At 40.2% G+C, this 288,358-nt stretch overlaps 7 protein-coding genes across 17 annotated transcripts in view; 3 read left to right on the plus strand and 4 right to left on the minus strand.

Annotated features, from left to right (window-relative positions):
- The first annotated feature begins 706 nt into the window (after positions 1 to 706).
- phka1a (phosphorylase kinase, alpha 1a (muscle)) lies at positions 707 to 34,798 on the plus strand. Of its 6 annotated transcripts, none has more exons than XM_038731840.1 (34): positions 707 to 992; positions 4,338 to 4,496; positions 4,719 to 4,766; positions 5,933 to 6,101; positions 6,566 to 6,648; positions 6,742 to 6,822; positions 9,441 to 9,539; positions 9,673 to 9,819; positions 10,267 to 10,320; positions 12,074 to 12,196; positions 12,325 to 12,420; positions 13,145 to 13,252; positions 13,649 to 13,727; positions 13,906 to 14,040; positions 15,663 to 15,772; positions 16,020 to 16,164; positions 16,369 to 16,447; positions 17,103 to 17,266; positions 19,196 to 19,357; positions 20,345 to 20,439; positions 20,562 to 20,707; positions 21,090 to 21,243; positions 22,206 to 22,364; positions 22,448 to 22,577; positions 23,892 to 23,993; positions 25,432 to 25,547; positions 25,914 to 25,949; positions 26,236 to 26,271; positions 27,490 to 27,519; positions 28,294 to 28,338; positions 28,498 to 28,659; positions 31,556 to 31,609; positions 32,429 to 32,629; positions 32,719 to 34,798. In XM_038731840.1, exons 1-34 carry the CDS (start codon positions 915 to 917, stop codon positions 32,890 to 32,892), a joined length of 3,759 nt encoding a protein of 1,252 aa, XP_038587768.1. In that variant the 5' UTR covers positions 707 to 914; the 3' UTR covers positions 32,893 to 34,798. The 6 variants fall into 6 exon arrangements, with proteins under 6 accessions (XP_038587768.1, XP_038587771.1, XP_038587769.1 ...); XM_038731843.1 differs by having other exon boundaries at positions 17,103 to 17,170; XM_038731841.1 differs by lacking the exon at positions 27,490 to 27,519.
- A 9,726-nt stretch (positions 34,799 to 44,524) lies between these two features.
- On the minus strand, positions 44,525 to 49,151 carry leap2 (liver-expressed antimicrobial peptide 2). Its single transcript, XM_038731861.1, has 3 exons — positions 48,808 to 49,151; positions 47,434 to 47,612; positions 44,525 to 46,760 (listed from the first exon to the last, which is right to left on the minus strand). The coding sequence occupies exons 1-3, from the start codon at positions 48,907 to 48,909 to the stop codon at positions 46,706 to 46,708; spliced, it is 336 nt and encodes a 111-aa protein (XP_038587789.1). The 5' UTR covers positions 48,910 to 49,151; the 3' UTR covers positions 44,525 to 46,705.
- A 12,631-nt stretch (positions 49,152 to 61,782) lies between these two features.
- Positions 61,783 to 65,213, minus strand: bmp15 (bone morphogenetic protein 15). The gene is given in 3 exon segments (XM_038731850.1): positions 61,783 to 62,856; positions 62,859 to 63,794; positions 64,734 to 65,213. Coding segments are annotated over 3 exon segments (1,383 nt in total). The 5' UTR covers positions 65,128 to 65,213; the 3' UTR covers positions 61,783 to 62,803.
- Positions 65,214 to 73,405: 8,192 nt separating this feature from the next.
- Positions 73,406 to 156,334, plus strand: shroom4 (shroom family member 4). Of its 4 annotated transcripts, XM_038731836.1 has the most exons (12): positions 73,406 to 73,649; positions 103,643 to 103,794; positions 130,093 to 130,308; positions 137,847 to 140,817; positions 144,656 to 144,717; positions 146,050 to 146,925; positions 147,441 to 148,115; positions 150,113 to 150,242; positions 150,430 to 150,531; positions 151,691 to 151,861; positions 152,320 to 152,462; positions 153,070 to 156,334. In XM_038731836.1, the coding sequence occupies exons 1-12, from the start codon at positions 73,527 to 73,529 to the stop codon at positions 153,224 to 153,226; spliced, it is 5,778 nt and encodes a 1,925-aa protein (XP_038587764.1). In that variant the 5' UTR covers positions 73,406 to 73,526; the 3' UTR covers positions 153,227 to 156,334. The 4 variants fall into 4 exon arrangements, with proteins under 4 accessions (XP_038587764.1, XP_038587765.1, XP_038587766.1 ...); XM_038731837.1 differs by lacking the exon at positions 130,093 to 130,308; XM_038731838.1 differs by lacking the exons at positions 73,406 to 73,649; positions 103,643 to 103,794 and adding an exon at positions 124,212 to 124,665.
- Positions 156,335 to 160,920: 4,586 nt separating this feature from the next.
- On the plus strand, positions 160,921 to 198,342 carry LOC119912586 (H(+)/Cl(-) exchange transporter 5-like). 3 transcript variants are annotated; one of them, XM_038731847.1, is made up of 17 exons: positions 160,921 to 161,227; positions 161,864 to 162,013; positions 175,866 to 176,038; positions 176,563 to 176,662; positions 177,357 to 177,544; positions 178,388 to 178,510; positions 180,427 to 180,633; positions 181,423 to 181,503; positions 183,929 to 184,163; positions 184,264 to 184,439; positions 184,689 to 184,829; positions 186,749 to 186,935; positions 189,343 to 189,485; positions 189,639 to 189,788; positions 190,136 to 190,241; positions 191,303 to 191,519; positions 197,210 to 198,342. In XM_038731847.1, exons 2-17 carry the CDS (start codon positions 161,875 to 161,877, stop codon positions 197,298 to 197,300), a joined length of 2,457 nt encoding a protein of 818 aa, XP_038587775.1. In that variant the 5' UTR covers positions 160,921 to 161,227; positions 161,864 to 161,874; the 3' UTR covers positions 197,301 to 198,342. The 3 variants fall into 3 exon arrangements, with proteins under 3 accessions (XP_038587775.1, XP_038587774.1, XP_038587776.1); XM_038731846.1 differs by lacking the exon at positions 160,921 to 161,227 and adding an exon at positions 161,599 to 161,745; XM_038731848.1 differs by lacking the exons at positions 160,921 to 161,227; positions 161,864 to 162,013 and adding an exon at positions 170,564 to 170,973.
- Positions 198,343 to 220,308: 21,966 nt separating this feature from the next.
- Positions 220,309 to 278,365, minus strand: LOC119912591 (tumor necrosis factor ligand superfamily member 10-like). Its single transcript, XM_038731859.1, has 7 exons — positions 278,144 to 278,365; positions 251,352 to 251,501; positions 227,972 to 228,008; positions 227,710 to 227,817; positions 224,322 to 224,485; positions 223,836 to 223,946; positions 220,309 to 223,738 (listed from the first exon to the last, which is right to left on the minus strand). The coding sequence occupies exons 1-7, from the start codon at positions 278,363 to 278,365 to the stop codon at positions 223,553 to 223,555; spliced, it is 978 nt and encodes a 325-aa protein (XP_038587787.1). The 3' UTR covers positions 220,309 to 223,552.
- Positions 278,366 to 288,319: 9,954 nt separating this feature from the next.
- Positions 288,320 to 288,358, minus strand: part of si:dkey-171c9.3 — a 4,141-nt gene continuing 4,102 nt past the window's right edge. Inside the window, exon 2 of the mRNA XM_038731860.1 lies at positions 288,320 to 288,358. This exon is cut by the window's right edge and continues 1,508 nt beyond it. The gene's annotated coding sequence lies outside the window, so the exon portion shown is untranslated.

The following is a 288,358-nucleotide window of genomic DNA, read 5'->3' on the forward strand; positions in this document are numbered from 1 at the left end:
CCGTGACAGCGGATAATGCACTAAAATAAAACTGGGGTGGGTTCAGTGTTGTTGTGTGGGTGTTTACGGGGTTTTGCCTCAGTTTGCTTCCTGGTTGAATTTCACAGCATCTGCCACAGAAGCTGTTCAAGTATTTCTACAAAGAAGTTTTATGTACTTTTTCTGTTAACTGTTAACAATGTGGGCTACATGGTAGGTTTATTACGTTTATACAACTAGTAAACGCTGCCATGGCTCTACCATTTAAGTGCAAACCACTCCACACAGTGGGGTACACTGCTGTAAATTTTTTTACAACAAAGAAAAGCCATTCCGGTTAAAACTTTCAAATTAAAATACGTATTAACGGTTAATACCACGTACAGTGAATACAGTGAAAGTATAGTAAATGATATAGTGCATATTTATCAACTGTTGTCATTCTTCTAAAGTATTATTCTAAATGTTTACAGTCCTGTAACACATTTGTATTCCATGTTTCTGATTTCAGAACTCAAAATGACAAAATTTTTTAGGAGACTGCATGTTTAAAAAATCACACAATGTGTAACTTAAAATTACAAATTTAAACTGCACTTTAGGCCTCCATAATCCCAGACAAATAAAAACAAAGAGTACAACAGTGTAGAACTCGGTCTGTTCGGACACGCTTTTACTTTGAAGGCAACATCTCCCCACTTCCGGTATCGTTCCTCACGGCAGCTTCAGGTTACAGTCGCTCGCTCTTCTTGAGCTGTGTTTAAGACAGCCAGGCAGCTGCTTTTCTGGTCGCCTTGAACGCTGTCCTCCTTTTCGGCTTTTTGTACTTTTTGTACTAGAAGCGCCGAAGAAATGACTTTCCTGTCGATGATTTAGCGAGTTTGTGTCCTTAAAAGTGCTTGAAGTCACCTGAGCTGAGCCGCTGACTTGCCACCATGAGAAGCAGGAGCAACTCGGGCGTTAAACTTGACAACTATGCCCGGATGGTGCACCAAACTATCCTGAGGCACCAAGTAAGTGTGTTAAATTGTGTTTGTCACGCCTAAGTAGTAAACGGTTAAATAAATTAAACAGTTGCAGCTTCACACCTGCAGGCAGGTCATTGTCAGCGTGTCCATACTTCACCTGCTGCATGTTTGTTTTCATGCAAGTATTTTATATTGCGCAAGGCAGTGTGTGTGTGTGTGTCTCCATTGAATGTAGCTTGCAGACTTCTGACAACCCTTATGAACTTACATCATATGGGCAAACGTATACTGACACCTGATTATTATTACACTGCTATGTGATTGTTGGACATCAATCTACAGCTATAACAGCCTTCACTCTTCTGGGAAGTCTCACCACAACAAGAGCATCAGTGAGGTCCAACACTGATGCTGGGTGATAAGGCCTGGCTCACAGTCCATCCCACAGGTGTTGGACTGGGTAGAGGAGCTCCAAACTAGGAAAAACTAACTTTCTTTATGGAGCTGGCTTTGTCATGTGGAAACAAGAAAGGCACAAACAAACTTGGAAGTGCACAAAGTTGGAAGTACACCGTTGTCCAAAATATAACTGGATACTGTTAGCATTAACATTTCCCTTCATCTGAACTAAGGGGCCTAAACCATGACAAACTCCCACAGACAGTCCAACTAAAATACAAATACTTAATACCATAATGCCCTCTTTAGCCCGTAAAACTGACAGGACATTAACTAAATGCCTTATCACACAAATCACAATTCTTTTCCTTGATTTATTGATCAGTTATTTGGTCCATAAAATGTCAGAAAATTGTGAAATATGTCGATCAGTGTTTCCCAAAGCCCAAGATGACGTTGTCAAATGTCTTGTTTTGTCCACAACCCAAAGAGATCCACTTTACTGTCATAGAGGACTAAAGAAACCAGAAAATATTCACATTTAAGAAGCTGGAATCAGAGAATTTCTCTAAAAAAATGACTCAAACCAATTAATCGTTGACAACTTATCGATGATTCGATTAATCGTTGCAGCGCTACATGCCTACACTTAATCTAAACACAACTCTAGTCTTGACCTTAAAATCAAGTCTAAACCCTCAGATAACCCACTGAGGAAGTGAGGACTGGGCAAAAGGACAAGAAGACTCACACCTCACATATCTTCTGTTTTCCTCTGCTCATTGCTCCCTCAAAACACCAAAGGATAGGATTTGGATGAATCTTTCCACCGCACGTTGCAAAAACTGAAGACACAAACCCGATGAATTAGTTAGATGCCTGTGGTAAGAAAGAACTTAGAACAGAAATCAAACCCTTTTGCGTCTTTTATTGGTTCTTTTGGGGGATTTTTAATTGTTGTAGAGCTGATGAAGACACGAAGGAGGAGAAGGAGAGGACACAAACACACTGGTCCAGAGGTCTGGGATCTCACCTCTGAGTTATCCGGCCTCTACATTTTGTAGTGGGCAGAACTCGTGTGAAGTCACCTTTGAATCTCTCCCAAATGGCCACCAGCCAGCCTGCAGTTGTATACAGCTCACTGCTCAGATGGATCACTGCACTAATGGCTGTGACAGCGAGAGCAGAGGCTTGCTGCAGCTGCAAGCACAGAGTCGAGGATAATGCAGTTGAAGAATGATAAATGTATTGACAGTAAATCTGTTCTTGGTGGTTTTGGCACGTGGGGGGTTGATACGCGTCTTATCCGGGCATCTGCGTTGTGTAGCCCTTCAAGAGTCTATTTCCTTAGAAAAGTAACCCAACACATGCTACTCTAGCAGAGACAGCAGAGACGAACCGAAAAACGGCGTAATGATTAGTGAAGTGTCCGTCCCAAATGAGTGGGCTCTATGAGCTGCCCCATCCAAGTGAATGATGGAGACCCAATTTCACCCTGGCGGAAAGCATGACATGAGCAAATTACACTTAAACTAATTACTCATACTAATTTAAATATACAGTATGTTTCTGTATAGAGTTTTTAAATTATTTATTAACCATTGTTTCTGTTACAAACAACTAAGATAGTTATTCTTGACATATCACACTTGTTAACCATCAATATGATAATATTTTAATGCTTTGCAGATGAAGAATCTTAGCTATTTATTTTGTGCAATTATAACCCAAAGAGCCGTCTCTCTAAGTTCCTGCTCCCTTCTAAGAGCCATAATTCCCATCACCAGAGCCGATATTTTATGAGCTACCAGCAGATAAAAACGTATCGGTGTTTATAACAGCCGATAAATGACAATTAAAAAAGAAACGGAGAGACGATCAAGACGACAATCATGTTATGAGTGATGTCGCTGAATAATTTGTCCACCAGCACTCTGCAACTCCCCTGTTGGCAACACACAGGTTTTTTATATACAGTCTATGGTTTAATGCCACAAAACTACAGCGATCAGCAGTGCTATTTATAACAATATAGTAAGGTGCATTTTTAAACTGCATTATGTATGTTATCTTGGTGAGGTCTCATAACTACATTATCTTTATTTAGTTGTATGTTTCTGAAAAAAGAAAAAAAAGCATATCAGACGAGATCAGAATATCAGATTATAAAAATATAAAGATCAGAATCTGTCTTTTAAATCCCAGACGTCGACTTTCTCGCTGGTGTTTTTGTGTTACTTACCCAGAGGAGACATTTCTCTTTGTTAGTGATGAAACCTAACTTGATGTTGAAAGAGCTGGCTGTCATAATGTCTCAGTGAGCTGTAGTAAAACTAAAATTTATAATTAAAACATAAATGATTAGTTAGTGGCTCACTAAGCCCAACAGCAGTTGCAGCGAGGAAGAGGCTGTATTTAAATGTTATGCAAAGATAACATTGTTTTCCAGTTCCTCAGCTAAGTGCATGGTTTCAACTTGCACATTGCCTCATCTGCAGAGGTATTTTGCTGTTATCAAGGGTTGTTCAGACAAGTAACAACATCCTCTTCACAACAGGAAGCAATGGGGTTTTTGGGAAATGCAGTTTAGTGATATGTTGCACTTTTTAACGCCCTGTTCCTTTCTACCAGCTCATGTGAAAGGGCAGAGTTGGTCTAAACTTAAAGCTAATCATTTTCATTTTTAGCAATTTTTACAGGAAAAGAATCAATTATCTTTAGTTTTGAAAGGAGCAGACGGCTCTGAATAGATTACTTTTAAGTATGCTATGTCCCCACTCAACCAAAAGTTGTGTTTTTTGCTACAAGAAGACAAAGTTTATCATAGTTTGTAGTAAGTGAAGTTGTGTGGGCAGATTAGGATTCATGTAAGAAGTCAAATGATTAGTCGATGTGCAGAAATTCAGTCAGCAACAATTTTCACTGTTTTGAAGAAAATTTTATTGACATAGCAGAATCACAAATTTGCCACTTTCGCTATGTGTCTGACAGGATCCAGTAACGGGTCTTCTGCCAGGCAGCACGGATCAGCAGCACTCCTGGGTCAGAGACAACGTCTACAGCGTCCTGTCTGTGTGGGCCCTCAGTCTGGCCTACAGGAAGAACGCTGACAGGGATGAAGACAAGGCCAAGGCCTACGAGCTGGAGCAGGTGCACGTGTGTCTGAGTTTGGGTTATGAAAGGAACATCGTGGGATTAAGGCTGAGAGTGTGTTTTTACCCCCTTCAGTGTGCAGCTCCTCCCTCTCTGCTGATGAAGGGCACCGTTTGGGGCTCACGTTTCTCTGCCTGGACACGAGGAGCCATGTGTTGAAGATGTTGACATTTAACCATCCCCGTCTCTCTCTCTCTCTCTCTCTCTCTCTGTCCTCAGAGTGTGGTGAAGTTAATGAGAGGGATCCTCCAGTGCATAATGAGGCAGGTATGTTGTGTCAAAGTATTTTTGTGACCTCCCACAGACTTACACCCTATCTTTTTTTGCTGTACCCATGTCTGAGAGGCTAAAACTTTAAGAAGAAGGTTTTAGGCCTGTGCAGAACTGTATTAGAAAGTGCTCCAGATAAATATCTTTAAGTGTCTTACCTTTTCTTAAAACTGCATTACTCCAGACACGCTCTGAAATCTACAGCATAACTATGTACGTTTCTATATCTTCGATTAATGACAGAGACGTTTTAAAGAGGAGACAGGCCAATCAAATCCTCAGTACAACTCTATGGGGAAAGCCCGTAACGGCCAAGATGGCTGCTATCCCGCTCCTCCCACTAGAAAACCAGTCGTTTGCTTTTTTAAAGCCAAAGTGCCAAAACATATTTCAGCCAATCGTGTGGTTCCGCTGACGTAAGGGTCTGTTTTACTTTGACTGCACATGCGTGGTAGTAGTGACGCATGCGTAGTAGAAGTGTAACCGGTCAGAAAAAAACGCTTTGTAAACCTTATTTTGGGGCAAAGTCTTTAAAACTTTTTTGACGATTTTTATTAGATTTTACTGCTGATTCTATTCATGTAGTTTTTATGTCCCGGTGACCCGTAAAAGTGCAGTTCTGGCTCTCCCCATTCATTCAGATAAGAGCCTGGTCTTGTTAGTCCTAAATAGCTGGCTCGAGGTGTTTCCAAGATGGCAGCCAAGTGGCATGACTTGCCTATAAGGACTTTGTTAATAAATATTCCATCTAAAACAACACTTTACTGGCTAAGATTACATGTATATTAGATTATACTCCACATACATTATACATGACTTTTCTGTGTTTTGACATCAGCATTATATATCGGCTCCTAAATACTAAATACCCATATCAGCCGACCACTACTTCATCACATTACATGATGCAATTAAAATCAGTATTGCCATAATGTAGTCCTGGTCATTGATGTGCAACTTTGCCTTCAGGGCTTAACACAGTCTGAGATATTTACAGGATGTATGACAAATGTCTTTCATCTCACGGTTGCTATATTTGCCTACTTGTGATTTATTTTGTTGGATACTTTATTATTTTGTGTCGTTTTGTGATTGATTGATTAGATCATATGCATATTTTGACAAGTCTGTCCTTCTTGACACCCTCCCTCCCCACTTCACAGCTGGATAAGGTGGAGAAGTTTAAATACAGCAGAAGTACCTCAGACTCGCTCCATGCCAAGTACAACACCAGGACCTGTGCTCCTGTTGTTGGAGACGACCAGTGGGGTCACCTGCAGGTCGACGCCACCTCACTCTTCCTGTTCTTCCTTGCTCAGATGACTGCATCTGGTAAATACAAAATCACCACCAAACTTAAGCAAACTACTTAAAGGTCAGAATCCACTTCAATCCAGTCTACTGAAAACATACCACAACTTTAGGTTGTATGATCAAGAATGCTTCATAACTCAAGAAGAAACATGTTCTCTTTATTTGTAAACAAATAAACCAACAAATACTAACAGGTAAATTCAAAAAGTGTTATTTAACAGGAAATCAGTCAACAAGAAAAATGGAATAATATATAATTAATTTAAAACGGTAGTTTGAGACACTGTTTTTTTTTTTTTAGACATTTTACCGACCTGTTTGGAGGAAAAACATGAAACTTTTTTTTACGATAGGAAGCAGAGAACAAGAAGTGTACTAGTGTGTTATCGCAATCTTGTATGCCTGCATTCACTATTTCTGTCTATGTTAAATACCTTAATAAATTGTCTGTTCGTGCGTGCGTGCGTGTGTGTGCGCACCAGGTCTCCATATCGTCTACACCCAAGATGAAGTGGACGTCGTTCAGAATCTCATGTTCTACATTGAGGCGGCTTACAAAGTGGCTGTAAGTGTTCATTTGTCATTGTTAATTCCTGGAGCCTTTTTTTTCATTTTCTGGAGCCATTAATCTCACTTCTTCCTTTCTGGTTCCTCACAGGATTATGGGATGTGGGAAAGAGGAGACAAAACCAACCAGGGCATCACTGAGATCAACGCCAGCTCTATAGGCATGGCCAAGGTGAATACGCACACACAGAGAAACACAGATGCAAATATAAGGTATTAACAGCCTCGCTTGTGTTTTCTTTTTCCTGAGTGTGATATAGGAAGCAGGTAGACGGAGGGGAAATCAGCCCGTGTGCTGAGTGAGAGCTTCCCACCACAGGGGCAGAACAGGTGCTCCAGTAAAAGTCTCTGGCTCAGTGGAAGGTGTCTAGTCACTGCAATGGCCTTTACACTGACCTTTAGACAACCCAGACTCTCCAAACTAGCTCGGGATCAGATAGACAGACTTTGTTTCGGTGCTGAAAGGGTACCCAGCAGCACCGGTACTTCCTGATGACAGTATAGATACATACAGTGCTGCTTCCAGATGAAATCTCTTTCAAAGAACTAAGGTTGACGGCATCAAATCGGAGCAAGTTTGTCATGCCGGTGAACATTTAAAAGAGTTTTATTACACAAAAAGTTCTCATCTGAATCTATATAATGCTACAATTGAAGGAAAACATCAAACGTTGTTGTTATGAAGTTTTCACATACCGGCCTGACCCAGGGCTGTCCTTGGCCGGCGGGGTTCAGGAGGTATCAGGTTCTCTGTGGTTTCCGGGAATGGCTTCTCACTCAGAAATAACACAGTACTCGCAGTACCCACTGCACACACGCGCGCGCGCACACACACACACACGCACGCATGCACATTTTAATGTAACACTTTGGAAATGGACACCACTGCAGGACGTTCCCTCCTCCATTAATTACATGTTTTTATCAGTCAGTATTTATAAAAAGCAAAATAGTATGAAATGATTGTAATATGTACCATGTGTACTATGATGTACTACTACTGTTTAAATACATAATACTGCTATAGATATATAAATATACAATGCACATAATACTGTGTATATACGCACTGCAGATAATATTGTGTATTATATGCATGGTACTATCATAACACACTTTTGTTTTTTTTTTAAATACCTTAATGTACAATATTAGATCAGACTTTTTACTATTTTTATATTTACAAAAAGGGACAAGTACACAAACACTATATTGTAAGTTTTTTTTACACTTGACACTAGAGCCAGACAAGTATATAAGCACATCTTTTTAATATTATTGTACAGTATTGGTGTATCACATATATCTTCATGATGGCATATATGCTGGCAGATAGCATGCATATAAACTGCAGTAAATAGGTGTTTTACAGGGTCAAGTATTATGGATATTTGACAGTTTGATATATTTTTATTGGATTTTTGTATTTACTTACTGTTGTTATTTTGTATTGCTGTTATCTTTTACTGTTACTGTCATCTGAGGTAGTGAAATAATATTAGGTATTGCTTATGCCGCGTTCGAGACCAGTCGGAACTGGGATTTTTCCCAGTTGAAACTTCTGACTTCCGACCTGGTGCATGGTGGTGCATGACGCCGAAAGTGAACGAAAACCATGGCTGACCGTGACAAAGTGTACACACAGTTGCACCCTCAGCAGTGTTTTAAGTGTTACTTCAAAGGATGGCAGTTTAACTGCAACAACTGACATCAATACGTTACTAGTTAACTGTGTACCCGTCTAGCTACGTCAGTTGGTAACCCTCAAGTCAGTCAATGTTGTAGATTACACTTCCTAATTTTTTGGCATTTTTAACAATAATTTAAGCAGAGAAGATGACTTTATGAGAGTCTTTACTGTAGCCAGCTACCTAATAGGCCTAACATATTTCTACATCAATGTACATGCAGAACAGCTTTTACTGTATGATCGTATATGTATTATTTTAATTTAAATATTAAGTATCTTTTACTACTGATTCCCGCCTAAGCTGATTCCAACTTAAGGGGTGTTCCCTTTGAAATTTTGACCTTTGAACTTGGAAATTACAACTTCCCATGTCAACTGGAACGCACCATGAGGTCCAACACTTTCATGGATGTGCTCCATTGACTCTAATGTAAAAAGAGTCCTTTTTTTTGGCAGTATTTTTTTATTAAAGATATAGTCAAACACTGCTGTTCCTGGGGCACTTAATAGTTACAGTCGTTACCCAGAGACGCAAGTACAATGTATTCTCTTTCCAAAACCTAAAATAAATCCATAAAAATGTTGGCTGTTCCTAATGTAATGTTAGTTAGCTAACGCTAGCTAACTTCCTACTCAATGTAACGTTATAAAGCTTCTATCTTTCATTATTTTCACGTCCGTTTGGATCAGTCTAACAGCCTGAACACAACCTTCAAATGTATCATGCAACTGCAAAACTGTCTGCTTCTTTCTGAGATCGCTTTTTCCAACAAATGTGCAAATATTTCTCCAGGGAGTAACAGACAGTGGCAACGCCAACAGTTTGTCGGACTTAGCAACAGTAACTAAGGGGGGCGGGGCTTAACAAAGGGTCAATTGCAGATTGATGGACGCACAAGTATAATTCCTGGCTACGGCGTAGCTACGCACGTAGACCCTACGCAGGAGTATAGGAATCATCTTCTATGTACTACAGTACTCGCCAATATGCTACACTGTGTTGTAATGCATGTGTACTGTATGTAAAGTACTGTATACTACACCATACTATACTGTTGTTGTGTTCGTAACGAGGGTCACATGATTACTGTGTCCTCCAGGCAGCTCTGGAGGCTTTGGATGACCTCAACCTGTTTGGGGCAAAAGGAGGACCTGGATCTGTGGTCCACGCCTTGGCCGATGACATACAGCACTGCCAGGTACACACACAAATACACTTTTTGAGATCATTTTATATAATATTAACTTTGATTTTAATGTTGAACAGCAGTGTCAGCATCCCGTTCTAATCCATCCTCCACTTTCTCGCTTTTCGTCTCTCTCCCTCATCAGTCCATCCTGACGTCGATGTTACCCAGTGCGTCCGTCTCTAAAGAGGTGGATGCCGGAGTCCTGGCTATCATCTCGTACCCTGCCTTCGCTGTGGAGGACATGAGCATAGTCAACATGACCAAGGAGGAGATCATCTCCAAACTGCAGGTGCTGAGAAGTCCGGTGAAAACACTAAAACTATGTACTTTACTTTAAAGAGATCAGCCTTACATATGAAAAAAAGGTACCAGTGACCAAAGATGGGCGTGTAGGGCTGCTAATTAATGACTAATCTCTTGATAGATTTTTCTAAGTAGTTATTTATCGGTTAGTCTATAAATTATCAGAAAATGTTACATTCTTGAAAATGTCACATATATATGGCTTAATACTGTCTTTAAAACAGCTAGAGAGAGGGGGTTAATATGAAGGAGGTGATGTCTAATTACAGGCTAGATGAGCAAAATGTCACTTGTCCTACAGAATAAAGTACATTTTGACTGCCGTACTTCACACTACATACATTATTATTATTTATTACTTATTTAAGCAGCCGCGCTGTTGAATGATTAAGACGAATTTGTCGCTGCTGACTTCCTCTCTGTGTCCGCTCAGGGTCGATACGGCTGCTGCAGGTTTCTCAGAGATGGACACAAAACGCCCAAAGAGGTAAATGTGAGGGAAATTTCTTTAGTGGCCTTAAGTAAGGCGGGTCACCCTCTGGGTCATTAGCAGACCCTTCAAAGTGTATGTTCACTGACCTCCCAGCTCCAGTTCTTTGCCTCTGTCTCTCTGCTTGTCAGGGTGACGACAGCTGGACTGAAAATGGACAGACGGTAGTTCAGGCCTCAGGCTACCAGCTGTCGGTGATCTCTGGGAATCCTATATGTTGAGTGCAAAGCAGTGATACCATTAGATTTCAACGTGATGTAGGTAATGAATTAGAGCATCAGGCAGATCGACTGCTCTGGTAGGAAACACCTAAAGACACAAGGGGGACCAAAGTTGACTTTAAAAGTCGGCACGTCGCTCTGCCTTGTTTTTGTCATCAAAAGCAGAGGATGCTGAGGAGACTGTAAGCTGAGGAGATGCATAGTGTTTAGGTGTAAAGCCACAGTGTTACGTCTTTACCATGTGGTGTGTGTCTGTGTGTGTGTGTGTATGTATATATATATATATATATATATATATATATATATATATATATATATATATATATATATATATATATATATATATATATATATATATATAGAATTTTCTACCTCAGATTTGTGAAGTGATACACCATAAAGAAAAGTTTAAAACCACAATTAACCACATTGTCTTGAAACTTGAAAGAAATGATGATTTGACAGTTATTGTGCTAATTATCGATATCGAATGGTATGAAATGTTTTTATCGTAATATAAAGTATTATAAGAAAATAGAACACATGTATTAACTCCGGCCAAAAGAAATCATACAAGATGCAAAAACTGATTTTGAAAGGTTGTTGTTGTTATTGTAGAAGTATTGTGTCACGGGGATATACTGGGAAGCTTCCAGTTATCGGTGTGTGAAGTTTTGAGGGTTACAGAAATGCAGAACATGGATTTCTGGCACAACCTCGCTGTGGCATGACGAAGGCAAATAGTGTTAAAGGATCAAAACTCCAGCAACACTTGTAGTAGAGCCCAAGGATAAAATCAGCATGCTGATATTATTGGCCCATATGAGCTCATTGCAGATATATCGGTATTTATCGGTATATATCGGCGTTTAAAACAGTCGATAAATGACAATTACAAAAGAAACGGAGCAATGTGTTGAGTGTTGTCGTTGCATAGTTTGTCTGACAGAGGGCAGTCTGCAACGCCACAATTAGCAACCCACTGTTTGGAAAGCCACAAATCAAAACAGCAATAAGAGCTTTTGTTCAGAGTGCTATTTATAACAAACAAAGAAATGTTTTAACTGCATTTTGTTATCTTGGTGATGTCTCATAACTATACGTAACAAATGTCAGGGTTAATCTTTGTTTATGTTATGTGTTTCTGAAAAGATGGGGGGCCGAAATATCAAATTTTAAAATCGGTATCAAAATCGGTATTGGTCTTAAAAATCCTGTATCGACCGGGCTCTAACTTGTAGTATAAAGAAAACTTCAAATGAAGGATACGCCTACGAACCCCTGTGTCAGCAAGAATCTAAACCCATGGCAATGAATCCCTATCCGTTTTCAGATATGTAGACGTGTAGCTACAGTAACATCTGACCTTCTCGTTGAGAGGACAAGAAGAACTGCAGGGATCAGTAGATTCATATAAATATATTCTGCCCTCACATGTTTATGTAATTTGAGAAAAGTGATCACTCAGCTGCAAAGAGTTCTTCTTCTCTCATAATTCTGCCTCTGTCTCCTGTTCTTCGTTATTCCAGGATCCAAACCGTCTCTATTATGAGTCTGCAGAACTGAAACTCTTTGAAAACATAGAGTGTGAGTGGCCGCTGTTCTGGACCTACCTCATACTGGATGGCATTTTTATCAACAGCCCCGAACAGGTAATTTACCTCCGAATGTGTGTGTGCGTTTCTGAGCCTTATTCTTTGACAGTATGTATACACGCCTCGTGTCCCTTGTGAATATTAACGAGGCAAATGTTGGATACAATCTCTGTAAATTCATGCAGGTGCAAGAATACCAGGAGGCTCTGGAGGGGATCCTGATCAAACAGAAAGACGGGATACGGCTGGTGCCAGAGCTCTACAGTGTCCCCCCAGATAAGGTAATGCCATAGAGGCAAGGTGTGGGAATTCTTTATAACACTTAGGGCTGCAGCTAACGATGATTTTAGTACTCGAAGCATCTACAGATTATTTCATCGATGCATCGTTTAAGAAGTTCTTTTGCTTGGTGGTGCGCCCCCCAGGGACCTGTCTCTGCATTAGGCGACATAAGTTTTGTTTTGTGGTGGACGGACGGTAACATTACAGAGTTGTTGTTTCCTTTAGCTTAAAATAATCCCATGCTTTGGACACTTTCTTCTTCGTCCCTCCCTTTTTTCTCTCTCTTCCTCCTCTTTGCAAACAGCGGCATCATAATCACATCGTGTTCACAGCGTAAGCGCGACGTGCGACTGTAATAAATGTCTGTGTGAAACAGTATGCTATATAGTTATATGGATTAAACGAAGCATCGATGCAAGGAATTTGTGTCGATCCTTTTTAGTAATCGATTTAATCGATGAATCATTTCAGCACTAATAACACTGTGATTCTTTAATAAGGTGTAGAGTTTTTTATTGTCAATAAAAAGGCAGCAACCCTCACTGAGATCCTCATCTTTTAAATGTGTTATTGTTCCTATCTGGTGTATTTGAAGGAAAGGTATCAGTTCTGTTTGGATGTGTTTCAAAGGGTTTTTATTGTATCTGATTTATGAAACTTTTTTCCACTTTAACATTGTTTAAAACTGTTTTTTAAACTATTTTTATGTAAAACAACACACAGGTGGAGGAGGAGTACATGAACCCTCACTCTGTGGAGAGGATCCCTATGGGTAAATTACCTCTGACATGGGGACAGTCTCTGTACATCCTGGGAAACCTTTTGAATGAGGTGAGCTGTCATTTCATTTGCTAACACAACAACATGTAAGATTATAATCCAATTTGTGAGCACTGTAACCAGAAATTTCATTTTGGGGAAAACACTTACCAGCTTTCTGGCAGAGTTAGATGAGAATAATGACGCTTATAGATTTTTGTATGTAGCTAAAGCCATCAGTCAGTTAGCTTAGCTTAGCATAAAAAAACTAAATCTGCCTACTAGCACCTCTAAAACCCACTAATTAACAGGTTAAATCTCATTTGTTTAATCTGTCCAAGCAGAGGCTCCAGGATGTTGGTGGTCCTGGTTAATCTGTCGGATCAGTCGAGATGGCAGATTTCACTTTTCACATCCAGCAAACAGATTTTGTGGCTCTGACTTTTTAAGCTTTGTCTCATTTTTAAGGGATTCCTCGCTCCCGGAGAGATCGACCCTCTTAACCGACGATTCGCCACCATCCCCAAGCCCGATGTGGTCGTACAAGGTGAGTTCACAGCACACTGGATGAGGCATCAGCCTGTAGTTTCAGTCACAGATCAGTGTTGGAAGATCCGGATAAACTCCTTACATTTACATTTATTCCTTGTGAAATGTGTGTTTTGGCCAGTGTACACAGCGGCAGTAGTACATGTTTATTAAGCGTGTTCTCTTTCCTGTTGTAGTGTCAATTCTGGCAGAGACTAAGGAGATTAAAGAGTTGCTGTGCAAGAACGGTATAGATGTGGAGACCATTGCTGACATCCATCCCATCCACGTGCAGCCGTCCAGTGTCCTCAGTCACATCTACGCCAGACTTGGTACAACCCCAGAGGACATTTTCTTGACACGTTTGAAATGTGCTGTTTTTTTAAAAATGAAAAAATGTCGTCGGTAATCCAGAGAAGGGCGTGACATGTATTTAGTAGATTTAACAGCTTCGTGCAGTTCATAACTAGATAATCATTTGAATCATCAGTGTGGGAGCAGGGAGAGATCTAAAACATGCAGGACTAGTCTGCCTCTAGGAGAGGGTTGGGAAACACTGTATTAGATCATGGGATGACAGTTATTGATCATGGACATTATACACTTTTTAAACATTGATCTATCTGTTAAAGAAATGGTGTATTATAATTCAGACGTAGATATTTATCAAAGCTTTATTCAGACATAGATATGACCGTTACGGAAAACAGCCACAATGCTTTGTGTGCCAATAAGCGTTCAGTCAGTGGCAGTTCAGTCTCAAAGAAAGCAAATGATATTAATGGATTTAAAAACAGATTTTGATGCTGAAGCCCAGTTTATGACTATCACAAGCTCGCTTCATCAGTTTCATCTGACTTCTTTATTAAGTCCAACATTAACATTTAATTCCTCTTTGCTCACATGATTTATGTAGGTTTTTGCTGGGTATTCATAATGTCACCCATGCAGTAAGTTGTAATAAAGTGGTGGTCTCATTATAAATGTGATTGTAGAAGGGTTTTCACACTTTGTGCGTACGAGATGATAATTAAGTGATACATCTCTTATAGTGAGATAGAGGAGAAGGCAAAACAACACACAAATTTAATCTCTGTCTGTTTCATTGGTGCTGCAGCCTTTATGCGAACCTGATGGCATTAAATTCAGACTTTGGCTGTGTTGGGAGTGTTATTAGGTCTGACATGATGAAATTGCCATTAGAAGACATTCAGACAAGTGACTGATAATGTTACTACAGCTGTCCCTGTTAAATGAGGTGAGATTTGCTTATTTAATGCAATGAAATGGCTTTTTCCTCTCATATGTAGATGGTGCAGATCTTGTGTTGCAGCTCACATCATTCAAAAAAATCAGATCTGAGTCCCATGAATGGGCAAAAAGTCTAATTTAGAGACTTGAAACTGAGACTTTCTGAGGTTAAATCTTTAAAGTGCCCATGAAATAAAGCATTTTTATATATATGTCTTGTGCTATACGTGACCTACACGCCAGTATCTGGCCCAACAATGACAAAAAAAGTTATTTTGTTGGTAGTCTTAATGTTATTTTAGAGTTTGTCATTTCCTAGAAATTATTTAAAATGTTGATGACTCATCCTGCACTGGGGTACTGTATGAATTTAGCGTCCAATGAAAAGCCTTATCAATTTATATGATGCCACCGGAGCATATAAACGTTATATATTGATTTTGGTGGAACTGGATCACATTTTATGGAGAAAACATTTTCTGGTTTTCCCTCTGATGTCCCCCGGCTGCTCTGTCTCAATTCTCTGATTTACAGAGTTTCTTGATGGACAGATAGCTTTACTTGCTACCGTTATCGTGTTGGCTCAGTTAGCCGTTCAGCTAGTGGTCATATCAGCTGACTCTGGGAGCCCGGAGAATCTACACAAATGCATAATTCTCCAGGCCTTTAATCACCCTTTTTCCCTTTTCCTGCTCCCCTGCAGGTCGTAACCCGAGGCTGGGTCTAACGGGGCGGCCCTACAGGAGAATAGGAGTGCTGGGAACCTCCAAATTCTACATCATCAGGAACACCATGTTCACATTCACACCTCAGGTGCCAACGCTTACATCAAAATGTTATAAAACGTGTTTTTTCATTTCCAAACCAGACAAGTGTTTTGGGATAAGTTAGTCACAGCTTGAAGAACGTGAAACAGACCAAATACTCCCATAAAATTTATATGTTTTTCACACTCCCTGAACCTGAAGCTTTGAATTCACTAGTCACAAAACTTTTGACGTCATCCTGGTGAAGAAGAGTTAAATCCCTCTAATTCATCATCCTCATTTAACCCCTCCAGTTCATCGACCACCAGCAGTTCTACTTGGCGTTGGACAACAAAATGATCGTGGAGATGTTGAGGACAGAAATCGCCTACCTCTCATCCAGGTGGAGGATGACCGGACGCCCCACGGTCACTTTTCCCATTTCACAGACTATGTTGAGTAAGTACACGCGCACGCTCGCACGCGCGCACACACACACACACACACACACACGCACACACACACACACACACACACACAACATGTATCTGAAATTGTCCCACTTAAAAAGTGCTGAAAAATGTCTTGAATTCAGCCGTTGAGGATGTCAAACCTGCAGATGTTTGTTTTTAGCAAGTATTCCTCATTTTGTGTGTGTTTCAGCTGAAGACCACAAAGACCTGGACCCTGCCGTCTTGGCTACACTGAAGAAGCTACAGGATGGATATTACGGAGGAGCAAGGTGAATTTTACTGACGGCACAGAGGCCATGTCTCGTGTGTTGCTTCTGGGAATTTGTGGTTTTAAACAGACAGGAAGAGGAGTTTACAATATATACATAGTACATGGTTAATTTTGAGGGCTTGTTTTGTTTTGTTTTCTAGATAAAACATTTTTAAATTTGAGTCATTTAAGGGTAAAAATCATAACTTTCAGGAACTATAGTAATTATGGTAGGAGATACTGAATCCCTTTATTTTATTTAGATTTAATTTCATAATTGTGGTGGTTACTCAAAAATATCTATAGTGGGTGGCTGAGTATTAATAGTATTAAATTAGCTGTTTAGCTAAATCTCTGTGTAATGCATCAGATTTCAAGCTTAAAGTCAATGTTTTATTATGCATTGTCCCTGTTAAATAAACTAATAATAATTTTATTTTTCTCACTGTGCAAATAAACAACTAAACTGATCTCGGATTCATTTTAACAACCCTTAGCTCTCAGATAACCACTTTGAACTTGCAACCAGCATCTTTGTTGTCACGAATTTGGTCTTCAATCTAAGGTTTTGTTGTCATGCTAAACTAGGCGTAACAAAAAAAAACCTCCTCAGAAAGCGTGAGGCACTAAACTGATAAACACTGGTTGACAGTTACCTCCTTCCTCCTCTCCAGGACCCAGACGGGGAAGCTGTCGGAGTTCTTGACCACTTCCTGTTTCGCTCACCTGAGCTTCCTGGACGGTAAGGGTTCTGGCAGCATGAGCCGCCACGACGAAGCATATGATGATGATTCGGGTGACAGCGATGGATACATGCATGAGTTGCATTATGATGATGGTAAGAAAAATACCAATTAGGGTCATAGGCTGTAGAGGTACATACAGGCAAAGTGGGCTGTGCTTTGCCTGTTTGTACTGGTAATAACATGATTAACCTACTAAGACACTCAAAAATACACAATAAATGTGTTACATGTATGTCTACTTATATTTCTCATTGAGCCTGATCTCATTCAGCTGATCCAATTTTGAATTCCAAAAGATGAATACACGTTTTAATATTTATTACCTGTGAATGACCTCATTAGAAAACAAAAGCCAAACGAAGTAACCTGTCGCAGATCCTCATTAATCACCACACCGCTTTATCCTGCTGTTACATCATCACTGATCTTTCCCCCGTCTCCATCATCTCTGTACTGTCCTGTAAGTCTGTTGCTTGTTGAGTGTTCAAAGCTTTTGCTCAGGGTTTCTCATCCTTGAGCTTTGGGGACCTCACGTGGGGCCACTTGGAATGCATTCAAATTTAAAATAAAATACGATAAGTCCGTTGGAGCTCCCTAATGGCTGTTAAAAACAAAACAAAACAACTCAAATTTACATAATGGCACTAATTTGCGTGTTGAGAAACCCTGCTTTGCTTGTGTTGCATTTAAAAACATTGCACCTCTGGCATAATGTTATATACATGCATGTTTTAAATGTCTTGTCTCACAGCCTGACTGTCTACACGTGATACTCGTGTACACTTTGCAAGCGTTTTGATTGTGAATGATAATTGCATCGTTGTCATCTTCACATTTTAGGTCCCATCCACACGATGCGTTTTAAAACGTAGACCTCCCGTCTAGACTAAAACGGCAAAAACAACGACCTAAAACGGAGAAGTTTTAAAAATGCTGCCGACCTCGTTTTTCATTTTAAAACTCCAGAGAGCGTTTTAGTGCGGACAGGCAAAAACGATGACCCAGACGCCCACGTTTGGCTCTCTGATTAGGTCTTCTGAGTCATGCAAAGTAGAAACACGATGCTACTGACAGAGCTCTTGACTTGTTAACTTCATTAAAATATTTTGTACAAGTACAACACTTATAGCCTACAATTGTACCGTATACGTCGCCGTATTTCCTTTGTGACGACTCACAGCCTGTTGTCGTTATTGGTCTTTGCAAATAAAATCTGATGTGGTTCTTCATCTAGTAGTGCTCTATTCTCTCGCCAAATCTTCTGTTACACGGAATAGACCATGTGCTTCATGTTTACACCGGCACGTGCATGCCCAGTGTACATGAACGGCCACTAGATGTGCGTTTTTAGTCGTTTTAATATAGATTGAGATCAACTCTGGTACGCTGATAAAACGCTGGTGTGGACGGAGATCAAATTAGTTTTAAAACTTCGTATTTTAAACAGAAACAGAGTAGTGTGGATGGGGCCTTAGGTTCACCTAAAGTCTCTGGGTGCATCTAGCCTGGTTTGTTAAATATCCGCTGCTGCTGCCGCCCTGAAACAGGAGTTTGTCTAGATTTTAAAATAATTTAATCGCTGCATGTCTTCACAATAGCTTTAACGCTTTTTTAACTTCTGTAGAATAAAGCTCCGATTGAAAACTAGACGAGTTCTGTTGACAGGAATCAGTCTCTCAGACGACAAGTGTCACTGCGTTTGAGATAGAAATTAACTAAATGAAACCAAAACTGTATGCATGGCTAGATTTCACCAAGTGCGCATGGAAAAATGGAAACGATATGATTTCTGGGAGATTTGGGAGAACAAACCATGCATGTTATGTATTAGATGGTTTAGGTTTTAAGGACCTGTGTGTACGCATAACTAAGGTGAGTTGAATCTATTGGCATTTTGAACTTGATCAACCTTTTTCTCTTCTGCTTTCCGTAACTCTCATCGTTTCGCTTTTTAACCCCATCCCCCACGCTTAATTTCTTTTATTTGGTCTCTGCCTCTGTCCTTTTGTCCTCCCCTCCAGAGGCCGATGACCTTGCCCAGTACCTGGACCACCTGCTGGCTCACGCTACCCCCAAGAAGCCTAAACAGCAGGTCGGAGGTTTGGGGAGGTTCAAGGCCGTGGCCACCAAAACCAAGCAGATGGTGTCTCTGATGAACAAGGCTCAAGACCTCGACATACACAGTGAGTGGATCCATATTCTGGCACAAATAAGACATCCCAAACTAAAAAACTAAAAGTAACTTCTAAAGATGTTAGGGCTGCAGTGCATGTCTTTTATTTTTCTCTTGAGGTTTTCAAAAGAAGCTTCGAATGTCTGTCGTCCTATTTTATGATTTCATTAACCCCAAAAATGTTTATCCTTGAATAAAATCCTTCGCTTTAATAAAGTGAATCTTCTTTTTTTTTTTTTTTTTTTTACTAAAGCGACTTTCTTTAATGAATATTAATCATCAACATATATACACGTAGGCAGCAGGTTAATCCTAAAATCGTAAAAAAGTTCGGTGTGATTGACACTCGCTCATTATGCAAAGGACGCGAGCTGTAGCCTAGGTAACAATGTCACAGCCTACCAGAGTTGAAATAGACTTTCTGTTGTTGTGGTTATTTAAATGTAAATTCAGGTTATGTTAGATTGCTGCTAGACCGGCCAATTTGTACGGTGCCTCCATTTTTGAACGGGAGAGCAAAGAGTTTGAAAAAAAAAGAATTTTAAAGGCTAAACGCCAACAAATATGGGTTACAGCAGAATACTTTGTTAGATAAAAACCCATTGTGAATTTTGGAAAGAATTACATCTTGTTTTCATTACAATTCAACTTTTGGACTTTACAACGCTCTGGAGTTTTTGGAAATGTTTGGTTCACACAAGTTGGAAACAATCATACGCAGCCACGACTGGAATCTAGTTGTACAAATATTATTAGTATTATAATATTTGTACAACTAATTCAGTCGGGCAGGCTAATATGTATCCGCCGCTGTGCAAAAAATCTGGCTTTAAACACAATGAATACACGTGCAAAAAAACAAGCTGCAAAAAAGAGAGAGCTGATCTAGATATCTAAAGTTGACGTATTGGATCAAGCTTCATATGTTCGAAATATTCAGTACAGTCCTGGGAGATATTAACTGACACTGGATTACTTTTTGTTTTGTTTTGTCCAGATGTCAACATGTACCTGCCGAACAAGCTCTTCCGCTCTCCTCAGCCTTCGCTCAACCTGAACCTCCCAGAAGCCTCTCCACCTCAAGAAACTCAGGTTTGTCCTTTTAATAACGTTAGTTCATTCATCTACAGTCTTTACACCAGCCAATTTTCCCTTCAGTCATTCACTACTGTGATCATCAGCTTCGCCTTTAACTTTCCACCTCTGTCCGCCAGCGCCCAGAGGTGTCGGTCACAACAGAGAGCGTTATCCCACGAGATGCCAGCGGAGCCATCGACTACAACGCTTTAGCAGGGCTGCTAAAAGACACACAAAGTCTCCAGGACCAGGCTGACATACTCTACATCCTCTTCAAAGACAAGTGAGATACACAGTTTTATCCTGCTCAGCATCAAGTTCAGACTGGTTTCAACCTGGCTGCTCACTTCAGACTGGCTCAGGAACCATTATTTTTGTATTTAAGTTATTTTTACCTTAAAATTTTACCCACTTACTTTACATTTTGTCAGAGTGGGGCAAACTTATTATTAGTATAGTTAGGTTTTAGTAGAGATGTTAGCAGAGCTGGAAGTGTGTTTTTAAGATGGTAGCTATAGGAGAAGAGAAAGACAAAAGGCTCTGTAAAGAATCCAAAATTCACACAAAGTTGAAAAGCGAATTTTTTCCACTTTACCCTGCTGCCCTCAATTACAGTGTGTGTGTGTGTGTGTGTGTGTGTGTGTGTGTGTGTGTTTTCATTGCAGGGGTATGGACTGGGACACCAACCTGCACGGTAAAGGCTCCACGGTGAGATCTCTGCTGAGTGACCTTTATGAGAAGGCAGGTGAACTCAAAAGCTGGAGTCTCATCAGGATGATCTCTGGCATGCTGAGGAAGAAGGTGGAGGAGCTCGATGCGGTACGACACACACACGTGAACAAAGACACAGTTATAAATAAAACAGGGTGACATTCACTCAACAGTTTTTGTCTCTGCTAAGGAGGTTTTTTTCTCAATGTGATGTTAGACCTATGAATGTTTTGTTGTTAAATATGGTGAGAAATGTGGTCATGAACAGCTGATAACTTATCAGTGATCTGTTCCTATAATTGAGATCTTAATTAAGCGGTATTGCCAAAACCTTATGGGCTTAAATTAAAAAAAGATGGCATCAGATTTACAAGTGTGAGGCTTTCCCCTCCTCTCTTTGATGTCTGCCTGCGAGTGAGAGCCTCTCCTGAATAGGTGAATCTTTTCCTTGAGTCCTTCTGTGTTTGTTCCACAGCAATAACTATTAAAAAAAAATAACAAAAGCCCGTAAGATGAGTTTGCAGGCTAATCACTTCAACATACGTGAAATAAATGTTATTTTTGGTGTACAGTCAGTGAAGGAGTTCTTCACATGCTCTCTAGTTTAAATCTAAAATGACACACAAAAACCATCTGTACTCTCATTCGTTATTTAAGTGTTTGGGCAGCATTGTTTTTAGCTTTTTCTGCACATACTTTAAATTTGTAAACGGGCCTGCATATTGTTTTGTCATTGGTTATTGGTCTATCTCAGTATTCTTATAAATATTATTAGTTTACACTTGACTCGTATGTTGTTGTTCAATTTTACTCTTTATGATTACACCTATTTTATCACCTACTTATACATAATAGTTTTATGTTTGTGTTTACTTATCATTGTTTTTAGCTGCATGTGTATTTCTGTCTTCCTGTAAAATTGTGTTGAATATTGAAAGCAGCTTAAAACCGGAGTCGAATTGTTGTGTTCATGTGTCCTTGTATTTGCACACTTGGCCAATAAAGCTGATTGTGATTCTGACCTTACCACACGTTTATCTGTTCTCTGATTGGTTGTGATGTGTTCGTAGGCCTGCACTGATTTGCTGGCGCATCAGAAGCACCTGACGGTGGGTCTGCCTCCTGAGCCGAGAGAGAAAACCATCACTGCTCCCATACCCCCAGACCAGCTGGCTGCCCTCATCGACGAGGCCAGCGACAACAACATCAGCGTGGCCATACTCACTCAGGTGAGTCACGTCCTCCGCCGTCGCCTGTCCTCCTGTCTCCCTCTTTAATCTCTCTGCCTCCCGTCTTCTCCTCCCTCCTTCAGGAGATCATGGTGTACCTGGCTATGAGCATCAGGACTCAGCCCAGCCTGTTCAGTGAGATGTTCAGGCTCCGTATTGGTCTCATCATCCAGGTCATGGCCACCGAACTGGCCCAATCACTCAACTGCTCAGGTAAGGTGAGACAGGGAGGTGTGCTTTATTTTCTCAAGTTAGCGAACGGTCTTGTCACGAATTTCTTTAGTCTGACCAACAGTCCAAGACCCAAACCTACTCAGTTTACTGTCACAGCAGCAAAGTATGACACCAGAAAATATTCACGGTTGAGGAGCTGCAGTCAGTGAATTGTTGCTAATTTAAAAAAGAATAAAAAAAAACCTTAAAAAAAAAAATCCATTTACAAAATTGTTGCCGATTCATTTCCCGTCAATCGACTAATTGAACAACTGACTAAAATGCAGTTAGAGGCATGTAAATTGTGCTTTTGTTGTTCAATTCAAGACAGGCTGAATGTGTGAAAACATGTGAACCGCTTTATATGTAGGCTGTAACAAGTATTTTATTTCCAGAACCAGGGTCAATATCCAGAACTGGGAATGTTAAAAGGATAGTTCATCCTACAACTGAACTTAGAAAAAAAACAAACCTATTATTAAAAAATAAAACCTCCCCTCGGTCTGGGCAATATGGCCAAAAATGTTACCACGATATTAAATATTAATATCATTCTGTATCGGTAATAATTGCAATGAATGTCAAATCAGTATTTCTTTCTTTAGATTTTTGCTCCTGAGTGAAAGTTGGAGGTTTCTGATGGTTAATTGTGGTTTTAAACTTTTCTTTATGGTCAGAACAAATACTAGATGCCAAACAGTGGATCACTTCACAAATCTGAGGTAGAACTTTCAAAACAATTATGATAAAATCTATTTTCAACAAATATGCTATGAGTAAAATCTTTTTTCAGTCCCTTTTTCTCAGCAAAAAAAAGTTAATTATGAAAGACAGGAAAATTGGAGTTCACATACATTATTTCCACATCAAAATTTAAGGAAGAAGTGGTTTAAAATAACCCTGCCTTACTTCATCATCTTTTTTACTTTTTTCTTTTATTTGGACCCTCCATACAAAAAAAATGTCCTCCTGCTCTCTATTAACAGTTTCACTCTCCTACACCATGTTTTCTTGTCATTCTCTTCTCTTGTGGTTGTTGTCAAATCAGGTTAGCTGTGCATTACCACCCCAAGAGTCCTGCTATCCAAATCATGTTAACCTTGCAAGGCAGCTGGTATAACATGAAAATCCAGCCCCGATTTGCTCAAAATCAAAAGTTTTTACTCACTTTACAACGTTTCTGTCTCCAGACCTATTTCACACTGGAATTTTACCTGTTATTTTTATTATATTTTCTCACTGGTAAACTTATTTTACTGGCTTTTGAATAATGTGTGTGTGTGTGTGTGTGTGTGTGTGTGTGTGTGTGTGTAGGAGAGGAGGCTACAGAGAGTCTGATGAGTCTCAGCCCATCAGAACTGAAGAATCTCCTCCACCACATCCTCAGTGGGAAAGAGTTTGGGGTGCAGCGCAGCGGTCAGTCCACAGTCCTCTATCACACAGAGTCAGACCAGAGTCCAGTGTTTCCCCTATATACTTTCAACAGCGGTGCACCGCCGCTGCTGAATCATGACCGCCACTACTAAAATTTCCCACGATCATTAAACTATGCGCTACAAATGTTTTCACTCGCACACTGTGCAAGCTCGGGCAACACTCAATGCTTGGCTCGCTTCTTGTCCTCGTTCTATGCCGAACATCTACATGACAGATGGTGTTATAAGAGCAGCGTAACTCCTGCGTAGCGAGTGTTTGATTGTCCGAGCGGCAGAAAGTGACGGTGGAAAATATTCTGGCAGTAAATGTACGGTGTCGGTTACGGTGTGTCTGCCTCTTAAGACCAAGAAAAGTCTGTCTGTTGTTTTCCCACCTGCTGGAAAAGTAAAGCCTGTTAGCGCTAGCAAACACCACCCCTCCCCTTCAGACTGCGCAGCTGAGCAGGGAAGCTTATACAGTGTCCTAGGCTGCGTCTTCTGGCTGCTGTGTAACTGAACATTAGCTCCATTTATAGAAAGTAACTGGTAGCTGTATTTTATTACTGCCTACTAGTCCAATGTTGAGAACATCAGTTACAAACAGACTAAACTGGCGTAGCCTGCAGCTCTGCCCTGTACAGACTGATTCAATTATATGAGTGTGAGAAAGTGGTTGTTAGGAAAAGAAAGGACGGAGGTGACTGTGGAGGAGCTGAGGTTAGTAAAGCTAATTAGTGATGCAAACTAGTCCTTCTAAGCTAATGAGGAGACGTTTCTTTTTGGATTTTAATGTGCAAAGTTTCTCATGAGGTTTCTCATGTTGCCCATTTTTTATATTAACGTCTACAGATAAATGTCAAAGGCTGTAAAATTAAGACACAAAAGGCAAACATGAACAGTCGTATCTATAATGATTGTGAGATCATATTAACAGGGTTTTCCTGCCGTTAAGGTTTACGGGTGCCGTAAATGTAAAATCACTGTGGAGCATCAAAACCAACAAAATTACTTTCCACAAATCTAAAGGTTGCAGTTCCTCCAGTAGACTGATCTTTGGGTGTTGATTATTTATTATCTGCTCTAGCTTTTCCAACTATTTGTTCAGAGATATGGTGAAAATAATGGCCCAATATGATGTGAATTACATATTTTTCATTGGAAACGTAAAATTTTCTTGGGGGAGCACCCCCTAACCCCCCAACCAACACCAAAACATTAATCTAAAGCTCACATTAAACGGGGAAAACACTGCAGTTTTAAGCTATTCTAAGGTGCATCACATGCTCATGGACACAAGAGCAATGTTGCTGAGACATGTTGTGTTAAACAAATATTTTGCTTCGCCTCCCTCGCCTAGTGGAAACACTGGAGTCTGTCACTCACGTTTCTTACGTTGCTGTGAGGTTCTCATCGAGTGGGTTTTTTGTCCTCCTCCACAGTTAGAGAGATGGATGCCGGCGTCAGTCCTGCCATCTCCATCCATCACCTGGGCAATGTGGGCGCCACCAAGAGCGAACGGGCCGGCATCAGCAAACTGAAGAGCGACATGAAGATGGTAGGACCCAAGCACACTGGAATAAAGAGTGTAGTAGCTGATAAATATTTACAGGAGAGCTCTAGTTATAATACACATTTTCCACATTCTTATCGCTATATTACATCAAATATCTTTCTAGCACTGTTTAAAAAAACGAATAAAACTCTCTCTTTAAAAGAGGACTGAAGAAGAAAACAAACCGTTTATCACCCCACAGACCAACTGTCAGCGGACTGGTACTAATTCATTCTCCAGTGTGTCCTTCAGAGTGCTGTTGAGACAAAGTACAATAATGACGATGTGGGCGAAAGAGATTTATAGAGGAGAGGATCTTATTTTGAAAATATTTTGCTCTTTGGCAAACTGACTTTTGTCTCATTGCAGCTGGAACACAGGTTGTCTTTGACGGATCCGAGCAAGGTGATGATGATGATGATGAGGATGATGTTAGACGCAGATGTTGAGTTAAATCAGGTGGTGATTCACCCGGCTAATTGTGCAGAAGTGAAAGGGCGAGGAGATCTGTGGAAATCATTTTAAAGAACGATGAAGCTGATTGTTGGTAATTGAGAAAATTGAGATTTGTGCTCCTGATAAAATGATCAATAGAGGGAAATTAATTAATAGTTGATCTTCAGCTTTAAAATAAATTACTATAGCAGCTTGTCGACTGTGATTTATTAATGACGTGGTTTCTGTGTTGCAGGCAGAGCACAGGTTGTCCTTAACGGATCCATTTAAGGTGATGATCACATGAAGGATTATGAACTAACTTCTTAATTTCTCTTTCATTCTGCAAAGACATCAGTTATTAATCAATTTAGTTAAGTAATGAAGCTGAAATCCAAAATATTCTGTTAATTCACCTTCCATGTAAACATCACCAATCAGATTGATCAGAATATCGAAGCCGTCCTAATTTCTGCCAGTTACGACTGAAATGTGTTCCAGAGCTTCCTACTGCATCTCACTGTCTTCATCAGCTGATGGAGGACGCTCCGTTATAGATGTTCAAACCCGGTGTTGGGCTGTAGTCAACAAAACAATTGCATGTTCAAGGTTTACTCGCTCGTATTTTCCTGAGCTTTCAACTTTAGTTGAGCTTACTTTGTCAGCTACTGTTTCCAAGGGTCAGAGGAGGAACTGTGAAGCTCAACTTTGAAGCCGACGTGGATGAGAAGCCCCAAGAATAATGGGAAGTTTGAACAGTTCCTCGATAAATGAGCACGCTCCATCTGCTGATTAAGCAAGTGGACCCTTGAGTCGAGATTGTTTTAACGGTGTAACCCAGGTTGTCTTTGACAGATCCACTAGCAGAGGTGATGATGATGATGATGACACGCCTGGCTCTGGAGTTGAAAATGAGTTTCAGCTATGATGAGATGGATCTTATTAATGTGTCATTGGCTTTGCTGTGGAAAAAGCAATATGAACTTGCACCTGGTTGTCAACGAGTAGTGCAATTTAGCGTTTGAACAGCGTTTCCTGTGTTGCAGATGGACCGCAGGTTGTCTTTGAGTGACTCAGTTAAGGTGATAGTGATAAAATAAATGAGAATCTTTATGAAGTGAGGGAGAGTTAGACGCTGAGATTTGACTGCGGCTGGCTTCATCAAACAGAGTAATGGTTAGGTTGTAACTGTATTCTAATGCCGATTCAGAGGCTTTACAGGTTGTCTTTGACAGAGCCGGTCAGAGTGATAAGGTGAAAAGGTTTTGACCTGTTGACTTTGATATTATCCCTGAATTAACTGATCCATATCTGTTTCATACGCAGAGACAGCTTAAAAAGCTTGTAGGCCTAGGAAATCTGTGATTTTTGCCATTTCAGTGGTGTTAAATCACCTATTCAGCGCTCACTCATGATGAGAAACGGAGGTACTGGACTCGGATTTGGGTGTAAACTGGTTTGAAGGAAGTTAAAGTCCTTAATCAGGGTGGATTTTTTTTTTCCATTTCAGCTCGACCAGTCACTGACGTCCTTTCACAAGGTGACAATAATAACAACACTTACACTTGGTTTTCCGGGTGTTGATTCATCTGAAGAAATTAACATTAACTAAAAGTTATGGAGCAGCTCATAAGAGCCATTAACACTCTGCTACCTTGTGGCTGCTTATTTTCAGTCTAGCAGGGACGCAACTTTAATATCTGTAATATCTGTGTTGATAATTAGTTTTTCAGAGTAGAGCTGCAACTAATGATTGCCTTTATTATCAGTCTAGTCACTCATTCTATTATATGTATTATTAGTTCAGTGGAAAAAGAAGAGCAGCATATATTTACAGTTACAGAAAGTTTTACATTAATTAACTGTCAATTGATTAATTGTTAAATCGGCTCATTGTTTCAGCTGCTATTTTTACGGGGCATTAAAGTATACTTAAAATAAAATAGACGCAGGCCAGTTAAGTTGCTATTACAAAGTTTGGTGTAAGTTTGGTCTGTGTGTGCTGAGTTTGGAGCCACCCGGGCTTTGAATTAATGTACAGTGAACTAATCAGTTGTTTTCTGTCGTGAAAATTATATTCCTGTTGAGGACACAATTTTGAATTTCTACAATTTCTAACCTTTTTCTTGTTTCCTGTCCTGATTTTGATTCATGCACGGTCAGAATCCACTGGCTTTGCGGTTGTTTGTAATCATTGTTTAGATCTGTCACACTTATTTCTATTACCTATTGCACGGTTTTGTGGTTTTCATTTTGTGCATCTTCTTTTGTTTGTTTTCTCTCCCCTCCTCTCTGCTCTTTTTCTGCCTCTCAGGGCATGCGATCTCAGTCCATGGACGTAGAAAACTTTGAATCTGGGGTAAAGATTTGTCTATTAGCCAGATATTTCTGACTTTTTTTTTGTAGTTGCCAGGTTTATACGCTTCATTTGCTTTGCGCCTGAGCTCATAGGAAGAGGGCGCTGTTTCACCAGAACAAACGCAGCTTTAAATCATCGTGTCTCGTTCTGACCGTTCAGAAATACCGGCTGCAGTCCATGGAATCTCTGGACATTCCGGAGTGCATTCCGGTTGCCAAAGATACCAGACATGGCCAATGGCTGCGCAGGAGGCGTCTGGACGGGGCGCTGAACCGAGTCCCGGTCGGTTTCTACCAGAAAGTCTGGAAGATCCTGCAGAAGGTCAGTCTTCACACAGACTCTGAACTCTGAACTAAGTTATTAAAGGTTCAGTGTGTAAGTTTTAGTGGTATCTGGTGGCGAGGGTTGCGAATTGCAACAATTGCAACCAACTGCTCAAGTCACGACTCACCTCCCACTTTCCAAGCGTGGAGGAGAAGCTGTTGTGCTCTATTTGTCCAAATTTCATTTCTCTTCTTACTTCTAGCAAACCAGACAAGTACCACTACGTCTTCTTATTTGTACATATTCAATGTAGTAACGAAACGCGTACTGTAGAAACATGGCGGCGCAACATTTAGATAGAAGTGGCTCATTCTAATGTAATAAAAACATAATGGTTTGTTATGTAAGGTCTTTAACTAACTTAGTTGTGTATAATATCTTGCATGTCTTTCAATAGATCCTCATAAATATTACACACTGAACCTTTAATTAAAATACGTGGTTAATTGTACATCTGATGCCATCCCAGCGGTGCTGGGAAAATCGACCGGCACACCGTCAATCTAGGGATACGTTGGATCCTCCAAACTGAGGATAGAAAGGCTGCCTTTGAAGGAGCCTTCAAAATGGGACAGCCCATTCAAAGGATGCTGCCTCTGAATTGAGACACAGCCAGTGTATGTGCACTAATGTCCTAGTTTGAGTCTTATCCTGTTTTTGATCATAGTCAGGATATGGCGTTTAGGAAAACCTGGTCATTCATATCCTCGAATATGTAATCATAACAGTATCCACTTTTCTGATCATGTACCTGCAGTTGGATCTTGATTTCTCACCATCTCAGCCATTATATTCTCTACGTACAGAGAATGAAACCTGGATAAGGTGTTTACATGCCACAGTATCCCGGTTCGAGTGTACTCCAGGTAGCGTATCCAGGTCAGAGGTGGAAAGTAACAACTTACAATTACTATTAGGCCAAGCTCCCCTGTAGTTTGCACCCTGCTTGTAACATGAGTTGGTAAAGAAGTACTAGTACTACCATACTATGAAAAAGAAGTTTTCATAGTATGGTAAGAGGCTTTGCTCAAATTAGCCAAAAAGACATCGGTGCGTGGCAGTGCTAATGTTGGTTGGCACTAGCAACCTGCTGGTAACTAGTTAATTAAAATGGTTAGACCTATTTTAATTTTAAAAAATGAATTATGCTAACGCTTATGAAGTCACATTAAAATTACCACCTGTGAGAATGTAGCCTAAATAGGGATATGACTTCATATACAGTCCAGTGTTTCCCATTTTCCCAGCCCAGTGCCACCGTCAGAATCTGTTCCGCCACCGTTACATAATGAAGCAGAAATATTCTCAAAACTTCTCATAATAACATAAAAGGTCTCTAACATTGCCCCATTGCTTTGGCAAAGTATCAGTCAAATGAACTAAAATCTGGCTTTGTTCCCTTATCAAATCCCAAAAGACTGCGATTTAACTAAATGTGTGTGCACACTGAAAGCAAATCCAGCGTTTTGGGCGGCTTGATTTTTACAAAGCCAATGCAAAGGCGTGAATTCCTGTCAATTCACTGTGGGCGTTGCAAAAGAGGTGTTTGTCGCGACATTCGCTGGTTCGCACCAGTTAAAATTTTTCAACTTGGGCGAGAAATTCGCTTGACACGATGTTGCGAAAGCCTATCAGCGGTGAGATTGTCCAAACATCACCGGCGGCTTCGGAGAACTGTTTGGAGAGGACCAGGCGAGCGGTGTAATGACAGTCCACAGGCCGACGGAGAGCTGCTAAAGAACGGGGAAGTGGACGGGGAGCATCGCTGCAGCTTTCGGACAAATAAACACCCGTAGTAGTCTGGATTCTGCTCTGACAACTACGCCGTTTACCCGTGGGAGGAGCTCAGAGTTAACTGTTTTTATTAAATTAGCTTTTTACTTTAGTTTTTGGGATTACAACTTCATTTATCTTCACTCGCGCTTCTCAGCAGCTAACGTCCGCGTCCGGTTATATATATATATATATATATATATATATATATATAACCGGACAAAGCTGGACATTACTTGAAGAAAAGAAAGCGAGGTAGTTCAACTACCTGGTGAGTTCAGAAAATGTGTGTCTGTAACTTTATTCCAGTTATCGTTGTACTTTACTGTGAACAGGTTAGCATAGCATAGCCCTGATCAATCGAACTCCATTCAGAAAACAAACATTTTGACAAGTTGTTGTCCTGCTGACTTGCTGACAGATCTGACAAAGCATGAATTCATATGTCTAACAATTCGGCATCACATTGTAGTTATTTCGGCATCAGTTTTATCCGTTTATTGCAATTAAATCACAGCCAAGGGTTTACTTTGTGTTCATAAAGCTGTAGTATTTGCGGGTTGTGTTTATTCGCTTATCATGTTGTGTCAAAATTCACAACCTGGGTTTTCCATATGGCCATCTAATCATCCCCCAGCGTAACTGGCTCTATATTTTCCTCTTCATCTGTACCTCAAGCCGATGTGTGGTGAGCGTTTTTGTGCAAATGGCTTCTGTGCATCACCCAGGTGGGGGCTACACATTGGTAGTGGTTGAGCCCCCCCACTCTAGAGCGCTTTGAGTATCTAAGATAACATGACAATCCATTATCATTATTATTATAATGAAACAGAACCAGGATACTAGTGTGCATGTAAACACCCTCACAGCCTGATGGAGGAGACCTTTGGAGAGCGTTTTTTAGTTCATCAGTTCAGATAATCTGCTTTTTCACATTTGTTTTTGCAATTTTTAATTGTTTCTTATTTTATATAGCATGTACAAAGGTCTGGAATAAAAGTCATAAAAGAAATGGGCACAAATTAAGATTTTAGAATTTCTAAAAAAACAAAATAAATTTACGCTAAATTATTTCTAGAGCTTTAAAATTATACACATTTTGTTATACATTGTCTTCTAGTGCCATGGTTTGTCCATAGATGGATTTGTCCTTCCTTCTTCAACCACCAGAGAGGTAAGACATCCACTTGATTATTGTCCACAAAAAAAAAATTGACTTAATTCTTATGTTAGTGTCTTAAATTTTTGCTGATTTGTTGTTGTATCCTTTCCCACTTTTATTCACTTTTTTTTATGTCACCATACATGAGGTTTGGGGTTAGATAGCATTTTATGAAATCTAAATCCGTTTAGCCTTCAACTTTTTTTTTAGTAATAAAAGTTATTATTTTGAAACCTCGAGTATGTCATGTTGGCCATCGCCATCTTGGTTTTTTTGGAACTACACTTGACCATATTTGGACTTACCGGAAAAATGAACAGCTGACTCCTAATAAGATTTTTCATGGCACTGATCAAATGTACACAGTGCAGTGGATATGAGTTGCCTTTATTTAACAGCTCTAGCCTGATTGACAGGTCGCCATGATAACGACTTGTCAATCACAAGATAGCCACGCCCTAAAGCACGTGCTGCTTTATCGTTTAGTTTCCTCTAAATAGGATGATAATTTACCAAATGAGCATCATGCTGCGTTGAAGAAGAGTTGAAACTAGCGACTGAGACCATAAACTGATTAGGAAAGTGTTTACTGAGGTAATGAATCAAGTGAGAATTAGAGTCACTTCTTTTTGCAACCAGTGGAGTCGCCCCCTGCTGGCCATTAGAAAGAATGCAGGTGGAAGACACTTCTTCTTGGGCTTCACTTTTCAGACCAGGAAGTTCCCACTTGAACGAAAGATGTCCCACATTATATTTTAGACAAATCCATAGTCCTCCTATTCCATCTTTTCTCCCGCTTCCTTCTCTTTATCCTATGCATTCCCTCTCCAGATGACACCGGGAGAGATTAAATTCTCCCTCCACGTGGAGACTGTTTTGAACCGCATCCCTCAGCCTGAGTACCGACAGCTGCTGGTGGAGGCCATCCTGGTGCTCACTATGCTCGCGGACGTGGAGATCCCGAGCATCGGCTCAATCATCCACGTGGAGAAAATCGTCCACGTTGCCAACGACATGTTCTACAAGGATCAGGTGAGCAGGACATCAAAAGACACTAAAATCCAGTGTGAAAATCTTTGTGGTCAATTGATGCAGGATTTACTTCTTTCCTTCTCCTCCAGAGGGACCTGGGAGCAGAGGAGCACATCCTGGAGAGAGACCCGTCCACCGGAGTGTGCCGGCTGCTGTACGACAGCGCCCCCAGTGGCCGCTTCGGGAGCATGACCTACCTCACCAAGGCAGTGGCGGTGTACGTGCAGGACTTCCTGCCCAGTGGGGCCTGTGCGGTGCAGTGAGAGGACGCCCCAAGAAACCAGAGCAGGGGTGAATCCACTCAGATGATGAATATGAATATGAAAAGAAGTTAAAGCTAAAGTTTGCAACATTTTTTACATAAAAATTACAATAAATTAACAGCACATGAATATGAGTTGTTGTATGTTGTCACTGTGTGTGTTAGTGCAGAGTTTAACAGGATCAGAAACGTGTATTTATGGGGCATCAACACAAAGTCCTCAGTGTTTCGGTGACCCAGTCTTCATGGCAACCTCTTCTTCACCTGTTCTTCCACTGTACTGTACTGCCAGATAGTCCGACAACACTCAAAACTGTTGCAGCAGCTCTTGTGCCTCCACATCAACTTGTCTTTGTGCGGCTAAACGGAAACAAATCTGGCTGTATTTTTCATGAAAAGACCAAAAACCAAAGTTTCTCAATATTGTCTGACTTCTATTCCCTCTCTATTTGCCTGTTTGTGCCTAGTAAAGACGTACATACATATACTTTAATTTTTTAAGAAAACACTCTAAACTGCTCTAAAACTCTGTAGTTTTCAACACTTACTTAAACAGGAGTAAAAAGCATATTTGTGGGGGACATTTGGTGGATTTACTGCAGCAGGACAGTGACTCAAAATAAACTACAGTGTCCAGGCTTTAAATGGTTTTTGAATAACAGTGCACACACAGGTATAAGACATCAGGCTTTGGATACAAGACTTTGTTTTTGGTCTTTTTACATGGTTTGTTGACGATAAGAAAAATATAGAAAAATCACCAGACTTGCATAAAGTGACAAGGATTAATTTTCGATCCTCTGCTCATGCAGGTCTAATGTAAGAACTAAGAGTTGATTTTGATCAATGGAAATGAACGTGATTTGACCCTCATAAAGCATTTCAGTTTCTTCACAGCTAAGTAAACATGAACTTTCAGCCAGAATACACAGTTTAAATACAAATCTTATCATTCTGTGTTCATCTAGAACTCCAGAGACTCTGTTGACTTTGCAGCTTTAACATAAAGTTTTACAAAATCTAAACTAAATAATTCTTCTAACTGGTACTAATTTATTACGACACATATGTTTTGCATTGCAGCTCGCCTGCTAAAACTCATGCTGTATGATGTTTAAACAATGACAAACATTAGATAATCTATAACCTATTTATTTTATTGCTCTTAAATGATAATTTAAAGGAAGCTTCAACAGATATCAGATGTGTCTGAAAGAGGACACGGGGCTGTTCTTGGAGATTTCTTCAATGCCTTAACAGCTGTTCTTTTATTTAACTATGCAAAAACAGAAGATTGTGTCATAATTAAAACCGTTTTGTTCATTTTTTAACACGTGAAGAACTGTTATTGTGATGATTTGTTGAAATAAAAGCTTTTTCTGCATGCACTTGTTTTGAATGCAGTGCTTTCTAAGTCAGCTTGATCCGTGAAATTCAGATTTCTGTCCTCTTAAAAAGGGAAATGCCTTAATTTAATGAACTAAACTGTCATTTTGTTTTGAGTTCTTTTGGTGTAATTGCAGTAAAACTTTCGACCGTTTACTCAAATCTGTTATTTTACATTTGTATGTACACATTTAACTGTTTTAAGGATTCAGTGTCTAGCACATAGAAGATGTTACAGAGAATAAATTGAATGTAATACAATAATGTTTATGTTTTAACTTTTGCTATTGGTGTGAAACGTGTGATGCCTCTTGGTTAATTGTACAATAACCGACTGATACTTGAGTTTATTTTGTGATATTAGAAGATGTGTGAGCGGCACACTCTGTGTGAACTCCAAAATAACATGGCAGAATGGGAGTGAGTCACTTCTCCGCATAATACCGTCCGCTGAACAGCTAGTGGATGTTTTTCTCGCTTGTGAAACTAATTCTGTAATAAAACTGAGATGAAATACGTTATTTCTGAGAATTTTTTTGCTTTAAGGTTGCTTTACATCTGCTGGGGATAATGTGTCCTAATCTGGGTCTCTTCAGTAGTTGCTTGACAAAACTCCCAATTTAAGGCCCACTATATATTTGCTCAATTTTCCACAATTTCCATGAAAATGGATCTGTTGACATGCAAGCTGAGTAGCTGTTATGATCTCTGCCCTTTCAGGACTTCTCCACCTTGCTGGCTTAAAGACGATGTTTGAAAGCTACCAGACATAGCTGATAAGTGGACCTTGAGTTGTCAAACTTGTTTCCAAGGTCTCCAATAATTTATATATATATATAATATGATTTATTATTTGACGTTTGTTGGATGAGTAGGCAACTTTGCTCATTTGACTTCAAAATAAATTTAAGAAGTCCTGTCTTTATTTGTACATCAAAACTTTGACACTACTTGTTCTTAGAACCTTTTAAAATTAGTTGTTTGTTTTTGTTTGCAGATAAATAATGTAGGTAAATACATCCAGCAGGTGGCACAACAAACTCATTACAAAAGGTGCGTTCGAGATGACGGCGCCTGACTTTCGCCGACTTGATGGTCTAACGTGAGCTGCAGGTGACTGCACGCTTGTGTGTGAAGCCATAGCAGCCCTCAACAAGGTGTCTTGATGAGGACATCAGGAGCCTTGCTCTCACCTCTCCTATCTGTTGTTGTTTACATTTACATTTTTTCATTTAGTTGAGGCTTTTATCCAAAGCGACATACAATTGCTATATATGTCAGAGGTCGCACGCCTCTGGAGCATCAAGGGGTGAAGTGTCTTGCTCAGGGACACATTGGTGTCCCACAGTGGATTCAAACCCGGGTCTCTCACACCAAAGACATGTGTCTTATCCACTGCACTGTTGTTGTATGTTGTTTACAGTGTACATTTGCTGGGAAATGATAGGTGAGGAGGGAAATGTTGTTTGTTAATTGGTGGTGTACAGTGCTGTGGAAAAGAATCCCCCCCACCCCCACAAGTCTAACATCTTGGATCAGGAGAAGTCTGTGGCTGAAACTCCTCTTATTTATTGTCTGGACATAAGTGTCAAGTTGAAACATAGTTTCTCTGGAATTGACTCTGGAGTTCATGTCCTTTTCAACTCGAATCTCCAAAACAAAGTTGAAAACAGAGGGGGAATGTTACTCAAGGCCTGGAACGGCTAAAACTGAATATTAACAGGGTCTATAGTTGCCTTTTTACACATTGTCTTGTCAACTTGATCGGTTTCCTGTCTGACTCTGACTTACATGTTTGAATGGAGTAGAGTGGCTTGATGGGTGAGTCTCAGGTTCTGCATGCTAACCTTTGTTAACTAGCACTTACCTGAAAGTACAGCTGAAGTCAATGGGAAGGTAATTAGTTTTGCAAGTATTCGGTGATAGACCAAACAAATGATGATGGTGCTAGTGGAAAAGTCTGGGGATACACGAAAGTTATTATAATTTATTCCAGTATTGGATTGATTGTTCAATAGTTGTCAAGAGCTAGCATGGCTAAAAATTAAGAAATTATGAAGTAGGATGTAAAATCAGTATCAAAGGAAAAAAATGAAGTCAGAAAAAGGGAATATACTGTATCATGTTAAACTATGAAAAGTTAAACACAGACAAAAATACATGACCTGGGTTATAGACATCTGAAAAAGTAAACAGACAGGAATAAACACAGACTGTGTGCAGGCCTGAAAATATTGATTTCTGACGTTGAGCATATACTGTATATACAAACTTGTCACCATCAAATTCTCCTGCTGTATTAAAATAATAGTCCTGATCAGTGTTTCGTCTGCCTAATCAAACAAAGTTAAACTAAAGCAAATAGTCTTTAGTTGTTGGAGCAAAAAAATGTTTAAATGTAAAACATATGACCCAGTTTGCAGCAGTCAGCAGTTCATAAATCTTCCAATGCCCGTTCAAAAGATTTCTCAAGATGCATGTGATGCATTGGCCTTGTGGTGAACAGCTTTTATGTAGCCTACACATCTTTTTTATTTTGTCTTATTTCATTTATTCGCTCAGTTTCAGGCAGCTTGCACAATAAAATATGTGATCAATAAGTGAAACCAAATGTGTTCGAAGGGGGTCATTCCTGTGTTCTGCAGATTTATATGGCACATAATGGGAACATGTTAAAGGGGCCTCTGGTACTAAAACACTTGATGCTTGATTATAACTGGATTACACCAATCATTTATATTTTTTGTTAGCCGTGCTAGCGCTTTAGCTTTAGCCATTTTCCAGACTAGATATTGCAACAAAAATTTCCATTAAGTTTACAGAAACATTTAGAGGTTTGACCTGAAATGGAGACAGCAGATTTTGACCTTTTGCAGTTTTTGACTTGCCTCGGTTTACTCTGCGCCAAGAATAAGCTAGCTTGTTCTTAAACGATTAAAGACAATATGTATGTGATAGTACTAGTTAAAATACTCACATTTCATAGTTACTTTCAGTGTGTAAGTTTCCACTGTAGCTTGTGGTAAACAAACTTTATGTGAATAGGCCTACTAATTGCTCACCGCTAACAGATGCAGAAGCTAATGCTGAGCACTTGTTAACAATAAGCCCTTTTCATACATGGAGTTCATAACATCGGCAGGCTTTAATCTCTTTATGTGATTTCTTGATTTCTGTCTGGACACTTAAAACATACTTCCACACAACAGTCACTGCAGGAAAAGTGGGATTGTTGGGAGTTAATGGCACTTTAAATTCCTCTGGAAGTTCAGGTTAATGGCTGCTCATAGGAATTTTTGGCATATGCCGAAAACGGTCAGGAACTGACATGAGCTTTGTTTGTCCCCATGACCCCCTATCTCCTAGGCTTTCACATGCCAATGATAATGCTGTGAGCGGCTGTGGCTCAGGAGGTAGAGCAGTTTGGCCCTTAATCGGAAGGTCGGTGGTTCAGGCTGTATGTCGAGGTGTCCTTTGGCAAGATACTGAACTCCAGTGTGTGAATGTTAGTTTCTGTTTGAGCACTTAGGCTCAGTCAATGAATGTGTGTGAATGGTGAATGCAGATGTAGTGTAAAAGTGCTTTGAGTGGTCGAAAAGACTAGAAAGGCGCTATACAAATATAAAAAAAAAAATTTAAAGGCTACAAATGCAGGTAAGACACCACTGGTCCAGAGTTGACATCAGGCAAAACAGGGCTATATACACTTTAGCCTACTAACATAGGCCTATACTAATGGCCATACATACTACTGGCCGTATACTAAACCCATTTACGTGGCCATACATTCCTGTCATCGGACTTACGCTTCTCTGTAAAACATCACCAGGAGCCTGACCTTCAGTGTTGGTTCGTTGATCGTTTAATAGAAGCTTTGTGCTTAAAGTAATCCCTATGTGTAATCCCTGTTTTTACAAAATGTACCTGAAGTCTGATTACGTCTTTATTTTCTGAACTGTAACGGAATACAGTTACTTTATTTTTGTATCCTGATTATGTAACGCCGTTACATGTAATCCGTTACTCCCCAACTGTGTTTGTCGATGCAAGTGACGACGAAATTTAAAGTAACCGTTATTTCTATTGTCCTCTTTTTTGTAATCTTTCAAGCTTTTTTTTTTTTTACTTCAAAACATGTGACTACAAATGAAAAATAATGCAGAGGAAACACTTAACCAAGATTAAGCACATTTACTTACTCTATACCGCTAGAAGATTTGCAAATCTTAACAAGACAGAACCACATTTCTTCCTTTGTGCAGACATTGTTTTTTTGTAGAATGGGATGTAATCACGGGTCCTCCTGTACAATCGTGTCTGAGCGCCTATGTTTCAGTAACCATACTGTCATACACAAACCACATACTGTGAGAAATTGTCGCCTAGGATACCTGTCCATTTCCTCAAGGATAATAAAGTCTTTGCTTGTGAAGGCGGAGAGGGAACAAGCAAAGAGAACATTTCCATTTATCCACATGAAGTGTTTGATGCACAGAAGTGCTGTGTTTCATCAGTAAGTCTTCTGTTTATCCAAAAACTGATTACTTCCATGTTCCTCTCCATCTTGCATGTTAGCATAGGTTTCACTCTGCTCCTCTGCAAAGCTTCCCGCCTCTTCAGTTACATACTACATCCTATGCAAATGTGAAGCACGCATTTAATACACATCCTGGAACAACTGTACTCAGCACATGAATACGTCCATTGAGAATGAAAAGACCATCATATATGCAGTTTCACACTGTTTCAGTTTGTGGAACGAATGTGGTCATTTAATCACTAATTTGACCTTTATATAAGTATTCTGTAGGAACTCCACTCAGGGGTTTTTGAAACTGTTTAGGGGAGAGCGAGGGGGTTTAAGACAGTTTTTACTTGAGGCGTCTTTAAAGTGACAGTAATTCCTCCAACTAAAACATGCACATATATGTCAGTATGTGGTGCATCCCTGTGAATTATCACTTTGGATCTAATATAAACTATTTTTAAAACATGGCTTTCCAAAGAAATGTGGTCTTCTTTCCCCATATGAACCCCTGAATAATGCACATGTATATATCTGCAACGTTGTTCTTTATTTATTTTATTTTATGTCAACTGTATGTTTGTCTGCGTGTAGCACCTTATCACCACAGCAAATTCCTTGCATGTGTAATACACTACTTGGCAATAAGGCTCCTTCTAATTCTGCTGAAGAACACTGTGTGCAAGGCAAGAGTGCCAGATGACTCCTGCCCTGACAACGTTTGATGGATAGTGACGTTGAGAAAGTAGCCAAGTTTGACATCAGGCCACTGGAGTGTAAACTTTTCATAATATGATGTGAAAGAACAGTAAACACATTTTTAAAACAGCACTGATACGACACCAGTTGATGTGTTATCCGGTCTAATTAAAGGCTTAACTTACTCAAAGTTACCGCAGCGCACATGCCTGGGTGGTTTATGCCTCATACTGTACACTGCAGGGCCATAAGTATGTGGACAGCCCAAAGTTTTACCCCTTAACAGCCTCGACTATTCTGGTTTCAGCTTTCAGATTTAGGAACCATGATGTCAGGATTTGCTCTCATTCAGCCACAAGAGCATAAGTGAGGTTGGCTACTCATGTTGGGCGACAAGGCCGGGCTTCTGATTTGTCCCAAAAGTGTTGGATGGGATTGAGGTCAGGGCTCTGTGAAGGTCAGTCAAGTTATTAACCATATTGCCAGACAAGAAAGACAAAAAAACAGAACACATTCAATGAAACCCTTTTTATTGTTTTATTTTCTGTTATAAAATCTAATGCAGACCTTTTTTTTTAATTGCCTCTTTCTGGGCATGGCAGCTATGGTATGGTTAAGTTAGTAAAGGATTCATTATCCTTCATTATCCCTTTTATTTTATTGTATTTTACTAATTTTATGTTTATCTTAAACGTGTATTTTAGTCTTTTCAATGTTTTCATGCTTTTATCTTGTATTGTTTTTGTAATATTGTCTCTTGGGTATTATTGTCTTTACACTTGTTAAAGCACTTTGTAACTTGTTTTTGAAAAGTGCTCTACAAATAAAGATTATTATTATTATTATTATTATTATTATTAATATTATTAGGTAACTAAAGCCCATAAGGAAAGGTTAGGGAAAGATAATGGTTATTGTTAAAGGATAATTTCGGTATTTTTAAACCTGGACCCCAAAAGTTATAAAATCCGTGCAGTTGATGGCTTTAACTGGCAGCTGCGCAACGTATTCCTTCGGGATAATTGGGCCTGTCCACAAAAAGTGCTTCTTTTTGACACCAACAGGCTCTGACTGTTAATATGAGGTGTCTGACAAACTGATGGAAAGGATCCCTACAAGTGTCTCCGGGTGACACCGTTTGTTTTTAACAGGAAACTGAAGTCTCGCTCACGGACAATTCTCATTAAATCTCATGAGAGGCAAGATGTTGCAGGAAATGCCGGTGGTGTGTTTGTGGACTTATTTTGATGGACACAATTGCCCCGCAGGAATACGTTACAGCCACGGCAGCCAGTTTGCGACTGCCAGCTGAAGCCATCTACTGGATGGATTACAAAACCTTTTGTACCTACTAGTCATTTCGACACCAAACATGTTTAAATAGGGCCAAGGTTTAAAATGAACTCCACTGAAAGTCCAACTCAAATTTCTGCTAGCTTTGGGCACAGGGTTATAGCCCCAAATGGTTGCCACAAAGTTGGAAGCACACTGCAATTCTGCAGTATGAAGATTTGGCCTCATTGAAAAAAAGTGGATCTAAGCACGAAAAAATAGACCAAAAGTACCTTTGGCCATATAGCTAAGTGATCATTTATATCAAAAATCCTTCAGGACACATTTTTTCTTCTTGTGGATTACATGATTTCCAGCCCTCTCTCAATCTCTTATGCATGCACACTTGGCTCACCTCCTGTCATTGTGAAAGACCGACCATCTGAACGCCAACAGCTGTTTGACTTTTGGACAGTGACAGCGCATAAAAAAAATGCAAAACTCGGGAGTGTTAAAGCGGATGAGTCAGAGGGCAGGATTCTGCAGTGTAAGCGCTACAGATGTATTAAATGAGTTGCAGGAGTTTACGATTAGTGCTGGTGTTTGCTGCAGCCAAAGCGAGACTACGTGTGAACATCTAGGAGAGATCTGCTGAGCATGTTTATACAAGTCTTGTTTCCAGGCAGCTTTTGTGCTAAAGTTCCCAACTCTTGCTTTTTCCAGAAAACAGTGCAGAGACAGTTCATGTGCTCTGAAGGGGAAAAACATGACCAACAGACCAACATTACAAGTTCAATTTCAAAAACAGCATTATTCTTTGAAATGGTTTAGTCATTTCTAAGATCACTTGCTCAAAATCCTTAGTCTATCGCTCAAAAGCAAATCTTTATGGCACTGAACATGTCATTTCCATCAGAATGACAAATCCTTGTGTCATTGTTTACGAACAAGATAGTCAAAATTTTAAGTCATGTTATCAATATAACAGTATACTCTGACGTAAACTATGGCTAAGGTTTTGATGACAATGATTGAAAATGCACAAGGCTGCACTTTTTCAATATGGCATATCAGTTTCAACAGTATAAAGTTATATATATCACAAGAGATTGGACAGGATTCGCAGTTAACGTTTTTACTGTTGGTACTACAATTTGTTGACACACCATGTCATTGTGATGCAGAAAAGACAAAGAAAAGACTGTTTTACAGCACTGCATAGCACAACTGAAGAAATGATAAAATTATAAATGTAAGCATGTGAAACACTCTTTAGGCTGATGTTCCTGTCTTTCAGGTCAGAGATTGTCATCCACAGCACAACGGATACCTTCATCAATTACCGTAAGAATTTTGGTTGTGTTTGGAAAAGGAAAGCAAGTCACTTCCTGTTAGATTTTTGTGTCTTAGGTAGAGAATTGTGTCTAGTGTTTTGAAAAAAGTGCACTGAAAACTGAGTGAAAGGCTGAGAAATAGCTTATGGTTTTGGAGATTTGAGATGAGGTTTTGTCTTTGAGTGAGAGGTTTCAAAAATCGTGTGACATGTAAAGATTTTGTGTGTGAGCAGTTGTGAAAAACTGTATATAGATATTGCACTATTCAATGCTCACTGTGTATGGTATTGTGAGTATCGGGTAAATGGTCTGAGGGCTGTGTTACTGCTGTAGTATGCTGTGATTTGTTGTTGTCTATTCTTATTTTGTTTATGCACCATTGGTCTGTACGAAACAACATTTCGTTCAGCTGCATACTTGAATGTGAAGAATGACTTTGATTTTGACATGTTCCGCCATTTTGCATGTAATGACTTACGCAATGAACTTATGCCTAGATGTTTTGGGGGGTAAGACTATTCAACAGAGACTGGTATAATACATTGTGTCCAGCATGACATAACCAATTGATAATGTAGGAAAAAGCAGACAATTGTATAATCATTTGCATCAATGTGTCAAACCATTTGCTATTTGTTCAAAACAATGAGAAATTGCTTTTATGATGTGCACAAGTGACGTGAAGTTGAACAAGTAGTTTTGAGAATTTCAATGTACTAAAGCGAGTGAGAAAAACTACTTTCGTCCCTCATCCAAAGGACTTCTTCGGTTCTGACTGACTGGCTGGGAAACTCAGCTATTTAACCTCAGTGGGGTCGTTTGCCAGGGTCATCGATACCGCTGGTTCGTTAGTGTTCCTGGTTGTTGGACAGTCGTTACAGTCGTTGAGACTACCCTTGGCCAAGACTGAACGACCATCGTTGGTATCTTCACCTGAGGCCAATAGGTTACGTTTGTTGAGTTTCCTGGGAAGTGATGAAAGGACAGCATTGTTAGTGGGGGATAAGTGGTGGCGTAGACCCCCTCCCCTGTTCAATGACGGCTTCTCAACCCTGGTGTAGATGGCTTCCTTGACACCTCTTTCAAACCATCCATCTTCTCTGTCTAAAATGTGCACCTGGTGGTCCTCAAACGAGTGTCCTCTGTCCTTCAGATGTAAGTAGACTGCAGAGTCTTGACCTGAGGAGTTGGCCCTTCTGTGTTGAGCCATGCGTTTGTGTAGTGGTTGTTTAGTCTCCCCAATATCCAGGTCTGTGCATTCCTCACTGCATTGGACCACATACACTAGATTGCTTTTCTTGTGTTTGGGTGTGCGGTCTTTGGGGTGTACCAGCATCTGTCTTAGTGTGTTCTTGGGTTTAAAAAACACAGGGATGTTATGTTTGTTGAAAATCCTCCTGAGTGTCTCTGATACTCCAGACTCGTATGGAATCACAATGTTGTTGCGTTTGACCTTCTTCTTTTCCTCCCCTGTAGTTTTGTTCTTCTTGGATCTTGTGGCTGTTTTCACAAAGGTCCATTTAGGGTATCCACAGGCTGTAAGTGCCCCCTTCAGGTGGTTCTGTTCCTTCTCTCTGGCTTGGGCGCTTGTTGGTATGTTTTCCGCTCTGTGGTGCAGTGTTCTCATGACCCCTAGCTTGTGCTCCAGTGGGTGGTGGGAATCGAAGAGTAGGTATTGGTCTGTGTGTGTGGGTTTTCTGTAAACACCAATTTGCAGGATCCTGTCAACTTCAATGTGTACAGCGCAGTCCAGGAAGGCCAAACTTTTGCTGTGGACATCTTCTCATGTGAACTTGATGTTGCTGTCCAGAGTTGTAGAGCCCTACACCTGCAAAGCTATGCTAAAGGGGTACCCAGGGTGTAAAAAGCAATGCCTAGGGGCCTTGACCAAGCATCCAAATGTGACGCCCTGGGATGAGAACAGGTTGCTCACTGGAGCAACAAATGTGTATGAATCTACAGCTGAAAATAGTCCCCAATAAATGCTCCCTGCTGCTTTAGGAGATAAAAAAATTATACATTTGTGACCTGTTCAAAGATTTACATACTGAGTAGAAACCAATGGTTCTATAGACGGGGTAGGGAAGTCAGAACGTATTGAGAGATTAACACACAGATTTTTTTAGAGCTGTTGTCAATAAGAAAAATATAGAAGAACGCCAGCCTTATCCAACATTGGCTATATCTTCTGCTGCCACACACACGGTTTTTCTTTCACATGATTTTTTTACTTTCGACTCTCACGGCAATAATTCTCCAATCTTTGCTCTCAGGTGGGAAGTAATTTGAACATTCATGCGGCAAGGATGAAGTAAAATGTAGGGCTCTTGCAGTGCTGATACTTACTAAACCAGATACTGTATGTGCTTTAACATAAATTATTCTACGTCACAATTTCAAAATTAGTCACAGATGCATTCAATCTTTATTTAAATGCTTTTATTCCACTTTTTCTCCAGCCTTCTACATGTAAGTAATACAGCAGACAATACACAGTACAAAGATCATTTGAGTTTAAAAGTGCAATCCTAAACATTTTTCCAACATGCTGAGTGGACAAAACATCAGCAACCACCTGCTCTGTGCATGACGTAAACTATGCAGGCGAGTCAATCAATTTTAGGAGACGGATGTGCAAAAAAGACTGTGCAGCTTGTAATTAAGACTCTGTTGCCAACATTTGTACACTTAGCCAAGACATTTGTTAAATTTGTTAGTGGTTACAAATTTAAGATGCAAGTAGATATCTGAAAGTTCCCACTGGATAATCAAAAAGATATATATATATGAACTAAATAAAATGATGAGTACATTTTTGACATTGATAAAAAATAAATAAAGTACCAAAGAATCACTGCATTACACCAAATCAACATGCATGCATTACATACATTGTGAATAATGTTGAGTGTATTCAGAAGTATTAGTTTGTGGTTGAGTAATTCTGAACTCGGCAGACGTGCTTGGAAATGTTGACGGGACGCTCTGCCTACTTCAAATATAACCTTCAAAATAATAAAACTCAAATAAAAAACACGAAGATGTTGAAATGTTGAGGGCGCTCGAGCATTGCATCGATATTTTGTAACCTCTGCTCCTTCTGTTTGCTTCGTCTTATCTTTTCTCCTTCCTTTTTGCACCACAGGACATTTTCTTTTACACCCTTTTCCCTACTTTTCTCCTTCTAGCTCTTTAACACTTTTTGCCTCCGACAGTTGGCTGTGATCCCCTAATTTTACAGTTGTTTGGGTGCTTTAATTAAGTGAAAACAGGTAAATTTTTTCGTTTTTGGCCAAAGGACATGTCTATTGGGTGTTGGGTTGGATTGATACGGGTGACCTAACAATTCCTGAAACTTCTGGAAGTCAAACACACTATAAGTGGCATTCAAAAATTAAAAGTCAGCTACAATGTCATTTACTTTTTACTATTGGTCGGTTGTGAAAATGTTTCTAGTACTGTTGATATTCCTGCTGGTTACTAGCAGATGTAGGTGTAACTCATTATTTAAATAATTAACTGTTAAAAGATGCTGTGTCGGCAGCAAACTAAACCAAATGATTCCTCTTGGGGAAAAAGAGGAACCATGTGTGTTTACACAGTAGTAGTGGAATGATTAGACTTTCTAAGGACACATTCAAGTGATAGCTTATCAAATACAACACAACACGACGCAGTGGTGACAAAATCTAGAAATATGTAGAGGTCAGGAGCGTATGAAAGGCTCACAGCCTCCCTTGCAGTTTACACAGCTCCCTGCTCCACCCACCGTTATTTGTTACAAAAAGAAAAACAACAGATAAAGAGCCTCATTGCTAAAATTAAATATTTGTCAGACCTTCATGAAGTAACCAGTTCGGTCATGAGGATGTAAAACAAATATCGTCTATGTCTGAAGACAGCTGTCTATAGCGCACAGCTATATTTTAAAAAAGTGTTAATAATAGTTTATTAAAAACATTATGTCAATGTCAGACGTCATGAGATCAGTTACACGATGTTCTGTTGCCAATGCAACCTTGTTGTCAAGACACGCAGAAATCAGACTAAATCATCATTTGTGGAGACAAGGCCACGGTAACTGACAGTACAGAGCCTCTAAGATTAAAAATGTTTTCTTTTGTTGTCATTGTGTCTCAGCTTTGAGATCAGGGCTGAAAGATTTTGGTCCGTAGCAGTAAGGAACAAGTCTATTTAGTTCTTCTTCACCCTCGTTCAAAACCAGGAAATGGTTTTGGGTGATCACATCACATCCTATCATGTAATAAAAGGCTAAATGACTCCCCGCTTACATTATTTCACTTTACACCACTGGCTCACCCATCTCCTGCTATCTTAATTTAAATGATAACTCTCATGTTACTATTTGAAATACATCAATATCCCCCCCCGATATGCCTTTTGTTGGCTAACTACCTGCTGAGTACATTCATATAAACATTTAGATATCATCAGAAACGTATTGGTGCGTATAAATACAAAACTGTTTTTAAAATAAAAAAAAGACCTGGATAAGTGCATATCCCCAGTTAAGAGAACCCCTCATAAAGATTATGGCTGTAGACTCATGTAAACACGCTGGTTGTGTCCTGGGACGTCTAGTAGTTCACAGTCTCTGAGGGGGCACGGTGGCTGGTGGAGCAGTGTCCCGCCCTAAAGAGATGACAACAAAAGAAGAAATCTTAGTGAGTTCATAATCTCATTAAGTTCATTACTGAAGCTGATCTCTAAGGTTAAAGAGTAGTTCGCATTAGGTTATTGTAATGGGTCTGTAATTTCATAACAATTTATATTTTTCTGCAGGCAATTTTTCTGGAAACGAACCAATGCGATAAACTCAACACAACTGACTCTGATTGACGCATACTCTCTGAACTATATTCCCCATAATTACTGCCAATTTACCCCTTTTTTTTATCCATTTGTCTAAGAAATTATTCTATAGTTATGTGGAAATTAGGGACCCAAAAATTGATTACATAATAGGTTAGCATAGCACAACATAGATCGTTTTTGATTAATTTGTTTACAGAAAATGAAAGAAACCCAAAGTTTCATGTGCATTGTTGAAGTCCCTGAAACCTTCTACCCTGAGTTAAAAGCATACGGTTAGCTTCTTTACAGAAACAATTTTTTCCTCAATGTGACATCTGACTTGCCTTTGAATTGCAATGATTACCTGTGATGCAGCTTTGATTTAGAAATAGCCGACCTCCAGATGCTATCTCTGGCCAATCAGAATTTATTAAAACATTACTTTAGCTTCTTGCACCAGTAATTTTATCCACACTTGAGTGCAAGTCCCCTGCAACAACTTTTAAGTTACCTGCAGAGTCCTGTGGAGCATTCATAGTTGTTCTGGCAGTAAGCTCCAAATGGTTTACTGTTCATGATCCTCCACAGCGGGGTCATCCGAGCTATCCTCTTCAGTGTGTGGACCCGGCTTGAATCTGCCTTCTGGTCAGAGTTGGACTGGAGCTGTTGGACCAACGGGCCTGCACACACCTAGGGGGGTACAGAAACGTTCATTAGAAAAGAACTAAGATAGAAAATCAGGCCTTTATTGGCAATGATCTTTTTAAGAAACTGCATTTGTTGTCTTTCTGTACAAATAAACTAATATCGTACAGTACATACAAACCTCATACATATATACACACATGTATGTGCAAACAAAGTAAACAATAATAACGTAAAGCAGCATAAAATAAAATAAGAAATGTTTAAAAATAAATTAGTCATAGCATGTTTATCTACATTTAGCTGACGCTTTTATCCAAAATGACTTATAATTGCTATATATGTCAGAGGTCGCACACCTCTGGAGCATCAAGGGGTGAAGTGTCTTGCTCAGGGACACATTGGTGGATTCAAACCCGGGTCTCTCACACCAAACGCATGTTTCTTATCCACTGCTCTAACTCCCCCCGTCACACCCTATCTGTAGCGTAAACTGGATCCAAATAAAATGTAACATAATAATCAATTTCCAGTGTCCCTTTTTGACCTCTATTATGTTGTTTGTAGTTGTCTGTTATTTATATGCCATATATTCAGTCAAGAGCGTATTCAATATAGATTTAACAAATGGGAAATGTGAATTCCAAAATCGATCAAGCATTGATTCGCTACAATAATTCTCATTTTATCAAGTCAAGTAGACCCTGTGTGCTGAATCAAAGTGGTGGGATAATACATTAGTGACAGATCATTTCCAGGCATATTAGTTTGTTTAATTTATAATTATTGTATACTGACTACATTCAGATGCACAAAAAGTAAGTAAACAATCCCACAAGTCAATATCAAAAGCTTTTTCCAGAACTTTTGTCAGAAAACTGTAAATGTGCTGTAATAGAACATGTAAATCTTTATATTTGTACACTGCAATCATTCATTTGTAGTACTAGTACTTAAATATTTTCTTTCCTACTTACTCTATTTATTTTTTTTGCACATTTCTGAAAACATGATCAAACTACTTTCTTTTTGTTGCATTTTCTCAGCTATGTCTTCGCTTTAAAACACAGTTTCAGCTCTGTTGTCTTCTTATACTTTCATCTGGATTAATCTGACTAATGTTTCTAATAATCCAAACACTCAATGGAGAAGAAGATAAATGCACCCTTTGACATAACACCAGACACATTTATCCAAATTTCATGAACACAACTACTTCAAGTCAGGTCAGTCCACTCACCTGCTGAGCCAGCACTAGCAGCACAATGCACAGCGCTACTGCTGCTTTCCTTTGGATGAAGAAGCCTTTCTCCTGCATCTTTACGCTCTGTGCCACAGACATACAGTTGTTTCTTAGTGACCTGTGGCTCTTCAGTCTTGAGTATGTCTGATCTTGATCAGCAAGGTTGCCTGATCTCCAATACTTTCTGGAGAACTTAACCAGCTCAGTCTACTTTTCTGGACAACTATCAGTGTAAGTAGTGAGTGAGGAGTCAGGTTCAGTCAGGTTTTGATTAGTCGCAGGGTTGCTGGAAGTCTCTTCAAGTCAGTCTGACTCAGCGAAGCTGTGGCACCGGCTCTCCTTTATATAGACAGGCCATGATCCCAGGAGAGAGAAAGCAAGAAGGAGGGAGAGAGAGTCATAGTCCATGCTGTGTCGTCCACCTCTTTCTTTATCTCTCTTTTCTGACCCAAATGTTTTTTTCCTTTTTTTCTTTTCCTAGTTTTTTTTTATTTTATTTTTTACAGAAAATCAGTAATTTCCCTAAATGAGGCCATCCAACTTCCTCAATCTGACTCTTTTTTGGGGGGGGTCATTCTCTCACACACTACTCTCTCTCTCTCTTCTTTTTTTACATGTATACATAGGCCTACTGATAACGTGAGCACAGGTGACCGTAACATAAAGGAAAGTCAACAGAGACACAGCTGAGAGGCAAAGACCTTATTGGAGACGTGTGTGTCTGTGTGTGTGTGTTTCATGTTTTTATATCCCGGTGGCGGCTTTAACCTTGATGCACACTAACCTATGGGGACCCGTGTCACCGTGGGGACAAAGGTTGAGGTCCCTATTTGTAGAGACTGTTTGAGGGTTAAGACTTGGTTTTAAGGTTCAGGGTACAATTAGGATAAAGTTAGGGTTAGGCATGTAGTTGTGATGGTTAAGGCTAGGGTACAGGGACAGGGGGATGTATTATGTCAATGAGATGTCCCCACAGGGATAGAGGAACAAACATGTGTGCATGTGAATGAACCTGCAGTAAGATAAGGCTTTTATAAATGTGCAGTGTCAGTGTGTTGCACTGTATCTTTGACGACTGATGTCCCTGACCCAGCGCAATCTTACTGTTGTCACTTATACAACATAGACGGACTGTTTTAACGCAGCAGGTGTGGTTTACATAAGCATGTACACAGTTCACATGACCCCGGCACGTGACTTATATGTGTGCTCCATATATTTGAATGTCAGGCTGTAGTTATTCCACATTTGCCTTGCTACAGAAGATGAGGGTAAAGGTCATGAACTGGCCAAGCATGCCTCCAGACCTAAACCTTATTGAGCATCTGTGGGGCATCCTCAAACGGAAGGTGGAGGAGCGCAAGGTCTTTAACATCCACCAGTGCCGTGATGTCGTCATAGAGGAGTGGAAGAGGACTCCAGTGGCAACCTGTGAAGCTCTGGTGAACTCCATGACCAAGAGGGTTATAAGGCAGTGCTGGAAAATAATGGTGGCCACACAAAATAGTGACACTTTGTGCCCAATCTGGACATTTTCACTTAGGGCTGTTCTCACTTTTGGTGCCGGCGGTTTAGACATTAATGGCTGTGTGATGTGTTATTTTGAGGGGACAGCAAATTTACACTGTTATACAAGCTGTACACTCACTACTTTACATTGGAGCAAAGTGTCATTTCTTCAGTGTTGTCACATGAAAAGATATAATCAAATATTTACAAAAATGTGAGGGGTGCACTCACTTTTGTGAGATACTGTATAACTGATTTCTGTGTAAGTGTTGATTTCAGAGTTGGTTTTGGCCCAGGCAAACATTTTATCATTCTGGGCAGAGTAGACATCTGTGGGATCAAAACACCACTGAAGATGCCAGGAGCTGTTTAGATTTTTTTATACGACTGAATCCTGGAGTAATTACTGGGGTCACAAATGATGCTACTTTCTTTAAATCGCACACTCAGAGTTGCAGTAAGATAAATGTATGTAACTCCTCTACACCAGTTCATTCTGGTCCTTTCAGAGCGGTGGACAGGCACAGGGCAGCGCCTGGGGACCAAGTCCAGTCCTAAAGCCAGACATTAGTTAAGGTCAATGGAAAGTTTTCCTTATCTTAACTCTGCAAAGAGTCAATAGGTTATGGCTTTTCCTAAATATACATGAGATCTGCCAAGTTGCACGTGTCTGGAGATTTTCAACTTTCACAACGGGCTAAGTTATTCAAAAACCATCCATTGCATGTTTTTTTTTTTACATTTTACGTAAAAGTGCTGTTTCATGGATTATCTGCATGATGAACTTCCCAGTTGAGGCCAGCTGTTCAAGACGGTTTTATAATGTTTATAAATATTTTTGCCACAAAGCAAAGTAATTGTTTTCTGTGTTTTCCACTTTCTACATGCAGCACAGGGCCCAGGCTGGATTCAAACCCAGGCCGCTGCATTAAAGACTCAGCCTTTACACATGCCACTTGCTCCACCAAGTGAGCTACCAGCATCAGATCCCTGCATTTGAGTTTGATGTGAAGTTGTGTCTTGCAAATATATAGAATAGCATCTACTTTTTCAGGCTTATTGTGTTGAGTGAACCTGGAGTTTATAATAAAAACAGGAGCCCGTATGCACATGACTGGATCCCGTCAACTGGGTTAGTAAGACAAAGGTGAGAGTGCCAACATTTTTACATGACATTCAAAAGTAGAACTTCTATTCCAGTAATGTAGTTTTGAAAGGCTTTCCGCTTCATGTGTCAAAAGGTCATAAAAATCTGCCTTTCTATAAAACATAAATTAAGAGATTTTCAATTTCCATAGCTAGAAGCTATGGTTATACCACAGCAACGTTAATTTTCCCATAGCCAGTTTTCATCCAGATTAATGCATTTAGGTATTTGAAGGCAAATCAGGTCAGCCTGGAAGAGACAAGGATGTTATCATCCAAAGAGAGTCCCGGCCAAGACAGAGAAGCTGGATGTTAAAAACAGGCTTATGACAAAAGTATGTTTATACACTTGCTGAAATGTAAGAACAAGTGAAAAGGATTAGAGGAAAAGTGCAGTTGATTTAATCAAGGACCACAGAGGATCACAGATGGATGTAATGGAAAATTCCTGTTCTGATTCCTGTAATGTTGTTCATCACAGACGTACTCCAGAGGAGCATGAGACTGACAGGAACCCTGCATTACATAAAGTCAGAACAGCTGCATGATATATTATAACCAAGCATGACTCATCAGAGTGAAACTGCAGGGATGTAGAGAACTCGTGAAGAAGAAGACGACGAGCTAAGACAAGATATTAAATGTGTATAGCTGGAGGGACAAATGTGAAAACAAGATATAGTGGCACATCTGTAACACCTAAGCACTAAAAGTGCAAAAGTGACATTTTAAAGAGCATTTACCTCATTAGTTACAGAGCATAATTTTTTAGACAATTTTGACTAATGCTGGGTTCAGACAACAGAATGTGAGACTACAGAAGTCTGACACAACACACGCAGAGAACAAAAATGGGCAGCGGGCACGAATATTGATTGTTTTATCTTGTGTAATGGTATCATAATGGCCCGCAACCGATGCCACAACTGGGACGTCTCACTACATCCAAAAAGACAGAAAAAAAAGACGAGCATGTCAGACTTTTTTGGCCTCATGTTCTGTGATGCTGACCATAGATCTTTCATACACAACTGTGAACGTGGTGAAGCAAAGAAGGAATGATTTTGTTGCTGGTGCTGCCAGGTGGGCCGGTAAAACAGAGGGAAGGTCTCACTTGGTTTTATGTTCTCTGTTTGGGCTTCTGCTAACACAAGACAAGCCAGTATCGTACACAGCGTTTGGAGGCCGTTGATTGTTTACATTGTTGTTCCTTGAAGTCGGCCCCTGGCACCTCATTCCCAATGACATCACACAGGTCAAAGATGGTAATCTTTGATTGGTAGGGGACCGACGTGTGGTCTGTCATGTTGTTTTCATCTCTAAAAATATCTAAATAATTTAATTTTGTACAATTTAGATGCATGAAAATATAATATTTAAAATAGTAACTTGACTACTTTTTATCAGCCACTTTAAAGTTCCTAAAATATATAAATACAATTTCTTCTCTGACAGCATACTGAATCTTGGAGCACAGTGTCAGCTAAATGTTTAACCTTGATTGCCTTTAATCATAACTGTGGAACAGTGGACTTTTACCATTGCTGCTATTGAACTCTATTTTCCAGCTCAGCCACAGGCTTCCTCTTGACTCTTTATACTTGGCATGATGCATGAGGACAAATCCAACTTAAGGTCAAATATTTAGATTTGCTGTATTTTTAAATGCGATACACAATGTTTTTATTTCCAATTGCTATTTTGTGATATGTGTTTTAACTGAAATGTTTACTCGTTGTCTTTTCAGAACAGTGTCCACTTTTACAGTATCCATCTGTGTGGTGAGGAATCATAAAGCACACAGACAAGAGAGAAATGTTGACTGGCTTTTATAGTGGCAATCAATTGTAGTTGATTACTTTCACACCAAGTTCGTCTTGTTCTTAGGCAGCTATGTCATTTAATCTTTGAATTGCTCTTTGCTACCTGGCACATTTTCTAAGGAATCCAAGGAAGGTTAAAATCAAGGGCAACTGGACTTGGTTGAAGATCCTCGAAGACGTTTCACCTCTCATCTAAGAGACTTCTTCAGTTCTGTCTGACTGGCGGGGAATCCCAGCTATTTAACCTCTGTGGGGTCTGTCAACACATTCTCATCTCAATGCGTCATAACTGACGCTTTCAGACAGCGTGACAAAGCGTAAGGATTTATTTCTTCACTGTTCTTCATGATCTAAAAGGAACATAATTTAGATATGAAAAACTAGCTCTAGTAGCTAGCTACCTAGCTAGGGTTAGTGTTAGTAGCTAAGTACCTAGCTAGCTACTAGCGCTTCCGGTTATTCAGATGCACCTGAAGGTGTCTCATGACACGTAAGGGTACCGTTTGCATCAAATAACGCTTTGTCAGTTTTTCTGAAATCGTCAGTATTTGACGCCCTGAGATGAGAACAGGCAACAACACATGAATAATTATGAACAGGCACAGTTGTGGTAACCTTTTTTGGCAGACAGGACCATTTTTGCGCATGTGCAGACCGGATCTTGCTGGTGGTATGGATTTGGCACTGACAGGGTCATTATTAAGATTATTGATACTGTTGGTTCGTTAGTGCTCCAGGATTTTCTCCGCAGTTCAAAGAGCAAAAGAAAGAAAAAAGATGGACATTTCAAATGCCATTTTGAATGGTAGAAATCTGTTAAGCTATTGTGGAGATATCAATGTCTAAAGTGAAGTAAATGTCTTGCCCACATATTTCAGGTATTCAAGGAGTTTTAGTTGGGTGTTTTCAAACCAAGAAACTTTGCTGAGAACACTTTGAAAGGTCTTTAATTAAGCTTGAGAACACAGGATCCTGTGTTTGTACTGAATAAACTGTTTATTTGATACACATAATACATCCTGTAAACTGCTTTTGTGAATTTTATTTTTTTTTTTTTTTACAAATGAGCATATCATCTACAAAGCAGTTAGTAACATGTTTGATACATGCACTTAGACAAAGGTCTCCATTATAATGTATGTTTTATTGTTTCCTGTGGGGGAGTTTATAATTGTTGGAACAGTCAGTTGGAGAGAGCAGGAATTCAGTAAGTTGCCAAAGGTCTCTTCAGCAGGATTGAGGCTAAAGGTTCAGCCTTTATGGACGGACAGTGCCAGTTTCATTTCTAGCACAGTCAGTCCACAGCCCTCTGGTCAGGAAAAAAAGCCATGTGACCACTGATTGTACTGAAGTAAGAGGGCATGATTCCCTTGGACAAATGAATCGAAGGATGCAGACATGACCTCATCCTCTATCTCGTTCTTACATTTCATTCCACTTGTGGACTGTGCAGAGTGATGTTCACAGAAATGGGTTAACCAGAAAGTCCTATAAATGGAGACAGACGTTGACTCAAAGCCAATATTTCGCTGATAGTGGATGTGGAGACAGTTCACCTCTGGCAGCGCTTATCTCTTATCTCTCTTAAAAAAGCAATCTGACGTACTATAGATTGTAACTGAAATATATAGTTTTACAATAATTTTTACCTGGAAACAATGGTTATTTGTAAAGGCTATGATTACAATATACTTATGAATGTAAGTTTTAAAGGTCCAGTGCGTTGTGGTGGCAGCCCGGCTGACGGTGAGTGTCCACCTCCTCTGCCTGCCAAACCTGCCAGTATTTCAACCCCGGTTCTCCACACAATTTCTGCTTGATCGTCGTTGCTCCTGACCTGGTACCATTGCTTGCCTCAAGCCTTTTGCTCTTGCCACATCTCTGTTCCCTGTTACTAACCCTGTCTGTCTGTCTGCCTTTCCCCAGGTCCAATCACCTCCGTTGAGTCAGCTGGGCTTGCCTGCATGCCCTCTCCTCTCAGGCATCTTCCTCCGCGCCCTCTTGGTTCTCCCTCGTGACTCCCAGTTAGCCTGCCAATACACTCCACCCGTGCCTCCTCTCTTCCTCGGCCCAGCCTCCTCGGTCCCACTTTCTCATCGGCCCCCGGTGCTCCTCGGCTCCCTTGCCTCAGCCCCCTCTGCCCTACTTGCTCCTCAGTCCAACGTACCCGTGTTCCACCGACATCCACCTCTCCCTCACCCCCACTTCCTCAACCACCTTTTCCCTCAATAAATCCTCTTTCACCTGAGCGCTGCTTTTGGGTCCTCTCTGTCCAACACACACAACATGTGTAATATTTAAGAGGATCTAATGCAATATAACATCCATAACTATGTTTTCAGTGGTGTATAAAGACCTTAGTACCTTAGAATGAGACATTTCTATCTACATGCACCGCCGGTCCTCTTACTCGGAAGTCGCCATGTAAAAGAGGACCATAGTTGAAAGTTTTCACAGCCTTTTTGTTGTATTTAGAAATTAAACTACTGTAATATACAACCTCATGAGGAAAAAGTACACAGTTTGGGTTTTTACTGCTGGATTTACAATTGCCATTAGAATTAATACATTTACTATAAAGCACTTCTTTTGTCTGAGGAGCAAGTGAATGCACAGTGAGCTTTTGGTTGCAATTTGCAACCCTCACCACTAGATGCCACTAAAACTTATACACTGGACCTTTTAGAGGGGACATGTGGAGTTGTCTTGTAAACAAACAAAAGTTTTGTTTGTATTTAGTGTTACTCACCAAGACGGATTTTGCTCCCTTTAGGTCTAACAAACAAGTTGAGTACATTCCCTTCCTCATAAAATATTTGCAACGACACACATTGTTTACATCCATGCATACTAGCTTGCAGTCTTCTTTCCTGCCTTTGCTGGCACATTGCAGCAGATCTTGGTGTGTTTGATCAGTGGAAAATTATGAAATGTCTGCTGCCTAGCTGGTGATCTAATGTAGCTGGCGGGTTAACCACCTAAGCTACAAACATGCTAGAGCTAGTCAGTCTCATATCAGTTAACAAACTAGCTAGCCTGGTTGCTAAGAGGTATTTGGTTTTTCTCTGGCTATGCCCAGTAATGGTTTATTCCAGCCAATGAGGTGTCTGCCACCCAAGCAGCTGTCTTTTTAAAGAACTCAGTTTTTGGTTTCTTTTCCTCTGCTTTATAGCTGTTTGTGTGCTGCTTCAACTTTGTTGACTCTGAAGGTCTGTTGACTGTTCTTTGTTTGTGTGATCTGGCAAATTGTCAGCTGTCGCTTAGATGATCAGAAATGAGGTTCATTGGTAATTGATGTAAACAGGCAGCTCCTTTCTCACAGTGGGACAATATTTGACTGTCATTTATTCGAATATTGAAGTGTATAAGGTTTTTTTGGCCTTCTGATTCAATCGAGAAGACAAAGGTCATATTGATTGTCAAGGGTGAAAACTGGGCTAACCACCTTGCATTTCTGCCTGTAACGTCTTTTAAAATGAGGTTTAGCTGAAGTGTTTACTATAATCTCTGCATTCTAAATGTCACATGCTGGATGTTTTAAGTACGTTAGCATCCAAAAAACAGGTAGGCTATGTAGCGCTGAAATGAGTAGCTGATTAGCTCAAAATTTATCAACAGTTTTAAGATATAATACAGAAATTCAGACAAACATTCACAGGTTCCAGCTTATCAAATGAGAGGATTCGCTGCTTTTCTGCTTATATGATTTTTTAATAAACTGCTAGAGGCTGCATGTTTCTCAACATAGTATAGTGCACAGTTTATAAACACGGACACACAATAAAAGGCAAACATTTGTGTCCGTGTGACTGTCTGACTGACTCATTTCTCACACACACACACACACACACACACACACACACACACACACACACACGGACACCTTATCCACACAAGGTCCAGTAATTTTTCTGTAATGATTGAACTTTATGGCTCTCTGTCAAGTGGGATTTGTAACAGGTCACTTCTTCCCTGTGTGACACATCCCTGTGTGACGTTTATGGGAATCAGTCGTGCTAAAATGTGCTTCTGTGTGTGTGTGATTTCAGAAATTTACAACATCTGTCAGAGGACATTAGGATGAGAAGGACAAAACACTCACACATGCACAGACACGAAAATCCCTTGAGGAAATAGACTGGGAGGTTGTGTAAAACTGACGATTTCCAGTCACTCTATAAACAAAAGTTACGGTAACAGATCAGTACAGAAGCTCCTCGGGCAAAATTAGAATAATATACATGACTGTGCCTGAATTAAACATTTATTTCTTACAAATCTCCCCATAAAACAAACTTTTACTGCTATGCCAGTGAGGTTTTATGTGACCAGATGTTAACCCACATGTACCATGTTTTCATTTGATTATTTTAAAGCTCTTAAACAAGTTGCAATTTAAATTTTTTTTTTTAAGAAAACATCATTTCATCTCTGTACATTCTGGTAGAAAATAGGGAGTGGACTGCCCGTACTTTCTGTGCTATCAGACAGATTCCCAAAATTAGGCATCTGCAGTTATCAGAACCATATTAATGCCCAAAATCACAACAATGAATACTTCAGTGATAACACAGTTTTACATAAATTTACATTAAGTGATCTATCTCAGGTGTGTTGACTTTCTTAAAGGGAGTTTTCAAAGCCAAAAATGTGCTCACATGAGTCACAGGGGCATTTATCAACAAACTTATGAAGATATAACCAAGGTCATTGTGTCTCAGGGAAGCAAAAATCTCAGTTGCTTCCTGTTGAATTATTGTTGTTCTACTACTTTGTGGTGCAACATATACAGGTGCTGGTCATATATATATATATATCATCGAAAAGTTGATTTATCTCAGTAATTCCATTCAAACAGTGAAACTTGGATATTATATTCATTCATTACACACAGACTGATATATTTCAAATGTTTATTTCATTTAATTGTGATGATTAAAACTGACATCTAATGGAAATCCCAAATTCAGTATCTCAGAAAATTTGAATATTACTTAAGACCAATACAAAGAAAGTGTTGGCCAAAAGTATGAACATGAAAAGTATGAGCATGTACAGCACTCAATACTTAGTTGGGGCTCCTTTTGCCTGAATTACTGCAGTAATGCGGCGTGGCATGGAGTCAATCAGTCTGTGACACTGCTCAGGTGTTATGAGAGCCCAGGTTGCTCTGATAGTGGCCTTCAGCTCTTCCGCATTGTTGGGTCTGGCGTATCGCATCTTCCTCCTCACAATACCCCATAGATTTTCTATAGGGTTAAGGTCAGGCGAGTTTGCTGGCCAATTAGAACAGGGATACCATGTTTTTTTGTTTCACAATCCTCTCCAGGGTTATTCCTATTGCTTGTACACTTTTTTCTACCACATCTTTTCCTTCCCGTCGCCTCTCTATCAATGTGCTTGGACACAGAGCTCTGTGAACAGCCAGCCTCTTTAGCAATGACCTTTTGTGTCTTGCCCTCCTTGTGCAAGGTGCCAATGGTCGTCTTTTAGACAGCTGTCAAGTCAGCAGTCTTCCCATTGATTGTGTAGCCTACAGAACTAGACTGAGAGACCATTTAAAGGCCTTTGCAGGTGTTTTGAGTTAATCAGCTGATTAGAGTGTGGCACCAGGTGTCTTCAATATTGAACCTTTTCAGAATGTTCAAATTTTCTGAGATACTGATTTTGGTGTTTCATTAGATGGCAGTAATAATCATCAAAATTAACACTTGAAATATATCAGTCTGTGTGGAAAGAATGTATACATTATACAAGTTTCACTTTTTGAATGGAATTACTGAAATAAATCAACTTTTTGTTCTAATTATATGACCAGCACTTGTAGGTGGTTTCTGATGTACAGTTATTAGGATGTGCTCTTTCCTGAAATCTGGTCAGAAAGCAACATCATAGTTCACTGCAGTTTGTACCGGAGAATGAACCAGGCAAAAAGTAAAGCACAGTAGAGAAAGAAACACTTCACATCAGCATCAGCTGCCAAAATTAAAAACTTCACCTTAAGTGGCCAAATATAGGATAAAGAATGCTGTTAATAGATCATATTTCAAATAACAAAATACAAAGTGAGTGCACAGAAGAAAAATCTAAATCAAATCTGTGTTTGGCACAACCACCCTTTGCCTTAAAAACAGCATCAACTCTTCTAGGTACATTTGCGCAGACACTCAGTCTTGCATCTTTCTCCAGCCCTTCGGCAAACAATCTGCCTTCTGCTGCAGCCAAATATTTAATATTTTGACTCATCAGTCCAGAGCACCAGCTGCCATTTTTCTGCACCCCAATTCCTGTTTCCATGCATAGTTGAGTCGTGTGGCCTTTTTTACATGTCGGAGGTATGGCTTTTAGCCGCAAATCTCCCATGACGGCCACTTCTGACAAGACTTCTCCGGACAGTAGAGGGGAGTACCACTGTTTTCTGCAGCTCTGTGCTAATGACACTGCTGGAAGGGAAGTAAGCATGATGTGTCTCTCATCTGCTGCAGTAAGTTTCTTTGGTCGACTACTGCGCATATATTGCCTGTTTCTTTGTGCTTTATGTTAACAGCATTCTTAATTTTACAGCATTTCTTCCACACCTGCTCAAAACCTTTGCACAGTAATGTATGTGCATTTATGTGTCAGAGCCAAATAGGCCACAGGTTATCATGACTCATGACTGCCTGTTTGTGTGTCTATCGGCATGACTGTGTGTTTATGCACATCCATGTTGAGGTGTGTATGTATCTCTGTCGGCAAACTGTAAAACCATCTCTTCCACTCTGTGTCCCACTTACAGTGCCCGTCTGATATAGAGCAAAGTGCATTTTATTACACAATGACACTAAAGCTGCTGAATGACAATTCACAATTTACATATACTAAGTGACCACAAACATTTGTGGGAATCATTTGTAGTTTTAGGGCACACATGAAGTACATGGAATAATTTATTCAAATTGATACTCATATGAACTCTTGGGTGACAGGTGTGCTATAAATTTCTGAGCAACCATATCAGCCAGTCCAGCAGAGTCAGGCAGCAGGTGAAGTGTTGGTCTGATGTGGTATTATGGATTGATTAATCTTAAAGTAAAATAATTGCTTTTTTTTTTTTTTACTTGTATGAAAACAATAAAACAAATGTGAAAACAAACCAGGTTCCTCAGCTGGATTTAGGGTTGGTGTCTGCTTGTGAAAACATTATGAGACAAGACAAGAGCGCCATCTGTTGGATTCAATGCAAAATGCACTTTCCTGAACATTTCTGTACAAATTCACTCCAAAATGAAAGCTGCTATTTTACAATTTGTGCAGGAATCTCTTACAAAATGGCTGATTCCATAACAGAAACAGTGTTAATAATTCAGTTATTTTAGATTATTCTTAATAAGTTATATTTATAGTTACATGAACAATCTCGTCCTGACAAACATTTAATTCAGCTTATTTGATGAGCTAAACTAATTGTGTATTTTGTAGCCTTCTTTCTCCTTGTGTTTTATCTGTTAGTAGCAACTGACATGTGCATTAAGTTTTTTTTGTATTTGTTTTGTTCTGTGCAAATAAACTATATTCTTCATTATAGCACTATATAATGCTTGCATTTACATTCATAAAGCACTGCACAGATGTTTTTCCATTTCCTCTCTACCTTGTATATACATATATTCCCAACTGCACTTCCTGTATCGACAATACAATAGGGCCACTGCAATTCAGCAAAGCTGCAATATCTCGGCTGCTAATAATAAGTTTGTTTTTTTTAACAGATTATAGTAATATACAAACTAATTTATTTGTATATTCAGAACCTTAGTAAAGTTTAGTTCAAACTCTTATAGTTTTCTTATTTGTTTGCTTTGTTATTTGGGAATGCGCCGTAAGAAAGGCACTCACTTTCATTGTACAATGACAAAGGAAACTGAATCAGAACAGTATAGTAGCAGTAAAATCACAGGATTGTTTCCTGGTGGCATTCAAACAGAGATACTGGCATCTTTGCAGGAACTGACATGTTGGTATAATTGCGAAGAATGTATGTACCATGACAGTGTTTTCCTGGTGCTGGTGAAATGATGTAAATAGAAATTAATCTGAGCAGATTTAAGGTAGCCTGCTTCTCTTTTTTTAAAGATTGCAGACATTATGGTCAGGATTTTGTCAACGAGATGGAAGAGAAGAGCAAAACCACTTTTATGTGTTTACACCAAGATTAAGCCAGCAGCTGCCCAGCGGTTAGTCCAGCACGACTCCCAATCAAACAACAAATCATCGAACTACATCGAAAGTAAATTTCCAAAAATGTCTACCATTACTTTAAATATTTCTACTGACAATAACAAAAAAAAACCACCACAAGGTCCACTCATTAAGCTTTCTGGAGCTCATTATCATACCACATGATCTTCTTGGGTCCACGTTTGCTTAAATCTTGAGATTTAAAGTCCAATCTTGAGCTCAGAAACGACAAATAACTCAACAGAATACATTTTTTAACAACACTGACAATAAATTTTGTTTTTAGAAAACATGCATTTTATTTTATTATTCATTTTCACTGGTAATAAAAATTGCATTACTCCCACAACTACAACTCCTCCATTTGATTTCATTAACAATCAACAATGTTAACATTTCTTAATACCTTTTTCTTCATTTTGTTTCATTCAAAAGGCCCTTACAGTTACATCCAGCATGGTCAACCCCTCGTTCTTTAAAATAGTTTTTTTTTTTTAGCAGTGTTAATTTCTTACAGAGGAACAGTGCAAACAGATTTTTTTTTTTAACCACAAATACAGGTTTTTTTTGCTGGTTCAGAATTGCAGCACTGATGTGAAACACAGATCAGATTTTTTTTAAAAGTATACAGAAAAACAAAACAAATGAATACACAGACAGACAAGAAAATACTCCGTAGACTGCTGCAGTTTCAGGTTAGATACTAAAGATGGATTCTAAATGTGTTTTTCTTCAATTCGCTCAGATTAATATTACAAAACAAACCAGTGGTTACTCCTGGAGTTGGACCAGTTTTCTTGATGTTCAATCAGTTTTATCAAGTTACTGTAGGAGTTAAATAGATTTTGTAAGTTACCCTGGAAGTTAGGTTCTGCTTTGTAAAATTACCACTTAAAGTTAGTTAGTTGCCCTCAAGTAGCTTAAAATGCTTCCAAATTTACCAGCTCCCTTGGATCTCGGTAGGAAAACTACATTCATGAATATAGCAACCAGCACATTCACCTATCTGCACAGTGCTTTAAACAATTATTCCAAAAACAACCCCAAATAAATCAGTAAATAGACAGCCTCTTGTCTGCACAGCCGTGGTTCTGCACAGGCCAGAGTTGCATTCAGCAGCTGCCTCTTAAAGTGCATTTACAGGGATGGTGAAGATCTGTAACCACAACTTCCTCCTTCCAGTCTCAAGCTCGTTATGGTTAGCCGCCAAGCTGTAGATCAAACAAATGTCCCATCATAGTCTCTTTTCTCAGTGCTCGGCATCTTCAAGTCATTCAAGTCTGCTCCCCGAGGCTTTAGCGGCACGTGCACGACTCGGCCACCATGTCCTCCAGCTCTCTGTACTCCACTTTTTCTTGTGCACTACCAGCACGCTCATGGGCATGTACTTGAAGGGCACGCAGGACGGAAGAGGAACGTCCCCGATGCCCAGGTCGTTGATGACTGTCTGGATGATGGCGTGGTTAGGGGAGTGGTAGCCGTAGTGGAGCACCCTCGGGCAGTTGCCCTGGCAAAAGCGCGGGTTGTACAATGGCGGAGCAATGAAGTAGTGACCCCAGCCCAGCTTTTCGAAGGAGAGGCGAAACGAGTGGAGCTTGCAGCGGTTCTTGGGCATGCTGGTTTTGCGTTTGTAGTTGGGGATATCGGAGATATCGGAGATGATGGAGGCAGACGGGGAGGAGGCAAAAGAGGAAGAGGAAGTTGGCGCGTTTTTTAGAGCATCCAGTGAGAGATCTCTGGCCTCTGAATAAGTGGGGTCTTTGGAGCGCCGGCGCCGGCGAGCTGAAGGATGCCACTGCCCTATTTGCCTCATGAGGTTTTCCCCTTCAGCCCCAAGCAGGTCCCCCATCCAGTCCTTCACTTCCCGTTCCTCCTCCAGGTATAAAAGAAGAGACGGGACTTCGAGATCAGGTTCACCTCTCCATACTTTTCTTCCTTGAAGACGAGTCCACCACCACAAGAGGCTGCTGTCCTCTTCAGCATTGCCCGGCTGTGTGCACCAGTACAGGACAGTGAGGGTCAGGTGGCCCCCCACTCCCTGCTGGACGTGCGCGGTGATGTCCGTCTCTGTCCACCGCTCGTGCGCCTCCATGGTGACGAGACTCTCTGTTCCCAGCGAGGTGATCTGAGCCCTGCAGCGGGGCAGCTCGAGGACCTGGGTGGTGCTCGAGGTTGTGTTGGGGGAAGAAGGGGATGAAGAACGGAGGTGGATGAACGAGGCCCTGATGAGCTGCTCTGAAGGAAGTGTGTCGAGGTTGTACTCTACTGTGAAGCTGCAGTGGTGGTCTGGAGGAGAGACAGAGGCACAGAAGAAGAGAAAGCATTTACCAGGCAGGGAGTGTCTAACAGCAGATGGTAAAAGCAGCCTTAATGTTGCTTCATAAGAATGATCTCCTATTTATTACAAAATAAATAACTTTCATGCCAACGTCAGTGTAGATGAGACTGTGATCTCTCATTTTATGGAACTCTTGACAAAAATATGACGTTTGCATGATGCTGATCTTAGCTTTGGACTCACAGCCTCCGATTCAGTAGTGATGGGGAAAGTTTTAAGGGAAACTCTGGTCCAGATCCAAAAGCACGTTGCTTAGAGCTGTCAGATCTGGACTGGGTTGTCCCAGAGAAGCTGAAGTTTCTTTAAAACATAGTTGCAGATTTGTGAAACCTTTATTGTATTTGTGAAAATTTGTTTTTTTTTTTACACAGGTAGACCACATAAATTGGCCCTTTTCTGATTATCACAAATAGAATAAAAAAGGTCTAATTCACATTTGACGGCTTTATAAGCATAGTGGTTTTCTCATCTGGACATGGTTTAACTTCAGCATTGTAAAATTTGTAAACTCACCTGTGAGGTGAAGGGGAGCCTACTGTGAACGCATTTAAATATTATTTATATTGGAAATCATACGTTCTCATTGCACTTTTCATACAGAGCAGGTATAGATAGTATTTTTTTGAAATAATATTGAAAAAGACAACACTTGGCAACAGAAGCATGGAGAAACTCCTCTAAAGATGCCATTCATGAACTTAAATGTGTATTATATCTTGGGTCATTTTGGACCAGCTTTTTCTCTGGGCTGGCCGAATGGTGCCCAAATAATACGACATCCCAATCTTCACTCATCAAGCTCCTTGTCCCCAGAAATTGTATGAGTAACCTGGTAGGTGCAGATACTTGGAGTTAATTAGCTCCTGTGACAAAAATATACATCTCACCACTTGACGCTGGCAGGTAGCGCACCGAGGACGCCGACGGTCTGAGCAGACGGACCGTGTTGGAGCCGAACTTTCGGTGCTGTTTGGGCCTGCCGTCCGGTTCGGCTGCGCTCTTGTATAAACTCAACATAAACTGCAAGTTCTGGTCCGCTTTCTGCTCGTCCGTCAGCGGCCGGTGGTGCGCCCCTCTGAGCTTTGCGCTCTGATGACTCCGGCGGCTGCGCCTCACCGTGGGCTGATGGGAGGCCATTTTCTCCCCGGCTTTAACTCCGGTGCAGGTTGAACACAACAGGAAGATAAAAGAGGACAGGACGCAGACGTGCAGTAAGCTGTGTTTGGTGTAGGTCGCCCTCATGTTTGTTATAAAACCTCTGGTGCTAGCGAGCTCCACCATCGAGGTTATAGTTGGCAACCATCCTCTGCACGGCCGAGGGCGCGATTTACAGGCTCACCTGAACACTGGCCATTTTAGACTTGACGATCAACTTTTCGAAATTGACGTTGACCCCAATTAACCCCCCGGGTGTGCACGATCTTCCAACAGCAGCGTATACGGAAGCCACGTGATTGGTGCGGTGTGGAACTGACAAAATGGTCCTTTTTGGGATTTCTTTATTGCACAAAATAGTATATGTAAATTTGCTTCATACATATCACTATATTATTTCTCACTGTTAAATAATTTACACGTAGTAATGTTAGTTTTCCCATATTTTGACGGAATCTTTCTCAAGTCTCTACACATTGTGCAACACTGTTCTTGATACATTAGGTCTAAAATGTACATTTATACTCAAAGTTTTCATTATCAATGTATTTTTTATGTAATGTGATGAATATGTATAAAACTTTGCACAATGAATTTATAAATGCCAACCACCAGTGAAAAGGCTTTAAATAAATAACCTACATCTGAATCTAGAGGCAAAATACCTTAATCAAAGTAAGCTCAAGATATAATGTGTACTAAGCAAACCTAATTTATACATGTTGTCACATGAAAACCTTTAAATAACAATTTCTGTGATTATCATGCATCAGCTTGGGTTGACATATTTCCCTCACTTTTGAAATGTCTGCAAATAAAAAGTATTTTGGCCAAAATAAGCAGTAAACCTAATGCTCTTAGTTGCCATCAAAGTTTCAAGGATGCAGTTGACTTAATTACAGTTTTTCCTCAATTGTTTACACACATTTTCTGAAAGCATGCCTTATATTCTCAGAACTCTACACACAAATCAAAACACACACACACGACAAAACCACTCAATTCTCCTGCAAAATGAAACTTTACATTCAAAACAATGTTATTTCTTCTCAAAATGGTATTTTGTTTTCAAATGACACACAAACCATCATATGAATAGACATCTATAGGAACCAGTTTAACACAGTTGATGTTCTCAGTAGAAAACACTCCTTCATTCATCACAATGACTTAGGCCTTTTTTTTGTTCAGTGTTACACTTACTTCAAACAGTACATACATAAAATGGTTCACTGCCCACCCACAACTGATGTTGTCCCAAATGATGGTTGTAAAATATTTGAGAAAATTGTTTTTATACTCAAAACACACAAATACACGGTAACAAATATATTTTATTTTTCCCACAAATACAATGTACACAGTGTACATCCCAAATAACACAAAGTTGCACATACAGTGGTCTACATACAAAACAACAGAAGATTTTACTGTGTATAGTTGCAGTAAAAAAAACACGAAAAACTATGCTGAATCCTCTCTTCTGTTTTGGTCTGGCCGCAGCACCTCATCGACATCACAAGAAATGTTTTCCCTGGCCAAGCAGCGGGGAAAATATCGCCTAGCATGATAAATCCAGCCATGAAAAGCATCAACTGCTGTATCTCCACATGCGTCTTCCATAGCTAGGAGAATGGGTATACGCGTTTGTGGATTTCGGACATACACTTTCCATCTCCAGGCAGAAAAAAATGGAGAATATGGAGGGAGATAAACTAAAAAGCGTGGGTGGGCAGTGAACCAGTTACAAACAGAGCAGCCCGATGGAAACTGACGGAGGCGCTCTGGGTCGTCTATCTGATCTGGTGGAATGAGTGTGTTGTGTAGGGTGTCCAGGAATGTGATCAGATGGGCAGTGTTGTAGGGGCCAAGGGTAGCATGGTGAGGGATAACACCGTGGTGGGTAATCGCTGCACACATTGTAGTGTTCCCTCCACGCTGGCCAGGGACTTCAACAATAGCACGCGGGCTGATGACATTCCTTCCCCTCCTTCGTCTTTGTGAGGTTGAATCAAACCTCATCATGAAGATGAACTGGTGCTCCACTGCAGCCACCTCTAGCTCGAAAACTCTCTGAAACACACATAACAATATCAGAAATAGACATGGAGTGGTCACTATTGTGAAGCACAATCATTATGATTACAATACTGATATATGTATAATTTATACAGTGTTGAGTATGCATCAATTGTGGGATTGTATAGGACTCACTTGCACATAGTTATGGCGCAATTCTTTGACTTTTTCTGAATTGCATTCAAATGGCAACCTGTAGACCTGCTTCAACCTCAGATTTTTTCTGCAAAAGACAGGGTGTTTTAGATAAGCTTACCCTATCCATATTCTGAAATAGCTCATTATTTTCTGTATTTGCAGTAATGTTAAGCCGTTATTTTCTAGGACCATGTTCATGACTGCAGTTTCCTGTTCAGGGTTCAGGAGACTGAAGACTTTTACTCATTGAGTACGGTATTGATATGCAGTACTACACTTTTCTAGTGAGAGTAGATTTCTTACCTATTCTCATTTCGGAAAGTCCGGATGATGGATGCTAGTGTACCTGCTCAAATTTGACTGTACTTTGCCCAGCCTCCCTCATTGTTAGACATGGTCAACCAAGGTGGCTCGGATCTCATCAGAGATGATGGTCCTCATCCTCGTCCACTTCTGGCTCTGCCTCTGTTTCCAATGTTTCCAATGTTTCCAAAACAGAAGGGCTTGCCCCTTTTCTGCTAATGCTCTGATTGCTAATTATAAAACTGTGTGACGGGCGTTTGCCCATGTGATGAGTCGGTGTGCATATTTGAATGGCAGTGTGTTCCTTGTGAGATTTTGTTCATGAAAATTGTGCCAAATGCAGTGAATTGTGTGTAGTGTTTTGAAAAAAGTATGTTTTAGAACTGCAATTTGAGTGTAAAGCAGGAATTGTGATTGTAGTTTAGCAGAATTGGTTCAGGGGGCTGGTGCATGAGTTACATGTTGTGGTCATTGTGCCAGTATTTGTGTGTAAACAATTGAGAAAAACTGTAAACGTTTTCAATTTGATCAAAGATGTGAAAATGCTTCACTTTGGCGCCACCAGGTGGCAGAATCAGGCATCATGCTGCACCTTGTTTCACCATGATTGTTTATTCTTCTACAAACAAAAAAACTTGAAAGATGCTATAGCAACATACATTTTCTACATATAATGACTTTAATAAATGTGCTGACTTCATGAAATACTCCAAAAATGCACCGGTCATTGTATTTGAGGTATTTTCTGCTACTTTCCACTTATACTCCACAATTCAGAGGGTAATATTGTAATTTTTACTCCATTTATTTAATACTCTTAGTTAATAGCTACTTTGCAGATTGAGATTAATAATACAAAATTTAATCAACAAATAAATTAGGATATTCTTATAGATAAAGATAAAACTTTATTGATCCCTTACTGAAATTCACAAGCTTCCTGCAGTATATATAGTCAAAAATAATACGTTCCAGCTTTACCAGCTGCAACATTGAATTAATGTACATATTAATGAATAATTATAATTCTATAATAAACTATACATTATTCTGAAATGGGCCATTATGCATCATGAGTACGTTTACTTTTTGTACTTACTCAAGTTAAACACCGAATGCAGGACTTTTAACTTAGAGTATTTCTAAACTGTGGTATTGTTACTTTTACTTTTAAAGTTAAAGATCCGAGTACTTCTTCCACCATAGAAAAAAAAAGTCCAAGCAGTCAGTAAAGCTTTGACAGTCCCGTTTAAGGGTATTTGTTACTTCCTGTCTTCGTCTTTGGTTTGCACTGTGGTTTAGTTTTTGTATTCAGATTAATCCCAGACTATATTTTCTGACTCTGATTGGAGTTTTTTTTTTTGTTGATATATTGTTTGGTTGTTCTTGTATAATTTGAAGCCTGAGCGCTTTGGGATGACTGGGCTTCTGGTAAATGAATTGTTCTCAGTGGGGAGGAACTGAATGGATGACATGATGTAAAACCTGCTAAAAATTAGAAGAAATGGAAGAAACACATGCTGGAGAAAACACAGTTTTTTTGTCTTTTAAACTTGATCTCACTTGAAAGCAGCACTCACCACCAAACCAAATAATACAGTTCAGAGTTTCTGAGAACAAAAATAGGGTTGAAAAGGATATAAAGATGTTTTCTAATCTGACCAAAACAAACTCCTCGTGGTCTGGAGGAGAACTGAGATGTCTGGGCATGTTCACATCTGTCTCCCTTTCTCTTTGATTCTCTCTATCTTTCCTCCTTCATTTGTTCTTTCTCTTGATACACACAAAGATAGTCACACACACACACACACACACACACACACACACACACACACACACCAGTGTGGTAGAATTCCACAACAGTGATTATCTGCAATCCCAATCGCTTCGTCGTGCAGAAAGAGTGTGGGAAAACTTCAAACTATGGGGGAATTGCCGCAAATGGTCTATAAGGGCTTCTGAGAAACTCATTTAAGAAGATTAATTACACAAAGAAATTTACCAAAAACGGCAGAGGCAACTGTTTCAACTTCAACTACAGAAACTTTACTTGAGATTTTGGCTGAATAAATGCCTCATAACGCAACTGTTTAATGTGTATCTAAAAAGGTTTGATTTAAAAACAGAAACTCTTCTGAAGATTCAACTTGTATCTTTATTAGGAAAAGGAACCCTCAAACAACAACTTTTTTTTTGAGAAATATGCGTATTCATTTTCCCTCAGAGAGGACAGAAGAAATCACGTCTGCATTCATGCGACGTCGGCAGATTGCGAAGAACAGGATTTGGGAGTATTTACACATTATTCCAAGATGGCTAACCTCACTGTAAGCTAAACACATAATTTAAATAGCCTAAATGAGCTACTTTTGAAGTTTTTTACATATTTGAAGTGGTTCATTAACATGTGAAAATAGATCTAAAAAAACTACAGCATCTGGAATTTTATAAAGAGGAACAGTGAGTTGTAACAGGTTAAACACCACATACTAACAGACATTACAGTAAAGTAAAACCCATTACAATTCAGAAAAATAGCCATAAAAATAACTTGCAAACAGATAAATATATAGATGAATACTTTATTAATCCTGGCTGGGACAACATTGTTGATGCCACTCATGTTTTGCAGTGGATATCATTGGGTTTACATAAAACTTACATATGGAGACTCTTCAATAGTATGGAATATCTTTCTTTCATTCCTCGCTCTCTCTTAGCATTAGAAGAGAGACAGCTAAACACGGAACTTAAGTGGTGAGTACGATCTGGATCAAGTAAAGCTTAGATTCACATGAGAGTCACTGGAGCGGAGAATTGACAAAAATGGCAGTAAGTTTGGCTCCTTTTTGAGAGCGTGTATCTGCTTGTTTTAATGTTTCTTATGGTAGATAGACAAGCAGACTGGTACCAGTGGCAAGGTTTCAGAAATGTGTGGGACATGATATCAAATGTTGTTGTTGGCCTGTAGTAGTATGCACTGTATTTGTTCATTCTGAAGGTCTGTAGAACTTGACTGTGGATGGATGAAGGCTTTGACAATATTTGCTTTCATCTAAAGAAGAAAGAATGATTTGAGCAGAGACTATCATGTGCAATACCACATAGTAAAAATATTTATTTTCAGCATAATGTACAGAGTTAAATCAATATATATTGTATTGTTGTATTATTATTGATGTTTTTATGTGTAAGTAGCATTTTGATGTTGTAGCTGGTCAAGTTGGAGTTACTTTTAACTGTTTTATACTTCTGGAAAGTTAAATCTGTAACTTTAATCTGCAAGTAAGTAAAGCATCAAATTAATGTATCAATCATCAGTCAAAATCAGAATACATTATTGATCCCCAAGGGAAATTATTTAGTGGGAGCAACTGCAACAGGCAGCATGCATGTCGTAGCATGTGCACTGGTCACTGGTAGTGGAGTAAAAAGTATATTGTCCTCTGAAATCTATCTCTAATTCGTACTTATGTAGAGTACCTGCAATGGTGGAATGTTACTATATAAATGACTCAAGTACTGTACTAAAGTACAATTTGAGATACTATAGCCTATTTTACTTGAGTATTTCCATTTTCTACAACTTCATACTTACACATTTCATAGGGAAATATTTCTCTACATTTACCTTGACAACTGTAGTGACTAGTTACTTTTCAGGTCAAGATTTTACATGTGAAACATCGGGTTAAAAAATCCATTGTAATATATATATATATATATATATATATATATCTGTACCATGATAACATTAAAATGCTGTTTACATAAATTCATCAATGATAATATTCCAATAGATAAAGGTATACATAACAGTCTGAGTGGGGTCATTTTGCATAAGGAGTACTTGAGCACATTTTGAAGTTTACTAGAGTAAGATTTTCAATGCTGGACTTTTGAAATGGAGTATTTTTACAGTACTATTACTACTTTTACTCGAGTAAAAGATAAGAAAACGTCTTCCACCACTGAGTAGGCTACTTGAGTTACAGTTAACAAAGCTGGTAACCTTGCAGCAGTGTGAATATTTCTGTGATAATGTGGAGTTTTCCTGTTTAACATTATTGTTGGACCACTTCTTTTTGGGGCATTAATTTCGCATGTTGACATCAATAGGTAAAATGAACTGATGATACAGGCAAAGTGGAGGGTTTCATGTTTCAAAGTACAGCCCTGCCACAAACCTAACTTAAAGAGGTGGTATTATGCTCATTTTCAGGTTCAAAATCTTAATTAGGGGTTGTACCAGAACAGGTTTACATGGTTTAATTTAAAAAAACCCCATATTTTCCTCATACTGCACATTGCTGCAGCTCCTCTTTTCACCCTATACGCTCCACTCTTGAGCTACAGAATGATGCATCTTACTTGTAAAAAATCTTTGTTGGGAGTTGCACATGCCAGTTCCCAGGTAAGGACTACTAGCCAATCAGAAGCAGAGAAGGGCGAGTCTAAGAAACAAGGTAGTGTGATCCAAATCAAAGCCTTCAGACTGAGACTGTAACCTAGCAGATGGTATAAGTTGCTCACAAGTCCACAACCACACAACATCATTGTTCCACATCTTACCATAAACCACTACAAAAATCACCATATTTCAACTCAATTTTACAAATTGGCAAAACAATTTGAACGTTTGCTCAGTAGCTTTCAGGTGTAACATGAGCATTATGTTATAACTTTAGCTGTGTTAGCCAGTGTTTACAACTCCGCACTTGAACAGTCTGTGAAGTTACACTGCCGTGTTTATTTTAAATATAATTCACAACGAATAAAGCATACTCACAGGTTGTGATTGTGAATATCAGGCCCAAACAGAGTCGGAGTTGCATCGTCTTTTAGGACTAAACGTTGAACTGTTGACGGTGTTCTGACGATCTAACGTTATGCTGCCTTGCTGAAAAATGCTACCATATCGCAAATCGCTAGCCTCGACTCTACTCGGAGTACCTGTCTGGTGCACGCAATGATGATGTAGTGAATAGTGAATATTCTCTCTGACCAATCAGCAGTCTGATGGAGTTGAGGTGAAAAAGTACCTGGAAGCAGGTACAGGTACAACATTTCTACAATGACAAACCAAACAAAGGCGAGTCGAGCCAAAGGGCCTCCGCTCAGACTAGCTTGGTTTGACGCGTTTTCATTGTGACGTCACAAGTAAAGGAAGTGAAGGGCTGGACTACAAACGAGCTGTTTTCAAGCGGTTCAGAGAAGTGCTTTCTGTGGGAGATGGGAACTCCCTTTGGGCTGGACTTTGGGCTTTTTCACTTTGCAAACCTGTTACATGCACAAAATATATATAACTCAATAAAGGAGAGGGAAAAAGCCAAAAAGCATAATACCACCTCTTTAACTTCTTAAATTTGTCTCATTGTAGTTACCTCCGTGAGCCTGTATGTAGCACCTCCCTCTCTTCGCTTCTCATTGGACACATTCAACCAGAGCCTCTCTGCTATTGGTAGACCTTTCTGTCGATCACATCCCGCCGTTCGAAAAGTGGGAGGGGCCGTCCACCACGATTCCCAAAGTTTTCCCAAAGTTTGCTCGTTGAGTCGAGCTAGCCACAGTACCACCGGAAACACTTGATATACATGTCAAAATAAAGTGTTATACGTGCCCTTTTTTGGGGGAAATAATTGGATCATTAGCTGCAGGGCTGAAACTAAATAGTATGTAAAATCGTGTGACACAGTATCGAGCTACATTACAACTATAAAACAAACTAACGTCTACTTGACGCTGGCATTCAACACCTTGATCGGAAGTTGAAACCGCCATATTGGCTCTAACTTCGACAAGCTTGACACCAACTGAAACTTTCTTCCCTCCCCCCCTCTCTTCCACTCTCTCACTCGCTCGCTCCTCAATCCATCCATACATTCGTTGTTGTTGTTGTTAGAGCCGCGATGGGGACCGCTAGCTAGCAGCGAGCCGAGCCGGGCCAGTAAACCGAGAGAGAGAGAGAGGGAAGAAGAACCGGGTGAACGGACCGGCGGGAGAGAATGGAAACGGTCGAGCAGCTCGTCTCCTTCCACCACATTCAGGTCCAGTTAAGCGGGGGCGCGCCTTGGGGGTTCACGCTGAAGGGAGGGCTGGAGCACGGCGAGCCGCTCATTATCACTAAAGTAAGTCCACCACAACCATTTACTTTAATGACTGTGTGTGGGAAATCTCAGTTACATGGCCCAAAAACTACTTAAAAGTGCTGATAAAGTAGTTGGAGTGAGTTTATACTGCACTATGTTACATATAACATGACATTGGCTTAATATTTCTATATATTATGCTAACATTTCTTTATGTTAATGCTTGTATTTAAATGTGTAAATGGAGTTGCTCCTCTGCCTCTCTGTGATACATGAAGAGACTACAGAGCAGATTCAGATGGCAACTGTAAAGTTTTTATTTTACAAAACTTGCATTTTCTCTTAACACTTGAAATTGCTGCAGACTTCACCACCTTTAAGACAGATGTCAAGTCCTGGTTGGTTCAGCAACAAACTTGTACTCACGTCCAGTCTTCTGTAGTTCCTATTACAAGTCTTTTATTGTGTCTTGATATACTCACTTTACCTCCTCTTATCTTGTGTTGTACTGTAAGTTATTGTTATGTTTTACTTCTTTAAAATCCCTTCTTGGGATGATTGTTGCAAATGCTATAAACACTAGGATACACACATTGGATTGTTGTTTTCAGTTTATCTATCCAAGCTGTATCGGCCCCTACTAAACTAAACCACAAATAAATATATTTACACTTCTAGGTTGATATTTCATAGCATTTCCCTCTGATTGACCATAGGAATTGGATTTTCGTAAGGATGTGGTTCTTGCAACACTCCGCTCCAACAAAAACAGCAATTGTGGTTATAGATTTGCAGGCTTGTGTGACTGTTCTCTCATTCATGTGTGCTTTTCAGTCTGAATGGTCCCTTGCTTGGTTTAAACCTTTCAACTCTTAAAAACTCATGTTTCCTGCATCCTTCTTCTGTATTTTTCTCTTCTGCACAGCTTGATTTAGAATTCCACTCTTCCATCTCTCTCTCTCTTCCTCCTCTTTATGCAGAGAATAAGAAGTTATTGTCCAAAAGCTCAAGCAAATATCCGGGCCAGTTGATGTTTGTCAGCTGTCTCTAGGAATAAAAAAAAAAAAGAGAAATATAATGTAATGCAGCAGTTGAGTTCTCAAACTTGGAAGGTCAAAGGATTCCCCCAGGGGTGCTAAAAGGGGTTCTCATGGGGATCCCTGGTGAAACGAGGCTCTGTTCATCTCTCTGTCACTTTATTCACTAGAAGGTAAAAATGCCCGAGTGCTGACAGACGGCTAAAACCCAGTTCAGACGGCTGAGTTTGGGGCAGACGTGCTCTCCAGTAGGTTGTCTTGTGGGATGTGGGAATGCTTGAAAAGAAAGATGGTGAGTCTGTGATGACAGATTCCTATGCTTATAGGTTATCGACCCCTTTTGCACTAGCTTACACTGACACCAGCATCTTTAAGAATCAGGCTTGTTTAAGGATGGCAGTTGATAGACGTGAAGAATGATTTGTAGTCTGTTGTTGTTTCTGAAGAGCCCTAAGCGGTTTAATTTCAGGTGCGTGTTTTGGTGGAGTTTGAGAGCGTTGTCAGAGATTTGGTGTGTGCTTTTTCAGATTTCAACGTGACCTCGTATTGTGTGATAAAGTCATGGGTGCCAACGTTTCCTCCCGGTCTCTCTTCTCACGGGTTTCACGCTGCGGGCGGTGGTGAGCTCCTGGAAATAAAGAGGGTGTCTTTGAATTACTGCAAGTAATTATTGGTGTGTTCTGCTGGTGTGTGTGTGTGTGTGTGTGTGTGTGTGTGTGTGTGTGTTCAGTCCAGTGCATAAGTAGGCCGACTGACATGCAACCTCTGCTCTCTCTCTCTCTTTCTCAGTCTTTCCTTCTCTGTCTCTCGCCCACTCTGTTGAAAAGTCGCAGCAGCGGTGGTGTAGACTGCCGTGTGTTGGCCAGTGTATACTTCTATATTCACCACAGCACCACAGCAGGGAATGGAAACGCCTGGCTCAGTCATCTGGAAACACACACACACACTAAGTCACACACAGTAACACTGCCCCTGGGAAAATGTGACTGGGACTGCTAAAGGAGATAAAAATCACACTGTGCTCTATGGCTGTTTTGTGTCCAGTGGCTATAGTTAAAACACACACATGCACGCACAATAAAGTAGCCGAGGTGGTGAGTGCTGGACAGGGAACTGTGTTGCAGAAAAGTGTTTAATGATGAAGTGTTACGTCCTTGAAGGAAAGAGGAGAAAGACAGGAACACAAAGAGATGGTAAAGACGAGGTGTGTGTGTGTTTTATATATTTGTGTGTGTGAAAGACATGAGTGTATATTGTGTTTTAGGTTTAGTGAGGGCCAGAGAGAGTTTCCATCAGCCTCCACACGGAGGTTTATGTGTCTGTATGGACCACAGCTGAATACAGCCATAATCCTCTCACTTCCGAGAGAGAGGAACGCACAAATATGCAAGTGTGTGTGTGTGTGCGAGGGGAATCAGTGTGAGAGCTAGAGAGGGGATCAACTACATAAACTATTTAAAAGTTTATGTATAGAGGACCTCAGTATGACTGCCAGAGCATTCCTTATGCCACCTGAAAGCACCTTATCTTCACTAAAAACATACATTTATGCATTTTCTTCACTAAAAAAATACAGAAGTTCAATTAATGTGTTACTTGACAAAATACTCTTGACTCATGGTTCACTTGCTAGCTTTTTCCACATCTCTTGGCCTTCATTCAAGTGAAGTTGGTTAAGTTGCCGTCATGTGACCTATGTATCTTCAGTCAAGGGAAAACAAGAGGGGGTCTTAAACTAAACACTCAAAGTGTGAGTGTCACAGTATCTTTTTTGGAGTTATTGCTGAAACAATTAGCTGGTCAATCCATAAGTCAGTCGACAAAAGCCCCCCCAACAAAACCAAACATCTGCTCCTCTAATATGTGGATTTGCTGCTTTTGACTGTATTGTAATATGCTGTTGGTCAGAGAAAACAAACTATTTGAAGAGCTCTGGGAACTTGTTTTCACAATTTTTAAACACCCTTAATGTATCAATCCATTCATTTTCTGCCACTTATCCAGATCTGGGTCGTACAAAGTAACCCGGACTCCACTCTCCCTATCTTCTCTAGTTCTTCCATTGGATCTATAATCCCTCTGGTGGGTTCTGGTTCTGCTCCTGGGGTCTCCTCCCTGTCAGAAGTGCCTGGAAGTACCTCCATTTTATTAACAATAAATCAAAAAATGTTTATATTTATGTCCAGTTCAGAAATCTGGTGGAATTGTATTTTTGGACGGTTTAGTATTGTTCGTCTCTCAAAAGTATTTCTTGTGCATGTAAGTGCCGGTCAAAGTGTGTCTTTGAAAGAGTGAGTCTGCTGTTTGTTGGGTGCAGTCGTGGACATGCGAGAGCGCATATAAATGTGCCAGTTGCCTTTTCAGGATGTCCATGTTTTGAGGAGTGTGTGTTCGTGGCCCTTTGACACTGCTGGAGGGGGAAGGGTGGCGTCCAGAGTCGGAGACAGCAGAGGGATATAAGCCATTTGGTCAACATTCCTCCAGGAGCATAACAAATTACTACTGTGGCGTGGGGTGTGTGTGTGTGTGTGTGTGTGGGTGTGAGACATTGTTCATGTGTGTTCATACACAAGTGTGCACTGCTCATACACATGATTTTCTGACTTGAATGCTTGATTTCCATGCAGCCAGTAATCAGCTGTGTGATGACACGGCAAGTTTAAGGTTCTGTCTGCCCAACAAAGTTAGCCGGTCAGTCATTAGCCATTTAGTGAGTCAGTCTGTTTGAATTTTAGCGAGTTATTAGCCAGTCACTCAAGGCTTAAACATGCTTTGGTGAAAAGACGTGGTGGCGTGAAAATAAAAGGCCACATCATGGATGTCTGCATATTAAATAAATGGTGATTGGTTGAACTGCAGACGCAAATTCACACTATTGGTTTATTTATTTTCCAGTTTTATTTCAAGTGTTAATTTCTGGAGTTGAAAATAGGTCTTCATTCTTGGCAATCTTCTTTGTTTGTTGCAGAGTCTGGTTAGATAAATGCAACACTGCCCTCTAGTGCACATATAACCCTTTAGCACTGCATGGACGCATTTTATCGATAACTGTGGCAGACTTACTGTTTAAAATTTGCACTCATTTTGGAAATAATGGTTCCTCGATTTTGGGCAGAAAAAAAATGCAAAAATGTTATTTTTTTTGTAAAAAAATCCTTGGAAGATTGTATCTGCTGTAGTTAGCTAGCTAACAGTGAGCTCCATGGGTTGAATAAAAACTCTTTCTCTGGCTGATGACATCTTTTTTTAAAATCAGAATCCTGCAAAAGAGTCCTAAATACACCTTTGATGGCCATGCACATGTTTAATGCTAACACAGCACTATGTAATGATAAAAAACAGACAGAGCCTCAAGCTTATAGGTCCCACCTAAAGGGTCAGCACATGTTGATGATCCATGGGGGAAAAAGGAGCAGCACTATGAACATAGCTGTAGCATTATGGTAGTATTAGAAGACAAATGTGATATCAGTTGTCAGACACCATTCTAGTGTCTGTCTAGTATAAAAATACAAGCAATCCAAAAGGTTAAAAGGATAGAGATAGAGTTACTAACGTTAACCTACACTCACTTATAACCTCTTGTAATGGTCTGCTAACTTGAGGTTACTACTGTTAATAACTGTTAATATGCTGGTTAACCAGGCAAACTGATGATATTAGAGGAGACAAACAGTTTAATCCATTCCTTACATTTCTGCTCTTGTACTGTGGATTTGTATAGGCGATTGAAAAAATGCCACCTACCGTCCAAAGTCTTAAGCGACTGATCATTAGGCAGTCAATTAGCAGAATTGTGACAAATTTTAATTTAATTTAATTAATGTGTCATAGCTGTTTTCCAAACTCTGCCATGTTCAAACCCCACTCTCCCCAACAGACATATACAATTGATTAAATTGAATAAAAATACATAAATACAATAAAACAAAACTTTATCCGCAAGGTTTTTGTGGACATGGCTGGGCTTGACCCTCATGCATGTTTACAGACTAAAATGTCTACAGCCATGTTTCAGGGTAAGTCATTCCCATGTGTTTTGTGATCATGTTTATGTAATTTGTCAAATGTGGCTGTGATGACAAAGTGATGAGTTCCTTACATTGTTGTATTTGACAAAGCAGCTGATGCTGAGCTGTCAACTCACTTCCATATGTGGTTTTGTGATCTACCGTGAGAGCTCTCTGTGGATTTCTGTTGGGGACATGTTTCTGTGAGTTTGTCTCTCCAACAGTTTCTTCTTCAGTTCTCGCTGACTGGCAGGAAATCCCAGCCATTTAAACTCAGTGGGAAACCACTTGGTTCATTAGTGCTCTTGGCTGTTGTGATGACAGTCGTTGTGTTCACTGAAGTCACGTGAGGCCAAGTCTGAACGGCCGTCATTGGCATTCTCACATTAGGCCAAATGTGAGCGTTTGTTCACTCTCCGGGGAACAGATGAAAGGAGAGCATAGAGAGCCTAACTGTGCTTTCAGGCCAAATGCGAAGGCTTTTGCGTGAGTTGAAAATTTCCAACTCGAGCGAATTTTCGTGGGTTCCACTCGCCTTCTTGCGTTGTGTGTGTGTGTGAACACTTGCAGCGAATGTACTCACGCGAGGATTAAATTCGCGTTGGGTCTGAAAGCACAATAAGTCACACGCTTCCGCTTCCGGCCCACGGGACCTTATTTCGGAAAAAATATGTACAGTAGTCAGTGGTGAGAGAGAACTTATCTTTTTATCCCGTTAGAATTGAGCCCTGAATTACACACATGTATATAAAATTTTGCAAGTCAAGAAAGTCGCAGTTTGTCGTAAAACAGTAAAGATACATGTTGATTTGTGTGAAACGCGTTCAATGAACTACATCTGTTATCTCGCACAATATACGTCGGCAACATGTAAGCGCGGTAATGCAAGCTAACGTTCACTGCTTTCTTGCTACTAGCTAGATAACTTAGCTCACAACACATTATAATCTCAATGCGTCATAACTGACGCTTTCAAACAGCTTGAAAAAGCATAAGGATTTTATGCTAAAGGTACCCTTCAGCGTCATATGAAACGCCCCGTTTGCTACGTTGCAGCAACACACGGGAGGCTAACCCTACCTGTTAGCCATGAGGCCGATGTGCGCAGCTGTAGGGTTAGACGGTCGACATGCATAAAGTCAGTGACTTAGGTTTAGGTACTAACATTTCTGATGGTTGTGGTAAGGGTAGGGACTCAGGGGGCTGTCAACACCTTTATCATGAACGTAGCTAGCTAACTAGCCGGTCTGTACGGGACGCCCCAGAGCGTTCAGTAACGTTAGCTTCAGTCATTGAAATAAGGTCCCATGGTGGTCCTTTGGAAGGGGAGGGACTAAAGCTGATGATACACAGGGCAACTTTTTGAGCAATGTTGCTGGGCAATCTTGTCTCTGCTAGGAGTGGCAGTGTTTCCCACAGAATGACAGCGGAACTGTGGCGGGTGAGGTGGCTTTGCAGTCGACTTTAACAGGTGTTATGCCGAATTTTGCATGCCTGCCGAGAATTGCATGCACCTACAAATTCTGCTTTTAAACGCTAGAATATTCTTTGTGGGGTTCATCAATAGTGATAAACGATCAGTATATCTTTTATGAACGTTCAGAATCGTTAATATTTTATTACACTTATAAAAGTACCATTCCCTGAGATTCAGCAAAAACATGCGGTGATTATTGAACAGCAAAGTGTCTGAAAAGGACCCTAAGAGGTGGATGCATAATTCAACAAAGCAGATGATTTGCATCCACCTCTTATCAACTATGACTTTTTAACATTAGACTAGACAAGACTGAGACTCTTGTTATCATCAGATTTTTGTCTGCTGAAAGACTCCTCACCAAATCATTCATCTACTTTGATGGAAACCCAATTGCTAAATATGTGATGCGGAAATATCTTGGTGCGCAAGTTCAGCTCAACTAAACTCAAAGGGACTACATGTGGGCATGAGGGATGTTGGTTTGTTGATTTCTATTGGTGGCTGATGGGGATTTTGCTTCTTCTTCGGAAATTAGCCGTGTGTCTTGTGGGGAGCATTCCTGCAGAGTGTCTCAAAACAGTCTGGAATTTGATTCTCTCACAACAGGCAACAAAAGATGGAGACGATAATCCTCCCCTCTCTCTCTCGTCCTGCTGTTGACAGTAACAGAAATCCAGGGATCTTACAAAGGAATGTTTTGACATGTGGCCGAAGGTACGCAACCACATGTCCTGGGTCGGTAAACAGCCGTGTGTGTGTGTGTGTGTGTACTCCCTACATTCCAGTAAAGGTAGCCTCCAGTAGCAATCTGCTCTGCAGGGGGTAGATGAGGATGCCATCAGATAGAGATGCTATTGTCTCTAGTGTGTGTGTGTGTGTGTGTGTGTGTGTGTGTGTGTGTGTGTGTGTCCATGTCCTCTGCCCTGACTTGATTTGCTAACTGTCCGAACTAATGAAAAACATATGCCGCACAGCAGAATGGTACACAATAGAGCGTTGCATGATTGAGTATTCATGGTTCCAATTTATTACATTGAGTTTTGTGTTAGGACGAGGCTGGAAAAAGAAAACTCTGTGTTGTTTTGATAACCATTTAATCATGTAAAGTCACTTTTGAAGCAAAAAATGCCAGAAATTCACTGTTTCCTGCTTCTCACGTGAAAATTTGCTGTTTTTATTAGTCGTCTGTGAAAAATGAATATTTTGGGGGTTTTGAGTTGTTGTCAGACAAAACAAACTATATACATTATCTATCTACACGCTGTGGGAAACTGGGATTGTTAGTTTTTACTATTTCATAAACAAACAGTTATCATTAATGGCCAAATAATATGCAGATTAGTCAATAATGAAAATCATTTTACTTGCAGATTTATTATTTAAGCACAACTACACTTGCTTGAGAATTTATTTCTGCCATTAAAGAGTTTGTGTGCTGGATGGATGTTGGGAATGTGCTGAATATTTTTATATATAGGGAACCGCCAGCTTACGCAAAAAGCTGTTTCTGTTGTCAGAGTGGATACAATGGCTGCAAACTAAAGATTATTTCTTTTCTTTTTTCAATGAATCGACTGTTTAGTCTATAAAATGTCAAAAAACCCAAACATATTCAGTTTTAAATGATCTAAAGCAGAGAAAAGCAGTAAATCTTCACGCTTGAGAACCTGGAACCAGAGACTTTTAGAGGCATTTTTAATTAATAGCTGACATAAAACAATAAATTTATCATCTATATTGCTTTATTTTCTGTGGATTGAGGAGTTGATAGGGCAACTGTTTATGGTATAATAACCAGATATATTCCAGTATTCCTAATATCAACCCTAAATCTTAAACAGGATTTACATCTATACTGTGCCAGTGTATGCTACCATATCGCCTAACACTTTTTTTCATTATGACGGCAATAAACGGTCTTAAAAAGCAATGACAGTTTGGCCAACTGAGGAAACTCCTGAAGACTAGATTCAGTTTTCAGTCCCTTCAGATGATACTTTTTCATAGACATATATAAAACATGGATGTGGAAGACTGTGAAAATACGTAATTATAAAGACCCCAAACCCAAAAGTCGCGTATGTGAGGTAATTTGTCAATGACTGAAACGAACGTTACTGAATCAAAGAACTTACATGTGTAGATGATGTGATGAAAGGACCGGGAGTCGTTGGAGATTTACCAGGTGCACACCAGGTGAGATATATCTGTGTACGGAACATAGCCAAGTTGCCCAGCTGGTAGCAACCAAGCAATGAACGTGAGTGTAGCATTACAGCGTAAACATGTTGGTGACGTATATTGTGCGAGACGAGAACGGTTTCACACAAATTAAGTGTTATAAATGTTCATGCAATAAGTTGAGTGGGAACGTAGCCACATTTACATTTTATTAAATTCCTTCTAGGCAGGGTTTGTGTGCGTTTGAGATAAAAAAACTAACAAAAAAACTAACAAAATAACCAGGTGCATCAGTTGCAGCACCCATGCAGCTTGTGAATAAGTGAAGTTACAGGCAGGAGTGTGTGTGTGTGTGTGTGTGTGTGTGTGTTCAGGAATGTGTCTATCTATGATCTGTGGAGCCTTTAGCTGTTTCTTCTAGGCTACGTCTGGTGGCTCGCACACACACACAATATTGTTATTATTGCTGTGTGTGTGTGTGTGTGTGTGTGTGTGTGTGTGTGGGGGTGTAGAAGTCCTGACCTGAGGCTGCTGCAGTTGTTATTGTTTTTGTCCGACACTCTGCATTAACCCTCTCACTGGGTGGGGGAGCAACACACACACATCTCAGCCATTTTTTTCTCAGATTACACCAAAATTTGCATCTTGATGTGACGGAGAACATTTTTTTTGTGTTCTGCAGATGTGCAAATTTTGACCCGCCGTTACGGATTTCTCCCCCAAAATGTCTAGGTGGAGGCGGGAAGCCAAGATCTGATCAGACTGAAGATTTTTTTCAAGTCGACAGCAGGACAAATAAAAGAGAGAGCTGGAATTGAAAGTCTGTTTCAGAAGAGCTCTGTTCTGTGAAATAAACATCTTGGAATCTGTCAGGTTACGTGACATTAAATACACCAAACAGTGAATTGAAAATAACTGTCAGATTAACCGACAATAAAAATGATTAGTGGACGAAGCCCTAGTTTGTTTAATTTCACTATTTCTTTTGGCAGATTGTCGTGCTAATCCCAGACTGCAGTAACTCACTTTCAGTCCAGTGCTGGAATAACATCCAACAACTCTCATTTGTCCTGTTCTTTTAATCCCACCTTGTTTATGGTTTTTGGTTCCTCTTCATAACATTTTCCAACAACCTCGCTGCAGCTCAGACATTAGAGCAGTTTCCGAGCTATTATGTCGGATCACTAAGGGCTGTTACAGGCATCATTTGTGTGTTTTCTATGCATCTGTGTTTATATGTTTACTGTTTATTGCAACGTAGCCGTGCCCTGAATCAAAGAATGCAACACACACACACATTCCACCATGCAATGTGGTCCACTCTCGTGGCTACCCTGGCAAGCCGACTCCAGTTTGAGGTCTAAAATGACACAAAACGCTCTTTGTTGACTGGATCTTCCCTCGCCGCCGTCCCTCCTCTCCGTCTGCCCTCGTTGGCGTCTGATGGAAACGTCCTTTCATCCCTTCGCCTTGTCCTCCCCCGTCCTTGTCAGGCGATGCAGGTTACTCGGGGGACGTTAAGTGGGATTTTTTTTGCGAGTCATAACCTCCCTCACATTATCTGCTCATTTAAAGTGGGACGCGTGGAACTTCTGATCGGGGAACCAAAAGTTTGTGGGTGCAGGGAGGAGGGGGACACTGGGTGTGTTGCATTCCTCTTGGTTAGGATTTATGAGGGGTCTGCCCAAATTGTTTATTCATCTCTTTGGTTTGAGTGATTTTGGTTGGATTTAGGTTTCTGAAAGCTGATTAAAGCTGCTGATAATCAATATTCAATGTCTCTCTTTCCATAAATAAGAGGGATTGAGTGTCTTGGCCTGAAATTTTATTCTTTTTATAATGAAAGAAAGCCTCTGAAACAGCATTTTTTTTACCACTGTGGGATATAAAAGTCAAGACTAATTACAGAATTTAACCATGAATACCTCTTAATGACAGGATAGCCAACCCTCGCTGTAGTTGGGAGACTGTGGGTTGCCTTAAAATCATTTTGAAATTAAAGAAACGTGTAGAAATTGTGTAAAAAACATATTTTTTCAAAATAAAGCACACGTGTAAGCTACAGTAAAAAGCACAAGTCCTTGAAGCAACAGGCAAAACAAAGCATTGATCTCCCTGCATTTGATTGATCCACTTTTAACTGAAAAAAGTTCAAACCAACCTGATTGAACAACCAAGTGGGCATCAAAGGGGACAGCTTCTTTCGCAACGGTGTCTTTTCACATGAAAATAAGATGTCCAAAGCGTTCTCTGTAACAGCCAGACTGAGTTTGTGTAAGAATGGGATGGAGATGAATGAGTTGGAGAGATAGTCGGGGTGTGAGGGTGATGGATGGGAGAGGGAAAATGTAGGAAAGATGGATGAACTGGCAGAGGGAACGAAACGTAAGGAAGAGGGAGGAAGATGGTGGATTAAGGAGGATATAAAGGTGAATGAAGAAAAAACACAGAGACAGGAAAATATGGGGAAAAGAAAGTGGCAAGACAGGTTTAAAATAGAAACAGGGAGCGGGGGTTGTCTTTTGCTTCTTGAGTTGTGGGCTGATAGTTAGATAATAGATGGATGCAGAGAGAATAGATCAAAAGATAGAGGAGGTGGGGAGAAAGGCAGCCAGAGAAGAAGAGTAAAAGGTTTCAGATTTCTGGACACAGATGCAAGATTGATGCTCTCCTGCCTTTCTGTCTGCATTTATGAGTCTTTAAACACATCGCTGGCTGCATCCTGACATTTCTTTAAAAGAAATAAGAGCATTTCTCTGTAAACAGAAAATATTCACGATTAAATAAGCAGCAGTCAAAGTTAAAGGTGCCTCATGGAGATCTCTCATAAACAAACTAAAGTAATGTTTCTATTCAGTGTTTCTAACCAAAACACATTATGTGTATTCCTGAGGTCCAACTTACGTGTTGAATGCATTTTCTGCCTCATAAAACATGTACAAAGCCTAATTTTAAAGGAATTTGGAACCCGCATTGTTAACCAGTGGTTTTCTTCTTCCCTGGCTTTTTTTAGCACGTCGCTTTGTTTCTTGGCACATTTCTTCCACTAAGTGGCGTTTCCATCCACCTGTCTGTCTGTATGCACATTTTCCTTTTGCACATAAAAACATCTGAGATATTTCACAACAACAAACAAATGTAAAGAGGCGTATGTGCCATATTTCATCATCACTTTTTTCACCTTGTTTTTTAGGTTTGACTGGCACTCCTTTAACTAGGCCACATAATATCTTCTTCTGCAGTGGTTTAATGGCACCCGACTGGTGAGTTAGCGGCACCAGCTGTTTTTCTCAATGCACCCAACTCCTAATATTCACATAATTGTAGTGGATGGAAATGCACATTAATTTGCGTTTTCTTTTGCCGATCTTCTGGAAATTCCAACACGTCTTCATACCTGAACGACAAAAGAGCCTTATTGTCAATAGTTCCATACATACAAGCTTTGGCAAGTCCCAGTCCAGTGATATGAGCACTGGATCTCAAGTATGTTACATAAGTTATGATACATATGATGTTTTACACATGGTAAATGTTGTGAAATGATCATAGCAAAACTATTTAGGTTAGATTTAGGCAACAAAACTACTTAGTTTTAGGAAAAGGTTGTGGTTTGGGTTACGTGACGAAAGTTATTTAACGCAAAACTTTAAATATGTCAACTTTGACTTTCTTTCACACAGGACTCAAATCTTGGTCTCCTGAGTGAAAGACCTGGCTCATCCATCCATCCCACCACGTCCTTATGCACACTTTGTCGCCCTTTAAGACACCTGCTACTAAAACAAAAATATGGGTCGTAATAAGCTGCTGCATAACCAACCAATATGGCCGTTTTTCTGTTGAGGACGGGCTGGGAATTTAGTTACATTTTGAGCTAAACATTGATGGAAACTTGACTACTGACTGTCCACGAGATTCAAACTAATAGGAGACCTGCTCCACAGCGCGACTTGTGGGCGAAAACTTCACAGGGTACCTTTTTTAAAGTTTGTCAAAAAAGTACTTATAGTTAAGAGCAAACACCTAAACTAGGGCTGGACGATATGGCCAAAAATGTTATCACGATAAAAAGTTTCATATCTTTCGCTAGCTATAATTATCATGGTAAGTATGAAATCATTATTTATTTTGAGTTTTTCAATAATCGGTCTGCCCGATTATCGGCGCCAGTATTCAGCGTTTTTCCAATAATCTGCATCGGTCATTTTAAAAACAGTTTGCCGATATAATTAATTAATAAAAAATGCGCTCCTTGCAGCCGCCTCTCTCTGTCTGTACTCACCACTCTGTGAGCTCGAGTAATGTCCCGCCCACAGAATTAACTGATTGGTTACAAGTCACGAGTAATAGCCTATCAGCACTGAGTATTGTGCGGAAGCAGCCAATAGAACGAGTGAGCCATGCGCTGCAGCCCCTCCCCTCCTCTCGCAGCAGAGCGGAGCATGCTCACGTGGAGCGAAGCGAGCGGAGCAGATCGGTGAATGTTACACCAGTTGACCATAACTACGCTTGTTACTGTAAGTAAGTGCAGCAAAACCAGCAGTACTAGTAAAAGGCTGATACTGCATCAGTACAACAAGCAGGAACGTGCACAGAGTGATTTTTAATCTGCTCTGTCTCATCCACCGCAGCTTTGTTTTGGTTTTACACAAGCACATGTGCTAGCTCGGCTAATAGCTAGTTAGCTAAATCGTAGCCTCTCTGTCTGGAGCCTGTTTAGCAGAGATGACACGTACCTTAAAATTGAGCAACTCCTTGCAAACTCAGCTGCTTGTTGAGAGAAACCAGCTCCTCTCTACCAGCAGCAGCAGAGGGAGGAGCAGGACATGAGGAGGAACGAGTGATGTCTTCTTTCTAAACTTCACTCAGTATTTTGATGTCAGGAATATAGTTTATTTTACATGTTCCATTTGTTTCCAGTGAGATTCAGATTTTTTTGCTGCTCTGCTATTAGTTATAATAAAATATTAAATTTGATTACTATTTATTCTTCTTTTTTTTTTTAATATATTTTTTAAAGGCAATTATTTCATAATGAAAAACCAGTTAGAGTATAGATAATAAATAGTATCAATAAAATCCTAACAATATAAAATAAATACATTATAAATGGCAGCTGGTAAAGAAAGTTTATGATAATTTATCACTCATAGTTATCAAGTCTATCTCTGGGATGGCTCTCTAATTCATTTAATTTACTATTTATAAAGATTAAAGACATTTAACTGTAATCTTGTTATTTTTAACAAAGTTTTGTGTTGGAGTTTGTGTTATTCTAAATTTTGACACCAAGATTAAAAATTTTACAGCAAATGTATATTGGTTCCACATATCGGTCTAGTTAGTTACGAATAATCGGTATCAGAATTGGCAAAAACATATCTGTCGATCCCAAGTTTAAAGGCTGGCTTTTGCTACTGAGTGAAAGTTGAAGAAACCTGAAGTGGATTACTTCACGAATCAGAGGTAGAACATTTAAAAAAATTATGATAAAATCGTTGTCAATAAATATGCGCGAGTAAAACTAAGAAAAAGCTTTAAAAAATAAACATCTTGATAAAAAATATCCTAATTTGTGTATGATTCAAGTGAATTAAATCATTTATTGACTATTTATTGAACATCTGTTATATTGTTATTGAGGAAAAATATATTGCGATTCTTCTGGACTGTGTCAAGGTTTGACCACACTGCACTGACAGTGACCTGGCAGCATGAGCAAACAGCCCCACCAAAAAACCCTATTTGTTGCTTAGTGATAACCAGCTGGACGAGAAAAAACACAACAGCACAGACAGACATCTCTCTTGTGAAATAATGAAAACTATTCATCAGTCATATTAAGAAACTAATTGTCAGGGCGTTTAGAGAAAATAAACAAAGGCCCTGGAATTTCCATCTTTGGTTTCTCGTGGTTTTTCAGTGGCAAGTGTTAACTGGAGATGAACGACGTTTGTACACTCATAAATCTGATATCTCTGTGCTGTGGCTTCTCAAATCTGTCTACAACGGTTAAATGAACTGCTCTTTTTTTGTTCTGAGTCGTTTTGCTCTTGGAGGGTGGTTTTGCTGTACACGCATCATAAAGGTGTTGAGTAAGTTATTGTCAGTTTCATCTAAAACTGAAGACATAGAAAAGCTTTGTTTTCCTTACAGCTGGCAGTATGCGAACGGGACTGACGGCAGATACGGCATTTTTGGTGATGTTGTGGCGAACACATGTAGAATTGTATTGAAAAAAATTCTTTATCTTCAATCAAAATAAGGCCTTTTGTCTCAAGGGACTTAACGTGGTTTTGATCTAATTGTTATCGATCTTTGGCCTCAACTGTTCCAGTGTGATCTGTTATGACTCATAAAAATACTTGAATGGAAGCCCAGATAGAAAAAGAAAAAAATGGCGAGGAAGGAGTTTGAAAGCTGGCCAAGCAGCTTTGATCTGGCAGAAAGTAAAAATACACACAATATACTCTCTCTGTCTCTCTCATAAACACATCCAGGCGTGACAGCAGAGACAGAAGAAGAAGTGGGGGGGGGGGGGCAGTTTTTAGTCGAGACGGCGAGGTCACTTAGTGCACATTAGGAAGTTAATGTTTCACCCTTATTTAAGTGTGTGTGCACTTGTTTGTGTGAGATAAAGGGTGACACACACACATACACACATATGACATTGATGGATCAATCCAGTCCAGCGCTGGTCCCACAAGGCCGCTGACCTATTAACCTTTGCTATTGTCAGCGCTGCTCACCGGATATAATGGCTTCCATACAACACCAGAAACACACGGCGGGGGTTTGTGTGTGTGTGTGTGGTTCAACTGTCACACACCATCCCTGAGAATTAAACAACCGTAAAAGAAGATGCAATTGGGGAAATAAAGGAGTTTGGGGTTGGACTGTACAGCCTAAAATCAGTATCATGATATGTTGTCACATTTACTTTAAAGGAAACCTCCGGTGATTATCAACCTGCCGGGTCTTTTTCTCATAACGTTACGATTGCAAGCCAAATAATCTTGCTGGATTTAGTGTTAGGTAGCAAACATGAGAAGCTTTACTTTAAACTTATTTTATTATCGTTATATTTTATTTCTTGTGTTGGATAACTTCTGATGTGATGATAAAAAGGTGACCATTTATTCACTTAATTGGGATTCAAGTCTTTGGAATTGAATAAATTTAGTTAAGAGATCTATAATGTCACAAATTATGATTAAAATCAATTTGGTCTAGCTCTCAAATGTTCATTTGTATCCGTGTAGCTCCAAAAACTCAAAACACAATCTGTACACTTCTGATCCGATCCAGAAATTGCTTCTGAACTAGTGAAGTATTGATCTGCTAAACACAGAGGAATACATTTAAAGAAACGGTTCTGATACATTTTAGCATCTTTTGTTTTTAGCTTTCAGTTTGTTGTGTGTTTCCTTTTGGTCAGAGGTTTTCAAAGCGCTCCAAACTGTTTCATTGGAGGCTCGGTGAAAAAAATATTACATTTGTTATTACATTAATTATTAGAAGGAGATAGAATAGCTTACATTTGGTTAAAGAGGTCAGAGATACAGCTGTTCTGTGTAATGTTACACTTTTCCCACTGTCCCAGAGACTAATACATGATTTTGGAGTCCTTTTTAAAAAAAAAAAAAAATGTTTTTAGTGTCGTCTGAAGTCAAACCGCAATGTGAGGAACTGTTGAGTATCCATGTGATCATATAATAATAATCAAGATCCCTTAGGCATCCAGGACTTGAGCGAAACTAACCAGCTTTTCCAAGCTTTGTCTGAAGGGAGGCCCACAGTTTCAGACTTTGAAAACCCTCGCTGTAGGTCTTCCATGACAACAGATTGTATAACCCAGCTGTGACAGAAAATACAACAGAATTACTTAACTTTGCTCAGAGGGTGTTTTGGCTGGAGTATCTAGCTGCCGGAGGTTGTTTTGCTTTATTATAAACTTAAACAATACTGCTTCCATGTGACAAACAAGAAGGAAACTGTAGGACGCTTACATAAGGCTAGAGGATTTGACCTAAATTCAAAATCACGATTAATTGAACATTTTACCTCGATTATTAAACGATTATTGAACAATTGTTTTGGATTTTTTGCTGTTTTTTTGACCTCATAGTTCACTGACGAGGTTTGTACTGTAAATATGCTCAACAATCAAAGCTGGGTTTATTTATTTTTTTGATTCATAGATTTCACAAATCCATTATCTAAATGTTAATTAATAAGGTAATGTTGACGTGCTCATCACAGACACATCGCCGCTGCTAATTATGACCGTGCTACTAAGATTTCACTCAATTATTTAATATCAATGCTGAACAAATGATTTTCACCTGCACATTGTGCGAGCACCGTAAGTCAAGCTTCCTCTCCTCTTCCAGCAAAGGACGTTTACGTGTTATAGGAGCAGCCGAGTTAGGTCTTTTAACTGCAGCGCAATGTGTGTTATTATCGTCCAGCCCTACGCTTACAAAGAGAATTTGTGTTATGAGCAAAGCTGCTGTGGAAATGAAGTATTTTGAATGTTGAATCTGTTGTTGGGAATCTGGTATTGAAAGTCAGAAAAATTGCTGAATCTGTTGTTTTTGTATCTAAAATGTACCTTGTTCCTCTATCCTCTAAAGATTGTACTGTTCCTGTAGATGTAATATTTTTCTAGATTAAGTGCTCCAAACTGCATAACAAGACTGTTTGTGTGTGTGTTCTTTCTGTGTTTCTGGTAGCTTGCAGCCTCAACGACGTGTCCTTACAGAACCTCTCAAAGTTGAACTGTTTTCATCTGTGTGTTTGTGACGTCCCCATACCAACCCCAAGAGCGCTAATTCATCTCTTTGGTGTGTACATATACACAAACCCTCCTGTGTGTGTGCGCGGACATGTGATAGCTAGAATATCACACTGCCAGAGAGTCTGTGTTGTTTCTTTTGTGTGTGTGTGTGGCTGTCTTAAGTGCATGAGGAAGGTTAAGTGTCACTGTTTGAGTGTCAGGCTTATGGTGGACTGGAAAGACCCAGTTGTGTGTGGGAGTGGGGGTTGTTGTGGTGGGTTATGGGAGTGTGTGTTTTATGATGCATGGTCCCGGATGACGGCTGAGGGGTTAAGGTTCGACAGGTTGGCGTTTCTTCAGAGTCGGGGGTTTGGTGTGGCGCTGCTGGGCTCCTTTACTAAGGATTCTGGGTAGCGGAGCTTTGATGTGGTTGACAGCTCAGAGTCTGTAGTGAGCGGCTCGTTTTCACAGATTAAGTAAGATTTGAATGGTATTACAGGAGCTTAAGGTGGTAAGAACATATTTGATGTAAAACACTGGATTTCCCCAAAGAAGACCTTTCAATCAAACGTTGTGGGCGGCACAGCGACGTCTATTTTCTTTGAAATTTTCTGGTAATGAAGTTCCTTTTCTTTGTCTTTTTTCATCCTTGGCGGCTAACACTTGTTATGTTTACTACTCAGCTTCTCTTCTCTTGATTCAGTTGCATTTTCTGGCTTTTAACTCCTGCTGCTGCGGACCAAGCAAAATAGCCATTCAAGTCGGCCTCTTAGTGTTGAAAACTGTTTTAATAGGCTCATAAAATGCACGAGCATGCATGTTTGAAAAGCCGACAACATAAAAAAAATTTATATTGAACACTAAATGTTCCTTTCTTCATAGGTTCGTTCTCAATTTACCCTCTTAAAATAGAAATTTAGCATAAAATTACAGTTTTTGAGGGCGTTTATCATGACACTTAGGATAACATATGATGCATTCAACATGTTAGTGTGCCCTCCTGAATGTGTACACGTGTCTGTGTGTGTTCAATGCAAGCAAAAACAAGTATCGCTAAAAAAAAGTATCGCTAGATTTCTTGGCACCTGTTCAAGAAAGAGGAGGGAGACTTTTTAATTTGACTTTAAAATATTTAGTCTCATCCTGGGCTAGCAAAAATATACGAGTGAGCAGACCCACCAGAAAGTGGCCGCAGCACATTTTAAATAATCACTGAAAATATTCTGGATTCAAAACAAACACGAGAAACCGCTGAGTCAGTTGAATGTTTAGATATATAGGTTTGTATATAAGTGGAGGAATGCTTATGAGTGCTTGAATTGTTTTTAATAAACGTCAAGTGGACACAATATGGCAATGCAGAAGGGACAGTGCTGCTTCTTAAATGGGAAAATTTTCTGGTTCCTTTACCCCTCTATGACAGTTAACTGAATATCTTAGGGTTGCTGACAAAATAAGACATTTGAATTATTTTTTAGTAATAAAAATGACTAAAACATACTGGCTATAGTAACATGTATATTAGATTGTACTCTGCATGGAATAATGGAAATATACATGACTTTTGTTTGTTTTGATGTCGGCATCAGACACATTTGCAGACACATCAGGGTCGTAAAAAAGAAAAAGACTGTCCTGAAACACTGATGTCACACATGATGGATGTTGATGAGAAGGAAAACAGAATTGGAGAAATAAAAGGCGAAGATGAAATGTAAAGGATGAAGTTTGTGTGTTTTGAAGATCCCGCGAGAGATCAGCCAGTTGAGCTGCTGTGTGGGGGGCCGCAGGTCCGTCTCGATGAAGAGTGTCTGTCCAAACTCTGTGCAAAAACACGGAGAAGCAGAGAAAGAGAGAGAGAGAGAGAGAGATGACTTATGTTCACAAGCAAGTGAGGGTTTACTCACATGTGGGAGTTTTTCCATGTGACTGCACCACAGGACGTTTTTATGGTTTCATGTTTGAAACTCAGGATGTTACTCGTTAATAGGTGCTTGATTTGTCAGTGTTGGGATTTTAACTGATCAGAAATCTAACATGCAAAGTTGGTGAGACATCATTTATCCACCTCTGTGGTGTTGGTTTTCTTTCTCCTCCCTTTTGGTTTAGTTTTTCCTTTCATTTCTTTACCACTGTCCTCTTCTTCTCCTTCCTTTCCTTTCCTCTAATGTCCTCTTCTAATCTTTCATTTACTTTTCTTTCCTTTTTTCTTGTCTCCTCTCCTTCCTTTTCCATCATTTCCTCCCCTCTTCTTTCAAATCCTTTTCTCAAGTCTTTTTCTTTCCTCTCTTTCCCTTTTTTTCCCCTCTCTTTCGTGTTCTCTCCTCTCCTCCGTTGCCCCTTTTGGGATTGAATTTAATCCAACTGTGCCAGTGACGGGGGGTCTCTCCACTTTTCTAAGGGGGCCTCAAAGCTGCAGCTTCACCCAGAAAGGGCTTCTCTGTCTGGGGCATCATTGTCTTGTTTGCTCCCTTGAATGATCCATGGAAAGGCCGTTTAAGGACAACACAACCTGCTTGCAACATCAGGGAGTAATGGAGCTAGACGCCATTATACATGCAAACACAAGCACACACACACACACAACTAGCTGTTGGTGCTTTTGGTGTGAGCGTGGGAGCTTTTTTCTTTTTCCATCTCTGCCGCTCCCCTCCTCCCGCCCTGATAAAGAAGGCCTTGTGTGAGCGTGTGTGTGAGGAAGGGAAGAGAACCACACATGTCTCAGGCTGGAGGGCAGAGGTTGATGGAGGGTGTGTGTGCTCCTGAGAGCTTATAAGAGAGCTTATTTCTCGTGCATGCATATGTGCATCTCACTGTTCTCCTAAAATGGTGAAAAGCAGCTCTTAGCGTGGAGGTAATTCGGAGGTAAAACGTGCCTTGCTTAACCTGGTGAGCAGTGGTTCTCAAAGTTCTTCTGTCACGCCCCCCTTCAGAAGCCACAAAAGGTTAATACCCAACCCCCTCCCCACAAAAGTGGATTTCATTTGAAATGATAAACAAGATTCAGGTTGCGAAACAGCTAGCATCAGAGCGCTTTTGTTGGTTTATGTCACCACATAGATCCGCTGAACATCCACACCCTCCCTGAAGTGGCCCCCCAATTTGAGAACCGCTGTTGTAGAGTCACACGTAGAATTGAACCACTAAATCTGGTAGTGACAGCTGTTGTTAGTTAGGTAGTTAGTAGGCTTGGACATTCATTCATACCTTCCTGACATTTCACCGGGTTATATATGGTATACAACAGTGTTTGTGTAAAAAAGCAGCGAGCCGGCGGCAGTAGAGAGAGTTGGAAGAGTTTCCTTTTTTCGATGCTCTAAATGGCTCCTTTTCCCTTTTGACAATGTTGTTGAACTCTGCTTATGAACCTACAAAGTACTTGTTAGTGTCTCGGGGGAACAAGATCAGAGAGCCACATCATCATCATGATCATTGTCAGAGGACAATCTAAGCAACACCTCTGTTCTTATATCCTCGATTCTAATAATAAAATGCTACTAAAATGTTCAGTAAATAAAGAATGAGAAACTTCTAGGTGCCTCCAGTACTTTTGGGACCTACGGAGGGAATTGAATGCCATCCCCCTGGAACTGGTGGTGCCTTGTTCTTCCCATGCACAAGTTGAGTTAATGCAGTAATTCTTGCATTCACGGCCCTTGACCTCATTCTGGAGAGTAGGTCAGACACTGAGTGAGTCAGACTTGAGCGTGACTATAAGCAGCTCTCTACCAACGGTGGAAATTAAGGTGAACTCAAACACAATCCAAACAGGAAGTTTGGAAGAAACACGGGCTCTACCTTCAGAGCTGCAAAAAAAGAAATGCAGCTCCTGAGCCATATTTCCATGTTCAAACTGCTGTTTCCGAATTTCATTTGGAAAATCATGTTCTGGAGCTGAACAGTGGCAGTGCAGACAATAACAGGAGCTTCTCCCCCTCCCTCTCCCCGGGGTCTTTGTCCTGGGGGGCCACACGGGGCCGATGGGGGTTCCTGCAGGGTCTCGCAGCATGTGTTGACCTGTCAGGTTGATGGCTCAATTAAGGGCCCGGACACACCAAGCTGACAGTCAGGAGTTGGATGCTGTTGAGCACTTTCAGTGATCTGCTTAATGTTTCTTATCTCTCCTGGAGTCTCCTGGATAATATAACGACCTACAGGTTTACGCTTTGGGTCATGGCTCTAAATACCACAATACCATGAGCCTTAGGCGCTGCTGCTATGGAGGAGAAGCCTCTCAGTGGCATGAATGAAAGCTGTAATTGTCGCACTGATCTGAAATGGACCCAGAGTAGAAACTTTTCAGCACAGACGTTTTGACACGTCACAGCAGATGTAATTAATGAAGTTAATACGTTTTAAGCTTTGTGATGTGCAGTTTCGTGCCCACAGTGCACCTCGGAGCCGTAGTTAATGTCTCACATTGATGTCTTTATGTACAGAGGCTTGTACTTTTAACAAAGATCTATCCATCGATCTATGTATCGATCGCTGCTCTTCATCTTTTGCACTGAAGATTCAACTGGGAGATATTTACATCCATTTAAGTCAGGCTGAAGATGGAAGTATTTCAAATACAAGGATGCTACTTTGTGCAAGGATTATTACATTTCATGATATTTTCTTTCATCCCAACTGGTCATTTTTTCTTTCCGTGTCTGACGCTTTGTAATGCACACACAAAAAAATTTCAGGTTTCTGCACAGAACCAGTTACAACCCAGTTACATAAGTGCATGTAAACACAGTGATTATGGGTCTGCACACGCTTGAGGCGGGTTTGATTGATGTTTTAAAACACCACAAGCGGATAAAATAATAAATCAATCGTGCTGGATTAAGCAATTTGAATTACTCATTTACAGCAAATCTGTCACCTGAACGGAGCCGCTTTGTGTCTTTTACATTTTAAATGTTTATAACCTCTTTAAAAAGTATTCAGTCAGGCCATTTATGAGGCCCAAACAATTTAACTAGCGGGGCAAATATACTGTAGTTTAACCACCTCAGACCAGGCAAGATTTATTGCTTCTTGTTTGTGTCATTTTAATGACTGAAAAATGTTCTTTTAACCGCTGTTGTGAACATAACGGCAAGTTGGCATGGCGTCCCTCTGCATGGGCATCACATGCAGCTGAGTTATGATATTTAAGCTTGTTTCGTTCAAACGTATGACACATTAATTCCGATCTTTGAGTGTAAACACTTTTCCGAGACCTGCATAGATCCTCTTGTTTTCTCTGGATGTCTTCATGTAGACAAATGCGAACCATTTTCCTTCCCTTTATTTCTCGCCAGTGTGTGTGTGTGTGTGTGTGTGTTGTACAAATGTGTACATGTGTGTTAATGCAGATTTAAATTGTTGTATATCTTCACAGGCTCAGGAATGACACAGCTTTTCCCAAACGGTGCTCACTGCCAGCGTTTTTGAACATCTTTTCTTGTGTGTGTGAGTGTGTGTTACTCATGTTGTGGGGACATAAATCTGTTTACATAGTCACACTTTATGGGGACAAAACACACGTCCCCGTAACGTAAATCTTTCAATTGTAGGGTGAAGCCTTGGTTTAAGGTCAGGATTTGGGGCAGGCAAATAGTGGTTATGGTCAGGATTAGGGTAAGTCTTTAGGTAATCAATATAAGTCAATGTAATGTCCTCTGAAGTGATGGAAACAGGACTGTGTGTGTGTGTGTGTCTAACATTGCAAGGCAGTGCCTAAACGTGTGTGTGTGTAAAACCGTGAACAGTGTGTGTATACACGCGCACACACTGATGTGTACTGTATAGAAACTTGGCTGATGCCTGTTGTTTATTGAAGTGCAGATGTTTGCTGTGTTAATCATCTGTGTCAGAACTGCACACACACAGACACACACTCTGCTGCAGGATTGTTTTGTACCCCACTGTTAATGCTCTTCAGGCTGCAGCTGATGGTTTTGACTTTAGATAAAGAGGCCGTTGTTCAATGCAGTTGGTGTGTGTGTGTGTGTGTGTGTGTGTCAGGTGATAGCTTGGTGATGACAACCTGTGACCAGCATGGGGATTCCCCACTATATTTGTTTTCTCCAAAGCACAATGACAGACACCGTGACACACACACACACACACACACACACACACACACACCCCTGAGGCCATGAAATCACCCCTCACATCTAAAAATAAAAGGGTGTGTCTGACCTGTGTGTGTGTGTGTGTGTGTGTGTGTGTGTGTGTGTGTGTACACAGAGGCATCATTCTTCTCCGTCTCCCCAGTGCCTCGGGAGACCTCACCCTGTCTGGACATCCCACAGCAGCATAGGAGCGCACACACACACACACACACCCTGCACAGGCATGTAGGTCAGACAGCAGAGTGAAACTGAACGAAACTGTTTGGAAACTGACACATAAATGTCAGTTTCCAAAAATGAAAGAACCCTGTGGAGACAAATAATCAATCATTATTGATAAACTGGCTTCAGTACAGTTGTTTTCTTCCTCGGCTTCAGAAACTTAATATCTGGAACTGCTCTGTTTTCTGGCAGTTTGAGCTTTTTTATTTATGACTGTTCAGTTTTTGAATGATGGCAAATGTAAAAAGGCTCAGACTCTTTGTTACACAATGGTTTCTTTACCCAATACTAAAAACTGAACCGCATTAATATCTCATTGTTCACCGTTTTTAGCCATTTTAGAGGTGTGTTTTCATGTTTAGTACAACAGGTAAAGTAGCGTGATTAGTTGTCAAATGATACGGGTTTTTCACTGGCCAATGTTGATATAAAATGCGATATCAGAACAGAGACAAGTCGTGTATAATTTATTATTCCTGCAGAGTAAAATCTAATATGTTATCTTAGGTAGTAACGTGTTGTTTTAGAAGGACTTTTTATTAATGAATGAATTGCATGAGGTTCTGCTGTAGATATCAGAACGTGCCTTGTGTTAAGAGAGAGTGAGGTACAGTTTGTCAGAAGTGACGTCATACAATATACAAACAATATACATTGTTACACTGAGTCTACAGTGTAACAATGTATATTTAATGCTGACCGGAATTGGTGTTTGATTAGATCAGCTGTCATTTAGGATGATATATTTGCCTCATGAGTGCTGGTATCAGCCAGTGCTGATTATCTCAAAATGCCAGATATCAACATACTGTGATAGTATCGCATAATGAATTGAATAGTCTATAAATTAATTAGGCGATCATCATAAAATTAATTCACAAGAATTGTCAGTCAGGGGTTTATCAAGCAAAATCCTCAAACACACTCTGGTTCCTGCTTCTCAAATGTCAGTATTTCTTAAATTGATTATGCAAAACAAGACATTTGACCCCCCCCTCTTTTTTTTTAAATGATTCATTGATTAACTGGGGGAAATTGACGGATGAACAGACAATGAAAACAATAGTTGCAGCTCGTATCATGAGGCACGCTGAGTTCTCCAGTCCCATTTACGAAGTACTACCACGACATCTTCGGCTACTCCTAACTCTAATCCTGCTAACATTGATGTCACACTGAGTCGCACCTTGTGGAAACCTCTGTCTTTTGTCTTGTCTCTCCCTGTGCTGTACGTACAGCGAACCAAATAATATTGGTCCTGATGCCTATCTGCCGATGCAGAGTAGCGAACCGATACTAGTGTAAAATTAAAAAGCTGTGTTCCTCACTGTAAAGAAGAGACTGGATGTCATTATTTTATGTGTAAGGCAACATCAGGCTTGATCAACCGTGAAATACTTCCAAACTGCTGATCCCTTGATTTTTGCTCCCTCCATGCTATGTCAGCTCTCCAAGCAAAATGTTCGGGTCTGCCGGCGCACTGCTGTGTCATCACTTAGTAAGTGATTGAATTGATTAAATCGTCCCCAATGATCAGCCTCCTTGTCACCCGATCCAGCTATTAGAGTCAGTATCAGGCTGACATCCGATATCATTGGTCTGATTGGTCCGTCCCTGTCTTAAAATAGTCTTGATGGTGACATTGTTCGGTGTGTAAGCAAGCTGTAAAGGGCTGAAAATGGAAAAGTATGATGTTAACCTGCAGCAACTAACAGCTTCCTGTGGCAAGAAATGAGCTTTGGTTAATGACTTCATCTCCCACACACACACAACTGCTCGCTCTGCCTATAATAAACTCTTATTATATGTATATAAAACCCTCTTGTCCCTTTTCACCTCATCTCCTACCTTTCCTTCCTCCTTTTACTTTTTTGTTCTTCTCTTTCTGGGTCTCTTTTTCTTCCACTCTGCCTTCCCTTTGTGCTCATCATCTTCTACCTCTTTCTCTGTTCGTCCTTTTCTCTCTCTATCCTCATCAGCTTCCCTTACTCCCTTATGTTTTTGTCATTTACTTGTTTCTTTTAGTTTGGCACTTCATCCTTGTTTTCTTTCCCTCAGCCCATTTTCTCTTCATCGTCATCACCCTCCCTTCTTCCTTTTACTCCTTTCCTTTGTTTCCTCCTCCCTTCATTCTCATGTGCCTTTTTTACCCACCCTTCCTCCCTCCTCATACTTTCCATCTGCTTTTCCTCACCTTCCTCCGTCCCCTCCCTTCCTTTTTGTCTCTCTCCCTGCCCTTCCTCACTTCATCCTCCTTTTCCTCTTTAGGCTACTCCCCTCATCTTCATCACCTTCCCCTTCTCCCGTCCTTTTTCCCTTCCTCTTCTCTTCCGTCCCTTCTTCCCTCTGTTAGTCAAGGGAAAATGACGGATTACTTTTTGAGCTTAATGGTACACTGATAGTTTTAGCAGAGCTGAGGTTTTTAACTGTGTGTGTGTGTGTGTTTTAGTTTTCCACTAGCGCTGTTTATTTCATGTGTTACATTTCTGGATAACGAGAGGTCATTTTATCGCTGTGTATTTTAGTTGCTTAACCATCCATATTGTGTGTGGGAACAATTTATGCATGTGTGTGTTTGTGTGAACAGTGATCCTTATTGTAAGCAGTGTTAAACATTTCCCCACTGAAGTCATTTCTGCCTCTAGTTTGTTTTCATAATGAAAATCTCATTAGACACAAATGAACATAAACACTTTGTCAAAAGCATTCAACAATAATGCCAGAGGCTCTTTGTGTGTGTGTGTGTGTGTGTGTGTGTAAAAGCTTAATTTTCACAGGACATAATAATAATATATATAATAATAATCCTTATTTGTAGAGCACTTTTCAAAAACAAGTCACAAAGTGCTTTAACAAGTGTAAAGAATAATACAAAAAAAACAACATGAGCATGAAAAATTAATATAAAATTAGTAAAATACAATAAAATAAAAGGGATAAAATAAAGTCAAATAAGATCGGGAAAAGCTCTCCTATAAAAGTATGTTTTAAGAAGGGACTTAAAAGAGTTCACCGACTCAGCCGACCTGATTTCCTCGGGCAGGCTGTTCCAGAGCCTCGGGGCCCTGACAGCAAACGCTCTGTCCCCTTTAGTTTTCAGTCGAGACTCTGGAACAGACAGCAGACCTCTGCCCGAGGATCTCAAGGTACGTGCTGGTGTGTCAAAGGTCAGAAATATAACAAGGCGAGAGGCCATGAAGAGCTTTAAAAGTGATCAATAGAATTTTAAAGTCAATTCTAAAACATACTGGGAGCCAGTGTAATGAAGCTAAAATAGGAGTAATGTGGTCATATTTCTTTGTTCTGGTTAAAAGCCTGGCAGCTGAGTTCTGGACAGTCTGGAGTCGATCAGTAGATTTTTGGGTTAAACAGGTGAAAAGGCTGTTGCAATAATCCAGGCGTGATGAGATGAAGGCGTGTAAAATGGTCTCGGTGTCCTTAAAATAATACATAGACAAAACAAAGACAAGACATAATCAACAATCCTTTCATAGGTGGAAACACAACAACAAGATATGCCTAAGTCATGGCCGTTGATCATTATACCACTACAGTGATCCAATCAGATCGCCTGATTTGAGCTACACTAACTGTAGCAATAATACTTGTGTTTGTTTCTGCGTTTCCAGATACTAAGTCTCATTTAAACTGACCAGAAAGAAACTGAAAAATGTATTGTATCAGCATGATCCCAGTAGGAGCGTGATATATCATATCTTTATTTAAAATGACTGGAATAAATCTTACTGTGATTTCACAAAATAAAAATAATATCATGATATTTGTGATAATGCAGCAAGTCTACGTGATGACCACTGTATGTACAGCAGCAACGCTAAATGGCTCAAAGCAAAAGTAACATGGCTGCGGACTCCACTGTGGGACTCTCACAGAAAAAGAGACAATAAATCACGTGATCTCCAAGATGAGATGCGTCGTGATCTGTCTAATTCAGCCCAGGATGCAGTTATTGATTGACTGTGAGATAAATAATCAGAGCAGAACGTACTAATCAAGGTAAAATGCTCAATTTTAGCCAGATTTTGGCTAAAACAGTTCATAAAGTTCAATTAAAGTTTTATATTGATCATTTTCAGGTATTTTATTGCCAGCCACTATGTCTTAATTGCATTGCAATTAATATTGGAGTATCTTGGATCTTGTGTGTTCTTTGGTATAACAGGACACAGCATTGTGCATTGTTAACTAAGTTTAGGCTCAAACCCCCTTTTTGTTCCACATCCTGAGCCTGTATGGCTGTATATTAAAGCCAGTTAATATTAGAGAAAAGAACGAAAGAGGAAGGATTAATAGATTAGTCTTAATTTTAACAACAAAGTCAGATATCCAGAAACTCTAGGTTTTGAAGTGGATCCCAGTCTACCTAAACTGGTTTAACAAATGTCAACAGAAGCCACATATGAAACAGTTTGGCTTTCACAAAAACAGACCTGACATCAGACAACATCAAAACCAAACGTTTGGGATAAAGTTGCCCAGTTCAAATGCGGTCGCCTGCTCCGGGGTTTTCCGTGTTTGGAGTGGTATTACAGCAGGATCAAATTTTAAAATATTAACCTTTGAAGCCAGAATTCGTGACAGCATTAGGCCCAAGAGAACATGGCCGAAAGCACAAGTTATTATATAAAAGGTCTCGATTTATGTTTGGGTTGGCACACATGGCAAAGTTCCCTGCTGTGTGTCTGTAAAATCCTAAAACTGTGAAATCAGACCTGTTTCCATGACATGCACTGCTTTGATTTTTACAGCAGCAGAAAGAGAATGAATGAGTGATGGAGAGAGGGACAAGTCTGCTCTTGATTTTCACACTGTGTAATCAGGAATTTGTTCCTTTATATAAGCCCCTGAAGCATCTTTAAACAGCATTTATACTGGGGTTAATGCCATGAATTCACCTGGTTTTGATATCTGAAGGGAAGTGTAATACCACCTAATTCTAACCTGCCCTGTGACTCCTGAAACATCCGGAGAAAAAATAGGACCTGACCTGCTACACTTTCTCTAGAGTGTAAAATGTGGAGTAAAAGTCTGGTAATCACAGTAAACAATCTAGCCTTCTCCTAATGGCAGGGCTCCAGGCTAACTTTTAGCATTGGTTGCACTGGTGTGCCTATATTTTTCATAGCACCTTTAGCTCCATAGCAGTATATCCGCAGCAGTGGAACATAGAAACCCCACCGCCAACTAGCGTTTTGGCGACGTAACCGCAGAACAACACAGACACCAACGTGTGAGGGCACGTGGGTTGCCAACGCCATAGGTATCGGTGTCAAGTCACCGTAGGAGTATAAATCCAGCGCCCCTTCTCTGCTTTTGATTAGCTCTCACCTTTCTTCCAAAATGAAGTTTGGGGAAAACACACACAGAGATGCAACTGACAAAAACTATCCTGCGAAATGTTAGGGGCACTAGTGCGACCAAAAAAATGTTTTTGGTCGCACTGAGCCCTGAATGGGATCAGTCATCCATGAAATAAGCCCTTACAGATACTTCATACTCTCACCAAACCCCGTACCAAAATTACACCGTTTAGTCCACGATAATATAAAGATAAATAAAATGCCTTTGCCACAAAACATGATTTGTTTCATTTGAGGAATTTCCTGTGTTTCTACTCAACTTTTGTTATGTACAAATTGTAAATGTGCAGAAAAACAGGTGGATGGAAGTGCGCCTAACGCCTTTAAATGCACGACATACTTTTGGTTGGGTCAGTAAGTCGGTCAGTTGCCCTCCGGTTCATCTGTGTGGGTTTCCGTTTTCCTTTAATCCTTTCTTCCTTTGTGTTTGATGTTGTGATTTACGGCTGAACCAGAACCTCACAGCACACTGCGCCGCACGCTCATCGATGTTTCACCCCTCTGACGCCTTGAAAAAAAAAAACTGAAACATCCCAGCAATGCATTAACAGCACAGGCTTCACCACTGTGTGACCCACACAGTCAGCACTGTGGCAAACACACACAGAGTCTATTACAGAGGAATGTGATGGGTTTCTGTGGGATGTTTGGTTTGGGCTGTTTTGGAGATGCTCTTTAGGGCGCCATTGCCATGGGGACAGAGACAGTTTGACAAAAATGGCTCCAAAAATGGGTTTTAAAGGAGTCTGCTTGGCAGCGTGGAAGCATCCTTGTTCGCTTTCCAACTTTTTTCTCTTAAATCTCAACTGATTCGTGTCTTTGTCTCCAGATCGAGGACGGAGGGAAGGCCGCCCTGTGCAAGAAGCTGAAAGTTGGCGATGAGCTCATTAACATAAATGGATCCGCCCTCTACGGCAGCAGACAGGAAGCCCTCATCCTCATCAAGGGATCGTACAGGATACTGAAGCTCGCAGTCAGGAGGTAAACACTCGCTTAAACAACAATGTGAAATAGATGCACCAAGGGACATTGTGATCAGTGACACCCACGTTAGATATCTGTACACTCACGGTTTTTTAACTTCACAATAAATATTTCTTCATTTGTCTTCCAAAACCGGATGTGTGTTTGCCGCCTGTTGTTTTGTTCTCCTTCTTCTTGCCGACACATTGTCTCGGCGTTGACTCACTCAAGTGGTGAAGGTGAGAAAGAGGATGAGAAGGAGGTGACCGTGCTTTTCCCGGTCTGTTGGGAATCTTCTCGCCTGACGTGCAAACACACATCAAGGCGGTGTTTTCAACAGGAAGTAACCTTTGACCTTCAGGGTGTCAGAAGGGAAGCTGATAAACTCTGATGATTAGAGAGGAGTGGATGTCTGGGACTGTGTGTGTTTAGTCTCAAAGTAAACAAGTCAACAACATAAATGATCGATTTCAGCGTTCCTGTGCAGAAGTCCTGTGACGGCCATATTCTGTGATTAAAGGAAGATTTTTTTAAAATCTTGGTCTTATTCTCATAATTGTGGCCACAGAAAATCCGATTAAAATGCTGGGTTTGAGTCATGCCTGTTACCCTTTGCTGCATGTCATCCCCTCTCTGTCTCTGTCCCACATTCCTGTCTCTCTTTTTATTAAGTTTAAAATCTGTTGATTTAAAGCTGCATTTACCTTCTTTTTTTTGGGCAACTCTGGTGACATCCCCTTTTAAAGCTTAGAAAATTATAGCTGACTTGTTAACAACAACTTTGCCTGTTTATGCAAACCAGCTGAAAGATGCTGAAAAGCTTTCAGAGTCAGATGACAATTCTTTGTGGATTCATCGCTATTAACAACATATGATCCTTTGTTAATAGGGATGGCATAAAACTGGACCGATTTAAAAAAGTGCGCACCGGTTACAATTTAGGATGAACTCGAGATGCATCAGAATAATCTGACTTATGTATATGCCATTACTAGTAGAGTCTCTATGCATTTTATTATTTAGAAATGTTACCAATCATTTGGTATCAAATTAGTTACATTACATTTCGATTGATTCCTCCAAAAGTGTTTCTCTCCTCTCAACTGCTGCCCAGCAGCCTGTCCTCATCTACAGAGGCTGAGGCGTTTTACATTTGATAAACAGGGAGAAGGAAGAGCTGCTACACGTTCCTCCGAATTCCTACAAATCAAATGTTTGGAGTCATTTCAGAGTTTTCAAGAGATACAAGACGCATGCAATTTGCAAAATAAAAAATATGTCACAGCACGACTAACCTAAAATCTAACTCACCTGAAGCAGTGACGTCTGCCTCCTCCTCCCCCTTGTCGTGGAAAATGTATATTGCTGGTGAGGGATTGAGCAAATAATTATTAATCAAAGAGAATAAACAGAGAAGTCCTAAAACGCATATACAGCTGGTCCAGAGACCTGCTGCCTGGGGCAGCTTCGGGCTCCTGGCCCCGAGCAAAGGGATGCATAATCATTTACACAGTGTAGGTTTCTATGTTTTGGGGAACAGAGATCCTCTCCAGGCCTTGACTGAACATTCAAGGCTGGGAGAGGAACAGCAAGAGAGGGGAAAACCCCAAAACAATCTCACAGCTCTGACCTAAACGTGGACCGACTAACATAAGGAGTATAGAAGAAGCAAAGGTTAAGGATATAAAAACTCAATACAAACATATTTCTAAGACATAACAATAATAGTAAAATTAATAGTAATATTAATAATAGTAATAAATCTAAGAGGACACAATTTTCTGCCATAACACTCCTCGGATTCAGCTAGCCCCAGCGCTACCGCTAGCAGGACTGGCGAGCAAAGTACTTCAACTGTTTCACTGTTAAACGTGTGAGGGGTTATAAAAATGTAACTGTAGACAGAGAGCAGGAAAGAAGGACTGGTTTAAGACGAGGTCCAGTTTTTGTTTTGTTTTTCCTCAGATTTGTTTTTTTATGTATAAATGAAATGTTTACAGAGTGGCAGTACTAGACAAATAAATATGTGAAGTAATTTATGATTTAGTTAATTTATGATAAATTCAATCAAATCAAATAAACCTCTCTTTACCATTTTGAATTGCATAGCTTATGCTTATTCTTTTGCATCATGTTGTATCGCATTGTTTGAATAAAATCTACTGAGATACATTGAGGATAATGGGTAGTTGCTTCATATGTATTTGCACTTTAATGTATCTGATCGTTGGCAATGCAGAGATGCAAAGTGACAGAGATGCACATTAAATTGTTCATTTAAAAATTAATCTGTGCAGCAGTAATGTTTATTTACGACGCCCTGACACTAGCTGGTACAGGAGGAGGACCTGGTACTTGTTTCCCTCCCTGCTCCTCTCGGCCTGGCGTCAGTATTTTGGCTCAGGAACCAGAACTAATGGCAGGAATATTTCCACTCTGTGAACTAAAGTCAAGTTGGCGTGTTAAGAGGGAATTAGAGGGTGTTCAGTAAAACTGCTCTGCAGATCTGAGGTCAGATGTAACAGTGTATCAGCTCAGATTTAAATTAAATGCTGTTCACTAGGAAACATTTTCAGTTTGGCACGTTCTTATCACCCTGATGTGATTTTCATTTCCCCCTCTCTATCTAGAGACCTAAATAAGTACATTTTCTGCTGCTTTTCCTCCCACAACAGTGTATTATATTTATATATATTTGTATGTGTGCATTAGTTTTATTTCCCCCCATCACCTTTATCGTGTTACAGAAAGACTCTTGCTCCCAGCAGTGTACCTGTTACGAAAATGTTTAAAACAATACAAAACAATAAACAAAAACTTTGTAAGGAAGACTTTAGATATTTTTAAATAAATGTTTCTGCACTGTAAGTTGTATTCAAAATGTAATTATATTTTGATGTATATGACTCTTTCACTATCTTAAATTAATTACCTCTAGACCCCTCCTTACCCTGTGTTGTTGCCACTTAGTGGCTGCAGATAGAAATGCAGCACATGTTCAAAATGTTTACAGAACGTTTTAAATAATGTTTTACTTTGCAGAGAAAGAAAAAACCTTCACTTTGTTCCATTTGTTTTGTTATTTCTGACTTTGATACTGTCCTTAATTGTCAACTGGACCGCCTAAAAACCAGAGTGCAAGATTTTACCGGTGTTCAATCTCTCACTTTGTCTTCTCTGACAGCTTCAGACAGCTGTTTGGCAGTGAGGCGCATTGTTCTGGCTTTGAAACCAGGTCAGCTGTCCAGCAGTCACAACGTTGCTGGGTTTTCTGCTCCTGTTTCTGCAGCAGGCAGGCAGATCCCTGTCTAATGCTGTTAGACACACACATACAAGCCAGCATTTACACACACACACACACACACATACACATACAATATGAATGCACATTCATACAGACTCAGGCGAACAAATATACAGATGTGGATGGCTTTAGGAATGCTACCTGTTATGAGCATGCCCAGTTAATCCAGCTTGTGTGTGTGTGTGTGTGTGTCAGTGTCTGGTATATACTGCATGTCTGAGTCTTAGGGGCTTTCCTAATGCTGTGTGTGTGTGTGTGTGTGTGTGTGTGTGGGAGATGACACGTGTGCATCATTGTCCATCCGTGCTCCACATGTAGCAGTCGTTCCTCTCTGGTTATTCATTATTTATGTTGTTTTTCTGAAAACTAGCACATTACAAAGTTTCCTTTCTACACATGAAATTATTATGCAGCCAACTGAATACCACCCCCGCCTCACCCTCCCCTCCCAAGTGTGTAGGAGAGTCTACGGTGGCCCAAAAGGCCCTCTCTAGAGCCAGTGTTCAGTTTGTCAGTTCTGGGCTACTGTGGAAACATGGCGGTGCAATTCCATATATCCCATATTAACCCCTAAATCTTACACACTTTTTAAATTTACAAAAATTTAGAAATGGATTATTTTGTTCAATTAATTGATTTATTGTGTAGTCTGTAAAATGTCAGAAAATAGTGAAATAGTGATTTACAATTTCTCTGAACCCAAGTTGACTGATTGAAAATACTAAAAAAATTTTAAATATTCAATTCACATGATAAAAGGCCAAGTAAGCTAGCAAATATTTACATTACAGAAATATTTACAGCAGCTTTAATTGATGTTTTGGCATTTTTGCTTTTAAAAAAATTTAATCTTGATCTTAATCTATAATTAAAAATTGTTTCCTTATTAATCTATTAAGCTTTTCATCTTTAAAAAAACATTAAACAACAACAAGATTAGCATAAGAGGTTTAAAAGGTTTCCCAGCGTGTGGAGGCGCTCCTGCGACTAAGATGAAAACAGGAAAAACACCAAAATTGGGTTTAAAACACCTGCAAGAATAAGGTCCTGTAAAAATGACATTAAATATCATAATTATTAATAAGTTTGTGTGAATGAATGTGTGTGTTTTTATGTGGTTTGTGCGTATTACACTCTGTTTGGCAGCAGCTCTCTAACCAACCAGCATGCAAATTACACTCACTTTGATTGACAAGTTACCGACACTAATAGCCAATCCTCAGCTTCAGTATTTGGGCGGGACCCTGTTGCACTTTGACCTCGAATGTCTGCCAGTCATGTCAAAGCCTCCGCCAGCTGGGTTTAAGTCATTACTGTAGGAACAAGGAACCCTCTGGAAGGTACTGTAGGAGTCTGCTGCCAGGGATGATGAAACGCTCACATTTGCACACTTGGCTCTTCTTGTATAGTTTTAACAGTGGAAAAGGGCCCTTAGTCAAAAGCCAAAACTCGTTACCACCTCTTTTAATAACACAAGGGGACTGTTGGTACGGAGATGGCATGTGAATGGACGGACGCCTCTGTTTCTCTTTCTGACTCAATAGGTCATCATTATTAGGGATGTAAAATCCTGCTGTGTGTGTGTGTGTGTGATGTAGTTTTAATGGCATTTTTTGAAGCAGAAATAACCTTATGGGCTTAAACCTCAGCATGTGAGAGGCAACATTAACACGACACAAAGTGCCTCTCCTGAGGGGCCAGCAGGCTAAGTTGCAGTTAGTGTCAATTTGTGTCAAACAGCTTGGCTTCAACACATTCAGTGTTGGGCAAGTTACTTCCAAAACATAAGACATTTTAGATTCCTAGTTACTGTCATTTGAGAGTAATTAATTATGCAACAATTTTACTCTCTCTGAATTGTAATGCTTTACACTACTTTTGAGTTACTTTCACTGCTATTTAATGGGCACATTATTCTGATTGCAAGATGTGCTGCATAGGTGGGTTCTGTTGATGTGCAGAGTTATATCCGTGGATCGGGTGGGTCTTTGTCATAAAATTAACCTTCTGATTAATAGCCGGAGGGGGTGGAGGGTGAAATCTGATGAATCCTCTCCCCATTAAGAAAGACACTGTGCACATTTATGCACAAGGTACAGCAGCATAATGTCACTGATTATTTGAATCTCACTCTGACAATATTGGTCAGGCTGAACTGACAACAGCCTCTTCGATCATGAAAGTAATTCGTTAAAGCACAAACACAACACAAAAACCTATAGAAATCTATTTAAGCATGATGCTTCAGGGGAGCTACCGTCTTGTTAAGAGGAGCAAAGCTCCCCCGTAGTTTGCACCCTGCCTACAATCTCCACCATCAGATTCCTGCAACAGGAAATAATGTTACTCTTCAACTCATGGATTTGTTTTTCTGGTGCCGAAATGTTTCTCAGTGTTGGTGAATTATTAAAAAAACAAAACACCGCTTAATTTTGGGTTAAAATGCGTTGTAACGCGCGTTACTGAGATTGTAACTGGTATAATATTACTGATTTTTTTTTTTTTTACAGCAAAAATCAATACATTACTGTAATTGCTTACTGTTACTTTTGTAGCGTGTTACTCCCAACACTGAACACATTACATTGTTGTTGAGTGAATTCATAAGCTGTAGAGGAGTGTGTTACAGTATAAGTCCTACAGTTTTAACACTGTATTTTTTATTTAACTTTGTGGCCACTCGTGTGCAACAGAACAAACTGTAAACACAACAGTGACATACGGTATTATGGCTTTGAAAGTTGGAGATGGAGAAAGGAGTTGCTTATTTGCTCCAACAGAATCAGAGATAAATTAGCATTAATTTGGGTCCTGTTTCCTGATGTATGCAATTAAATGCTTTAGTGGCTAAAGTTGTCTGTTTGTTGTTTAGTGCTGGGCAGGTAGTGTACAGAGGGTTTTTAGAGATTTCTCACTGAAAACAGCTACCTGCTGCTGAGAACAACTACAACGAGAGCACTGAGACTGAACCAAAACAGGCTGTAAAACTAAAACAATTAATTGAACAACGCTAAAAGGCCTCACAGAGCTGAGTAGAACTGCACAGCCAGTTAAACTGCATATTGACTACAACTAAAACTGCTTTTCTTTGGTCCACTCTTTCTTCACCACGACTACCTGGTCTTCCAGCCTGCATGCCAAACAGTTTTTCGACATTTTTGCCAAGATTTAGGGAGTCCACCTGAAATGTTTTTATACGTGCATACACACATGTGTATACATTTACTTCAGTAAGTGTGAGAAATGTGCGTGTGTGCCTTTTCTGTTATTCTAAGCTCAATTAAAACTCACTTAACCTAAACTGAGATGGGGAGTAGGTAAATGGATTTCCTATACTCAATACGCTTGTCTTGAAAACATCAGGAAACTCCTCAGTGGGGTTCCCCTGTACAGTATTTTACTGTCGGAGCATTTGTGAATAAATGGGCTTTTTTACTGAGAGAGCAGGGAAAATGTTCATGTTGGATTTAATTATGTGATGTAGATGCAGAGGAAGGAAGTGTGGAGTCGGAGTGGAGAGGCCATAATTTGTTCAACTTGAGCAAAAGGTTGGAAAATGGTGCTTTTGTGCAAATTTTCAACTAAAGTCGGGTTGGGAAGCTTTGAAGTGGAGGCTTGTATTGGATTTATAAACGGGTGTATTGTATGTGACAGGTTTCCATTACATTAATGAGTTGTGTAACAACGGAAATGAAAAACTTTGATTCTCATGTGTTTTAACTCCTAAACGAGTCACTGGAATACATTTTCTTGTCCAAACACATTGATGCTTTTTTTGTTTTTATTCATCTTAAGTTTGCCAGTAATTGTTTGAGCCTTTCCCTCCATCCTTCGCATCATTGTTCATTCTTTAAATAAAATATATTCAGATCAGACTTCCTGCATTGTCCTGCAGTGCTAAAAGAAGAGTGGGCCTGCAGGCTAAATTTGGCAAACCACAGGAATTCACTGGCCTGCCCAGCAGTTCAGTGCAGGGATAAGACAGCCGTGTCTTTGGGCCCATTTCAGTTTTATTTCAGGAGTGATGCTTTATAGACATTTTAACAAGCCAGCTGATGGTAAAAAGGACCCACACTGCTGTTAACTAGTGTTTTATTTTTCTCCTAATTAAGACATCCACTCTCTCAAAGAATGTAGTTTACTCTAACAGCAAAAAAACATAAACTAAAGATCATTTAAGAAGTATGCTGCTTAACTGGTTTTTGGTTAAAGCTTCACTTGATAAAGCCCAATTTATACTTGCATTTATGCATGCATTTAATCTACATCTAAGCCTACACATAGCCATGTACCCTGTGTGGTAACCTGATGTGCGAAAAATGTAACTTCACATTGCCGCGATCCAGACCCCAAGAACTGTGATTGGTTGGCTTGGTCCCCAGGAAGTGCTCCGTGCTTTGAATCCTAGTTATACTAGTGGCCAAATCAGACATTTTCCCATAGACTTACGTTGTGAAAGAAGAGGTTGTAAATGGTGGATACATTTTTTTGATCGTCACAACCCCCCGCCAACTGTCAGAATTTGAGCCGTTCAGTTCGATAACATTTAGAAAGTCTAGATGAGCTGCACCATTCAAGTTAGCGTAGGGCTAAACTGCCTCGGCAGGCGGAAGTCAACACAGTGGAACGTAGAAACCCCACCGCCATTTAGCATTTTGGTGGTGTAATTGCAGAGCGACGTGGACACCAACGTGTGTACGCCTCAGGCGTGGCGTAGGCCCAACACAGATGTATAAACTGGCCTTAAGTTGGCTGGGAGCAAACAGCTGTGAGAGCTACTACTTTGAATTTGTTTGGCAATTGAAGGACTTCATTACCCAAAAATGCTAAAAATTATATGTAATAAATTGAAAACAATGTATACTGCATGATTACGGTCACTTCAATACAGATTTGATACAACATTATTTACATGAATGATTTAGGGCTGCGACTTCTTAACAAGGTGAAGTCTTAAAAGAACTTGTTTTAAGATAAGTGGACATTGTAGTGAGACTGATTTGTCAAGTTTCCAAGGTAAAGAATGAACCACAAATATGATTTGCACAGTAGGTTAGACAATGAGGCCCTCTGGCACACATTTTTTTTTTTGCTGAAGCCTTAATAAGCAAGTGACTTTTCGTCCCTCGGTTCCATATTTTTGTTGCCGTCGGTTACACAGGAGGAGTATTTTTGTCTCTTTGCATCTCTCTGGGTGTTTTTAAAATGATTTTTCCAATATATTTCTGGAAGGGAAAGAATGTTGAGGATGTTTTGTTAGCTTGACCTGGAAATGTTTCTGCTATAGTACTTCCTGTTTTCACCGACCTTTTGTTAGATCCAACTGTACAGTGTGTGTGTTGTGTGTGTGTGTGTGTGTGTGTGTGTGTGAGTTTCTCTCAGTGGGCAGCCATGGCAGAGGCAAGACGACATTCTTCAACGTTCCCATCATTTCCTGTTCTCTCCACAGTTGTCCCTCCTCTACTTCCTGTCCACCTTGGGCTTAATGTGTTGGTGAAATTTGTGTTTCTGAGAAAAGAAGCAGCTTTAATGGGGAAGTGGACAAAGACCAAACAGTTTTATTTACAGCTGCTGATGGAGTAGGAAACAGCTCTTTATATGCAGGTGTGCATGCAAGTGGTTACGTGCATTTATACTGAGCGTGCCGTTTCTAAATGGTTAATGGTTAATAAACATGGCCTGCTCATGTTTATCGACTTGAGCTTGTCTGTGATACTTAAAAGAGAGATTAAAGAACATTTATTCTGCCAGATTCTGCCAGACATAGCGTTTGCTCACTACTGTTAATTAGACAGTTTGAATTTTAGGAGCATTTTGGGGGGCTATGTAGGGCTGGGCAATAAAACAATAATGATAATTATCGCAATATAATTTTCCTCAATAACAATATAATAAATGTTCAATATATCGTCAATAAATATTTACTTTAGTTCATTTGAATCACAAACAAATGAACACCTAATTTTTCTATTAAAATATTTATTTTGTTGAAAAAAAGAGGCCTGAAAAAAGATGAACTAATCTAATTAATAATTTGTTGAAAAAGATAATAGTTTTAAGTGTTCTAACTCAGATTTGTGAAGTGATCCACTTTTTGGCATCAAGTGTTTGTCGCATTCAAACCATAAAGAAAGTTTAACCCCATAATTAACCATCTGGTTTCTTGAATTTTTACTTGGGAGCAAAAATCCGCCTTAAAACTTGAAAGAAATAATGATTTGAGAGAGATCGTGATAATTATCGACGTCGAATGATATGAAATATTTTTAATGTGATAACATTTTTGGCCATATTGCCCAGCCCTAGGGCTATATGCTAGACTGTTGGCCAGGATCACTTGCCAGGCAAACAGCGGAGACTCCAGGTAGGTACTGGCTAACGAATAGTCTGTCACGCAGCCCCCCCAGAAATGGCGAATTATTGTCTTTACACGTTGTTTTTGTACCGTTGAAGGAACCAAGATATGACGAGTTACTTTGTGAGCTTTAGAGGTAATAGGATTGGCCGATTCAGAGTACCAATCAGTCTAAAATGAATAAGCTGGATTCCTCACTGTGAGGAAGAGACTGGGAATCCTGTTCCCATCAGCCCCCTTGTCACCAGTACTCGATTTAGCTATTTGAGTCAGTATCAGGCCAATATCTGATAACATTATTGGATCGGTTGCGTCTGTAGCTCGTAGGTAGATTTTGTTACCTTTGAACAGGGCGAGGCTAGCTGTTTACCCCTGTTTCCAGTCTTTGCTTGGCTCCATCTACATGTTTACCTTAAAGACTTGAACATGTTATGGATCTTCTCATCTAACTTTCTGCAACAAAGTCAGTAAGTGTGTTTCCCAAAAAATGTTGAAATTTTCCTTCAAGTACTGATGACGGGAGGCTTTAATCTGTTGAAGCCTGACTGTGGGATTCAGGCAGACTGGACAGGAGTGTGTTAAATCTTTATAAAATCTTGTTTTTCATGCTAAAAGAGTCAACAGAAAAGTGCAAAGATGCAATAATCTGTAAAGCATTCAGGCCAACGTGGATAAGCCTGTTTTAAGGTATTTGAAATATCCAACAAAAATATTTCTAGCCGACAGCTGTGGTCACCAAAGCTGGGAAGTGATATCCTTAACATGAGAATGGATTTAGAAAGAAAAGAAACATGGGTTACATGTGGTGTTTTTAGAAATTTCTGAAACATTCATCAAGCTCTGACATATTTGTTTTGCGTCTGGCTTTGGGTTTGGTCATTTTCTAATTTAATTTATCAAGAAATTTCTTTTTTTCCTGGTTGTACCAGTCTTCTGTCTCCGTGTGTGTAACGTATTGCAAGTAGATTTGCAATGCCCAGTGGGAAGAGAAATAATTCAAAATTACAGACTTAGGTTCAGGTCTGAAATGTGCCAACACCACTCATGTTCAGCCAGGTTGTTGCTGATGCTTATACCTTTTTTTTGTTACCAACCAAAACCTTATCTCACCTTCTACCCATTTAAAAAGTGCAGCTGTTTGTTTTATTTTTGTGATATCAGTCTTTTCATGTCACTATATACAAAGCCAATCCAAACAAAAGTTGGAAAAAACCTGTCCGATTACAGGGCAACACCGCAGGACAAATCCCACAGACTCAGGCTGGAGGTACGTGGCAGCACGAAAAAACGCTCCCAGCGGCCGGAGGAGTGAACATAAGGAAATTAAAATGATAATTACAAGAGAGTCTGATATCATGTTTGATATATTTGACAGGCTAAACGGGACTTTATGACAAAACTCTTTCATCTCAGCTCGCTCTTTCATCTCCTCTACACATTAACTAAACATTTATTTTTGCTGAAGGCTGGACGGGGAGGAGGAAGAGGAGATGAAAGAGTGGAAACGAGGAAAAGTGGGTGAAAGAGACAAGAGTTGGGGGAACTTTAGGTCAGATAATAGTCTGACATGTTCCCTGAATTAGACTTTAGTTCCCTGAATTCAGCTTTATGAACTAATAAAACACTGTCCAAACAACATTTACAACACGGAACATCTAAAAAATAAATTAGATGTGACCTACTCCTGATTGGACAAACGGATCTTCCGCTCGGCTGTCACTTGGTCATCGTCGCATCGGGATTTGTTTATGGACAAATTTGAGGCAAGAAGTAAGTCATGCGTTTGTAGAGTGTTTTGTTTTATATCTGCACTGCCTGGTTTAAAAAGTTTCTCCCAGAAATCAGAATTTTGGTCAGATGGTCAATCATGTGATCATCTAAACTCTCCCTGATTGGTTTGTTGCATGTAGGGCTGGATATTAAAACTCGGTGCTGTATTGGTGCTGTATAAAATGTGCCCGTAGTACTGCATGTCAAACTGTCAAGTATTGAAAGCTGGCACTGCATGTCTGGTAAATGTTGTTGTTTTAAATCATAATTTGCTACAGATACTTAAGTAAATAATCAAAGTTCTTCTTTCACCATGACTGTGTTTAGACCAAATTCAGCCTTAGAATTTTGGCTTTATTATTTTACATTTACTCATTTAGCTGACCCTTTTATACAAAGTGACTTACGATTTCTATATATGTTAGAAGTCGCACGCCTCTGGAGCAACTAGGGGTTAAGGGATATCGTATCAGGTTCAAGTATTGAACATGAAACGATGCCAAGTCATCATCCCAGTCATGTCCGGTCAGATAACAGTCATTATCGGATCGGCTCTTTGCCTCCTCTGTAGTCTGTCTCTGTTTCAGTTCTGTGCTGCTTCAGTAGTGCTGCTCAATTTCACAGTTTGTTTAAAACATTTGGTTGCATGCTTTCCTGGAAAAGTTCAGCGCTCCAGACCATCCCTCCCTCTACATGCTGACTCGCTCTATGTTGAGTTTTTGTTGTTGTTTTCCCGGTTATTTGACTCCTGTTTCAGACTATCAGAAAGAGGTCTGTGGGTCCAGACACACACAACACACACACATGCATTGATTGTTTGAAATTTTACCGCAGACAGATTGATGGGCAAAATGTGCACACACACACTCACACACATCCCGTTGTTTAGATTTTTGTACCGCATGGTCCCTGGAGACCGGGGCAAGGCTGAAGTCTGCGGTGCCAAGAACCGTGAAACACAATAGTCTGCCCCCCATCACTCCTTCCCAAACTGAACAATAGACATTCCTGACATTCCTCAAGACCTCTTCCTCGCAGACACACACAGACACACACCGTTCTGGGTCCGATTAGGGGCCAGACTGTAAATGACTTGGGTTGTGACGTTGTTAAGGATGAATAATCGACATTGTGGACAGAAAAGTATGAAAGTACGTGTGTATTTGTGTTCTAGTCTGTGAGTTACTCTAACTTCTAAAACATGTTAAATTGACAGGATGAACAGAAATGTCGGTGGTGGTAGCCTAAGGGATAGAGAAATGACTTTAAGAGGTATGCAGTTCATTCGGGTGGTAAAAACTCTTAATCTCTCATAATTCTGAATCGATTCTTTTAGGTTAATGGTCTCTCCTTGCTCTGTCCATGCTCAGTGTTAACTTACCATGATAGTACAAAGGAGGACAAAAACTAATTTAGCTCTTCAGGGATGACATTCCTGTGGGCGCATTTTCGATTTAATAATCTCCTGGGGAGAAGGAGCTTGACATGACTCCAGCTATATGCAACATAACTGGCAGTTAAGTTGACTGGTTTTACTGTATGACTGAAACACGTACAAAGAGTCAAAGATTACTACGCTGTTGTTGTTGTTAAAGTAGTATTAAATGATTTTTGGCCACCTATTTCCGCATCCTGCAGACAGAGCAAGATTAGCGTTAATCTGGAGTCTTGTTTTTGGCCACCCAGTAAAGTCCAATTGTCATGCTCCATTTAGCTCAGTTTTGGTCTCCACCAACTCCTGAAGGACACATGTGACCCTTTAGCTGCTAAATGCTCCACTATCTTCAACAGAGAGAGTTGGAGCTGAGTAAAAAATGTTTTGTAGTGAAAAAGTAGCTGCTAGCTGTCATTGGCTGGATGTGGATGTCGAGTTGGCTGCACGGCTCCAGATATTTAGCATGTTAGATATCTGTCTGATGTCAGCGAGCCTCTTTGATGCGTCGTTGAGTAGGTCAGACGTAACGATTGGCGAGCGCCGACCAATCGCTGATTTACCGAGAAGGTATTGGATTTTCCCCCGACGGTTGGTGAGCTCTGTGACTTGCAAATTGGGCTTGAAATCGTGTGGTGTGAACTAGGCTTTATTTGTGTTAATCTGCAAAGTTTTCAGCAGATTGAAAACTTTATGAAAAGTTCAATAATGAAAAGTTGCAGCCCTGGTAGAGAGTGTGTGTGTGTGTGTGTGTGTGTGTGTGTGTGTGTGTGTGTGTATGAGCATGAGTATGTGAGTTTGACTGTGCTCTACGCGTGTGGTCTGCTACAGTTTATCTGTCTCCTCTGGCCTGGTTTTTATTAACTGGCCCATTAAACTGCGACTCCATGATACATGACACTGGCCTGACCCCCCCCTACACACATATACACACATACAAAGTGGTCATCTAGATAGATACACACAAATTCCTAGAGGCCAACTTGGAAACACACAGATGTTAAAAAGATGTTTCTGTGTTATGGGAGAGGAACCAGGACATTAAGTGTCATCATACTAAATCACTGGTCGAGAGAGAGAGGATATTTCCTTTAACCCTGTAAACTCACTCGCCCCCTGTGTTGGTATTTAATCAGTTTGCAACCAGCTGAAAACATTTCATTTCTGTAATAAGGCATTTGATGGCATTATTTATTATGAATGTTTTTGGAATTATTGATTATTTAGTCTGTAAAATGTCTAAAAATAATTACAAATTCTCATCACAAGTTACCAGACTAAGTTCAAATATATTCACTTGACGATGATATTATATAATAAGGAAAAGCTGCACATCTTCACCTTTTTTAGAGGCTGGACATGTTAAGTGTTTTTACTTCATATACAGTACAGGCCAAAAGTTTGGACACACCTTCTCATTCAATGCGTTTCCTTTATTTTCATGACTATTTACATTGTAGATTCTCACTGAAGGCATCAAAACTATGAATGAACACATGTGGAATTATGTACTTAACAAAAAAGTGTGAAATAACTAGTTCTAGTTCTTCAAAGTAGCCACCCTTTGCTCTGATTACTGCTTTGCACACTCTTGGCATTCTCTTGATGAGCTTCAAGAGGTAGTCACCTGAAATGGTTTTCCAACAGTCTTGAAGTTCCCAGAGATGCTTAGCACTTGTTGGCCCTTTTGCCTTCACTCTGCGGTCCAGCTCACCCCAAATCAACTCGATTGGTTTGGGGTGAGTTGTTATTATTCCTGGCAATTTTAATATCACTATATTAATAGTGTAATACTGTACTTTTACTGTGTGAGTAGTGTCCTGTTGTTGTATTTAACCTGTGAAGCACCTTTGGTCAACCTTGGTTGTTTTAAGTGTGCTATATAAATAATATTGATATTGATTGATTGGGTTCAGGTCCGGTGACTGTGGAGCCAGGTCATCTGGCGCAGCACTCCATCACTCTCCTTCTTGGTCAAATAGCCCTTACACAGCCTGGAGGTGTGTTTGGGGTCATTGTCCTGTTGAAAAATAAATGATGGTCCAACTAAACGCAAACCGGATTGGATGGCATGTCGCTGCAGGATGCTGTGGTAGCCATGCTGGTTCAGTATGCCTTCAATTTTGAATAAATCCCCAACAGTGTCACCAGCAAAGCACCCCCACACCATCACACCTCCTCCTCCATGCTTCACGGTGGGAACCAGGCATGTAGAATCCATCCGTTCACCTTTTCTGCGTCGCACAAAGACCACGGCGGCTGGAACCAAACATCTCAAATTTGGACTCGTCAGACCAAAGCACAGACTTCCACTGGTCTAATGTCCATTCCTTGTGTTTCTTGGCCCAAACAAATCTCTTCTGCTTGTTGCCTCTCCTTAGCAGTGGTTTCCTAGCAGCTACTTGACCATGAAGGCCTGATTCGCGCAGTCTCCTCTTAACAGTTGTTCTAGAGATGTGTCTGCTGCTAGAACTCTGTGTGGCATTCAGCTGGTCTCTAATCTGAGCTGCTGTTAACCTGCGATTTCTGAGGCTGGTGACTCGGGTGACTCTTGGTCTTCCTTTCCTGGGGCGGTCCTCATGTGAGCCAGTTTCATTGTAGCGCTTGATGGTTTTTGCGACTGCACTTGGGGACACATTCAAAGTTTTTGCAATTTTCCGGACTGACTGACCTTCATTTGTTAAAGTAATGATGGCCACTCGTTTCCCTTTACTTAGCTGGTTCTTGCCATAATATGATTTCTAACAGTTGTCCAATAGGGCTGTCGGCTGTGTATCAACCTGACTTCTGCACAACACAACTGATGGTCCCAACCCCATTAATAAGGGAAAAAATTCCACTAATTAACCCTGACAAGGCACACCTATGAAGTGAAAACCATTTCAGGTGACTACCTCATGAAGCTCACTGAGAGAACACCAGGGCTTTGCAGCGCTATCAAAAAAGCAAAGGGTGGCTAATTTGAGGAATCTAAAATACAAGACATGTTTTCAGTTATTTCACACTTTTTTGTTAAGTACATAATTCCACATGTGTTCATTCATAGTTTTGATGCCTTCAGTGAGAATCTACAATGTAAATAGTCATGAAAATAAAGGAAACGCATTGAATGAGAAGGTGTGTCCTTTTGGCCTGTACTATATAACTTGATTGATTGTGACAAAATGCATGTAACAATATGTGAAATCAACTAAGTAACCGTAGCTTTTCTCTCTGGTCTTAAACATTGCTCTGAAAGGCTCATGTTTAATCCATCAACAACCGGGGAAGCAGTGTTAAAAGATGGAAGGAGACTGAATAAACTGTCAGCCAGGAGGAATTACAGCTGCACAAATGATTAAAAGCAGATTAAAAAAATCCCAACATGAACGACCCTAGGTCTTACTGCAGTGATGTTTACAGAGTGAAAGTGATGTTCTCAGGCTCGGCTCAGTTTCTGGCAGCTGTGCTCAGCTTAGTGGAGTACAGTATGTCAAAATTAATTACTGTTTTGAAACACAGAAAGGCTTTTCGCAAGTTCATTTCCATCCAATTTGTTTTGAAATTGGAAATGCACCCAGACATTGCATTACTTCTATGGTCCATCACATAAGAGCCAACAGAGAGCGGGTTCACTGTATTTACTGAAAATTACCCAGTGTTGCAATAAAAATCCTGCTTATTACCATTTAAACAAATTGTTCCAATGGTGTTATCACGCCTGGCCTGACCTTTATGTAAGCAAATGTTTTTTTTGTCTTCATGTTTTTCCATCATACTTCCAGCCGATTACATTCAGCTGCTCAAAGCTCAAAGTTCAAAATTAATGTGATAAAACACAGAAGTTAAAGGAAGGAGGTGTGAAGAAGTTAATTAATAAAAAATAAGTTGATAGAACAGACTTGAAAAGAGTGGCCCTAGAAGAAACGCACAGATATGAATGTTTTTATGAAAGTTCTGACGTAACAGAGCAGAAAATCTGTCTGAATTGAAACAGGACATTTTAAATAGACATCGTTGTGAGGAAAACAACAGTGATGGAAATGCATTTTTATAAGGGACAGTTCTCTGAACAGCAGTAATGTGTGGTCAGTAGTTTGAGTAACGTGTCACAGCTAATCTTGTTTTTTAAAGTTGCTTTTTTCTAAAATTAATTTCCTTTATTCCAGCCGTTGTTCTTGGCTTGTAACTGATAACGTCAGCTGAAACTGACTTCTTTCATTACATTACACTTCCAACTGCTTTTCTCACATATACCTCAACTTTTTTCTGTGCTTGCACTTTATTACTTTTTTCACTCTCACTGACTCTTCATCACCTTTCAGCACCTTCACTCCTAACTGACACTTAAGCGCTTAAACTTAAGGCCAATTTATACTTCCGCGTCGAGCCACGCCGTCGTTATTGTTGCTAACTAAAATGACGCTAAAGAGGTACCCAGGGCGTCAAAATGCAATGCCAAAGGATCTTGATCAAGCGTCAATATGTGACATGTCGGGCGTGAGCATGTGTTGAGTATTCAGACTGAGGGTGAAAAGAGGTGCTGAACCAATGAACTGTAAAAATAAGGTGTTTTTTTTACATTAAAGCATGTAAACACCTTTAAAAAAACAAATCTCACTTGAAATTTTCTTGATAAAGTAAAAAGCAGTAGATTACTGATTACAGACACACACACAATGTAGGGGATCGAGCAGTAACAAACAGTGCATTGTGCTGCTGATGCTAGAGTGGACTTCACCCTTCCTGCCATCGACCTCTGGTATGAGCCTAGTCTCACTGTACTGATTACCTGGTATGTAAAAACTGTGTGTGTGTGAGAGAGAAAAACTCTACATGTGTGTCTTTAAGAAATCCATAATAAGGGGTGAGGAGGCCCCATAAGGCAAACAGACAGGGTTGAAAGCGAGCGCACACACACACACACACACACACACACATGTTTGTATTTGTCTATACTTGTGATGAGCTTCATTGTCATAATGCATTCCCTGGCCCCTTACCCTAAACTAAACCATCACAATTAAATGCCTAACCTTTACCCAACATCTTTGTAATATATATTTTATAAGGATGTTGTTAAAGGAGTGTTATATTATTTTAACCTTAAAACTAAGTCTGAACCCTCAAACAGCCCTTTGATGATCTGTCTAATAGCTACGACCGGCCAAAATGTCCTCACTTCCCAAAAATGTCCTCACTCCCAAGGTCTAAAACTCAAATCGTTCCTAACAAAGATAGACGTTCAAGCACACACAGGGCAGGACACAGGACCCTAAAGCAAACAAAAAAAGCCTGATTGCAGGCTAACAAGAAGCGAGGAGGTGAGGTTGTTAGGCTATAGCATATTTAACCCTTCACCCTTTTGAAGGGAAGATAGGGAATGTAAGGAATCTGCTCACATGCATATAACACACACACACACACACACACACACACACACACACACACACTGTGGAGTCTGCAGGAGATATAAGTCTCTGGGAAATCCTTTGAAGCCTGCTTGAAGGCTTGATGTTATTAAGTGTCTGCTGTTATGTGGCTGGTTAAACTTCAGCACCATTATTGTTGTGACATTTGCACTTCCTGATGTTTGCTCTACAAGGCTCAAGTCAAAGTAACTCTGAGCTCTTGGATCTTATATTGGGCCTTTTTAAAAAAAAAAATTCTGAAATTTTATAGACTAAATGATTAGTTGATTAATAAAGAAAGTAACAGAGCTTTAGCCCGTCTTATTTTTTCTCCTTTTGTATAGATTTTAAAGTAAAAAACAATACAGTGTTTGTTTAGCTTTTCTTACATGCCTGCTGATGCTAGAATTTAATTAATTTAAAATTCTTAGTTTATGCATTTCTTCTAGCATGTTTGGAGCATTTCTTGGTTTCATTAAGTAGCGTGCAGAAACCTCGCAGGAAATAACAGGAGAGGGAGGATGACATGTAACATGAGGTCATAGGCTGGACACTTGGTGTCTTAAAACCCCAGGGATGCCCGATTTTTATTTTCATTATTTTTTATTAAATGTATTTGTCAGCTTCTGTGTGTTAGGATTTAAATCCTGGGTTATTTAAATAAATTGTAAGGAGGATTATATAGAAGTTGTTAATTTGTTGTTGATCACTTCACTTGAGCTGAGACTCTCAACACTTTGGAGTTGAACTCTGGGTATCCGGGATGCTGGGACCCTGAACTGGGATCAGTTTGACAGTGGATGCTTCAGCCTGCAGAGTCTGGTAGGTTTGAAACTCTCGCATCTTAATCATCTTTGCTGAGTTTCCACTTCAGTTTAGGATTAATAGCTCATCTTTTTTTCTCTCTGATTACTTTGAAGATTCAACTTGTAGAACTTTATTTTCACACATGTGAAGGAAAGTCGAAAGTTTGAATCTTTATCGTCTGGCTCCTCAGAGAGTCAACAGTAGCCATGCTTTTATCTTCCCAGGGAGGGGTTGTTGAGCACATGATTTAAATATTTATTTGTGAGTAACAATGTACAAAAAACAATGATATCAGGAGCTCTGAGGAGACGCATTGTACCACCACTTAAGCCTAGTTCACGCTACACGATTTTTAGCCCTATTCGCCAGTCGGCGAGCTCAGTGGCTGGGTCGGGTGACGCAGCCACTGTCAGCTCGTGTAGTGTGTGACCCCCTGACACCGATCAGTCACGTAGTGTGAACGCCACAACGACTTCAAGACTCCCGTCACAAGACTCAAGTTCTGTAGTGTGAACGGCACGGCCATCAGCCGACACTGAGAGTCGTGTAGTCTGCACGAGGCATTACCAGCTACAGTATTTACATTCACTCTGCAGTCACTGGGCAGGTAGACCCAAACACTACTGATTTTAATCTGCAGTTTATATAATATAGTAAGTACAACAACTGCAACTTCAGGAGCTACAGAGAAAGTTTTTGTTTAGTTACTTCCCTGTGAGTGCGTAACGTTGTAGCTCTGCTTTTTTGTCTGAATTGGGAATAGCAGCTCTGGTTCTCCCACCTCCCGACAGTAACGTTTCTTATCAGCAGTGTGGGGTGTAATGGTTAAACCCTTAGTTCTTCTGATAATGTTCCTGCAGCAGAAGTGCACACTAAAAGAAAGGCATCTCAGCGATGAGGAGAATATTTTCTGCCTCTGACCTCTTTATCCACCAACTCTACTCTCATTGTTTTTATTATTATTCCTGTATTCTCCTCCCATCATCTCTTACATTCCCCTTCTTTCACCACATTTTGTTTTTCTCCTGTCAGACAAAAAAAGCCCTTGTCTGTCCAGCAGTCTCTGCTTTCTTTGCTCTTTCAATCTCTTTTTCATGCTCTGCAAACACATGTGTGCGTTAACACACGCACACGCACACATACACGCACACTCACACTCACACAAGGAGGAAGTACCTCTGCATTTTTCCCCCGTCAAACAATAACAGTGTGGAACTCTGGGTATTATTTTAGCAGCCGTCCACCACTTTATCTGCTCTCCACAATACTTCCTCTCTCATTGACTCACACATCCTGCCTAAGAGGGGGCGAGAGAGGCAGGCAAAGCATGAGGTGGTAAGAGAGAGAGAGAGGGAGAGACAGAGGGAGAGGGGTGGGAGAGAGAGAAATTCAGAGTGCAGGAGGAAGAAATAGCCATGTTTTGTCTTCCAGCTAGAGGAGCGAGGGAGGAGGAAGAGAGGAAAAGGAGGGAGAGGGGATGTGAAGATCGTCGGTTAGTTTTTCCCTCTTGGTCAGAGCAGCTGCTTTACTCCCTCAGATGGACATCAGCTCTTGGACACTTTCTGCCAAGTCTCCAATGTTACGGACACAAACCTGGTTCTCTCAGCAGATCCCAACCTTGAAAGAAATAAGAGTTGTGACATTTTTATGAGGTGGCGGTTCTTCTCTGAAAACTTGTAAGGAGGATTATATAGAAGTTGTTAATTTGTTGTTGATCACTTCACTTGAGCTGAGACTCTCAACACTTTGGAGTTGAACTCTGGGTATCCGGGATGCTGGGACCCTGAACTGGGATCAGTTTGACAGTGGATGCTTCAGCCTGCAGAGTCTGGTAGGTTTGAAACTCTCGCATCTTAATCATCTTTGCTGAGTTTCCACTTCAGTTTAGGATTAATAGCTCATCTTTTTTTTCTCTGATTACTTTGAAGATTCAACTTGTAGAACTTTATTTTCACACATGTGAAGGAAAGTCGAAAGTTTGAATCTTTATCGTCTGGCTCCTCAGAGAGTCAACAGTAGCCATGCTTTTATCTTCCCAGGGAGGGGTTGTTGAGCACATGATGCATGTTTTCACATACACCCTGCTACACAAACATTTTGTCGTCTTCTTCACAATCTTTTAACCGTCCCTGCCATGTCCTCCTTCTCCGGTCTGTATCGCAGAAGTTTCTGTTTTTATCTGTGAGACTCTTTCGAGTCCAAATCTGTTCGTTTGTCTGGCTGCCTGTCTGGCATTCATTCTGTACTGTATTGAGACTGCGTGTGTGACTCAGATTATGCGCGGTGACCTTTGCTATATCAGTCAGCTGTTGAAGTTTCTGACCATTTAAGTGGGACATTCCAGCAGATCCTTTCATAGAGGCTCATTCAGAGCTGCAAGACACAGAATTCATAATTTATCGGCCTTTCACTGCTGTGGCGTCTCACCAGCTCCTCTTCTTCTTTCTTGTTAGTTGTTTCTGGTTTTGTCTCTTCTGTTCTCTTATTTTGACTCCTTTTACATGGCTCGACCACAGTTATTTGGTTGTATTTCCGTTATCAATTTCTCAATTTTAAGATAAACAGAACCCCCCCCCCCCCAGAGAATATATTTATAAATAGAAGCTTTCCGTGTCTTGGATTTCCAGGTTGGTTGCGGTCACAGTAATACCCTAACTGTGGTTGATTTACTCATTATCTTGGTTTCCACATCAAGGACTACCTTTCGTATGCCAGCGAATTCTTAAAAAAAATGTGATTCATGTGGTATTTACGTGTTGTTCCTGGCAGAGACAGGTAGCCAACGGGGTTAAACAGGAAAGGTGAATTCTTTGGATTATTATCAAACACACGAAAACAGTTCACAGTGGCCTTGGAAGGTGCTTCCTCAAACGGATAGTAATAGCCGGTGCCTTGGTATGTTTCCTGCTCCCTATAAATGAAAGTGCCACAGACTTTATGGAGCCTGAATAGCTGTCACTGAATGCATCCCTGACAAAAGCCTTTTAACACTTTATTCCTCAAGAAAGACTTTTCACTCCCTCGGTTTTTTACTGACATTGTAGGAGCTGCAAGGTTTCTGACTTCAGTCTTCAAGATAACTAACATGAGTGCGAGTTGTGCTGCAACTTCACCCACCAGATACAGAACTGCATCCTTTTTTGGGTGGATGCTGGTCTGCACTTGAGGTTGAACCTAGGCAGTTCAGCGGAGGAACAGTCTTGTTTACATCTTGGCCCATCTGTCTTCTTAGACAACATCCTTGATATTTAGCAGCTCACCCTCAAACCCACACAATTCGCTGTGACCCGTACGGGTCACGAATCACCTACAATCTTAATTTTTGCTTTAATGGTTTATATTTTTGTAAATGTGAGATATTTGGGTTTTAGATTGTTGGTTGGACAAAACAAGCAATGTTAACATGTCACGTTGGAACCTCTGAGACCTGATGGGCTTTTATTCATTATTTGTGACGTTTTATAGACTAAACTTTGAATCGGTGAAGATAACTCTGTATTTGTCTGACACTTTTGACAGTTTTTACACCGTGTTCCTGAAGAAACCGAGTGCAAAGGGGTGGCGATGGCGCAGTTGTTAAGACACATACCTTTGGTGCGGGAGACCTGGTTTCGATTCCCACTGTGACACATCCACCAATGTGTCCCTGAGCAAGACGCTTAACCCGTAGTTCTAGAGGCGTGCGACCTCTGACATATATAGCAATTGTAAGTCGCTTTGGATAAAGGCGTCAGCTAAATGATTAATCATTATCATTATTATTAATTATAATTGTATTTCATATTTTTTATAGTTGGATTGACAAACTGAAACTTGAATTGAATTTCAATAATCACATATTTTAACGTGCAGTTTTAGTGATGGTTGAACTAAATGTTTTATGTCGCACTCTCACCAAATGTAGCCCAAAAGAAGAAGATTTTTGATCTTTTGACCTGCAAATCACCAAATCATTCTTGCTGGGATGAGTAAATACACGACCAGAACAGTATGTAACATAATAAAAACTGCTTATTCATGGACAAGATGATGTTGTTTTTATATTATTTTTTCAGTGCCTCCCAATATCACAGCTGTGGTTCCATGTAGAAAGTGCAGTTCTTTTTACTGTAAATCCCCAAATTTGTGGTATAAATGATTGCTGACCCCCCTCAAGCACTGCTCTCAGCATTTTGGAAAAACAGCGATTGGTTATGTGGTTTGGAAGAACTTCTTCCCTGCATGACTACAAAAGAGTACAGCAGTTTTCGACTTTGTTAAGTAACAAAACTGCACATTATTGTTTTTTTTCTCCTTATCATACATTCTGTCCCCATCAAACTTTATAGTCGCATCGTTTGTTTTGATTTTCACAGTCATCAATCTCTAAAAGCTAAACTTGGAGAAAAGAGGAGGTACTGGTGTGGGGGGGGTCTGCTAATGTTTGTGGTATGTTCAATAATGATATTTTGTCTGGTCGAGTTTGGATAGTTCCCACACATATTCATGCATTCACACATACAGGCATAGGTACACATACAGAAACACACAGGCTCTACATAAACTTTCTCAGGGGATAATTTAAGGACATTGTCAGCAGAGTTGAACAATCAGTGGGCTCAGATTGAAATCCTTCTTAAGGAGCCAGAACCAGGAAACAAGAGTGTTTATTTTGGAAATGGTTCCCCTGCTCCTGCTTTATCATAAACAATAATACTCTGAAATGGCCCTTTCCTTTGCCTCGCGGTGCCAGGACCCACATTCCTCTCCTAAAATTGTACCTCAAAGTGTTTCTCTGAAATACCCAGAATTGTCTCATTTTACATTTTTTGTACTTTCAGTTTAAGGAGTCATAACCAGTCGAGTCCCAAAACAACCCCAAGTCAAGTCTGAAGTAAGATGAGACAGTTCCCATCCAAGAACAAGTCTTGTCACGTTAGTCTCGTTACGTTTTGTGTCAATCAAGATAAGTCCAAGTTCAGTCTCAAATCAATCAAGACAAGTCAGGTTTGAGACTAGTCAAGCGCCAAATCAGATAAGTTCAAGTGAAAGTTAAAAGTTAAAATACTGTTGAAAATCAAGTCAGTCCATGTCAAATTTTTGTCTTGTCAAGTCTGAGTTCAATTGCGATGAGTCCGAGTCAGTTGAGTCTTGTCAAGTCTCAAGTCAGTTGAGGCAAATTGAAGTCAAGTCAGAGGCAAAGTCCTAAGACAGTTGAGACCGGTCCAAGTCAAGTCTGAAGTAAGATGAGACAGTCCCCATGAAAGAATTATGTCTCAAGTTCAGTCAAGTTAGAGTCTCATTACGTTTGTATCAATCAAGACAAGTCAGGTTTGAGACTAGTGAAGTGTCAAATCAAAAAAAGACATGCTCAAGTGAAGTTCAAATCTTGTTAAATGTAAAGTCAAACAAGTGAATCCAAGTTAAGTTAAAATACAGTCAAGTCAAGTTTTAGTCTTGTCAAGTCTCAATTCAGTTGTGAAAAGTCTCAAGTCAGTCGAGGCAAACTGAAGTCAAGCCAGAGACTTAAATCCTAAGACAGCTGAGACAGGTCCAAGTCAAGTCTAAAGTCAGGTGAAAGTCCAGTTTCAAGACACTGAGACCAGTCCAAATCAAGTTTGGGTCTTGATGAATCTCAGTTGAGACAGGAACCGAGAGAGGATGAGAAAAGTCTCAAGGCAGTCAAAGTCAAATTTAAGTAATGTCAACAACTTTTGTTGTTGTTATGCGCTGTACTTTATTTCCATCCAGCAGCAATATCCCCATCTGTGGATCAATCTGAGAGAACTGGTTATCCATATCAAGGTCCATTGAGACTCGGAGAAAGGAACATTTATACCTGACTGTGCTTTTTCTCTGTCTGTCCTTGTTTCTAACTCTTTTTCAGAAGCTCTTTCTGTTTCACACTCAAGCACACACACACACACGCTGTCTGCAGGGGGTTGAATTGAAGCTGGCGGCTAGCATATTAGATCGGAAGTCTGTAAAAGGGAATTAGCGAATATCATGGGATACACTGGAATGTCTGGCTTCAAATCAAACTGGAGAACCTACCGTACATGTTAGATGTGTTTTTAATGGCAGCCCAGTAGAAGGCCACACTACTTTGTAGGAAGCTGTTTCCATAGAATTTGGGTTGGCAAGGTACCATTGCTTTTTTATGTGAGCCCTGATCTTCCAAGACACTTACCACTGTGGTTGCAAATAAGGATGTCTCCTTAGACATCTTTCCTGGGTAAATCATCATATTTAGACAAATAAAAACGATGTTGCTTTGAATTGGGGGTAAAGTTATCCTGTGGTCAAACAACAGGAGGTTGCAAAATGGAAAAACTGACCTACTGTATAAAAAGGAAATTACATTAGCCGTCAGGGGAAAAGGATGACAACCATCATTTATCTATGTTGCACATTTATACAGTTAGACTTGATGAGTTTGTGCAGGAAATACCACACCACAGCGCCTTCTTTATATATGAGTATAATCTCAAGGTTTACCTTTATTAATTAAATAAAGCCAAAAAAAATCATAAATCCTTTCTCAACTGCTGTCAGTGCCAATAGACCGTAAATCTAAAACAAATTCAGTGGTAGAATACAATGTGGCAGTGTCCATGAAAATACCCAGGTTACTGCTGACCCCCAAACAAAAATGCTGGTTGTAAATGCAAAAGATGCAAACAAAAGACCTCTTAATGTAGTCAGAGGCACATCTGGACAATAACAAAATATAAATACAGTGCAGCTACATATATATCCATATTTCCGTCTCTAATATTTTGTCCACCCCATTTATAACCATGAGGGTAGACACACTTTTACGAACACTTCTTAGTATAACGCAATAAATCTCAACTTCATCCTCCAGAATTACTGCAAAGTTGAATTTAGTAATCAAAAACTGGATTTTATACCCTTCAGAAAGGCAGGATTAATAGAAGTCTGTTTTAGTTCAGGGTACATAATAAATTGCCAACTGCACGATCATGTTAAAGCATTTAAGACGGAGGTTTGGGGATTATTGTCGTTATTCAGTTGTTGATAGTGGAGACAGATATGACAAATGGGGACAGGGTAAGGAAGATGACATGCAACAAAGGTCCACAGGGATCAAACTTGGGACGTTGCCCTCAAGTGGTGCTTGTAAATGTGAGTTATGAGTATAATTAAGGCACAGCAGATGCTAACACAGTCCAACTCTGTGATGCATTATAATGGGAGATTTAAAGGGGCTCAAAGTGTTGCTCGAAGACTGAGTCTCCCCCTCTCACCTCTACAGGCGCAGCGTTCCTCTCATCAGGCCTCACTCCTGGCACCTGGCGAAGCTATCGGAGCCGCCCCTCTCTCCCCCTCCCCCTCCTCCAACTCCACCACCTACTCCACCCTGCCCCCCCACTGCCGACTCCCCTCCTCTCGCCCCTCCTCCTCCTCCTCTATCTGCCATGCAGCTCCACTCCGGCCCCTACACACTACCCTGGCACACAACTGACAACAGGTGAGAAGACGTCACTCGGATCGATAATATTTGATTCTTAACTGATCTCGTCTTTCATGAAATTGTTAAGCCATTTCCCTCTTGGGACAAGAAAGACTCTCTATTTATGTAGTTAAAAAAAACAAAACATCACAACATTTATTTAACATAAAAGACGAGTAAGGAGGTGATTGGGGTGGATGGAGGGTCAGAAACCGGACTTTTAACCAGGAAACCAGTGTTTGTTTCCCGTGTGAAACAAAAATTCAACATTAAATTGTTTTATTGAAGTTAAGCAAGTAATGAAAGCTAGTTGACGTACTTAACGTAGTTATTTTAACCCAAACCGTGATCTATTCCAAAACCTACTTTGGTGCCTAAACCTAACAGAACTGTGACGTTTCACTTTGTAAACAATGTGCCATTTTAAAATGGCAACGTTAATAAGTACTAGTAAGTATTATTTTGAAGTATAACCGGATGTTGCATATTTATTTTTGCTAACATGACTGCGGAGATCTAAATGTGAATAAAAATAGTGCTAAAGGGGTACCCAGGGTGTTAAAAAGTGACGCCAATAGGGCTTGACCAAGCGTCAATATGTGACGAGTTGGCAGTGAGAATTTGTTATCTCTAGACACTCTATACTATACAGATTACTATAGTTAATATATTATATTAGGTTTTATTTTAGGTCAATGAATGATTCACAACACTTCACAAGAGCATTGACAGTGTAATAATATTTTATTTATAAAAACAAACGACTGACATGTTTATAAAGCAAACCTTGCATTAAAAGTGACATTATTAATTGAATGACAATTGATGAAAGCTGAAGTTTAATTCCTGTTCAGCTAATTTTCTCTGGGCTTTGATTTGACGCCTCTTTCATAAAAAAAAGTCCTAGTAATTGTGATTATATCCACTGATAGAATTTGATTTGGGAAAATAAGCTATATATCCTGTTCTTGCCCACTTCCTTGCTTCAGTTTGACAACAAAGACACTTGCCTAATGTCCACATTTAGGTTTCAATCATTCACAGTGAGCCTATGACTCAATAGGACATTGTCTCTAGGTCACTGCTGGGGTTTTTTGTCCCTGTGACTCGGCCCCAAAAGCCAACTGTTGGTAGGAATCAGGTGACATCACCCTCTAATGTCAACACAGCCCACGCAGGAAGCCCATTGGTCTATCCATTTAAACAATCCAAAGTTATAACCAATGATTTGAGCTTCTGTCTGCCTGAATAGGAAGAATGAAATCAAATGCTGTCAATTAGTGTTTGAAATATACACTTTTTTGACTGTTTTTGTTTTGTTTCACGGGTCTGTGATTGCTGTCATTACTGTAGCAGTCTTAAAGAGGTGGTATTAAGCTCATTTTCCCATCCTATTTAGGGGTTGTACCAGAACAGGTTTACATGGTTTAATAAAAAAAAAAAAACACACACAATTTTTTGTCATACTGCACATTGCTGCAGCTCCTCTTTTCACCCTGTGTTGAAGGCTTCGTTTTAGCCATGGAGTGAAACATCTTGTCTCTACATGATCTTTGTTGGGAGTTCCACATGCACAGTTCCTAGTTAAGGACTAATAGCCAATCAGAAGCAGAGAAGGTCGTGTCGTGAGAAGCCGGTAAACAGCTTCGACTCAGCTGTAGGCTTTCATCCATAAAGTTTTAACTGAGCTCTGTCTCTACATCACAGAAACAACTTTATGTCCATTGACTGCTTGGAGGGTAGCTAGTGTTTGGAAGGGAGAGGAGAGGTGTGCTGCAGCTCAGTGTTTTTCCACTGGTGGTTTTGATGGCTCCGTATTTGTATAGCGCCTTTCTAGTCTTTGACCACTCAAAGCGCTTTTAGACTACATCTGCATTCACCATTCACACACATTCATTCACTGAGCCTAAGTGCTCAAACAGAAACTAATATTCAGGCAAAAAGCCAAAAAGCATAATACCGCCTCTTTAACTAATGGCTATTGTGTGAGATCCATTCAAGCCTTAGCGTGTGTTAAACCATTGCTAAAAGGCTAATATTAGTGAATAAAACGATTTTTTGGTTCATATTTTTGTGGACGTACTGGTCAGTGACACATGTAATCCTCCCTCTCCACTTCAAGCTGATGTGTGGTGAGGGTTCTGGCAAAAATGTCCGCCGTGCATCACCCAAGTGGGTGATGCACATCGGTGGTGGTTCACTGTAAAATGCTTTTGGAATCTAAGATAAAGTGCTATATAAATGTAATCCATTATTGTTAATATCATTCACCTCCAGAACCCCCCAGTGAAAATTTAAGTTGTCCATAAGATCAGTGGTTGTCAAAGTCCCAGCGGTCCTTGAGGGGGCTCCAAGCAAAAAGAGGGATAATTTATTTTCACTATGATTCCATCCATAAGTAACACAATGACAGAATGGATGACCATTTTGGTTATTGTTTTTTCACTGTATGTAATAAGATATCTAAAAGACAATCCTATCAGATGGGGGTCCCTGGGAAAAACCATGTCATATGGGAGTCCGGGGTCTAATTTGTGTCAGCTTAGGGATCCTTGACTAAACAGTTTGAGACCTACTGCACTTGACCGCTTACCATTACACTGCTTAACCTTTGAGGGTAAAATAAAATGGCTTTGACAAAATACATCACGCAGAAGTGCACTGGATTTTAATAATATTATGTGCAAAAATAGTGTTGCAGTTGTTCCAAATGATTCTGGGTAGTTGCTTCTCTTTTATTTTTATGGGCATTTTGTTTTGTATGTTTATAGTGAGAACCCCAAAACACATGAACATGTACAGGATAATGATAAAAGCTCCAACATAGTGTAACAGTAGCACAGTCAGCAAACTGGCTAAATAATGTTAGTTAACTAGCCACATGTTTTTTTTTAAGTGTGCTAATATTTGCCACCATAAACTAAAAATAAAATAAAATGAGACTATAGCATCAATACCCATGAATGTATAGAATTGAGCAATTGTTTATTTTATTGTGTTGCTAATGTTTTCAACTTTTCATTTGTAGGAGGAACAGTTTATTTCTTCTTTCAGAATTTATACAATCACGCTTTAAATGTTTTGTCCAAAAAGAAGCCATATGGTGTGCTGTCGTAATAAATAATAATAAATTAATAATAATACAGTTATTTATAGGACACTTTCAATCAAAGTGCTTTACAGGAAAAAAGTGCTCTAAAAAACAAATAAAACAACTAATAAAACATCACATTTATACAAAAACATCAGAAATAAGAACAACTTAGGACTCATACGCAGCAGTAAATAGGTGGGTCTTGAGCTTTAATTTAAAAACCTCAATGATAATTAATAAAGTAATCATTCAGTCCATAGAAATGTGAGGATATTGTGAAGAATGCCAACCACAATTTCCCAAAGCCCGAATGCCTTCTTTGACCAACTAACAGTCAAAAAAAGACTGGAGTTGTTAATCAATTACCTGAATAGTTGCCTTTTTTATACTGTTTATTGATTAATCAATTTCACAGCTAATTGTTATAAATATAATAATGGATATTTTTATATAACTGTGAAACAACTGGGACAAAAGACTGAAATTTCCAGCCAGGTTAAACGAAGAGAGGGCATGAAAGTACAGTGGTCCATGTATTAGAGTATGATCTCACAGAGCTAAATAGTAATCTTTAAAGGAAAGAGGAAGTTGCTATAAGCGGTATATTGACGCACAGAATAAAAATAGCCTTTCTGTCTTTGTCAGTTTCATGGTACGTCAGTGCCTTGTACTGTTCTCCTTTTGATAAGAATCAGTGATATAATGTACCACCATTAGATTTAAAAGTCCCACGTGGATTAGATAGCGGTGTGTGCGCATGTGTATGTGTGTGGGTCTCTTATTCCCACAGTTTATAAAGCCTGATTTCATCAAACACACACACACACACAGAGAGAGACAGCTGCCTGCATAACTCTGGACAATGAACATGTGGACAAAGAGAGGAAGACATTCAATAAACTGTGTTTGTGTGAAGGAGAGGGACATTTTGTACAGTCTGCATATGTGTGTGTATTCATTTCCACACTAAGCAAGTGTGTGTGCTGTTTATGTAAAATATGTAGGGTGCGCCATCTGCATTCTCACATCGCTCTCAGCTGATGTGTGATGGTGTCTGTATGTAAGTGACGCGCTGAGAATGAATCCAATCAGTCTGAGCACACATATCCCCTCGTGTGTGTGTGTGTGTATGTTTTGTGCGCGCACATGCAGGTTTATCTGTGTTAACCCTCACACTCACATGTTCCACATGATTGGGCAAGAGTGACAGTCATTTCCTGTCCAGCTCCCGTCTCATTTGCTCTCTTCCTCTCTGTCACCCAGGTCAAATCTATGCATCGGCTTTCTCATCCATTGCTCACTTCCTTCAAAGACAGTTTTCTCATGCAGATAATAAAATTTGTACTACTTTTCTGACCATTTACAAATGTTCCAGGCAGCCATTGTTTTCCATTAATTCCAGTACAATATGAAAAGCAAGAAAGCATCTCTTAAAACTTGCTGAATCGCTTGCTTGTGCAATGTATAATTTACCCTGTTGCCTTCAAGTTCTCATTAAGTGGAGTACGCACTATGCATGGCAGCTTTATTAGATACCCAATAACACTCCAGTACTATGCTAAAATATTATCCAGCCCCAGGTTTTCTGCGTGTCAATTAATTTCAGGCAATTTCATTAAACAAAGCTGTATTTAGTACCAGTACAGTATAAAATAATAGATATAGGTTCTATAACTAGATTTTCACACAGGGCCTTTCTACAAGGAATTTTTGGTTGGCAACATGTAAGTAACGCAGGACTGGTCATCCATCCATCCATCGTCAACCGTTTATCCTGCGTACAGGGTCGTGGGGGAGTCTTAGTCGACAATTTATTTTATAGGTGCAACTTTACATCTGATCACATCACCAGAACCAACTGCCATTCTGTGAATTTGGGTTCTCAGGAATTTATCCACTTTTCCCGGTTGGTAATCCAGCCTTGATAGCGAACATCCATTCTGGATTAATGTCTGTTGATGTTACATTAAAAATGCGTGGTTGTGCAGTTTAGGTACAGAACATTTACAAAAATGAACACAGACTTGACATTGACTGACATGGATTCCTCAACTCATCAAGGATGTAAGGATCATATAATTTCCTACCAATATCCGGCGACTACTGATATTCCCCAGCAATAGTTTTGATTTAAAAATGGAAATATAACCACTGTTGTGGTTTCAGGGTCTATGGATTTGGTACACAAACGGCGAACAGCTCTTGTTCTCTACTATGAGTCTAATGCGTTTTTAAGTTTTGTTATGTCCTCTCCTCCCTCCATTTCCCTTATAGTGGTTTGGTCTGCTGCCTGCCCTTTTCAGACCCTCAACAACTTTATTTCTAAAAAGCGACCAGCAACAAATCTAGTGAGTTTTCAGGCCATCAGGGGGGGATGTGAGAAATATTCAAAGTCTATTATATGCAGGCTTCTAAATTCCCCTGCATGCTGCTCAAAGTAACCTAAGTCAGCGGCTCATCTGGCAGCACCGTCTCTCCGTCTTCTCTCACAGGTAGAAGTGAGAGGAGAGGGAGCTCTGTCACTTCGTGACAATACAGGAGGAGAACAAGGTGGGGTGGTAGATAAGCAGTAGACTTAGTAGTAATGAGTTGAATTGTTTCTTTTACCCCCCCAAAAATTAATGGAAACCAATGGCTCCCCAACAAATGGATTATTTTCTGAAACACAGCAGCATTATTTGCAAAATAGCTGTGGTAAAAAGCATGCATGATTTATATTACATGAGCTAAAAACCACTTGTATGCTTTCGTGGAATTTATCCAGTGCCTAATAGTAAGTGCATAAATACACATGACCTACACACATTTGGCAGACCACCAAAACATTTGAGTACATTTGCATATAATCATATTTTCATAAGAGTAAGTTGTGGTAAAATACAAGAGTAACAAAACACATTGGTTTTCAGATTTTTGCGTGGATTGTAAACCACAAATACCACAGAAACAGCTGGAAGATAGTATGCTGGTTGTTTCCTCATACTGGTTTAATATCAAAGTCCTTTAGAAATTTCTCTCTTCTTTTTTGACCTCTCTTCTGTCTCTTTGGCAACTTTCCCTATTGCTCGAGACAGCAAAGAAATACAAAGGGTGAGTGACCACTCTTCTTTATAGGAAAAATAAATACCACAATAAAATAAAAATATCTGCAGACATTTTTGTTGCAGCCTTTGCAGATTAGATTTCATCCAAGCACTAAACACTGGGTGCCCCTAACCCTCTGGAGCTATAGATAGCAATATTTTTCTACCCTCATTCTCTAAGCTCTCCTCATGCTGAAACTCCCTGTCATTTGGCCTGATGTGGTTTTCTCTAAGAAGTTTTGGATTGTTATGGAGTTCCTTATATCCCTTTGTTTTTGTCTTTGTTTAGATTTTTCTGGTGTTTTTGGCCTGTTATTAGACAGATGTAGAAGTGAACAGAAAAAGGGGGCTGATGAGCAAACAGGTCACAGGTCAGATTTAAATCAGGGATATTGTGGTAGCATGGCGTGCAGTTCAGCCTATTGAGCAACCACACTGTTTGATGTATATATGACATTTATTGCATGTCTGTTTGTTGTTTCTCTTGAGGTTTGAAGGATTTTTGAGGAGTCTTCCTTTATTTGTTTAACCATCTATGGATAGCGAGTGCCATATGTTGTACAGATTGTAAAGTCCTCTGGTGCTAATTTGTGTTTTTGGGTTGTATAAATGAAATTGATTTGACTTGTGATTTACTGTATTTTTAAGTATTATGTCATATAATCAGTTCAAAGCTCAACTGACCTACTATCCAGTAAAAGGAAACATGTTTAAATATTTAGGTTTCAGATGTTTTTCAGTGGTTATCATTTTTGAACGAATCCATGTTTGATGTAAAGGAGATGGGACAGGAAGAATCCACAAGATGAAGAAAGGAATGACAGAGGAAGAGAGGAATCAAGAGATGATTTAGATATTTTGACTCCAGGCAGTGGGAGTTGATGAGGAGGAAATCCCTCTCCGCCTTAAGAGGCTTCCTCCGGGGGTCTTTAAAAACACATGGGGCTGCCGTGGATCTTTGGCTCAGGACTGATAGAAAACAGATTCCCCAGCTGTACAGTTCAAAAACTGGATGCCAGAATGATATACTGTATATGTCTCTGGGGAGAATCGCAGACTTATTGCTGACTTATTATATGCGGTTTCTAAAAGCGCTAACCATTCTGTCAATCAAGGATTAACATCATACTGTTTAGAAAGAAACCACATGATTTTTGCTAAGGGAACATTCAGTGTTGCTTTGATTTTAATGAAATGGCATACTTTCTTTTAAGTTTTTGGTCTATAGTGTAGCTCAGATTTTTCAATAAAATGTCAGAGAACAATGACAGATGCGTATTCCCATAAGACTTGGGTGACATTAGTTTGCCTATTTTGTCTGAAGATTGTCTGTTTTTGAAACACATAAGTTGATCTTCTTTGTCTCCACGTCTTTACAGTGACTTGTCCTTGCAGTGGGGTCAGCTGTCCAGACCTTACTCCTCCACTGACCGAAGCAGTTCCCTGGGCTCCATGGAGAGCTTGGACACACCGACACCCATCACACAGCCGTTCTCTGACTCCCACAATTCACCCGTCGACCCCAGCCTCTTCAACAACAAAAGAGACTCTGCCTACAGCTCATTTTCTGCCAGCTCAAACACATCCGACTACGCGGCAGTGCCACTAAGGCCCGGTGAAGCCTGCTCCATGGATAATCTCCTCCAGAGCCTGGGGCCGGCTTGTCGAGGCTACCCTAGTGGTGATACTTCAACCCTGGGGAGTTCATCTGGTGAGGCCCCGGGTGAGGCACAGCTTATTGCACACAAGTCCAGGTCGCTAACCAGGCCAAGATCAAGGCCTGTTGAGGTAAAAGAGAGGCCTTCCTCCTGCTGTTATGAAGAGGAACGGAGGGGAGGAGACTTTGAGATCATAAGAAATGGAGAAAGAGGAGGTGAAAGAAAGATGAACCCTCCTCAGCCTCCAGCCAGGAAGGACAGTTTTAGGGCAACCCGGAGTCGCCCTAATGCCGCAAACAAACGTTGTGTCTCCGCCCCTAATGAAATCTCTAGTGTTGCTTTTTACCCTGATGAAAGCAAGTCCTCTCTCAATGTTGTATCAGGAATTCATAACGGCTTCCCTGGACCAAAAGAAGGTGACAAAACTGGGAATTTCAAAGAGGATACATTAGACTCGCACTATATACAAAGACAGACTAAGGACATTAGACATGTCAGATGTGATACTAGTGCTAATAAAGACTACAGTTCAGACACCACCTCAGATCATCTCTCTGACCCAGTGACAGCATCTCTAGTCCCCATAACCTCCTCTCTTCCTGGCTCCTCACCTGCAGAATCCTCTATGGAGGGTCAAGGGCAGTCTCAAATCATGCACTCCCAGACCAAGCTCTCCTCTACGGGGCTGCACCGGAACAGCGCCCCTGAGAAGCTCCTCGCTACACAACTCCAGTTATTGCAGTTTGACAGTGACAGCTCTTCATTGGAGCCTTGCAATCCGTTAAACCCTCCTGATCGCTCCTTGTCATCTTGCAGCAGCCAGTGGTCCCATTCATCACTCCAGCCCCCAAGGGAAGACCAGGAAGCTCCTCACAACCACCTGCATGCCTCAGCAAACAAATGGGGTGGCAGCCGTTGTTCCACCCCAGGATCTGTTTTCTTGGAAGGGGAGGATGTTCGAGGATCGTTTGAGAGGCTGGAAGGGATGGGTGTAAATGGTGGGCCCTTTCCCCCAACTGAGAATCACCACCCTTGGGGCCGCTCTGTGAGCGTACCAGGGAACCCCACTGGAACGTCAACCCAGGGAAGGTTGAGCTCTGACCTTATACAAGAGAAAGATTTTGAGCCTCTTAGTGCTGCTGCGAGTGTGGATACCTTACTGGAGGAGCAGAAAGCAGTGGACAGTGGCAGAAGTGGAGGTAAAAAAGAGGAGGTTGTAGGAGGAGAGGCAAATCTGAAGAAGTCAAATTCGTCCAGGAACCATCGTCGGAACCGTCGTCGTAGTGAGCGATTTGCTACCAACCTCCGCAATGAGATCCAGAGGAAAAAAGCCCAGCTTCAAAGCAGCCATGGCCCAGGAGGGTTGCTCTGTAGTGGGGAAACTGTTCAGGAGGAAGAGGGTCCAGACCTCAATGAGGAAGGGGCAGACCCAGACTTGCCTGCCCAGGAAAGGAGAACCAAAGTTGCATTTTCCTCCCCTGTTGGTCCCCAAGATGCCAGCACCACAGCACCACTCGAGAAATCAAGCACCTCAAGGGAATCAAACCACGATGTCTTGCAGACTCAATCTCAGTCAACAACCTGCTCTCAAAACAACAACCCATCCAGGTCTGTTCAAATTGTGGACCCAGGAGTGCCCAATTTTGGTGTTGGCATCCGAGTTGTGGAGGAACCAGCTCCTGCTGGCAAAGCCCGCCGCTGGCGTTGGACCCCCGAGCATAAACTCCAACCAGAACCCAAACTAGACCGACGGTGTGGAGTCGTGGGTGAGAGAGTGTTGGGAGTCATAGGGTCACAGCATGGGGTTTGTGCCTTCACCTCCTCATACACTTCCTCATACAGCCGTTCTGCTTCCTGTTCTCGGATGGAGGAGTCTGATCTACTTCCATTTGCAGATAGAATGAAGTTTTTCGAGGAGACAAGCAAGGGTATGTCCGGATCAAATGTCTCAAATCTGTCAAGTCGCAGGCAGAAGAAACCCCCCCAGCATCTGGAGTTCCAGGGGGAGCTCGGTCAGCACCCAGCCCAAAGAAGATACTCCTACCAGGGGGGAATTCAGCAAGAAACCGCACTGCTTCCAAACACTGTGGAAGCCAGGAGGCTGTCTGTGAGTACCAGCAGAGAGAGGCAGAAAGAGAAGGAGAGGGAACAAGCGAGAGAAAGGGAGGAGAGGGCAAAGGAGAGGAACGAGAGGTTGAGAGAAAGGGAGAGGCAGCAGGAGAAGGAAAGACAGGAGAGGGAATTAGAAATTGAGAGGGCAAGGTTGGGGGAGATTCAGCAGGAGAGGGAACGAGAGGACAGGGTGAGACAATGGGAGAGGGAAAGTGAGGAGAAGCAGCTTGATTTGGAGAGAGAAAAAGAGATGGAGAGGGCCAGAGACAAGGAACGTCTCAAGAAAGAAAGAGAGAAAGAGCTTCAGAGAGAAAGAGAGAAGGAAAAAGAAGAAGATGCTCAACTCACCTCACATCAGGACCTTCATACCAGTTCTGAAATCGGAGAAAAAAATCAAGGCTTCCAGCACAGTGACAGCTACCACAACTCCCAGCCTAAGCCTCAGGTGTTCCCCCATAGCCAAACCCTGAATCAAGTCCCACGATCAGCTTTTTATCCAGTCAACACCTCTTCCCAGCCCCTGGATAGCAAACAGCCTCTTCACCAGGGATACACAGGAAGGAGCTACACACCTACAGAGGTAAGTGTGCTGCTCTCACTCAAAATTTCAGTGTTATATTCAATGCATATGCAAAACATATCCATGAACACACACTTACACACACACTGGGACCTATTTTATTCACACAAGGGCAACAATAAGTGCAATGCGGTAGGTCGCACAGACTGTAGCTATTTCCAAGCTTTGTCTGCATTTTGCGCAATTGCACGACATGAACACACAACAACGTGAAGACACTGCATTTATTTGGGTGAGCTAAACATTGCAAACATGCCATAGGTGTACCAAAACGTGATTATCAACATTACCGATAAAGGGTTTTTAATATAGATAAGAAAATTTTTCAGAGCATCAGTCCTGTTGGGAAACATTTTATCAGTTCTAATTGCATCCATTAAGAAGTATGTTTACAAGCCTGCTGGCCTCAGAAACGATTTTCAGCAGCAGGCTGACTAAGCTAAATAACAGCTTGTGTCCCAGCAGCACTGAAACCAATTAACACCTTTCACAGTGAAAGATAAACTTAGTAGCTCACTAAAATCAGATTGTGGTCTTGGACTGAAATGACCACTGGAAACTGACAACTATCTTGGTTCTTTAAAACCAGCCCCAGAAAGGGATCAAGCTGCCACACTTGGATGTTGCTCCACGGTTGAACGGTTGGTTTGAAGTTGAACTTGCATCCTGCATGTGGTCAAAGGCTGAAATTGTCATTGAAAATTCAGCATATCATTGAAATAGCTCATGGAATTGAGGGAGATTGGGCAACAGCGGCACACTTGTGTCAGCGATAATAGCGGCGTTTGGTTACAACTGTACCACAAAATGATTCGAGTCTCTTGGCAGGGGGTGCAGCCCCTCGTCTGAACTTTTGAATCTCCTGTGAACCTATTAGCAACCTTCGCAATTGACACTAAGCAAAGCCAAACTTGCATTTGTTTTTGGGCTAAATGCGTCTTCAGTTCAGCAGATAGTTGGTTCAAGCTGACACTGTTTTGTTGTTTTCGTGTGGTTTTGCCATGCTGGGGCCCCAGGGATGCCTTGAACCAAAGCTTCTCCCACATTGGGATCCTTTTCAAATGAAAGGTTGTTGGTTTGATGCCATGGCAATAACCCCACGCGTTGAATTCTTGTTTCATATCTGCCGCTGACAACGTCCAATATCTTTATTGGTAACAGATGTGCTGGATGGACTCCAAGGCTGTGATAACGCACACAAACACATAGAAATACACTCATGCAAAGGGAAGCATATGCATATCAGGTAAACACAGATACACACATGCATGTAAACCCACTTAACCAGAACTGTATAAAGTTCCATTATACAATTCAAACACAGAGTTCCCACTTTAAATTGAATGGGGAATCCAGGTTCATTCATTAAGTTGTGTGCTTCAATTTTCCAGTATGTGTGTGTTTTTTGGACAGAGGAAGGAAACATAATGTGATGATATAAAAATGTAACTGGCTGCTATTATCATTATTATTTGTGGTCTGTCACTCAGTGGGCTCTCATTTGAGATGCGCCGAGCTGTGTTTTCAGAAATGTTAGGAAATAGTTCAGTTGAATTGTTGTTGGCAAAATTAGACTGTTAAATTATATTATTTTGTACAATCTCACCTCATTACATGAACATTAAATCCACACTTTTATGCAATATGGCCTTTTTGCAAAGGACATTAATTTTATAAAGGTCAGTGCAGAAAACGTTGCACGTACAATGCTCATTATACTCAAAATGAAACACATTTATCATTATTATTCATATATTGTATTGACAGTGTATGTTTTGGTAGTTACTCGTGGTTACGCACTTACAAGAATCTATCACGGCTTCCTGTAGCTCCTCTTTTTGTGACGTAGATGTGAAACACTGTAGTAAAGTTGCAGATCCTCGTTGTAGACATTCCTGTAGTATTAGATGCATTCAGCAGCAGCTCACTGTATCCTAGACGGCATGATTTATACCGATGGTGGTTAAATGGTTTCTCGTAGCTTTGGTTAGAAGAGTGCTGGTAAAGGGATGAACTAGATGTTAATGTGCTACATTGAAATTATGGCAGATTATGTGTAAAGTGAAATACACATGCTTATTCTCTCTCACTCTCTCTGTTTACAGACTGCTGAAAAAGTTGCACCTTCCAGTAGAAAATATTTATTGATGTGCAATTGTTTACATGTTCACTTTTTGAGACTAATTGATTTTATTAACATAATCCATTTAGGGAAAGGTTTTATAGCCCACATACATACCAGCTTTCAATATTGGCCTATAGTTTATACAGTAAAGGGGTCTGCTATCCAAATCATTCTTAAAGTGAAAATATCGGCTCATAAATCGGCTCTTTTTCACTTTAATGTCGGGCATCGGCCCCCAAAAACCCATATTGGTCGGACTCTAGTCTTAGATCAGCACTACTACAAGGACAAATACTCTGTGGAGGGTTGATGGGATTGATGCTCTCAAACAAAGAGCAAATTTAAAAAAATCATTATTACTACTTTATTTTGCATTGCATTGATATGTTACTTCTTTACAAGGTGTTTTTCAGATGGATGACCACTGAATGGAATAGACAAGATTTCAAAAAGCCACTGCTCTGTGCAAAAACAAAAACAGTCTGGCATTTGCCCTAGTAGTTCTTTTATTCCAGCTATTCACCAGTTGAGACCCAAATAAGTCATAAATTACTTAATGCCCCTTTAATACCCAATGGAATGAATTTAAATGCATGGGGGTCGTCCAGGTACTTGTGGTGTAGAGTTTATTATCACAAAGTTATCAGTTATTACCATTTTATGGATTTTATGCTCAGTTGACAGCAAGTGACGGCCAAATATGTTAAATTCACATCCTACCCTTCCAACAAAAATACCATCTCAATGTTCAGATTTACATTGCAGACAGTTAGAAAATATCTCTGCACAGGAATCTGTGTGTGTGTGTGTGTGTGTGTACACCCCACCGGTGTGTTTGTGCAGCTTATCCTCGCCTCTGCAGGTCTACTGGCTGCTGTATCTCTGACCAGTAATGAGAGTGCAGTGAGTTCTCTAAGAATTCCACTGGTGGGGTAATAACCCAGATCGAACTGGGTAAATTGGTTCCTGTGCGAGGTTTTAGTGTGTTTTATAAGAATACGAGTAATAGTAACTAAACAATAGCCTTTTAAACAAGTTAACACGTTACAAAATTGAGCGTGAAAGTTCATTCTCAACCTTGGAACTGGTAGTTTGACAAAATAATCTGAACTCAACGACAGCTGAGCAAACTATGTGCAGAAGAAGAACATGAGATACATTTGAAAGCTCTGGAAAAAAGCAGTTTACTGGACTTCTAGGGAAGGACAAAACAAGCAAAATTTGTAGCTCAACGTAAGAATGCAAAAGCATCGAGAATGATAGGGCTGAAACAATAAATTGATTAACTTTCATAGTCTTGTAAAATGTATTTGAGCTTTTGACTGATGGTCATACAAAACAAGTGATCTGGGAAGCATTTTTCTCTAATTATTCTATATCTATATTTAATTGACATTTTATATGACTAATCAAGAACATAATTGGTTAATAATGAAAATCGTTAGTTAGTTGCAGACCTTGAAGGAGACACACAATATAAAACAATTTCAGTGAAGACAAGCATAAAAAAACGTGTTTTGAAATCTAAAAATAGATCTAAAATAGAAGCATAAAAACTCTTATTAATCTTATCAACATTGAAGTACACGGCAGGGTGGAGTAACACACACACTTCCCTTCAGCAGGGACCTGTGCTGACCAACACTTAGCACCAGATTGAAGGCGTCCTTCATTCCTTTGGTGTTATTAATCGGCTGTAAATGTCTTCCACAGACGTATCCCGCCCGGCAACAGGAAACGACCAAGCTCAACAGGAAGTACAGCCTGACTGAGAGGTGAGCCACTTCCTTTAGCAGCTATAAACTATAGACACACATTCATATAAACATGAAATATTTCTCATATTAAATATTTCTCACTACATTATCCTCTAAATTTGTGATTCTGCTTTACTGACATAGCAGTACAGAAACACATTAGCGTCATCTCTAAGTGAGTGTCTGGAGACTTTAGGTGGGGTCGGCCCATTGTACACTGACGCGCGGAAATCCCGCTCAGTCATGCCTGGCTGTAATTCGACTATAATGAGCTCTAAGTGTGCAGACCAATCATCCATGCTCAAAATGTGACCATAATGATATGTGGTTGGATGGTGATTCCTGTATGTTGGGATGTAGAGGGACATTTAGGACACGCATGGCTTGTAAAAAGGGCCTCTACTCATATTTGACCTGAGACAGAAACAGTTCACTGAGTCTGGAATGCAAAAAGGACAAATTTTCTGTAATTGAACCACTGTTTTTGTTTCACAATGTGGAAATTTCACTGCGATGGATTATCTTGGCAAAGGAGAAGTGCTCACTATCACAGATTTGGACAGATTTGTGAACACTATATGAGAGAAATAGACATTTTGTGTGCATAGAGAAAGTCTTAGATCTTTGAGTTCAGCTCATGATGAATGGGGGCGTTTATAATTTTGTTCAGTATAGTCAGCTTAGCTTAGCATAACGACAAAATGGGGAAATGGCTAGCTTGGCTCTATCCAAAGATGAAAACACACTAATTAACAAACTTAATTTCTTTTGTTTAATCTCATCCACAAACAGTAATGTAAAACCTTTGGGGCAGTGCAGGGCAAGAGGTCTGTGAGCACAGGTTTTGGTGTAGCTCTCAGTACAGGCATGATGGTACCAGTCTGGCAACCTCACTGCACACAGTCATTGCACCTGTCTCTTGTTTTAAAGCAAATGGTTATACATCATAACTATAACCCAAAAACGATAACCTAAAACTACAAATTGTTTTTTTTTTAGAGCTTCCAGTCTTTATGCTGAGCTAGGCTAACTATGTCCCAGCTCCAGCTCTATACTTGATAGCATGAGAGTGGTTTTAATCATCTTGTGTCACTTGATCTATCCTAAATAATCATACTTAATCATACTTAAATAATCATCTCTACTTTAATAAGTAAATAATAAAGTTACAGTTACAAAAGAATCTTGATTTATTTATTATTAGTAAGAGTTTAAGACTCAAAACTCATATATAAACTAGGAATCAGGACTGTGGTCTGAGTTTTGGGGCATTTTCTTGCTCCCTTTACTCTGCTTGTTGACAAAGAAATCATTTTTTTATCTTCTGTCACTCCAATCTCCACATCCCAGGGACTACGCAAGCTGGAGACGTGAGTCCAGACCTCCAGAGACCATTAATCAGTATCATCAGCACCCCTACCAGAGTCGATGGGGCCCCAGACAGGTTGACAGCGGCAACGATGACCACAACGGATACACATTTGCTCCCCCACCGGTTCCTCTCTCACTCAGAGGACGAGCCATGTCCGAAAATGACCTCCGCTTCGACAGCAGCAACCGCTGGTCGCCATCGATTTCTGTTGCAACCAGCCAGACCCTGAGCGAGGTGGAGGAAGGAGCTGGCGGCGTCAGGGCAGTAGAAGCTGCCAACTCTGCCCGGCTAAACAGGAAGAAGATGCCACCTCCCCCGAGACCACCGCCCCCGAAGTGGGAGCAGTTCCACCGCAGACGTGCTTCTCACCACAATTTGTTTTCCTCCTCCTCTTCTACTGCTCCTCACTCAATCCCTCCCTCCTTCAACACCTTAGAAGGACACTATTCAAATCACTCCTCCTCGCACATCTCTCAACTTGAAATGTCCAGGCAGAGGTCCTACAGTCTTCCTCCAGAGAGGCAGGAAGTGTCGGATGGCTGCCCGCGCTGCAGCTGCGGCCAAATTCAAACCCAGGAACGCACATTTCCCCACGCCTCTTCCAACCAGAATCAACCACACACGCAGGAACCGCACATCTCCCACGCCTCGTCCAATCAGAATCAGGTTAATTTCCAGGATCGGGCGTTTACTGTTGCTCCGCCCAGTCCTATGTTTTCCCGGAGGGCATTCAGACCGGTGGCTCTGCCCCAAAGAGAGAGGGACCCGAGGAGCACATATGACGGACAGCAGGAGAGAGAGGAGGTTTTATCGTCTCTACCTCCACCACCACCGACAGATAACAGTGTGAGCAGGTAAGCTAGGCGGTATATTCCAAGATTCATTGTGAGATATGTGAACATGGTTCACGGTTTATACAGTTAAAGCAGTTTTAGTGTGTTAATCCTGCTTTGTTAACCAATTTTCAAAATACAGGATTTGAATGGAAAACATAATAATTAAAGATTAACTTTACCCGAAAAGGTTTGTTTTACTGACCAATGTTAGAAAGTCTGTTGCGCCTGTAACCACACCCAGCAGTGATGTCACAGTGTACTGACCACACCCTGCAGTGCACCGTGACATCACTGCAGCAGTTAAATTCATTCAACAAAATATTTTCAGCAGGTTTTAATTTGATTAAAATTATTTCACTAGAATTTGACTTGACAAAGTCACGGCCATGTAATGTTATTGATTTTAAGTCACATTTGAGTCCTTGAGTGGCTTAATTTTAACTGAATATCACAATTCAATTCAAGGCGGTCATTTTTGTCTCAACTTACGTCTTTTGTTTATGTGATAATAAAGTGTATCCGTGTCTCTGCAGTTTATCTGAGATGACCGTCAGCCACAGCCCCGACCAGGAAAGAGTAACAGTGAAGCCTCACAAACATCAGTCCAACATGAGACCAGGAGCCGAGTGGGAGAGGGCTCCGTCTCCCAGAGTTCATAGCGACTCAACTCCTGCACCTGTCTTAGAAAACGGAGGCGTCGAACAGGTTTTACCTCCTGAATCCTACTTCGCCCTCGACTACGAGCAGCAGCAACAGCAGCTCCGTATGAACAGAGGCTTTCAGAGCGTCGATCTGCAGAAGATCCCCGAGCCTGGAACAGAATCAGAGACGACCCTCAGCCCAAGTCCTGCACACAGCCTGGACGCAGACTTGGACGTCCCAATGGAAACAGACATTGATGATTTCCAGGAAGACGAGGGACTTCCAGCAGAGGACGAGCCGATCACCAGTGAGCTCCCATGCTTCGCGCTGCCGGTTACCGTCCTGGAGACGGACATCGACACCGTACCGGTCTCCGATGCCTCGCCGTCGAGCAGGACGAGGGCAGAGAGCAGCTCTCTGGAGGAGGAGATGGAGGCGGGGGAGAGCAGCAGAGAGAGGCTGAGCCTGGAGGAGCTCTTCCCCCACAGCAGTGAGGGAGAGTCGGGCACAGAGAGCTGGAGAGGAGCCTACCAAAGCACAGAGCACAACACCGACAGCTTGGATAGGTAACCAGAGCGGGAACTACATGGCTTAAGTCTGAGTGGTGGAATGTGTGTTTCTGTGTGTGTGTCGCGCATTAATTACACAGACCATTTGATTTGTACAAGACCTAACTGTTCTTGTCACTAAGCTTATTCCCTCTTTCCCACAACCTTTCCAGAGCACCTTACTACAGCCAGTTTTTCTTATTTCTCTCCCCCTGCGGTAGGTTTTTGCCCACACAGGTGCCAGATGGGCAATTGTTGCCACATGTATGACTGAAAGACAAGTCCTTTAGATAATCACAGGACAGTATAGGACAGTTAATTTAGACGGCTTCCCTTATAATATCTAAATGGGGTGAAATATATTAAAAGCCCTCCTTAATTCCTCTCACCTTTCACGCTTTTCGTCTCCTTTTATTCCATCTACATAGGTCTGGGTGATACGGTTTAAATTAATATCATAATATTAATAAGAATATTTTTCCAATATCAATATACATTATATTATATGGCAAATATAGGTAAAACCACATTTAAAACTACAAAAGGCTTTGCTGGAAAAATTGCAGGTGCAAATATTAAATGGGATTTACAGTTTAAGTTGAAGCACTAAAAGGGTTTACATGTTCAGTTCATGTGTTACCCGAAGCTGAAGTGTTAGAGCTCCCTATAGGCAGCTGAGATTTCAGTTCGCATGTAAGCACGAACCAAGAGTGAAAGCCAAAGGCAGTTGAAATGTGAGTCGATGTCTCGCACTGAGAGCAGTTTGATCAGTGAAAGTGAAATGCAGCTGAACTCTTATTTGAGTTATGAATTTAAATGTCTGTTAAACTGTAAAAAGCAACATTTCATTTGATGCATTACTGATAGTTACAGTAGAAGAGTCTGTCAAAACTTACACGAGCCCTGTGTGCTTTAATATTTATATTAAGTATTTGCCAAAATATACATAATACACAAAGCCCAGATACACAATAAATCAAGTAGGGATTATGTACAAAAGTATGAAGACAACAACATAAACAGGACACACATTGGAATTAAGTTTATATTTATAATTGCAGTATTTAAGTAATTCCATGTTCAGCTTCAGCCTTTTGCACCAGCTCTATGTAATAACGTAGCCCAGTTATAACGTAAATTATTTCTAAGTTGCGATTCATGCGTTACTAAAATAGAAGCGGTTGCACCAGGGAGATAAATTACAACGTAACTCTACGTTACAACTAAATAGTTACACGTGCAACAAATCATAAAATGTCACAGAATTATACTCACTAATGATAAAACTGCAGTTTTTCCGCCCCACAGCATATTTTTTTATTAATTGCTTGTCATTTTGCACCTCAGTAATCCAGTAATGAATTTATTGATCTAGCTTACTATGATGTGCTGTGATGCCAAGGGGCTCATGGCAGCCAGAAAGCTAATGTGCACCTTAACTTAATGATGGGTCTCATATCTTTGATTGTCGATTGGCCATCTGACTTTGACTTGACCTCCAAAATAGTGAGGTTCTGCCCAAGTAATCTTAGTGCAACCAGTTCTAGTGGCTGATTTAGTTACTAAACCTCTAGTGTCGACTTGACGCCCTGACTTAGGAGAGAACATAAACACACAGCTGGTGCAACACAGTGCTGGTCTATCCTGCAGTCTGCAAGCCATTGAAAGTAAATGTATATGAATTAATATATGCATTTGAATTCATTTATATTCTTTGTAGTTTAACAGATGTAGTTTTTGTTATGTCATTTCTGGTGTCATTTGCTCTGTTAACTGCTGCAGTTTCAACTCGGCCTCACAGCTTATCTCTGTTGTTTTGTTCGCTTGTTTGGAGTTGAGATGTTTTCCATGTGCCCCTTGTTTTTCTTCTGTCTCACTTAGCACAGATAATTGATGGCATTTCGTATTTTTGTACTTTTGTAATCACTGTATTTTACGACTGTGCGCCTGCTTTATCGCTTTAGTTTGTTTTATCTCTGTGTTAATAAAATAAACTCTCCTCTCTGTGCCCTCAGGCGGTCTGGTGCGAGCTCCAGCTGTTCCTCTTATTACAGCACGTCGGCAGCCAAAGCTCAGCTCCTGTCGCAGATGAAGGACTTCACTGATAACAGAGAGAGGGACGAGGACGACGAGTTGACGTACAAGGTAACACGTGCTGCTACTGTCTTGCTACTTAACTGGCAGTGTGGGAAAATCAGCATTTTATGTGTGCTGTGTTTTTTTTTAGTGTTTTCCAGTCAAAGTTAACATGATGATGATTGGAAGTTGAGAGACGTGTTGCCTGTTCTTTCAATTTTTGAGGTTTTTATACAGTTTTCCTTTTGTTGTGCAGAAACAGCTGATGGAAAGCCTCCGTAAGAAGCTGGGAGTGCTGAGAGAAGCTCAGAGGGGACTGCAGGACGACATCAGAGCCAACGCACAGCTGGGAGAGGAGGTGGGGAAAAATATCATCCTCACGTTCATTCATCTTTTCGTTTTGTCACTGACTGGCTTTTACTCGTGCCATTGTGTCTCCCAAAACTGGTTATGGGAGCTCACCATCAACTAACGTATAATTGATTATATTTTAAAGAATTGGTTTTTACTTTATTTAAGCACTTAATTTGAGCTGGAACTAATCATGGTTTTGCTTTAGATAAACCAGTAATTATGATTTTGATTCACCATTTAATGTCAGAAAAGAGATCTGGTGAGTCAGCGCTGATATTTTAAAATTGCTTTGAAAACCCCCAAAATGTTCACACAGAAACTGAAATTAGTTATTTTCAAAATTGTCGCCAGTCTTTTGAGCAAAAGTGTAGTTGTTTGTTGCACCATTTACTAATTTGCTTCCCCTTGATGGATGCAAAATGGCCACTGTGTCAGTCACTTGTGCAATTATGTGCACTTAATGTTAACTAAATTTTAAGGAATGATCTTCCCTAGGGCTGCTGATGATTTTTGTCATGATTGATTGATCCTTAATGAATCCATAAATATATAAAAATAAGAAAGCCCATCATATTTTCTCCCAAGTTGGCATATTTAAGTTTCTTGTTTTGTCCGACCAATAGTAAAAACGAAGAAGCAAAACCAGCAAATATTTACATTTTGGACATTGGTCCTGTAAACTTGAGCTTTAATCAGTCTCCTTCCTTAACTCTGTCACACTTATTCATTCTTACTCATTTTGACTTTTGCACCATTTTGTGTTCCCACATTAATTCATACATCAGATGCTTTGCTATGAAGGGATGCAAAATGGTGCCATCAGGAGAAAGTAGTGTGTTCCTGACACTTTAATATGTATTCACTCATAGTTTCTATTTGAAATCAATAATTTAAACTTATAAACTTAATATTTTGAAAGCTGGACTTAAGTATTTGGAGCAAGTAGATCATAAAACGCAAGGTATGTCAGCTTTAGTACGTTACAGCTGTTATTCAAATGTGTCAGATACATATTTAATCTACATTTAAGTAAATATAAGTATTGGACCCTGCCTGCAGATACCCATTGTTATAGGTATCAGATCGGGGCCCAAAAAAGGCCAATCGGGACATCCCAAATTTTTCCTTGAACTCAGCTGTGCTGTGCCTGCCTGCGTCCTCAGGTGGAGAGTATGGTGGTGGCGGTGTGTAAGCCCAATGAGGTGGACAAGTTCCGCATGTTCATCGGTGATCTGGACAAGGTGGTCAGCCTGCTGCTGTCGCTGTCTGGGAGGCTGCTGAGAGTTGAGACCACACTAGACACACTGGACCCCGAGACAGAGCACCATGAGAGGGTGAGCAGAGCCAGAGAAAGGGCAGCAGGGGGTGAAGTGTCTGTCGAATTTGATGAATGCACTAGGAATGTGTATTAAACATTTTAGATGATAGAACATCGAGTTAAAGGATGTAAATCATATTCAGCCTTTGTTGCAGCATGATGTCTTAATAGTACATCAACACAGCTGAGCTTCACAAGTGAGATAAAGACGGCAAGATAGCATCTGTTGTTAAACTATTTGGTACATTTAGTCACTGTTACATTAGCTAGATTCAGACAGGAAGAAGGAAAAGAAAAGGTGAAATACAAAAAAGCATTCAGAAAGATGAAAAGTAAGAAGGATGGCTAATAGGAGGGATTAAAATAATAACTGGGTTGTTTGACAAATCGGCAAATGTACTAAATGTAGTCCCATAACTCCCACTCTTATCTCTGTATCTCTGTCCGCTGTCCTCCCTTCTCTCTGCCCTCCAGCTCCCCCTGCTGGAGAAGAAGCGTCAGCTCATGAGGCAGCTGTCTGAGGCTCAGGACCTGAAGGACCACGTTGACCGCAGAGAGCAGGCCGTCAGCCGGGTGCTGGCCCGCTGCCTCTCCCCTGAGCACCACAGAGACTACAGGTACAGTACAACTTTATCATCCACTGTAGTGGAAATGTGTCTCTTGAGTGCACCATAGCAGGATAACACAAACTAAATACAGTTAATTAATTTACTTCACACTGCCGGATATTTATGTAATTCCTAGCTTTTTGGTCTATGCAGCTTACATTTGATACACCAGCATTTATATCCATTAAGCTCTAGTCTGAAAAATTTGTGTTTTTGTAAACAGGTAACACTTATTCAGACATATTAACACAAAGACATCAACAAAGAAGCAAATGTTTTATTGGCCACAAAATTAGGAAAGTATACAAAATTTGGCTCAGAGGGTTGCAGATTTTGTCACAGGGAACAAGAAACTAAATAAACTAAACTGCAATATATTCAAAGTCGTGATATATTAAAAGAGTTATTTTTTTGCCATTATAAGAAACATTGTTACTTCTGGAGCTCACATTGTACACAGACAGGATAACATTCAACACAATAAAACATAATAACATACACATAAAGAAAAAGCTAAAACAAAATATAAAGTTACAAAGGTTTACAATTCAAGATTGATCCAAGTTACATGTTTTATTAGTGTACATTTTTAAAATGTCTGTTTTTTCCTTCATAGCCACTATGTGAAGATGAAGGCCGCCCTGCTGGTGGAGCAGAGGCAGCTGGAGGACAAGATCCGGCTGGGAGAGGAGCAGCTGAGGGGGCTAAGGGAGAGCCTGGGGTTGGGGCTGGGAATTGGAATAGGAATGTCGATGGGATACGGACATTATTAAAAAAACAAACACTAAAGAGATGAAGGAGCAGGGCTTGGAGTCGCGTTAAGTCTGAGTCAGTTTCAAGGCGACAAGTCAAGAGGCAAAGAGGATCGAGACAAAACAATGACTCGAGTCCAGTTTAAGATTTGAAAGAGGTAGTAAACATGCAGTGTACATGATTGTAAAAACATTTATTTACAGAGTTTCTTAAGGGAATCATTTCACGTTTCGGAAAATATGCTTGTGCACTTACTTGCCACTCGTTAGATGATAAATATTGATACCACTCTCAGTTCACTGGCTCCGTCCAGAAGTAACATAATCTGCCTGCCAAACCTCTAAAACTCACAACTGTTATGTTGACTTCCTGGAGTGTTTGTGCTAAACTAAGCTAAGCATTGCCTGTCTGTAGCTTCATATTTAATCTTCCAGAATGTCAAACAAATCCTTTAAGGATCATCAGACCTGTAGATCCAGAAGCTCAAGGACCAAACTAACAGCTCAAAAACCCTGGAAGCTGTTGTGGGTAGGCAAGTAGGGAAAATTTGACTCCAACACTCAATGAAGACCAGAACCGAGGCACTTGTCCAAGGTGTCAAACAGAAAAACAGACTGGACTTGAGTGCTAAAGCCCAGGAAGAAAGTTGAGCGTGGGCTCACAGAACCCCCGAAAACTACCGTCTTCAGAAATACACCAGAAACGTATCGAAAGCCGAGAGCACGTTGATGGTTAGAGGACAATGGATTTGGACAATACTGAAGCCTTTGTTTGTGAACATAGGACAACAAGAGGATGTTTTCCCCTAATTTCACCCAAGCGAAAGACTGAAACTCGAGCGAGGACTCATGATGAGGTTATCACTTAACTAAGAATGTAAAAATAAAGCCTGATAACCACATTTTACTTTCTGTGGCCAAAGGAAGGACTTTATACTCTCTGCCTCACATGATGTGCCGGAAACACATACTGTACTTACACTACAATTATTCTAACCAGTATCACACTACGTTTGCCAAAGACATTTTCGCTTAATGAATGTGTCACTCAGACGCTGCTTTATTTTGTATGTTTTCTTCTTTTGTATTTAAATCTCCTGGTTCAGAGAATTGAAGGAGACATTTTTTTCTGGTGCTTCAAACTAAAAGAAACTGTGTTTTCTGTTAACAACACTAAAGTCAATATTGTCAGATGCCATTTGCTGCGTTATTAACTGCCTTTTGGAAGTTCACTAACCGTGTAACTTCTCTTTTTGTGTTCACCTTTGTTGCTGGCTGACACTTGCCTTCAGTGATACATATACTGTATTATCTACTGTTATATCATCATATCACTTTGTATTCCTGTTACTGTAATGTCTGTGGCTGTTTCACTGTGTGGGGTTTGACACTCCACCGACTCCTTATACTGTCACATAATAACTGTTATGTACAGAAGACACTTGTGTTCATAATGTATACGATGTGTATATAGTGATTGTGATGTAATGAAAAGACTGGAATTGGTTGTAAAAAAATTGGTTGTAAAAGATGAACGAAAAGACCGGGAAGAATCAACGTTTACTGTATATTTTGATGGGGAATGAATCTCATGGAGAGTTCGGTTTGACAGGAAGCCAGAGTTGCAGTTTTTTTTTTTTTTTTTTGTGAGCTTGTTTTCAAAATGTTGTTTGCCAAGTTGACATTTAATGTGTGTCTTTAATATTTACAGTACTTTAAAGAACGCTTATTAGCATTCCTGTTGAGAGTTAGATGGGAAGATTGACACCAGTCTGTACGGTGAGTATATGGCTACAGCAAGCAGCCGGTTAGCTTAGCTTAGCATAAAAATTGGAAAGCCTGGCTCTGTCCAAAGTCAACAAAATCCACCAGCACCTCTAAAGCTCCCAAATTAACACGTTGTATCTTGCTTGTTTAATCCGTACAAAAACAAAAGTGTAAGTGGCAGGCTAGCAGTTTAAGCTAGCCTTTTTGTCATGAACAGCCAGCCCTCTGTTGTTTTTACACTTGTTTCTATTAACATCACTTAAATATTGTGGTCATTTGCAGCATTATTAACACAACAACACAGCAGCAGGTTAGCTGTAGACTTTAGTTTTTGTATAAATTAAACAAACGAGATGTTAAATGGTGAGCTAGAGCTAAAAGAGGTGCTGGTACATGTAGGTGGATGCTAACCTTTGCAGCCAGGCTAGTTTTCCCCCCTCTGTTTCCAGTCTTAATGCTAAGCTAAGTTGTATCAAATGTTCTCATCTAAATCTCTGCAAGAGTACAAATAAGTGCATTTCCCCAAAACGTCAAACTATTCCTTTACGACTTATAGTTTGAAGTGCCAAACACATAGATTTTCCTAATTTGTGACACATTGACTGTACTGAAACACAGGATTTAAACACATTCCTGCTTGTAAAGTTAATAATCCACCATCACAAATCTTAAATAACAGACACCTGCTTTTTGCTGTTTCCTGCATTTATCTTGTGATTTGTGATCTTGCCAAAAAGTCTCCCACACTTTAACTGGTATCCTAACCTTTGGACAGGTTTTACACAGTTTAGCACTGCTTGCTTTTCTGAGTAAATCAAATACAGAAAGAACAAACAAAAACTGCAGCTCAACAAGAGATTAGAGGGATTTGGAAGAGGAAATGTGTATATTTTGGCTGTTGAGTGAAAATACAGACACTTCTAATACTTAATCAGTTTCACCGGTTAACTCTTGCTCTGGTAATAAGCAGCAAATCTGCAGTTTAAAGTTTATTAAAAGTTACAGTTTTACACTTGTTTTTCCTCATTTCCTTAGTTTCTCTCAGACGATTCATGCTGTTTTATTACCAAACAACCCTGAATTTAAGATGTCCACACACACTTGCTCTCTGTTGTACATGTTTTGTGTATTCTTGTACTAATACAGCCATTTTTATAACACTTATCGACTTGACAAGAGAGGACCAAGAGTTGCTTGTTGGACCAGTAAGAGAGTATATTTCTTCTGTTCATGTTTTCCTATGTAATTTTGATTTATTACAAAACCCTTTTTTGTGTGTAAAAGTGCATTACAAATTGTGTAACTGCGTGAACACTCTTGAGGAAAAGTACCATAAATAATAATAATAGTATTTTAAACTAGCTTTTGCATCTCCTGTTGTGATTTATGTCCTCATGGGTGAACGGTCTCTTTATGCCGCTTCAGTGTCTGGTGCCAAAATGTATTCTCCTCTGGGGAAAACTTGTTTCACTGTGGTGGAAATCCCTCCCTTCAGTGCTCCCTCAGAGTTAAGTTAAGTTAGCAAAATACTAAAGATATCAGTACATACAGTAATAAGAATAAATAAAAGTACTTCCAGAACTGTAATACCTTCAGAAACAGTGCCTCCAATGTGCTAAGATTGTACTTGCACTCATTTGTATAGTTGCCCATTCCTACTAGGAAAAATTAAAAATGGTCAGTTACAATTTTAAATAATTTACTTCAGACTAACTGCTAACTAACTTCAGACTACTTTTTGCCAGTTATATGATCCTGAAGGTATCTAAATCGTGGTTCTTACGATGGACAATGTCATATGTCACACATATTTGTAAAGACCTATGAGACAAAACTATAATTTAAAAAAATGTGTGAATTTAAAATTGAGGAGAAAAAATATCCATAAATAAAAGATGCAATATTTTTATATATAAGAGTAAGTTGAAATCTTTACTTTCTGTTTTAAAATTATAATAGAGAAAAAAATTTTAAATGTTGAAATGATAAAGGACAAGTTTTGAAGTGATATTATGCTCATTTTCAGGTTCAAAATCTTATTTAGGGGTTGTACCAGAACAGGTTTACATGGTTTAATTTTCAAAAACACCATATTTCTTTTCATACTGCACATTGCTGCAGCTTCTCTTTTCACCCTATGTGTTGAAGGCTCCGCTTTAGATATGGAGTGATACATCTTGTCTCTAAATGATCTTTGTTGGGAGTTGCACATGCACAGTTCCTAGTTAAGGATTTACTAGCCAATCAGAAGCAGAGTAGGACAGGTCAGTGAGAAGCCGGTAAACACGGCTTAGGTTCAGCACCATATCCCAATACCAGCTTAGCTCTCATTGACAACATTAATGTTGTACGGATTTGTGCAGCGGTGTTCATGATACTAACCGTTCAATAGGACATGGGGTGTTTGGGTGTACCTCTCATGCTGGGACAGGCTGTTCAACTGTGCACAGATTAAGCTAAAATGCAGACATAGCATCTCTTTATTTTCACCTACCATTAATATCTTTATCACTGGTACCTTTTCACATGTTTTATGTTATTTTCTTGGCAAGAATGAGCTTTCCTCTGTAACGTGATGCCAGCAAAAGATGATTAATCAGTTGTTGGGAGGAATCTGGGGGCCAGAAAATATTTATTACTTTTAAAGAAACTTTCATTTTTCACAATCAGAAATGTGATAAAAGCCTGTTTGTGGTTTGATAAATGTATTTTCTTTACATCCCACCCTGAAATACTTTCCTATCCTCCTCTTGGGATAAAAGGGACGGCGGTATTTGTGGATCTTTCAACTGAGTGGTACTGGAGCAGTTCATAAAAAATGAAAACTAGGATGAAGAGAGTGTTTTAGGTGGATTGTTTGTCCTCACAGAGACAGAGAGGTGGGGGTTAGGGAAAATAATAAAGAAAACAGCTGTTGTAAAAGTGAAGAATCTGTGTTTTTGGGGCAACGAGGGAGTGCATTCTTCTGCCTGACCCAGATTGAAACACAGAGGACTGGTGGGAATGAAAGGAGAGCTGGAACAAGAGGAAAAGAAGGATGGGAGACGAAACATGGGGGCGTAAATGAGTTCAGTGAGCAAAGTGATCCAAATCTAAGAAAATGAGGGGAATTAAAGCAACTAAGTGGCTAAAATGGGAATGAATGAGTTACAAACTGATGGAGGGAACAGATAGAAAGTTAATTATTACAAGGTCACTTCAACAAAGATGAACTTGAATGTTTGAGTTTATATTAAGGGGAGAGAAGGAAGTGAAGAGAAACAGGCCCACTAAGGCAAGAAACGCTGTGGGAGGTAGGGTGGGGATGTGTTTATGTTGGGCTGCGAGGGGCAGAGTGGTGGAGTGCAGGAAAAGAAGATGAATGAGTGGGAGGTGTGCAGAGAGAAACAAGACATCATGGGAAGTAATGAAGGAAAAGAGGTAGCAATAATTAATCAGAGAGCTACAGACCAGGATACCATAAACGCCTCACCAGTTTTGGAGATATCCAGATCCTTTACTTCAGTAAATATACTAAAACCACACTGTGAAAATACTCCACTACAAGTAAAAGCCCTTGATTTAAAAAAAAAACAAAAGAAGTATCAAAAGTAAAAGCACTCATTCACAGTGTTTCACTATTATATCTGATGTTTCTGGATTAATATTCCTGCTGCTTTAATGTATGTTGCATTTTACAGCTGTAGATGTTTAAAGTTGAGTTCATTTTAATTCCTTTATATCCTGTTGGGTAGTTTAATTTACAGCAAAGCATCATGGTCTGTAAGATGATCATATGTTTGTGGCATTTCACTGGACAGGAATGGTTTAAAAAACTGAAATCTGAAAAGTAACTATAACTAAAGCTGCTATACGAATGTGGTGGAGTAAAAAGTAAGATATTTGCCTGTAAGATGTAGTGGAGTAGAAGTATAAAGTTGCATAAAATGGAAATACTAAAGTGAATTTCAAGTACCTCAAATTTGTTAAGTACAGTACTTGAGTAAATGTATGTCGGGGTCTACACACACACACGCACACACACGCACACACGCACACACACGCACACACACACACACACACACACTCTCTAAATAAATGCTCCACACTCACTCTACTGGAGCCCTGATTCATTTCTTACAGTTGACCACAAGGTGTCGGCCTTTAACTGATTTTGAATCCCCTTGAACTCTTGTTATTTACACACAGGTCCGAAAGACACATGCACAAACAGGACCCATAGCAACACAGAGAGATGTCAGAGTGAGGGGCAGATGGGGGTTCAGGGGCCTGCTTAAGGCAGTGCCCAGGAGGTGAACTGGCATTCGAACCGGCGGCCCTCCGGTTCCCAGCCTATTCCTTACGGACTGATTTGAGGACGTAATCTCGGTTTTGGGAAACACTGATCAACACTTTCCTGACATTTAATAGACCAAACAACTAATCAGTTAATCAAGAAAATAATCGAAAGATTTAATTGGCAATGAAAAATAATTTTTAGTTGCAGCCTTAGTGATAAGATACCACATTACTCCTGAGCATTACATTTCACACAATTTCCAGCACTAAGCAAGTTTTGATTAAACCCTTTTTCTAACTTTTGGCTTCTTCCAAATCTAATTACCAATATGAATCGATTTAAAAAATATATTTTCTACTTGCATTCTTCCTCACACCCAACATCATTAAATAACAATTCTATAACCTTCATACAACAAGGTTCATCAGCTTTTTGGATTATTCCCGAGCTGACATCGGGCAAAAGGCAGGGGTCGCCAGTCCATTGCATGGCCACACATAGACAAACAACCAGTCACACTCACATGTGTTGACAATTCAGGGTCACCAATCAACCTAGGCCGCATGTCTTTGGACAGCAGGAGGAAGCCGGAGCACCTGGAGAGAACCCACGCGGACAAGGGGAGAATATGCAAACTCCACACAGAAAGACCGGGGCAACCGGGACTTGAACCCACAACCTTCTTGCTGTGAGGCAAATGTCAAATCATTATTTCTTTCAAGTTTAAATGCTGATTTTTGCTCACGAGGGAAGAAATCAGATGGTTAATTGTGGTTTTAAACTTTTCTATATGGTCAGAACATTCAAACCAATTATGATGATTATACATATATATTATATATATTAGGACCCCCTCTGTGCTGCTGTGCCAAACGCAATTTCCCCCCTAAGTGGGACTAATAAAGGTATATATTTTCTTTACAATCTTTTTTCAACAAATATGCACTGGAAAAATGAAGTAAACCTTTTTTTGGTCCCTTTTCCTCAACAAAATAAATATTTTAATATAGCGAATAAGTGCTGATTCATTCGCAATTCAAATTAAATCAAACATTTATTGAACAGTTCTTATATTGTTGTTGAGGAAAATTATATTTCGATAATTATCATTATTGTTTTATTTCAAAGCCCTACTCTAAACTGTATGCTACGGATGAGCTACTGAGCAATGCACTGAAGCCCAAATGCAATGTTTTGGCTGGTAACAACAGTAGTAACATATACTACTAAATATGGATTATATCAGCCACATATTAAATATTATGCAGAGGAAACAACATAGCAGAGTTTAAGGCCAGAGTGGAATATAGATGACCGATTAGTCGAACTGCATAACTGAACCCTGCTTCACTGGAGAAGCGTCGATAGCTCTTGTCTCGACTGGTTTTCCTGGCGTGCAGATGGACATGTCAAGGCAGCTATAAAAGGGTTAGGGTTAAACCGGAACTTGAGTGATTACGCCTTCAAAATAAAGCGACACACATTGATATCTCGCAAAAGGAGGAACGCTTAAATGTAATATGCGGAACATAGATGTCATATAATTTAAAATGTGGATGCGATTAATTTGGACAGTAAAATCGTAAAATGTGAGGATTCTGTACGGCAGCTATACGTTACCAACTGCCTGCCCTGAACGGAAGTTGTAGATAATTTCATCTACCTTGACTTTTTCAGTTTAAAGCGGCACAAAATAACACGTACTGCTGACAAGTTCACACTATTTTAACATTTTGGTTATCTAACGAAGATAATGGTCGACTATGGCCTCATATCGCACACTTTTAGCGTTTTAAAACAGTCGTTTTTTTAGGACGGAGAGTGACGCAGGATTTTCACGGGGCAGCCGCTGCGGAGCGTTAAGTTTTACACGGGCTGTGTTGACATAAGCAGCCCTCAGAAGAAGACGGCGGCGGGGCAAATCCGAGTCACAAGACTTCTTCAGGGAACTGGGCGACTACTTTCTCTCTTCACGGGTAAAGTCAGGCTTTAAGTTTGCATTTTTATCTTCTTTATTCAGAGAAATACGCGTTAAATGGGAGTGAGCTGAGCGCGGCGACATTTAAACCAGCGTTAAGTTAGCTCAACGGTTGTATTTTTGTCAGTTTGTCACACCGGTTGGTCCTCGTCTAAAACACTAACGGCTAACAGGCTAGGCCAAAGTCCGGGCTAATAATCTGCTTTTCGTCGGCTGCTGTGTGTTTTGAAACCATGACGCGATTGTTTCAGTTGTAACCACAGAGTTAAAGGAAGACTAAAACAGCGGAAATGTAACTGGAGATGCGCTGTGATGATGAGCCGGGTGAGACTAGGACCGGTCTTTTTTTCTCAGCAGCAACACCAACACTTCCCTGAATTTGTTTCATGAAATCACAGTTGAAGGGGGGGAAGATAGGGAGGCTGGTATTTCATTATACCCCGCTGTCTTTCATTTATAGAATGTCTCAGTTTTGGACGAGCTTGTATCGAAAATATGCAGCCAGGAGTGACAGCGGTAAAAAGCTGATGTTCATGCTGCAGTGGTTAAAATCCTGCAGTCTGTCGCTGTTTGATTAACGGACTCTCTCTCTCTCCCTCCCTCTTTCTCTCTACTCTTGTTGTTTTGCTAACAGGATTTGAAGAGATGGATAACTCCGGATATAGCACCGGGAGCTTTGACGGTCTTCATCGCCCCAGTGATGATGATGATGACGATCTGGTGGACATTGCAGGAGCAACTCTGGACTTTTCCTCCACGGACGACGACCCCCCTCTCAGCTCAGGCAATTGCACACACATATTGTTTTAAGACAGGGTCCAGTTGGAGCTGGATGACAGAGAAAATGAAGCTTTATGCATGAAGAAGTTTTTGAGGCCATTCAGGATAGGATGCAATAGAGCTGCAACGATAAGTCGACTAATTAATCACCAACTATTTTGATAATCTAGAAATCGTTCTAAGTCATTTTGCCTATGAAAAAATGTCAAAACTTCTCTGATTTCAGCTTCTTAAATGTGAACATTTTTTGACTTCTTTACTCCTCTGTGACAGTAGACTGAATACATTTGGGTTGCGGACAAAACAAGACATTTGAGGACGCCTTCTTGAGCTTTGGGAAACACTGATCAACATTTTTCACCATTTTCTGACATTTTATAGACCAAACAACTAATTGATTAATAGATAATATGATATTCAGTGAAAATAATCATTAGTTGCAGCCCAAGTGTGCAAGCACAGAAATGGAAATATTTCTGTGGTTTTAAAAATGTTGCAGTAAAAACATAATGAAACTGGTTTTAAGACCTTGTAGAAATCTTTAATATATGTTCATTCAAATGTTTAAATAAATTAAACCTTGTAGTGACATTAGGAGTGTCTACAAGAAAAAAATCATAATTTCAGCCATTTTAAATCCATCTAGAGGTTTAAGGCACCGACCGTGTAATTGCAACATCCCCGGGGATCTTTGTGGCATTTCATACCTGATTTACCTTTTTATATCCTCTCATTTCCTGTCTGCTCTCTAATGCCTAAAACAAAAAGTAAAATCTTACCTCCAGTGGTGTAACTTTTGATCCTTGCGGTGACAGGTATGTTTGGCCAGTATATTGTCTTAGAAACGAGTGCGGTTCATTTTACAGCACATGGTGCTTTGGTTTTACAACTCACAACTGGACTGCGTTCGTAAACAGAGACTGTCCTTTAATTTGTTTGCGCTCTTAAGACCCATCATATAATCATAAAGATCTTATCTATCTGCTATCATAGGCAATATAATATCTTATACTGTATTTGACTACAACTTTTAAATCCCCAAAACCTGTCACACATAAATGGGCACCTTGTTTGTATTAGTCTCAAATTGACTTCTAGGGTAGCAATAAAGATTTCTTTAAACATTATAAAACGTGGTTCAGTTTGAACTGAAGGATTTGAAGCCACCAACCGGTTTCCCCCCCTTCCCATGTTAATCTCTGTGGCTTTAACAGTCAACAACAGAGCGGTAAGGGAACCAAGGTTGTGATTCATGGCCCAGGAGTATTCTTTAAGCGTCATTTCTTTGGCGGTGATTTTCATGGCAGAATATTTAAGCAGAACAACATGTGAGAACAGCTTATTTCCACAGTCCAATTGGAAACATCCTCTACCATCTTAATTTAATGTGGTTTTGGTATGACTTCACATCAGAACATACAAACAACCATTAAATTGAGTTACTGTACTAGTAGTGTTTGTGGGCGGGTTCCTCTAATCTGTGACATCTGTAAATTTTAGTTCCTGCACCAGCGCTGCCCGGTTACTGATGATGTCGTCTAGACGTCAATGACTCGACTTTTTTCTCTTAGTACAACAAACTCTTAATGGTCCGGATATAACTTTTCACCGCACAGAGAAGAGATTTATCTCGCATTAATAATTGACGCAGCCTTTGCTCGTGTCGAGTCGACCTCTGCAATTCACTGTGGAGATTAAGGTAGCTGAAGTTAGCTAATTAGAGCAGAGAGCCAACAGAAACATCCAGTGTATATTAGCATGCAGACTAGAGAGATAAAGACAGTTTGGTAATTTGCATTTTTGGCTTGAGAAAAGAGGTTTTTAGCATTTGCTTTCTAAAGGCTGCAGCTCCTGGCAAGGTTATTGCTGAGCTATTGGTATTGATTAACAACCCCATTAACCTCATGCCCATGTATTATAGTCAACCATTGCTGTGGAGGAGTTTAAATCTTACTCAGGTTCTTCTTAAAGGGATTTCTTGAAGACGCAGCAGCATTTGTTTGCAGGAATGAAAAACAGCATGTTCCTCCAGAAGTTATCTAAAGCATGATAAAATATTCATGGCGACGTTAGCCAGAGACATAATCCGACTGCCAACTGCTGATATTGTCTAATCACATTATTTTTATGGGTCTGCCTTCCCTCATCTAAACAGAAAAGATACCCAGACCTCAAGCTGGTGCAGTCTGTTCCTCCAGTTGTTTCCATACAAACATTCTGAGAGTCTAAATTGTTTACTTACACAGTTTACACACTGCGTTTGCAAAGAGATAAGTGTGAGCATTGTGGTGCTTCCTCTCCACTGATGTAACTTCAAGACCCTTCCAGATTATCTGTCCAGATCATCATTTTCCCAGCATATTAAAAGCAAATCTGAGAAAAATTCAAAAGCGTAATGGACATTGTAATATCAAGATATTGCCTGGTCACTGCTGACTGGTCATGACGTAGCTAAAAATCTGTCCATTTCTTCAGTTTAAACATGAAATCAAATTAAGACCAAAAAGAGGATTCATTCAAACTTTCAGGACAAGTTGGTGCGTTTAAAAAATGACGATGTCAGATGTTGACTTCTAGAAAAAAAGCTGTAGACAGTGATATCAGCTGCCTGGCTACTACTGATGTAACTGTGACATCACCAACCTCACGCCCCGCCCCTCTAGTTGACAGCGAGAGACGAGACGCTGCTAACAGGAAGGAAGTCTTCTCTCAGTGGATGTGAGTTGTGTTGGGCTGATCCATGAGTTTTCCACTGTGTCAGCTCTTTAGGAGTGAGGAGATGGTGAAGAAACACAGCCTTGTTTCTAACTTGACAGTCATGTATTTTTAAAATTACACGGTGGTTTGAGAAAGGAAATCATAACCCAGAAGAGTGTGTGTGTGTGTGTGTGTGTGTGTGTGTGTGTGTGTGTGTGTGGATTTGGTTCAAATAGAAACACGACAATCAGCAAAACTGGAGTTGCAGGTTTAAGGCAGGCTACGTCTGACAGCAGTGATTTTGCTTCTTGGTCGATTATATAATTGTGTGTCCGACTCCGGGGAAATCGGGAGGTTTTCGTATGTAGGACCGGGTTAATTTAACTCTACACAAAAAAACCCCGCTGGTTTCATCTTTGATTAGGGCTGGGCAGTAAAACAATAACAATATAACAAATGTTTAATACATTTTTTATTTAATTGATCAAATTTTTCTATTAAGATATTTATTTTGTTGAGGAAAAGGGACTGAAAATAAGATTTTACTTAATATTTACTCATGCAAATTTGCTGAAAAAAGATAATTGTTCTTAATGTTCTACCTCAGATTAGTTAAGTAACCCACTTCTTTGTCATCAAGTGTTTGTTCTGACCATAAAGAAAAGTTTACAACCACAATTAACTTTCACTCGGGAGCAAAAATCTGCCTTTTAACATTGAAAGAAATAATGATTTGACCTTTAATGTGGTAATTGTCGATATTGAATGATATGACATTTTTCATTGTGATAATATCTTTGGCCAGCCCTTTACATTGATTCATTAGCTGACACTATCTGTGATGACACATCACTGAATAAACTCCAGCTCGTGTCCTAAACAGATGAAAGCAGTAAACGTTTGTGAGCCTTTTTTTTTTTTTTCTTGCATTTTATTTCCTGCCTTTTTTAATAGTATTTCACCTCAGACTTCCTCCCTTTCTTTCCCCTCATGAGGCTATGCAAAGCGCTGTTGAGGTCCCTAACTGCTCATTAGTGTACACTTGAACTTGTTGCCAAGCAAGTCTCCTTAAAAGCCATACTTATTAGCCCGGCTGTAATTGTTTATCCTTGTGTAAACTGTTGCTCAGGGACTCCTGAGCCTCCAGTGTTAGGCAAAAGAGAGTTTGGATGTAGGAGGGGTTGCTAGTCTAAATACTAGTTTGAGACTAATATCAAGATACTCTGATCCTTCTGTCTACAACTAGTGGACACAAAGGTGTTGTTGAGCAACGCAGTCGTGCTCCTAATGCCCGTGTTGCAGTGTATTTGCAGGGTGTTGTTTATGTTTCTTCGATAAATAAAGCCCGACTTTAGCAGGTTAAAGCATCGTAACAATCACCCAGCTGAGGTTTAGGGATGAGACAAATGGAACGTTCTGTCTTTGTCTAAAGAAGGACCGCCTTTCCCATGAAATCCTTTGCTGTCAAGAGGAAAAAGTGAGCATGTTAGTGCTTGTTCTCGCTGTATGACATTGCTGCCTGTGTTATTTTTGTTTTTAGGGGACAAAAAGACGGGAAGGACTCTGATATTAAAAATGCATTCAGACTAATACCAGCTGATTCTGTACATCTCTTCATTTATTGATGTGCTGATGTTCTGCTCTGTATTTATTGTCCTCATTGTTTTCTTTAAATTATTTGAGCTGATAAACATCTACAGCGTTGACTCTTGGCACCACGTAACCTCCATTGTTTGTGGTAATGTTTTATTGATGAGGAAACAGAGAGTGTGATGGCTGCGTCTGCAAGCAAGGACATAAAACCTTTTATTTTTCTTTAGTACCTGCTTTGAGTGAGAGAGACGTTTTGTGTGTGGCCTGTAACAAGTGTAAAGTCGAAGGAAAACAAAACGATTTAAACTGAATAAAACTGGATCAGGAAGGGGGGAAAAAACTGGAAGAGAAGGAATTTCTTACCAAGATGATAAAGCACAAAGCAAAATAAAAGGAGGAGCGGTCACACAGTCCTGCAGTGTATGTTTTATATAAACTTATATAAACACTAGCAGATGATGTTTATGGGTCAGACATGTGGAAGTACAGTAAACTGGCTTCCAAGTTACAGTTTATTCTGGTTAAAAACATTTTTACTGCTTGGCATTTACTTAAATCCCTTCCTGTTGCTTAATCACTGGGGTTGTACAAATGAAGATGATCATCGTTGCGACACATTTTTATTGTTCGTTATACTGACTTTACATCCTGTCGGTGGTGTTGTAGGCTGTGGATATAATGATTGACGGGGAACGAGTCTCTGCTTTTTAAAAACATTTTATATTTATACATCACATTGTTAACTCCACAAGGTCATATGGTAGCGACTATGTGAAACGAGTGAATGGTCAAATGAACGGAAAGGCAACCGTTTTTGATACTAAGAATGGTGAGCAGATTTCGGGAGTTCAGGAGGTGAACAACAAGCTGTAAAACGATTATTACGACTGTTTCCTTTCACCGAGTAAAGGTCATCCAGGAGCATTTTGAACACTGAAAGCTGTTATGAGCTTGACAATCTGTCACAGCTTTGCCTCTGTAGTGGTAAAAATTCCTCCCTCATCCATGTGAGGAAGAAGGGATTCGCTGGTTTGCTGCCTTTTACAGCAACGGCCTTCTTCTTCTTCACGTTCACACAGTCAGGGAGCTACCGGTAAGACTTACTGTGAAACCCCCAAGATGCGTCAGAGCTAAAGTACAGCAATACGTAGCGACGGTGGTATTCGTCCACTCTCCTGAACTCAAACAGGCAAGTGGCAGTCCTGTGGTCATAGTCATGCTCACCTAACCTTTTAAAGGTGACTCAAGCACTGAATGAGTCACAGTAACACTGAAAAGACTTGAGCTTTTAATCCTTCATCATGCTTGTGAGGTTTTGTTTGCGAGGGCTGGGTCTGAAACAGGGCTGCAAATAACAACTATTCTCAGTGTAAATGCATCCACCAAATATTTTCTCCATCAATCAGTTGTTTGGTGCATAAAATGTCAGAAAATAATGAAACATGCTGATAATAATTTCCTTAAAACCCAAAGCGATATGATCAGATGTTTTGTTTTAGACTCTCAGTTTACTATCACATAGGATTAAAAAGGAAGCAAGTCCTCACATTTGAGAAGCAGGAATCAGAAAATTTAGCTTGAAAAGGGCCTCAAATTATCCAAATAGTATCCAAATAAAAAGACATTTGGCTCCTGGCTGAATGAAACACTGCAGATAGCTGTGAAGAATGGCCACAAACTGAAGTTTGAACTTTATTTAATCTCTGGATTTAAGTTTTTAATGTGGGCTGAGTGGTTCAGTCCAATGAAATCGTCAATGAAAGTAATTCCCTGACTTTAAAAAGTCTTGTTTTTGCTTCTTTTCCAGCAGAACGGTTGCATCATATCCTCATATTTCAGGTTTATTTCCAGCACGTGGAAAACATTTTCTTACGGACATGAAAATTTATTTAATCAACTGCAGAGACACATATTCCTCCTTTTTATTTAATTTCATCTGACCCGGTAAATATGATTTAAAATCTCGGCCTCTGCAAAGTAGTGACGGTCCGCGACATTAGCACGTTCCAGAAATGCATGTTTGTAGTCGCCAAGCGTCGGGGGTGGGGGCGTCACATGAGACGCCAGTTCCCATGATGGAAACCAGGGCTTGGGAGTTCGAAGTTCAAACCCTCACTGGCGACAGTGTGTGTCAAATCATTCCGCAACAGATAACACTCTGTGTAGGTTTTGGCAGACAGTGCTGCGGTCACATGACGAAAGAGAGCGTGTTGAGTTTTCTGTAAAAGGATTAAGAGTGGGTGTGTGTCGATGTTCAGTGAAAATGTAAGATTATAGTCCGCTCTGTCCCCTCAGGAAGCACAGAGTTAGTGCTGAGCTCAGCATGACATCCCTGGCTGGAAACGAGCAGAGTTGCTCCAGGAATTCTTGTGTTGCTGACCCATTTTCCTGAGAAGTACGAGCACTGGATCAGTTTAGCACTGCGGTGAAATCTTAGCTGAGATTGTTTTGCTTTTGGTATTTGAAGTTGCAGACTGTGTGTGTGTGTGTTCCTGTGTCGCAGGGCAGTGCTTCCTTTTAGAGACTCAGTTGTTGATTTGTGTTTGTCTGTGAAGGTTGTGATGGACCGGGTGTCCTGGGTGTACGCCGCCTCTCACTCTGTGCATGCTGGGATAAGCTTCAGCTCCTCGCACTGGACAATGTATTGCAGTGGTTCTCAAACTTTTTCACGTCAGGGATCCTTAAACTCACACAAATTATTTTTGGCCCATGGTCACCCCCTTTGATAGGAATTTGTCTTTTAGATGTTTTATAACATAAAGTCTATGAAACTCCAGGCTCCACTTTGAGAACCACTGACATATAGAAGGCAGGTGGATGCTCCATTTAAAAGAAAATATGTTTTTGTCCATCCATCCATCCATCGTCAGCGACTTATTCTGCATGCCGGGTCGCAGGATATGTTTTTGTAGCATCAATAATTCAATTTTGGAAGAAGCTCTTTTTTTGCACAATGCACCGTCACTATGACTGCGTGCCACTTTCACTTCCTGTTCATTTGATGTTCCTGAGAACTTGTAAATATTGTGAGGTTGACACATTTTGTGGCTTGTGGCGTTCACCTGGGTCATCCATGGCCAGAAGCTGAAACATCTTTCAGTAAAGCTGCTTCATACATTGTACAAGTGTTGCTGGACCTTCGACCCTTTGAGGCTGGTTTTCCTTCTCCATGCACCTTGCAAGTATTGCTAGGCATTAAACAATAGCGATAATCATTGCAATATAATCTTGCTCAATAACGGTATAACAAATGTTCAATAAATGTTCGATTTAATTTATTTGAATCACAAACAAATCTGCACTTGTTTTATTTTTATGATGGTTATCCTGTTGAGGAAAAGCCATTGAAAAAAAGATTTAACTTAATTTTACTCATGCATATTTGTTGAAAATGTTTTTATTATTATAATTATTTTGAATGCTTTACCTCAGATTTAAAATATATAAAAGAAAAGATGTAAAATGATCCACAGTTTTATTGATCAAGTGTTTGTTCTGTCCATAAAGAAAAGTTTACAGTTAATCAGTATAACAGTTAAAATGGTTTCTTCAATGATCATTCAGGACCATAAATCAGCCTTTAAACTCGAAAGAAACAATGATTTGACATTTATTGTGAGAATTATTTTTATCGACTAATATGATTATTACATTTTTTTTTATGGTGATATCATTTTTGGCCATATCACCCAGCCCCACTTGCACGTAGGCAAAGTTGTGCCAGAAACCCCCTTTCTACTTTCTGCAGTTAACTGAAATAGTCCTGTTTCATTAATTTTGGTCTAAAGTATTTTCAAATACCAGTCAAATCATGTCCGCCTGTTCTGCTTCTCAACATTGCAACTTTGGCGTTTTAGCTTTTGAGAAATTTTCCAAGAATATCCAGCCATCAGACAGGAAGTAAGGGGTAAAATAATTGCCACAGTCCGGTCCTGACCCTTCAGTGTAAGCAGTCACCACTGCCCAAAGAATTTGATCGTGGTTTAGCCCTATCTACTTTAAATACACGGCACTGTATATCTCATGGAGGTCTAACTCAGACCTTTTGTGTGAGAAGGAGGAAGGTAACGCACTTCTCCCGAGGTCATAGCTGGGTCGGGTTCAGTGCAGAAGACAGACCTGTTAACAGAGTTTCATGATTTAAAATATGTTCATGCATTATTTCGTGAACTCTGTTACTTTTCTGCATAAACCAGACGAGAGCTTTTCAGTATTTGATATTCAAAAAGGACTGAACTCCCAGAATGGACTCAATTGAAAACAGATATACCCACAACCTGACACAGCACTGTGTATCACACAGCCTTTCTTTCTGACAGCCATCAGGGTCCCACCGGACTCAAAAGACCTTGTAAACAAAAATGACCTCATCTTAACGCAGCGAACGACCTCAGCCAATCAGGAGAGAGCTCACACACGCTCAAGACCTATAAAAAGCTCAGCAAATCTACTTCTACTTACCAGACAGATTAGCCAATCATTGCTCATTTCCACAGCTTTCTGGCCAATGAGGGAGTTCTCTGTTGGAGTCCACTTCCTAGAGGAGTTCAGAGGAGGGAAGAGGTTTCACAGAGACTGTGGGTACTCAGTTTGGGCTGTTTGGGGACCAGGAATGAGAGATGGTCTGGGAGTTCTGGACTAAGCAGCTGGATGAGGAGGATCTGGTTGAAAATGGTGAGTTTGGGTCGCTGGAGACTTTATGGGAGAGCTTTCTTTGTAGCTCTGATATGTCTGTTTTTTTTTTTTTTTTGGTCTCTGAGAAAGTCTGCACTCAAAATGACTCACTGAACGGATAAATGAGAAAGTGAGTTTTAAATGCATTTACAAAGAAAGGCTGTCGGCTTTGCTGTGTTTCTGCTGATGCCTTTAACTTTTAACACGGTGGAGTTTAATCATTAGGACCACTTTACGACTCATCAGGCACTGAGTCATGTGGTTAATGTTTCTGTGCTGCAGCTTACGTGAGAAAAATGGATGTTTTTGGTGGCTGATGTGTGTGTATACAGCTGTGTATGTCGGTGTATTTGACATACTGGTCTACAGCAACAATACGTGTGTGTGTGTTGTGCATTTCCTACTTCATACATGTTTGGGGTAACAGAAGCTGTTTTGTTCCTTTTTTTTACACAGTCATGACTTTATATCTCAGGTCAAACTCCGATCCTTACTACTTGTTTTCTTTAGTTGTCTTTGTTTTTTTTGTTTTTTTAGCATTCACTCGCTAGTGTTATTCTCTTAGTGTGTTTGTTGTTATGTGATAGTGTTTTCTCAAGACTTCACTGAGTCTCTTTGGGCCATCATGAGTGAGGTGCAAAGGTCAGTCACGTTTTTTTTTTTTTTTTTTAATAGGGGCGAAAGAAAAGGGCACACAAGGACTTGAATGATGGCAATGAGTAAAGTTTAAGTTTTGTAAGTTGTTGTTGGCTATATGTAGTTTTTCGATGAAATCACTTATTAATAAATCATATTTTTCTGCCTTATTGTCAATGGGCTCAAACCTCACTTAAAAATGATGGTCAAGCCTGTTTTCTCTGTTGCTTGCATCAGCCACCATTCTGTTATTAATGTGAGGACACCGGGTCGGGATGTAGCCCTGTGCGCGCTCCCGAGCCTGAGCCTCTCCCTGACTACGGCAACACCACAGCTAACGACATGCAGTCCACAAACACCACAAAATAACCGGCTCCCAGCATATCAGAGACTCCAACAACAACTCCACGTAAGGATAAAAACAACAATAAAGGTTTATGTGATGAAGCCCGTCAGACCAAATGAGATTCAGATAATGTCAGTGAAAACAGTGAACATCAGAAAGGGTGGAGTCATGAGAGTCACGGTTGCCCGTTGGCTCACGCCGAACAGTTGCTAACATTATCCGGTGCAATATATAATATGTAACATTATAGCTTTTCACATTACTTTACCAGCTAATGCGACCCATATTACTATTCTGTTTACCACCGGTATTAAATTGTTGATTTAGCCTGCAAGAAAGCAAATGTGGAGTGATTTGTTTACTAGCCTATAGTGATCCAAGGCTCGACAGCCAGCTAACGTTAGCACAGATCCACCGCTGTTTGCTTTGTAGCGTTCAATTTAGATTTATTGATGTTTTACTGATACTCATGATGTATCACATCAGCTAAATGCAGTAAATGTAACATCATCATGTAACCAGCATGGTTTGGTTCAAACCAAACCAACATGGCGACGTCCATGTAAGAGGACCCGTGGTGAATGTAGATAGAAATTCCTTTATCCTTTCCTTTATACACCACTAAAACCAAGTTATGGATATTATATTGCATTTCTGTCAATAGAACCTCCTAAATATTAAACACTGAACCTTTTAAGTTATTTACTTAAGGAATAAAAATAACATGTACTTCTGTCATCCAAAGATGGAGTGTAGAGAAATCGAATCAGTCAAAGTCTGGTAAAATTTGGCTATGGATCGTACTGTATATCTCTCTACAGTGGATGATTTTGAGGTTCTCAATAGGGTTGAGACATGAGACAACAGATTTTAAAACCAGAAAATGTGGATGGGCAAGACATTTTCAGCAGCTCGTTTAAAACCTTTAAACGCAAATGAATGTAGTAAAAATAATTTTTGACTGTTTCAGTCTTGAAAAATGCAACCCGACCACCCCAGGGTACCAGGCTTTATTTGTAAGATGCAATCAAACTCTGCACTTCAGCGTCCCTCCCCTGTGATCCCTCGGGAAAGTTTGTCCAGAAAGTCGGGTGTTTGTCAATGTGGTGCACTTCCCGTCTTGTTTACTGGGTGGCTCGGAGGTTGCTTCTGGTCCGGATGTGGCTCGCGAGCCGCCAATTAAAAAGGCCGATATCATGGTGAAAAGATAACTTGTACTATAAAAGAGGATTTTATTTCTACTGCCAGCCCTGGGTCTTTAAACTGTCAAAGACAATGGCTGCCTCTTTGGCTTGATAACCAACTTTGACTCAAGATATTCAAATGAGCTTCTGTACAAATAGCAGATTAATGTTGTTGCATCTCCACAGCGTTTCAAAGGTTTTCAAACGGACTTTGATGGAGGGTCATGTGGCTAATTGCAGCCCGAGCATTTTTCATTCATTCATTCATTCATTCATTCATGAATGACACTTACCCATCACGGTGCAGGGTCATGATGGTCATATGATCTGGAGCACATTCCAGCATTTTACAGCAAGGGTCATTGATTTAGGAGAAGCTTTAACATGCCAGCAGTACAAGAAATAGTTTTTCCTGGTTTTAAATTTAAACCATTTTGTCGCTTTATTCGTGCTGCCAGACAGTGATTATTATTACAGCACTCCTCCCTCTGCAGATGTCTCACTCACACCTGGCTCTAGTTACTTTATAGGTCTCATTACCATCAGCTGACTCCTTCCCTTTAACCTTATAGATGCTGATGTGTTGCATAAGGTGAGACAAGAATTTTGCAACAAAGACCGGATGACCTGACAGAAGAAATAAACATGTCACCTCAAGGCTGCAGTACAGGACAGACGAGAGTGTACATATACACATACGCACGCACACACATACTTACATACATACAGTTTTTTGTTTAAAAGGTACTACTACTTTTTTTTTTTTTTTTTGTCTTTGTTAAACTTATAGAAATAAATGTCATCAACTCTAGGATGTGCTTGTCTGTGATGTGTTGCTTTCTCAAAATTCATACCATAGATTGCTCATATCAACCTAAAACATTTTTTTTTTACTTATTTGTGCTTTCCAGTTAATCTGTAGAAATACGGACAAAATGTAGCACTAATGTAGATTTGCACATGTATAGTTGTAGTAGTTAGAGAGAGAGAGAGAGAGAGAGAGAGAGAGAGAGAGAGAGAGAGAGAGAGAGAGAGAGAGAGAGAGAGAGAGAGAGAGAGAGAGAGAGAGAGAGAGAGAGAGAGAGAGAGAGAGAGAGAGAGAGAGAGAGAGAGAGAGAGAGAGAGAGAGAGAGAGAGAGAGAGAGAGAGAGAGAGAGAGAGAGAGAGAGAGAGAGAGAGAGAGAGAGAGAGAGAGAGAGAGAGAGAGAGAGAGAGATATTCTTAGAGCTAATTTAAAACCAGTCCAACTTGTCAACTCAGGTGTAAGTGCTTCTTTTGTTTCAGTGGATGTTCCCCTCCCTTACATGTTAGAAATGTGGCTGGTGTTTGTGAGGCATTACATAATGGTAAAATTTCAATAGCCGTTTATATTTTCTGGTTATTGTCATACTGAAATGGCAAACTCTACCCCAGCAAAGACAATGGTTGAGTGATGTGTTTCTTTCTGAAATATGTCCAGCATGTATGTTTACATGTAGCTTCCTGTCAGCTTCTTATCTAACTATACTTCCTCCCACAGACAGGAAGCACCACCTCCGTCATTTGCAGTACGTCTTCCATTAATGCAACAAATTTTTATTCGACATAAAGGATTGTTTTGGTCCCATAATGACTCAGAATTCAGAACGGACTGAACAACCTATGTGGTTTCCTGTTTCTCTCGGGGAGCTGTTTCTGATTGGTTGCTGCTGTCAAGTAGTTGTTGCAGACTGTGGCTCAGACGCTGCCACGTACTCCAGGCCTTTTGTCGTGGGTCACTTGAGAGAATGCAGCTGAAGTCGATCTCATTGCTTTATGCCTCAAACACTCATTAATACAGTATTGTTGAGAATGGTGTTATCACTATTACAACAGTAGGCTATAGTACACATTTTCTGCTGCCCCTTTGTTCATTGTTCTTCCCTCTTTCTTTGCTCAGTAACAATAGTGAGCAATAATAGTGGGTTTGCTGCTGCCAGCACTTTCTCAAGACTTGTGTGCGTGTGCGCGCCGTATGGTTGGATTGAATTGAACTCAGGTGTGTTCCCCCCTTGGTGTGGATCTTTTGTGCAGGTGTGAATACAGCAATCGCCAAACAACCGTGCCGAGACCCTGAAAAGGTGGTCTTGGTCCGTTTCCAAACCAACTTTGGTCGTTTAAGGTGTGAATGACTGAGTGTAATAGGTTCAGATTTATACTGGGGCTGATGAAATGGCTAAACGCGTCTCATTAGTCACTACACGCAGCAGTATGCAGTATTGTTAGCAGAAATAATTTCTGATGTGTAACCTGTTGATCTGGTTGCATGAACGTAGCCTCTGTGAATTCAAACTTTATATTTGATCCATCTTCTGCGCTGTGAACTGTCGTCATGCCATGCCAGAGCTTATTTAGTGTAGTTTTCGAATCGAAAGCTTCCTGCTCCGCCCAGCTCCAGACTGTATGTTGAAATAGCCTGAAATCGTTTCACCATGGTAGAAAATTTAAACAAATAGAGCATATGTGTGTGAAATACTGCTGGACTTCTGACCGCAGAAAGCACAAATAACATCCAAGTCACAATCTAAGTGTTTAAATAACTGATCTCCAAAACGCACCAGGGCAGAAGGCAATACAGCAAAATCTGTGGCAGACAGATGTGTGGTAGATAGAAAGCAAGAGGCTGGTGTTTGTGTGTGAGGGTGTTAATGCCTTTTTCTCTCTCCCCCCTCTTTCTCTTCCTTTCGCTCCCTGTTCCTCCCTCCCAGGATGTTATGAGGAATACAGCGCCAACAGCAGAGCAGCCGGTATGAACGGAAACGGACCCAGCAAGCTTGTGGACCCACTGGAGGACCCAGTCCCCGGACTGGGCACCTATGAAGACTTCAACACCATCGACTGGGTCCGAGAGAAGAGCAAGGACCGTGACAGACACAGAGAGGTAGGAGGAAGAGCACTGCGTCTATTTAAGGAAGGGAAATAGTGTAAAAACCTTAACTAGATCAGAGTTATTTAGCACAAAGAAGAGTTTACCTCACTGTCACCCTGTAGTGAGGCAAAGAACGCTCTCTGGGTATCAAAGCTTTAATAAGCACATCATAAAATTGGTATATATGTTAGAAAATATGGGAAGTGAAAGTTTGAACTCCAGTTTGTGGTAACTCTGACAGAAAACAACCACCATGTATAACCTCTTGCTCTTCACGCCCTGCTTAGTGTTTATATTTATAGCTCCACAGATTCACACATAGAAACTGCAGGTTATGTACCCGCTGCTGAAGTGGTGAAATTCAAAAGCACTATTTACTGTGATCAGTGCACATAATCCATGTGTAAAAGCACCGGAGCTGTAACATAGTGACCTCTGTTTTAGCAGCAACATAAATAAGAAGTATCACTGCAACCATATGTAAAGTAATACAATATAGGATAATTTCTAACATTGATCTCTTCGTCTCCATCCAGATCACCAATAAGAGCAGACAGTCGACTATGGCTCTGCTGCACAGCGTCAGTGATGCCTTCTCTGGATGGCTTCTTATGCTGCTGGTGGGACTCATGTCAGGTAATGCACTTTATTTCTTAAAGCTACAGCCTGGACTCATTTTGTTTAATACGCATAAAATAAATCAACATGTGAGTAAAGCCTGCCGTTAGAAACTGGGACACTGTTTAAGGTATTTTTGGAATGCTTGACACCACAAACCAAATTCCTCTCTCCTCATTTGTAGTGGGGGAGGCAAATCATAGCAGCAGATATCGAAAAAGCCACAGGAAATAAAACCCAAACTATCTGCACAGCTAGATATCACTTCTGCTAAGTGGAAAACTTACAGCACAGTGGGTTTGCGCTTATGTTCCCTCTCTATTGGTGTGTTGTTTATACCTGGCACTCAGCTTTGTAACACTCCGACACCTGGTACTTGTATCAGTACCTGTCCAACGCCAACTACAGTTTGATTATTGCACCATGTCACACTATAGTGTACACTATTCTGTACACACTATTTAGTTATAAGTTAAGATGGTAATCTCTAGAAGTTTAATGTACTTAAATGGCTTCTTAAACACAAAACAGCAGTGCATGTACCTTTCCTCTTGTCTCTCTGTTGCCTGCTTAGCTGAGCTTAAAGGTAACTCCCATGTGGTGACAGACGGTAGGTAAAATAAGCTTCTGCAGTGTTCGGATGGAGTGAAAACGTGTTCACCATAAATGTTTCTTGTTCTCTTTGTCCCAAACTCGTCCTTCCCTCGCCCAGGTGCTCTAGCCGGCGGCATTGACATCGCAGCCCACTGGCTGACAGACATGAAGGACGGGATTTGTGTCGTTGGCTTCTGGTTCAACCACGAGCACTGCTGCTGGACGTCCAACGAGACAACGTTTCAGGAGAGGGACCGGTGTCCACAGTGGAAGAGCTGGGGGGAGCTCATAACGGGGACATCAGAGGTAGGAGAACATTGCAACGCTTTGCCGCAGTGCTGGAAAACTCATCCAGAGTGAAAATGGCTTTCTGCACAGTCATGACCTTTAGTGAAAGTCAGGCTAATGCATACAAACATCCTGGCTCCAAATGTGTCAATTAAGTATGAAAAAAGTAAATTACTTGCATGTCATGATCCAGGACTGTGAGCTGCTGTGTCTCTCTCTATTTCCTAACTTGATGCCTGTGCTTGAAGAAAGTTGTTGCATTTACACGAGGGCCCGTTGCACTCTTCACTACCTAGCAAGATTTAATGTACAGTCATTACGCTCTCTCTCTCTCTCTCTCTCATAAATTCATACTAAGAAAACATTATCCCATGCCACAAACAGTAGTTGTAGTGGTGCTTCGGCTCCATCTACTGGTTGTAAGCTGTCATGACACAAGAGAACACCACAGCTGAGCCAGGATGTTATATGAATGAAATACAGCCTTTATCTTAATATAATATAATAATCTTAATATACAGTACTGTGCAAAGTCATAATGCAGGTGTGGGAAAATGCTGTTAAGTAAAATACTTTCAAAAATAGACATGTTGAGTGATTATAAATGTCAATTAACAAAATCTAAATCAAATCAATTTTTCTTGCGACCACCCTTTGCCCTCAGCATCAGCTCTTATAGGTTTACTTGCACAAAGTCAGGGACTTTGTAGGCATATTGTCAGGTGTATTATTAACTTAACTTTTAAAGTTTTGTACAGTGCTGTATATAATTAATAATGTGAAGATTTATTCTCTAGTATTTGACTAATAAATCATATGTCTGCATATCTGATGTATGTGAGTCTTTGTGTGTCTCTGCAGGGTGCGTTTGCCTACATTGTGAACTACCTGATGTACATCTTCTGGGCTTTACTCTTCTCTTTCCTGGCCGTCGCGCTGGTCAGAGCCTTTGCCCCGTACGCATGTGGCTCAGGAATACCAGAGGTAAAACTGCACTCAGAATAGTAACGCACTTATAAAGCAGCATCAATGTGATGCCGCTTATTTCTTCTAAATAAATATAGGCCTATAGACCATTTATTATACATACGTTTTATTTCACGTTTTCATTTTATAATGAATTCTTCATTGATAACGTTTGCTTTAGTGATGAATGTTTATGAATGGACAAGCTGGAATGCTCTGAAATATGTCCATGTCTTTCTTTATTTAATGTTAATAAACAATTTGCAGATTAGTCCCTTCGCTTACTGTCTGCTTTCCTGACAGCGTGTTTTTTTTTATTTATTTTTTTTTAAATGGAGCATAAAAGCCAGACAGGGCTCCCTCCATCCTCTCTGCTATCCTGCCATCAGTGTTTACTTTCTCTTTGTCTCTGTTCTTTGACTCTTTATTTCTGTGGAAGTGAAGAGCTGAAGAAGGAAAAGCTGACCGGGCGCAAACATATCAAAACTGATTCTCCCGTGTCATATATACAGAACAAAACACACAAACACAACTCCTCCCTGCGTTCATAAACTGTTTCTCTCGCGCTCCGGCTCTCAAATGAAGTTCTCCTAAAGTTCCCGTCACTGGAAGGTCAGACAGAGGTCAGCATGCCCACGCACGCGAGATTTAACTGCTTATTTGAAAGAAAAATATCTCCAGACTTCCTTTTCTCTTGTGGGTCCCTCCTATAAATGTTTACACTCTTACTTTTTTCTTGGTTATACGTTGACACACGCATATCTAAACGGATCCCTCCCTAATATAAACAAACATATAATCCCAAACACGTCCTCTTCGTCTCAGCACACACAGCTCACTCTTTTCTTTCTTTCAGTGGGACATTATTGGAACGGGACGTTTACATTTCCAAAGCAAGTGTCTAATAAAAACATGTACACAAACAGGAGAATTGTGCTATTAAACAAAAAGTAAAAATTATATAATAGGGTGACCAGACATCCAGAAAAATTCGGAACACTAACAAACCTTAGTTTAGCTAGTTATAGCCGAATTAAACATTAAATGCTGTGGAGTTGCTGCTCGGCTTTCCATTGGCTACAGCAGGACCTGAACGGTATCATAGACACGGTGAACAGCGTTGTTATAGCCACAAAGTAACACGTGTGTGCTCTGTTCCCTTTTTTGTTTTCTAGTGTAGATAGTGGAAGTTAAAGTCGGAAGGACGGGGGGAAGTGTAGCTGCAGGCAGCCACGGATAAGGAGAGATCTTACATGTGTGTTGTGCAGACAGATGTGATGGCCCCACACTGCTGGGATGAATTTAATGAAATAAATTACACATTGTTACATACAACACAGTCATTGTGTTTTTTTCCTAATGACAGACAGTTTTCTTCATGAACCTAAATAATTAATATTGGCGTCGAGTTTTGGCTTTCACGTGTTTTACTGATTAACACTGAATGTAATGTACTGGAGGCCACGCCCACCCCCAATTCCCCTGTCCTGAATTTCACCCATCCTCATCTGGTCACCCTCATGAATAATAATAATAAAAACAATATATACATTATATACAAATACTGAGAACTATAAACACTGCAATATTTTTTATTTTTTACGAATGTGTGTGTGTCCCTCAGGCTGTGGCATGTTGATGTGCCCTGTCTAGGAGGAAGTGCATATACTGTGTTCTTGCGTATTGGTTGCCACGCTTGTTTTGTGTTTCCCTCTTTCGATTGCCAGTGTGTGATCACTGAGCCTGTACTTGATTTGATTCTGCCTCTGCCTCTCTTCTTTTTTTTTTTTTGAGGGCCAGATAAACGTCACTCTGGCTTTTAGCTTCTCCTTCACTGTGTTCCAAATAGGCTCTTTTACATTGTGTTATAATTTAGTTTACTCTGATTGGTGGTGTTGTGAGTCGCTCACTCTTCCCCTCTCTGCCTTTCTCAGATTAAAACCATCCTCAGTGGGTTCATCATCCGCGGCTACCTGGGGAAGTGGACCTTGATCATCAAGACCATTACCCTGGTTTTAGCCGTCTCCTCTGGGCTCAGTTTAGGGAAGGAGGGCCCTCTGGTACACGTTGCCTGCTGCTGCGCTAATATATTGTGTCATCTGTTCACCAAGTACCGCAAGAATGAGGCCAAGCGGCGAGAGGTAGGCTCTGAGGCAGTTTGGGGTGCGGTGATGAATAATGAGGGATTTTATTGCTAGTTTAGGATCCAGTGTCCTAGTTTTGGAGAGTTTAACAGGAGAGATGCTGATAGAATAGACCCCATTAAAAAACAAAACAATGTGGTTTCAAATTCTGCTGTTCAGTTTATTTGTTTTTTACTTTCATACAACAGAGTTAACAGACAAATTAATATTGGCTCTGAAAGCTGGGTGTAAAATAGTTGCTTACTTTAAGTGGAGAAGTTATAAAATGAAGTATTGAACTGGCTGTTGTAGTGTTACAGTCTCTCAGACTATATTATCTAAAATCCCAGACGAACACTAGCTTAAGAAAGACAAAATTGTTCAAATTCAAATCACTGATTTGGTGCACAGTAGTTGTATTTGGCCTTTTTATCGCAAAAGTGCTGGGAACTCCTGGTTTTGATCAGACCAGCTCTCACTCAGCTGTTGTCTATGGTAGGAAATGGACTGTACCAAAGAACATCTGCTCATTCAACAATGAGAAAGCAGGGCTCCATTGAGTGTGTCTGAGCAAACCACAGGAACAAAAAGAGACTCCCACAAGGACAAAATGATTATGGTAGATAGTGTAGTAACTTAAATCCTTAGTGGATTTAAGTTTAATGGTTTTCCATTTCACAGACAGAAGTGAGATAATGAACTCCTTTCACAGATTCTTATCAAGTTTGTATCTTAGATTAACATCTCACTTGTGCCGTACTACAACTGAATTGAATTCAGATGTTTGTTTGTTTTTGCTGCGTGTAGGTGTTATCTGCAGCAGCAGCAGTGGGCGTGTCTGTGGCCTTTGGTGCTCCCATAGGAGGAGTCCTGTTCAGCCTGGAGGAGGTGAGAACAATAATTTATTCACTCTTTTCCTGCTGGCCAACCAGCCTGGGTATTTTGTCTGGTAATCCCCTTTCTGCATCTGTTTAGACTGATATTGATATCTTAGACAACATCAGATATCTGATGCAACGTGAGACTGTAAATCTACCACAACTATATAACAGACACTTCAGGCAAAAGTGATTTCATTACAGTGTATCACACATGGCAGGATCAGAGAGAAACTGATTTTTCTTATGTTTTCAGTATCAGAACAATACTGCAAGTACCCATTACTAAAACTAATATGAAGAGGTTTTAAATTTCTTTCCTTGTCTTGTTTAAGTTCTCTTGAAAATGTGACTGGCACCTAACTTGGGTCATAATAAACCATGAAACCTGTTAACTGTTAATGTTTGCATAGTGGAAATAAATGTGTCTGCGGCTTTATAATCCATCTTTAATGAAACGCCTTGCAGAGGTTTAGATCCTGGAGACTTTTTCACCACTTCAGAGGGCAGTTTTAAGCCACAAAAAAAGAGCACTGCTTCTCGAACAAAGGGACTGAGCACTAAACTGTTGATTTATTAGTGAGTGCAATAGTGTTCTCATTGCATTCATTTTTTGCTACATTTTCGGCACCTCAGTAGGGGGTTAAAAACTGTAAAAACTGTGTACAGTTTGACACATTTAACTGTCTTAGCCCTGGAAATAGCACTGAGATGTTGCTTCCCTAGTTGACACAATACTGATGCTGCGTTCCATTTACCTCGGAAGTCGGAGCTGGGAATGACGTCACACCCGAATTGGCGGCGTTCCAGTTAACAAGTCGGAAAACCTTGCTCGACCAGCTGTTTATTTACAACTAGCCAGGTTAGCAATTGATACGGCAGTTGATTTAAAAAAACAAAACAAAACGCATTGTGCGGTATTTACTCACACTAAACACTGTAGTGACATGTCAGCAGTTGGACAGCACTTTGTGTACAAAACATTTATATTAGTCACAAGTACACAGAAGTGCTAATAAACAGTATAAGCTACAGCTTTCACTAACTGTTACCCCGACAGCCATCTTGGATCACGAAGTCGGGGTCGTGCGGTTCTCCCGACTTCCCAAGTCCGATTCTGACTTAAGGGGGCGTTCCCTTTGAAATTTTGACCTTTAAACTCGGAAATTCCGACTTCCCATGTCAACTGGAACGCACCATTAAACCACAAGACGAGACGTGATTCAAGATTGGGTTCACGAGATCGAGACGAGGTTTTAACACTATTTTTTAAGAAATCTTTAATGCTGAGTATTAAATACGTTATTTCCTGCATTCTGATGATCTTTTTCTGCAGCAGTTCATGGTGATTCATAGGCGGAAATCACTGGGGGTGGGGGTCAGGTCCCCCCCCTATCTGATGGGTGTCCCCCCCCCCCTTAAAAACCATCAAATAATATAATGATCTATAATTGTGTAAATAGAAACAATAAAATTGCAAACAGGGCAATAAAAGTGCGTTGTAAGTTTAGAAACATTTTGAGTCACCTCTCTTGCCTCATAGTGATTTGGTCCACTGCTTTCTCTCTCACAGGGGTCCGGTGGCAGAAAACCAGTTAAATCCTTCAGTAGTTGTGAAACTCTAGTAATGATAAGTAGGCTGGCAGGGCTGTTTAATGCACTTTAAACATTGGATGAACTGATTCTTGTCTTTTAATACAGATGATGTTGAGTTATTAAAAAAGTTATGATAACCTATTGTTTTTCCATGAGCCCATCAAACATTACCTAGCTTATTTGGTAGCTTGTTTAACAGCTTATTGGATTGTAACTCATCTTCTACAGCTAGAGACGCGCAGATTGATCAGCTGGAGACTGAAGTAGGCTGTTTTTATTTCGTCTACCCTGACCGGTGACCGGGGCCGAGCGGTGTCAGCTATCCAATTTTCTGCTGATCTGCGCCAGTTCTTTTAAATAAAACTGCTGACAAATAATGTCATAGTAGACAGAGAAAGAAAGAGAGGGAGAGATGGACAGACAGACAGTTGTTGGTGTGTGCTTCTGTGTCTGAGGGGAAAAGTAAGGTGAGCAAATTACTGTTGTTTGTGATTAATTAGCTAACAAATATACTGGTGCTGATAGGATACCTGATAGATACCTAATAAAAACAGATTTTTCCAATAGTTTGTGTATGCTGTCAATTATAGTTCTTAGAAAGGAATAAAATCGCAATCGGCCAAAATCAGGATCGGCAGGTCAGACCATTTAAAAAAAAATCAGTAACTGGAATCAGGCAGGAAAACTGTAATCTGTGCATTTCTTACTACAGCGATAATTCTCTTGGCGATTAATCTAGTAGTTGACAACTACTGTATTAATCGTTGCAGCTCTATTTACTATTAGTACAGTATCATTATGATCTTATGGCTTTACGAGTTCTCTCTTTTTTCCTTCAGGTGAGTTATTACTTCCCTCTGAAGACCCTGTGGCGGTCATTCTTCGCTGCCTTGGTGGCGGCCTTCACTCTGCGCTCCATCAACCCGTTTGGAAACAGCCGCCTGGTGCTGTTCTATGTGGAGTTTCATGCCCCGTGGCACCTGGTGGAGCTGGCCCCCTTCATCCTGCTGGGAATATTCGGGGGCCTCTGGGGGGCGCTGTTCATCAAGGCCAACATTGCCTGGTGCAGGAGACGTGAGTTCTGTAGTTTAATTGTAGATTGTTTTTTATTGATTTGAATGAAACAATTTCCTTCTGTTTTTAGCCTTTTAATCAGTTTCGGCCTCTCTAACAGGTAAATCTACGCGTCTTGGTCACTACCCTGTCATTGAGGTGCTGGTGGTTGCAGCTTTGACCGCTGTGGTTGCGTACCCAAACAGCTACACCAGGATGAGCGGAGCCGAGCTCATCTCTGAGCTGTTCAACGACTGTTCTCTGCTCGACTCCTCTCAGCTCTGCGGCTACAAACAGGTCAGCTGATGTTATTTTTATTCCCACAAAATAAGCAAATATAGAGCTTTAGACCACCGGCGTGGGAATGGTGTCATATTATAGATAATTACTTCATTAGTTGAAACTACTGGCATTTTGAGTAATTTCAAATGTATTTTTGTTTCTTTGTCTGGCTACCTGTTCCTTTTCATAATGTTTTTTGTCACTTCTCTATCTTCTCTCTATTTGTCTTCCTCTCCTACCGTACTCTCCACACATGCTTTTCAGCCAGCGAACACATCAGAAACAGGTGTAGGTAACAGCCTGGCTGACCGGCCGGCGGGAGAAGGCCTGTACACCGCTCTGTGGCAGCTGGCCCTGGCCTTAATCTTCAAGATGTTGATCACTGTGATTACCTTTGGCATGAAGGTTGGTCCAGACACACACACAGACAGAAACACAAACACAAACATTACGAATGAATAATTGGCTATTGTGTCGCTTGTTAAAGTGTCACTACTCTCCTTTAAACTCTGTTATCGATCAGGAATTTTTGGCTGATGCTGCTTTTGGTTTCTCATTAATGTTTTTGTGAACTCTGTGTTACATGGAGTGTGGAAATCCCACAAAGACAGCTGTCTCTAATATGTCTGGAACCAGCGGCATAGTTTCATTCACTAACCCATTTTGGAATTTAGATGACGTGTAATTGGACCTCTGGAGCCTTTTTGTATGGTTCAGAAGCTGAGTCACAGCAGCATGACTCTCCATCCTGTTGCTCACTGGAGTATCAAGTTATTGGTGAAAGAAAGACATGAGTAACAGAGATTTATTACAGACGCTTTTAACTGAGTGCACTTCATTTGGCTGAAAATACAAGTGGAAATTGTGTTTTAGAATAATTATTAGGGAGAATCTTGTCCGTCCAATCACGACTTGACATGATGAGGATGTCTTTGTCTTTGTAATGAGTGAATTACTCTTCCAAGGATGATGACAAAACAAAAAAAAGTGAAAAAGTAAATTCACAGATCCCAAAAATCGATTCTTGTGTGTCATTAAGATTTATGTTGCCCCTAGAGAGTGTACAGCACTCCCAAACACAAAAGTCCATCTTCAAAGAAGGCAAAACCTTTTGGATTCAATCACTTCCTCACACTTTTCTCTGCCTTAGTTGAGTGATCCTCTTCAAGACCAGTGAGCTTAGGTTATCATTTGTATTGGCAGCATTTTAATGGCTGCTATTTAACATGTATATGCAGTTATACAGTATCTCACAGAAATGTGAGTACACCCCTCACATTTCTGTAAATATTTGATTATATCTTTTCATGTGACAACACTGAAGAATGACACTTGGCTATAATGTAAAGTAGTGAGTGTACAGCATGTTTAACAGTGTGAATTTGCTGTTGCCTCAAAATAACACAGCCACTGATGTCTAAACCCCTGGCAACAACAAAAGTGAATACACCCCTAAGTGAAAATGTCCAATTTGGGCCCAAACTGTGAATATTTTGTGTGGCCACCATTATTACCAGCACTGCCTTATATCCCTCTTGGGCACGGAGTTCACCGGAGATTCACAGGTTGCCACTGGAGTTGTACACTCACTACAAGTGGTTTATAACACACTATAATGTAGTTGCAAGCAGATACACGTGTTTATTAATGTATTTGTCAACAGCTGTAACTCCTCCTGTAGGCAGCAGTAAGCTGGTGTATGAACGGCTAATGAATGACAATATAGTAAAAGCCAGTTGTAATAATTTAAAATGTCTTATAATTGCTGACAAATACAGTATGTTAATAAACACTTAATAAACTGTCCTTATGTTATAGTGTGTTACAAACATTTATGAAATGTCTATAAACTGCTTATAAATACTAATAAGGGGAAGTGTTACCCATATGGTAAAGACATGAGTGAATGCTTTAGGCACACAGTGTAAGAGGCTGAAAGAAGAGACACCTTTCTTGCTTGCATGAAAAATCTATTCTGAATGAAATCGTGAGATTCCCAAAGATTTCATCCCTAAAACAATCCAATTACCCAATAACCAAAGCATACAATTGTCAGTTTTATAAATACTCATCTTAATTTTCAATACTTTGTGTCATGTTTTTGCTGTGACCTAATCACCTTGTGAGAATCAATAAAACTCCTTAAATCTTACGATATATCAGCTCTTTTTAACAGTCAAGAGAGAAGTAGTTTACAGTGTTGGGCTGCAGCTAAGGATTATTTTCCTTGTCGATTCATCTGTTACTTATTTTCTCAATTGATCAATTAGTTATTTGGCTACGCAGCCCTGGCTTATACTTCATCTCATCATTTGTCCGACCAGGTTCCCTCTGGTCTCTTCATCCCCAGTATGGCAGTCGGTGCCATCGCTGGCAGACTGCTGGGTGTCGGCATGGAGCAGCTGGCCTACTACAACCATGACGAGTTAATATTTAAAGGGTGGTGCTCGCCGGGAGCAGACTGCATCACTCCGGGGCTCTACGCTATGGTTGGAGCAGCCGCATGTTTAGGTGAGACGTGAGTGGCGGTAAGCTCTTGGGTTGGTGCTTGATTTGTTTGAGAGATGAGCGCTGAACTGTAAAGAAAACATAATCCTGATGATGAGTGAGGGGAAAAAATGGAGCGTGAGATCAACAGAGATATCTGCCTAGTACATTTTGTTGTTGGGTGATTTAGTTGGAGTGTCCTGACCTCACCCTCAGGTGAAGAGCTCAGATATCCAGAAGCAGCCTGGGGTAGATAAAAGGAACCAGGTGCATCTTGGGGCATTTGATCAGGATGTTTTGTGCGTGCCTGGCCACAGTGGTATTCTGAGCATGTACAACTGGTAACATGCCAGAGGGATTAAAGCTGATGATACACGCAGCAACTTTTAGAACTTTTGCTGGTGGCAAGACCGACCATGTTTTGAACGGACAGCGGCTGAGTGGGCAGGTGGCGGAGTGGTGTGGGAAGGGGATTACGGCAGTAATCTTTACTCATTACCACTGATGGCAACATTGCCCAGCACCATTGCTCAAAAAGTTGCCCTGTGCATCATCTGTTTAAGATTACACGGGTAGTCTGACTTTGGACTGCTACAGAGCAGCTGGATCAGGGTTGTTTTTTTGCACCATTTATTTATCATCAAGTTCTTTGTAAATCTGTCTTAAGATGATGTATCATCCTATAAAAAGTGTTGGATGGATGACAAGAATTAAGTGTTTGCTTTTTCCTCCGCTTAGCTTCCAGTTCCTTTGTCAAAGCCTAAGTAAACGCTGTGTAGAAATCAGATAGCTGGTGCGCTTCGTCACCCTCCGGAAATGTTTTGTATAAAAACGGATGAGTGCTAAATTCCTACCGTGAGGACAGGGTTTCAGCTATCCAGAGCGTTCAGCCCACATTCGTTTGTCTTGTAGATCTGGGACAAAGGTTTCTCTGTTCCTGAAACATGTTACCAATTGTGTTTTACTGCTAGTTACCTTTTACCAATTTTAGTGCATTCTGCTCCTAACGATAGCCCTCGTTAACACAAGTGGCGGAGAATAAGTGCCAGCCATGAGTAGATCTGATTGAGCTTTGTCACTTTTTACCCAGCTGTCCAATCACAGTAGAGTAGGGGCGGGACAAATACCACACCGTAGCAACGGTTACTATCCTGGAACCGGGCTTCGTCCAACCTCAGCTCTTGGACTAAATGGTGGTACTCGCCGTTTCCTCAGCCACAAAATCTCATGAAGTCACATGAAGTCCGTCTTCTCTCTCTACCTGCTTCAGCCTTCTGTTCATACGGAGCAAGTGCTCTACTCTGTGTTGACATTTTTACATCCAGTAAACTTAGGTACAACTACTTGCAACAAATGTATCCTATATTTCCCGCTTTGGTGGACAGGGGCCCTTACTCCTAAATGACTTATGTACTGTTACTACTCGTCCCCTTTAAGACATTTTAATGGTACGTATACATCATAGTCTGTTTGTGGTGCAGAGAGCATGCCCATAGGAATGCTTTATTATTGTATTATTTTGTCATGTGTAAATGTTTTATTTATAGGCTGTGCTCGCTGTGTGTCTTGAATACTTGTTTTATGTCTCAGTGTAGTTACTGGATGTGATGTCCTGAGGTTTTTGTGATCTCACCAATGCAAATTCCTATTAACTATGTTGAATTAGCAATGAAGTATCCAGTCATGAATCTACTGTGAGCTCAGTGGTGAGTTTGTTACTCCACCTGCAGGTCACCCTAGAAAGTGAATAACAAAAGTGTCTGGTGACACAACGGTTTCAGCCATTGCCAAAGTAAATCAAAAAGATTTTGACAGGCTGTAATTAACACTTTATCTTATTTTGCTTTACACTGTTTTGTATAAAAAGGGTTGATTATAAAATAAGCCGTAACGCTCTCCAAACAACTAAGTATTGTATCAATGTCCCCAGTAATCTTAAATCTATAACTGAAAAACATGTGAATTTAATGACAACCGTCTGCATCCGGGAACAATTTTGAGAGCTTATGATCATCTCCATTATTGCATCTTTAAAGTACTAAGCAGCTTAAAAAAATACAACTTGTTTTTTCATCCACTCACAATAGAAATATTTCATGTCCAGTTGAGTTAAGCGAGTTGTTTAGAAGAAAGAAGCCACAGAGGACATCTGTGGCATTAAGTTAAGAGTGCAGCGTCGGTTTCTGGCTCCAACCGAGCAAGATGATTATAATTGAACCATGAAATTAAACTGCGACATTTCCATTAAAAAAAAAAAAAAAAAACGATGAGGGGAAAATGAAGAGCTCAAACTTTCAGACAAAGAAATGTCAAAATGCAGACGAATTCTCTTCTCAGACAGACTCTCTCTTTTCATACTGTAGTAATGCTGGTATTAATGTGACGTCCAGGTGAATCAGATAACATTTGACCCCCTTCTGTCTCCCTGCAGGTGGAGTGACTCGTATGACTGTGTCGCTGGTAGTCATCATGTTCGAGCTGACTGGCGGTCTGGAGTACATCGTGCCCCTCATGGCTGCAACCATGACAAGCAAATGGGTGGCAGATGCATTCGGAAGAGAGGGAATCTACGAGGTTAGCCTTTTATTGTCTTTGCTGTGAGTTTTATGTGGTTTGATGTAGTCCCTCTGGTTCCTCTCCAGCTAAAAACATACACACTCTGTAATGTGCGTTAGATTTAAGAGGGCGCGGTTTTGAGTTTGGTATTTACTCGAGAATGTTCTGCAGGCTCACATCAGGCTGAACGGATACCCGTTCTTGGAGCCTAAAGAGGAGTTTGCTCACAGCAGCCTGGCCGTGGACGTGATGAGGCCCAGGAGGTCGGACCCTGCTCTGGCTGTGCTCACACAGGAGGGCATGACTGTAGGGGAGGTGGAGGTATGCATGCAAACACACACACAACAGCATACAGTAGTTCAAAACGCACCGGAGTACAGAGCATAAAAAGCATTAAAATACGCAGCAGTATGGAAAGTGTGTTTTTCTATTTAAGCAAAGCATGTGTAGATGTGGATGTGACGCCTGCAATTAGTCTCTCAAGGTTCAGGTTTTTTACATGTACTTTTTTGAGGGTATATATTGTAGATTGTACAGTAGATTGTAGGTATTATTTTTTTTAGTCACAACTTCTAAAACTGTCTAAAAAAGTATTCCATCTCTTTCCTAAGGATTTGTAGTAGTTGTACCATTTTACACATGACACATACTGTTTTATTTGTCCCCAGGCCTTGGTGGAAAGCACTCACTACAGTGGCTTCCCTGTGGTCGTGTCTCAGGAGTCCCAGAGGCTTGTGGGATTTGTACTCAGAAGAGACCTGCTCATATCAATAGGTCAGAAGTGTTTGTGTATATCTGGAAATATACCATCACAATAGGAAATGCTGAATGCTTCAAATATTTTATATATAACATTAGATAATCTTGTGATTGAGTTGAAATGACAACTTTTAGGTAGGTAGATTTTATTGTCACAATGCAACAAGTTGTAGAGTGAAATTGAGTTTTGTAACTCCCTTCTGCTACATAGCAGACAGTAAACATTAATAAAGATTAAATTATGAAAAATGGTAACAGAAATAAAATGTAATCAATGGAGCAGTGCTGAGGATGAATTAGAGTTTAAGGGTCTGATAGCTTGGGGGGAAAAGCTGCTCTGCAGTCTGGTGATGAGGCAGCAGAAACTTCTATATCTCTTCCCAGAAGGCAGCAGGGTGAACAGGCTGTGGCTGGGTGGGTACTGTCCTTTAGTATCCTTTAGGCTCTGTAGGCACCTCACCTCAACGATATCACTGATGCCCAGTAGATGGGTACCAATGATCTTATGAGCAGTTTTAATCACTCGCTGCAGAGCCCTTCAGTCCTGGGCCGTGCACATCCCATGCCAGTTTGTGATGTTTCCAGTCAGGATGCTTTCTATTGCTCCTCTGTAAAAGCTGACAAGAACTTGGCGTGGGAATTTGGCCTTCTTAAGCTTCTTTAAGAAAGTCGTTTCTGAGCTTTCTTCACCAGTGTGGAGATGTGAGACGACCATGTCAGGTTCTCTGTCATTCTGATTCCCAGGAACTTAAAACTGCTCACCTGCTCACTCCTCCACCTCAGCTCCACTGATGTAGACAGGAGTGTGTGTCTTTATCTCCTTCTTCCTAAAGTCAACGATCAGCTCCTTAGTTTAGTTGACGTCGAGTAGTAGGTTGTTCTCTGTACACCACTCTGCAAGATTATCAATTTCCTCCCGATATGAAGTCTTTAAAGTTTGCTAGCAAACTGCAATTTAGAAATTATTGCTAATGTTATGACATCATAATTTGTGTTATCTTTATTTATTTTTTTGTTTGTTTTGTTGTTGACATCTCACTCACTTAATAATAAATGTTAACCACCACTCTTTTCAGACAACGCTCGGAAGCGCCAGGAGGGAGTCGTCAGTGCTTCCCAGGTGTTCTTTACGGACCATGCTCCAGCTCAGGCTGCTGATGCTCCGTCACCGCTCCGCCTCAGGGGCATCATGGACCTGAGCCCTTTCACGGTCACCGACCACACACCTATGGACATCACTGTGGATATATTCAGGAAGCTGGGGCTACGCCAGTGTCTTGTTACACACAACGGGTGAGAACAAACACATGTACACAGTAGGGTGTGATTTAAAAAATATATATATTCATTCTTTTTTGACCATTTTCAAGCCAAACATTCTCCAGAAGATAAACCTCTTCATGATTTACTCTTAAAATGTACTTTTGTCAGGGTAGACAATCCTCTAAAAGAGCACTTTGCTGTCCCGTAACAACGAGTACAAGTAAAGAAAGGTAGGATAAATGGTAGGAGAGATGGACGAATACTTAAAGGGACCACACTCCCACGCCTGAAGACATTAAAGTGAGATATCTTCAGGAAATGATGCTGGTGGAGGCATGGAAGGAGTGGGTGTGTTGGAGAGCCTCGGTTCATTCTGATATCAGGTCATGCATTAAAGGAAAATCAAGGAGGCACAGGAGTTAGGGAGGAAGACATAGGCGGTTAATGGAGGGAGGAGCAGTGAGAGATAGAACAGAACATTCTTCAGGTGTATTTACGCAAATCTCTTCAGTGCCACTGACCTCATTACTATAAACTTTACCCAGGACTTTTTATAGCCTTCTTTCAGATGGAGCTTTGCTCACCCATCCATTGATGGAATGGGTTTTAGGATTTCTTATATAGCTCTTTGTAATGGAAAACAATCACGTTGACACCAGATGTTGTGGATGCAGCAATAAAATGTTCGTTCTATTTGGCATCTGGCCTGCGAAACAGGAAGGAGAAGAGCGGTCGAACCACTTTCCTGCTATTTTTCTATTTTACGTAGCTCGTAAAATTCCGTCTCGAGTCGCATCTGCTGCCACAAAGTGATCCCTGCCATTAAGGCGTGATTCATTGACTGTTTGAGTAAAGGAGTGTGTATTGTGCTTATTTGTTTATTTTTTGTCTCTTTCTCCCTGTGAGCTTCGATTAAAGGAACCGTTATGAGAGGTGTGTTTGTCAGGATGTCCCGTAGCTTTTCTTTTCAGGAAGCTTTAGGGACTCATAGGCGCTCATAGCTATTTATTCAATAAACATATAAAAATACATTCAGACAGTGCTTGTTTTTTGGGCTTGCAAGTAACACTAGTTTTAAATAATGGCTATTTCTGCCGAATACTTTAGTCCATTAATCAATTAATTAATTTGTCTATTAAATGTTAGATAATAGTTAGATACTGAAAACTACTGATTTTAATTTCTCTGTGAGGAGGTGAAGTTTTCAAGTCTTGTTATGTTCAACCAACAGTTCAAACCCCAATGATGTTTAGATAATTCAGATCACAATGATTCGAGACAAACTAAAGCAGGAAATCTTCACATTTGAGTGGCAGATGAATTTTCATTAATGAAGTTTATTTCTTCAAAGGTTTGTACAATACGGTGGCCAGGATATCAAGCTGTGTACTTGGAAGCTGATGCGTTTAGAAAACAGCGTTTAACCTCTCAAAGATATTACCGAAACACTTTCTCACTGTATTTTTAAATCGTCTCCATCTACAAAAACCACTCCCAGCTGCACCAGGGCCAACATTTCACAGACAGCGCTGTTATCTGTCAGACCCAATACCGTCCTTGTGATGACAGAAGGACAATGTTGGTCTGCAGTATTACATTCAGACAGACCAGAGCAGAAGATACTCCCGGTGAGAATAAACTCAATCAGTGTTTCATTTATTTTCCCACTTCATTTCCTCACTGACCCTCGTGCACACACACACACAACCGCCAGTTGTTTAGATGGAGATCTGACAAGTTCAAACACACAGCTCTCTGGGATTTTGGGAGTGTGGAATTAGGTATATTTTCATGAGTGTAGGGAAATGGTATATTTTACCAACACTGTCAAACACAGGCTTATAGTAGCTTGAACACATGTAACAATTTAGCTTGTGGTTTCTCTTTGTCACTGTCTATATTCCCAGCAGGAGTGAAAACTCTCAGCTGTGGCAGTTAGTTCTTCAGTTTTTATAGTCTTTGTCTAACTAGCTTTTGTCTTCAGACTGAGCAGCCTTTGAGAACTTGGCCATCATGCATGGATATATAGATGTAGTTGTGACAGAAAAGGGGGTAATATCATGACACTGGGACCTACACGTCCCATAATGCATCTCGATAGCATCACAATGACATCATAAGGATTATTTATTCAGGCTTAACCAACTTCCCCCCAGAGCCACCGAAGACGTTTATTGCAAGCTAAGTTGCGCTCCCTATAATGTGTCAACTAATCCTGATGTGTTCAGTCAGCTTCTGCCCTTTTGAGATGTTTCAAATGGTTCCCTCGTCTGGCAGCTGGAGCTGAGCTTTAAAGTTTCCCAGTGCAGCTTTAAAAGTCTGTGTAGCCTCGAGGTGAAGTGGGCTCATTGGACTGTAATTCGCTGTCAACAAAAACCCTGAGACGTGCCCGTGAGTTTGGCTCGACATGTTTACTTCTCGGATATTTAGCTGCCGCTCTCCCACCAGAACATCTTGTTATGAGCAATTTAAGGTTCACTCACTGCCTTGCCATTGGGCACTTCTGACAACGCACACGCAGCTGCTGAAAGGCTGTTGACAGGCCCAGTGACTTCTGCAGGACTCGCACATATTTGCTTCAGATGGGCTGCTTGTTGGTTAATGACAGAACCGCTGAGGTTACAACAGAGTGGATCCACGTGTGACAATAAAATGGAAAAATATTTTGAGGAATCCCATATTCTTCTATTATGGGACAGAGCATAAATGGGAACAAAAGGAGGCACATAAAAGGGGGCTGTGAAGGGAAGGTTTGGGCTTCAGGCGACTAGGACGAAGGAATTAAATACAGCTGAAGAAAGTTCTGCTTCATCAGGCAGGATTTGTGTTTTTAATGTGAGGTTTTAGACACGGTGAATCACTCCATGTCTGCGAATGAAGATAGTTTGAAACGCTCACAAAAAAGACCTTGAGTCGGTGTAAGATCTCTGCGGTCGTCTTGTCAGATGGATACTGTTAATTTCATCACTCTGACTGGCAACAATGGTATTTTCCCAGACTATCTTTAGATTGTTAGTGTCTTTAGCTCAAGGTTGCCTCACTGGCAGGAAGTGTATCTAGCTCATCTTAAAAACACTCCTCGCCTGGGTGTGTTTCTTTTTCTTTCTGTCAGCTAAAATCTTCTAACAATTCATTTTGCAAAACAAGCTTTTTATCAGAGCTTTACTCAGAAATAGGACACGTTATGACATAAAACCTCAAAGACAACATCTCAACCTTAGACATTTCTGAAGAGTGTGGTTATTTTTTATCTCGTGTTTTATTCTGATCAAACACACATTTATGTGTGAATGATTCAGTCAGATAATTTGTTTGTTTGCAATATTTCCAGATGACTCCAAAGAGACATACTGGTGTCTCATTGGGCCCTTTATGAGGACACTGTCCATTTTATGGGAGCAGCTTGTTTTATTTATTTATTTTTTCAGGATAAGGCTCTTGATTTTCAGTATTTCTGTTATTGCCAACATAAAAAGACCAACACCAGCAACAGTGATCCATCTCTAAATCCTTTCTGACGTCCCTGTCTGTGGCTCTCAGCCCCAAGCTCACCGGTTCCTATTGAAGGTGTAAATCTAAGAGCGCATTCAGTCAGTGGTCATTTTATTTGTTTTGTTTGGTGCGGTTTGCTTTAACACTGCCCTTTTTGAAAATGAACCAGAATTTGTAATCAAAACCACACGTGTGCTAAGATCATCCATTCATTGGACAGAAATTCTGGAGCTGGTAAAAGCAGGAAGCTTTCGAATCACACACACCGAACTCCACTAAATAAGCCCCTGCGGGGAGAACATGCTCTGTGCGCCTACGTGGCATGCTGACAGCGAAGAAGACGGATCAGATATAAAGTTTGAATTCATACAGAGGCATACAACCAGATAAACATATTTTTACATCAGAAATGATTACTGATAACAATACATGTTTCTCAAACAGTAGTTATTTGTGTATTTGAGAGGGACTATTGTCAGCTGTGGATAGTGAGGAAGTACTGAGTATTTAAAGCAGCAGGACGGTGTTGTTGTATTGACTTATAAATAAAGTCAATAATAAACTACAGTGGCTGTGTTCAGGGTACTAAAGGAACTTCTTACCTTTTTAAATTCTTCTTTTTAAAGCTTTTAACTTTCAGCACAACAGACAAAAGTCACATTTATTAAAATGTCGTGTAACAGTAGCACAAGTACGAACTGTCAATTAGATGTCATTTACAACTTTAGATAGCAAAATGCATCTGAAGTCTGCTGACATTAGCCACCATAGGCCACGGGTCACACTAGGGTTTCGCATTTGTGTTGTTTATAAATCCAGCGCATCCTTTCCTTTAAATCGGCACCCCCGCTCCTTCTTAAAAGCCCAAACTCCCTCTCTTCCAGGCTGTTGCATGTTTACTTCAGGGATGGGGTTATAAACAACTTGCTAGTTGCCATTATTAGCTTCAGCCTATGACTTTTTACACTGCAGACTTTTCCTCTACTCATAACTTAACCGTTTCCATATTATTTATACTTAAAACCAGGTGTGTCAAGCCATGCTTTACCTGGTCCGTGCTTGTAAAATATCCACGGTGTCTGTGTCTTCTAACATATTACCGGAATCATTCTTTTCTTACTCACGATTGTTTTAAGTAATTACATCTCCCGACAGAACACCACGGATGAATTTCAGAGTTATGTAACCTTGTCGTCAGCTCAAGTAGTTCGCCTGTCACCTGCTCCACTCCCACACTATCGCACCAAGCACACATACCAGACCAAGTTAGGGCGTACTCACACTAGGCCCAGTTGCCTTATACTGTGCCCGAGCACGATTGTCCCCACTCCCCCGCTGGCCGACGCTCACACTGCGCTTAACGATCCAAGCCGGAGCACGTTTACATCATCACTCCAGTGTTTCCTAAATATGATTTATTTGTGGCGGCCCACAAATAAAGGGTTCATTTAAAGGCCCATTTAAAGTCGTATTTGATTGCAGAGCTGCGTGCAGCGCACATATTCGCTCAGCACCTCGTCTCACTTGCTCCATCTCTCTCTATCATGAACACCGTCAATGGCGGAAACCCACCTTAAAAAAAATATTAGCAAGCATGTAAAGAGGGTAGTTAATAAGGATAGCTATGTTAACGTTACCCTCCACCCTGCGCCACAGTTAGGCTGTCATTCTGTGGGAAACACTGCACTCTTTTGGAGAAAAAAAAGCTCTCTCTCTCTCTGCATGGCACAGTGGCGTTTATGTCCGAGTTCTGTGCTTGGGCACTGAGCGATCACACTGGTCAAACGAACTGGACTTTAGGGGTTAAAATCGCTGGGCATCATCAATACCAGTTGTCCGCCCCTGTTTCATGCGATATATTTATATGCATGAGCTTGAACATGAAACGGGAAACTAGATTTGACTTAATTTCACTTCACCATGTTTTTGCTCTTGTCCCTAACTGAATGTCAACATCGACTGTAATCGTCTTTATTGTGACGAGGGCCTTTGTGTTTTCTCTGTTGACTCTTGTGTTTTCATGTTGCTCTGATCTCCTGCTGCGAGCCACTTTCCATCTGGGACTGTTATAAAACCTTAGCCAAGGCAGGAGGCCAGACATCCACTCCACCTGTGTGTGTCTCTGCTTTTTGTCACTTCTATGGCTTTCAGTGACGAAGCAAACAAAGTATGATATGAAGTAATCTGCTTTTTCATGACTTTTTGTGCTCTTTTCTCTCTGCCATTAGGAGGCTGCTGGGAATCATCACTAAAAAAGACATACTGAAACACATGGCGCAGATGGCCAACAGAGACCCTGACTCCATCCTCTTCAACTGAACTCCTCTGTCCTTCCCCCTTCACCATCCTTCCATCTCTCCTCTGTGTACCAGGGGACAAGAAGACACCAGCTTGCGCACTCGAACTAAATGCACCTTTACATCTACCTAACTTTAAAAAGGCTGTTCAGAGAAAGCCGAGCAAGTCGAGCTCCATTTGCACGGGCGACTAGAGAACAATGATTTTTTTGTTTGTTTGTTTGTAACATGGGGGCGTTTTTGGCTTTCCGAAAGAGAGTTCACCACTGGAGAAAAAAAACAAAACAATGACTCATCCTTACTGACACTGCTGGCCCCAATTTCATGTTTGACACCAGAAGGATGAGAAATAAGTCAGTGGAATATTTCACATCTGCTCCTTTTGGCTTTTTCCTTTCTCCTTTTCTTTCTCTCTTTTCAAAAAAAAACTCCAAAAGGAGTCAAAAAATCCTCCTCCTCCATTAGCCACCATGCTTCTCAGCTGCACCTAAGAGAAAAAACATTTAAAAGGAGGTGGGAACAAGATAATCTCTGTTACAGATACTGACACGAAGAGAAATAACATCAGGAAAGACAAAGAGAGGTTTGGGGAGTTCCGTGCCTGCCCCCCGGCCGTCACAGCGAGCCCAGACAGGGCACTCTGAGCTGGGCTGATGGATGTTCGGTCACCTCCTCCTCTCCCCTCTTTCCCTCTGTAAGGTTTCCTGCAGCCCAAGGGAGAAGCATACAGGAGTGTGAGAAGCGGATCTAATACACTTACACTCCATAAAGACTCTTTAGATTTGTAATACGGCTCAAGCCTGGAAATTATGCAGTGTTGTTTTGCCGATTGGCAACATGAATAGTTATATTCTCATTTAAAAAAAATAAATAAATAAATAAAAATCACACACATGTAATGATAATGCTGCAAAACCATGTCATGCCTTAGGGAAGGTGTTCAGGTTTTTCTGGGCTGCTGTGGAAGGGCTAAAAAAAATACAAAAAGAGAGAATCATGACGTATAAATTAATTTATGTAAATGTAAAATTGTTTGTTCCACTAAATTATTTCATTGACTTAAATGGGTGTTTATGTGTCTGTTATTTCTTTGTTTTGGACATTTTGCGAAGCTCTGATTGTACAAATAATAGGCGACAAATCACTTATTGAATCTTTTAACAACCTCTGGTTTTATTAATCAGCATTAGATAAATAGAAAATAAGTAATCTGATTGGGGGGAAAATGCAAGTTACATTTCTTTCTTTCTTTTTATACGCTTGCTAAAATCTCGGCCTTATTGTGTCCAATGAAGGATTTAAGCAGATTTAAATTCAGTAAGCGGATTTGATGCTGGATTCAGATTTAATTAAAAAAAACAAAATAAAAACAATCAAACCTTTAACTACAGATCTTTGGTGAAACGTAATTGTGCCAGTTTTGTTTCGTTCGGCCCCTGTTCACATACAATATATTGAGAAAATGTGAGACTACGGACAGAAGGAGACTAAACTCAATTAGTCAGTTTCAGCTATAGAAGCCTTGAGTTGGTTGGAATTTGTTCTTTTGTTGAACGACACTGAGGCAGCCCTGCACACTCTGCCATCCAGTTCCCTGCTGATATCCTTTTCATGAGCAGAAAAATATTCTAAACTATTTTTAACACTTTAAAGGTTGTGCAGGTCAACGTGTCTGGGCCTCATGCTCTGCCAGGGAGGCAGCCCGGAAGTTCAGCCTCGGTACCTCGTCTTTGTATGCTTTATTCTTCCACTGAATTTATTTTCTTTCTTTTTTTCTTTTTTTTAAACTCTCGTCACACCTGGGAGCTGCTAAGCACTGCCAGTAAAAACATTCCAGGGATGTTGAAATTTGAGGACTTAACATATTAATTATAGAGACACTTTTGCTGACGTTTTGGACAAGCATGGTCAGTTTGGGCCAAAAAAAAAGGTCATGTGTCCTGGGAACAAGCAGTTTTCAAAAATACCCTAAGTTTATTCAAATGGTTCGGGTTTTATGGCCCACAACTTTTCTCCCATTGCTCTCATCAACATTGTTTTTAGATGTAGTAGGCGCAAAAACTCTCTAAAAACCTATTGTACCCTACCTGCACAGTGACAAATGACAAAGTTAGTTACTGGCTGGTGACCATAGTGGACCGTTTGGAAGCTAAAGAACTAAAAGGAGACTGAATACTGGACTTACCTTCAGCATGTGGACACAAACATGTCAAGTGTTTGCTAACACGTTCGTTTTATTAACGATAGTTTATCAGTGTTGTGCTTCCAGCTTGTTTCTGCTGCCCCAGAGTGGTCAAAATTCACATATTGCAGAGTTAAGATACTTTAAAGGTGCAAAGTGTATCAATTAAGACTACTCTCTACTTGTCGAATTCATACTCCAAAAAAAATAGGGGGCAGCATATCACACATCAGGTTATAACTGTTGTTATAACGGCCCGATGACAGTGAATGCAGTACCGAGGTCAGATACAGCAGCTCCGACCAGGACTCTTGACTCCAAAGATGACAAAGACTCATTACGGTACACTTACGGTGGAAAGACTAACGGTGGAAGACGCTTAGGTGAGTTTTTATTTTGTTTCTGTCGAGTTTGAAGGAGGTGTGTTTTAAGACGAGTTAACAAGGCTATTAGTTTGTTGAAAGAGAGAAACTTGAATTCAGAAGGTTGTATTTCTCTGTTCAATAAGGGAAATAGGTGTAAGAATATTTCCTTTCTTGACATTTTGTGAGTTTGTTTATTTATTAGACTAAAAAAGCTAGGTAAGCTTGTGTAACATAGCAAACATCAGCTGAAACTATGGGGGGGGAGAAGCCTGAGCTATACACAGAAAGTTTAAATATCTGGCCCCTAAAGTCATCTTTTGTGATTGGCTAGTTCTTGACACAGCTGGGCAGAGTATATATCTTTTGGCTTTTTCCCCTCTCTTTTATTGTGTTATATCTTTTTTATGCATGTACAGTGAACAATATTATAAATGCAACACTGGTGAACAGTATTTGAGAGAAATAGGCCTTTTGTGTACACAGAGAAAGTCTTTGATCTTTGAGTTCAGCTCATGATGAATGGGGGCAAAAACAAAAGTGTTGCGTTTATAATTTTATTCAGTGTAATAGGTTTGCAAAGTGAAAAAGCCCAAAGTCCACCTCAGAGGGAGTTACCATCTCCTACAGCTCGTTTGTAGTCCAGCCTTTACTTCCTTGCGTCACTTTGTAACACTCATTATGTAAATGCTCCATATTTGTATAGCGCCTTTCTAGTCTTTTCGACCACTCAAAGTGCTTTTACACTACATTTGCATTTACCATTTACCATTTACTCACATTCATACACTGGTGGAACAACCACCAGGGGTTCAGTATCTTGCCCAAGGACACTTCGACATGCAGCCTGGAGGAGCTGGGGATTGAACCACCGACCTTTGCCCGATTTATGGGCAACCTGCTCTACCTCCTTAACCACAGCCGGCCCATAATGCTCGCTTAGCAGATTGTCGGGCACGTCCTCAAAAACACTGGTGGAGAAACACACTGAGCTGCAGCACACAGCGGCAAGACATCTGCCCTCCCTACCAAACGTTAATTACCCTCCAGACGCTCAACTGACATAAAGTTGTTACCGTGATGTAGAGACAGTGCACAGTTAAAACGTTGCGTATGAAATATCAGTATTACATTAATAACTTACCATTCTCTGAAACCCTTGCTCCAGTAGCTGGTTCGGGTTGTTCTGCCTGTTTCGGGATCATGTACAGCTGAACCGAAGCCGTGGTTACCGGCATGTCAGGACCTCCCCTACTCTGCTTCTGATTGGCCGGTAGTCCTTACATAGGTACTGCGCATGTGCAACTCCTAACAAAGATCAAATAGAAGTGAGATGCTTCACTCTGTAGCGAAAACGGAGCGTTCAACACACAGGGTTTAAAAATGGTGTTTTTTGAAAATGAAACAATGTAAACCTGTTCTGGTACAACCCCTAAATTAAATTAAATGAACCTATAAATGAGCATAATATGACCACTTTAACTGATGTTAACCTACAAGGGACCGAACCAGCTTTTCATCATGTTTTTAGCACTTCAGAGGGGATTTAAGCTCTGAAACACGCCAATGATACAATTTCACTTTTCTCAGTTGTGTGCTGTTTGACTCTGTTGTTGTGCTGCACTGTGTGCCAGCATTTTGTTATGTCTTTATTAATACATCTGTTTTCAGTTGACATGAGTTGCGAGACAAAACCCACTGTATGAATTAGTCCCAGCCTTTATGGTGATTTATTATGTGAAGTTACTGCCAGAGAAATAACCCTTTCACAGTCGTGTTGACTCATTTCAAATCACTGGCTTGATGTGCAGAGTAAATAATAGCCATATACAGGTACTCAGATTTAAAACTTATTTATATAATTACCATAATCATTGTAATTTGATTTAATAACTGATTTAGTATGTATGATGGAGGTAGAGTATGATGTATGACTTCAACTGGCAGTAGGAAAACTATTTTCTTTTTCTTGGAAAATGTTTACAGATGAAGACGTTTAAATTGAATTTTCTTTTGATAGTTTACTCACCTGCTTCATTTTGTCTGTTAAGAAATCTAAAAGTTTTCGGGCATCTAAAAAGTACTCAAGCTTCTGAGACGCTAAATTCACTTTTTCCATGCAGTCCGGGTCACCAGCAAACATTTTGATTTTAAGGGGTCACAAGCCAAAAAGATTGGATTACTGAAACAAAGGTTAGGGAGGGTTCATAAGTCAGAGAGAGACAACTTGTTGTTGGAAAGTCAAAGGGCTCAGTTTAAAATTAGGGATCTCTTGATCACATATTTTATGTGTATATGAGTATCTGAGTCTGATATGATATTTACGATTTAATTCATTACCATGAAATTTGATACAGGTATGTGTGGTGTGTGTGTGTGTGTGTGTGTGTGTGTGCGTGCTTGTTTTACTATATTCATGGGGTCCAAAAACAGAGATTTACAATACTTGTAGGGACTAAAATGCTGGACTCCAGAAGTCTAAAGGGCTGTTTGAGGGTTAAGACTTGGTTTTAGGGTTCAGGTTAAAAAAAGGTTAAGGGTTAAGGTTAGGCATGTAGTTGTGATGGTTAAGGTTAGGATGAGGGGCTAGGGTGAGCATTGTGTCAATGAGATGTCCCCATGGGGATAGAGGAACAAACGTGTGTGTGTGTGTTTACGTTACAGACCCTCTGGGTTAAAGGTGTCATTCTTGACTCACCGTCTCCAACAGTGAGTCAGAGCTAATTTCTGGCCACATAATCTCTGTGAGAAGGAGTTTAGAGCAGCGAAGGCGGAGAGGAAGTATGCATTTGTGTGTCTGTGTTTCAGTTAATTTACTTTTCCGTGCATGTGTGGCTGGACTGTAATAGGGAATGTGAGTGCACTGTAGCCGACGAGTATTGACTCAGTGCTTTTCTTGAGCTCAGTTCCTGTTGCTTCGACTTCACATGAGGCTTGAGTTACTGACCTGCTGGTGGCTTCTGCATTCTTACACCTCTAACGCACATGTACACAGGTTGTACTTCCTGGTACTGTGCTTGTCTTTAGTTCCTCATTTTTATATATATGTTTGATCTTCTGTTTCTTTGTGGCGTTTATTACTCTATATTCCTTGCTCATTACTCTCTTAAGGAATGCTGCATTACCTCATTAGCTTCTCTCTCATTTCAGTCATCTCTTTCCCAGGCCTGCCGTTGTCTCGGTGCACATTACAAAACAGCAAAAACATTTCAGTATGGTAATCGGCCAATTCAAGGTGTCATCCAACACCCCAAAGTGTCATTCTCCTCTCTTGCCTTACCTTTCTGTGTTCATGTGTGTTCTTGTGTGAGCAGAGAGCAAGAAAGCAAAGAGGTGACGTGTGTGTGTGTGTGTGTGTGTGTGTGTGTGTGTGCGCGCTTTCCTCAGGGTCTTTGAGGGTGTTTTTGTGTTTCAAGAAACGCAATCCTATCTGCTTCACAGTGCTGCGTCTCTGCCCTCTGGGCCTCACCTGAGGTAATACGGTGGAAGTTCCCACAGCTTCAGTCGCAGCTCACCGTTGCTGCTCATGTAACAGAATAATCACGCTTACCTTTCATTCCCGAACATGAGCCAACATAAAGCTGATGACATGCTAGAAATGTCTTTCGGTTTTTCTTAGCGTACTCTGCGTTACTCTGATGAGGTAGATCATTAATTCACTCGTAACATAGTACACTACTGTATTTTTTGTGATTTCTTTCTACTCCCAAACACAACAATACATTCAAAGCTAACCTATAAGCTATGAACAGCCTATGTTTGGCTTTGTTAGCAAAGCTGTGGCAAAAAGTCTGATATGTGTGGAAAAGCACCACCTTTGATCCATATATAACCATCATATAAATGCCATCATGATGAATCATACAATGTGAAAATGTTATCCTTATTTTAAAGAGGACAGTAGGGAGACCAATCAGACTGCTGTATTACCCTAGCCTTGTGAGTTTAACATGCAACAAGAGGATGCGATAAAGATAACTCAAACCTGCAATAAGAGATTGTTTTGGTCACTTGGGGGCAGTGAGCCAGCAGACAAGGAGCAGCATTCACTTGGAGCAATATGTTTCTGGCCACATAATAAATCTAAGTCCCATATTTTAGTCCTGTTCACCGGCTAGTTGCTAACTTTGGTGCTGGAGAGTTATTGTACAGAGAGCGGTGAGTGTGAACCAAAACAGCAAAGTTGTGAGCAGTATAACAAAGACACTCTCTAGAGCTGAGGGGAGCTGCAGAGTCAGCTGGTAATTCTCTTCCGGGTTTGTCACTGCAAAAACCCCTTTCACATACATGTCATCATCATTTTAAGATCTGCTGACAAGTAATGGCACTTAAAGACTCAAAAGACTGGACCTACTACATTTTAAACAAGGGAGTTCAGAGAGCTGAACCTGGCCTGTAGGCGAAGTTTGAAGGAGCTACCGGCTGCTGCTTCTACAAGCGCTGCCGGTTTCCATAGCAAATAACTTAACTTGGGAATGTCAAGAAAAGTTGACAAACTAGTTTTTCTGAGTATCTGAAACGTAATTAAAAAAACCCATTAAGGATTGCAAAACAAAACAGGGTGCAACCCAAAATTAGTCACACAGTTGGCCTATGTAGCTCCAGCACAACGGATAAGCTTAATCCCAATTGGTTCTGGCAACTAATGAAAACCATAAAATTGGCCTGTGCTGGTAGTTAATCAAATGAAACAACCTGAAAAGGTAAAGTCATTCCTTGACTGAACTGTAAATGCAGCCTTGATGGGGTGACATGAGAAGGCACTGCTTGCAAGACCATGTGGTTGAGAACCACTGATCAAACTCAGAATTTAAAGAGGTGTGTGATAAAATCCAGAGAAAGTGGGAAATGGAAGGAAAACGTCTAAAGGACCAACACTACTCTGGAAGTAATCTAAAATAATATACCAGTGTCACATGAATTTAGTCTCAGGTGGGTTTGGTTTAAGCACAGAAACATCACCTACTGGGCTCCTTAGTGTTGACGGCTGTGACTATTACTGACCTCCACTACACACCAAAAAATTACATCTATGGTTGCGAATCACATTGGTCTTCATCCATCATGTTGTTCCACTGCTGAACAGTGAGTTGTAATTGTCCTCCATGGACACTCGAAACTAGCTTGAGGTCATGGACTGCGACAGAGCCAATTTATGTCCCCGTGCTGCAATATAATCCTAACACTGCACATTTTGTAACCCCATGGAAGACATGCCAGGACATTAAACACACACAACCGGTTAAGTGTGTTGTGGAGGTCAGTGATAGTCGTCACAGCTCTCGACACTAAGGAACCCAATATGTGTTGGCCTTTTGTATATTAGTGGCCAGTCATGTTGTCCAACACCAGTCGGCTATAACGGACATTTATTTATGTTTGTTTTAGTATTTTTAGTATTGCTAAATTAGGGTGACCATTTTATACTTTTTTTGGGTGGATATGTCCTCTTTTGGGACCTATAAAATGCATCCTGACAGGATTTCTAAATCGCCCAAAATGTCTGGGATTCACCTTTTGCATTCTACGGTCAGCATCATTGTGAGGGTTTTCTCTTGAGATCCCGCCTTCTCGCACGCCACGATTGGTCATTCATGTAGTGATGCACATCCTTCACGCAAACATTAGTCAAACTGCGTTTCAATAATTTCCCTCAGCACCACAGTAGCAGCCAAGAGACAGAGCAGCAGCTTGCATGTCAACAGTGGCACATGGCGCCTGAACAGCATTAAACAGTGGTTGAAGTGGGCCAGAACTCACCGGTACGCAGCACTGGCACTTCTAAATTTTACTCTTTGACTTACCAGGACTTTTCTTATGTACCGGCACTTCTTTGCCCTCTCCACTGGCGGAGACAGTCTAGGGAGAAGATCAGGTATTTTTTTTATCCAAGTGTGTGCATAAAGTTGCTCATCAATGTCACTTCTTGTGATCCGACCAATTATAGGCTGGATGAGGCGGGACATTAATAAAAGGCTGGCGCACTATGGCAAACTTTTGAAATGTTATTCTGCATGAATGGTTATGATTATTGACAAATTAGCACTTAACATTAACAAATTACAGACAATTTTTCTGCTCTAGAATTTCATGAATGCATGTGAAGCAGAATTCATGACCTGCAAAGCTGGTACGTATGTGTCAATGTCAGGGCCCTATTAAAGTTCAATAAACCCCATACAAATTGCTACTGTTCCACCAATTGCTTATATCCCCCCAGCCCCAACCTTCCACCCACTGCAGATGTCCGTCAGCCTCCTGCCCCCGCTGTCCACTTTTTTGAAAAACAAAATATTGTCACACTAGATAAATACATCCATCATCAACCGTTACATTGGCTGTACATGTAATAGCAGTTAATGTATACAAAGGATTATTTATGGTAAAAGTATAGAGCTAGTTGTATAATGAAACTTTCAACCATAGTTTTACAGTGTCATGATTATTTTAGTGATAGTAATGGTAGCATTATGGTGTTGACTCTGTCACAATGCCATTTCTTTATGGTCCTTTTTTGTCACCAAGTGCAAGTTAATTTTCTGTATTTACCCACTGCAAAAACATCTTAGTCCTCAGACTTCCTTAAAATCACATTTATCATACTTCCATCAAAACTTCTCAGCATCTTGAATGTTTCCCAGAATTGACAGTAACCATCAGCACAGTTAGTATAATGCATTTTAATCTACCACTACTCAGATTACAGCTGTATCGCTTGTTTGCATCTTAGTCCAAACACTGTTTAAATGTTTTGAAAGTACCCTGGTATACAGTTACAAAAACAACCAGTGGAGTTTATTTGTAGCAGACTCGGTCACGCCTGTCACTCAGTGAATGAACAGTGCCACTGTGACTGATCCACTCTGTGGCACCACACTGCCCTCAACCTGCTTTCCACAGCCATAAAGGTTTTTAAACACAACTCCTACATTCATACTAAAATAACTGTCTTAACAAGAATTTCAATCATACTTGATTTGTTTCAGGATGGCTGAAAGTCTATACACTGGAACAGTTTTCTGTGTGTTTCATATTTTTTGGCTAGATCCTGTCAAACTTTATGTAATGTCGGGTAGATTGCTATCGCAGTAATCTCCAAGTCAAGTTTATTTTTATACCCAACGCTGTGCTATAGAAACCTTTGGTGCTCTCTACATATTGATCCCATTCCCGGTCTGGATGTTATTTAGCCTTTCAAAAACACTCTGCAGAGTTGTTATGTGTTTTAGTAACCTAAAGGCCAGTTGATATTTGGCGGAGCATTATTATACTTGTCATTGATTTATAGAGCCCATATTGCGTCCTGTGCAGTTATAAATGTCGATTTCAAGTCTCCACCTGAACACAACTTTTCCCACATTGACATTATATTCATCCATCTCAATAGATGTTTGATTTTCATTGTTTCTCTCTTTAACCTTTCTAGAGAGTTGTGTTGCTGTTTGTCTGTAAATGGCTGCTGCATTATAAAGTATTTTAGGCATTTGCTAATATAATATTAGAGAGCACTTTTTCTCCTTGTGTTGCATGTTGCAGCAGCAGCGTTGTTCCCACCTTTCCACTGCACAAACCACATAATCTGCAGCACAACAATCTGTAAACATACCGTTGACATTATTGCATTATAAAGTTGGTATGGTCAATGTGTTAGCAACTGTTACACATCCAGCTGACACAGAGCAGCATTAGCATTGATTTGAAGTCGTGTTTTGGCAACCAGGCAAATGTAAGTCAAATATTCACTCTCAAGTTTAGTTTTGATCTCAACTTCTGCTGTCAGCTATTTAAAAAAGCTGGTTGCTAACTTTGTCTGTCTTAGTGCTAGTCTGGAAGAATCCATTTAGTTTGTTGAGCTTTTTTTTACTGCTGAAAAACAGCTGCCTGCTGCATCAAGATGTTCAATTGTATAGAGCAGAAATGGTGAATCAAAAGTAAAGTTTTGTCTACTACACAATAATTTAATAGTTTTTCCATACAACAATATTAATTCAGCTTTAAGATTTCATAAACACAGAGATGAAGCCACCCAGCTTCTGGTACAGGCCATGGTTATCTCTAGCCTCGACTATTGCAATGCCCTCCTATCAGGTCTTCCAGCTTCTGCTGTGAAACCCTTACAAATGGTTCAGAACGCAGCAGCACGTCTGGTTTCTGATCAGCCCAAAAGGACTCGTCACTCCATTACTCAGTGACCTCCACTGGCTCCCTGTGGCCTGTGGCCCCCGAATCAAATTCAAGTCACTAATGCTGCTACTGGTGACTACTGGGTCTGCACCTATCTACCTAAACTCCATAATACAAGTTTAAGTTCCTTCTCGGCCACTGTGCTCCTCCAGCAAACGCCGCCTGGCTCTGCCATCCCTTCACACAAAGCAACCCAGTCCATTGTGTAACACCATGATGGTGCCATGATGCCATCAGAGCAGGGGCGTCCCTCTCTAACTTCGAGAAGCTCTTGGAAACTCTTTCTTGCCTCTAACTCCTAACCTCTAACATGCACTTCCGGTGCTGTTCTTCTCGGTCTCCTCACAATTCTCTTGTATTGATTGCACTAAATAGTTAACATTTACTGCTCCAGGTATTTACACCATTGTACGCACTATTAGCTCTTACTAGTATTTATTGCTGCTCTTACTGCTATCAATTGTCACTTGTAGATCTCTTAACTGATGCTTTATTGATGTTTGCTTGTATGTTGTTCCTCAAATGGAAGTTGTTTTTAGATAAAAGCATCTGCCAAATGAGTAAATGTAAATAGAATGAAGATCCCTGAAATAAATTTTTTGATGTGTACTGATTACAGTCGAAAAAATAAACTTGCCGGTTCTCTCTGGTGGAAATACTGTTATGGCTAGACTACAGTGGGAACCCAAGTGCAGAGCACAGAGCCAGGAATTCAGAGTATATGATTTATTTTACAGGTACTAAGAATGTGTAACGAGTTCCTGGTCAAGGGGGTTTCTGAGGGAGAGCAGGGCCAGTCCAGTATGCCAGGGACAATGTCCAACAGGGCATCCAATTATTCAGAGATCTGAGTACAGAGTCTAATTGTGGCAGTAGCGGAGTGGAGGCGGGAGTCAAGTCCAGGCAGGGAAACCGTGAGAACAGGAGTCAGTAATTAGCAAGGTTAGTAAGTGAACAGACAGGACAGCAGGCTAGCTAGACCGTGACTGACGGGTGAGCGTAGTCTACAATCTGGCGATGAGTTGAAGCAGGAACCAGGTACATTAAGCAGAGCTTGATTAAGGCTTATGATAGGCAGCTGGTTTCCTGACTCCCTCACACCTTAATTAACTCCTGCAATTAAGTGCGCACACACACACACACACACACACACACACACACACACACACACACACACACACACACACACACAGGGATAGGAGGCGGAAGGGAGAGAGACAATTTCCCAATAGCAGGGAGGGCCTGACATAAGCTATGTAATGGTAGGTCAAAATATCATTTAACATGAATATTGGGCTTAAACACAGTGATGCTCCACCAACTTTTGGGCACAATTTAGTTAATATTAAAAAAAACATTGATGTTGTTTTCTAAAAAAATATTAGTTTGATTTAAAAGTGTAGCTCTTCTTCTAAAATCACATACTTTATCCTTCTCTGCTTCTTGCTCATACTTTTTGTCCTTTGGGTAACCTGTAAAAGATACAAGGCATGATGTCACCCTGATAACATTAATCAACTCCTACATACTCAATTTATACTGGTGTTTTCCTTCAACTAGAGGGCATCTTGTTAACAGACAGACATTTTGTAAGGGGATTTTGTTTCTGTTCCCAATCAGTGACCAATAGGATCCATTCAGTGAAACTGTTTGTGTCTCAACAGTTTGTTCACATCTTTCATTTGGTAAGGTTGGTTGCCTCCAGTAACATTTCATTTTTCTAGGAACAAATCTCTTCATCTGTGTGTGAAAAAGCTATGACTCTGATCTACACGGCTTTTCATTTTCTCATTCTCCATGGGTTGTTTCCTTAAGCTTCCTGCGACAAACCCTTTGTGTGCCCAGCAGGGCTGCTCTAAAGACCTTATCAAAGGCTTAATAACGTTTGTTGCTTCACTGCAGGAATAACTGCATTGTTTAGGTGCCCAGCAAGGTATTCTAATAGCACCACTCCCACTGATTCTGAAATTCCCATTTCCAATGGCCGGTAGTCGGGGTAGCAGGGTTAAAACGGTAGTATTGTTCTCCTTAAAAAGTGTGTGTGTGTGTCAGGTTGAGCGCTGGCCCCACTTAGTCTCTTCAGGATGTTTTGGGTTTTGTGTGTGTGTGTGTGTGTGTGTGTGTGTGCGCGCGCGCTGTGCAGCTTTATAAAGCTAATTTCCTGGCTGGCTTGTAGGAAAACCGAGAGCGCATGTTAGGTAATAATACAGGAGACGTGGCGAGAACGGCAGCACTGTTGATATGAGGGGTGGGTGGCAGCGCTGTGATGGATGTGTTCTGCTGGTGTATATGTATGTGTGTGAGAAAAGGGAGACGGAGGGAAAGCGGGTGCAGTATGAAGAGAATGCTGATATGGAGATAACTGCTGTATGTAGGTGACTGGGTGGTGTGTGTGTGTCAGGAAGGGTGGTTCTGTATTGGTGGGGGCAGGTTAAAAAAACCAATAGATCTTTTGTTAACACTTATGAAAACACAGTGGGTCAGAGAAAAGTAGATAAAGTGTTAAGTATGACCAGTGGCCCCCATTAATCAGTCAGTACTAGACTCTTTTGTTACACTCTAGCAGTGGGTTTAAATAAAGTTATAAGTAGTGTTTCTGGATGTGATCGTTGTGTAACTTGCATATAAAAATCAATGTTGTAATTATGTCAAAATGCTATATGTAGCACCTGTAAAAGTTGAATCATTTTTCTGTGAGATGTGTTGAAACCTGTGCACATGTTTGTGTGGATCCCTTCATAGTTGTTGCACACCTAACAGTGAAGACAACACAGAGCAGGTTAAATAAAGGCTATTTCGAGGGCTCGGTCACACCGGCATACATAGCCGCTTTAAAACTGTGTTTCAAACTGTGCCATCTCGCTGTGCTGTATGAAAGGTACGGAGCCGGACAGGGGCTTCAGTTTTTATCCGCCTCTGAGATGGAACGATGTCTGTGTGAATTTAACCACTTCACAGAAAACCTGTACAAAGTAACACTAACAATACTAAAGCAATTATTGTTAAGCACCAATATGAAGTTTACTCCATTAAGTGCACTAACTGACATTAACAAGCTAAGTGTGAAATGCCTGCTAAGAAAAATATGATTTTGATGTTATTAGTCATGACATGCTAAAATTTAGCCTACTATCTTAAGATAAGATAACTACCATCAATAGTATCAAACTCATGCCCTATATCTTTATAACTATAACCAAAATACTGAGAGCCAAGCTAGCGTTAGCTTAAAAATATTAGCAAAACTGCTTTTAGTTAGCCAACAGTTAGCTAACTGCTACCGATGTGGTCCGCCTCTGAGCCGGGAATGTTGGTAGTAACAGAGATGGAACGATATCTGTGTGAAAAGCCACAGCTGGCATGCCTGGGACGGTAGTCATGTCCTTACAGTGGAATTTACTCGCAGGGGTTCAATATATTTGCACTGAGATTTTTTGTTGAGTTCAACTTTGGTCGGACTTTTCCACATTGACTCTTTGCAAACAGTCCTAACAGTGGCAACCTTTGAGGTGAAGATAACTGGAGAGTTCAAAGTGTTTCTCATAAGAGTTTTCAAATCCAATTTTCCATAAATACCATTGAGCTCTGGTGGGGCAATACACCGATCAGCCATAACATTGTGACCACCTGCTGGAGACATGGACTCCACTGTGTTTGCACTGTGTGTTCTGACACCTGTCTATCAGAACCAGCATCGACTTTTGACCCACAGTAGCTCGTCTGTTGGATTGAACCACCTGGGCCAGTCTTCGCTCCCCATGTGCATCAATGAGCCTTGGCGACCATGACCCTGTCGCCGGTTCACCGCTTTTCCTTCCTCCCACTTTAGGTGATAGGTACTGACCACTGCAGACCATTTCTCAGACGTTCTGACACAGCCTTCACAATTTGGCCCTTGTCAAAGTCACTTAAATCCTTACACTTGCCCATTTTCCTGCTTCTAACACATCAGCGATGAGGACACAATGTTCACTTGCTGCCTAATATATCCCACCAACTGACAGGTGCCATGCTTATGAGATAATCAGTATTGGTTATTGGTGTCAGTCGTCATAATGCTATGGCTGATAGGTGGATATTGAATCCATTTGATTAATTCAAATGTTTGCTTTTTCACGTTGTGTAAAGCCTGCATCTTTAAAAAATTATGATAATGAAATGTGCACAAAAAAGCTTTCTTTCGGTCACAAGGTAACATAGATATATGGCTACATTAACTGTCTTGAATCATGATTAAAATGGAGAATAATCCCTAAGCTTCAAAATAATTAAACTAGTTAAACTTACCACAAAACTTTCTGCAGTGCTTGAAGTATTTGCATGTTTTGAAGCAGGGAAGACATTTGGGTTATAAACCTCCTCCTTGCTGCACTTGTCACTCTCCTTGAGATAGTGATGATATAATTATGTATTTAATAATAAGGTATTTTATAGTAAAGGTCCAACAGTGCTGAAAATTGAAAACACATGTTCAGTTTTGATTCACAGGTTGAAATTCCTCACTGAATTATAGATCAAATACTAACTGGTAATAATAAGTATAATTCTCCTTTTTATCAGCGTGCACTTTTTTCAAATAGTAAAAATCTCATTTATGAATACCGGGACAGATTTTGATGTTAATAACAATTAACAGTGGCCTGTGTAAAATGTCATCTCTTACATGTACACGTTTTCCTCCTCACGCTAAACACATGCTTTTCCTTGTTCCAGATTATATTTAATTAGTCTTGGAGTCTGATGTTATCACGGATTGATCTACACGCTGTCCATGCCACAGAGAGGAAACACACACACATGCTTAAATTACTCACATTCCTATCCCCTCTGCAGGGTAATGAAACTGGACATGCCTTGCATTTACCAAGACACACTTGCATACACTGTCCCTTTGTCCACCAAATCACGAGGGAATCTGCATTGCACAACATGAAAAACAAGTCAACAACAAGAGGTTACTGTATTGTTTTGTCTCCTTCATGTGGCATTCACTTTATCCTTTTCGTCTGCGAGTGGTCAAACAGCTGTTAAGTTAAGCCAGAGCTGAATGTGAATCTCAGATGTCACTGCAGTTTGCCTCTACCGTGTCAGCATTACTGTCCTTGTGTGACCCTTATGGTCCATATGGATCCACACTGGCTGAGCTGGGAGGGTATAGACGGACAATGTCATCATCAGCCTGCCAGCGTCATTTTAATGGCCTCTCCTGACTTGTTTTAAATCCATGAAGAGACTGAATACCAGTGCCTCGATGGGTCATCTAAACTGTAATTGTATAATTATGTGTGAATCCAATGAAAATAAACTATTTCCCTGCTGTTTTAAAAATTTAAGCTGTATATTTTCAAGTCTCGTTTACAAAAAAGTTAAGTAAACTTGTGTTTTAGTGTTTTTAACAAAGCGGAATTGATGTTAAAACTAAATTTAATAAATCCGGAATGGATCATTTCCACACCTTATAGACCGGAGTACAGGAGGTGTTTTTTCAATGGCTAATTCTACATCTACACACTGCCACAGTTGCAGAAATGTTGATTGGTGTTCACTGTAAATAAATACAATTCCATTAACCTCAGCCACCACTCACCTGACTTTGACATCATTCATAGATCCATGGCACTTTTCTTTAGGCATTTAAAACACAGATTGCTGTAAAGGTAACTCTGCATTTGAAGGGAAACATTTCTAAAATATAACGCCATGGCTACTGGCACATTATTGATAGAATCTTTAAACCTTAAGAACAACAGCACTGTAGTCTTACGTTCACAAGTCACATTCACAAACTGACAGAAGCAGAAAATGTAGGACCAACATTTTAAAATCTACTACGTTTGTGGAATTAGTTTGACAAAGCCTAAAAAAATTATTGACAGTGGTGCTGTAAACTATTAATACTGGTTAGCCTGATTAGGGTGTTGTAAAATAAAACTCCATTAAGCAATATTTTTAAATGAAATTATTCTTTGTGGTCCTGCTGATCCCACTGAGAATCCACAGTCTCTTGTGCAGCTCCATCCAGCTTTCATTCAGTTTCAGGTCATTGTTTTGGTTTTGAGACCTCCTATGCCTTTATTTTCTTTTAATTTATGAGGTAATTTGTAATGTAGGGCTTGGATGTTGTCCTTGGCTCCCTCTGTAGAGCGCTCCTCAGCAAATGTGGATTGTCAGTGTTGTACATTAGCATAGCTCTCCAGATCTCCCATATATTTCACAGGGCACCCAGTCCCTGAGAGGGATTAATTACTTGGCATCAGGAGGATAAAATGAGCCACAGCATGGCTGAGCAACTTAATTGTTATGGATTTAAATTCTGGATTTATTCACAACATCTGCTCTGATCTGGACACCAAAATCAAGATTGCAGCCATTGTAAGTCTTCTTTCACACCTAGAACACACTGATGTTATAATGACCACTGGAATTGTGTTCATAGTAGGGCTGCAATGATTATTTTCATTGTCAATTAATCTGTAGATTATTTTCTTAATTAATTGATCAGTTGTTTGGTCTATAAAATGTCAGAAAATTGTGAAAAATGTCAATCAGTGTTTCCCATAGCCCAAAATGATGTAAAAAGATGTGGGGAGTAAAGAAACCAGAACATACTCACAGAAAATGTTTTTTTCGGTTATCCAAATACTGGGTGATAAATTCAATAATCAACTCTAGTTCATAGCATTGGTCCAGAGAAGCACAGGTGCTGGTTTTTATCTTTCTCTATATAATCAGTTTTATATAAAGTTCAGTTTGACAGGGAGATGTGTTTGAACAGTTTTGGCCTCTTAATCTCCATTTCTGCTGCTTCCTATTGTTATTCTTTTGAGACCATTTAAACTCTGTTTAATCCAGTACACTCAGGGGTTTTGCCGCTACAGTCTTACTTGTTCAGCTACAACTAGTGGCTAAACGAAACAAATGCATACAAACTGAAAATATAAAATAAAACGACAAGTAATAAATCCATTCTTTTTTTTACTCTGATACATTTTCAAACAATACTACTGCATGTTAAAGAACTTCACATAACAACTGCCATTGGGACAGCTTAGTACTGGCATGAGCCATTTCTATGTAGCCCAAAATACCCTTAAATTACCAATATATGTAGTATGCCCAATTAAAGTTAAAACTGAGCATGGCAAAAACTCTGCACAAGACCAGTGAAAGGCAGGGGCGAGAGACAGAGAGAAAATGGTCAACAATAATCCTCAGTTTAGCTTCAGCTCGTGCACAAAAACACACATAATTTGACTATCACTCGACTATAGGTAGGACTTGACAATTCTGATTCAACTACCCTAGATATTTATTATGTCATTGTCCATCCATCGTCAACCGTACAGGGTCGTGGGGGGGCTGGAGCCAGCTGACATCGGGCGCAAGGTGGGGTACACCCTGGACAGGTCGCAGGGCCACGCATTGACGAACAACCACTCACCTAAGGACAACCAATCAACCTAGTCTTTGGATGGTGGGAGGAAGCCGGAGAGAACATGCAAACTCCACGCAGAAAGGCCGGGGAAACCGGGGTTTGAACCCACGACCTTCTGTCGCCTTTCTGTGAGGCGACAGTGCTAACCACTGCACCACCATGCACCATTATGTCTTTGTTAATGATACAATTACCCACTAAGCTTTTGACAGCTAGTTCAAATGTGATAAAGCCAAGCCTGAAATTCACAACACATTTCTTTGACATTATTTACTTCCAAAACCATTACAAAAATAAATGGGCAGAATCTTTTCCAGTGCTTGCATGCATCTAATCCAATTGTTATCTTTTTGCATTTTATTTAGTTGTTCATTGACTTCATTAAGCTTCATGTTCGATCTCCAGGTTGAGCTGCAGCAGTTGTGAGGCTTGTACGGAAAAGTTAAACAAATCATTCCGTCATTAATTTCACTCCTGCATCCATCCTACACCAGATGAAAATTGGGAAATCCTGCCAAATGCCACATGAAGTTACTGAGAGCTCAGTTTACACACTATAAGTATTATCAGGAGACCTCCGTTTTAACAAAATAATGGTAGGCAATTTGTGCAGGAATTTTCATTTGACAAATTACAGACCGATTCGTATGGTCAAAATTACTTGACAGTCTCTGCAAATTATCTCAAATTACTGGATGTCCCCAGATAATAAAATTCCTGCGTGAATGTGGCACAAGACACAGACCAAAGGTGAGCTTCAGGTCTAGATTAACCTTTTAACCAGGAAAATTGATTAAAAACACATTTGTTATATTTAATGACTTGGAGGAACAGTTGTACATATAGTAACACACATAATTTACACGTGTTTGTGTGTGATCATGGTGCCAAAATCCAAGTTGAGACATCATCTGTAGTCAATCACAGCTGCTGGATCATTTTGTTAAGTTAGGTCCCAAACAAATATATTTTGAAATGAAATGGGCTGCTCTAAATGCTGCTATTATACATATATAATATTCATAGCCTCTTAGCAGTAGAAAAAGCCCAATATTAAAAGTTTAGTTTTGCTAATGAAACCGAAAAACCATTGTTTAAATCTACTTCAGTAATGACTTAACCGTCTACTAGTCAATTTAACCTGCTCCTGACTGAAACATCAAATGCAAGTGAGATATTTTCATTTTGGGTTTATTTCATGCAACAACAACAACAAAAAATACTCGACATTGACATCCTTGTCACTTTATTTGTGACGAGGCACTTTATTTGAGCACAAAATAACACAAATGAGTATTATTTTAAAAGGCACTAGTCAAATAATCGAAGAATTTCCTCGACTGATAGCAAGGAAAGAATAAAGATTTGAATTGAACAGTGTCTACATACATAGACTGTGAGTGGTGTGTTTCAGACAAAAAAGTGTGAATTATTGAGACAGTTCGCATGTAAGCAGAAGATTGCTTGTTAAAATCCCAGAACCGAACTAAGCGGTACACACTCTGAAGTTTTATTTACACCAGTTTCCAGTCATTCAAAGCTGTGGTATAACAGTAAACAAGGTCTTGATGTGCATGTCTTGTATTGTATTTCTATGAGATCACAATTGCAGGCCCCTGAGGTGTGGTGAATTTCCCTGTCTTCACCTTGTCATAGGGTATATACATGCTTCGGCTTTGAAGCATGTATAGGCCCTATGTAATTCGTACAAACCTATTATGTTTTTCTTATTGAAAATTCTGGAGGGCTGAAAGTCTGGATTGCATTTACCCTCACATTCGATAGGTTTGCCAAATATAATTTTACTGCTACAAACATTGTTTTGTCATTGTGTCATGCTCAGACAAAAACTGGCAACAGGAACACATTGTAGTCAGTGGAACAATGTCTGTAATCTGGTCCTGGTGAGTTGATATGTTGATCGACCTCATTGCCAGCAACATGAGGTCACAGCATATTTGCTACGGTCCAAGCACGTTAATCAACAGCAACAGTTGGGGGTGGATTTCAAAACTCACTAGCCATTTTTGCTATTTAACGACCATAAGTTTTATGTGCCACAGATGTTTCTTGGAGCTGGTGTGGATGCAGAGATTATATCATTGCTTCAGTTGTACCTGGAGGAGCCATTGAACCACTTTTGTAGAATGAAAATTAGCGATGGGCTAATTAGCAGGAACTGTGATTAAATAATGAATAAAAAAAATAACGGTGAGCTCTTTTATCCGTTCATGAAGGTGATATTTGTGATGATAGATAGCACAGCTAACTTAGACAACTATATTTAAACTTTGAGGAAGGCTTTAACGACTGACATCATCTCTGCCTCATGTGTAGCCCACGCTGCATAGCTGAAACTACAATCTGCTACCAGTCATTGATTAAAGGTATCCTGTACAGTTTATTTATTTATTTTATTTATTTTTTTACCATTAGTAGTGCTCGGGAGCAATGTTTTCATGGATGTGATGTGACCATGTACATAGTTGCGCATGACGCTATCAACAGTTGGTGGCATTAACATCCCAAGAAATGAAGCAATATGGAAAAAAAGGTGATATATAGAAATATATATATATATATATATAAGTAATGCAGGTTTAAAAGTTACCCACAAATTGGCTTAGCAAATGTTTCATGAGGAAGGAAATAGATTCATTACCTTTACTAGTCCTCAAAGTCCTTTAAACCAAATCTCCACAGGGGACCTTTAATGTTCAAAGTATTAGAGACAAACCTCTGTAGAAAAATCTGGTGTTTTTCCGACTTCTTCAAAGCCAAAGAAACTCTTGCTTTTGGACAACCACTCTGTCAAACTGAAATAGAGCTTGTGATGTACATCCCTTGGAAATGTATAATTATGTTAAGCAAACCACACTATTTTCAAAATATAAACACAACATGGATCTTGGATGAGAGCTCAAAAAAGGAACACAGCCAGAAACTGGTCACAGTGCTGATTTACATGAGGTTTGGATCTCAGAGCACTTCATAGCAACTGCTCAGTGTCTTTTTCCAGGCCTAATGGAGAGTAAATGGTGGACAATGTGTCTGACTTGCGGTCTGGCAGTTTGTAACGTAACGCTACAAACTGTAGAAATAGAATTCAAAAGGCACTTTTTTTCACAACCACTTTTGTGCAGAGCAAGACATAATAACACAGAGAACAGAGTATTTTACATAAATATGAAACAAAGGCATTATACAGTACAAACATAACTGTCAAGTTCAACAGTATTGGGCTGTTTTCATCTTTAAGCAGCTCTTACATCAATGAAAAGCAGAAATCTTCACTTCTAGGAAGGTTTTGTGTGGTTGAATCTTCTTCATGTTTCACGAGATGTCAATGTAGTAAGAAAGTACAGTCACGCCCTCAAACACCCATATTAGCTAGCTAACCTGCTACTTCTTGTTTCATCAAAAACCCAAACAATGTGCTGGAGTACAGAGCTCAAAACAATCCTTCCTGATTTCACTTTAAGTTGGCTGTAGATGTAGATGTGAATGTGTTTGTCTATTAGATTTATAAACAGAAAATTGGGTCATGAATTTAGTGCTAAGTCGGAATCTTGGACCTAGCTGGCTCAGCTGTCGAGTGTTTTCACTTGACTGCTGATTAGAAATGAAAGTAACATCTAGACTTTGCCTCTATTTTCGTTACGACTAAATGATTAAATCTTTACCTATTTATGCCTCAAACTGTATCCTTTATATTTAGACGTCTCCAGTTAATGTGATGATTTGGGATGATGGCCCCACACTGTGCAGGCAGACTAAAGCAGCATGTGTACCCATGGCTTTTTCATTTTAATCTAGAGTAAAGTGAAGTGCTGAGCGATGAGCAAGCTCACTCTGCAGGGTGCTACAAATGCAAAACATTAAAATGCCAGAAACTTAATTAGCCAACCAGCGGGAGTCATGAGTTGTATTTTCTGCAAAGAAATTTGAAGAAGATGATTTTTTGGAACCACTGCCATTTAATTTTAGCAGTGAGGTACTTTAAGCATCTCTGCAGGTATTCTCTTGTCAAATGGGAGTCAAACAACATCTAGAAAAACCTTTTAATAGACATCTAGTTCAGTAGTTCCCAAAACTTTTAGGCATCTTACCCCTTAAAATAAAGCACAGCAACCCTGGTTTCAGATGATTATGAGATGTCGTCAGTTCCACCACAACCACTAAAACTCAATCAATACTGTACAAAAAAGAACCCCCCCCCCCCCCCCCCCCAAACCACCAGAACTTTGTTTTTTTGCCATTTATCCTTGCTTAACCCCTCAGATTCATCTTGTGATCCTTTGGAGGGATCCAGACCCCCAGATATAGATTACTTATAACCAATGTTTCTAAATTATTTAAATGACTATAGGACTGTGTGAAGATCATAACTGCATGTTAAAATACAGTCACTGAAATTACCTCAAAACAATGGTTATTTATTTTAACTTTAATGGTGACCCCAAGTTCCAAATAGTTCAGTTTTCACTTAACAATAACACACACACACACACACAATACAACTGTTGCGATGATTATGAATATGATTTGGGTGTGGGGAGTCTTTCAGTCTGTTGATGGTTGGTAGATAAAATCAAACAGAATGTGATACGTAAATATTCTAATCGTAAATCTGTAGATCAAGTTGCCGCCAGGATATGCAGGTTGTCTACAGGCAGAATTCCAGTGGCGTTTGTCTAGAGTATTTACTCACTGGAGTCGTAAGGTTTATGCTGCTTCCTGACTGTCAAAGACTTTTGAGGCCCCTTTTGACCTTCAAATCCCCAAAAACCGTGCACTGGGATGAGCATTTGGAGGATGTTCTCTTTGCTCAGATCATTGCCACACTATAAATCTTGACATACACATGGAAAGTTCAAATAATTGTTTATTTTCTTAGCAACAATGTGCTACACATGTTCACAGCTACAAAACTGTCCAGTACAAAACACACCTCATACACATTCAAATCCTACGTTTTCCCAGCTGGCCCAGGGATTTATGATTTTATAATATGCATGTGTATTTTGCATTATCATCATCGCTGGACCTGTTTCAGTGAACTGTTTGCTTTGGTTGGAGTGCAAGAAAGAAAAGGTTTTATGGTTGGTTGAAGTTTATCCCGGATAATAAACGGACTTAGGCTCAAGTTCACATGGGCAGCGTGAGCTTGGTATGTGTGGTGTGATGGAGCCTGAGAAGAAGCCCAACAGAAACGTGACCAGGTGCATGCCACCGAGCAAAAAAGCAGCTAAAACAGCAATCAAACATAAAAATATATTTGCCCTCAATTTTGTGCTTTGCACAGAAAGAAAAACAGGATGTTTTCATAGCTTACCCATTGCCCATAGAATAACGTAACCTTGCATAGAGTGTATACTCAGGTATATGTGAACCACAGTGTCAGAAAGATACCCGAATGTCATTATGAAAAGTGTGTCTGTGTAAGCGTACAAATCCTGTCTTCTCTGGGAAAACAAATTGAAGGTTGTGTTTGTGTGTGTGTTTACGTTTGTTTTACCTCGTTTTATGAATTGTCCATGTGAACCAAGCCCTTTGAACAAACACGTCCTGTAAGTGCACGCACACAAACACACACACACACACACTCCCTCCTCGCCTCCAACTGATCACTGACAACTACCAGATGGCACAGAGAGGCGAGACAGTGTGGATAAATGAGTGTGTGTGTCAGAGTGTGTGTTTGTGTCTTTGCATTGGATTTGAGACTAGATGATGTGTGTGTCTGTGGAGCACAGACTAAGCCTGGATGTTGTACGAGGTGATATGTGTGTATGCACTTTATGTGCACACATGTGCATGTGCGTGCCAGATAAAAAAAGCATGTAGGGGTTGAGTCTGTGCTAGTCAGCGCATGGTTTATGTCTGCAAAAAGTCTCTCTCGCTCCCTCCCTTTATGTGCGTGTGTTTTCCTAAAATTCACCCTTTCTGTGATCGCTTGATTAACTGTTCTGTTTTGCAAAATGTTTTTGAATGTGGTTTTGTGTGTGTATCAGCAGCCACATTGGAGGCATTCATCTCTTGGTCAACAGCTGTTGGCCTGTCTGAAAGTACAAACTGACCATGTTTTTGACAGTTTCAGCACTAATACGCCAACATAGTTTTGTTTCCTTGTTAGCAGCTAACTTTTTTTTTGTTAACTATTACTATAATGTTAAAACACATCTGATAAGTGGCTGGTGGTTATATAAAAAGGAATAGTTTGATATTACCACTCTTATTACTTACCATATAAAACACAATAAATATGACACTACAGCCAGGAGACAGTTAGCTTAGCTTAGCATAAAGAGTGGAAACAAGGAGGAACTGCTGGCCTGGCTTTGTCCAAAAGTGACTAAATCCTCATACTGGCTAGCTGTTTCCTCCTGCTTCCAGTCTTTGTGCTAAGCTAAGCTAACTGTCTTAGGCGGACATGATAGTGGTATCAAAAAAGAAAATGAACCTCTTTCCCAAAATCAAACTACGTCTTTAGTGCTCCAATTTCAGGTCAGAAAGCCACATGTAATTTTGCTATTTTTGTGTACCATCAATTCTTCAGCCCCAATTTTAATTGTTTAGTTTGTGATGAAAGCATCTGGTTTTGTTGATTTGCAACAAGATGTCTGAAGTTTTAACAACATTTCATGGAGTATATTTCAATGTGAAGCAGGCCCTACCAACTTGTTCAAACAATGCTTGTAAAATATTGCTAGAAATGTTTCATGTTACCTAGACTTCTAAAAAACCTGGACCTTTTATTTTATTTTGATCAAATCAATTTAAACCATGCTCTGTGAACCATCCTATTTGCATGTGTGTCTTGGCATCTTGTTTCCATATTGTAGGGCTGTTGTTTTCTGGTTGGTTGCTTAATGTTAAAAATAAAACTGAATGCAGCTTCACAGGGTGGACAAGATGGATCAAATTCTTTACATGAAAAAAAAAGGAGAAAGACCGAGAGGGAAGTGAAAGAGAGAGAACAGAGATCAACAACACAGACTGGTTGGGCTGCATACCAACCTCAGCCTCTTTCTCTCTCTTTCCTTTTATCTTCTTCTGCTGGGCTCAATCTTATTGGCATTTACAAGATTTCTCACTCTCCCTCCTCCTTGTTTTCATTCGTCCTTCCCTTGCAGACTCATTTTGTTCAAAAGGCACTCTATGCTGCTTCTCATAGTCTAAGAAGCAACTCTTATCCACCTCTTAAAAACGTCCTTGCATAAACTCCACAGTTTTTGTGTTGCAGATAGATAGTCCTCAGCAAAATCCAAGTGGTTTTAAGTCCAGACAAGGTAAAAAAAACAACATTTGAATTACTTTTTAAAATCACCACAGTTCATTGTGTAAATCTCATTCTCAGCCATTCATATATACAGTTCTCTCAAGGCACACTTAAAAAACAAAGTTTGCTTTGGTTTGATCATTTGCTTTTCTTCTGTCATCATTAGCCTTTCCTTCCTTAGATCTTTGATGCAGAGGATTTTTTATTGAGTGTACATTCTTCGGTCTGGAATCCAAATCCGAGGGTCCGATTGCTCCCTGTAAAAAGGCTGATGAAGGGCGAGATACACCGAGATTCATGTGTTAATTCAGGATACAGGCAGCAGGGTGGCCAAATTATTGGGGCAATTCACGTCTAACAGGAAGACCTCAATGTTTTTATTGGTTTTCTGTGTTTTACTCTTTTTGACATCCAAAAGGCAATTTCCTTCCTCAGAAAACCAACAGAAAATCAAAATCCTTACATTTATTTTTTCGTGATTGCACATGTATCTTTGTATATCTTGCTCTCTGCGGTTGAGTTTTGCTTAATGGAAAGTTAGGAAGGCAGATCCACTCTTTATTTTCCCTTTCACCCCATGGTCTTGTTGCATTCACTCAAGTGAAGCCTTCAAAATCCAATCATTTCATCCTTCAATCCTTCAATCCTTCAATGTATCCGTCCAAGCAAACATTGAGGATCCAGGATCCAAGCCACTATTCCACAGCTCACTCTAAATGACCCTTTCCCAATCAACGGATATTCAAAAGGCCCCTAACTCATCCTCTCCAGCCCACCCATTTGTCCATCCATCGTTCCATCTGTTCCTTCTTTTTTGCATCGTTTCCCCTCAGAGGTCCAGGCGGAAGGCGCCAAAGTAGCTGGAGGAATCGTCTGCATTGACCATGGTTGGGGAAGAGACGGAGACGAAGAGCTCATCGCCGGCCCTCAGCTCAAACAGTCCTCCCTGGTAGACAGAGTGGAGGGCGTACTCAGCGTCTGGAGCCCAGCACTTTGTTCCCACCCCTTTCAGGAGCTGCACAGATGTGAAAATTAAGGTAAGAGAGATAACAGTTGTATCAATCAACAGTGGTAACATTAACCATATTATTTCAAGGGAAAAGAGAACATACCTGTATTGGGCTTGGGTAGGAAGTTTTCTTGTAGACACACTGCACCAGCTGGTGGCTGACGCTGCGCTGGTCTCCGTCACTGGCTGCTGGGGACGGATAACGGAAATACACCTGAAGGCGTGAGAGAGCAGAGTTGCCTTGTTAGGATTGTTCCACTCATTCGCATTGAAGACCCTGCCAGGATCAATGCTTCAACGATTATCAAATTAATTTAGTTGACTAAAAATAATTCTGCAATTTAAAACTTGATTCGTCTAAAATATTAACTAATTTATCAAGAACTTCCAACATTTTCTAATGTGTGAGTAAATTGAAATTCTTTTGAGTTTTACTTCAGCACTTCCTAATTTATATGCAACTAAAATAGTCATTCATTTTCTATATCTTTTAAGTTAAAAGGTACTCATCCCTGTGTGGACAGATGAAGAAAATAGCAATTATAGTTTCCTTCTGAATTAAATAGTACTTAAAGTACAGTAAAATCACCTGTGAGTACAAGTAGTAGCGCCCATCCTGAGGCACTCGCAGCTTCCCATTGGACAGGGTCATGTTGTGAAGGTGAGCTCCAAAGCTCTGATTGGCCCATGTACGGACAACATGGCGACAGGACTGGTGTAGGCCTGGTGTGGGGATCGGGTAGGGAGCGAACCCTGTCGGTGAGAAAGAGAAAAGAGTCGTGAGAAACTGTTTTGAAAGAGACGTATGAAGGATGAGCTGCAGACATAGAGTGAGATCAAACAAAATCTCAACTTTTGGGTTGACTAAGGGGTGACAGACAAACGTTCTATGTCCAGAAATCATCGCTCGCTTCATAAAGTTTGATTCTCATGAAAAGAAAAAGGGAGCAGGGCAGAGGATCTTAAAGTAGCACTCCTCTTAGGCTACTTTTAAAAATGCCGGAGTTGAGCAATGGGCTTCACCAATTATTAAAGTTTCATAAATGTCCGGTAACATCTGAAACACTGAGTGACATAAATGGGCGCCCTGTTAAACAGGAGTATATTATTGTACTTGTAGCGCGGCTACTTTATAGGGCCGTGTGCAAAAAGAGACGCTGTTTTCAAATTGTGATCCAATGTTTGTTGTCGAACCAACCCATGGTTACATTGTATTCCAGGCAACTCAGAACTCGGAAATTTCCGACCTCCAACTCGAAAAACTATCCTGGAACGCCACTTGAAGTCAGAGTTCCTACTTGTGAACTCAGTTAAAAAATGTGTCCCATGACTTCACGAGTAGCAGCAGGATGACGTCACGCAACAATGGCTGCTCCCAAAGAACATGCATGTATAAAATAATACATAACATCGTATAGTAAAACCTGTTCTGCATGTAAATTGATGTAGACATATGTTGCCAATGTTATTAGGTAGCTGGTTACAGTAAAGAATCTCTGAAAGGTATACTTCCTAATGTTTAGGCATTTTTAACATTTTACTGCATGACTTTTGTGCAGAGAAGATGCCCTGCAACATTTACTGACTTTTGAGGATTACCAACTGATGTAGTTAGACGGGTACACACTTATGGAGTAACATATTATTACTATTAATGTCCCTTGCTTACATTAAAATGGCCATCCTTTTAATTGGCACCAAGGGCAGTGCGGAGGGTGCAACTGTCTGTACACCTGACAAAGAGTTTGTCACGGTCAGCCGTGGTTTTCATTCACTTTCGGGGTCATGCACCACAATGCACCATGGAACGCTTTTAGTTCGGAAGTCAGCAATTTCAACTTGTAAATTTCCCAGTTCGGAGCACTGTGGAACGCAGCATTAGTTCGGCTTCAGCAACCATCCTGTTATTGGTTATCAGTTGTTTAATATACCTCGCACACTGATTTAGTGTTAACTGACCAGCAGTCACTATTATCCCGGTCTTTAAAAGGCTAGGCCAGTCTGCAATGGGGCAGTAGGTCTCGGGATTTCCTTCCACATTCAACAAGCATCTTTTCGTGTCTGCCTACTTTATGCCTTCATCATTATTATGCATGTGTACATATTGTGTAGGAATGGCAGATTGAACATAGGCAGAGTTTGCTCTTTTCGAGAAGTTTCTAATGCTTATAGTGGTGTTTCTGCTGCAGTACAGTAATGGCTTGTCATCATAGCTACTGATTTTAAAGTGTGTGTGTGTGGTAATGCTCTGGCTTGGCTAACACACTATTGTTTCCTTCATATTTGTGAGATAATGGTTTATTAGAAAACACAGTTGCGGTTGTACTTCCTTATGAGAAATCCAGGCTGGAAGTGTGAACGTCACCCTCTCTTCCTTCTTCTTTATGTAAACACACACACACACACACAACACCATCTTTGACCTTTGTCAGCTCAAGGAAAATAACATCCAGCGGACTTTGCCAGATTGTCAACACCCTTCAGCTTGCACGCCAGTCTCAGATGAAACGATACGAAGTTCTGCATAACACACACACACACACACACACACACACACACACACACACACACACACACACACACACACACACACAAATGAAACACATTCCAGCTGTAAACTGCAAACATACGCTTGTCATTATTCTTATCTATGACGCTGTCCTAATAAATATGTTTTACTGCTTTAAACGTTGATATACCTCCCTTATAAGCCAAAAGCCAGTTCATAAAAGCTTTTCTTGTAGGAAAGAGCATCTGGCACATAGAAAGTGACATTTATTTGAAGGACAATTGGTCAGACGCAAGGAAGCTGAATCCTTCAATGTACAACTAAATGTTTTATATTTGAGATTTAAGGTGGAATGTGCACAAGGAATGTTACCTTAATGTCCAAAGAACTGAGTTTGATCCTTAATACAGCGAGTTTGAGTCCTAATGTTGCTTAGCCTGCCCTTCTATTAATAATGAAAGGATGTACCCAGTTAATTTAAGTTATAATAAAGCAGCCTGGTCCCTAAAATGGCACAGTAAGGAATACAATTCAGTGATCTAGACCAGAGATCCTGCATTTATGTTAAACGGTACATAAATAAAAGTTGAGAAGAAATAATATTTTAAGGCATTTTTGACCCCTTGTGAGTTAGCGACGCATTCTTATCTCAGGTTATCAAACACCGATGCTGTGAGAAACACTGACAAAGCGTCTGTAATTGATGCACAAGGTGCCCTTCAACATCCGTATGAGACACCTTTAGGTTTAGGAAAAGATTGCTTTTTTGATTAAAGTATGTACAATACTTGACGGTGGATGGATTACATTGGAGTTACTTAAAAGCCCAGGGCGTCTCAAACGGATGTTGAAGGGTACCTGGTGCGCGAAATACAGACGCTTTGTCAGGTTTTCTTTAAGCGTCGGCATTTGACACCCTGGGATGAGTTCCTACTATCTAGACTAATCCGCCCAATCATCTATTTTCCTCCAAATGGGACCATAATTTATTAAATGAACATCATGCTGTGTTGGAGAAAACTTGAAACTAACTTGATATCATAAACTCATTATGAAAATGTTTATTGAGGTAATAAATCAAGTTAGAAGTAGGTTATTTTCTCATTAACTTCTATACAATCGGCCTGTTTTTATCAACCGGTGGATTTGCCGATAGTCCCATCCTTGCTCAGCTAAGATCTGTTAGTGCTCCTCTGCCTTCATACACAAATCAGCCTTAATGTTGTTCGTTCCAGATGTCTGCATCTTTTAAACAGACAAACACTATGTCGGCAACGAATACATACTGTTTAGTGTCTTGTGTTTTAATTGGTCATCACAAAAAATGCTGACATTAATTAAACACACACTTATACGTACACATAAAACCTTTATGTGATATACAGTTTCCTTTTCTTATCACGCTCCCTGAAACCCTCGACCCAAAGTAATAATCTCAGCCTGACCACTGACCAAAACAATACCTCACCTTGAGTGCTGGTGTCTCTGAGGGTCAAGTGGGCAGATGGTCTCTGGGCCACCGAGGTCATGAACTTTGACCCCGAGTTGTTGAAAGAGCGAGGCATGGTTCTCGCCTCTGAGGCAGAGAAGAGGAAAGAATGTCAGAAACCACGACGTTGCATTGTGCTGTGGTCTGTGTGTGTGTGTGTGTGCGTGTGTGTGTGTGTGTGTGTGTGCGTGCGTGCGTGCGTGCGTGCGTGTGTGTGTGTGTGTGTGTGTGTGATACTCACCTATGAAGGTTTGTTTGGAGATGATGTTCTCTGTCACCTGAAAGACAGTGAGGAATAGAGGGGGAAAGAAAACACCATCAACAACAGTAGCATTTGTGGCTCACATGACTGTTGACCTTCAGTAAATGGTGTTGCTTGTTCAGTGTTTACTTAATGTTGAGTGTGAAGTTAATGATTAGCCTGCATTTGTTAATATTTTTCCTTTGCTGTGATGGCTGATTAGCCCGTACCAGGTGTGGGTGTGCAGACTGAAACGGTTGTAACAAACATGGTTGTAATTTATTTTATAGTTAACTGAAGCCAGTTTTATTCATATAACCAGAAATCACAAATTTGACACAGATGTCTTTTGCGATATTTTATGACATCCTCCTTAGACAACCTTGGACCTTTGAAAAGGGGAGAAACCAGACAGACCTGCAAAACTGTAGAAATGCTGAGAAGAGCGAGGTAGTTAAAATTAATAAAATTACAACATGGAGAATCAGAATGACCATATAAGGTAAATAACGTACAAACATATTAGGAAATATTAAGTGCAATAAATTAATGAGAGTTTCAGGCAGAGTGTAAAGGTATTCTTATGCACGTATTATAACTTAGCTTAACTTACTTTAATAATTAATTAATTTATATGATGAAATAAATCTGTAATCGGTTTACTATGTTATTATTTAAACTGTACATGATAGGTATGTTTTTCCTACAGTGTATATGTCTCCTCTCAGTATTCATTCATTCCCCTGAGTCTGCCTTAACTCTGCAGGCTTTTTCTAATAATCTTCACAGAGTGCTATTTTGAGAAGTAGAAAACAAATTAACACACAAACAGAAAACATAACTAAAAGAGCTTTTGTAATTTTTCATTTTTCACCACTTTCTTGCAGCTGTGAGTAGCTGAACACGACAGTGTTTATAGTTGGACGAGAGGCCACATCTAACTTCTCTCCTGCCTCCTACCATCATCGCAATAATAAACCTTCCCTCACATCTTCTCTCCGCCCCGTCTCTGTTTTATTTCTCCTGCTCCTCTATATCATCCCTCTGTTTCATCTTCCCCCAGATGTAGATGCCGTCAGGCCATGGAAATATATGTACACACCCACAGATGCTTTGTCTCACTCTTACACACTCAATAATCCTTCTTCTCTCGCACACTCATCATGCTAATGCTTTCTGTACTGACTGCTGCTCCTTGTTTACATCTTCCTTTCTTCAGTCGTCTGTCTTTCCGTCTTTTCTTACATCCTGTCTCTCTTTTCTCATCCTTTCATTGTAACTCCACTGTTTAACATTTGTCACTTGATCACCCGTCATTCACAAATCCCTGTTAATCCTTTACCCTCTTACTCTCTCTACCTTTCACCTCTTTCCCCCTCTGTCTCATTCCCTCCTTGTCTTTATCTTCTGCATTATGTCTCTCCTCCTTTTAATTTATGCCTTTCTCTATGTCTGCTCGTCTTTTAACCAATAGGTCACAGTTTTAGTCACCTGTTCCAAGTCATGCGGCCTATCTAAAGTACCCCGAAGCAAGGCACCGAGCCCCCTGTGTTATAAATCTCCCTGATTAATTTACTGAAATGCCACAAAATCTTGAATATGATTAATTTCACGACTGTTTTTTAATGGTCATCCAGCTATAACCGAAGTGTTATTCTTGGCAGCGGGCCTTTGCCTCCTGCACTGAACCCTCAACCCAACCTGCAAATTGGACATGATCGCTCTGGGGTTTGGCGTGTGGGTGTGTGTGTGTCTGTGTGAACGCTAGCTTGGGGCCCCCCACTTGTGTATACCCTATATACTCTAAGGGAAACCCAGTGCAGGGCGCTGAGCCAGCCGTGCTAGCTCGTCTTGCTAGGTGTAGCGTGCCTGTCTCGGCCTGACGTTCCACAAGCCCAGAAAGCAGAAAATTACTCTCACAACCGCACACACTTAAAGACAGAGAGGAAATTGCCAGCAGATTTTCTGCCCTGCATGTGGCTGCAGTTGAACAAAAAAGAAATGTAGGGGGGGGGGGTTCAGATGCTTGGACCCATTGTGAGCTTTCAGAGCTCTGTCAGGGTGACTCATAACAACACATTTTCAATACAAGTTCAACATGTCTGCTGTCTTTAACGCCTAGAAGCTCACATGGGACACTACTGGATGGCTAAAGAGTGAAATCAGCTGTAGAGGCTGCATGCATAATTTATGTTCAGCGCCTTCTGACCTGCTGCATGTTTAAAAGTGAACGGCACCGTCATGTAGAGTTATAGTCCATTTACTGTGTTTTCTTACTTACTGTTTGCACCTGGTTTGTGTTTAGAACACATTGTATTGAGTTAGATATTAAAACATTTAGAGTGAAAGATGTCAAACCTGAAATTAATTGCAAAGACTAAGAGACACATACAGCTAATGGATGGATGGATGTGATCCTGAAGGAGACCTCCAAGAACATACGAAAACACTCAGCGTGGTGCAATAAAAAGCAGCTAAAACAGAAACAGATATTCTCTGCAGCCCCACAGAACATGAGTGAACGGAGTATTTCCATCAGGTTACAGCAATAAGAAACAGTGCACTCTTGGCTCTACAGGTGGCTTCTGTGTCACACATTTGTAATCAAAGGAACTTATTGCCTGGTTTGGATGAATGCAGCCTGAAGTCATTATTCTGCCCTTTAAATGAAAGGTCAATTACGGCATGGGATAATCCTAGGTAATAAGGGCTTGTGCTTGTTATAGCAATTAGCAAATGACAACAGCATGCGTTGAATAAAAGAAAAAGTTTATATATAAAGATTACAACTCTTCAATTAATTGGAAATGGGTTATTTTTTACCACATAGCTCCATAAAGACCAAACCACAAATGCTGGATTTAAGATTACTTAAATATAAAACAAAGGAATTAGAAAGGTTACACTTAATGTCATTCTGGTCTTACATCCATGGGAACAAGCATATCTTTTATAGATTAATAATAACTCAAACAACAACTACTGGCAGCAATTACTTAACATGTTTCTAGTTTCTACTATAATCTACTACTGCATTTATTTGCATTTTGTAGCCTCACCATTGTTTTTCTGTCCCTCAGTCAAGTGGATTCAAATAACTTCTGCCATGTTCATTAGTTTGGAGAGTTTCTGTAAAACCAGGTTGTTTTTATTTATTACTGCAGTAAGCAGTATGCAGCATTTGGCTGCAACAATGGACTAGGAGTTTTAGCAAATCTATCTTATTTTTCCAGTCTGCCTTGCCAGAATGGGCTCCCCGGACCCATTTTATTCTGACAAGTGAGTCAGATATCTCACTCCAAAAGTTATATTAGAACCAGCACTGTCTGAATAAACATGTATGGTTAGTTAACTCTTCTCCCTGTTCCCTCCAGTGCTCCCCATAAGGGTGTCTGAAACGATCCTTTCCTCAAGCTCTTAATTTCATGTTCAAGCTACATCCTGTTACTACATTCCACTCTTGTTTAAGGATTACTTATTTCTGAGGTCCAGAGAAAAAGGCTGAAAAGGTCATAAACAGAACTGCACAGCATACATGCCCGTGGGGAACCTCTGATAACATCACTTTGGGGCTCCTGCAGCTTCTCTTGCCCTTGAAATGTGTGTTTATCTAACTCTGTTTTTCCCTATCAGCAAGCATGAAGAGTGCACAATATCTCCAAGTTTAATATTTTACTTGTTGACAGTTGCATCATTATTTGTGCCTTCTTTCAAGGTGCAAATGCTGTTTGGAAAAGGTGTAACATGATGACACCAAAAATGATCCTGCAAGACTGATGTAATGCTAACCGTAACCTCAGCCAGAACTTTCCCGCTTTGTGAAAGGCTTTGTTTAAAGCAATAAATACTGTACATCTGACCTTGCAAGAAGGGTAATCACAACCTTTTGCCCTGCATGGATCAAAGGCTTCTGGGTCTGCTTTCTACCACCAGGAAGTAAGTCATGTTTATGTGTTTGTGGGCTTACCCCCTAATGAGGGTTTTAGCGGTTTTCACAGGGTGGTTTACAGCAAACGACTACACGCCTGCCCTTGTTAAGTGGGCAGCTTTTGTTTCCAGTAAATCAGCCTGTAGCCTCTGATTGTGACCAGACCTTATGTGTGTGCATGTAGGCTTGACTGACACCAGGGCACTGTAGGTGTATGTGTGTTTCTGCAGGCTTTAGGGCAGTCTGTAACAATACAAGTCTAAAAACATCTCCAGCTGCCATAACAACAACAGCAAATAAACCCTGAACTCACCCCTTTCACACTGTTTAGACAGAGAGACAAAAATAGTCTGATTTCTTCACGTCATACTTTGTCTGGCCAAAAGCTAAAAAAACAAGACAGAGAGGGACAGAACAAAGGGGGAAAAAAAGAGAGGTTACGATAGACAGGGAGATACAGTGTAAGATGAGATGGTGCTCGCCAGTTCTTATGCGTTAACTACTCAACGAGCCAGATATCTAGCATGCTAAATATCTGGAGGAGTCTTATGCACAGCGGTGCTTTTTAGCTAAATGTGAACGTCAACATGCTAACATGCTCACAACGACACTGCTAAAAGGCTGATGTTCACCATCTTAGTTAGCAAGTTAGCATTTGCTACTTAGCGCTTTACACAAATGCTACATTCATGCGCTCCTTGGATGGTCTCATTTCCCGAGTTGGGAAGCCGTTCTTCTGACTTTGGTGTGTTCATGTGTTTTAAGTCGGGATGTGGAAATAACATGGATGCTACTATAAAGATGTGTTGCCTAGTTTGAACAGTTTGAAGCTTTTTATTACAAAGTTATTTTTTGTCCCAGAGTTGTTACTGCACCAGTACATTGCCTGAAACCACTAAAATATTGCTTGTACTGCAAATACTGCTAATAAATATCTTTCCTAATTAATCTACTTCACTCTACATGGACAGCAAACTAACCGTTATAACCTAATACCATGTTACAAATGACACCTTATGTGTATGCAATAGGTGATTCAACTCGGCAACTTGTGTAGCAAAATTTGCTCCGACTTTCAGAGTTGTTGTTCCAATTTCAATGGGAGTTCACATGAATCTTCCCTGTCGAGAAATAATTTTTCCGATTATTCCAAAACCACATGAAAGCACAAAAAGCACCACTGAGGCTGGTGGGAATGTCATTGGATAAAATTTAAATTTTGACCTGATGATGGCGCTAGATGAAAAGTTACAAGATTCCAAAGTCATTACAGTTTTACAGTTTTACAGTTTTACGGCAATCCATCCATTAGTTGTCAAAACATTTCACACAAAACCACAAATGTGAACCTCATGGTGGTGCTACAGAAAAATAAATAACCGAAAGTGAGCAGGATACCTCCTCTGGGGACCATTCATGTCTAAAGCAAATTTCATGTTAATCCATCCAACAGAGATATTTCAGTCTGGACCACACCGGTGGACCGAGGGCTTGATTGACCGACATTGCCATCCCTAGAGCCAAGCTGCAAGCGTGACTAAAAAAGTTAAGGTTTCAAGCACTTTTCAAGATATTACAGAATAACACCATCTATGACACGGTATTGATTTCAATTGAGTTCAAACTTTTTTTGTCTTCACAAGCAGCACTTGCAACCGATAAGACTCATAATTGTTAAAGGTGAATGTGCGTCTGCAGTGCCAAAAATCAGAAGTTGGTGGGAAAGAAAGGAAGTACCAGACAGCAAAGGATGATGGACAATTATGGGAAACAAGAGAAGACGAGGAATGAGGATAAAAAAAAGTTGGGGAAACAGAGGAGAGTCAGAGTGGACAAGTATGACGAAAAAAAGAAGAGGAGGACTGAAAGAGAGGATTGAGAGAGGAAAAGGAGGAGAGTGAAAGAGGGACAAGTATGCACATGAAGGAGCGTTTCTTCTGCAGATTAGCAGTAGCTGCAACCCAATACTTTAATATGCCTCTCGACCCCGACAGGTCTGGACTGGAAATGTGTGTGTGTTTGAGTGTGTGTCAGCAGTGTGTAGCTCCTGGAGCTACGACGACAAACTCTTATCAACCCTAATCTGATCTAAGAGGCAACTCATTCCTCACTATGTGTGTGTGTGTGTGTGTGTGTGTGTGTGTGTGTGTGTGTGTGTTGCCCAGTTTTGGTGTGCATGCAAATGTGATTTCTGGGAAGAGTAGTTTATTAAAACTGCAGCAGTGTACAGTGTAAATATCTGCGTGTTTGTGTGCCTAGTGGTTAATGTTGCTCCTTAAAGCTGGGTCAATGATTAATATGCAACACAGACTTTGTTTAAAGCCAGATCGGTATGTAGATTAAGAGAAAAAGGAATGTACACAACATTTTTTCTCTTTATATTAGCTGTATTGTTTTTCCTGGTAAGGCCGAGTCAACGGGAGCAGTTGTGTTTCACAATAAAAAAATCTGTCAAACTGGCACCAGCTCCAGAGTGAACGTGTCCAAATTAAGCGTCTGCACTGCTAAATCTTTTTTTTGTGTCGAATTCAGGAAGCCATAAAACAATATTCCAGTGCCATTATTGTGTCCAGTAAGGCTCCAGAGTGTGTTTTGTTAGTTGAGTCTATACAATTTCAGAAAACCCTGGAAAATACCAGTTGCAGTTGTGCAGAGCCAAACGTGATGCCTTTAGATTTCTTACAGTTCAAAACCCCAAAATATTCAGTTTATAATGGTAGAAAAGCAACAATAATTCCCATTTGTAAAATTGGAGCAATTAACTGATTAAAAATTGTTGATTTCGTTTCTGTTCACGATTTTAAAAGACTACTCTGATACGCTGATATGACATTGCACTTCTATAACACTGTCAAACTCACGACAGACATGTAAAGAAAGTATCTTTTTCTTTGCACACATTCTTCTTCCTTGATCTGGTGTGTTATGTTAGAGGCGGCTAAAGTAGCCTCAAGCAGAGATGAGGAGGAGGAAGGTTGGCAGGATTGTGATAGGACGGTGATTTGAGTAAATCTGGGTGTAGAAAGAAAAGATTGTTCTTCATTGCATTTGTTGAACAGGAGCCAGCTGGTCTTGCAGAGCCACCGTGCCCAGACAGAAGTAATAAAAATCTTCACTGTTCAGATTGATTGATCAGATGTTAGCGGAGAAATACAGAAGAGCAGTGCGGGTTTTTCAAGAAAACAGCATGTCAAGAAATTTTATGGCGTCTTTTGTAACTTACAGCTCTTCTCACATCTGATCGTGTTTCCTTCACTCCTTTGTCAGATACTGTGTTTCTCTGTGTTTGCAGCCTTAACACGTTTATTCAGCTATGACAACAGGAAGTTTATCACAGCACAGTTAAGCTGATTTGATATTAAAGTCTACTCTTTCAGTAACATGATGTAAAGGCTTAGTGGATATAGTTTTAACTACTGAGTTTAATCTGCATTAACGTACTTGACATGCAAGTAATTTTTTCCGATAGTTTACTAAAACGTTTCATGAAGGCTACATATCCTAAGCTATGATTAACTATAATCAGTACATCTGTTTACGTGCAGCTACAAGCAATGGTTCATTTGTTTAGAGTTATACTATTTCACAGTAAGATCTGCACTCTGAGTGGAACAGTTTAGTCTGAATGATAAATACTACACCAAAGAACATTCAGATAAATCTACAATTAATTAATTGAGCTTGACGATTCATTACTGACCTTATAAAATAGTAGTTTCACAAAAATTCTTAGCTCAGGGACCTCTTACTGGATTTTTCCAGCTCCATAATTAGGCCACGTGATAACTGAACCATCTTCATGAGATGGCAATAAGATCTCCTGAGAATTTGCATTAAAAAAGTTTTAACTTTTGGATTACCTTGCTCAATAAATTGTTATTCTTAAACTGTGGAAAACTTTGACATCTTCTATCCTACTCTAAAATGTGAAATAAGATTTCTTGAGTCAGGGTGACAAAGCTGCTCTGGGTGTCACTTCAAATTCAAACTTAAAAAAGCAACTCTAAAATGCACAGTTGTCTAAAACACCTAAAATGTAAAATGCAAGATGTATTTCATCACACTAAAGCACCAGGATCCTCTATACTAAGCTTAAGCAGCAATACTGCCGGTCACCAGTCATCTGACTGTGATTTACTCTCTCATTAGCGGTTTATAGTTTATCGTATAAAACAGCGAGTTAAGGTTTTACAACAGGTAATGCACCAGTGGCCGACTCGATGCCAGTCACTGATAACTGACCTGTTTGGTGTGGGAGTTTCCTGCCAGACAAATGTTGTGTACAGCTAAGGAAGCCCTTGAATTCACACACACAAAAAAACCCAGATTTATATCGCCATTTAGTGCTTTTTTGAGTTCAGTTTCGCTAGTCACACAGATGAGACGTTGGGTTAATAGTCCAGTTCTCTTCCTCTTGCTCTTTTCTCGATTTCAGCACGCAGTTTCACACCCGAGAAAAAAAACAGGATAAAACTGTTTATACACAACAAACAGGGCATTATTAAATCTGTTCTCACTTTGTATGTGTATTTTGCCTCCCTATATGTGCTTGTTTGTGTTTCTTTCTGTTATTGTTCTCTCTGGTTCCTCTGCAGGAGACATAAACAACTATAACTGTAGTCGAAGTCTCTACACAGGTGACCATTGCATTCTCTCTCTTTCTCCTCCCTCCCTGTGTCTCTCTATGTCTCTCTGTCTGTCACCCTTAATCTCTTTCACAACATGGCTGTCACTCCTAAGGAGACAAACAGCATAAAACTAGGCCAGGGGTGGGGCTGTTTTACAGGCCCAGTCTTCTGTTTCTTGGAGTCTTAAGTGTTTTAAGTTTCGTTTCACACAGGCAAATACTAATATCAACGTAAATACCTGCATGAGTACATCATACTAAAGAGAAATGTGTCTAGAGACAAGTAATGCCTTTGTGTTATAGTATAATAGAAACTCCAAGGATGCAATATATCACTGTTTATATTATATATTATATTGCATTTTCTTTCTCAGTAAAATTACTGCTGTAATAATAATTAAGGATATTAAATTTTTCAAAAAATATATGTTTAGTAAATGCAATGCTTTCATCAAAGTAGTGCCACCAAATGTGAACGAAAGAGCTCAATATTTCTGCATTTCATATCAGTATGCTGAAATAAGTTTGAGACATTGAGTAGGAATAACACCCTATCTATCTCGACAGAATACTGTGGCATGTAAACAACTTAAGTCACAGGCGCTGATTTTTGTGTTGGCCAAATTCTGTTGCCCGAAATACATCGTGATACGGCATAAAAACAAAGAGCCTCCTTGATGCTCGCCTCAGAAATCCTCGTGTGTGCGTGTAAACAAATACACTGGCCTCCATGATAACACATCTCATATCTCCAATCACAATCGCTTTTATTGTTTTACAGCATGGACTCTGACCTTGTCCGTTGGTGCTGACACACCACAAGACGGACATTTTATAGGCCTATAGTGTAGGAATAACATACTATTAGTGCAAGTGAAGTAAGGCTCAGTGGAGAACTGCCTTTGTGCAAAATGTATGGTCCATGTGGGCCTCTACTGTAAGTTAAGTACATGTTCGGTTAAAACAGGTAATATGATTGGACTTGTTTTGTACTATATGCTGTTATTGACAAAGGAGGGATGGAAGTTTTTTTTTTGCTGGTTGTTTCTCAGCTGTTGTGTTTTGAGTCCTTCTGGCTCCGATTGGCCGTTTTCATTTAGGCTTGGCAGATTCTTGCAAATGCCTTGAACCTGCTTTTATTTATTTATATTTCGATTATGTGTCTCGTGTACCGCTGTCTGGGTATATCGACATGTTTGGCAAATGTTTTTTTTTAATAAAAGTTCATATTGAACCCTTAAGTCTTGTTTGTCTAGTTGTGATGCTGTGTTGCAGCTTGACTCTGGCAAATGAACAAGATAAAAGTGCTCCAACACAATATAAAAACACTGATTCATTAGCAAAATGTCTTTCAGAAACTTGTCTTAACATTCTGTATTGTCCAAAGATCCCGCCCATCTGCTGCATCTGGCAGGTGAAAACAGTAACATTCAGTTTGGCCCAGACTCACCTGTCTGTGGTTTACGCAAAACCATCTCTAAAGACCACAGCTTCCTTTGAAAATATTTTGTGAAAACAAAAATAAAAATTAAGCCCTTAGGAAATCTATTTTATATAAAAACAAACCTGGAAAGTCTTGATAAAGGCTGCAAGGTGGTGAGCCTCAAACTCTTATGGTTGTCAAAATTGGCCCATTTATCAAACATACAGTGTGGTTTCTGACTTTCTGCTTACAGAGCAATGACTTCATAGAAGTCGTGTTTTTATTCTTTTATCTCCCAGTGGTGTTTATGCCAACTTTTCCATTTTATTTTTCATTTAGAATAGCAGAGGCAGACTGTGGTCCAGGAAGTCAGTGCACATTTAGGGAATAGGCTATAAATAAAAGAGAGATAAAAGGCTGAGCCAAGGAGACACTGTGGTCAAGAGATGATATTGGACGTGAACACATCTATTTAAGGATCCTCTTCCTGCTCCCATGAGGATACTGTAGGGACTTTTCTTTCCCCAAGAAGGAAACTCAATAAAACCCGATCAACAAAAACATCATTGATAGTGGTGAATGAAACCATGACTTCATCAGACGCAACTAACATGTCACATTTTCAAGGTTGCAGGAAAGCCTGCAGTATGTTTTAGCAGCGACAATGTTGGGCCTGTTTATCCTAATAGACCTACTGTTGAATATTTAACTGAAGCTAGAAGCCAAGTCTACCATTTGTGATGTTATAACAATGTTTGGTCTGTAAATGCTCCATGTACAAATATGTAGCTACTGGGGACTTGCTCAGTGTTTCCCAGAGGTTTGACCTCCTTATAAGGGTTCATTGGAGCAATGCTGCCTGTTTTAACCTAGAAAATATAGTGAAATAAAGATGTTGTGGAAAAAAATATTACATTTTTTTATACAAAAATGATAAAATGTTGGGGGAAAAAAAGCAAAAAATGCTTTTACCACCATTTAAATTTATATTTTTCACATTTATAAGTCATCAAAACAATGTTAAACATATGTGCACAAGGCCCGGTCACACCAGAAAGTGAAAGATTGTGATCTGAAGGCTTGGTGGGTTAGTGACTCACAAGGCTAGTCAGTAAACTATTGTAGCTGGTAAGCTAACCACTAACACGCTAGCAAGCCGGGAACATGCTAACACTACTCAGAGTCAACAGCTCTCAAAGCTTCTTACTATTATTTCTGCACCGTTTGCTCCTCCCTGGCATTTGGTTCTCAGGATTATACAATAGCTCACAAAAGAGTACAGCCCTCACATTTTTGTAAATATTTGATTATATCTTTTCATGTGACAACACTGAAGAAATGACACTTTGTTACAATGTAAAGTAGTGAGTGTACAGCTTGTATAAAAATGTATATTTTCTATCCCCTCAAAATAACACATCACACAGCCATTAATGTCTAAATCCCTATAACTGTTCGTTAGCTTGTTCACTAACAGGACAATTCACAGTACATTCAATTAGTTTATTTAAAAGATGTATTTAAACCATTGACTCCTGTCTCATGACTGTCTGCAAACCATGCCTCTTTTGTGGAGCAGTATGTACTTTGGCACAGAACGGTTTAAGAGGTGGTATTATGCTCATTTTCAGGTTCCAAATCCAATTCTACTCTACATAATGATACGTATTTACTTGTGACGTCACAAGAAAGGGAAGTAAAGGCTGGACTACAAACGAGCTGTTTTCAAGCAGTTCTGAGCAGAGTTTTCTGTGGGAGATGGGAACTCCCTTTGGGCTGGACTTTTTCACTTTGCAAACCTATTACATGCACAAAAAAGATATATAACTCAATAAAGGACAGGGAAAAAGGCAAAAACCATAATACCACCTCTTTAAATAAAAATGGACGGTGCAACACAGTTAATAAGCTACAATAACTTAATTGATTTTCAGGTCTCTTGGGTCAAAACTATCAAGATGTTTTGCTATTGGCCAATGGTGCTAATTTGTGTGCCAAAGTTCAAGTTGAACTCACTGCAAAAAATTTATACATGTTTACTCAGCCTCCATGAGTGAATCCATAATGAATTGATTTTCATGCAAAACTTGAATACCAGTGTGACTGGGCCTTAAAAGTGTTTGTTATCATTAGGGTTCCCATATTTTGTTAATCAGATCATAATAAAACTCTCCACACTTATTCGCCCACGCACTGCGTAAGAAATTAAATCCTGAGACTCTAGTTCAGTGTTGTCTTCCTTCAGCAGGTCTGAGCTGAGTGTGTTGCAATCGGCTGGTGTTTGTTATTGCTCACACATGTATCGTCAGGTTTCATCAAGAGCAATATAAATCTTGTCTCCTAATCCTTCTTCCTCTCAGTTTCCCTCCCACACTCTGGTTGACGTTTACCCACCATTTAGCCATCTACTTTCCTACATTTTTGACTCTTGCTGTCTGTTATGCATTTGTTCACGTATGAAATGTTGTTTTGTTTGAGTGAAAACATTTTAAAAAATTCATCCATTCCTCTTTTGTTTGTCTTTTATGGTTAGTCAGAGCCAAGATAATAGATGGGGAATATGTGAATAACATCTTCTGTGTACCAAAAGGAGAGAGAACGGTGTGTTTCCCCACAACAAATTAAATGTGGTCAGTGATACTGAATATAACACAAAACACCAGCAGTGGATAGATCAGATTTTCCTTGCCTGACTCCAACTTTTGGAGAGTCTTGAAAGTTAGTTTACACCACAGTTAAGTGGTAAAGAAGCTCAAACAAAACCCCAGAGAGAGTAAAAATTAAAGACTTTCAAATGTTTTGCAGTACTGGTCAGTAAGATACAGATGAAAGGGTCAAAGCCAATATTTATTCCAATACTTCCAAAAGTATCAATAGATCATTTCTTTATAACAGTGTAGGACGTACAACGTTTAGCTGGAAATGAAGGTAGACGGGAATTTCGCTTGTTATACAAACATACATCGTGACAACAATAAAGCATCTCGTCTTTTTTTATTATTTTAAAAGCTGATGCTAAAGACGCTAAAGACGATCAGTGTCTTAGTGAGGAAGCTGGGATGTATAAAGGTAGGTAGGGGAGGGATTTCTCGGGGGTCGCTGGACAGGAGCTCGACCTGGCAGGATGAATGAGGAGAGGGAGGGTGGTCGACGCCAGACACAAAGAGGTCTTTTGTGTTTGTGTATCAGCTGGAAATCACTAACAACACTACAGCCCTCCACCCCTCCCTGTGTGTGTGTGACTGTTTAGACGGCATGTTGGTGACTGACATTTGCTTTTGAATAGCCAACTGGAGAGCAGAGTAAGATAAGGAAGTGCTGCTGAGAATGAAACATGAAACAAACCCCAGGCCTGACCAAGTGTTTGCCACTCTAAATAACAATGTCTCCACGGTATTCCGCCCATCATTCTTCCTCATTACCTGAGAATCAGATCACCTACTTTGTTTTTTAAGTTTTGAGTTGTTACACCTACATTTAGACTCTCACAGGAGAAACATGGTTACTTTTCTCTCTTTAAGCTTACTAAAACCATTACCTTCACCTCGTCCTAGGCTTAATCAAAACACTACATCTTTAAATTCAAAAAGCTGAAGTAAATACATTTCACAGCAGCAGCAACTTTCTAACACTAAATCTAACTATAAAACAAGTATCGTCCTTTTCCTCACTGAGGAAAAGGATATATGAGGCTTTGGATACACAGACCTTTGTTAACCAAAAACACTTAAAAACACATCAGTGAGGCACACCTTCGCAATAGATGACATGTTCGTACATTATGATGAACAACACTGCAGTTTACTTTGAGTCAGTCACACACACACACACACACACACACACACCATCTGCTGCTGACTAACTAGGGAACCAAATGTGTGTTACTAAAATGCTTTTTGGTCTTTACAAATAAATAAATAAATATATCTATCGGCAGCCTTATCCTTGAGGTGCACTGTAATTTAATTGACGGCCATAGCACACATGCATCATGAAGAAATAGTCAATGTCAGTCAGTTTCAGATCCTGACACGTTGATGGGCATCAAGACACCACTTGTTTGTGGATTTCCATAGAAAACAGCGGGAGCTGGTGTTCGGATCTACATCATATGCAGCCTGGTTGTATTGGGGGCCATCGCTTTTCCTAGAATGTGATGAAAATGTGTCCTTTTCACTCTTTTCTGTAGTTAGATAGAGAAGGAACAAAACAAGGGCGATACCATTATCTTTATGTGCAACACAGTCAAACTAGTGTTTTTAGAAAGGCAAGCTAAAAAGAAGCATTGTTGCTTGTCAATTGATTATTAAAGGATACTGATGCTGTCTTTTGCATGGGCTCATTGATTTCATGTTGGAAAACTTATTCATTATAATTTTAGTGTCAAAGAACTCATGCGTTTGGTAATGAAATGTTCCTGCTTGATAATAATCTGCATGTGTCATGTGTCTCTTTGACTTCTATCAGAGCTTTGTGGATTCAAGACTTCCAGCTCAGTGTTTCTCTGTGCACAGGGTCATTTCAGGACAATGCATTTACTTTCCAGAGGGAGAGATGAAAGGCACAGAAAGTCGACTCAGATTCTTACGGTGCAATGTCAAAGGAAGATAAGAGTATACTGAGACGCTAAGACATGTTTTTTAAAATAATAAATCAATAAAATGAAAGAAATTGTACCGTGGCACAAAAAAGACCCTTGAACAGAACCTCACACATTTAAATTTGACATTAAAGAGCAGCTTAACTGAACTGCCTGGTGCAATGCTTTCTGATGGTAAGAGCTTTGAAGCCTGCTGCATGTCTGCCCACACCCTGACCAGTGATGTCAAAACAGCTGTTTTACATCAGTAGTCAAAAGCCAAATATTTGCTATGACATCACTGCTTTGACACGGAGCAGATTGAGAGATACGGCACCCACAAAATACATCTGTCTGAGACAAAGAGAGGCCAGTGGAGCTTTGTTTCCTTAAAGAAAGGTTAGAAGAACGTAAGCTCAGCAGTCAGTCCAGAATTGTACTGTGAACTTATTTAGTTAAGTAAAGTGGATTCTTGATCTTGGAAATAGTTGTTTGACAAAGCAATCCCCACTCAAGGACTACTTACTAGCTTTTTTGGTGGGCTTTCAACTATATCATATGTTCTTCATCAGGGGATCTGTGTAAATGTGAGCTGTTAGAACCTCTATACCTAAAAGTTAAGCATCAAACTTCATTCTTTATCTTGAAAATAATCCACCTATCACAATGATTTCCCTACAGCAGTTTTTGTCCAGGAAATATAGATGACAAATCTTTTTATTTCAGAGCACTTTGAATACTCCTCATCCGTGATGGTCCATGACGAAGATAATGATAAAACTCAGGTGGTATGGCCAAAAGCTTCTGTACAGCTACTCAATTTTGATTGCAGATAGTTTTGCTGTTTCCAAGGCCAAGAATTCAACTATGCAACCCTTATGTGCTGATGAAGAGCATATGTTATGGTCAAAAAGTTCAAGAACAACTACTAAATGGACCTTGAGATGCCATTTCCAAGGCCAATAATGTTTTATGACATATTTAGCTGGTATTCTTCTCCAACATTATTACAGAGAGACAGAAATCTCAGCCACTTATTGCCTTACTTAATAAATCTGGAGATTTCAGAGGGCGTGGCTTCAGTTTGAGTAAATATTTATAAGCCTATTCTAAGCCTGGCCTCCATAAAAGGAAAAGGTAAATCGCTTTTCTGTGCTGGGGAACCGGTTTTCACCTTTTGACCCAAACCTTAGGAAGGAAAAACATTCTTCTTGAAACAAAATAACTGCAGTTCAGCCACTGTAGCATCTTGACATTGGCACACAGTCAGCTATCTGCAGCACATGTGGTAAAATAGGATTAAAGAAATTCTTGCAAAACAATCAAGACCACCTTTCAGTCAAACTAAGATGCATGCAGGCATTATCTTAAGAGCGAGGGTAAAGACACACCACAGCTGAGGCCCTGGAGAGGATATCTGAGCGACCGATTATATGAATTCCTGCCGTGGATGTGTTAATCCTGTCTCCTGAGCATTGTCCCTCACTGCAACTGGAAGCTGAGAGCTGATGCACTGGCAGTTTGGCTCAGCAGGTGCAGGTGTTTCATTGCTGTCTTAAACTGAGACCAGCAGAGTAGAAGAGTGAAGTTACTCCGGTCTCCAGCGGGGCTTAGACTTGAATACCTGAGCTTGGTTACACGCATGCCACCCTAAATCCCTCTGTGCTGTTTTTCCTCTTCTCTCCGATCCCATTACCCTTTTTTTCCAGCGCTTTCCTCGTCCTCGTAGCTTTGTTTGTCTCACTTTGAGTCAGTGACACGACAATGTGTGGGTGCAAATGAGGGGACACCTCGCGCAGCGTGTGTCCATGTGTGTCATAAACATGCTAGTAGATGATGGTTTGGAAAATATGCGAAACCGCCAGTGTGGTCCTGTTAATTTAATTTGAACTATTATTATTTGGGCATTAAACAAACATTGCTTGGACCCGCTGAGTTTTAACTCAGCCAGTATGATGTTTTTCTTTCCCTTCTTTTTCCTCCATCTGTTGTATAATCAAAACCTCACTGTGATATATATATATATATATATATATATATATATATATATATATATTATATATATATATATTTATTTTTTGCTTTCTTTATCACTAGCTTACTCACTCTTGATTCCAGTTTCTCATCAGTTCATCTTCTTTGCCTCCAGCTCTATCATCTCTTTCTTTTTCATTTGCTCCTCTGCAGCTGGGTTTGTTAATAGCTTCTTTCATTCTTCCCTTCCTGCCTCCTTTTTTTTCTCTCTTTCATGCACTGTTTCCATTACTCCTCCCTTCTTTAACACCAGCTTGGCTTCGTTCGGCCCGACCTCTGACCTCGACGTCTTTCAGCGGACTCCCATCACTCTGGTCTCCATATGAATCACCATCCTCGTCATAATTTTCTTCATCCCTCATCCTCTCGCACACACATTTGTCACATCATCACTCACCGATCCCATTAAAAATACAGTTGGAAGTTTTACTTTTCCGTTCTTTTCTGTCTGCCTCATTCCTAATACTCCAGTCATACTCGCCGTGTATCCAAACCACAAAGTTTAAGTCTATTAGTGAACCGAATTCAAGCATCTGTTTTGAACTTGTTGGGTAGTAAACCTTTTTTTTGACCTTTGGATTTGTCAGATACTGGGTATTTTAATCCAAAACCAGTTATACATCCATTGCGAACCAGACTTCATGCTTCTTGAATGGATGAGGTTTCATGATCCTACCGGCACTAAGGGCTTAGCATTTCCATCCAAGTGCTTTCAGTCTCAGTCATATTTCAACTTGTTGCAAAAGAGCACTGGATCAAATGGTTTTAAGTAGGTGATTTGCAGTACAGCCGTGATCAGAGCTTTATCCCAGCACCTGTTAGCTGCAACAGCTGGGACGCCTTACAGACACCTTCAAGCTGCAGCAACACGCCTTTGTGGCTTCGGTCAGACTACATTTGTCCTCAGGAATGTTGTTTTTGTTATCCCAGTGACCCTCTGCTACACATTTACACCTGGAACCCGCTCAGTACGCCAGTACAATCACCACGGAGGGTTCAAGTAATAGCTTGACATTTGAGGAAACATGTTTATTTCCTTTCTTGCCAACCGTTTGATGAGCAGATCGATGCCACTCTTATACAGTGTTGGGTAGTAACTAGTAACGCGTTACTGTAATAATTACTTTGTTACTGGCTAAGTAGTGTAACTAATTACTTTTCTAAAACAGTAATATTATTACTAGTTACTAATACAAGTAATGCTGCGTTACTCGTTACTGAACCCACCATCCTTGACGTAAATCCACGACTGTGCGACAGCGCAGCGGCACCAGACTTTGTTGTTTATGTCCACTGCCCTTATTGTGTCACAGTCTAAGATGCAAAGAACATTGCCATCTAGTGTAAACTCAAAAGCTTTCAACCGCGAACATTTCTACATCTGATTTATTGAAGCATCTGCTGAAGCAGCACAGCAACGTGAAACTTACAGAAAGAAACTTTGGCAGCTGCTGTCGCTGATGCTTGGACTCGTCGGGAGAGAGTGGCTTTAACGTAGCATTTTGTCACTACTGAATACTGCTATTATGAACGGGCTACATGTGCAGAAAAACAGCTGTTTAAAAGTCAGGATTTACTTGCTTTATTTTTTATTTCAGCCGCTGGTGTTAAGAAGCATTAGGCCTAGGCTATATACTTTGTAAAAACCATATACCTTGCTGCTGTTATGACTATGATAAGCCTATTACTTAAAATGTCGGGAGAGACAGCTTTGTTTGGAGGTGAGGGGGGTGGTAGTTAAAGCAGCGTTTCCCGTAATTAGCCTATAATTTGGATAATTATCAACACTGACCGCCACTTATTGATTTTCAATTTTTTTTACTAGGCGTATTTAAAATCTTTGATTGAGGAGCATATATTTGTGCAAAATCCTTGCTCGTTCCCTCTTTCTCTCTCTCTCGTGAACACCGCTGCACAAACCTGTCCGAGGAGATGGTAAGCCCCAGTTTATGCCTCCCATGTATTAGCATACATTAATGTTAACATACATTACATACATTAAGTTTTCCTCTTGGCAACAAAGCAGCATATTCCCCAAACTGTCAAACTTTTCCTTTTTTCCGACAGATCTTGGGATTCAAACCTGTGACCTGTTGGTCCAGAAAAAGTGCCAGAAAGACAATGAGAGCAAACTGGTGGTGTTGTAGCAACAGGATCATTCCCATTCCTTCAATGGTCAAATGCCAACCAAGGAACCAGCCAAGGAATGCCAGTTAAAAGCCAAGTCAGTATCCAATCCAGTGAACCAGACCCTGTGAGTTATTCAATCATTTAGCAAGGAAAACTGCCTCAGAGAGTAATACGGAAAAAGCTCCCATAGCCAGTAATGTACCACCGACAGCCAGCTTATCAGTGGCTACATCAGTTGCCAGCTTTAATTAAGACATATGTTAGTCCTCATCAGCCTATTAGTTGCCTTTTATGAGTTACATTAGGACTTTCTGTTTCTGTTGTCTTAAAAATACAGGAGTGAGATGAGGTGATTCATGTTAGGCTTTTCCCCCCTTTAATTTGGACATTTATGAAAAAGCTGAGAAAGCATTACTTTTTCACCTCAGTATGTGTCTGGTAAATGGAAACAAAAGGAAAAAAAATGCTGAGTACTGTGTGTCCTAAAAAGGTGGTTAATAAAGGTCCTGATTTCTACATAGTCCAGTTTAACATAAAGAAACTGGTTTATTTCAAATTGGATAATTGCTACCTAGCCTCAGCATTCATCCGTGTAAAATGTGAAAAACTATATAGATTGTTGCCACGGTATAAAATCTGGATCTCCAGTACTTTCACTGGAGCATTTTATAAGGAAAGAAACGGCGCCTTCTTGGTCTGCCAGCTCGATCTAACCACCATTTTGGCTTTTTCGACTCAACAACTTAATCCTGTGACGCAAGTTTGACGATGTGTTGTTTTCCAAAATCAGCTAGGAGGAATCACTAAAAGTGCCACCAAGACGCTCCACTGGAGCAGATAGGGTTTAAAATCTCTTGCTCATGGGTAGTTAGTCTTTTTCTCTGCTCTTTTTCAAGCAGAAGTTGGAACACCCAAAATGCTGACGTTGTGAGCCACAATGAACAGGATCTGAATTAGCTCGATACTACGTGTGTCTGCCTGTGTGAATATTTGGAAAAGAATAATGGGATGTAAATTTGTTTGGATGTGTGTCGCCATTTACACTAGAGAAAAACTAGACATTCCTGTTCCCGTCCACTGAGGACAAGGGGGGCATGGAGGGAGCCATGTAGGGCTCTCTGATTGTATCATACAAGTAGAGCGGAGAGGGAGGGAGGGGTGGAGAGGTGAGAGGTAAAAGAACCAGATTGAGAGGGAAGACTGAGCCAGAAAGAGAGATAGATTTAAAGAAAAAGAAAGCCTCAAACAAAGAGAGGTGGTGGTTTGGGGTTTGTGTGCTTTTGTGGGGGCAGTAGGAAATGATGGGGGCTGAAGATGTGCTGCGGTAAGCATCCAGACATTCAGTCTAAAGTGGGAAAAGTCCTCTTGGCTATGTCTGCAAGAAGATTACTTCTATCAACGGAGCGACTCAGTGGGCTTATGAATGACTGTGTTGTGTGTGTTTGAGACCAACAGGGCATTCTCAAACCACAGCTTCCCCGAGTCATTGGTACTTTCATGCTGATTCAACATATGCACTAAGGGCCATCTGGCCTTAATGTGTGTCACAGTCTGTTTTCTTAATGCAGGAGTGTATGGGTCATAGTAATGTGACTTGTGTTTAATTGTGTATGTGTGTATCTGCGAGCATTTCTTTTGCTACGTGACTCCCAAGTTTAGACCACAAGCGGTAATGATAACAGTGGGTATTTTTTGTGTTCTTTCTTGGGTAAAAATCTTTTACATGCCATATGGGATATAAATACACGTATTCGTACAAAACAAAGGCTGTGAAATCATCACTTGTCTGATCAGATCCCACTTATCGCTGCCAAGTAATACCAGGTGTATATAAACCAGAACTCAGTTGAAAACAGATGGAGAGGTGCCCTGAGGCTGTAGTGTTTTAGAACAAAGACATTACATTCAGCACATAACTTTGTCCAAATTGGCTTACATGCATATGCACAATCAGGAAGCGGGGTTCAGTGTCTTGCTCGAGGTCACTTTGACAAGGGGACAGAAAGAGCCAGAGATCAGAACCACCAACACTGCAATTTATTGCTAGCTGAGCCACAGCTACTCACAGTTTAGCTAAATTTGCCTACAATTAAGGGAGAGACATGAGGCAAAGATACTGTGTGAGGTGAAATGTGCAATTAAGGTACTTAGGCCCCATCCACACTACTGCGTTTTCAAATTGAAAACGGAGACCTTTTGCTACGTTTGCAACAGAGTGAAATAGCGAAAACGAAGACCTAAAATGGAGAAGTTTGAAAACGCTGCCGACCCCGTTTTTTGTTTTGAAACTCTGGAGGGCGTTTTAGTGAAGACGGGCAAAAACGGAGGACTTCAGAAACGATGACACAGACGCTCGTGCTCGGCTCTCTTATTGGGTCTTATAAGTCATGCAAAGCAGAAACACAATGCTACTGATATAATTATTGACATAGTATTTTCCATGCAAATAACATCTGCCTACACTTGTCCTGTGCATGTCGCCGTTTACTTTGCGACGACTCCCAGTCTGTTCCGCTGCCGCACCGTGTTACATTCAGTAACAGTCCCAACTCGTTATTGATCCATTCAAAAAAAAATATCTGGTGTGATTCTTCGTCTGTATTTCTTTGTTCTTTTGCCAAATCTTCTGTAACTACGGAATAGACCATCTGCTTAATGTTTACACCGGCACGCGCATGCCCAGTGTACGGCCACTAGATGTGTGTTTTCAGTAGTTTTAATGTAGACAGAATAAACTCTGATAGGCAGCTAAAATGCTGGTGTGGATGGATCGTATTCGTTTTAATTCTCCGTTTTTAAACTAAAATGGAGTAGTGTGGTTGGGGCCTTAAGGTGTTGATTCATGTTTGATACACACAGGACTTGCTCAAAGACACATTTACTTAATGGAAACACTTGGGTTTATCCATCCAGTAAGTGGACGCACACATTTATTTTAACTCTATTTAACTGAGGTTGGCAAGTTCATCAAGGATCATTTTACAGATAAAATCGAGCAGGTTCAATCCAAACACTTGGCATACAACAGCGTGCAAACAGCCAGAAGTCTTTTGCAAGTCTGTGTATGTGCTAACTTGTACCTAAAAAACACCTGGGGGCACAAAACTCTCTCAAGTACAGACTCATATCAAAGTAAACAGGCTCAGTGGTGTTTATGCTCATAGGTCTGACACTGTGTTGACAATGATAGAAAAAGTAAGGCTCCAAATGTGCCCTAGTTCTTATCAACTGGCTTTGTGATACATTGTTGACGGCCGGGTTGAGAAAGTCAGGTTTGTACTTTCACATACTCTCTCTCAGGCAGCGAGGTCAAAGGTCAGGCTATGCCACAGATCCATAAGCACTTTAATTAATCTCTAAGCTAATGTTGGGTGTTTTTAAGTGAGTCACTGTTACTTAGACAGTTAACTGTAAAGGTTGAGCCAGCAGAGGTGCAGCCTCAGCAGCAACACCGTCATGTACAAACAGAGAAAAATTAGGTGTCTCACTAAAAATGGTTCTCTTCCACTCAATCCATCATATATTGCAGTTTACATTCATATGATTAATCTAATCTAATGCGTTTACTTTTCAAGGGTACACTTAAGTTCACGGCTTGAAATTAGACGATTGAGCCGTTGAAACAGAGCCACAAAGTTGCCACAATATTACTATATTATTACCATATTATATAGTATTATTATTACAAACAATCGGCGGTTTTTAATAAGCCACCAATGAATTCCTTGAAACAGTCAAAAATCTTAGACTCTCTCATAACAGCCACACATTTGATGAGTTCATTTCATCTCTTCTGGGACCTGAATCTCATCACTCAATAAATTCAGCATTTTGTTGGACATACTGTATGTGTCTGAGGTAAATATTCTGCAAGAGATGGTGTCACATTAGGACTTCAGTTTGTTTAATTCAACACACATGTGCCCTGCATACACATGTATTTGAGTGTTACTCCCTCGCAGCTGAAGGGTTCTTTATTACAATGACAAATACGCCCAATTAGTCTCAGTTCAGCATCAGTCCCCACAGATGTTTCTCAGCTCACTGTAACTGAGCAGCTGCAGCATACATGCTCATTTAGGGTTAATATCCAAAATATAAAATTTAGGGGTTAAAAATTATAGTCTGGATTTTATCAACATTGTAGATAATTCAGAATGTAGGTGTGGTATAAACGAAGCAACAATTCAAAATTCAACAATTTAATTGACTGCCTTCCTTGTTATAATGTACACAGATATTTTCATTCATTTTTATGGCATTGTTGATTTCGCCACTGTTTTTCTTATGATATAGCCTCCTATTGACGGATCAGTTCTCCATTCTGATTGGTTGTGGATTATTAGTGGCTAAAGAACATTTCTTTTATGTGTGTGTGTGTGTGTGTGTGTGAGAGTTTCTTCCGTAAATGATGTCAACCACTGGGAAATTATTTCCTGGAGAAAGCTATACCAATGTTCCAATACCATAGAGGTTATTTACCATTAAAAGCCATTTTTTTCTACAAAACTATAATGTTTTAGGTGGTTTTATCATAAATCAGTAGTGATAAACTAGAGTGTCTTCCTCCATAACAAATACAGAAGTAAAAACATGAAACCCTGTACTGTATATATTCTGAATGGCAATAATCTTGGTTTTTAAATTTATTTTTCTTACCTTGGAGATGTATGCTTTGATGCCTTCGGCCAGTTTGATGCAGGGCTCTCCGAAGAGCTGGGCCAGCTGGTCGGGGATGTCCTGGTCCTTATCCAGAGCGTTCAGTAAACTCAGACACTTCAGCTCCTCTGTGACACCCTGGCTTCGCACCTAAAGAACAAACACACATCAGGATCACCAGGGGTATGTACATAAAGGGTTAAAAACGTAAGTTATTTAATTGAACATATCTCAGCAGGACATTTATAGTCTTGCACTGACTGATATACAGTAAAAGTACTACAATGCAGCCTGTGAACTGATCCATATAAACTGACTGAATCTCAAAAACTGCTGGTGCTCCCACGTACAGAATATTCAGATCAATTTAAATTTTGTAGGAAATTTACATTGCATCGTTACTGTGGCCCACATGGACAATCACAGTAACGTAATTAAATAAAATTAATAAAAAATGAAATAATCTAATAACCTAAACACATCATAGACTTTATATGACCATTCTGAAACTGGGAATGAAGCAACTCTGAGACCAAATGTAACCTAAATGTTTTGGCACATGTGCCGCTGGAACAGGCAGCTGAAACTCAACTCCTTATGTAACAACTCTGCATGCATGTAGGGGCTTACTGAAGAGTTTCTCCTGGAGTGAACCGAACTGAGCCACACATACATACATCCAGTAGTACATCCATATCGAGACATCTAATAAGAGACAATTAAATCAGCAATTCCTTTGAGGCAAAAGGGGGAATAGTTTTTCCCCCAGTGACTTCCATCTGAAATTCGACATGTTTTCATGTAATTTTGGGCAGCATGGGTCGAATAAGACATCTTTGGGAACCGAAATGTAGAGAGAGGCTCTGGTAGCTCCAAGGCTGCAGAGTTATATGTGTATAAGTGTGTGTGTGTGTGTGTACCCTTCAGGGAGGTTGTAAGCGTCACGGTCTGAAAGCTCTGCTAATGACTCTATAACAAGCCCTGATGAGGAGAGAGAGATTACAAAGCTGCACTCCTTCAACCCTGTTCTTTAATTTTATTAATTTCTTTCTGCTTGACCCCCGTTTTCTAATGAAACCCTTTCCTTAGTCTCTCTCTTTCTCTTTGGTTTCTGCCTTCCTTTTGCCTTTTCTTTCTTTCTTGTTACTTGTTTCTTTGTTGTCCCTCTTTGTTCTCACAGATACTGGCCATGTTTATGCATGAGCGGATTATCCTGTTCCTGGTGAAGATAACAGTGTGTCGCTGCCTTTATGTGTGTGTGTGTGTGTAAATGAGTTCAAAACAAGCGGGAAGGACGGTTACTTACGAGAAAAGTTACGTTTCTTTGTTAAAGAGTGGGGCCACATCCCAATAGTCTCTGCATGTTGCCCTGTCCTGAAAAGGATGACTCATGTCTTTAATGGCTTCACATCATTCAATCATAATGAGTCTAATTAGATGCACATGTTCCTCTTGATGCACAATCTGGTTACAAGCTTCTATCTAGATTTAGGTCAATTTTGGGAGGCTTGTAATGTCAAATAAGGTCAAATATACAAAGGGCTTAAAGCTGAGGAGAATGCTTTCCTAACTTGCTCTAAATGTCTAGAAAGCATGTAACATGTCAGTAAACTACGCAGAACTGTGTTTGATCTTTTCTTACAAAAGGAATGAGAAAGACAAAAGATTTAATATTAGAAAGTCCAGCTTTCTTCTGGATTTGCTTCTGAAGTTTTGATTTATTTCTTCCTGTTGGCAGAGACATTTCTGCACCTGGGATCATAATTTAGTTTTGGCAAACATTATAAATCTAAAGCTTTATTTTTAGAGTGGATGGAAAAATCTTCCCTATTATAGCCTCATTTTGAAGCAGAATATTCTGAGCTGCTATTTGTTCCCCAAGGACCAGGGGTATTGTAGTAGCAGTTCAACAAAATTAAAAAAACCTCCAGTGAAAGTAAAGGTCAAGTAAAAGCATGTTAGCCTTTCATTGTGTTATATTATAATGTTCTTGATTGAGATGAAGCTGATAATGCGTCATCATGTATAAACTAATCTTGTGTTTGATGCACAGTTTAATCTCAAATAAAACTAGTCAGTGTTAATGCGGTAGAGTAAAAAGTTCAAAATCTCCCTCTGAAATGTAGTGGAGTAAAAGTATAAAGTAGCATACATGTAGTATTTGCATTAATACACTTTCCACCCCTGCCAAGCAACTTAAAAACTCCCATTGTCTTTCAGTGTTGCGACAAGAGAAAAGGAAGCACAGTAGGTTGTTATATATCATCTGCATACAATCAGGACACATCCTAACAAAAACTGCTGACAGTGGAGTCTGGGCAGAGACGAAGGGTGTGTGATGACAGCTACAACTGGCAGAAGTGTTGGGGAGGTTCACACAAGCATGAGTGGATCTGAGCTCGCTCACCCCAACAAATGGAGTGAAACTAGGCTTTCGTTTCTTCCTTGCTCCTCTGTCAAAACACACTCCCTGCTTTGGTGGTTCTGGTTGAAGGATTAATTGTTATTGAGGAGTGTCTTTTGTGTGTGAGAATAAAAGGTTAGACTTTACAAAGCATGTACGTGTGTGTGTGTGTGTGTGTGTGTGTGTGTGTGTGTGTGTGTGTGTGTGTGTGTGTGTGTGTGTGTGTGTGTGTGTGCATGTGGGTCCATTAAGTTTTGACAGGGGCGGTAGGGAGTGTCTCATCTATGTTAGTGAGGAGATAAATCCCATCCACATCACTGCGCTGAGCAAAAAACAAGATTAAGAGAAAACTTTCTGCTCCATTACTACATGGAGACGAGGCCAGAGGCTAAACTAAACTATGCAGAGTTACATTAGCATCACGTATATATATATATACTTTCTTTTCTCCGGGTTTAAGCTGCACAAAGAAGTGAGACATAATTTAATTTCTTAATGTTTCATGCGAAATAAAGTCAGTAAACCATCTTTCCTCTTCTTATTTCAGCCATTGTTGTTGAGTCCATTTGTTGCATGTTAAGTTTTACTCTTAAATTGTTTTGCAGTGCAAATTTTCCGGCCAGTGACAATAAATTCAAATAACATTCAAATAAGACAATTTACATCGTTTGTTTTAATCACCCAGAGTGTGTTTGAAGGTTGTGAATTAGCAAGTTCAAGACTAAGAGTCTACAATTGCGCAAATGGCTCTGAGCTAAATACTAACATCAACAGGTGTGATGCTTCCAATCTTACTTTAGCATGCTAGCATTTGCTAATTAGTATAAACACAAACTGCCGCATAAACCAAAATATTGGACAAATGTAATAAATGGCCATTTGATGGGTTTAGATGACAAATCACCAAAGTTAGTGGAATTCATCCAGATGAGAGAAATTAATGCTGGCACCAAATTTCAATAGCAACCCATCCAACAGACATTTTGCTTAAAACTACAAATATTAACCTATTGGTGGCACTAGATGGAAAGGGGATCACAAGTGATAAGGATTCACCCTCTAGACATGTGTACCACATTGAATGGAAATCCATCCGATGGTTAAGATGCTTCAGTTTAGACTAAAGTATTGGATCGACAGACATTGCCATACCTAGAGCCACCGCCAGCGTGGCACAAAAAAAAAAAGGCTTTCATGGTTAAACAACTCAGTAAGATTTTTATCACACTGGAAATACTACCTAGAGACTTAAAGCACTCAGTAAGTTTGATTTACCCTCATTTAAAAGCAATAATTTTAATGTAATGGCTCTCAAACAGTCTGGTGTCCAGCTGTAGCTGCAAATCAGCAGCACGATGGAGCCAAGCTGGTTTGGTCTCTCTGCAGGATCTTTCATTTTCAACTTTCTGGGCCTACTAAAAGCCCGTAAGCCAAATCCTACAGCTCTGTCGACTCGCTTTGCTGTGCAGTTGGTCATCTTTCATTCCTCTCACATGACTGTTACTGTCACTGACTGGCATCATAACAATATCTCTCCCTCTTTCTGAGGCCATTGAACTTAAATTAGATCTTTATAAGTGATTTTATCAGTTATTTCTGGTACTCATTGTGTTTTTGGTTTAGTAAAACTGTTGGAAAGCAATAAAAATGTGAAGATTCGTAAACCAGTAGAGACATGTAAGCCTCCGGAGATGGGAGACCACTACATCATTGTCATGCCCTGGGAGCATGCAGCTGGAACTGCTCCAGAGGTTTTAAACATGAACAGTTAGAAGAAGACCCTCCTTCTCTCGCTTCTCCTGAGTGCTCCTTTGACAGCAGTTTCTCTTTGCCAAGTTCTGACTGCACTTAGCCAAATCCCGATAATTTGCAAAACCGGCCCCATTAGTTACACCCAGATGACTCAGCTTTAACAAATCAATAAGGTCACAGGAGGTCGGCCTCGGCTGTTAGAATTGTAAAACCTCATGTCTCCTTTGCGTTTTCATAGAAATTACTTCTGACAAAGACTTAGTCATAAAGACTTAATGTCTTAAGAGGAATCGTAATCTTCGTATGCCAAACTCTACTCTGCAGTTGTGCTGTTTTTCTTTAAAACAACATACTCTACTCTTCACAAAGGGCATAGCAGCTCTTAAATTCTCGTCCCTGTAACTTGTCCCCTGAGCAGCGTATTTTCTCAGTGCGTTGACAATGATGACTTGTCCTTCCCTTGGCTCTTAAGCAACGAGTCCTTTGGGCCCGTTATGCAGCCAAACGCAGGCTAACACATGCGAAAAACATTCAGCAACACACACGATCTGATGTAACTCTCTGTTGTGTTGTTAACTTAGGCTGAATGCCTAAGTATGATATTGGCTCAGATGGTTGAAAGAGTCTTTAAATAGGATTTTACGTGGACAGTCACCGATATTTGGTTCCAACACCCCCTCAACAAGGATTTCACACAGTATTTTTAACATTTTTAAATTATTTGGTTTCATTTCTATTTATTCACTGTCCTCATTCCTGATCAACAAAATGGGTTGATTTCCATTTACATCCACACAACCCTTCAAAAACGTATACTACCATATCTATATCTATTTAAAGACAAAAGCATCCTGCTACATTCGGCTGTGCTAAAGGAGGACGTCCTTATTTGAAGACCTTGACTTTGTTTAGTTTGTCTGTTGTCGGAACAGACAACCTATCCTGATTTATTCATTGGTAAAGATTTCTTATATCAGCTTGTTAGTTGGCTAACTACAAACTTTGTTTGTTTTGTTAAATGGTTACTTGCTAACTAGCAAAACCAAAATATTAGCTAGACCAGCTAGCTAAGGTTAGATAAGGTTATCTAAAGTTTTTTTTAATTAAATAAACAATCTCAAGAAGACATTCAAGACAAAAGGGACACTTAGCCATGTCGATATAATATTGAGGATTACATCAGTGATTACAGAGGAGAAGCGTCAGCAAGTGTTTGTATAAAAAAGTGATACTGCTTAATAACTCCCAAAAGATTAGGACTAAAGAAAACACAATTATCTGTGCCTTGGTTATGTAATATGACCTCCAATCAGCCTGCAGACTGAAATTTGTTCAATTCATTAAGTATTCAAAGATTCTCACACCTTCAAAGATTCTTAGTTATGTTTTTCTTATTCTTTGATGCTGTTTGATTTCAGGCAGTTTTTATGTTGTTCAATTACATTGTTGAACTACAGCACCCAGTACATCCTCCACAACACCACAATACCCAACAGCATTAATGTGTATATATTTTATATATTTTATCCTGATGATCACTAAATTTCTTCTTCTTACTTTGCACTACATTACCCTATGCTGCTGTGGGAATTTGAATTTCCCGTATGGGGGATAAATAAAGGAACACATTATCTTATCTTAACATTTGATTTGAATTGATTGGGCCATTTTATTAAATGATAAAATGGGGTATTTATAAAATCATGTTCCTATTCCTCATTTTTTGGTATCACTTTTCTTGCCAAATTGTTTTGTGATGGAGCTGCAGAGCTGCTGAAGCCAAACGAGCAAAACATTTGAAAAGGTTCTTCAAACTGTCAGGATGTTATTTTAGGGCTTTGAACCTCAATTTTAATAATTTATAGCAAACTACTGTTCTCCAGATACGAGAGCTAAACTGGGATAGTCCCTGCTGGTCTGCTTTTGGAAATCACACACATATGCACGTATGTTTGAGTGATGTATGAGCTTTTTATCCCTTATCCCCTTAGCTAGAGGACATGTGGTCTCCCATGGCTCTCCATGTTGAATTGGATGACCGGGCTCAGAGAGGAAGGGTCCAGGCTGACAGAGCTCCTGTGATCGCGATGCCGACTCTCTCAGGAAGCAATGAACAATGCTTCACTGTTCCCTCCCTGTGTGAGTGTATATGTGTGCGTGTGTGCATGCTCATATGTGTTACGTGTGTCTGTGGCCTGCATCCTCAGTGTGTATGTGCAATAGATTGACTGTGTGTGTGTGTGTGTGTGTGAGTGTCTGTTTGGCTCTCGCTGGACACCAAACCCTGAAAAGAATATCTCAGAGGTCCACTTGGAAACTCGGCTACAATATTGTGTATGCGTGTGTGTGTGTGTGTGTGTGTGTGTGCTGTGCTGGGAGTTTCTTGGCAGTCCAAAACTCTCATTTGAAGGGATTAGGAAGAGGAGAAGGTGGCCACGTAACTCAAATCCAGCAGGCCAGAGGTCTGAGCGCCAAGAGTGCGTATGTGTGTGTTGGGGGATGAACAGCAAACACTGAGGGAAAGAGGGGGAAGGAGTTGGCTGTATTTCAGTATACTTTCTCTGCTTTGTGATTGAGCAGACAAGACAGAGAGCGGGGTGAAATAACAGCTGAGACCTTTACCCAAACACATAGGCAGGGGGATACACACGTTCAGATGTGAAATAAAACATGCGGAGTGTACAGCACAGCGGAGGCAGCTTCATCATGATGAGTTACACCCTGCCGTGTAACTCACAGCCCTGTGAAGGTGGAAAGCGCTCTAGCAGGTGTTAGATGGAACTGGCTGTGTATCGTGAGAAAGTATTATCAAGTTGATTAGTGATGTGTCTGCTACAGTACAGTAACAAAAATGTAAAGATAACAAGGATCATCCATCATCAGCCGCTTATCCTGCGAACAGGGTTGTGGGGGGCTGGAGCCAATCCCAGCTGACATTGGGCGAAAGGCGGGGTACACATAGACAAACACTCACATTCACACCTAAGGACAATTTTAGAGACACCAATTAACCTAGCCTGCATGTCTTTGGATGGTCGGAGAAAGCCGGAGCAGAACCCACGCAGGCATGGTGAGAACATACAAACCCCACACAGAAAGACCAGGGCAACTGGGGTTTGAACCCACGACTTTGTTCGCGACAGTGTTAACCACTGGACCACCGCCCAAGAAGGATAATACCACTAGAAAAAAGTTTTAATGTCTTGACTAAGTAATGTATGCTCTCATGTTACACCATAGCACCTGTGGTGGTGAACCGCTAACACTTGAACTAAGGATTCACTCCAATGTTTTGACCCATATCGACACCACTACAGATTCACTTGTTCAGTGTCCAAGTCTGTGATTTGTTAAGTGAATAAAATAGGTCTGGTGTTGTGTTAATAGGAGAAACAGAGGGCCATTCAGGGGTGTGTGGGTTAGATAAATAATGGGCATCTTGACACAGCTAGCGACCTAGCTACATCCATGAAGTCTAGCGAGTTATACAGATTGTTGTCAGTCGACTCACGTAAATAATAACTCATTTGGCATATTTCTTTGATAGTTGTGACAAGCATTAACTTTTCAAGTATTCGCTCTGGGAGTTTGTGAGTCGTCTGAAAGTTGACCAAGGCCCGTCCAAACGGTAATCAGCTAACATGAACACAATGTCAAAGTGAATGAATGCAGTTAAATTAAAAGACAGTTCAGTTTATTAGGCTAGCTCTTGTGAAGCCCCAAACCATGCAAAATGAAAATACTTGCTGTCCCTACTTTAAAAATAGCAACATACTGTATGTTTCCTCAGCCTTTTATTGCTGCAGTGTTGTGATTAGCAGTTATGTTCTTGGCTGTAATGAGGCCTGGAGTATAACGCATGCTGAACTGATTTAGCTTATATAGTCATAAACACTGGTACATTTGTTATGAGGTGGGTGTGCTGTTGATTTATTATCATTGTACTTAAGCAACAAGTATTTGACTGTTATGATGACACTTTGGCAAGTCCATCTGGCTCTCTTAATCTGCACTCTGACTCTCTTTGTGAAAACTGGCCCAAGGTCATCGTTAAAAACTACACTCCGTATAGTTGTTTTTTTTTTCACCTAAACCTGGTGACTTGCATGAATATACAAGCGTCTGGTAATTTAGTGTGTGGTGTGTGTGCAAGGGTGAGAACGTGTCTATTTAAGTTTTTATTTGAAAACACGTTTTTGTACATGCTTTTAAGTGTGTTTATGGTTTTATGTCCATGATTTGTTATGGTATGTACTGGAAATGCATATGTGTGTCTGCAGGTTGGTGTGCAGCCTGTTTGTGTGTGTCTTTCCTGGTTTATCGTCCCTTCAGGGCTCCAGCGTATCTGGCAGGCAGCCAGGATGGGGTAGACATTGATTTATTTGTTAAAGCTGTCTGATTCACTGCTGCTATTTGTTTAATGACAAACATCTTTCTCAGCTATCCATCACGTTAAAGAGTGATCAGGCAGAGTCTTTGCCAACTGTACACAAAGGTATTTTACGAGTACAGAATAAAGGCCAGTGGATAAACTGTGTTTCTACCTCACTTCACAGTGCATGCCAAGTTTTTGTCTGCAGTGAAAAGAGCCACACACACATACAGAACAGATTTCAGGGAAGTATTTTGAAAATTGGAGCCAAAGACACAATCATTAGAGGGTTCAGGAACAGAAACCACTTTTTTAACACGGGTTCATGCAACCACATGCGTGCTGGCCTTGCCTCACATGCCAGCATCAGTTTGCTTCAGTAAAGGAACCAAACTGTAGACTAAGACAGAGACATTTTAAGTAAACATGTCAAATGAAACATCTACCTAACTTATACTGGTGTGTGCTGTAGGTATACGTCTTTATACTCCTCTCTGTTGATTGCTTGTGACATGGTACTTAAATTTAAATGTAGGCTTAGTCTACTGCTCTCGATAATACACACACAGATGTATAAAAACAGTGACATTGTGAATAAACGGGGTTTGACAATGTATCCTCAAATCGCTGTTCATCATGAAATATGAGGAAGTCCTGGCCCTGGCCTGAAGGTGATTAGAAACCACCAAAACTGATCCTCAACTTCCGAACTCTACCTCCTCTTTCCTCCTTCTCAATGGCTCACTTGTCTTTCCTTGAAACGCCAGTCATCTGGGAATGTATGTTTGGTCTTTGTAAATGTCTCCTGATAACAGACGCAGGTGCCCTTTTTTCATTTGTAGAGATGAGTTGCCTTTGTCGAGGTCAAGACAATACTTATTTAATACAAAAACAGTGTTGTGATGAGTTGAAAACCCCCCGAAACAATCAAAATAACAAGATGCTGAGTCATGTGCGATGGTAGGGCAGTATCACTATTTCACACCTCATTTTAGGCATTTAGTTGACCCTCGCTTCCAGAGTGCAGTGAAATAACCTGCTTTATGAACAAGGAATGGATTTCTGCTTACATTTCTGCTCTACATGCATTTCAATCACACTGTTTCCAGAAACTCACATATTCAGGACTTCCTTTCTCTCTCACAATAGCCTCACTCTAAACACTGTCTCTTTGAACTCTGGTTTCTGCTCGTTAGACATTAATGAGTGTGTATTTAGCTGATGGATTACACACAACCTTCAAATTGCTGCTCTGATTGTAGCTTTAAAGGTAATTTTAAAATGAGGAGACTGGTCTTTCTTGAAAAACCGTGATTTTTAATCACCACACAATCAAAGAAAAATAATTTGTCTCTGTGACAAAGTACATGCAGATATATATATACCTTAAGAATATAACAGAGCCTGATGTGCACAGCGCACAGTACAGAATATACAGTAAAAGGGACAAAAGACTCCATATATCTCTCTGCATTTAAACAATCAACATTTTATCGCTGCACATGTAAGCAGTAGTTGTGGCTGTAGCTAGAGGTAAAGCCCTTGTTGGATGAGTTGTTTTACCTCGTTGTTGTTCGGAAAAGGGTGCAGAAAAGAAAGACAGATATTACATATTCCCTGAAAATAGAACTACACAGGAACAGATTTACTGTAAAACAAATTAAATTACACTTTTATCTGTGTATCTAAGTAGCTGTATGAACATGAAAAAGCTAAAGACAGCATCCCTGCATGTTCAGAGAAACATAGACAAATCTTATCAGCCGATATTAAACATTATAACATGAAGGAAAGCAATCTGTTGACACTGTGAGGTGCCATAGATTTGACCTGTTTGACCACATTAATGTTGGTGTCAGGTACACACATTTTGGTCAGGTACTTTCCATGCACGGATACAGACAAACGGGAGCAAGGAAAAGAAAACACATCCCACATATTTCAACTAAAACTATCCCATCATCCACTAACAAGACTACATTTAAGTCTGAAGCGTTCACAATTTGACATGCTATGATATCTGGCTACTGAAGTCTTCCTAACTCCCTGCTCAAAGCCCCCTTTGGAGCTTTAAATCATAGCAAACAAACCAGATTCTATATGGTCCTTGCATTCTGTCCACAAGATCGTCTGCTGCCTTGCTTTGTGTCCTGTGCAGTGTGTGTTTGTTTGTTAGCTTTCCTGTGAGATGAGGAATGCTGTAAGTGATGCTGGTAAGTGATGTTTGCACATGTGCCAGTGTTCGTGATAGTGCACACAACCCCACAGCGAGACAGCAGAATACCACTCCCTGCCTGTGCGTGTGGAACTATGACCTCTCTTTGTCAATTTTGTTGTTTTGGATTCCATCCAGTTTAAATAAAGTTTAAAGACGTACAAAAGCGGGGTGGACCTGCCTGCTGATATTCCGGTGATTTCTTTCTCTTTTTAACTTCCTTGTTCCTTAAACTCAGCTGCCAGGCTTTTAACCAGAACAAAGAAATATGACCACATTACTCCTATTTTAGCTTCATTACACTGGCTCTCAGTATGTTTTAGAATTGACTTTAAAATTCTATTGATCACTTTTAAAGCTCTTCATGGCCTCTCGCCTTGTTATATTTCTGACCTTTTAGTCCCATACGCACCAGCACGTACCTTGAGATCCTCGGGCAGAGGTCTGTTGTCTGTTCCAGAGTCTCGACTGAAAACTAAAGGGGACAGAGCGTTTGCTGTCAGGACCCCGAGGCTCTGGAACAGCCTGCCCGAGGAAATCAGGTCGGCTGAGTCGGTGAACTCTTTTAAGTCCCTTCTTAAAACATACTTTTATAGGAGAGCCTTTCCCGATCTTATTTGACTTTATTTTATCCCTTTTATTTTATTGTATTTTACTAATTTTATATTAAATTTTCATGCTCTTATCTTTTTTGTATTATTCTTTACACTTGTTAAAGGACTTTGTAACTTGTTTTTGAAAAGTGCTCTACAAATAAGGATTATTATTATTATTAAAACAATCGAGAATGTTACTGTTGGGTAAAAAGAGCAGTTAAGATTAGTTTTGATAAAGGCACAGACTCTCTGTGGGTATCTCAGAGTTTATTGGGAGTTGTTTATGGGAGTGTGAGCCGTGTTATCTAAGTTAGGGGCATTGAGAAATTAAGAGTCACTATAAACTTTTGCTCCCGTTCCAAGGTTTAAGTTTCTGGTTCTCGTCTCATCTGGCTTAGAATGGGGAAGAGAAACGTAAAGAAAAGAGCGAGAACAGGTCAGGACTTTCCAGTTTGTCTCAGTTACCTGTGCACGCATATCCACGGAAACGCTCGAGGCAGACTGAGTTAGAGACAGAGAAGGATTTTAAAGGATGAGAAATGAGCTGTGATCAGAGGTTGGTTCTTCTGAACAGTGCAGGCTCTGAAAGTGTCATAATAAAATGGTCAAACTGCACCAGGAAAATGCCTTCAAATGGCTCCAAAATTCCAATGCCAGCTGATAATCTTCTAAAATGTGATTTGTAACTTACATATCAATATATCAGTATGACTTCTACTTATCTGTAAGGCCTTACAGTCAAGCCAAGATCAAGAACAACTGTCCATGTGAAATATTTACCAATGATTGGTGACTTGAACACAGATACCTGGTAAATATTAAGTAGTCACATTACATTTCAAGACTAAAAAGTGATGAGAATGAGATTAATCCTTGGCAACCCTCCAAACAATTTCAGACAAAAGAAAGCTTTCTTGGTCCGTTTGACCCGTCGGCACGTGATCATTGATGTAATCTGTCTAGACATGTGGACTGCTATGCCAGCCCCAAAATTCGGACACAACTAGCAATAGAAAATGAGCATAATAATGGTTGCTACATGACAACCAATCTAAATTAGGCGAACAGCTGGACATCATTTGCAGGCCTGGTGTGTACTTTTACCTCAAGCAACCTCCAGACAACTGGTTTTAGCTTCATCCAATGAGCAAGTCTGCTTCATGCAATTACGCCTAAATTCAAGATTATATTTTCCACTACTGGGTGATTGTAGTATGGACTGCATTTGGGAAAATTAAAGTGAAGAAAATGTAAACAAAGTAAGGCTGAAGTAAAGGCCTCACCGAAGAATACACAATGACGTTGATAAATGAGGCAAAGTTTAGGTCAGCAAGCTGCTGTGGGGTCCTCTAGGAGCCTGTGGGTGGGCAGGTCCAGCATGGGTGGGCAAGTGTGTCTGTGAATGTGTTTTTGCGTGTGGAGGTGGTGAGCAAGTATGACTCAAGTGAGGCCTTCACAAGTGTTATTGTACTGGTGCAAAATGTAGCTGTTTTCTCTGGTGGGGTCCAGACGTCCCCACAAGAATGGAAAAAACATGGAAAGTGGGCTCTTTGAATGGCTGAAAAGGTTATTTTTAAAGACAAAGGTTAGGATTATTTTCAAAGATATTGTTAGAAAATAGAAAAAGGGCTGAACCAGAAGAGGCCAACGCTATCCAGTGCAAAAGATATTTTTTTAAATGAGCTGTATGACCTTTTTTATGTAAATGAATACCTACTTCTTTAAATTGTGAAGAAAGAAATAATTTGCAAGCTGAAATAGCTGAAGTGTAGGTGCAATGATATCACCTCTGTGTGTCATAATGCATACGTGCATGTGCCTGCCTGTGTAGCTACTGTTCTGGGAGATAAGTTGCTGATGGTAAACTGACGATTTCTGGGAATGCGCTCTCCACACTTCCTCATACAAAGCACAACAGCAAGCAAATATGAGAGCTATGTGATCTAACTGGGGAGAATATATCTAATATTAGATATAAATGTCTTATAGTTTTGCCTGAAATAAATGTCCTTAATCATGAATTTAGCTCATTTTATGTGTAGTTTTATTTATAGCCACTGTACCAAAACAAAGCCCATTATTTGCTCTGCAGCTATTTCTACAAAATAACATACACAAAACACTTAATATGCAAGGAATTTATGCTGTCTTATGTATGTGCATGCACATTGTATACATAAAACTCAGTATTAATTGGATGACAGAGGTTTCCTGAGTTACATGTGATTCATCCGCTTAAAAACACTTCACTCACTTATAGGTAAGATGTTAAATGAACAATGAAAATGTATCGTCTCTCCTATGATATAATTAGAGAGGACTGCTTATGCAACTGTAAAAGGATTTCTATCATCAGCGGTTGTCCAATTGTGAGTTCTGTTTTTTTTTTTATTAACTTGCTTTGAGGATAATTGTAGACGTGTGAACCAGCCTTTTTATTAAAGTAAAGCCTTTTCACTTGAAAACCCCCCCACCAAGGTTAAACTCTCCACTGTAATATACAGTTTAAATATTTATTAGACGTGCCAGCACTGCAGGTGATGGTCAAGATGACCACACGTGAAAGACTTTTGCTTTATTTCCTGTGCTTGACGAGAAGGTCAAAGGTTATCATGAGTTGTCTCTACCGCTGTGAATGATCCCGAGGCTACAAATCCTTGAAATAATGATTAGGTTCAGATTGCTTACTAAGAAATGAGCTTTAAATCCTGATAAGCGACTAGAAACAATAAATAATGGTGAATAAGTGTGCAGTTTGTATAGCATTTATCATTTCTTGATGACAGGAAAATCTCAATAGGATGCATCCCACAAGTTTTCTCCAGAATTAAACATTTTATTTACATTGAGCGTCTCATTTGAGTCATGACTTGGATCAATCCAGCCATATTAGGTAAAACCAGATGGACTGCATGAAATGCAATTCAAAGCCACACCAGCATGACCCTGCCACAAGCCTTCTCAGCGGCTGCTATTTGATGACATGCTCATATTACCCCTTTCAAATAAGGCCATCACTGTGCATTTGTGCAGCGTGTTGGGAAACATCTTGAACATCTCATGAGAAGTGTTGAATGCGGCCTTCGCTGCCAGCTCACACACGTGCCAACTCTTAAAGGCCAAAGAATCTGTTTGCGATCTAAACTGATGGGATTCTTTTTATTATTTATTACAATTATTATGTTGCTTCCAAATGCCTTCACCTCACCGAGAATCTAAAGCAGGATGGTGTCCTTATTCCAGTTCTTAATGACAACTAAACTTCTTCCGCCACATGAGAAGGTCTTGGTTGTGATTTGACTTTATGAGGAAATATGCTCTCAGATCTTCCAGAACAAAGCCAAGATTTGTCAGTTGCCATTAAATGTTGTACAGACGTCCCCTCAGGATGCATTGTAATAACTTTGTGCAATACTTTGGTTTATTACCAAACGTCCTCTAATGCTCCCAAACTCCCATAAGCCTCAGCTGTACTGTGTTTAGTGCCGGTTAGCAAATGCTAGCACGTTAACATGTTAGACTAAGATAGTAAACATTATACCTGCTACACGTCAGCATGTTAGCATTGTCATTGTGATCAAGTTACCATCCTGACCTTAGCGTTTAGCTCAAAGCACCGCTGTGCCTAAATACAATTAGTCTCTAGCATGTCAAGGAATTTTATGAGATTTTTTTGTATTTATGTTCCTGCAGAAATATGAGGGGGAACACTAAATCAGGGAATGGACATAAATTAAAAATAAACCTTTGTGACTACAGTCCAAAAATATCCTTTTTAAGCTATAAAAATCTCTGTCAGTCACAGTCTAGATGTTTCTCGACTGTCCCTTCCTGTTCATAATATTTTGGAAGCAGCAAGGCCTGAGATCTTTTTGAGCTAGCTGAGAAACACAATGCTAGATTGGACACGTGTTTTCATAACATTCATGCAAGATTTGTATCTCCTACTACAAGAGGCCAAGACATCCTAGTAGCTATTTCTGGAATTGCACGTCTGTCTTTTGTCCAAGTACAAGTACAGCATGTTAGCATTTCTTTGCTGCCTCTAGAAAGTCTCCGTGTATTTGATTTAGATCAAAAGCATTGACTTTTTCAAAACAATTACTTGTCCCTGATGCAGCTCTAAACATGATCAATTTAATGATTTGTTCATCCAACTGTCAGAGCTATGGGTGAGCTGTTAGGGTGCTGTAATTGAGCAATCAAGCCAACATCTGCTTTCTCAGCCATACTCGTATCCAACTTTTAACAGACAAAATCTCTGCCGAAAATGATAACATTATTTAGAAGTCCCAGCCTTAGGGACGCTTTGACCGCCCTCCTGACAGGTTCATGATTTCACCTCTTTTCCCAGAGCCTTTCTTATTAAAGTTTTCCATTCAGCAGCTGCAGGCAAAGCCAAATCTGTGATCAGTGGTTGATTCATTGATTCATGGATGACCTGCGATTGCACATGTCCAAGAAACTTGCAAGCTTCTAATAAGGCAGTGTTATTTTGTGAGACACTAAGCCAAAACTTAGCTACAGTCTGGAGCTACGTGTAGAGCTGAGGAAGTGGAACATCGGCAATAATGTTCATTGTGGGGGTTTTTGTCCTATGAAAGCAATGATGATAGGTAACGATGGGCTTTCATTAAAAGCCAAAACCACAGTTTTTTCCAGGTCAGTGAGACATGAGAGAGACAAAGGAGATGGCCAACACAAGGTTTAGGCAGGCAAGAAGTTGGATAAGAGTGGGTGAAAAGATGGGAGAGATAATTAGGGAGAGAAAGAGTTGAGTGCTTATTTAATCGGTACAGAAATGAGAGCTAAAAGAGGTACAGCAGGGTTGTTTCTGGGTTAAGAGTCAAAAAGCTGATATCGGAGAGAGAGCACAACAGAGTGTGAGTGTGTTTGAGGAAAACATTGGAGTAGACAGGCTGACACTAACAAGCTCTCCTTCTTGTGCCAGGACGAACATGTCTGCCCATTTCCCAGGGATAGATCATGTTAGAACAACTGAGAACTTTCCATCCAAACATCCACTGCGTAATCAGGTAACACACACACACACACACACTCACACTCACACACACACACACACACACACACACACACGCCTTTGTTTGGACACGGCAGTATATATAAACAGACACAATCAGCACATACAAGATATATTGTATACACACAGGGGTTGAACATATACTATACTTCACATTTTCGAGTGGCCTTTTATTGTGGCCAGCCTAAGGTACACCTATATATATGCAATACCCATGCTGTCTGATCAGCATCTTGATATGCCACACCTGGACACAAAGGAGAAGTGCTCACTTACACAAATTTGGACAGATTTGTGAACAGTATTTGAGAGAAATAGGCCTTTTGTGTACATAGAGAAGATCTTAGATCATTGAGTTCAGCTCATGATGAATGAGGGCAAAAACAAAAGTGTTGCGTTTATAATTATGTTCAGTGTACAAACTGTTTTGCCAATGTAATGAGCCACTATTGACCTTATTATCAAATACTGGATACCAGCCATTCACGTGTAAACCTTAATTTAACATGCCTTTTTTCTACGGAGGGGGGGCATTCAAGAGCTTTCTCTTTTCTGTGACTTTCAAAGCATTACAAAACATAACTGAAGCCTGGTCCCATAACAGAACTGATGGCTGTCAATTAATATCAAATAATCTGCAAGTATTTTTCTTGATTAATTGTTTAGTCTCTAAAATGGTTTAAGTTCCTTCAGCCCAAGAAGTTTAATACTCTCTTTACCGAATAGCTGTGTGTGTGTGTGTGTGTGTGTGTGTGTATGTTGCCTCAAAGCTGCTAAACCTGAAAGAATTTCAATTGATTTTGGTGGAGAGTCCCATTTTGTTTGTAATTTTGACATTAACATTGCTTCTGGTCTTCAAAAACCCTTGCAAAAAGTGTTTTGTACTTTCATTTCTCCCCCTTTTGCCTTCTTTTGTCACACTCCACCAAACTCAAGGTTTTAGCTTTGGTTTGATTTGGACATGTTCCAGCAGGGCAAAGCAGCTTCTCTTCTGCCTCTCCTTTGATACAATCCATGTATAGAAGGTATGTGAAGGATTTTCTTACCACATGATGGGAGCCATATGGAGGCCTTTACAGTGGAGATCGGAAATATGGGAAGATTGATAGACAAGAGGAGGGACATTTTGTTGTAGGAGGTCAACACAGAGGTGAAAGTCCAATTTATAGACATCTTTAACCATCTGTTTGCTAGTAATGCCAAGCATTATGAAATAGTTTCTGGAGTCTTTTATTCACCCAGACTGGACGATTTTGCACAGGCATCGGTTTTTGATTATCAGACATATATATATATATGGGAGTAAATGCTTGTGTATGGGCTCCATTACTTTGGAAAGTCTGTATTGTTTAACTAACACATACTAAAAAAGACTGGACTCTTATCCAGTGCCAACACTCTCAGTTTCAGGTACTTAAAGACCAGACTGTTGGTTGTTTCTGACTGTGGAGGAGGTATTATATCTGCTATTTGTTTTTTTGATACATCTCATCATAATTATTGAGAAATTGTTGCACTCATACAAGTTAGGGTTGGGCGATGTCTACAATGAAACATCTGGATGGACGTTTCATTCTAGTCGTAGTCGGTCATCTAATAAAGGCATGGTTCACTGGCATGGATTTCCCTTGGTAAAAAACTTGGTAGACATGAACCAGGTAAAGCAACAGTGCAGATGCAGATGTTGGTTTGTACGTCATTAACGAGCCGGCATGCGGCTCACTTGCTGCCGTGATAACGGATCACGGGTGGAAAACTCTCTGTAAAAGTTCTGTATCTTTTGAGTGAGTTTATAAAACATACCACTGTTCATGCTAACTCGAACTACAAAACTATTTATTTCCTCCTTTTCATGTCTCCTTTATTAATCAATAACTGTTACACAATTTCTAGATTTTTGAAACTAGATTTTCTTTCTAAAGCCAATATGATTAGAAGTCCAGTTATTTAGTTGATCAACAGAAAAATAATCCTCAACAATTTTTGTAATCGAGTAATCAGTTTAATTTCTAAAGCAAAAATGGCAAACATTTACCGGTTTTACCTTCTCAAATATTAATATTTTCTGTTTGTTAAATTCAGTTTTCTCTGATATCCAAGCTCTGAGAACTTGTGATGGCCATTTTGTCACTATTTCCTGACATTTTATCGACCAATCGATCGATTACAAGAGAAAACAAACCTTAGATTAATTCATAATGAAAATAATCACTAGTTGTATCTCCATTTCTTTCTTAATATTATTTGTTTGAAAAAAATAAAGATAAAAAGGTATAACTTTCTCTTATATTAGAAAAAAATGGATATCCAGTATGTTAAATTACTGCTGTGTAATCTGCCAGAGATAGTGATTAACAAAAAGGGATATGAAAATGTAGAAAACAGAAATTCAGCCGACTCTACAGTCAACATTACATTGCCACCAGGTATATAAAAAGTTTAGCAGCGATGATATCAGCTCCCAGATGTTGAAGTAGATGTTTATTAAGAGCTTTATTCCCTTCAGATCTTCTGAACTGAATTTATCAGCGCTTTATAGCCATGTTGACTGAGCAAACAAAGTGATAGTGCGCAGCACCAGCTGTTGGCACACACACACACACACACACACCCCACAGCTGTAGCCACATCCTAATGAGCATTCCAACGTGGGAACGCAAATATCCTCTTTTCACGTGTCACGCTGCTAAACCAAGGTCGTACGTGTCTCTGTGCGTGGTGGGTCTGTATATCTGTCCCACTTCAGATAATGTTTAGCAGCAGACTCCTCTCCTGCTCTCCTTTAAGCTCCTCCCTCCTCTCCCCTGTCCATCTTTTGCTTCCTTAAAAGATTTATGTGACTATTGAGATGCTTTTTCACTTTTTGTGGTGAGGAAACATGACAGCTTTAATAAGAACTGAAATACTATTATTTGGTACATCATTTCTTGTGCAAGAAATTTTGGTCTCAGAGGGGCTTTACATTTTTTGTAACATGGGCAAGTGAAGTGTTATTTTAAACATCTGAGTTGTCTGCGATGATAAATTTGGCTTCTACGTGGGTGTCGTGTGCAGCTACATTTAAAATTACAGCAAATTTAAAATTGCATGATATTTTGCTAAGAAGTAGAAAATAATCCGGTTTCCTGAGTTCTTCCACTTTACAACACAGTATAATAATAATATATTAAAGGAATAGTTCAGCATTTTGGGAAACAACTTATTTGCCTTCTTGACAAGAATTAGATGAATATATTGATGTCACTCACGTGTCCCCACAGTAAATATGAAAACACTTCCAGCAGCATAAACAGCTAGTTTGTTTCTTTCCAATGCAACAAAATCCACCTACCAGCACCTCTTACTAACACGTTAGATATAGATATTGTGTGTACTGTTTAATCCGTGCAAAAACTAATTATAAAAGTGGCGTGTTGTCGTTTTTACCCTCTTCCCATTATTGGGAAGACTTTTTGTTGTAAAATGAAAGGGATACTTGCTAAACTTTAACCTCTCGAATTCCTGATTTTAGAGTTGAATACATTAAAATCAAAAAGTTAGTCTAATTTTTCACTGTTTCAATTGTACACACGAATTTCAGTTTGCCCATTTGAGTATTTCTCAGCTTGTGAAAACATTGGCATTATGTCTTCTTTGGCTCTAACTGAAGCTTTCCAGTATTTCAGAAACTAAATGTGGAGGATCCAGTGCTTTTGGAGCTTGATCCATGCATTAAATGTCAGAATAGTTTGGGTCATTCTGTTTTTAATCTGTCTCGTGTGAGTTCCCCAAATTTATGAGTCCTCTTCCATAACTACTGAATACTGTTGTGTATTTTTATGGAGCTCATCTCTTTTATGTCCATGTATCATCATTATCATCTCCTCCTGTCGTCGTCCCCCTCCCCTCCTCTTCGCTTTTATCTCTTTCAACTCTCATGCCCACTTTTTCCTCTCCCCTCTCTTTTCCTGTGATCCCGCCTGTTCTTTTCATCCACATCCAAATGACCTGGCCATGACAAAACCGAGCGTGCATTCAGGTCTGTGCAAAGACAAAAACACTGTGTCTCATGGAAATGTCTCCACAAGTCTCCCAATACATATGTGTGTGCCTGTGAATATGTCTGCAAACATAAACAGGCCATCAAAGCATTATACCAAGCAAATGAGCGTGTTTTTAGGAGGAAATTGAATCGAGACGTTTCTTTTTATCAGTTTTAAAATTACATGCATCGTGTATGATCATGGGAGCCAATTCTTGACCGAAAAAGGGCAAGAATTTCTGTGTGCTCTCGCCAACGTGACTGTTATGCCAAAATTTCAAGAGATTACTTCATTTTGGCCTTGTCATCTTCACTGAGTCATGAAGGCCACCTTCATCTATTAACCACATGTGCATTTGCATGATTGTACATGCACGTTTAAACCTCTTGTTCTTTTTGTGTGTTACACCCATATAAACACCTTACGTAACCTTGGAGACATGCCCAAGGCTTGTTTAGATGCAAAGAGCATACACATCAACTGCCAAAGAATCACTTAACGTCTAAACTCTTGCTCCTTCAGCCCTAAAACTGACTGTAACTCGATTCGCCTATGTGGACTCAAACCACAACATTCAGAGACCGCAGGGGGGCGGGAGGAGAGAGGGAAGGTGTGATAGAAAGAGAGAGAGGGAACTGTGTATTTTGGCAACAGAGTCTGGACTGGGAGGTTTATATTAGTTGCTTTCAATTAAATCTTAACACTTGCAGTGAAGGATTTGATTTTACTCGAAACTGGCCGCTGATGATGAACATACATCAAGTGTGTGTCTTTTTGTTTGTGTGCTGCGAAGACGCTAAAGTTCAAATTCCTCTCTCACATACACTCTGGTCCACACTTGCCCAGTCAATGACACCAAACCCCCTGTAATGCACACGTGTTGCACCCTCCAAACACACATCACAAACACACATCACACACACACATCACACACACGCACACACATATTGCCACATATTCTTGTTATCCAAGAAACCATTGATTCTCTAACTTCAACCCTGACCTTCACTAATAAAACCTGAGGCAGTGTGGAACTCTGGAATAAATATACAGCAGATTTATGTACTAATGGAACAACTGGGCTCTACTGTTCTTTACGGCGCTATAGGAGGCTGCGTCAGAAATTTCTTGGCAACAGCAGCTGGGACCACACAGGGAGGCTGGACGGAAAATGGATGAAAAGGACTGATTAACAGGCTGCTAACACCGTCGTCTACCAGGTAACTTAGCCTGTAGTTAGTGTTCATTGCTTTAGTTCAGCAAGGCGCTTTTAGCAGGCGCCAGCCAGATCTCATGGCTCACTTCCACTCACTTAAAGCGCCACTCGTTCCTGTGACTAGATGTTATGTCAAGTTGATTCATTGGCCGACTCAGATAAGTTCTCAGTCCTGCAAAAAGTCTGATATCCAGCAGAATCACTGTCAGTGTGAGCATGAGGAAACACGTAGGCTTGAACCAAAACAGCTCTGAAATTCAAGCAACTTCTGGCGTAGTGGTTAGGCCCCCCCAAGGTTTCCTGTCTGGCTCTTCCTCGGTCCCCATCTAATAAAGGAAAATCCCACAAAGAATCTGTATTTGTTTACGAACACAATCAACATGTATACAGATTTGTTTTGCTTATTTCAACTGTTTGGATTTCCTAGTTAAATCATAGTTAAAGAAGCAAATCTGTATACATGTTGAAAGGGGGGAAATATGTGGAGAGAGTATGGGGCAAAAATGGCGATTGGCCGAAAATCAAACAAGGGACGGAGTGAGTAGTGTCTTGGACCACTGGGAATTGTTTTTTTTAACACAGTACCAGTTATGTCTGGAGAGGCATTTAGTGGGACTGTGGAACTAGAATAAGCGTCTGCTGGATATTTCAAACAAAATAAGCTGATCAAAAGAGTTGTAAATTTAATTATATGGTCAAAGACCTCTAATGTGGATGGTACATCACCCTGATTACACTATCTACCCCAAAGTCCTGTAATGTTAACCTTTAACTGACTGTATCTTAACCCCAACACCTAATCCAACCTAAAATAAACCTATCTACCTGAAATTAGTCCTGTAGGTTTCTTTTGGAGAATTTTCTTTATTTTTCTGTGCCTGAAGGTCATCACACAGATAATCACACACACACACACACCGGGTGTATTGTTGCATGTAGGGTGAGTCAGAGCCTATCAGTGAAACTAAACAATAATAAAGTGGACCAGTGAAGTGTAAGGAATGGAATGCCAATCACACACACACACAGACACACACACACACACAGACACACACACACACAGACACACACACACACACACACAGATAACGTAAATCCCCCAAATTTCACACAATTCAACACAAACGGGATGATGGGAACAGGAACCTAAAATGTGCACTTATACAACCACTGTGGGTGGAAAAATTGAAAGTTAACATCAAAGGCTCACACCGATTATTGTTTTATATATAAAAAAAAAAAAATACTGTAGCTGTTACAGATGTGAAGGCTCATGTGTGACCCTGATCCAGGAAGTCATAAAACATGTGGAAATAAATAAAGTCTTAATAACGCAGACACAAGATGCAACAAAACAACCTCACTGGAACTGCAAATGAAACATGGCTAAAATAGTTTCCTCCCAAAATGTCTTTTAAGATAAAAAAGATCTTAAATGTCCGGAAGACATCTTTGAAAAAATACATGAAATGATTTCCAACATGCTTGATTAGTTATTAAACGTATGAAGAACACATTTGATGTAGTGTTAAGCATGTCAAAAGTACCTTTGATAAGCAGTTTATCATATTAAACGCCATGCTCCTACATTATATATTTCATTTGAACCCACTGAAGAGAAGCGTCCTGGTATAAATGAAGAATTATTTCAAGAACAAACAAGCAAAGCGACAAATTGGTTCAATTGAAAAGAAACTTTCTAGATTTGTAAGTGTCATTTACAATGTCTGCAAAGTTCCTGAACACTCATCGACTAAGATCAGAAAGTCTTGACTGCTTGGTCACTTTACCACCTGATGAAAATGTAAATTAATGAATTAATAAGTTAGATAACAGACGAACATAAGGTAAGTTCTAAGTAAGGCTGCAACAAATTATTCTTTTCATTTTCAATTAATCTGCCGAGTATTTTGTTTTGATTAATACAATAACTGTTTGGTCTACAACATGTCAAAAAGAAAGTGAAAAACCCCATCCATCACAACTTCTTCAAGCTCAAGGTGACGTCTTCAAACTGCCTGTTTTGTCCGACCCGGCCCAAAACCCAAAGATATTCTGCATATTATCACATAAAACGGAGAAAAGCAGCAAATTCTCACAATTGGGAAACTTGAACCAGAGAATGTTTTGCATAAAAAATGACTCAAGCAGTTTATCTTTTAACAGAAAAGTTGCTGATTATTTTTCTGTTATTCGACAGATTGATTAATCTACTTATGTTTCCTGCTCTTTACCTATTACTGTTTTTAACTGGACATTATTCTTAAGTTCAGTATTTGGGAGCCCGTTAAGAAGTGACTCAGCCATTGGATTTAATTCTGCCTTCGAGGAACACTGTCTGACATTCACTCAAAACACACACACCCAAAGTATTTTTATGTATAAAGTGAATAACCGGTTTACACAAAGTGCCTCAACCAGCAACAATGGACACAAAAGCAACAGAGGACATGCACCCAGGAGGCCAGGAGCTTCTGTATTTACATGTGTGTATTTGTTTGTGTTTGAATGCCGCAGCACTGAGGCAACACCGGAGCATTCCTCATTGTGTGGTCTTCATTGTTTCCAAGTATCTTTTGTCTTAACCAGGCTGGCATGGGTTGGAACTCTACTGCAATTCAAAGAAGGGCCTGTTTCCAGATTAAAAATAGCTGGCCTTCGCATGAGAACCGGGGGATTCCCCACATGCAAGATGCATAGCTCCGTGTTTTCTATTTCGTCTCTGTCCAGTGTCATCTCTAAACTATTCCTTATGTGATTTCCTGCCACCAGCTACGAGTACGTGGAAAAATAAAGGCTGGGATCAACCCCGTGATCAGTTCATAAATAAAACAAATCATCTAATAAATAATAATAACAATAATAATCTTTATATATTGATTTATAATCTTAACAAAGACATTTCTACAAGACTGGAAGAAGAAAAATCCAATGTTTTATTGAAATGAGAAGGTACAAGGACTTCTGACACAAATATTGTCCCTAACCCACGTTATCTTGTTATCACAATCGTCTAAAACCACCATGAATGATGACTCACAACATATCTCACCTTGCTGTGAAAGTTGTCACTCAAATTGGGCTCTCTAACGTTATCCATTAATGTATAATTTAATTAGTTTCACCCTCTTCGTGGACACATATTATTCTGATGATGGCTCTCCAAGACAGACATTACCCCACTATTTAAAAAGCAGTGCAAAATACAGTTTTAACCGACAGACACACATAATTTCATTTGTGTAGAAAAAGAGCATGTATCTCAGCTATATTTACTTATTAAAGGCAGTGTCTTGTAGTAATACAGTATTTGATCAACTCCATGATCACCACTACATCTGCACAAGATTTCCTAAAAAAGATAGAACGGCTTATATGTGCAGATGTTTGTCCATCACACACAAGCTCCTAATGGCTCACTTAATGTAAGCCATACTGGATAAAAGCAGCATCTACAAAGCTTGAAAAGTCAATTGTTTATGACCTGTTTTGCAAATGCATTAAGAAAACAACATATATCATTTCTTTATTCTCATGGGGGAAATTTGCTTTTTTTCCCCCCATCAACCACACAACCCAAGAAAGTGTGGCAGAGCGAGGCTGAGGTTTTGTGTTTCAGTATTAAATTATCCACAGTGCTGGTGCAGGACACACATGATTGACTGAGGTCTTCAGCAATGCACACCTGTCCAACTCATTGCCCCAGTTTGTACAGGGACCTTCCACCTTCTTCCACGTTCCCTCTCGTGTGGAGACGCAGAGGACATCCATGAAGCCAGCGACAGAGTAGCGTTACAGTTTAAATTGACCTCCGGCTGGGATTCATACATCACCGGCACCATACTTCAGTTCCCTACTTCATCCCTGCAGATTTTTTCAAACGGTCAATAGAAATACATGAAGTGTGTCAGAAACCACATGTAGCACCTCTTTCTGTAGACCACATTTAACAACCTACAGAACAGTTCGTGTGCCTTTAAATCAGGCAGGTAGTTTGCTTTTCCTTGATGAAAGAGAAGCAACAAAGATGTGATAGTTAACCTCTGATGTTGCACTCACAACAATATGAGTTTCAGTCTGACTGATAAGCTCATTTCTCCCACATGTCCTGCCTCCCTTCACTGAAGCTTGCTGATAGTAGCCACACAGGTCAACAAGGTTGCAGTAGGACTAATAACCAATGCCACAAAGATCAGCCTTATCAGTTTTCACTTTCACTGACTGCAGCAGTGACTGCTTATTGATTTCTACAGGGAGGGGTCTCAGCTGTGCAAATATTGCACCAAAAGACGCCAAAGATTGTAAGAATATTAGATGTGTAAAATACATAGTCGTCTTCACAGCTGAAAACTGTGTATATGCCCATAGCAAATACTTCCAATAGTAGCCTATTACCTGCTTATGATTATTTTAGGAGATAAAAGTGTCTTAAATGAAACCCCTGGGGACAGCCCACCTCCGCCACTGACTGATCCGCATACTTTACCTCTGCGCACATCTGTAACCTACTTAAAAGCAATGCCACGCTGCAGCCTCCCACTACTTTCTTTCAAAATGGCTACAATATGTGCCTTCAGGCACGCAATTACACTCGTTTAGTTCGATAAACGCTGCTGGACAGACATGCTGCCTATTCCCTCTGCCTCGGTTTCTTGTAAATATCGGATTGCAGGTCCAGGCAGGAAAAGCTGTTTTCCAAGCACCTCACAAGTCAGCGAGTGGGGGCGAACTTCTCCAAACGTCTTCCAGAAATGAATTAGACCTAGGCCTACTCCCCAAACAAAAGTTTCACTTCATCTCCTAAAAACGCGGTAACACTATTAGGCTGTTTCTGTCTGTCAGCAACCGTGATGTTAAGTAGCGTGTTTGTAATTACTGACTTTGTATACTAGGATACACGTATGATATTCCAGCAGATACACTGCTGCCCAAGACTGTGAACACATTTGTCAGTTTCTCCGTGTCTTTCTAGTATCACTACAATAGTAAGAGTAAGCTAAATATGTGGAATTCAACTGTAAAGTGAAACGTAAAACACTTATATAGCCTATTCCAGTTCAGTGCGTAAGAGTGACTTTTTCTGCACTTTTTTCTCTCATACCTCAAAGAAACGGACACATGTGGCTAAAAATGCAGCATTTTAACTCTTTACGTGAGTGGAAACAAGCTCTTACCTGCGATATAGACATGTTCAGGTAGAGAAAGAGCCCCGTGGTGGATGCAATCTGCAGAACCACCACCACTATCACCACCATCGCCACCCACATCTTAGACGGCGCTTCCCGGCGCCTCGTCCCGCTCGGCCCGCCGGCCGGGACCATCATGTAGGTGGTGGAGTCGCTGCTCACCGATCTGAAAAAATCCTGGTGCTGCTGCTGTGCGCTCGGAGTGGCCATGGCATTCCCAACGCATGAGCAGACCTTAAAACCAAGGGAACAGCAAAACAACAACAGCCAACAACAACCTCCACAAGCTTGACCCGAAAATTGGAGCAAAATTAGATCTCCATGCGCCCGCTGCCAATGGAGCCTTTCATTCGGAGCTCTGCGGGAGAAGCCAAGCCGAGGAGAAGAGAGGGGGGAGCTGCAGAGCAGGCAGACAGGAGAGGAGAAAGACGACCTGAAAGTTAACGTTTAGATCTGTCCATGTCTGCTCAGCGTTCAACTGCTGCGTAAAAGTGGGATTGGAGTTACTTGAGGAGGCAGCACAGACCGATGAGCGAGCAGCAAAGAGGGGCTGGCTTAACCTTTTTATCACCCTGAAGCTGTGGAGGGAGGAATGCTCTCTCTCTCTCTCTCTCTCTCTCTCTCTCTCTCTGTCTCACACACACACACACACACACACACACACACACACCTTTCTCTCACTTACTCACTCACTTTCAGTTTAAATGGTGCTTTCTGGGCAGTGGGCACTAAAGTCAAACATCGATTGCCAAAGCAGAGCATAGCAAGATAAGCACTAGTAGATAGAGGTTTTCAAGGTACATCATTTCCCCCCAGTATTGTTCATTTTTTGCAAAAATACCCTTAGTTCTGAAGAACTGAAGAAGTCCTTCGGATGAGGGACGAAACGTCTTCCAGTATCTTCAACCAAGTCCAGTTGCCCTTGATTTTAACCTTCGTTGGATACCCTTAGAAAGTGGCTAAAATCGATATATTTTGCAGCTGATGTCCCACGATGTATATTATTTTGCTAGAAGTTGGAATTTGCAATATATATCATAGGCTATAGCCTATTTAATTATTTCTGAAAAAGAATGTCACTGCAGAGTAGAAAGTAGAAGTTCAGACCTCCTTGATGAAACAATTGCCAATGTCAACCTCAACCTGTCTAGCTGCACTTTGTCCACTTTAAATGTCCTGCAAAGATGTGATGTACTCATACGGTTAAGAAATTATAAAGATGTAACCTTTAACAGAAACAATATATGTCATGATAGTTTAGTTCTTTAGAGACAGAGTGTGATTCTTGTCCTGAGCCTTTCAAGATGGGCTGGCAGAGGGCGCTCTCTCTTTGTTTGGCACTTATCTCTTTAGTTAAGTTTAAATTACATATGTATCAATAATTCTGCAGAGCACTTTAATTCTGAAATATTAAGAATGGGTCTATATTATTTAACTTAATACGGATATAGTATAATAGAATAATATTAAATCTTGAATTGTTAAAATCTATAAAAACCTGTGTACAAACTGTATATGCATGTTACATTGTCATGGTGAACCACTGTTTCAGAGCTGAACTGTAAACACAGTGTGGGAAAATATGAGCTTCCTCACTGTGTCCAAAAAGAGAAGCCAAGACATCAAAGTCGATACTCACTGCTCAGTTTTAAGGTGATTTAAGACAGGATTTAGAGGACATACATGTTTTATTTATTTTTTGGTTGCGGAAAGAAATAAATAAACAATAAAAAGACCTATTTATGTCAGTGGCCTGCCTGCAGCTTTGTGATGTTTTTGGAAACTGGAGTTCAAATATTTAATCGTGGCTAAAACTTGTTTCACCGTGAAACTTGAGGGCGTCGGGCAAATATTTGCACTCAAACAGTGCAAAGCTGTAATATAGACCACAAACACACAGGCAAACTGGAGGTAGCAGCTCAGGGAACGTAAAGAGTGTAAAGACAGTTATGTCTGCATTTTGTAAGCTATTAACCTTTTGGGCACAGGCACCTTTTCCCAGAAAAACCACCTAAAATAACATACCCAAAATGAATCAGGAATTACTCCTCAACCATTTGGCCTTGTCTCCTTTGAAAAGTCTGAAGCTAAGAATATATAAATCCATTGTATATTAATATATTTATTTTACTATTACAGACTACATGGAGATGCAATAAAGAAAAAAAATCTGATATTTTCATCCTCGCCTGAAAAAAAAAGCTATATTTTAATGAAATAAACCATCAAAACCAGTGAATATCTTATAATGCACCTAGAATACAATTGTAACTGTAAATCTGATGAAAATAAACTAAAATACAACAGTTATCATACAACATTTTCAAAATATACCAGGCGAATGTCCATATTTTGGCAATATTTACTGTCAAAATCTTGTTTTATTGGTAGATATCTTTAATACACTTTTTCTATCCATACAGCCAAGTTCCAAATAACAACATCGAAATATTGATAAAAAAAGTGAGTATTGATCAACATTCCTGTCACCAAAAGCACACCCATCCTTTACAGGCCTGTAGATTGAGAACGGAACATCCCACAGTGATGTTGGGGGGTATCAATGGATCTGGCTTGAGCAGACCTTTCATTTGCATGTCTATGAATCTCCAACAGGTCGGCCACAAAATGGTGAAAAACACCGTGTGTTCTCAAGCGTCATGTTTCCTCTCTGCAGAAATGTCGAGAGCAGGCAGGCATACCTTGCAGGTATGCACAATAACCAAGATGGCGCCTGCTGAGACTCAAAGCAACAACATCAGCGGGTTTTGGACTTAAAACGGAAAGAAAAAAAAATTGCCCACAGCACGGCTGCCCCTGGTACCGGGGGCGTCTGTTCTTAAGATAAACAATGAATAATAATTAAATACACTAATATTCTGTGTTTGTTTCATTTTCTTCAAAAATTAAAATGAGCTTATATTTAAAGACAAACTAAGGAAGTCTATAAAGGACTATATTACAGTGATAATGTAAAAACTAACTAATCCTCTACATATGTATGTGTTGTTTGAGTAAATAATTTTACTCAAAATGCAAAAATCCTATTTGCATTTTCACAGACTCGTGTGGTCGTTCTATGACCATATTACAATATAAATGGAAAAGCTGTTTTTGCGATTTAATTTTATACAATATTCAATTTAAAAATTAAAATGCCATATAAACAGTGTAGCTCATTTTCCATTTAAGCAAGCAATATTTGAGTCAAAGTGAAAATTTCCTAACAATTTCAAAATTAAATCTAATCTTTCCATCTCTTGCTTTGACCGCTGAGCCATAAATGAGTTGTGTTACATAACTGTTAGCTGTGATATGTTTGAATAAGTAACATAATATGAATGTTGCAGATTTTTAAATGTGGTTAAAATAATTATTTAATAATAATTGAAAACATGCAGTAAATAAGCAATGTCAAGATGAATCTTGCGGCCCGTCCTCTGGCCACAGCACTTTGGGAACCACTGCTCCGAACAACAGTCTTCCCTTTGTTTCCTCTCATTGCCACAAACAGCTGGAAAGTGGTCTGCATGTGTGCCCAGCAGTCAGAGCTGTTTATCAAAGATGGGAGGCAGACGAGTTCAGGTCACTGCCAGTCCAGCAGCTATGGACCACCAGAGGGCCACGTGACTTCACTCCTGTTCAGACTTTGATTAGAAAGGACCACATTTAAGGGGGTTGAAACCAAGTCGAGAGTGAGACTCTTTTCTCTTTCCTTTTGTACTGTTTAGTGGTGTAAAACTCCTCAGCTTCATGATCTGAAAGCTTTGTCCGAACTGGAGGCTCCTTGCCCTTCAAATCTCAAATGCTTTTTCGTTCATCCAAGTTGCAGTCGAATCCAGGCGTGGTCCAGAAAAAAGGTCAAGTCCAGTTCTCCTCAAGCAAACTCCGGTGAAGGTGAAATCCACTTGGGGCTTGCACCACATGTGAAAGCCATCTGTTCCTCTGACTGGGACTCAACATGCCCAGAATTTCAGTGCAAATCTTGGTGGCCATGGAGGGGATGCTGTGGTCTGCAGATAAGATGGAAAACTATTTGCACTGAAGGAAATATCAAAAAACAGATGGGTAACTCCACAGTATTAAAGAGAGATGTGAAGGAGGAGTCAAATACTTTCCACGTCTACAAAAGCAGATGTTGATAGAAGTGACATTGTTTTGGATTTTAAGTTGACTCCTTGAAGGCAGATTCTTCTACAACTGTGGAAGGTCCTTTTGTGTGGATGTTTCAACATTGCAAGGTCATAAGTTTGACCCCGAAACAGCCAAGTCTCTGACAAATTTTGCACGAGGACGATTCTTAGCACCTGCAAGGTTGCCTCTCAAGTGTCCCAGGGAGATTTGCAAAGAAGCAAATGATCCTATTTTGTTTTACATTTCCCCAGTGATCGTCAAACTCCTTGAGGTGTTTTTCCAGGCTGAGGAGAAAGTTGCCAGTGACTGAAGTTCAGAGGATGTTGTCTGTGGTGGGATGCCAAAGCCTGAGGAGATGTTTTGTTGATTTAATGTGATACTCCCCTGAAAACTATCTTTTGATTGTGAAACAAATTATGTGGTCTTTTCAAATTCACAGCACTTGGTGGACAATGAATTCATGTGACAAGTTTAGACTGCAGAAAAAAGTGCATAGATACATCTCAAACCTCTTCTGGTGAAAATATTACTGTTCAATAGACAGAGCCTACTGGGCTGCATGTCAAGATCTGTTGGGAGCCAGTTAGTTCGTAGGCCCAAGCACCTGCTTAAAAGCAGCAGGAGCAAACCATGAAGCTGAGGGTGGGGGGAGTAAAGGCATCGACAATACTGATTAATGTGATTATTTTGAGTACAATAAATGCCACGATTGTGCTTTGAATTTTACTTCTGTCTCATGTCTCTCTCTAGAGTAAAGCCACCATTGGACACCAATTTTTAGTGATGGGCAAATTATCTTTTGTGAAAATGGGTTCATTACTCGTAGGTTCAGTTACAGTGGCCTCTCCTGGCAAAATGCAAAGCTGCAATTAAACTGTGCAGTCTAGCAGGTGGACAAAAGGCTTTTAATTACATACACGCATGTACCTCAATGGTCAGTGTTGGAGAAACTACTTTACTTTTGTAGAAAAGACCTTTAGTTCTAAAGCATCTTTGCTTCAGTCACCCTTGGATTTAAAGTATATTTACTCTGAAAATTCTTTGATGTGTACACATTAAGACAGAACATCATTTTCTATTTACAAATAAAGATTGATGAATCGGTGTATTGTGTTATTGATGAGAGAGTTTTGGGGAAATGTGCCATAGGTTGGATGTGCCTGTGTAAATGTGGCAGGGGGTGAATGGGTTAGATGGGGAACACAAACACTCAACAAGATTTCAAGTTGATCGAGGCAGTGCCAGTGAATCACATGACAGGACCGCGAACAATTCAGTGATTAGTTGCTGCTTTGGACGTCACATGTCACATGTCACATGTTTTTTTGCACCAAAGCAAGCTTAAAAGCAGTGGTTCAATGGGATTGTAGTTCAGGTTTGAAGAACATATCGAAGCTTCAGTGTCGCACTGCCATCACTACAGATTTTATCCATCAAATATGTGTTGAGTTGTGCAGTGTGGACTGACAGAGTGACCTATCCTTAGAGCCATGTAGACAGAATATTTCTTCATCCAGATGTTTAGCAACCAATCTTCAGCACAGCTGGGAGTGTTTTCAAAGATTGTTGGGTGTTCATGTTTTGGAAAATTTGATTCTTAGCTCTGTGACTCATATGCAATTTTAAAAGATGAGAGAGATAAACTGAGGTCTTTTCAATAGTCTTTGCAATTACACTCACCTAAAGGATTATTAGGAACACCTGTTCAATTTCTCAATAATACAATTATATAATCAACCAATCACATGGCAGTTGTTTCAATGCATTTAGGGGTGTGGTCCTGGTCAAGACAATCTCCTGAACTCCAACCTGAATGTCAGAATGGGAAAGAAAGGTGATTTAAGCAATTTTGAGCGTGGCATGGTTGTTGGTGCCAGACGGGCCGGTCTGAGTATTTCACAATCTGCTCAGTTACTGGGATTTTCACGCACAACCATTTCTAGGGTTTACAAAGAATGGTGTGAAAAGGGAAAAACATCCAGTATGCGGCAGTCCTGTGGGTGAAAAGGGGGTCAAACACAGTATTAGTATGGTGTTCCTAATAATCCTTTAGGTGAGTGTATAACAATAACAATAATAACAAAGATTTTGTTGCACATGTCCAAATCCCGATTGATAAAAACAAGGCCTGCATGCTCTACTGTGTGGGTGTGCTGATCCCCTTCACTCAGATTTATGAACTTAAAGCCAGTAGCCAATGGTGTCCTCGTATTATAGACTGATAAGTGCACTCAGCAGCCTTGGAATGCTGTTCTTGTAACTACCTAAACTGACGCTGAAGATGGATAGGTATCAGATCTGGGTCAGTTTCTCTGGCTATTTTAGTATATAGGAAAATGCAATCCAGCTCACATGCCTCTTTTCTGGAACTGGCTCCCTTCACATTTAAAACTGGAGGCAGCAATAGAACATTTGTTGGTTTACCAAAGGGCACTTCAATGCAAGTTGAATGACGGACACCACTTTCCCAGACAGTCAAAGCACTGGAACCAGCACTACTGTAGTTATTGGCCAGTTTCTTCACTACTCCGAGATCAAATCATCATAATACTCACTCAGAAATGGACTTACGAGACAAGAACGGTTCTGTACTTGCAGGTACACTTTTGAAGAATGTTCTCTCAAAGGTACAGTATTGATCTTTAAGAGGTCAGAAGTGCACATTTTGACTTACAGAAAGGGTCCAATGTGATTTAAAACAAAAGTGTACTGTCACTAAAGAGTACACAGTTGTCTCCTCACAAGGGTACCTCCCCAGCGACAAGCATTTGTACCCTTTTAAGTACACACCCGTACTTCTTTTTCTGAGCGTGTACTCATAATACTATTAAGGATTTAAACATTTTGTAGGTTCAATATTTTCAAATATTTGATCTGCCCCAAAACTCTCTGAACTGTCCAATGGGTCAATCAAACTCATTTGGAAAACCGAGGACTGATAAGACTTTGTGTCTTCATAAAAAAGTACACATCCACGTGACTGAGCTGTGAATTCTGGCACAGCACTGAGATGCAGATGCTGCAACATCTCCAGAGCCGTTGGTTAAAAAATCAGCTGCAATCATAAGTGCTATCAGAAGTGAAGAGAGGAAACGAACTGCCAAAAGAAATCCTCTAAGGGATAATTGTGAAAGTGTATGTCTTGCTATCATGGTGTGTCTGTCTCTCTAAAGTATTTTGAAATCAAAAGGACTTAAATCTGCTCTAATTAGCCTTCTTACGATTATGTAGTGCTAGCAGGCCAGCCGCAAACAGCAGACACACAAAGTTAGCACTAGGTGGTGATCGTAGCAAAGCATCTAGCAGCTAAAGAGACAGATATTTTCCTCAGGAAAATCATTCTTCTTACCTACATAGCTCTTAATGGTCAGACACCATCTTATCTTAAAGAGCTCATAGTACCTTACTACCCCACCAGAGCACTGAGCTCCCAGAATGCAGGGTTACTTGTGGTTCCTAGAGTCTCCAAAAGTAGACTAGGAGCCAGAGCGTTCAGCTATCAAGCTCCTCTGCTGTGGAACCAGGTTCCAGTTTGGGTTCAGGAGGCAGACACCATCTCCACATTTAAGAGTAGGCTTAAGACTTTCCTCTTTGATAAAGCTTATAGTTAGGGCTGGCTCAGGTGAGTCCTGAACCATCCCTTAGTTATGCTGCCTAGACTGCCAGGGGATTTCCTATGATGCACTGAGCTCCTCTCTCCTCTACTTTCTCTCCCTCTGTATGCAACCTCATCTCATTATTGCATGTTACTAACTCAACTTCTCCCCTTTCTGGTAGTCTTGTGCTTTCTCGTCCCTCTCCTCTCTCCTCCTATCACTTCCTGCAGGTGTATCTGGCTCTGGAGCTGTGGTGTCTGGATCTGTGGCTGCGAGTCACCTGCTGCCCCCGTGTTCCTGCTCGACACCCTCTGCTACAACTATTGTTACTAGTCCTATTATTATTATTGTTATTATAATCATTAACATTATGATTGTTATCATTAACACTACTATAAAGTTTTTCCTTGCCTCTGTCGCCTAGTGCTTGCTCTTGGTGGGAACTGTTGGGCTTCTGTAAATAACATCATAGAGTACGGTCTAGACCTGCTCTTTTATGAAAAGCGCTGTGAGATAACTGTTGTTGTGATTTGGCGCTGTATAAATAAAATTGAATTGAATTGAATAGAATTAGGAGCTGGTTGAGACCAAAATAGAGGAGCATGAAAAGTAGATTTCTACTGGCCAGAAACAGCACTTTCAGTTGATAATAATTTTGCTATGTGTCTTCTGGATGTGTAAATACCCAACAGCTTGCTAGCAAGTTTAATGATGAGTAAATTAAAATATGTCAATGTTTTACAGTTTTTTTGCTGCCCACTGGTGGTCAAAACACCACCCAAGAAAAAAACAAATAATCCTGTTTTAAATATCAGAATTTATAACACACTGTGTAGTACATATCTACAGTACATGGTTTAGAGCGTTTAGTATTCAATATTTTAGGAAATATGTCATTATATGTTATTATTATCCTGTTATTCCACAGAAATTCTTTTTCAACTAATGCACTGGTAACTATATATGTCAGATTAATGAAGTAAAAGCGGGAAAATGTCAAAGCAAATGTGCCTTAAGTTTATATTTATGCACCATAGATGAGTGAAAGCCCCTTTAAAGATTAATTTTGACTCCCCAAACACTTCTTATGGTGATGTATGATGTTAATTTAGATATGCTTTTTACATCTGGTGAATAAGCACTGTTTCACTTACATAAAGGGTGGATACATTGAATTTAGATGGGTTTACCTCTGCCATTTATTTCTTATCATAGTATGCATAAACTCCCCCCTCCTATATATCATCTGTGTGTCATCGCGCTTTTCCATCAGCCCCTCTCTTTTTCTGGCAGCCAACCACCTGACAACACCACAAGCATTTCTCCAGATGTGTTTGTGTGTGCGTGTGTCCTCTGTGACACCCCAGCTGTCCACCCAGCCCCTCAGCTTATTTGCGTGCGCGTGTGCGACTGTGTGTATGCGTGTGAGTGGTGTCCCGTGGTGAGAAAACATAATGTTTAACAGCAGTGGGAGTCAAAAGTTGAGACTAAGCATTCCATGACATGTATCCGAGCCAAGAGACTATCGCATACTGCAGCCAGCTCAACGTGTGTGTATTGTGCTCTGTTTGTGTATGTGGCTCAAATATACGTGACGTGTTGCTGCATTTAGCTCCAAAAATAACCGATTGCCTAAAGCTAATGTGGCTGAGAAGTACATCTAAATGTTAAATCGGCGTCCAAATTCTAAAAGGAGTCTTCATTTATGTGATTAGTTTGTGCTGACACTCCTTCCTGATCCCCGCCCACATTAAGATGTCAGTGATAACACACATTCCTATTAGTGTTCACCCACTGGCTTAGTTTTCTCTCCCACTCATCTGAGAGACAGGGGAGTGCTTTGTGTTGTCTGCAGATCTGTGCACACATGCAAACATTAGCCTCTGATTGCAAACCTGTTCTCTTCAATCCAAGAAGTGTGTGTTTTATGTGCAATAACAGATGAGTAGCAACAATAAAACTCTGTATTCAAAACTGCTCTTTCAAGGCACTTAAGCTTCTCTTAAAGTCAACGATTTTTTTAAAGAAAAGAAAGGAAAGAAAAACAATTTCTTTCCCCTGTAGGATCACATCACTATTTGGTTAAGCACCATGGCTCCCTTGTCTTCCGGATCTGACCTCAGTAAGTGATTGAGTATGAAAATGAATTCTCTTTGAGCCAGAACACAAATGTACCCCAAATGCCAATATTTAGCTCAGTCCAGGGGATGAATGAATCACACTGAATCTATGAGGTTAAGGCCAATTACAAGGGGAAACATCCAAAGAAATTCAATGCCCTTGAATATGGTGTAGTGCATCATTTACTGTATTTGTGGTGGGATATAAATTCATCAGACATCTACTGTTTTCATCCTGTGATATTATAGTTGTATTTATAAAGGTTTTCTCTTGACCGTGATATTAAATACATGAGGGAAAAAGAAAAGTGTAATTAACATTCAAAAACAAAGTCTTTATTAAGGTATTGTAT

The sequence above is a fragment of the Micropterus salmoides genome, unplaced genomic scaffold, assembly GCF_014851395.1.
Source record: "Micropterus salmoides isolate LMB-PRFRI ecotype aquatic unplaced genomic scaffold, ASM1485139v1 Ms_hic_scaffold_2, whole genome shotgun sequence".
Classification (NCBI taxonomy): Eukaryota; Metazoa; Chordata; class Actinopteri; order Centrarchiformes; family Centrarchidae; genus Micropterus; species Micropterus salmoides.

What these genes read in the sequence shown, in the direction of transcription:
- phka1a (XM_038731840.1), top strand. Translation starts at nt 915, where the DNA reads ATGAGAAGCAGGAGCAACTCGGGCGTTAAACTTGACAACTATGCCCGG. An exon ending in AGATCATCTCCAAACTGCAG is followed by an intron (nt 9,820 to 10,266) that starts GTGCTGAGAAGT and finishes GTGTCCGCTCAG; the next exon opens with GGTCGATACGGCTGCTGCAG. An exon ending in TCAAGACCTCGACATACACA is followed by an intron (nt 19,358 to 20,344) that starts GTGAGTGGATCC and finishes TGTTTTGTCCAG; the next exon opens with ATGTCAACATGTACCTGCCG.
- leap2 (XM_038731861.1), bottom strand. Translation starts at nt 48,909, where the DNA reads ATGTCTGTGGCACAGAGCGTAAAGATGCAGGAGAAAGGCTTCTTCATC. An exon ending in TGCTAGTGCTGGCTCAGCAG is followed by an intron (nt 47,613 to 48,807) that starts GTGAGTGGACTG and finishes GTACCCCCCTAG; the next exon opens with GTGTGTGCAGGCCCGTTGGT. An exon ending in TGCTCCACAGGACTCTGCAG is followed by an intron (nt 46,761 to 47,433) that starts GTAACTTAAAAG and finishes TCATCTCTTTAG; the next exon opens with GGCGGGACACTGCTCCACCA.
- shroom4 (XM_038731836.1), top strand. Translation starts at nt 73,527, where the DNA reads ATGGAAACGGTCGAGCAGCTCGTCTCCTTCCACCACATTCAGGTCCAG. An exon ending in GGAGCTACACACCTACAGAG is followed by an intron (nt 140,818 to 144,655) that starts GTAAGTGTGCTG and finishes TGTCTTCCACAG; the next exon opens with ACGTATCCCGCCCGGCAACA. An exon ending in AGACAGAGCACCATGAGAGG is followed by an intron (nt 151,862 to 152,319) that starts GTGAGCAGAGCC and finishes TCTGCCCTCCAG; the next exon opens with CTCCCCCTGCTGGAGAAGAA.
- LOC119912586 (XM_038731846.1), top strand. Translation starts at nt 161,616, where the DNA reads ATGAAATCACAGTTGAAGGGGGGGAAGATAGGGAGGCTGGTATTTCAT. An exon ending in GTGGCTCAGGAATACCAGAG is followed by an intron (nt 178,511 to 180,426) that starts GTAAAACTGCAC and finishes TGCCTTTCTCAG; the next exon opens with ATTAAAACCATCCTCAGTGG. An exon ending in TGACTGTAGGGGAGGTGGAG is followed by an intron (nt 189,789 to 190,135) that starts GTATGCATGCAA and finishes ATTTGTCCCCAG; the next exon opens with GCCTTGGTGGAAAGCACTCA.
- LOC119912591 (XM_038731859.1), bottom strand. Translation starts at nt 278,365, where the DNA reads ATGGCCACTCCGAGCGCACAGCAGCAGCACCAGGATTTTTTCAGATCG. An exon ending in CTCCAAACAAACCTTCATAG is followed by an intron (nt 227,818 to 227,971) that starts GTGAGTATCACA and finishes TCTCTGCCTCAG; the next exon opens with AGGCGAGAACCATGCCTCGC. An exon ending in CCTACCCAAGCCCAATACAG is followed by an intron (nt 223,739 to 223,835) that starts GTATGTTCTCTT and finishes ACATCTGTGCAG; the next exon opens with CTCCTGAAAGGGGTGGGAAC.